This window comes from Pongo pygmaeus, chromosome 1 (assembly GCF_028885625.2).
Source record: "Pongo pygmaeus isolate AG05252 chromosome 1, NHGRI_mPonPyg2-v2.0_pri, whole genome shotgun sequence".
Classification (NCBI taxonomy): domain Eukaryota; kingdom Metazoa; phylum Chordata; class Mammalia; order Primates; family Hominidae; genus Pongo; species Pongo pygmaeus.
The window spans coordinates 220,591,232-220,845,716 of record NC_072373.2 but is presented as its reverse complement, the minus strand read 5'-3'; the positions used below and the strand labels follow the sequence as shown (position 1 = coordinate 220,845,716).

At 46.5% G+C, this 254,485-nt stretch overlaps 5 protein-coding genes across 11 annotated transcripts; 4 read left to right on the top strand and 1 right to left on the bottom strand.

The window, feature by feature from the left end:
• Window positions 1-14,635: 14,635 nt before the first annotated feature.
• PGD (phosphogluconate dehydrogenase) lies at window positions 14,636-37,582 on the top strand. The gene is made up of 13 exons (XM_054440021.2): window positions 14,636-16,753; window positions 17,256-17,331; window positions 18,021-18,200; window positions 20,660-20,725; window positions 21,726-21,844; window positions 25,562-25,631; window positions 28,889-29,023; window positions 30,524-30,713; window positions 34,436-34,566; window positions 34,825-34,958; window positions 36,279-36,378; window positions 36,852-36,974; window positions 37,065-37,582. Exons 1-13 carry the CDS (start codon window positions 16,590-16,592, stop codon window positions 37,182-37,184), a joined length of 1,608 nt encoding a protein of 535 aa, XP_054295996.1. The 5' UTR covers window positions 14,636-16,589; the 3' UTR covers window positions 37,185-37,582.
• A 10,199-nt stretch (window positions 37,583-47,781) lies between these two features.
• On the top strand, window positions 47,782-68,997 carry CENPS (centromere protein S). 4 transcript variants are annotated; one of them, XM_054440050.1, is made up of 6 exons: window positions 47,782-48,459; window positions 51,739-51,862; window positions 52,550-52,583; window positions 58,200-58,266; window positions 59,792-59,968; window positions 68,865-68,997. In XM_054440050.1, exons 1-5 carry the CDS (start codon window positions 48,409-48,411, stop codon window positions 59,930-59,932), a joined length of 417 nt encoding a protein of 138 aa, XP_054296025.1. In that variant the 5' UTR covers window positions 47,782-48,408; the 3' UTR covers window positions 59,933-59,968; window positions 68,865-68,997. The 4 variants fall into 4 exon arrangements, with proteins under 4 accessions (XP_054296025.1, XP_054296036.1, XP_054296016.1 ...); XM_054440061.1 differs by lacking the exon at window positions 68,865-68,997 and adding an exon at window positions 67,652-67,787; XM_054440041.2 differs by lacking the exon at window positions 68,865-68,997 and having other exon boundaries at window positions 59,792-60,335.
• Window positions 67,380-69,147, top strand: CORT (cortistatin). The gene is given in 4 exon segments (XM_054440033.2): window positions 67,380-67,571; window positions 67,573-67,657; window positions 67,660-67,793; window positions 68,865-69,147. Coding segments are annotated over 4 exon segments (450 nt in total). The 5' UTR covers window positions 67,380-67,559; the 3' UTR covers window positions 69,084-69,147.
• Window positions 69,148-76,486: 7,339 nt separating this feature from the next.
• On the bottom strand, window positions 76,487-91,766 carry DFFA (DNA fragmentation factor subunit alpha). Its single transcript, XM_054439881.2, has 7 exons — window positions 91,557-91,766; window positions 88,997-89,761; window positions 85,842-86,003; window positions 83,850-83,992; window positions 80,531-80,720; window positions 80,159-80,310; window positions 76,487-78,808 (listed from the first exon to the last, which is right to left on the bottom strand). The coding sequence occupies exons 2-7, from the start codon at window positions 89,130-89,132 to the stop codon at window positions 78,596-78,598; spliced, it is 996 nt and encodes a 331-aa protein (XP_054295856.1). The 5' UTR covers window positions 89,133-89,761; window positions 91,557-91,766; the 3' UTR covers window positions 76,487-78,595.
• PEX14 (peroxisomal biogenesis factor 14) lies at window positions 91,560-249,226 on the top strand. Of its 4 annotated transcripts, XM_054439856.2 has the most exons (9): window positions 91,560-91,675; window positions 113,335-113,382; window positions 154,375-154,459; window positions 217,360-217,488; window positions 236,759-236,844; window positions 241,453-241,555; window positions 242,787-242,884; window positions 245,698-245,789; window positions 247,956-249,226. In XM_054439856.2, the coding sequence occupies exons 1-9, from the start codon at window positions 91,640-91,642 to the stop codon at window positions 248,410-248,412; spliced, it is 1,134 nt and encodes a 377-aa protein (XP_054295831.1). In that variant the 5' UTR covers window positions 91,560-91,639; the 3' UTR covers window positions 248,413-249,226. The 4 variants fall into 4 exon arrangements, with proteins under 4 accessions (XP_054295831.1, XP_054295840.1, XP_063524047.1 ...); XM_054439865.2 differs by lacking the exon at window positions 217,360-217,488; XM_063667977.1 differs by lacking the exons at window positions 91,560-91,675; window positions 113,335-113,382 and adding an exon at window positions 146,364-146,473.
• Window positions 249,227-254,485: the final 5,259 nt, after the last annotated feature.

The window sequence follows — 254,485 nt, the reverse complement described above, 5'->3', positions numbered from 1 at the left end:
AAACTCCTGACCTTGTGACCCACCCGCCTCGGCCTCCCAAAGTGCTAGGATTACAGGCGTGAGCCACCGCGCCTGGCCTATAATTATTTTTTTGAGACGGAGTTTGACTCTTGTCGCCCAGGCTGGCGTGCAATGGCACCATCTCAGCTCACTGCAACCTCTGCCTCCCCAGTTCAAGCAATTCTCTTTCCTCAGCCTCCCAAATAGTTGCAATTACAGATGCCCGCCACCATACCTGGCTAATTTTTAAAAATATTTTTAGTAGAGACGAGGTTTCAGCACATTGGCCAGACTGGTCTCAAACTCCTGACCTCAGGTGATCCGCCCACCTTGGCCTCCCAAAGTGCTGGGATTACAGGCGTGAGCCACAGCACCTGGCCATGTTGGTTTTTTTTGGGTGGGGAAGGGTAAATGGGGATTTGAAAAGTTCAACAAGTCAATTTAATTTAACAAGCCCTCATCATGAGCAGAGCATGAGCAGGGGCCACTATCCTGGGTGTTTGGGGAGAAACAGAAGAAGGGAGGGAGGAGCAGCCCTCAGGTTAAAAGCAATGATTTGTTCCAACAAATATTTGAGTGCCCACCCTATGCCTGGTGTGCTGCTGGGTGCAGTAATTCAGCAGCCAACAAAGCAAGCCCATGCACCTGTGCCCTCCCATTCCAGTGGGGAAGACATTGTTTAAACAGATTTACAACATTAGTCCTCAGTATTTTGGAGGAAAGCAGCTAAATAAAAGGATGAAAGAGGGGTGGGAAGGAGGGATGTTTAGATGGCATAGTCAGGGAAGGCCTCTCTTAGGAGATCACATTTGAGCAGACTCTAGAATTAAAGGATAAGGTAAGCCATGCAAACCCCTGGGCAAAGAGGTCTCCAAGTAGAGAAATGAAGCCCTTGAGGCAGCAGTGTCCTCAGTAGGTTCCAGAAATAGCAAGGTCGCTGGTATGGAGTCAGGGACTGGGAGCGCAATAGAAGACATCAGAAAGTAACCAGGGACCAGGATATTTAGGGCTTAGGTGAGGACTTGGAATTTCATTAGAGTGAATGGGAAGCCATTGAAGGCTTTGGAGCAGAGGAGTCACAGGGGCTTATTTACATTTTTAAAAGACCATTCTGACTGCTGAGTGGAAAACAGTCTTTGTACTCAGGCAGGGACAGACAAGTGGAAAAAAGGGGCAAAATAAGATTGTTACCGCAATATTCCAGGGGAGGAGATGGTGGCTTAGACTAAGGTAGTAGAGTATAGGTAGGACGAAATGGGCAGATTCAGGGTACATTTTGAAGTTAGAACTAACAGTTTTCTGAGAGACTTCATGCAGAGTTGGAGAGAAAGGAGAAAAGTAACTAAAAGGGTAAGTGCCTGAGTGAAAAGCACAGCATTGCAGTGTTTTAAGGTGAACAGAAGCTGAGAATGGTCCTGCCTGTAATCCCAGCACTTTGGGAGGCCAAGGTGGGCAGATCGAAGTCCCAAGACTTCGAGACCAACCAGCCTGGGCAATGTAGTGAGACCCCATCTCTACAATTAAAACTTAGCTGGTGCTAACCACCAACAATTAAAAAATGGATGGTGCACACCAGTAGTGCCAGATACCCAGGAGACTAAGGCAGAAGGATCGCTTGAGCCCAGGAGTTGGAAGCTGCAGTGAGCTGTGATCTTGCCACTGCACTCCAGCCTGGTCAACAGAGTAAGACCTTAACTGTTAAAAAAAAAAAAGAAAATAGCACTTTGGGGGGCCAAGGTGGGCAGATCACCTGAGGTCAGGAGTTTGAGACCAGCCTGGCCAACATGGTGAACCCTCGTCTCTACTAAAAATACAAAAATTAGCGGGGTGTGGTGGCGGGCGCCTGTAATCCCACCTATTTGGGAGGCTGAGACAGGAGAACCGCTTGGACCCAGGAGGCGGAGGTTGCAGTGATCTGAGATCACGCCACTGCACTCCAGCCTGAGCAACAGAGAGCGAAACTGTCTCAAAAAATAATAATAATAATTTTATTTGAGTCATGTTCACTTTCAGATGCCAACACATGCACCTAAGTGTATAGTCAACAAAACAGTTGGCTGGACTAGCGGGATTCAAGGGGAGTGGTTGGAGCTGGAGACACACATTTGGGAGCTGGCAGCATGAAGACAGCAGATCGAGGCTCAGGCAGGGAAGGAGACCTGGAGCGTGTGTGTGGCTGACAGGAACCAAGGACTAGATCTTGGAGCTTGGTGCGCTCCAACACATGGAGGTCAGGAAGAGAGAGCAGTCCAGCCAGGAGGACAAGCAGTGGCCATGGAGGGAAAGTGTGGAAGACTGAGGAAGTGGTCGCTTTGTCCAGGGCAGCCAGTAGGTTACAGTAAGGACTGAGCAGGGACCACAGGTTTTGGCAACTGAAGATGTAAGAAGTCCGAGGGAGCCAGGGGATACCCTAATTTTTCCCAATTTCAGAACCAATTGAGAAACAAAAAATAAGACGATGGGAGATGGGAGACCAAAATACCACCCTTATTACCGATAAAACTGCTGTTAGAAAATGTGGATACATCTGGGAACACTGGATTTCTTTTCTTTTTTTTTTTTTTTTTGAGGTGGCATCTCGCTCTGTCGCCCAGGCTGGAGTGCTCTATTGACCAGGCTGGAGTGCAGTGGCGTCATCTTGGCTCACTGCAAGCTCCACCTCCCAGATTCACACCATTCTCCTGCTTCAGCCTCCCCAGTAGCTGGGACTACAGGCGCCTGCCACCGCGCCCGGTTAATTTTTTTTTTATTTTTAGTAGAGACGGGGTTTCACCGTGTTAGCCAGGATGGTCTCGATCTCCTGACCTCATGATCCGCCCGCCTCGGCCTCCCAAAGTGCTGGGATTACAGGCGTGAGCTACCGCGCCCGGCCTGGATTTATCTTGTAAGGCTGAACCTCAGAATGAGGCGGTTTAGAGCAGCGCTTCTTGAACCTTATTGTGCACCAGAATCCCCTGGGGATCGTACTAAAATGCAGGTTCTGATTGAGTAGGGCTTGGGTGGAGCCTGAGATTCTGCTTTTCTAATGAGCTTCCAAGTGATGTCAGTATTGCCATTGTGGGGATCACTCTTTGAGTAGCAGAAGTTAAGAGGAATGCAGTGCATATGTCCCCTGAAGGCAGCCGAGGTTCTGAGAAGAGAGGGAGGAAGTGGCCGGGCAGTCTACGCCTAACGGCTCCTTCCAGACTCACAGGAACGTTCTAGTAATGGGGCTCACTTCTCATGGAGAGAGGCATCAGGAGTGCTTCTACACTAGCAAGGTCATTGGTGAGGGGAGCATTTGTTTGAGTGGTGCTTAATTGGAGTAGGTTCTAGGGGAAGTGGGAGGAGAGGAGGGTGAAACAGTACAAACAGTTCTTTCACAGATTTTTCTGTAAAAGGGAGAAGACAAACGGAGTAACTGGAAGGGGATATGAGGTAAAGGAGAGGCTTTTGTTTTAAAGAAGGGAAATAGCATAGCTTGTGCATGTACTAATTGGAAAAAATGAACTGAGAGGGAAAACCTGGCAGTGGGGAAGACAGTGAGGTGGAGTGAGTTGTGGAGTGGGCCTGAGGGACTGGGGGCCAGTGCACAGCAGAGAGGTAGGTCCTAGATCCAACTGAGCACCCTGGCTTATATCCACAGTGCTGCCAACAGCTCAGTGATAGGAACACTGCAAGTCTCTGGATTGCTAGGACTCTTCAGTCTTAAAAGTTAATGTCTGGCTGGGCGCGGTGGCTCACGCCTGTAATCCCAGCGCTTTGGAAGGCCGAGGCAGGCGGATCACTTGAGGTCAGGAGTTCAAAACCAGCCTGGCCAACATGGTGAAACCCTGTCTCTACTAAAAATACAAAAATTAGCTGGGCCTGGTGGTGGGTGCCTGTAATCCCAGCTACTCGGGAGGCTGAGGCTGGAGAATCACTTGAACCCGGGAAGCGGAGGTTGCGGTGAGCCGGGATCACGCCATTGCACTCCAGCCTGGGCTACAGAGCGAGACTCTTGTCTCAAAAAAAAAAAAAAAAAAAAAAAAGTTAATGTCAGCTCTAGGGCTTATGTCAGGCCACGTCTTCCTGAAACTGGACTTGCAGTTTAAAATGGGAGATAATCCCTGAATCAGTGCATATTACGCTGGTTGTGCCCTCAACTAGACCTCACCCAGGAGCATGTAGGATTGAGTCCTTACTAGGGTTGCACGCTTAGTAAATCCCCATGTCTCTTGCAAAGCTGATAGTTTGGGAAGTCAGGCGACCCATGGGAGTGTGCACGAGTCTGGTGTGCTGCTTTTCTTTTTTGTTGTTGTTTTGAGACGGAGTCTTGCTCTGTCGCCCAGGCTGGAGTGCAGTGGTGCAATCTCGGCTCACTGCAAGCTCCACCTCCCAGGTTCATGCCATTCTCCTGCCTCAGCTTCCCGAGTAGCTGGGACTACAGGCGCCCGCCACCACGCCTGGCTAATTTTTTGTATTTTTTAGTAGAGACAGGGTTTCACCGTGTTAGCCAGGATGGTCTCGATCTCCCGACCTTGTGATCTGCCCGCCTCGGCCTCCCAAAGCGCTGGGATTACAGGTGTGAGCCACCGCGCCGGCCTTGTGCGCTGCTTTTCTATCTGGTTTTTCTTGTTATTCCACTTGTGGTTGGATGGGGAGATATTCCACTTTCCCTTAGGAACTCCTTGTCCCTGCACAGACCATTTTAGCTATTCTGAGCACAACACAAGCATACTCCTCTGGGGTAAGACTATATAGCCTCTGGGCTTTTTCAGAATTGCTCCTTCTGCTACTCTGGAAGCTGACGTGGAAAGATTGCTTGAGTCCAGCAGTTCAAGGCCAGCATGGGCAACAAAGCAAGAACCTGTTTCCTTAAAAAAAAAAAAAAAAAAAAGGGCAGGGGGAGCAGGCATGGTGGCTTACACCTTAATCCCAGCACTTTGAGAGGCTGTGGCAGGAGGATCACTTGAAGCCAGAGTTCAAAACCAGCCTGGGTAACTTAGTGAGCCCCCATTTCTACAAAAAATAAAAACAATTAACTGGGCATGGTGATACACACCTGTAGCCTCAGCTACTCAGGAAGCTGAGATGGGAGGATCCCTTGAGCCCAGGAGTTTGACACTGCAGTGAGCTATGATGGTGCCACTGGCGCCTGGGTGACAAAGCAAGACCCTGTGTCAAAAAAAAAAAAAAAAAAAAGGAGCTGGGCATAGTGGCATGTGCCTGTAAATGAAAGGCATCATTTCATGCAAGCTCCTCTGAGCCCAGGAGTTCCAGCGTAGCCCAGGCAACAGGGCAAGACCATGTCTCAAAAAAAAAAAGTACTCTTTCCACCTAAAATATATTCAGGTCATTTGAGTTCAGTTTGAGTTTAGCTACAAGAATTATGTAGTTGAGTGAGTGTCAGAGCTGGGATTTTCAAATGTGCCCTTACTGGTATGTTGCTTTACACACCCTCTTACGTAAGTCAAACAAGGATTCCACCCTGGGAGGTTTGCATAGAGGGCTGTTCTTGCAGAACTTGTGCTCATGCTTTGACTTGGGATTTGGGGAGTTAGGACAAGCCAGAAAGTTTTTCTGGTGGATAATAATGTGGGTTGACGTTCTTAAGCATTTTAAGCCAAGCACTTGAGTTTCTAACAACTAAAAAGCTAAAAGTCAGCCTGACACAGCTCTAGCGCGCCCTGGCTTGATTCTGTTCATCCCCAGGGGGAGACTTGCCTTTGTTCCAGTCCTGCTCTCCCAAGCCAGTTTACGGTAGTTTTCCAGCAATTCTGAGAAGCAGTGTTTTTTACTGCTGATTAGAACCTTAACATGGAAATGGAAAGTTTGTGTAGCATGTAACATTAGAAGGGAAAACATGACTATATGATTAGATACATATTGATTTTATGCAATATGTTTGCATAAAATGTCTCTTCAGTAGTAACTTGGTTAAATTAGTCACATTGACTCAGCATAATTTCTCCCTTGCTAAATCTCAGACTAAAGCAATCAATTTATTCCTGCAAGAAAGTCTGATGGTAGGCTTTCCTTGTAACTGAGCCCCATAGAAAGAGGAAGTAGTTGCAACAAAGTTGAAAAGGATGCCTGTCACCAAGGTTTTTTTAAGGGAGCCATTGTGTAAAGTTCTACTTGTGAAATTTCTGCAAGTACTGTTTGTTCTCCAAAACCCAGCGTTCCGTTGAAAGTCAATGAAACATCTCTAAAATGCAGATATACCCAGGTTCACTGGGAACACAGTCACTGTGAGTATACATGATTATGTCCTGCTAACCCTATTGGGAAAGAATGCTGGGCTTGGCCCTAGTAAGTAGACTTGGGTTAAAGTTCACCTCCGCCACTAACTAGCTGGGAAGTTCACCTTCCCTGAGCTGAGTTTGTCACGTTAGAGAATATTAATAAATATGAAAATTGTGGAGCAGTCTTAAGTTTACAAGGAACTTTCATGGACATTAGCTCATTTTGCTGTGCCTACCTGGGAAGGAAGCAGGACCGGCAGGCAGTGGCATCCCTGTCATCAAGCAGCCTGAGGACTGCTGTGAGCCTCTGGAGCAAGGCAGGAGTTTGAGGAGGCTCTCAGTCGTTTTGTCCTTTTTTTGCGACAGAGCGTCATTCTGTTGTTGCCCAGGCTGGAGTGCAATGGCATGATCTTGGCTCACTGCAACCTCTGTCTCGCACCGCCCCCAACTGGGTTCAAGCAATTCATAGGCCTCAGCCTCCTGAGTAGCTGGGACCACAGGACGCGCCACCACGCCCAGCTAATTTTGGGGGCTTTTTTTTTTTTTTGAGACGAGTTTCACTCTTTCGGTTCAGGCTGGAGTGTAGTTGCGCGATCTCGGCTCACTGCAACCTCTGCCTCCTGGGTTCAAGTGATTCTCCTGCCTCAGCCTCCCGAGTAGCTGGGACTACAGACGCCCGCCACCGCGCCCGGCTAATTTTTGTATTTTTAGTAGAGACGGGGTTTTGCCATGTTGGTGGTCTCAAACTCTTGACCTCAGGTGATCCACCCGCCTCGGCCTCATAAAGTGCTAGAATTACAGGTGTGAGCCTGTGTGTCCTTTCTATTGAGGCTTCTCTCTGCATTTTCTGATCCTCAGTCTCCTTATTTCCTGTAAGGCTGAGGTCCCAAATCCAGCCTGTGAAAGAGAAATGCCAGCAGAGGCAGCACCCAGCACAGGATCTATTATTGCAGCATGCCCTGTGGTCAGGGCCTTCAGTAAAAGCCCACAGACCCTGACTACTTTCTGGCAGACTCTGGAGGAAGGCCTTAACCACAGACAAAAGGACAAGGACAGTGCTGTGGAGGGACTGCTGGCTGCTGCAGCATGAAGAGAATAGGGAATGCAGTCTACAAAAATAAAAAAGCATAAAATTGGAAAAAATATATACCAAAAACATTTCAAGGTTCTGGACATCAACCAAAGGCAGGCAATTTATTCTTGACGCATTTATTCTTGAAAAAAAAACTGGTTGGGCATGGTAGCTTGCGCCTGTAATCTCTCAACACTTTGGGAAGCAAAGGTGGGAAGTTGGCTGGAGGCCAGGAGTTCAAGGCCAGCCTATGCAACAAAGCAAGACCCTGTCTCTACAAAAAATAATAATAATAAAAAGAGTGGCTCACACCTATAATTCCTGCACTTTGGGATGCCTAGGCAGGTGGATCACCTGAGGTCAGGAGTTCGAGACCAGCCTGACCAACCTGGTGAAACCCCTGTCTCTACGAAAAATACAAAAAAATTAGCCAGGGATGGTGGCTCATGCCTGTAATCCCACCTACTTGGGAGGCTGAGACAGGAGAATCGCTTGAACCTGGGAGGCGGAGGTTGCGGTGAGCCAAGATAGCACCACTGCCCTCCAGACTGGGTAACAAGAGCGAAACTTAGTATCAAAAGAAAAGAAAAAGATAAAGAAGAAAAAAGTACTAGAACTTTTTTTTTTTTGAGACGGAGTTTTGCTCTTGTTGCCCAGGCTGGAGTGCAATGGCATGATCTCGGCTCACTGCAACGTCTGCCTCCCAGGTTCAAGCAATTCTTTTGTCTCAGCCTCTCCAGTAGCTAGGATTACAGGCATGCACCACCGCGGCTAATTTTTTATTTTTAGTAGAGATGGGGTTTCTCCTGGTTGGTCAGGCTGGCCTCAAACTCCCGACCTCAGGTGATCCTCCACCTCGGCCTCCCAAATCGGCCTCCCAAAGTACTGGGTTTACAGGCGTGAGCCACCGAGCCCGGCGTCTCGCTCTGTCGCCCAGGATGGAGTGCAGTGGCGTGATCTCGGCTCACTGCAAGCTCCGCTTCCTGGGTTCACGCCATTCTCCTGCCTCAGCCTCCCGAGTAGCTGGGACTACAGGCGCCTGCCAGCATGCCTGGCTAATTTTTCTATTTTTAGTAGAGACAGGGTTTCACCGTTTTGGTCAGGCTGGTCTCGAACTCCTGACCTTGTGATGCGCCCTCCTCAGCCTCCCAAAATGCTGGGATTACAGGCGTGAGCCACCGCACCCGGCCTCAAGAAGTGTACTTTTTTATCGGCTAAAAGTGGCAAACTTCTTGAGAAACAAATGGGAGAAACCCATAGCTTACTAGCCTGAGATCTCAAGTAGCAGACTAGCTAGAAATCTAAGAGGAGACTCTGGAAATGAGAATGCCACAAAAGGATTAGACAGGACCTCAGCACATCGCTGGCTGGCTGGAAAACCAGCCATGTACACAGATGAGACTTCAGAAAGCCCATAGAAATTAAAAGCCAAGGCCGGGTGCGGTGGCTCACGCCTGTAAAACCAGCACTTTGGGAGGCTGAGGCGGGTGGATCATGAGGTCAGGAGATTGAGACCATCCTGGCTAACTCGGTGAAACCCCGTCTCTACTAAAAAAAAATACCAAAAAAATTAGCCGGGCGTGGTGGCGGGCGCCTGTAGTCCCAGCTACTGGGGAGGCTGAGGCAGGAGAATGGTGTGAACCTGGGAGGTGGAGCTTGCAGTAAGCTGAGATCGCGCCACCGCACTCCAGCCTGGGCGACAGAGCGAGATGCCGTCTCAAAAAAAAAAAAAAAGAAATTAAAAGCCAAGGGAGAGCTGGGCACCATGGCTCACACCTGTAACCCCAGCACTTTGGGAGGCCAAGGTAGGCAGATCACCTGAGGTCAGGAGTTCAAGACTAGCCTGGCTAACACAGCAAAACCCCGTCTCTACTGAAAATACAAAAATTAGCCAGGCGTGGTGGTGCATGCCTGTAATCCCAGCTACTCGGGAGGATGAGGCAGGAGAATCGCTTGAACCTGGGAGGCGGAGGTTGCAGTGAGCTGAGATTGCGTCATTGCACTCCAGCCTGAGGAACAAGAGCGAAATTCTGTCTCAAAAAAAAAAAAAAGCCAAGGGAGACTTAAGAACTAGGTGATCCCTGAATGCGCTGCCAACCCACACAGATAGGCCAGTGTATCTGAGCACAGCCAAGGTGTTTGAGCACAATCTCTTCCCGGATCTTTGGCCACTAAGTTATGGAGACACAAGGCAACCCTCAGGAAGTCAAGCTAAAAACTGAACAATAAAAAAAATCTGGGCGTGGTAGCTCAACCTGTAATCTTAGCACTTTGGGACACCAAGGCGGGAGGATTATTTAAGTCCAGGAGTTTGAGACCAGCCTGGGCAACAGAGAGAGATCTTGTCTCATCTCTTAAAAAAAAAAAAAAGGCCAGACACGGTGATGTGCACCTGTAGTCCCAACAACTTGGGAGGCTGAGATGGGAGGATTGCTTGAGCCCAGGAGGTCAAGACTGCAGTGAGCCATTGCACTTCAGGCTGGGCGACAGAGCAAGTCCCTGTGTCCAAAAAAAAAAAAAAAAAAAGAAAAAGAAAAAGAAAAAGAAAAGAAACAAAAATCTGGGCTGGGTGTGGTGGCTCACACCTGTAATCCCAGCACTTTGGGAGGCCAAGGTGGGCGGATCACTTGAGGTCAGGAGTTTGAGACCAGCCATGGCCAACATGGTGAAACTCCATCTCTATTAAAAATACAAAAATTAGCCAGGCATGGTGGCGTGAACCTGTAGTCCCACTCATTTGGGGGGCTGAGGTGGGATTGCTTGAGCCCAGGAGGTCAAGGTTGCCGTGAACTGTGATTGCGCCACTGTACCCCAGCCTGGGCAACAGAGCAACACCCTGTCTCTGAAAAAAAAAAAAAAAATGGTCAACTGCTCATCAGAAACAGTAAAGGCTAAAGCCACTGCAATGGATTTTCAAAGTCCTGAAAGGAAAAAACAATCACCCAATAATTTTATATCCAGGAAAACTAGCCTTCAAAAATGAAGGTGAGGCCGGGTGCAGTGGCTCATGCCTGTACTCCCAGCACTGTGGGAGTCTGAAGCAGGAGGATTGCTTGAGCCCAGGAGGACCAGACCAGCCTGGGTAACACGGTGAGACCCTGTCTCTACAGAAAAATTTTAAAAATTAGCCGGACATGGTAGCACCCACCTGCGGTCCTAGCTACTTGGGAGGCTGAAGTGGGAGAACTGCTTGAGCCCAGGAGGTTGGGGGTGCAGTAAGCCATGTTCAAACTGCAGCACTCCAGACTGGGTGACAGACCAAGACCCTATCCCAAGAAAAAGGTGAAATAAAGACATTCTGAGATTTTTAAAAAGGGAGAATAAGAGAATTATTGCTAGCAGACCTCTCCTAAAAGAAGTACTAAAGGGGCCGGGTGTGGTGGCTCACTCCTGTAATCTCAGCACTTTCTGAGGCCGAGGCAGGTGGATCACCTGAGGTCGGAAGTTCGAGACCAGCCTGACCAACATGGAGAAACCCCATCTCTACTAAAAATACAAAATTAGCCGGGCATGGTGGCGCATGCCTGTAATCCCAGCTACTTGGGAGGCTGAGGCAGAAGAACCGCTTGAACCTGGGAGGCGGAGGTTGTGGTGAGCCGAGATTGAGCCACTGCACTCCAGCATGGGTGACAAGAGCAAAACAACTCTGTCTCCAAAAAAAAAAGAAGTACTAAAGGAAGTCCTTCAGCCTAAAAGAAAAGGACACTAGAACAATATCTTGAATTCACCAGAAGGCATAGAGCACTAGAATGATGAAAGCAGCTAAATGTAAAACACTATATATTTTGCTTTTTTTTTTTTTTTTTTTGAGACAGTGTCTTGGTTGTTGCCCAGACTGGAGTGCAGTGGCACAATCCTGGTTCACTGCAGCCTCCGCCTCCCGGGTTCAAGCGATTCTCCTTCCTCAGCCTCCTGAGTAGCTGGGACTACAGGCGCACGCCACCACGCCCAGCTAATTTTTTGTATTTTTAGTAGAGTCGGGGTTTCACCAAGTTAGCCGGGATGGTCTCGATCTCCTGACCTCGTGATCTGCCCACCTCGGCCTCCCTATATTTCTCTTTTATACTTTATATTTTTCTCTCTTTTTTAATTTTTTAAAAAACAAGCTTGTTTAAACCAGTTATAACACATTGCTGGGTTTATAACATATAAAGATATAACACAAAGGAAGAGCAAGGGAAGGGTAGTAAAGTTACTGTATTTTACCAGAATTTTCAGTATTGAGCTGAAATATACTGTAATAAGTTAAAGCTACATACTGCAATCCCTAGACAACCACACAGAAAGTAACTCAAACATAAAACTAAAAGGAAAAAACCCTTCAACTTTGGGATTAGAATAATACATACATACACACACACAAATGTAACACAGAAAAAGGAGTTAAAGAGGCCAGGCGTGGTGGCTCACACCAGTAATTCCAGCACTTGGGGAGGCCGAGGCAGGCAAATCACCTGAGGTCAGGAGCTCAAGACCAGCCTGGCCAACATGGTGAAACCCCGTCTCTACTAAAAATACAAAAATTAGCCAGTCATGGTGGCATGCCTGTAATCTCAGCTACTTGGCAGGCTTAAAACAGGAGAATTGCTTTAACCCGTGAGGTGGAGGTTGCAGTGAACTGAGATGGTGCCACTGCACTCCAGCCCGGGTGACAGAGTGAGACTCCATCTCAAAAAAGAATTAAAGAGAAACAAAGGTACAAAAAAGATATGAGACATATAGAAGACAAGTATTAAAATGTCATCCATATATTCAACCATATCAACAATTACATTAAACATGAATGGACTAAATATTCCAAAGGGCACAGACTGTAAAACTGTATAAAAAAGCAAGATTCAACTATATGCTATCTACAAGAGATCCTTTAGATTCAAAGACACAAATAAAGAGTGAAAGTAAAAAGATATACCATGCAATCAAGAATCACAAGAGAGCAGGAATAGCTATATGAACAACAGTCAACACGGCCTTTTTCCCCAAGTTCTTCCTGCATACATTTAACTCAGCATAGATGTTAATAGTAATATTAATATTAGAAACATAAAGGAACATTTTATGATGATAATGGCTACATCAATACATCATGAAGATTTAGCCATTATAAATATATACACTGCTAACAGTCTCAAAAACGGAATTGAAAGGAAAAATAGACAATTGAAAATCCATGATAGGCCCAGTACAGTGGCTCAATGCCTGTAATCCCAGCACTTTGGGAGGCTGAGGCAGGCAGATCACTTGAGGTGAGGAGTTTGAGACCAGCCTAGCCAATATAGTGAAATGCCGTCTCTACTAAAAAAACAAACAAACAAAAAAAACAAAAATTAGCCGGATGTGGTGGCACTTGCCTGTAATCCCAGCTACTCAGGAGCCTTAGGCAGGAGAATCGCTTGAACCCAGGAGGTGGAGGCTGTAGTGAGCCAAGATCATGCCACTGTGATATTGATTCTTGCAAATCCATTAACATGTTACAATGTCTTATTTAGATCTGTAATTTGCTTCAGCAATGTTTTGTGGTTTTGAGTGTATAGGCTTTAGACTTCTTTTATTAAATTCCATATTTTATTTCAAATATCTTATTCTTTTGATGTTATTGTAAATGACACTTTTTTTTTTTTTTTTTTTTGAGACTGAGTCTCACCCTATCGCCCAGGCTGGAGTGCAGTGGCACCTCCCAGGTTCAAGCAATTCTCCTGCCTCAGCCTCCTGAGTAGCTGCGATTTTTAGTAGAGATGGGGTTTTGCCAGTTTGGCCAGGCTGGTCTTGAACTCCTAGGCTCAAGTGATCTGCCTGCCTCGGCCTCCTAAAATGCTGGGATTACAGCCATGGGCCACTGTGCCCAGCCATAATTTTTGATTTTTTTTTTTGGTAGAGATGGGTTTCCGCCACGTTGCCCAGGCTGTTCTCCAACCCTGGGCTCAAGTGATGCTCCTGCCTCGGCCTTCCAAAGTGCTGGGACTGTAAGTGCAGGTGTGGACCACCGTGCTTGGCCTTTTTTTTTTTTTTTTTTTTGAGACAGGGTTTTGGCTCTGTCACAGGCTGGAGTGCAGTGGTGCTATCATGACTCATTGCAGCCTCAACGTCCCAGCCTCAAGCAGTCTTCCCACCTAACCCTCTCGAGTAGCTGGGACTACAGGCATGCACCACCACACCTGGCTAGTTTTATTTTTAATTTTTGTTTTTTTAAGTAGAGATGGGGGTCTCACTATGTTGCTCAGGCTGGTCTCCAACTTCTGGGCTCAAGTGATCCTCCCACCTCAGCCTCCCAAAATGCTGGGATTACAGGTGTGAACCGCCATGCCCAGCAGAAAAATTGTCATTGGAATAAAGTCTGGGGTTTTGTTAAAAGTTTTATATTGGCCGGGTGTAGTGACCCACACCTGTAATCCTAGCACTTTGGGAAGCTGAGGGGGGAGATTGCCTGAGCTCAGGGATTCAAGACCAGCCTGGACAATGCAGCGAAACCCTGTCTCTACTAAAATACAAAAAATTAGCTGGGCGTGGTGGCGTGCACCTGTAGTCCCGGCTACTTGGGAAGCTGAGGCAGGACAATTTCTTGAACCCAGGAGGCAGAGGTTGCAGTGAGCCGAGATCACGCCACTGCACTCCAGCCTGGGCAACAGGGCGAGACCTGGAGTGCAGGCACAATTATGGCTCCCTGCAGCCTTGACCTCCCCAGGTTCAGGTGATCCTCCCACCTCAGTTTTTCTATTTTCAGTAGAGGCCTCCACCTCCCGGGTTCAAGCAATTCTCCTGCCTCAGCCTCCTGAGTAGCTGAGATTACAGGCGTGTGCCACCACGACGGGCTAATTTTTGTATTTTTAGTAGAGACAGGGTTATACCATGTTGCCCAGGCCGGTCTTCAACTCCTGGGCTCAAGTGATCCACCTGTGTTGGCCCCACAAAGTGCTAGGATTACAGGTGTGAGCCACCACACCTGGCCAGCAGTTTCTTAAAAAGTTACACTTACCTTAAAACCCAGCAATCCACTCCTAAGTATATGTCCAAAAAAAATTAAAACAACAGGCCGGGCGTGGTGGCTCAGGCCTGTAATGCCAGCACTTTGGGAGGCTAAGGTGGGTAGCTCTCCTGAGCTCAGGAGTTCGAGACCACCCAGGGCAACATGGTAAAACCCCGTCTCCACTAAAAATACAAAAAAATTAACCGGGTGTGGTGGGGCACACCTCTAGTCCCAGCTACTTGGGAGGCTGAGGCAGGAGAATCGCTTGAGCCCCAGAGGCAAAGGTTTCAGTAAGCAGAGATCGTGCCACTGCACTCTAGCTTGGGCTACAGAGTGAGACTCCATCTCACACACACACACAAAAGAAATGAAAACAACAATTTGTACATGAGTTCAGAACAGAATTATTTATTTATTCCCCAAACTAGAAACAATCCAAATGTCTATCAACAGATAAATGGATAAGCAAATGATGATATAATTGCATAATGGAATACCACTCAGCAATGAAAAGGAACAAACCACTCATACAACAACACAGATGAGCCTCAGAAACGTGATGCTAAGTGAAAGAAGCCAGACCAAAAAAATTACATGCTATTATTCCATTTCTATGAAATTTCTGGAAAAGGCAAAAACCATGCAAAGTAGATCAGAGGTTGGCTGGGGGCAAGAGCAGAGACTGACTACAAATAGGCCCAAGGGAACGTTTTGGGGTGATGGAAGTTTTCTAAAAGTGGATTATGGTGATGGCTACACAACAGTATAAATTAAAGGTCATCCAAATGTGTACTTACAATGTTTGAATTGTATGACATGTAAATTATCTCATTAAATCTGTATTTAAAAAAAATAACTGTGCTGTGAAGTTTGACATATTTTAAAGTAGGATGTCTTAGCCGGGCGTGGTGTTGCATGCCTGTAGTCCTAGCTACTCAGGAAGTTGAGGCTAAAAGATTGCTCGACCTCAGGAGTTCCAGGCTGCAGTGAGCTATGATCATGCCACTGCACTCCAGCCTGGGCAACAGAGCAAAGACGTGGTCTTTATAAAAATTAAAAACTGGCCGGGCACAGTGGCTCACACCTCTAATCCCAGCACTTTGGGAGGCTGAGGTGGGTGGATCACTTGAGGTCAGGAGTTCGAGACCAGCCTGGCCAACGTGGTGAAACCCTGTCTCTACTAAAAATAAAAACATTAGCTGGGCATGGTGGCGCACACCTGTAGTCCCAGCTACTTGGGAGGCTGAGGCAGGAGAATCGCTTGAACCTGGGAGGTGGAGGTTGCAGTGAGCCCAGATCGCGCCACTGCCCTCCAGCCTGGAGACACAGCCAGACTCCATCTCAACAACGACATCAAAAAAGGCCGGGCACAGTGGCTCAAGTCTGTAATCTCAGCACTTTGGGAGGCCAAGACGGGCAGATCACGAGGTCAGGAGTTTGAGACCAGCCTGGCCAAGATGGTGAAACCCCACCTCTACTAAAAATACAAAAATTAGCTGGGTGTGGTGGCGGGCGCCTGTAATCCCAGCTACTTGGGAGGCTGAGGCAGGAAAACTGCTTGAACCCGGGAGGCGGAAGGTGCAGTGAGCTCAAAAAAAAAAAAAAAAAAAATCTAAAACTCAAACTTCTGAATAACAATTTCCTCCTAGCAAGAAGGGACTCAGTAAGATAAGAAGCGCTGCTTGGCTACTTTGCAAATCTCTTTAATGTCTGGCTTAAGATGGCTGGATTTTCGTATCTGCCTCTGCATTTAACCTGGTCCATCTCGCGGGTCACATAGCGTCTACAAAACGGGAAGGGGTTCAATGCCATTATCTCCGGGCCTGGGTGAAAGACTCAAGTCCTGACCCCATCATACTCCGACCAACACATACCCTGCCTGCGCTGTCTGCGCCTGGGTCTCTTCACCCGCAGTGAGCGGTCGCACGGCCCCACATCAGGGTCGCCCTGAGGCTCAGCCTTCCCCGGCCCCATTCCGAGTGCGCACAGGACTGAACGAGCACGCCCGGCCCCTGCTCCGGAGCGGAGGGACACGACGCCGATGCTCACGATGCAGCGCAGTGACCTGAGGAAGGAGCGACGGGCGCTCGCGCCAAAGGCGTCCGAGTGCCTGGTAGACTGTAAAGCGCGGTCCTGCGTGAGTTGCTATGGCTACAGCTGCGCCAGGAGGACGGCCTGCAGGACCGAGGTGCAGCTGGGACGAGCGGAGAGCTCTGCGCGTGGGCGGGGAGCCCCGAACCTCGCCGGGGCAATGTCATCTAGGTGCTCGGCGCTCTACTGATCCGGCCCCCCGGGCGTGGGCGGGCACGTTTGCCTCGGATGGTCTAACAGGCGTCGGGGAGAGCCAATGGCGTGGCTTCACGGCTCCACCCCTTCCATTCGATTGGCCGGCGCCGAAAAGCCGGGCGTGAGCGGCCGCAGCCTCTGGAGGGAGCCCCCGCGGGTCTCTCCCTCACTCGTCCTCCGCGCGTCGCAGCTGTTCTGTTTTTCTCTGTCCGCCGCCATGGCCCAGTGAGTGACTCGCCAGGGGTAGCCTGGCTCGGCCTCAGCGGGCGGAGAACTCTTTGGGGGTCGGGATCTCCCTCGTTCTCTCCGACGCCTCCCACCCTGGGGGTCGCCTGAGCTCAGTTGGGGCTCAGTGACCCTGGCCCTACGGCGTCTTGGGCCCGGAGCTCCTTCCCTGCGGGCCCGGCCCCTGCCCTCTCGGCCGCGCAGGCATGGGGCGGGGCGGGTCCCTTTGAGGGCCAGGGAGGAGGCGCGGCCAGGCCTCGCCGAGTCTGCAGGGACACCTGCGGGACGCGTGCCAGCCGGAGCCGGGCGCGAGGGCGGGGCTGGGGGCCGCCTGCCCGGCAGAGGCTCTGCAGCGTGCGCGCCCGGCTTCGGGGGGCCCGCGGGAGGCGCGGAGGAAAGTGCAGACTCCCAGTCACGGCCAAATGTGGGAGGACCGGGCCCCTGGGTTGCAGCGCGTCGAGTGTTGCTGAGTCTTTCCTTTGTTCTGTTTCTGCCCCTCTAGAGCTGACATCGCGCTGATCGGATTGGCCGTCATGGGCCAGAACTTAATTCTGAACATGAATGACCACGGCTTTGTGGTAAGCGGCGTGGGCGCATTGTCTTCTCTCTGGTTCCCGGGCGCCTTAGCCGAGGCCGGCGATGGGTCTGGGAGCTCACGGGTCTCCTGGCCGTACTTTGCGAATGTGCTCTGTTGCTGCTCGTGGCATTTTTGTTTGGAAAGGAGAAGCACCCTGTAGGCGTGGGCGGGCCGATCCCGAACTTAGTCCTGCGGAGTGTGCCTGTGGGTCCGTGAGGTTCACAGCCCGAATGAACAGATCAGTGTCTTAAGTAGAGAAGAAGGGTGCGGGAGGAGAACCCTTGCTGGCTGTGTAGAGCTCTAACTTGATTGCCTGATGAGATGTGGGGAGAGTGAAAATGTTTCTTCTAAGTGCTAAAGTGGCTTAGACGCCAGGATGATCAATAACAACAAGATAGAGCCTGTTGAACCGGCCAGTTCCTGGATTTGATTCTGAGTCCTAACAGGTTGGTTGTGGATTCTACCTGATACGCCGGGGGTAGTTGGCCTTCGTCTCGGTTGTCTGCCGTTTTCATCCTACTGAGGTGACATAACTTTACAGTGAGCCTCCCACAGCTGGGGGAAGAAAAGGCAAAGGCAGGTCTGACCTCCCCAGAACTTGGGCTGAATGGAAAGGTCATTGTTACTTGGGCCACAGTCTGAAAGTCTTGTGTGTCCTGGATCTCCTACTCAGGACTTTTGTCCTTCTAGGTCTGTGCTTTTAATAGGACTGTCTCCAAAGTTGATGATTTCTTGGCCAATGAGGCAAAGGGAACCAAAGTGGTGGGTGCCCACTCCCTGAAAGAGATGGTCTCCAAGCTGAAGAAGCCCCGGCGGATCATCCTCCTGGTGAAGGCTGGGCAAGCTGTGGATGATTTCATCGAGAAATTGGTGAGGCCAGCTCTGCTCTCAGCTGCTACCATGATAACGGCTGTTTTTGGTTTCTTCCTTTAGTTCTCCTTCTTTTAACTCTAGAGATTTTTTTTTTTTTTTAATTTCTGCTAAGCTCTGACCAAATGATTGCTTAACTGTCGCAGTGTTGGTTAACTTGATCAGCACTTAGGAAGTAACTTTGTCCTTTGGTGGTAGTAATTCTGAGAATACTAACAGACATTTCAATAAACATTAAGGCGGGGCACAGTGGCTCAGGCCTGTAATCCCGGCACTTTGGGAGGCTGGTTCAGATGGATCGCTTGAGCCCAGGAGTTCGAGACCAGCCTGGGCAACGTGGCGAAACCCTGTCTCTACATAAAATTAAAAGATTAGCTGGGTATGGTGGTGCAAGCTTATGGTCCCAGCTACAAGCTTATGGTCCCAGGTTCGAGACCAGCCTGGCCAACATGGTGAAACCCCATCTCTACTAAAAATATAAAAATTAGCTGGGCGTTGTGGCGCACGCCTGTAATCCCAGTTACTCGGGAGGCTGAGGAATGAGAATCGCTTGAACCTGGAAGGCAGAGGTTACAGTGACCTGAGATCGTGCCACTCCAGTCTGGGCGACAGAGCGAGACTCTGTCTCAAAAAAAAATGAAAATAAAATCAAGATCTCCTTAGGGAATCCTAGGGAACTGGATGCTTATTTTTGTACCAAACAATTTGTTGGCTTTAGCAGGTATATCTTTTTTGGAAGAAAAATGTAGGGGAACCAGTGGAAATAATGTGTTTAGATACTCCAAAATAGTTCTATAGTAACAACTCTGAAAAAACCCAGGCACTCCCATTTAGAAGAAATGTTTTGCTGTAAGCAGTGCAGTGATAGCTCAGGGGAGGCTGAGCTTTCCTTTCTAGAGGAGTGGTGTCAACAGTGGGGTTGTTTCCACGGGGAGAAGGATTTGTAAGCAGTATGCCACTGTTTTTCAAACAAATGACCTAGAAAGGAAGAACACTGAGTTTAAAAAAAGGACATAGTAAATTTTTTGTGTGGCAAGCTGCCTGTGATCAGTTTCAGACAGAGAAAACTGAAAAATGGTGGGTTATTCTTCAGTATAGGAAAATACTAAGTAATGTTAACTGGAGCCTTGTAGGGGGAAGATTGAATAATATAAAGCCCAGGCTGGGCACGGTGGCTCATGCCTGTAATCTCAGCACTTTGGGAGGCGGAGGTGGGTGGATCACAAGGTCAGGAGATCGAGACCATCCTAGCTAACACAGTGAAACTCCATCTCTACTAAAAATACAAAAAATTAGCCAGGCGTGGTGGTGGGTGCCCGTAGTCCCAGCTACTTGGGAGGCTGAGGCAGGAGAATGGCGTGAACCCGGGAGGCAGAGCTTGCAGTGAGCCGAGATCGTGCCACTGCATTGCAGCCTGGGTGACAGAGCAAGACTACGTCTCAAAAAATAAAAATAAATAAATAATAATAATAAAGCCCAGCCTGGTTGGTGTGCTGTAGGTAGATCTTCATGTTCAAGGCTCTGTCTCTTCCTGACTGCCGAACTGTTGTCATAAAATCATTCATTCATACACTAAACCATTTGATATGTATTTACTGAATTCCTACTCTCTTCTAGACAGACATTATAGTCAGTGTTTAATCTGTTTACTTAAAAATAGAAGCGGGGTCTTGCTATGCTGTCCAGGCTGGTCTCAAATTCCTGGGCTCAAGCGATCCGCCTGCCTCAACCTCCCAAAGTGTTGGGATTACAGGTGTGAGCCACTGAGCCCGGTCAGCCCTAAACTTTTAAATAGAGTCCAACTCTGGCCACAGAGAGGATTATTGAAGATTAAATAGGCTGAGTGTGTTGGCCTCCTGCCGACCCAGGAGGATCTTTTGAGCCCAGGAGTTTAAGACTAGCCTGGGCAACGAGACCAGCCTGGGCGACATGGTGAGACTCCATCTCAAAAAAAAATTTTTTTTTCTTTTGGGACGGGGTCTCCCTCTGTCCCCCAGGCTGGAGTGCAGTGGTGCGATCTCAGCTCACTGCAAGCTCCGCCTCCCGGGTTCACACCATTCTCCTGCCTCAGCCTCCCGAGTAGCTGGGACTATAGGCGCCCGCCACAATGCCCAGCTAATTTTTCGTATTTTTAGTAGAGACGAGGTTTCACCATGTTAGCCAGGATGGTCTCGATCTCCTGACCTTGTGATCCACCCACCTCAGCCTCCCAAAGTGCTGGGATAACAGGCGTGAGCCACCGCGCCCGGCCTACAAAAAAATTTTTAAAACTAGCTGGGCATTGTGGTTCAAGGAGTTCAAAGTTGCAGTGAGCCAGGTTTGCACTCCTGCATTCCAAGCTGGACAACAGAATGAGACTCTTTTTAGACTATGTTTATTTGGAATAAATTCTTGTTTGTTTTAATTTGCCAAGGTATGTTTCATTTTTGGTCCATCTTAATGCTGGTGTCTGGTTACAGGTACCGTTGTTGGATACTGGTGACATCATCATTGACGGAGGAAATTCTGAATATAGGGACACCACAGTAAGTGTTCTTCAGTCCAGATTCTTCCAGGTTCTGAGAACATTCTAGAAAAAAGTGTCAGCATCGCATATGTGACAGTAGGGTGAACTGCCCTGTGGTACTGATTTTTTTGAGATTACTACTGGTATAATAGTTCTCAGCCTTTTTTTCTGTTAAGACACACTTAACAGAAGGGCCGGGTGTGGTGGCTCACACCTGTAATCCCAGTACTTTGGGAGGCCGAGGCAGGTGGACCAAGAAGTCAAGAGATCAAGACCATCCTGGCTAACACGATGAAAACCCGTCTCTACTAAAAATACAAAAAATTAGCCTGGCATGGTGGCATGCGCCTGTAGTCCCAGCTACTCGGGAGGCTGAGGCAGGAGAATTGTTTGAACCTGTGAGGCAGAAGTTGCAGTGAGCCGAGATCATGCCACTGCACTCCAGCCTGGGCGACAGAGTGAGACTCCATCTGAAGAAAAAAAAAAAAAAGACACACTTGGTGGGTGAATTCTCAGTCACACATACAACTCAAAGGATGACTACTCAGATACAGCAGGCTAAGAATTACGTTTTAACTCCTCCCCTTCCCCTTCTAAGTAATCCATATGTCAGTCTATAACTGGTTTAGAACCACTCCTCTAATGGTATCAAATGCTGAGTGAAGTCCTGTGTGCTCTGAAGTGCTGAATGGCATTAAGTTGTATTAAACTTACTCTTAATTGATTCTTATTCAAGGTCTTTTCCAGTAAAATGCCAATGTGTATTTGGCTTAATTGTTTTACTTTGGGGACGAGGTAGGTATCTTGAATGTCCATAGTTGTATTGTATTGTTTTTTAACTCCTACACATAGGGGATTAACTTTCCTGAGTCATCAGTTATTCCTAGATCCTTGGGTCATTTCCTGTAAATGTAGGCTCTCCATTCCTATCTTATACTTCCTCTCATTTATAAGGGAAACATTTTTGGGGAGCATAATGAAACATGGAAGCATAATGAAATTATTTTTCTGTCCTTCAGAGACGGTGCCAAGACCTCAAGGCCAAGGGAATTTTATTCGTGGGGAGTGGAGTCAGTGGTGGAGAGGAAGGGGCCCGGTATGGCCCATCGCTCATGCCAGGAGGGAACAAAGAAGCGTGGTGAGTGCCATCAGCACTGTGCCCATCTCTGTACAAGGGAGCTGGACTTGGAGAACGAATAAGCTAGGAGCAGTTCTGCCACCCTGATCTCTGTGGTGCCCTGAGTGTGACAGCTAGGAGTTGCTGGCAATTTCTTTTATCTAGACATTTTGTTGCTTCGATATAATATATGTGCACAATCCTTTTTTGCCTTTTTTCTTCTGTTATTTCTATCAAGACTGATACCTGACGTTCTAAATAGGCCTTTTTTTTTTTTTCCCCCGCCCAGGCGGGAGTGCAGTGGTGAGATCTTAGCTCACTGCAACCCCCGTCTCCTGGGCTCAAGCAATTCTTGTGCCTCAGCCTCCCAAGTAGCTGGGACTACAGTTGCACACCACCATGCCCGGCTAATTTTTGCCTTTTAGTAGAGACAGGGTTTCACCATGTTACCCTGGGTGGTCTTGAACTCCTGACCTTAGGCAGTCTGCCCGCCTTGGCCTCCCAAAGTGCAGGGATCACAGGCATGAGCCACCACGCCCGGCCTCTAACTAGGCTTTAAGGAAGCAGTTTAGATAATGTTCTGTGCAATGTCTGGATGTAGGAATAAGGTCTGCCTCTTTTAGCTGATATATAGCCCAAAAGTAACTTTATGTAATAATCGTGGGTAACAGGCTGGGCATAATGCCCCATGCCTGTAATCCCAGCACTTTGGGAAGCTGAGGTGGGAGGATCATTTGAATCCAGGAGTTGAAGTCTAGCCTGGACAACATAGTGAGATCCTGTTTCTACAAAAAAAGTAAAACAAAAATTTTTTTGATTAAAAAATATAAATTGGCCGGGCATGGTGGCTCACGCCTGTAATCCCAGCACTTTGGGAGGCTGAGGCAGGCAGATCACCAGGTCAGGAGATCTAGACGATCCTGCCAACATGGTGAATTCCTGTCCCTACTAAAAATACAAAAATTAGGCAGGCATGGTGGCGTGCGCCTGTAGTCCCAGCTACTTGAGAGGCTTAGGCAGGAGAATCGCTTGAACCTAGGAGGCGGAGGTTAGTGAGCTGAGATCGTGCCACTGCACTTCAGCCTGGGTGACAGAGTGAGACTGGGTCTCAAAAACAAAACAAAACAAATATATATATATATAAATAATCATGGGTAATCCACTTGCCCCGGCCTCCTGAAGTGCTGGGATTACAGGCGTGAGCCACCGCGCCTGGCCTGAAATATGATTCTTTAAGGCTGGGCACGGTAGCTCACACCTGTAATCCCAGCACTTTGGGAGGCTGAGATGGGAGGATCACTTGAGGTCAGGAGTTCAAGACCAGCCTGGCCAACATGGTGAAACCCCCGTCTCTACTAATAATACCAAAATTAGCTGGGCATGGTGGAGGGCACCTGTAATCCCAGCTGCATGGGAGGCTGAGGCACGAGAATCACTTGAACCTGGGAGGCGGAGGTTGCAGTGAGCCAAGATCTCACCACTGCACTCCATCATGGGTGATAGAGTGAGACTTGGTCTCAGTAAAAAAGAAAAAATGATTCTTTTTTTGAGATGGAGTCTTGCTCTGTTGCCCAGGCTGGAGTGCAGTGGCTCGATCTCTTCTCACTGCAAGCTCCACCTCCTGGGTTCACGCCATTCTCCTGCCTCAGCCTCCTGAGTAGCTGGGACTACAGGCGCCCGCCACCACGCCTGGCTAATTTTTTGTATTTTTAGTAGAGACGGGGTTTCACCGTGTTAGCCAGGGTGGTCTCAATCTCCTGACCTCGTGATCCGCCCGCCTCGGCCTCCCAAAGTGCTGAGATTACAGGCGTGAGCCACTGCACCCGGCCAAAAATGATTTTTTAAATTACCTTTCTGGTGCATGAGTCTGGGGATTCTCTTCAGTGTGTTATTAATAAAACACAGAAGTAGAGAGGCCTTTCTGCTTCTCAAAAGTTTAAACAGCTGTGTGTACAGTGGCTTGCACCTGTAGTGCCAACTATTCAGGAGACTGAGGCGAGAGAACTGCTTGAGCCCAGGTGTTCAAGGCCAGCCTGGACAACATAGCGAGACCCTGTTTCTTTAAAAAAAAAAAAAAAAAAAAAAAAGATTTGAAAATACTTATCTCGAAGCACCTGCACAGTGAGCAGTTAGAAAGGCAGCCAGCAGACAATGCATGTAAAAGTATTTGACATACGGAGTGCTCCAGTTGTTTCCATCAGTTCTCTTTCCTCATAGTGTGGTGGCAGAAGTACAAATGGCACCTTTACCAGAAGGACACTGTAAAAGTTCAGTGAAGCTCTGCAGTTTCCGGTGTAGCTGTCTTCATCCCTAATCCTAAATGTTAACTTCACAACCCTGTAAGATTTCATGTCTGTACCAGAAACTTTTTGTGAGGAAACCCTGGCTGGCCAATAGGGAGCAGAACAGTGAGGGAAAGTCTCAGGAGTAATACATCCCCATGCTGAGCTGTGGAAGGAATGAACAGCGGCCTTTCTCTGAATGGTAATGTAGCTCTCAAAAACGCTGCCTGGTTCTTAATCCAAATGTCCAGAACCATTCTGTGCCTGGCAGCACACATCCAGACAAATAAAAGAGGGTCTGTTCACTTGCTAAAAGCCATTATAAGGAGAAATAAAGAAAAGGGAAAAAATTAAAAGAGGATCTCTAAAGGAACTTTCGTATTGCTTGCTGTTTGCAATCATACCGTCTGCTGCTGCTGCAATAGAAATTTCTGAGCCTGGTGCGATGGCTCGTGCCTGTAATCTCAGTGACTCAAGAGGCTGAGGTGGGAGGAGTGCTTGAGCCCAGGAGTTCAAGACCAGCCACATCAACATAGGGAGACCCCATCTCTGCAGCAACAACAAAAAATTAGCCACGCATGGTGGTTCATGCCTATAGTCCTAGCACTTTGGGAAGCTGAGGTGTGAGGATTGCTTGAGGCCAGGAGCTCAACACCAGCCTGGGCAACATAGCAAGTTCCTGTCCCTACAAAAAAATGTTTTTAATTAGCTGGGTGTGATGGCACAAACCTGTAGCCCCACCTACTTGGGAGGCTGAGGCAGGAGGATCACCTAAGTCCAGGAGTTTGAGGCTGCAGGGAGCCGTGATTGTGCCACTGCACTCCAGCCTGGGCAACAGAGTGAGACCCTGTCTCTAAGAAGACATTTCTTCTGGTGCTTTGGTGATGCTTCTGCTCAGCCTTTCTGTCTGTAGTCTCAGTCCGATAGTCCAGTCTCTGCTTTGAGGGCCCACCAGGATCTGGAGGAGGGGGCCAGTTTCAGTCAAGGGTCTGAAGATGACCTTGAGAACTTAGCACATTCGTTATCTTTTTGTGGGCACTTCCACCTCCCATTAGAAAGAAAAAGATGGGCCCAGTGCAGTGGTGGCTTATGCCTGTAATCCCAGCACTTTGGGTATCCACGGTGGGTGGATCACTTGAGCTCAGGAGTTTGAGACCAGCATGGCAAAACCCCATCTCTACAAAATCCAAAAAAATGAGCTGAGCGTGGTGTCACATACCTGTAGTCTCAGCTACTTAGGGGTCTGAGGCAGGAAGGTCACTTGAATCTGGGAGGTTGAGGAGGCTGCAGTGAGATCACACCACTGCACTCCAGCCTGGGTGACAACATGAGAGAGACCCTGTCTCAAAAAAAAAAAAAAAGAAAGGAAAAGATGGGGGTTGGTGTCTATGGGTATGTAATTGGGCTCTCAGCCCATCTCTTCTCATTAGCTGAACCGCACTGTTTCTTCACACAGGCCCCATATCAAGACTATCTTCCAAGGCATTGCTGCAAAAGTAGGAACTGGAGAACCCTGCTGTGACTGGGCAAGTTCTCGGCTACTCTTTAAAGCCAGTTGGCAACATGGGCGTGTCTAAGTGATGAAGTGCACACAGAAAGGCCACCGTGGTCTCCCAGTGGTTAGCTTGGTGACATAAACGTCTCAATCTTTGATCGCTAGCATATCTGATGCCTAGAATGCATTCCTGCTGTTCACATCTTTGTATCTTAACTGACTGTTCATAGCCTTGAGGTTGATACTGAAAGCAGCCTTCTGTAATTCATCTAAAAGATGGATTCCTTAAAAAGGAATAGGATGAAGTGAAGTAAGATTTTTTTGAGCCATATTATTCCACGGCCAAAGGAAAGAATGTCAGATTCAAAAGTGGCGTTTGCTTGCATGGGGGAAAGGAAGAGGATTGAATGTACTGTTGCGGTGTCAGACGTCCTGGCCATGAATGTGGAAAATCCCCCTTCCCGTAGTGTGGGGTTCAGGCATTCTGTGCTTGAACAAAGTAACCTGTGGACTTCACCCTCACTGAATGTGAAGGAGGCCTAGCCTAGTTCATACTACAGTGGTGCGATCTTGGCTTACTGCACCCTCTGCCTCCCAGGCTCAAGCGATCCTCCTGCCTCAGCCTCCTGAGTAGCTGGGACTGCAGGTGCATGCCACCACACCTAGCTAATTTTTGTATTTTTTATAGAGATGGGGTTTCACCATGTCGCCCAGGCTGGTCTCAAACTCCTGGACTCTCAAGTCATCTGCCTACCTTGGCCTCCCAAAGTGCTGAGGTTACAGGCATGAGCCACCATGCCCAGCCTCACGTTGCTGGTAAAGTAAACTTTATCTCATATTGTAGTTCAGCCCATGCTGTGGATGGAAAAAAACATTAGGCTCAGGAGACCCGCGTGGCAATTCTGGCTTTCCATTAACTGTGACATCAGGCAAGCCACGTCCCTTCTTGGACTTCGGTTTCCTTATCTGTAAGATATGGGGTTGGATTACATGATCTCCAAGCTCTCTTTAGCTCCTGATTCCCTTTAATTTTATATCAGCAATTTTAATGTGAATTTTATTATTCAATTTTATTTTATATGAGATCAACGGTGAGGTTGAAATAAGGACTCAGGCCTATGAGGAATCCGGGAAGCCCTCCCTCCTAGGCCTGCCAGTGCTTGGTGGCTTTGGCTACAGCAGCTCACCTGTCCTTACCTTTTCACCAGTGGTCGGCCATTGAGCTCAGTCAGAATCTGCTTAGGGTAGAAAGAGGCTGGTGCTGGTACTGACGTAAAGGGCTGAGTAATCTTCTCATTAGTGTGAAGGATTGGAAAGGGACTTCTGTTCCCTGACAGTAGATTACTGCGGTAAAAGGCCAGGCGCAGTGGCTCATGCTTGTAATCCAGCATTTTGGGAGGATCCCTTGAGCCCAGGAGTTCAAGGCTGCAGTGAACAGTGGTCATACCACTGCACTCCAGCCTGGGTAACAGAGAGAGACCCTGTCTCTTAAACAGAAACAAAAACAAAAAGATCACTGCAGTAAAAAGGACTGGTAGCAGCTTTTTTTTTTTTTTGAGACAGTCTTGCTCTGTCGTCCAGGCTGGAGTGCAGTGGCGTAATCTCAGCTCACTGCAATTTCTGCCTCCTGGGTTCAAGCGATTCTCATGCCTCAGCCTCCAGTGTAGCTGGGATTACAGGCATGTGCCACCATACCTGGCCAAGTTTTGTATTTTTGGTAGAGATGAGGTTTCACCATGTTGCCCAGGCTGGTCTTAAACTCCTGACTTCAAGTTATCGGCCCACCTCGGCCTCCCAAAGTGTTGGGATTATAGGCGTGAGCCACTGGCACCCAGCCTGCAACTTCTTTTTAGATACACATACTTAGGACAAAGTCGTGAAGAGAAGCACAGTCCTTCCCCCTACGTGTGTTGATCAAGCAGGCCCTCCTTAGTTCATGGCTGAAGTGGCAGGAAGGGTAAGGTGAAGTAAGATGTTAGCAGCCATGTTACTGCATGGCTAGAGTGTCAAAATCAGAAGTCAGCGGGGGCAGCAATAGAAACATGGACAAGGCCAGGCATGGTGGCTCATGCCTGGAATCCCAGCACTGTGAGAGGCTGAGGTGAGTGGGTCACCTGAGGTCAGGAGTTTGAGACCAGTCTGGCCAACATGGTGAAACTCCATCTCTACAAAAATACAAAAATTAGCTGAGTGTGGTGGTGTGCTCCTGTAATCCCAGCTCATCAGGAGGCTGAGGCGTTAGAATTGCTTGAACCCAGGAGGCAGAGGTTGTGGTGAGCCAGGATCACACTGCTGCACTCCAGCCTGGGCAACAGAGCGAGACTCTGTCTCAAAAAAAAAAGAAACATGGGCAGTGAAGTCCTGATGTAAGCGTCAGTCGTATCGGTCCAGGTGGTGACAGCCAGCAGAAAGACTGCCCAGGTCATCCAAACACCTGGCCTCCTGGGCAGGTGCGTCCCTGTCATGGAGCTGGGTGTAGATGACTGAGAGTCTGATGCCATGAACTGTTTGGCTCTCATCACTCCCTTTGTTCCAGCTCTTGACAACTAAATAATTTGTGGATAATCTGGCTTCCCAGTTGCTTGTCTATAGGGCCAGAATGTGTTGACCAGACTAACATTTGTAACCACGAAGACCCATAGTTAAGGTTTTCATCCTACATTCATAAACTGGTATTCTGGTTTTATACATCTTGCTAGTTTATAAATAAAGATCTGGTCTTTATTTGTATTTATAAATATAATGATGGGGCCTTGGAGGGACTCCTTTCTGGGCTTACAAGGTTGAGACCTTGGATCTAGGGTTATTTTACTTTTCACTAGCCATTAGGAACAACTACAATACATTTATATTTTGAAAAAAAAAAACAAGTGATTTAATTAGCCAATATATTTTAACCTCTAGTTGCTAGAAAAGTGGTAACTCTGAGAAAAAGAGGACTTTTTTTCTTGTGGGTGGGGGCTGGGAAGGTGGGGAGTTGCTTTGAATGATGAGAAAGTAGAAAATACAGGCTAGAGAGCCATAGGTATTGAAAGTGAATTCAGGGACTTTGAGAAACCTTGAGAAGAATGAGTCTAGAATTAGTGTTAAATAATATTGTACTGGACTGAAGCTTGCTTTGAATTGCTATATGATTCTTGTATCAAAAATGCTATACTCATTTTATACTTGTTATTTTTTGTGTGGAGAGGTAGCCTTGCCAGGGACATTGGCATGAAAGCTGATGTGGACTTCTCTGGTGTGTCGCCTGTCTCTCTGAAGGCCTCTTGGTGCCTGTTGTCCTGACAGGTGGGAGATGAGGGAGCAGGCCACTTCGTGAAGATGGTGCACAACGGGATAGAGTATGGGGACATGCAACTGATCTGTGAGGCATACCACCTGATGAAAGACGTGCTGGGCATGGCGCAGGATGAGATGGCCCAGGTGAGGCCCCGGCACTGCCTCTGTGTCCATTCTGCAGGGAGTGCTCACTTTGCCACGGACACCGAATCTTTTCTTCATTCCTATCCCCTTGGCCATTTGGGTGGCCTGCATGGACTCAGCCTAATTTAAGGGAAACTGTTAGTAATAGGGCCGTACACTATGCTAGTTAGTCACTAAGCAGAAAGTCCCTACAGAGTCTGGGTGGTTATCATCGCCACCATTTAGCGTAGCTTACCTGGTGTCAGGCACTGTGTCACTCCACAGACCTGTCTCGTTTACTCCTACAGTTGTCGCACATGGCAGATGCAGCAGAAGCTTTCTTTCCTGATCAAGTTGGGATTGGTTTTTTGATTGTTAATCCGAAAAGTCAGTCCAAGTAGGGAAGCTGAAGCATTTCCCCCAACATTTTATTATGAAAATATTCAAGCATGCAGCACAGAAGTTTGAGAGTTTTACAGTGAACACCTGGATACGCACCGCCTCCTTTCTCCCATCCACAGGTTCCTGTACTTGCTTTCTCAATGTCTGTCCATCCCCCAGCAATTTCATCTTATTTTTTGGATACATTCAAAGTAAACTGCAGGTATCCATACTTTTGTTTTCCCTAAATACTTTAGATGAATGTATCTTTATCATGAGGTAAACATAGCTTTTAACTAAAACCATAGAAAAGGACTTTCACCCGCCATTTTCTGGAGGGCCAAGGCCTTCTCGTTAAGTATGGTTTGCTGATGCGCTTTCTAGTCATGTCTTATCATCTAGAATTTCTAGTTTCAGTTATTTCCAGTGGGATGTGATTTACAGACACTAGCAAGGCATACAGTATAGAAGCTTTCCAGATTTTTTGTTGTTTTCCTCCTAGTTTTTTATTCATGTCATCCTCACTTATTTTATTATTTGTTTCACTGGCTTGCTGTTAATTGTTCTAAAACATTGCCTTAGTTTTCTTTCACAGAAACAGTGCTTTTCTTTTTGTGTTCATTTTTAATTGGTATATATAATATTTAATGTGTTCACTCAGCAAACACATGAGTGCTTTACTATATGCCAAGCATGATTCTAAATGCTGGGGATATACTAGTGAAGAAAGGAAAGTGCCTGCCCTCCATGAGCTGGGAAGACAGACAGAAATAAATAAACAATATCAAACTAGTTAGCGATGACTGTGAGAACGAAGAGTAAACTGGGACGAGATCCGGTGATTGCAGAAGGCTTCTGAGGAGGCGACAGTGCACAGAGACCTAAGTGAAGTTAGGAGCCCTTGGCTCTGAGGAGACAACACTTCTGGTGGCCAGAAATTCAGTATAACCAGGTTCAGAACAAACACAACTGACTCTGAGTTAGCGTAAAACTCAACCAGCAGGAGCAGAAGTCCCCAGGCAGACGCGAGCAGAGCCTGCTGGCAACCATGAGCATCGGTCAGCATGGACGTTGGACAAGGGGCTTCCTTACTCAGCCCTCGTTCCTCTAACGTGGTTCTCTCCTGTGTTCTGCACGTAGGCCTTTGAGGATTGGAATAAGACAGAGCTAGACTCATTCCTGATTGAAATCACAGCCAATATTCTCAAGTTCCAAGATACCGATGGCAAACACCTGCTGCCAAAGATCAGGGACAGCGCCGGGCAGAAGGGCACAGGGAAGTGGACCGCCATCTCCGCCCTGGAGTACGGCGTACCCGTCACCCTCATTGGTAATGTTATGCTTTTCACTTGGGCCCTTTCGTCCACTATTCTGATCTTGATGTCTGGAGGACTGATACAGACTGGTCTTTAGAGAATCTTTTCAGCCCTCTTCAGCTTTCAGAGTGCCTTTTGCTCTTTCTTGCGTTGAAGAAACTGACAGTGTGAGAGAGGCTGACACTGCTTTTGATTCTCTTCTTTGTCGTTCTTATCTCGTTCGTACAAACTGTGAGGTAAATTCAGAAGTGACTGTCCTTCCTATCCAGTTTTATCTTGAATATTTTAGCATTCGTGATGTAATTGTAGTCAGTGATCTAAGATCTTATTTATGAGGCAGGTAACTTGAGTGAACTTTTTCATAGAAAAGTTCATGAATAAGAGGGCCGGGCACAGTGGTTCACGCCTGTAATCCCAGCGCTTTGGGAGGCCGAGGTGGGTGGATCATGAGGTTAGGAGATCGAGACCATCCTGGCTAACATGATGAAACCCCATTTCTACTAAAAATACAAAAAATTAGCCAGGTGTGGTGGCACGCGCCACTCGGGAGGCTGAGGCAGGAGAATTGCTTGAACCTGGGAGGCAGAGTTTGCAGTGAGCTGAGATGGCACCACTGCACTCCAGCCTGGGTGACAGAGCGAGACTTCATCTCAAAAAAAAAAAAAAAAAAATTAGCCGGGCGTGGTGGCAGGTGCCTATAATCCCAGCTACTCAGGAGGTTGAGCCATGAGAATCGCTTGAACCTGGGAGGCAGAGGTCACAGTGAGCCAAGATCATGCCACTGCACTCAAGCCTGGGCAACAGAATGAGACTCCATCCCCACGAGCAACATATGCTTGTGTACTCAGAAATTATTAAAAATTTCCTTTTTTCCCCCCAGATATTAAAAAAATTAAAATTACCTATCCATTTGAGTCCTTGTTGTTTTGCTAAGTTCCTTCTCCTTCCTCTTTTAGAAGAAAGCCACTATCCTGAAGTTGGTGTGTATCCTGCCCACTTGTTTTTTTATCTTACATTAGTGAGCTAAGCATCAAAACTCAGAAAGATAAGGAAATAATATAAAGAAATAAACATAAAACAAGAGAGGATTAACAATATCAAAATCTTGGCCAGCGGGGGTTTTTTTCTGTGTGTTTGTTTTTTGAGACGGAGTCTTGCTGTGTCGCCCAGGCTGGAGTTCAGTGGCATGATCTTGGCTCACTGCAACCTCCACCTCCTGGGTTCAAGTGATTCTCCTGCCTCAGCCTCCCGAGTAGCTGGGATTACAGGCATGTGCTACCATGCCTGGCTAATTTTTGTGTGTTATTAGTGGAGACGGGGTTTCACCGTATTGGTCAGGCTGGTCTCAAACTCCTAACCTCAGGGGATCTGCCTGCCTCAGCTTCCAAAAGTGCTGGGATTGCAGGCATGAGCCACCGTGCCCAGCAAAGGTGGTTCTAAGCGTAAAATACATAGACTTCTGGCAGGAATGAAAAAGGAGAACGAAAGATGCCTCTCGTGGTTAATGAAAGGCTGATCTTTGCTTCTGGCAGAATGTTCTCACTATATTAAAACAGAATTGGGCCGTGTGCCTGTAATCCCAGCACTTTGGGTGACCGAGGTGGGAGGATCACGAGGTCAGGAGTTTGAGACCAGCCTGACCAACATGGCGAAACCCCATCTCTACTAAAAATACGAAAGTTAGCCAGGCATGGTGACGCACGCCTATAATCCCAGCTACTCAGGAGGCTGAGGCAGGAGAATCACTTGAATCGGGGAGGCGGAATTTGCAGTGAGCCAAGATCGCACCACTGCACTCTAGCCTGGGCGACAGAGCGAGACTCCGCCTTAAAAAAAAAAGAAGCATCTCAAAAATAATAAAACAGAATTTTTCCTGTTTGCTCCTCTGGATACAGGTTGCCTTTCTCTCCCTTGACTCTTCTCACTTTTTGACCTCCCTGTTCATTGTGCCTCGCCCTGTTGATGAACTGTGTGGTGTAAGGCAGAGTAAGGAGGGAAGTCGGTGGTTTCTACAGTTACGTGCTGTATAGAAGGAAGTTGGCTGCTTTTAGCAGATCTGAGCCATAACATAGGTGAGGAGGGAGGGGCCGATAGCTAGGCGCAATTTATTCATCACGGACTCAAGTATATGTGTAAGTATTAGGATCTCAGAATCCTACTCTTCTCCTGTGCATCCATAGACCTCTTCCCCCAGGGTGGCTGGGCCCACCCCCTGGCTGGGAGCCATCATTATTTGTGAACTAACAGGGAAGTCTTCCAGCTGCCCTCTCCCCCTCTAACAGGAAAGGTTTGCCTCATAGCCTGTTGCACCAGTCATCTTACAAAGCTTCCTTCTAGAAATGCTAAGTCATCCTGTGTGTGCATTTGGGCCAGGAGAGAGGTAGCTGCTTTCGTGTGTTTGGAGTAGGGTTAGCAATCTCAAGCCATAGCTGCTCCTCTTTCCTCAGAAATAAAGTCCTCTGTTAGTTCCCCGAGATTTTACTTCATTTTGTCTATGGGGGAAAAAAGTGGTTAAAGAGTCATTTATTCTAACTGTAAGTTGTCAGTTGAGCAAGTAGTCTTTTATAAGGGATACTTTCTGAAAATACTAAATGTCTTCATATTAAAATACTACATTGACTTTAATTCAAATGAAGTAAAGTGGTTAAACTTTAATGATTACGGCTATACTGAAAACCATAAAATATAAAAACCTAACATTTTTTTGACAGGTGAGGGTGAGTCTGTAAATGTGACTTATCAATGTAAAATCTTCAAAAAAAAAATTAAAGTCCTCTAAATTGAATTTGAAATTTTACTCATGGACCAACACTGAGTATTCTACGTAACAGTGGTTTTTATTTTATTTTACTGGTTTTAGAGACAGGGTCTCACTGTGTTGCCCAGGCTGGAGAGCAGTGGTGTGATCATGGCTCACTGTAGCCTTGAACTCCTGGGCTCAAGTGATCCTCCCACCTCAGCCTCACAAAGTGCTGGGATCACAGGTGTTAGCCACCTTGCCCAGCCATAACAGTGGTTTCTATCTCTTCATTTTCCCTCAAAACTCCCTTTTGAATTTCATGTTAATCTTTGTGATTGAATACTCATATTTATATTGGAAGATTGTCTTAGAGTTTTAGTTATCAAATTAACTGTTTAGAGCTTCTTATAAAAGTTCCTTCCGATCCATGTCAACTTTTGTGGCCTAAGGTTGAAACTTTCAGCTCTTTGTATAAACAGACTTTCCTGCTCCACCTTTCTTCTGGTTGCTATTCGAACTTTGGTAATTTTCACTCACATCCATGTGAAAAGACCACCAAACAGGCTTTGTGTGAGCAATAAAGCTTTTTAATCACCTGGGTGGAGGCAGGCTGAGTCTGAAAAGAGAGTCAGCGAAGGGAGATGGGGTGGAGCCGTTTTATAGGATTTGGGTAGGTAGTGGAGAATTACAGTCAAAGGGGGTTTTTGTCTTACGGGCAGGGCCGAGGGGTCACAAGGTGCTCAGTGGGGGAGCTTCTGAGCCAGGAGAAGGAATGTCACAAGGTTAATCGCTCAGTTAAGGTGGGGCAGGAACAAATCACAATGGTGGAATGTCATCAGTTAAGGCAGGAACCGGCCATTTTCACTTCTTTTGTGATTCTTCGCTTGCTGCAGGCCATCTGGGTGTATACATGCAGGTCACAGGGGATATGATAGTTTAGCTTGGGCTCAGAGGCCTGACAGTAATCTGTTTCCTCTTCCCGATCCCCCCATGTAGGAGAAGCTGTCTTTGCTCGGTGCTTATCATCTCTGAAGGATGAGAGAATTCAAGCTAGCAAAAAGCTGAAGGGTCCCCAAAAGTTCCAGTTTGATGGTGATAAGAAATCATTCCTGGAGGACATTCGGAAGGTGGGACACAGTCCCTGGCAGTGGTCTTTGTTGGTCCCGTGGAAGGCAGTGGGGGTGGGGGTTGTTGTGGGAGAACACTCAAGGCCACGGGATGGCAGGTGGAATGAAGTTCAGCCTTCACTTGGATCTTGACTTAGAGCGTTTTCCTAGAATCTTGGCCCTTCTGGGATCTCCACTGCTGATGAGAATAAGACTGGTAGACATAAGGCGGTCACTCTCCTAATGGCAATCCTAGTAGGTCTCTGTGTCACTCTTTAGGCACTCTACGCTTCCAAGATCATCTCTTATGCTCAAGGCTTTATGCTGCTAAGGCAGGCAGCCACCGAGTTTGGCTGGACCCTCAATTATGGTGGCATTGCCCTGATGTGGAGAGGGGGCTGCATCATCAGAAGGTAAGTGAGAGGCAGCCCAGGGTCTGACGGGAAGGACTCACACGGCTGTGCAGAAGTGCGATCTTGGGACACTTAGCTTGAGCAGTTTCCAGGGATGGTCGCTTAGCCCCATCACTGGACACTGGCAGCAAGATAGGCTTAGATTATCTGGTTCCCTTCTTCACTATACCTCAGTTGCTGTAACTAGATTGTCCACACTACACCTTTTTTTTTTTCTTTTGAGACCGAGTTTCGCTCTTATTGCCCAAGCTAGAGTGCCATGGTATGCGATCTCGACTCACTGCAACTTCCGCCTCCCGGGTTCAAGTGATTCTCCTGCCTCAACCTCCTAAGTAACTGGGATTACAAGGGCACGCCACCACGTCCAGCTAATTTTTTTGTATTTGTAGTAGAAACGGGGTTTCACCATGTTAGCCAGGCTGGTCTCCAACTCCTTGCTTCGGGTGATCTGCCCGCCTCGGCCTCCCAAAGTGCTGGGATTACAGGCGTGAGCCACTGCGCCTGGCTGCACACTACACCTGTTACACCTTTTAAAGTAGGTCTGTGAACTCTCGTGCCCTCTGGCCTTGCCTCTTGGGACTTTGCTCTGTGTTTTCATTGAAAATGTCAAATCATAGAAAACGTAGCATTCCTACACATGACGTTACATCGTTCTCATGTTGGCTGAAGATTCATTTGATGAATGATTTTTCTGAAGTAGATGATTCTGGTGATTCAGATGATTCTAATATTAGCTCTCTTTAGAAATAACTCCAAGAATAGTTTTTATATTTTATTTTCACATTGAAAATCAGTCACATTTGCTTCAGCCTTAAAAAGCGTGTTTATGTAAAATTAAATGAGCGCTGGCAGCGAGCTGCACTTTTTTTCTAAACAGGAAAAGGGTTAACAGCCTGAAGAGATGAGAAATGTAACTTTGTACTTCACTAGGGTATACATCGGCTTCCAACTTACTTCCCTGTTAGAGTTAAGATTCATTGCATTTGGCCAGGCGCGGTGGCTCACACCTGTAATGCCAGCATTTTGGGAGGCCGAGGCAGGCGGACCACAAGGTGAGGAGATCCAGACCATCCTGGCTAACACGGTGAAACCCCATCTCTACTAAAAATACAAAAATTAGCTGGTTGTAGTGGTGCGTGCCTATAATCCCAGCTACTCGCAAGGCTGAGACAGGAGAATCGCTTGAACCTGGGAGGTGGAGGTTGCTGTGAGCTGAGATCGTGCCACTCCATTCCAGCCTGGTGACAGAGCGGGACTCTGTCTCAAAAAAAAAAAAAAAAAAAAAGATGCATTGCTTTTTTCCCCCCTCGATTATTTCAGTGTATTCCTAGGAAAGATAAAGGATGCATTTGATCGAAACCCGGAACTTCAGAACCTCCTACTGGACGACTTCTTTAAGTCAGCTGTTGAAAACTGCCAGGTACGTATCCTAGGGCTGGCGCCATGGTTACTCTACCTCCCTGGGGCCATCAGTTTTGATTTTTTTTTTTTTTTTTTTGTGAGACAGAGTCTCGCTCTGTTGCCCAGGCTGGAGTGCAGTGGCATGATCTCGGCTCACTGCAACCTCCGCCTCCTGGGTTCAAGCGATTCTCCTGCCCCAGCCTCCTAAGTAGCTGGGACTACAGGTGTGCCAACATACCCGGCTTTTTTTTTTTTTTTTTTTTTTTGTATTTTTAGTAGAGATGGGGTTTCACCACGTTGGCTAGACTGGTCTTGAACTCCTGACCTCGTGATCCGCCCACCTCAGCCTCCCAAAGTGCTGGGATGACAGGCGTGAGCCACCGTGCCTGGCCTAACCATCAGTTTTTCATTTACCCACATTGATATGAATGAAAATCTATCAGTGTCGCCAGGGGCAGATCACTAACCTCTGGCCGTGCGTTTTGTGCTCAGGACTCCTGGCGGCGGGCAGTCAGCACTGGGGTCCAGGCTGGCATTCCCATGCCCTGTTTTACCACTGCCCTCTCCTTCTATGACGGGTACAGACATGAGATGCTTCCAGCCAACCTCATCCAGGTAAGCCTGTGGAGCAGGGGTTAACCTGGCTGGCCCCTGGGGGTCGTGCGCCATGGACTGTCCTGACCAACCTACTCTCTCGTTTCCTAGGCTCAGCGGGATTACTTCGGGGCTCACACCTATGAACTCTTGGCCAAACCAGGGCAGTTTATCCACACCAACTGGACAGGCCATGGTGGCACTGTGTCATCCTCGTCATACAACGCCTGATCATGCTGCTCCTGTCACCCTCCACGATTCCACAGACCAGGACATTCCACATGCCTCATGGCACTGCCACCTGGCCCTTTGCCCTATTTTCTGTTCAGATCTTTTTTAAAAGTGTTGTAAGAGACTCCTGAGGAAGACACACAGTTTATTTGTAAAGTAGCTCTGTGAGAGCCACCGTGCCCTCTGCCCTTGCCTCTTGGGACTGACCAGGAGCTGCTCATGTGCGTGAGAGTGGGAACCATCTCCTTGCGGCAGTGGCTTCTGCGTGCCCCGTGTGCTGGTGCGGTTCCCATCACGCAGACGGGAAGGGTGTTTGCACACTTTGATCAACTGGAACCTCTGTATCATGCGGCTGAATTCCCTTTTTCCTTTAATCAATAAAAGCTACATCAGACTGATGCTCTTCTCCAGATTCTTAGTCTCACCTCGGCCACATGGAGCCATTATCCCCATTGGCAGAAAGATTTTTCTTTAAAAAAAAGACTAGAATAACACAAGAAACACCACATTTAGGATTATGCTTCACTCAGAGGAGGCAGGCAGGGAGGACGCACCAGGTGCTTTAATACACTGGGCATGTTTTCTTTCTCCTCCAGTTGGGCAGTGGGTACATGGACGTTCACTGTAATGTGCTTTTTCTTTCGTCCTTTTTTTTTTTTTTTTTTTTTTGCTCCTGGCAAGCTGTGCGTGACGTGACATTCTTTATGGCTTTTTGTATGTCAAATACTTCATAATAAACTTTCTAGAGAACTACGCTTTAATGATGGGCTCAGCTTGGTCTGATTTATTTCCTTTCCCACACCTGTCTCTACTTGCTCTAAGTCAGGCCCAGGGATTCAGTGTGGGATTTTGAACAAGCTAAGCCCGCTCCTTAAACTAGGCTTTTCACTTTATCTTATTTACTGAGAGAAGATAAAACCTGCCAGCGTGCTGATAGGGTTGTGTGGCCTGGGGCCAATGTGACTGTTTCCCTGCAGCGGTTTGACTTCGTGATGATTTCCCTGGAGTGTTAAGAAAGTCCTAAGAGTTGCCCAAGAGGAGCGAACAGCGCCTGTGTCTCAACAGCTGGAGTCTACAGTGTGACCTCTGACCTCTCAGGGCTAAGGTGAAGGAGACAGTTTTCATTAAATCACCAACTTTTTATTTATTTATTTTTTTTTTTTGAGAAGGAGTCTTGCTCTGTCACCCAGGCTGGGGTGCAGTGGCACGGTCTTGGCTCACTGCAAGCTCCACCTCCCGGGTTCACACCATTCTCCTGCCTCAGCCTCCCGAGTAGCTGGGACTACAGGCGCCCGCCACCACGCCCAGCTAATTTTTTTGTATTTTTAGTAGAGACGGGGTTTCACCATGTTGGCCAGGATGGTCTCGATCTCCTGACCTTGTGATCCGCCCACCTTGGCCTCCCAAAGTGCTGGGATTACAGGCGTGAGCCACCGTATTTTAAAATTTTGTTTAGAGATGTGGTCTCACTACGATGCCCAGGCTGATGTCAAACACCTGGGCTCAAGCGATCCTCCTGCCTCGGCCTCCCAAGGTGCTGGGATTATAGGCAGGAGCCACCGTGCCCTGCTACCAACTTTTTAAACTCAGCCTAGATGTGAGTACTTGGCTAGATCAGCACCCACGCACCCCTCTTGCCCTCCCTGTACATTTAAGAGAAGCCCGAGTAGTTGCACGTGACGGGATTTTTCTTTAAGGCTTGTGAAAGGCACTGCTCAAGGGGGATCTTTTCACCTGGCTCTGAGGCTGATCGATGGACGCTGCTGGAATGGAAAGAGAACAGCAAGAGGTCAGAGGCTAAGTGTCAAAGGGCCCACGATGTTTCAAACAGTAATGATCAGAAGGGAATCCACTCAGCCCCTTTCCGCTTACCTTCCAAAAAGCTGTGAGTGGTGGAGTTTGGTTTCAAATCCAGCCCTCTTTGCTTACTAGCTATTAGACTTTGGGGAAATTATTTACTGTGTTCTCAGTTTTCTCATTTGTAAAATGGGAAATAAGAGCACCTGTGTCCTTGAGGCTACTTTGGGGATTCAGCAAGGGAAGATAGAGCAGTGCCTGGCACATAGTAAATACCTACACCAGTGGCAGCAAGGCTGGGTGCAGTGGCTCACACCTGTAATCCCAGCACTTTGGAAGGCCGAGGTGGGATGACTGACTGAGCACAGGAGTCTGAGACCAGCCTGGGCAACACAGTGAGACCCCTATCTCTACAAAAAATAAAAATTAGCTGGGTGCAGTGGTGCACACCTATGATCCCAGCTAGGTGGCAGGCTGAGGTGGGAGGATCGCTTAAGCCTAGGAGATTGAGGTTGCAGTGATGCATGATCACACCACTGTACTCCAGCCTCGGTGATAAAGCAAAACCCTGTCTCAGAAAATACAAATAAAACAGTGGCAGCAATTACTACCATTGAGTGTGCCTGACCCCCCCTGGACCCCTGGAGCAGTGGTGTTTTTTTTTTTTTAGACTGGGTCTTGCTCTTGCCCAGGCTGGAGTGCAGTGATTCAATCACTGCTCACTGCAACTTTGAACTCCCCGAATTCAGGTGGTCCTCCTGTCTCAGCCTCCCGAGTCGCTGGGTCTACAGGCATGTGCCACCATGCCCCACTAATTTTTTGTGTTTTTTATAGAGACAAGGTCTCGCCATGTTGTCTAGGCTGGTCTCAAACTCCTGGGCTCAAGTGATGCTGCTCCCACCTCAGCTTCCCAAAGTGCTGGGATTACAGGAAGAAGCCACTGCCCCCCGGCCAGCAGTGCTGTTTCTACTGAGAGAAACCAGATGTTACCTCTCAGCACCAGTGGTGAATTTGCTTTGCACCCCAGTCTTCAAAAGGTTTCTGGTGGCGGTGCCTCTGTGTGCTGCGCAGCAGGTGTAGAGGTTAAGAAAGGTCAGAGCTTCTCAAACTAACCTGTTACAACTCCCCCACTCCCACCACCACCCCCCTGAGATTTTGAAAAAATGTAGATTCTGATTCAGTAGAATCCTGAAAATGGCTCTTCGTGGGGTGGAGCCCCATGTTCTGCATTTCTATCTTTTTTTTGAGACAAGGTCTCATTCCGTGGCCCAGCTGGAGTGCAGCGTGGCACTATCATGGCTCACTGCAGCCTCAACCTCCTGGGCTCAGGTGATCCTCCCAACTCAGCCTCCTGGCTAGCTGGGACTCCAGGTGCACACTGCCACACCTGGCTAATTTCTAAACTTTATGTAGAGATGGGATCTCCTTATGTTGCCCAGGCTGATCTTCAACTCCTGGGCTCAAGTGATCCTCCGGCCTCAGCCTCCCAAGTGCTGAGACCACAGGCATGAGCCACCACGCCTGGCCCTGGGCTCCAATCTTGGCTCTGCCATAAATTCAGCCTTACTTCACAAGTTAGTTAACCTCTATGTGTGTATTTTCTCATCTATATAAAAGGGATGATGATAACACCTACCTCACAGAGCCGTCTTCCCGATTAAACACAAGGCACCTGCACCAGAGTCACCACACAGTGAGCACTATGTAAGGTTTACTGTTTATTACCTGCCCCCTAAAGAGAGGTTGCCAAACAATTCTGAGTGTGGAAGGAGGTGGAAAGAGGGGTTTTGCCCTTAGTCAAGTCAGTCCTGTTCAGTCTAACCACTGAAGGGACAGATCTGGTGGCTTCTTTGAGGCAGAAATTATAGGCCCCTAATGATGTCAGCCACAAGTCTACTTTATTGGGGACACAAAGGGGTGTTGTACAGACAAGGGTCAGACAAGGAAACAGGAGTTTTGTTTTTGTTTTTGAGACAGTCTCACTCTGTTTCCCAGCTGGAGTGCAGTGGCGCGATCTCGGCTCACTGCAACCTCCACCTCCCCGGTTCACGCGATTCTCCTGCCTCAGCCTCCTGAATAGCTGGGATTACAGGTGCCCACCACTACGCCTGGCTAATTTTTGTATTTTAGTAGAGACAGGGTTTCCCCATGTTGGCCAGGCTGGTCTTGAACGCCTGACCTCAAATGATCCACCTGCCTCAGCCTCTCAAAGTGCTGGGATTACAGGCATGAGCCATCATGCCTGGCCAAGCAGAAGGATTGCCAAGCAAAGAGACTTTAGGGAAGGATTTGCAGGGGTTACACGTTCTTTGAGGCAGATGTGGAGCCCATCATTCTGGAAGGGGTGGGAGCCTTCAGCACTCTGTTCAGCATGTGGGCGAATGCATCTGCTCACTCTGTTCATCTTGTATGCTGTCACAGTTGCTACGGACTGGTGTGTAACAAACCACCCCAAAGTCAGTAGTGTAAAATAACCACCATTTAAAATTTCTCTTAATTCTGTGGGTCATGAATCTGGAAAGAGCACAGTGGGGGTTGGGGGAGGCAGAGGCAGCTTGTCTGCTCCACAATGTCTGGGGCCTCAGCTAGGAGGACTTGAGAGCAGGGGTGGTACCATGGCTCAGGGGTGTGGAGCGTCCTCTCTCATTCATCTCGCGGTGGATGCTGGCTGTTGGCTGGGACCTCAGCTGGGGCCATGAGCTGGAAAAAGTTCATGTGGCCTCATCACATGGCCTCAGGCCAGAGAAACATCTTGTTTGTTGTCCCAGGGCTCCAAAGGTAGGTATTCCCACTAAGGAGGCAGAAGCACACACGTGGCTTTTAAAAACCCAGCTGTGAATGTTACATGGCAGGATTATAGCCATCCAAAATCGATTCCAAGCAAGCCGCAAGCCCCCCAGACTCAAGGGGCAGAGGATTAGACTCTACCTCTTGATGGGGGAGTACGAGGTTCTAGAAAAGCACATGGATCAGGAGACATTGTTCTTGCCATCTTCATAAATTACAGTCTGCCACATATGCTGCCCCTGAAAAGGAAAATCTGTTACGTAGCAGAGTTGGGAACCGGCATTATTTGGGGCTTTTCCTGAGGGTCTCATATAGTATATATACTACTAGCTAACATTGAGAGCATGTGCCGGGCTCTGTAACTCATTGAATGCTCGAAGCACCCTCTGAAGTAAGCACTATTACTATCCCTAATTTAGAGATGAAGCACACTGATATTAAGTAATTTGTCCAAGGTCAGAGCTACTGAAGAACTGGAATTGAACCCCAGAGATCTGGTGCCAGAGTCCATGCACTTAATCATGAGACTGTCTGACCTGTCGGCGTGCACAATTCATCGCCCCACTCATTCAGTCATTCGACATGTTTATGATACACCTACCATGTGCCAAGCATTGTTTTAGGTACCCTCTGTCAGGGGTGAGAGAAGTCCAAAGTCCTGACCTCATGTGCTTACAGAATACGTATAATATTTAACGATAATTATTTTTAAATTTTTATCTTCTCTTGAATAAACCTATGAAATAGAGACTGATTTTTTTTTTTGAGATGTAGTCTCACTGTCGCCCAGGCTGGAGTGCAATGGCATGATCTTGGCTCACTACAACCTCCGCCTCCTGGGCAAGTGATTCTCCTGCCTCAGCCTCCTTAGTAGCTCAGATTACAGGCGTGCGCCACCATGCCTGGCTAATTTTTGTATTTTTAGTAGAGATGGGGTTTCACCATGTTGGCCAGGCTGATCACAAACTCCTGACCTCAGGTGATCCACCCACCTCGGCCTCCCAAAGTGCTGGGATTACAGGCATGAGCCACCACGCCAGGCCAAGATTGATTTTTGTATTGACATTTTACAGTGCAGTTTTTTCTTTTTTTTTTGAGATGGACTTTTGTGGGGAAAAGAAAGAGATCAGATTTTTACTGTGTCTGTGTAGAAAGAAGTAGACATAGGAGACTCCATTTTGTTCTGTACTAAGAGAAATTCTTCTGCCTTGAGATGCTGTTAATCTGTAACCTTACCCCCAACCCCGTGCTCTCTGAAACGTGCTGTGTCAACTCAGGGTTAAATGGATTAAGGGCTGTGCAAGACATCCTTTGTTAAACAGACGCTTGAAGGCAGCATGCTCATTAAGAGTCATCACCACTCCCTAATGTGTCCGGAATTGGTGGGTTCTTGGTCTCACTGACTTCAAGAATGAAGCCGCGGACCCTCGTGGTGTGTGTTACAGCTCTTAAGGTGGCGCGTCTGGAGTTTGTTCCTTCTGATGTTCGGATGTGTTCGGAGTTTCTTCCTTCTGGTGGGTTCGTGGTCTCGCTGGCTCAGGAGTGAAGCTGCAGACCTTCGTGGTGAGTGTTACAGCTCTTAAGGCAGTGCGTCTGAAGTTGTTCATTCCTCCCAGTGGGCTCGTGGGCTCGCTGGCTTCAGGAGTGAAGCTGCAGACTTTTGCGGTGAGTGTTACAGCTCATAAAAGCAGTGTGGACCCAAAGAGTGAGCAGTAATAAGATTTATTGCAAAGAGCAAAAGAACAAAACTTCCACATTGTGGAAGGGGACCCTGCGGGTTGCCACTGCTGGCTCGGGCAGCCTGCTTTTATTCTCTTATGTGGCCCCACCCACATCCTGCTGATTGGTAGAGCCGAGTGGTCTGTTTTGACACGGCGCTGATTGGTGCATTTATAATCCCTGAGCTAGACACAAAGGTTCTCCACGTCCCCACCAGATTAGCTAGATACAGTGTTGACACAAAGGTTCTCCAAGGCCCCACCAGAGCAGCTAGATACAGAGTGTCAACTGGTGCATTCACAAACCCTGAGCTAGACACAGGGTGCTGATTGGTGTGTTTACAAACCTTGAGCTAGATACAGAGTGCCAATTGGTGTATTTACAATCCCTGAGCTAGACATAAAGGTTCTCCAAGGTCCCACCAGAGTAGCTAGATACAGAGTGTCCATTGGTGCATTCACAAACCCTGAGCTAGACATAAAGGTTCTCCAAGGTCCCACCAGAGTAGCTAGATACAGAGTGTCCATTGGTGCATTCACAAACCCTGAGCTAGACACAGGGTGCTGATTGGTGTATTTACAATCCCTGAGTTAGACATAAAGGTTCTCCACGTCCCCACCAGAGTCAGGAGCCCAGCTGGCTTCATCCAGTGGATCCCGCACCGGGGCTGCAGGTGGAGCTGCCTGCCAGTCCCGCCCCGTGCGCCCGCACTCCTCAGCCCTTGGGTGGTCGATGGGACTGGGCGCCGTGGAGCAGGGGGCGGCGCTCATGGGGGAGGCTCGGGCCGCACAGGAGCCCACGGAGGGGATGGGAGGCTCAGGCATGGCGGGCTGCAGGTCCCGAGGCCTGCCTCAGGGGAAGGCAGCTAAGGCCCGGCGAGAAATCTAGAGCAGCGCCAGTGGGCTGGCACTGCTGGGGGACCCAGTACACCCTCCGCAGCCACTGGCCCGGGTGCTAAGCCCCTCATTGCCCTGGGCGGGCAGGGCCGGCCGGCTGCTCCGAGGGCGGGGCCCACCAAGCCCATGCCCACCCAGAACTCCAGCTGGCCCGCAAGTGCCGCGCGCAGCCCCAGTTCCCGCTCACGCCTCTCCCTCCACACCTCCCTGCAAGCTGAGGGAGCTGGGTCTGGCCTTGGCCAGCCCAGAAAGGGGCTCCCACAGTGCAGCGGTGGGCTGAAGGGCTCCTCAAGTGCCGCCAAAGTGGGAGCCCAGGCAGAGGAGGCGCTGAGAGTGAGCGAGGGCTTGAGGACTGCCAGCACGCTGTCACCTCTCACTAATCTCAAGTACCCAGGGACACAAACACAGCGGAAGGCCGCAGGGACCTCTACCTAGGAAAGCCAGGTATTGTCCAAGGTTTCTCCCCATGTGATAGTCTGAAATATGGCCTCGTGGGAGGGAAAGACCTGACCGTCCCCCAGCCCGACACCCGTAAAGGGTCTTTGCTGAGGAGGATTAGTAAAAGAGGAAGGAACGCCTCTTTGCAGTTGAGACAAGAGGAAGGCATCTGTCTCCTGCCCGTCCCTGGGCAATGGAATGTCTTGGTATAAAACCCGATTGTATGTTCCATCTACTGAGGTAGGGGAAAACCGCCTTAGGGCTGGAGGTGGGACATGCGGGCAACAATACTGCTCTGTAAGGCATTGAGATGTTTATGTGTATACATATCTAAAGCACAGCGCTTAATTCTTTACCTTGTCTATGATGCAGAGACCTTTGTTCACGTGTTTATCTGCTGACCTTCTCTCCACTATTATCCTATGATCCTGCCACATCCCCCTCTCCGAGAAACACCCAAGAATGATCAATAAATACTAAGGGAATTCAGAGGCTGGCGGGATCCTCCATATGCTGAACGCTGGTCCCCTGGGCCCCCTTATTTCTTTCTCTATACTTTGTGTCTTTTTCTTTTCCAAGTCTCTCGTTCCACCTAACGAGAAACACCCACAGGTGTGGAGGGGCAACCCACCCCTTCAAGTTTCGCTCGTTTGCCCAGGTTGGAGTGCAATGCACGATCTCAGCTCACCGCAAAACCTCCGCCCCCCAGGTTCAAGCGATTCTCCTGCCTCAGCCTCCCCAGTAGCTGGGACTACAGACATGCGCCACCACGCCTAGCTAATTTTTTGTTTTTGCATTTTTAGTACAGACGGGGTTTCTCCATTTTGGTCAGGCTGGTCTCCAACTCCTGACCTCAGGTGATCTGCCCGCCTCAGCCTCCCAAAGTGCTGGGATTGACGGGTTTGAGTGAGCCACTACGCCCGGCCACTTAAAACTGCAGTTTTAAGAAAAGTAAGTAATTGCTATTGAACTAAATATTTATGGAACCCTCCTTAATGCAGATGAAAAGGATTAAAGAAATCCACCAAGGTCTTTGTCTTATTTATGGTGAGGGCAGTGGATAAACTGGAAACTCAGAAACCAGCCTGCTAATAATCAAATCTGGTCTCTACCACTTCCCAGTAGTTTAGCCTTGGGCAGAGTTCTTTCACCTGTTTCCTCATGTAAAATGGGGCTAACAGCACCTACTTTTGAGGGCAGATGAGATATTAGAGCGAGGACAAGTGCAAAGTGCTCAGTGTCATGGCAACATTGCCAGCGGGCATCCCCGGCCTTGCTTCACGCTGTAGTGCAACACTGACATCTAGTGGCCAGATGACAGGGCTACTTCATCAAGTAAGTTTCAACCAAATATTAATATATCCTTTTTTCGTTCTTTATTTTTTTTAGAGACAGTATCTCCCTCTGTCACCCTGGCTGGAAAGCAGTGGTGTAATCATGGCTCACCATAGCCTTGAACTGGGCTCAAGTGATCCTCTTGCCTTGGTCTCCCTAAGTGTTGGGAATTACAGGCTTGAACCACCACACCCAGTTCCATTTTCTGTAATTGAATACCTCAGCCCTCGACCTATTTCTCAGACCTTTTTTTTTTTTGACACAGAGTCTCGCTCTGTCGCCTAGGCTGGAGTGCAATGGTGCGATCTCAGCTCACTGCAACCTTCACCTCCCGGGTTCAAGCAATCCTCCTGCCTCAGCCTCCCAAGTGCTGGGATTACAAGCATGTGCCACCATGTCCGGCTAATTTTTGTATTTTTTGGTAGAGACCGGGTTTCTTCATGTTGGCCAGGCTGGTCTCGAACTCCTCACCTCAAGTGATCTACCCACCTCGGCCTCCCAAAGTGCAGGAATTACAGGTATGAGCCACCGCTCCTGGCCTCTGAGGCTCTTAAGTGCCTCTGTATTGCACACATGTCACTGGAATAATGTTCTTTAATCCTGGGGAGCAACTGCTTTAAAATGATGGAACACACAGGTACAAAGCACAGGAACTTCCTGGGACGAATTGTTACTATTTCTTTAGCTCTTCTATGAGGCAATTGTTTAAAACCTGACACCTGCCCTGTGAAGTTGGAACTACTGTCCCCAATTGATAAATGAGGGACATGAAGCTTGGCCAGGTCCTGGGACTTGCTTGGGGTCACCAGGCTCGAGGGAGGGAGCTGGGCTCTGCAGCCACAGTGTGCTCTAGAGCGGGGCTGCTCACCAACCAGCGACCGGCCTTCGCTCCTGCTGCAGGCTTGGGCTCACCCTGGATGGCCTGCCCTGCCCGGCCCCATGCTGCCCATTAGGGGAATCCGTCAAGAGACCTGCCCTGCTTGGGCTGGAGGACTGTCCAGGTAGACTGGGATGCCCACAGGGCGCAGTGGACAGAGGTGAGAAGTGCCTGTCATTTCCAGGTGCCACCCACTGAGCAGATACAGAGGAAAGTCCTCAGAAGGCTGATCCCTCCAAAAAGCTTTGATCTGGGTTTCAGCCCTTGGCAAGCTTAAGGAACTTGAGGGAAGTCCCTGGGAAAGGAAGACAAAGAGTGGCTTTATATGCTTTCTTTCAGTTCTGAAAGTAGCACCTGCTTGTGACAAATGCAGAATACAGAAATATAGGCAATAAAAAATAATGAAACAAAACAAAAACCTGGAAATACAGGCAGGGCATGGTGGCTCACACCTGTAATTCCAGCACTTTAGGAGGTTGAGATGGGATGATTGTTTGAAGCCAGGAGTTTCATACCAGCCTGGGCAACATAGTGAGACCTGGTCTCTACAAAAAATAGAAATTAGCCAGGTGCGCTGATGCAGGCTTGTGGTCCCAGCTACTTGGGAGGCTGAAGTGGGAGGATCACCTGAGCCCAGGAGGTGGAGGTTAGAGTGAGCCTTGGTCGTGCCACCGCACTCCAGCCTGGGCGGCAGAGCGAGGCCCTGCCTCTCAAAAAACTACAATAAAAACAAACCAAAATTGGGTTTGATGGTTTCACTTCATTGTTAACATAAAGGAAAAACAGTAACACGTGTCAGAACTATACTCCTGTCCATGGCAACAAGGCAGTTCCTGTTCCACTCGCTGAATGAGGTCGCGGGGCGTTCACTCATTGTAGTCTTTGTGACGCTATTGTTGGTGATAGAATGATAAAGTTGATGGTGGATTTTGCAAGACACACCTGAGGTACAGGTGCATGGAGTTCCTGATAATGTGTACTGCGTTACATGATCTGTAAATCGTGGGCTATGCATCCTCTACACCCGACTGGAACAGGCTTTGCACCTATGCGCACACGTGTTTCGCGGAGAGTGGTGCTCAGCGCTGTGCCAGGCGCTGAATCAGGCTCTGGGGTGCAGCAGTGACCTCGGTGGTCATGCCCCCGCCTCGCCCGGCCACCTCCGCAGAGCAAGCTGAGCAGGGGGCTGGCTGGAGGCCGACGGCGGAGTCCCCTCAACAGAGCGCCGCCAGGGGGCGCGCGAGGCAGGGCGGAGCTGCGTACTTTGTCCGCCCGCGCGGCCCGTCGCCCGCGCCGCGGCGGGAAAATCCGACCTGGCCGCGCACCACTGCCCCTTCCCGGCCCTCCTGCGTTTGCCCAGGGTCGGCCCGCAGTGATGGAGGAGGAGGCGGAGACAGAGGAGCAGCAGAGATTCTCTTACCAACAGGTACAGGAAAACGGGGGTCGGGCTGGGCTGTGGCAGGACGGCGTCGAGTTTCCGGACAGAAAAGTACCCGGAAGCCCCTGACGGCTTCTCATCGGCCCCCCAGCCCCTGGGCGCCCCCCGCGGCTGCGCATGCGTTGGCTCAACTGCCGCGGGTGGTGCTGGGAGGCGGTTTCCGCGGCAACGCGGCAGGACCCTGGCGTGCGCCGGCTGGGGAGGAAGCGGTTCTAGGGGAGCGTGCGGGCGCCGGGGTCCGGCGGCGAGAGGTCATCTTCTGGCTTTGCGATGAATTCTCGGTTTCCCCTTCTCAGATGGGGTTTTCGTGAAGGTACAACGTCGGCATTAGACACTTCAGGTGACGCCCGTAGCGTGGTGGGCGGTTCGGGCCGGAGCTCTGGAACGCTGGCCCTGGAGGCGTCGACCCCTCGTTACTGATGCAGGGACGCGGTGCGGACCAGTCAGGCCCAGAGCTCGTCCTTAGATGTGGGTTCGAATCTCCGCCCCGCCAACTCGTGATCGTACTGACTCGGCCCAAACGCAATTTTCTTCTCTGCAAAATCGTTATAAGAATAACCACCTGTCAGGGTAGCTGCGGGCATCCCATTCGTTCCTTTCATCAGCGGCGGGCATATGGGGCGTCAGAGGCTGAGAACGTTGCCGTGAAGAGGCGAAAAGCAAGACCCGGAGTGGCGACCTTAAAGAGGACGGACTGAAGAAACGCGGGAATGAGCTCCAGACGCGGGAGTTTCCTCTCTACAAAGTTACACTGCAGCAGCTGTCTACCCTGCCCCTTGTATTTTGAGAAGTTCAAACCTTAGGAAAAGTTGCAAGAACATGGTACAGAATGCCCAGATGCCCGTCACCTCGATTCACCACTAGTTAGCATTTTGCTCTGTTTGCTCCCATGCTTCCCCCCTCCCCGCTCCCCGCGATTGGAGAATTAATTGCAGATATTTTGACACTTCGCCTTTACATTTTAATTCTTTAGTACACATCTCCCAAAAACAAGGCATTGGCTGGGCGCGGTGGCTCATGCCTGTAATTCCAGCACTTTGGGAGGCCGAGGTGGGCAGATCACTTGAGGTCAGGAGTTCGAGACCAGACTGGCCAACATGGAAACCCCCTCTCTACTAAAAGTACAAAAATTAGCCGAGTGTGGTGTCAGGCGCCTGTAATCCCAGCTACTCGGGACGTTGAGGCAGGGAAATCGCTTGAACCCGGGAGGCGGAGGTTGCAGTGAGCCGAGATCGCACCATTTCACTCCAGCCTGGGCGACAGAGCGAGACTCCGCGAGACTCCATCTCAAAAAAAAAAAAAGGCATTCTCCTACTACATCATTTCAATAAATTGTCCCACTCAGGAAGTGGGACAATTAATTTTGATAAAAGTCTATGGAATGTGCATCGTCAAGTGCCCCCACTTGTCCTAAAGATGTTTAACTGTCTTTTTTCCTTCATCCAGCATTCAGTTAAGGATGGTGCATTGCATTTAGTCATCTTTGATCCTGCGTACCCTGGTTTTTTTGTTTTTGTTTTTTTTTAAATGGAGTTTCACTCTTGTCCAGGCTGGAGTGCACTGGCTCCATCTCGGCTCACTGCAACCTCCGCCTCCCGGATTCAGGAGATTCTCCTGCCTCAGCCTCCTGAGCAGCTGGGATTACAGGCGCCTGCCACCATGCCCAGCTAATTTTGTATGTTTAGTAGAGACGGATGTTTCACTATGTTGGCCAGGCTGGTTTTGAACTCCTGACCTCAAGTGATCTGCCCGCCTTGGCATCCCAAAGTGCTGGGATTACAGGTGTGAACCACTGTGTCCAGCCTGTTCTTAGTCCCTAGAACAGAGCCTGGTTCTCAGTAGACGAACAAATGCTTACTGATGAGATGAAGCTGCAAAGATGGTCTGAGAAATTTGCCCCTCAGCTGTGATTAGCTTGTAGAAGATTTCCCCCCATTCATATAACTAACTGTTCTTGGCACTTGGTAGGCTGCAGTGAACAAAATTGACAGGGTCCTGCCCTTGAGGAGTTTAGTGATGTAGCCTCTAAGTGCAGTGATACCCCCAGCCCAGCCAGGGGGAGGCGAGGGGGAGGAGGAAGGTCTGAGAAAAATTCCTGGAGCCAAGAGCATTCAGAAGAATTCATGTCCTGTACCCTGACCCCCACCCATACCTAAAAAAGTTGACTTTGAGCCGGGCAGAGTGATGTGGGCCTGTAGTCAGTCCCAGCTACTCAGGACGCTGAGGCAGGAGGTTCACTTGAGCCCAGGAGTTCGAGGCTGTAGTGTGCAGTGATCACACCTGTGATCTTTGTGCCTCCGAGGTTGATGGGTCTTTGGCTTCTCCTGCCAGAGGCCTCAGCTTACCTCGTCTTGTGAGGTCTAGAAATTCAGGAAGGTAGATGCCCTCCTCATCTGTCTGGCCTCTATCCTGAGGTCCTGGACTTGTGTTTTTGGCAGTTCCTCCTCCTCTTGCCTATGCATTGAACACTTGCTGGTAGATTTTATGCCCTCGTGGGTTCAGCTGTCATCATGTGCAGCTCAGCTGTGTCTTCGGCACCGAGGCAGAGTACCCACAGGTGGGCTCAACAGAACTCTGTCGACACGTGGCCGAGACCCTTGCTTAGCTTGTCTTGCAATTGAGGCTCATCATCCCCTCTCGGTAATTTTCTGCAAGGGGCGGAGAGATCTTTTTCAGTACTGAAAAGGGTTGCCAAGGAGCAGTGAGGGCCCCGTGGAGGTGGCCTCTTAACCCTCCAAATCGAGAGGGGTGGGTGTGCCCTCTTGAGCCTTTCCCGTGTTGTACTTTTGTCCTCTGTGACATGCAGGCCTGGGGCTGCCCAGGGGCTTGCAGCAGAGGGATGGGATCCTTCTGTATTGTTGATTAACGGCCTTAAGGGCAAAGTTCCCTGCCTGGTTTTTCATTGTTTCCCAAACACCTAGCATATGCCTTTACTCAGTCGGAGCTCTGCAGATAGTTTGGAATAAGTGAGTGAAACCACTCGGCCTTGGCAGGCACCAGTCTGACCTGTCTCCCCACTGACTTGCCATCTAATTTCTTGTCTTTACCTGACATAAATCATAATCATTAACAAGGAAGTAATGTTTCTACAAGTCACACTCCAGTGGGTCTCATTAACTTAGTACACTTGAAAAGCCACTCAGCCATTATGGAAAGCACCAAAGGGATTGGGCTGAGCAGACCCTCTCCTTGGTCTTAATTTTTTAAGGCGTGAAAAGCTCTTATTTGCAACCTTACCCATGAAATACTTTGATTTTTTTTCCCCAGAGGCTAAAGGCAGCAGTTCACTATACTGTGGGTTGTCTTTGCGAGGAAGTTGCATTGGACAAAGAGATGCAGTTCAGCAAACAGACCATCGCGGCCATTTCGGAGCTGACTTTCCGACAGTGTGGTATGAAGCTTCGGCCTCCCCAGCCATGTCTGTAAACCCCAAAGGTTGATTTCACCTGGGAGCAGTGCGTGGGTGGGAGCTGTGGCGAGTCTGACCAGCAGACCAAGAACATCATCATCATCATGCGTTATTCATGAAACACTTCTCTTGGCTGCGAGATGTGGATATTTTATGGGAAGAACTATTTTTTTCCTATTACACTAACATAGGGCATTAACGCCTTTATTTTATTGTTTTAAACTGCCCTGATGGCTGGAACATTAGACATTAAATTCTTTTTTTCAGTGCTTTATAACGTTTTTATATCACCCATGGTTTCTTTGACAGCTGAGCTTGTAGCATTGGTATTTGCTTGACTTCAGAGGGGAAATGAAAGACCTCACAAGCCTTAACTGTAGCAGAAGTTAAAGGATGGTTTCTAGAAACCAAAGGCGCAGTCACAGTTAACGGAAGACTTGCCATGAGGGCTGAAGGGCTCTGGGAAGGACAAGGAGATCGTCATGAATAAAAAGCTACAGGCTCTTATGGAATGGCGGGGCTGCTGGAAATGCCTCCTTTCACCTTTAAGAGGGTTTGTTGTATTAGTCAAGTCACTGTACTGGCTGTAGAAATCAAGGCTTCACTTTTTCTGCTTCTGAAATTAGATGGGAGGGTGCCTAAAGTGTGTATCTTTTTTTTCTCTTTCAGAAAATTTTGCCAAAGACCTTGAAATGTTTGCAAGGTGGGTAGAGAACTTGATTATCCGACACTGCGTCTGTGTAGCTCTTTGGGGCCTCTCCATCTGGTGGGTTATTTCAGGAGAGCTTTAGCTATTCAGTTTTCCGTGTGTTTTGTGGAGGCTTGTCTCTAATCATGGTTCTGCAAGAACATGACGCCTGCCTCAATCACGGTGATTCAGACTTATTTGAACATTTTTTGAAGTTTTCCAAGTATTTTTTTGTTAAAGAACCCAAGTTATTCAGTCCCAAGTTAAAAAGGTGTGAATACCATCTCCAGTACCCTGAATGGTGGTGCCTGTGTTAAAAACCATGTCTTCGGGTGGTTTGATTGCTCAGGGTTTGAGAACATGGTGCGTGGGGGTGGCCGCCCCTCTGCAGAGGGGGCTGCGGCGTGTCCGCGGTGGTAATTGCTCGCAGGTGTACACAGAATGGCAGGCAGGGGTTTTCATTTGCCGCATTTGTTCCTAGTAAGACGCACTCCTTGGAAAGTGGGTGACTTGCTTTCAGCTGCTAAAGCCTCAGCTTTTACAGGTGATTTATGCTCAGCTCTTCAATTAGTACCGCAGGTAATTGAAAACAATTGCACCAAATTGCTTTTATGAAGCAATTTGAATGACGAAGGCCTGAAAGGGCGAAAGCGTTCTAATTTGCTGCCACTTGGATTCGGTGCCAGCCTCTTCCACACCCCTTACTTTTCACCTTGTTCCCGTTAGCTCTTTGTTTCTCGGGTGCGTGTTTTGAATGAATTAAAGCAGTGGGTTCTCGGACGGCAAGCTCTCAATCTGTCCTATTCCTGTGGATATTCGTCCCTGAAAACCGCTTAGCATCTTCAGCTTGGCCAAAAGGGATAAGATAGTATGAAGGGACACCGATAGCTCGTGTGGCTTAGTCATTGCTGATTCAGGCAGTTACCTCCTATGTGTGGCCCTCCTCCCTGGTGAAAGATATTGATCACCTTTACTTGTTATTTCTTTGTTAGCTGTGGGGAAAAAAAAATGAAAAATTTAAATACTTAAAAATTATATATACACACATACATATATATTTATATTAGAGACACAGCGTCTTGGTATGTTGCCCAGGCTGGTCTTGAACTCCTGTGCTCAAGCAGTCCTGCTTTGGGCTCCCAAAGTCCTGGGATTACAGGTGTGAGCCACCATGCCCAGCCTGAAAATACTTCTGTAAAAATTCTATTTAAAAAATGAAATTAGAGCATGGTAACACATTAGGCTTTCAGATATTCTGTGTTTTTAAAAGTACGTAAAAGGTTGATTTTTTTTTTTTTTTTTTTTTTGAGACAGAGTCTCACTCTGTCGCCCAGGCTGGAGTGCAGTGGTGCAATCTTGGCTCACTGCAATCTCTGCCTCCTGGGTTCAAGTGATTCTCCTGCCTCAGCCTCCCGAGTAGCTGGGATTACAGGCATGCACCACCACATCTGGCTAATTTTTGTATTTTTAGTAGAGATGGGGTTTCACCATATTGGCCAGGCCGGTCTTGAACTCCTGACCTCAAGTGATCTGCCCGCCTTAGTCTCCCAAAGTGCTAGGATTACAGGCGTGAGCCACCATGCCTGGCAAACAGTTGATTTTCTTTTGCTGGGTACTGGTGGGGAAAGGGGTGAGTGCGTGCATATGTGTGTGTGACTTAGACCATAAGCTCCACAAGGAAGGGCGACATCTTTTATGTAAAAGTGTTTGTGGAGGCCGGGCGTGGTGGCTTACACCTGTAATCCTAGCACTTTGGGAGGCCGAGGCGGGTGGATCACCTGAGCTCAAGAGTTTGAGACCAGCCTGGGCAACAGGGTGAAACCCTGTCTCCTAAAATACAAAAAAAAAATTAGCTGGGCATGGCAGCGTGCGCCTGTAATCTCAGCTACTCAAGAGGTTGAGGCAGGAGAATTGCTTGAACCAGGGAGGTGGAGGTTGCAGTGAGTCGAGATCGTGCCCCTGCACTCCAGCCTGGGTGACAGAGTGAGACTCTGTCTCTTTAAAAAAAAAAAAAAAAAAAACAGTTTGTGGAAAGGCTGGCTCTGAGAACTGAGTGAGTCCAGAGTCCAGTGATGAGGCTCCAGGAGTCTGGGGTGCAGCCAGAGGCAGGGAAGCACCCCCTCTTCTTAGCACAACCCACAAGTACAGGTTTCCTTTGAAGACTCATCTTTTGTGTGAATTCCAGTTTGCTTTCATAAAAAAAGCATTGTTTTATCCCTGAATAAAATTGATATTCCTGGAAGGTCAGCTTTGGTTATTTTGTGGATTTGATTTGCCCCTGTCACACTTTGTCTACTCCCAAGACTATCATTACCCCAGTTTGAGAAAGATGGACTGTTTCAAGTCAACTATATGTTACATAGTCTCTGTAGGCTGGCCTGGGAACCTAGTTGAGTACTTGTAACATTGTTTCATTAGGACAAATTTGTTTTCTTGTTTCTTGTTTCTTTTCTTTCTTTTTTTTTCTTGAGACAAGATCTCTCTGTTACCCAGGCTGGAGTGTAGTGGCAGGATCATAGCTCACTGCAACCTAGAGCTCCTGGGCTCAAGTGACCCTCCCACCTTGGCCTCCCAGAGTGTTGGTATTACAGGCATGAGCTGAGCCACTGTGCCCGGCATCTTTTTTCTTTTTGGTGAGCTTGTTATGAGAAGTTTCTATGAGAATACACATTTAAATTCTTATTTCTTATTTCTTTTTTTTTGGAGCAAGAGGGAAACTTGAGAGCAGGGGCTGTTTTTTTGTGTTTTTTGTTGTTTCTTTTTGAGATGGAGTCTCGCTCTGTCGCCCAGGCTGGATTGCCATGGCGCGATCTCAGCTCACCGCAACCTCCGCCTCCTGGGTTCAAGTGATTCACCTGCCTCAGCCTCCCAAGTAGCTGGGATTACAGGCGCCTGCCACTACGCCCAGCTAATTTTTGTGTTTTTAGTAAAGACGGGGTTTCACCATGTTGGCCAGGTTGGTCTCAAACTCATGACCTCAGGTGATCCACCCGCCTCGGCCAGCCAAAGTGCTAGGATTACTGGCATGAGCCACTGTGCCTGGCCAAATTTTTTTTTTTTTTTTTTTTTTTTTTTGAGACAGAGTATCTCTCTGTCGTCCAGGCTGGAGAGCAGCAGCTCAATCTCGGCTCACTGCAGCTTCTGCCTTGCGGGTTCAAGTGATTCTCCTGCCTCAGCCTCCTGAGTAGCTGGGACTACAGGCAAATGCCACCACGCTAATTTTTGTGTTTTTAATAGAGATGGGGTTTCACCATGTTGGCAAGGCTGGTCTCGAGCTCCTGACCTCAGGTGATCCGCCTGCCTCGGCCTCCCAAAGTGCTGGGATTACAGGTGTGATCCACCATGCCTGGCCAGAGAATACACAATTAAATTCTAAATAATCAGTTCACTAGCAGACTTTGGAAAGCAACTGCCAATCTGAATTGTTTTTTTTTTTTTGTTTTTTTTTTGAGATGGAATCTCATTCTGTCACCCAGGCTGGAGTGCAGTGGTGTGATCTCGGCTCACTGCAGCCTCCATCTCCTGGGTTCAAGCGATTCTCCTGCCTCAGCCTCCCAAGTAGCTGGGATTACAGGTGCCCGCCACCATGCCTGGCTAATTTTTGTCTTTGTAGTAGAGACAGGGTTTCACTGTGTCGGCCAGTCTGGCCTCGAACTCCTGACCTCAAATGATCCACCCACCTTGGCCTCCCAAAGTCCTGGGATTACAGACATGAGCCGCCACACCTGGCCTGAGTTGTGAATTTCTTTATTTAGCTTTGAAATCTCTAGTCTCCTAGTATTGTTCACAATCAAACATTTTGAAGAAGATAGATATTCTATAGGAAATACATTCTGGAAACTTTTGGGAATCGTCTTTAAAGCCTGTGTTACAAAGTGTGTTATATGAAAAATTGCTTTTGATTTTTCCTAGCTAGAGTAATTTTCTGGAGTTGGAGGTTTGACTTAGGAGAGTCTGTGATATGCAGTGGCTGGCAGAGGATGCCCTGCCCCTCCATTGAGGGCCTTAGTGCAGAGATAGCAGATGCCAAGCTGAAGTGGTGGAGAGGACTGAGATTGTTGTTTCCTAAATGCTTTCTTGTAAACAGATAAGTTCACGCTGTAAACAGTTCGTTGTGCTTATTCCCTTTACTGTACTTTAAGAAGAATGTAAATACAGACAGAGCAGCCTGGTTTTGAGGTTGAGACTGGGCCACCCTGTCCATGCGTGCTTAACATTTCTCCACCCAGAACATCTGTGGACTGGCCTCATTCTTTGTGGCTGCTCTTATGTCACCTCTGTCTTTTTTCTCCCCTGTGTCCTGGTCCTTGCAGGTTGCTAATTAGAAAATTATCTCTTGAAGTGGGTATTAATCTCATGACAAGCAGATATTGTCAATCACGATGAGATGACACGTGATATTTGTCTATTTAGCAGAATGTGAAGGATTAATTTGGCCAAATGATGGCGAATAATTTCTGTGTTGAATTTATCTTTTAACTCAGCAGTTGTTCAGTGAGGACTCAACATGTGTGCTGGCCAGTTTGCTAGTTATTAAGGATGCAAAGATTCCTATTTATTCCTGCTTACAAAGTACCTGTGTATTTTGTGGGGAAGTTAGAAATGGAAGAAGGGTGTAATCAGAGTAATATATTATTGAATAGAGCTTATTATCTCAAATTACCTTTCCTAGCAAAGATAAAAGGACTAGAATGAGAATTTGAGTCCAACTTGTGAGCAAGAAGCAGACTCCAGTTTAAAGGGTGTTCTTTGTGGCCGGGCATGGTGGCTCACGCCTGTAATCCCAGCACTTTGGGAGGCAGCTGGATCATGAGGTGAGGAGTTCAAGACCAGCCTGGCCAAGATGGTGAAATCCTGTCTCTACTAAAAATACAAAAAAATTAGCGGAGCATGGTGGCGGGCGCCTGTAATCCCAGCTACACAGAAGGCTGAGGCAGAGAATTGCTTGAACCTGGGAGGCGGAGGTTGCAGTGAGCCAAGATCGTGCCACTGCACTCCAGTCTAGGCGACAGAACGAGACTCTGTCTCAAAGAAAAAGAAAAAAGAAGGATGTTCTTTGTTCTACCTGGGTTATGGCGGAGGGAATGCATTAACTACTTGTTGGGAATGGGGCCTTAGGAGGCGTCTGCATATGCTTTTTCCTGTAAGTTAGCCGTTGGAGAACATTAGGATCTTGACCTAAGTAAAGCCATCCTTTGTGGAGGTTCTCTTTGTTCTTCTGTTTAATGTCTATTGAGGCAGGTGCCCTCTGTATCGTGAGGTCCATTTTCTCTGCACTAGAGTTGTACACTGAGCTTCTTGATTTTTCTGTGGCCTTAGCTGTGACCAAGCAAGCCAGGTTTGGAAGGGCTGTAAGCCCCTAGCCTCCTGTCTGTGCTCTTATGCTTCAGGTACCCTTGGCCCTAAGCGGAGGTGGAGAGATGGGCCTCTGCATTCTCCATCTCTTTACTTAATTGGGGTCTTAGGAACTTCACTAATTTTTGTGTCACTTTTGCTTAATGCCCTTTATCTAAAAGGATGGGCTACTTAGAGATCCCTGCTAGTTTGAAGTCTGACCGTGAACTTCTGTGTTTCATCAAAACTTTAAATAATACCAAACATTTTGGTGACTTGCTTTTGCCCTTTCTGCAGACATGCGAAAAGAACCACAATTAACACTGAAGATGTGAAGCTCTTAGCCAGGAGGAGTAATTCACTGGTGAGAGATGAATTTCTTTCCTCACTCCCCTTTCCCATCGGAATACATTATTCCCAATCAATCACTCGAAGCCATGAAGTATTCCCCAGGGCACCTTGCATTAGAAACTAGAGGTGGCTGAACCATTCAGACCTGCCTGTAATTTACAGTCTTGCTTTCATTATGATGGATCTTGCTAAGCCAATTTGAAATTTTCTAATCAGCACTCTCTGGATTTTATAATTTGCCTTTTTTTGTAATACCTCAAAACTTTGGTCCCATGTTTCATTTACAATATGATGTCAGAGACTGCTCACAGGCTAATCTGTAGGGATAGTTTTGTTATTGTGTTCACAATTCTCCGAATGGGCCAGATATGGAAGGAGTTTCTGTATGGCTGGATAGGCAGGACGTTTTCCATATTTTCAAGTCTAGAAATCATTTGACCAAGCCTCCGTTGTTCAGGTGAAGACCCAGAGATACTCTGGTCATCCCAGGCTAGTGGCTTTGGCCAGTGGCAGAGCCAGGACAGCGGGGAGATTTCCTGACTGAGTGTAATGCTGGACATTAAAGCACTAGATGGCTCGGGTAGAATGTGGGCCCCACAAGAGCAGGGGCTTTTGTCTCTTTGTTCTCTCTCCATTTGTGTCGCCTGGAATGCACCTGTGTGCCTGGCACACAGGAGGGGCTCAATAAATAGTTGTTGAATGAATGAATTTGTATAGCAGTTTACAGGGGCTTTTCCAGATACTATTTTACATATATTATTTAATGCTCACAACTTTTTTTTTCTTTTTTTAAATTTTGGACATGCCGTCTCTCTATGTTGCCCAGGATGGTCTTGAACTCCTGGGCTCAAGCAGTCCTCCCCGCTTGGTTTCCCGATATGCCAGGATTACAGGCGTGTGCCACAACTTTTTTTTTTTTTTTTTTGACGGGGTCTCACTCTGTCACCCAGGGTGAGTGCAGTGGCGCATCATTGCTCACTGCAGTCCCCGTCTCCTGGGCTCCAGTGATACTTTCACCTTAGCCTCTCAAGTAGCTGGGACTACAGGTGCATGCCACCACACCCGGCTAATTTTTGTATGTTTTGTAGAGACGGGGTTTCACCTCATTGCCTGGGCTGGTCTCAAACTCCTGGGCTCAAATGATCTGCCTGCCCTGGCCTCCCAAAGTGCTGGGATTCCAGGCATGAGCCACTGCACCTGGCCACAGCTCTTAATAACACAACTTATTGGCTAGGTGTAGTGGCTCGTGCCAATAATCCCAGAACTTTGGGAGGCCAAGGCAGGAGGATTGCTTGAGCCCAGGAGTTTAAGACCAGCCTGGCCACATAGTGAGACCCCCATATCTACAAAAAATTTTTAAAAAAAGAAAAAAAAATTGAAGCTGCATTTAATTCTTAGAAATGTAACCCAGGCTTTGGCTTTTCTACCCAAATTCTTTGAGTCAGAGGTGGTTGTGGAGGGTTTAGTTTCATTTGTTTGTTTATTTAGGTTTATAAAATGGTTACAGCCAGATATAAATACAGATTTTTTTTTTATAGCTAAAATACATCACAGACAAAAGTGAAGAGATTGCTCAGATTAACCTAGAACGAAAAGCACAGAAGAAAAAGAAGTCAGAGGATGGAAGCAAAAATTCAAGGCAGCCAGCAGAGGCTGGAGTGGTGGAAAGTGAGAATTAAAGTCCCTCGCCGCTTGGAAAATGCAGCCTTCTACAGGTAGAGCCACCTAGAAATGCATATGGCTGCAAAGGAAACTTTGAAGGGTTAAATAGAGATTTAAAAAAATAAAATAAAAAGTCTGGGCTAGGGTGCTTTTTGTGCTGAATTCTCCACATTGTTAACTGCAAAAGCTAGTTTTAGAGAATGAGAAAGTCTTAAGCAAAATACTCCCAGGTCTCACTCCAGAACATAAAAATGGTGTGTGATGGAATGGTATATATTAGAAATTACATCTATTGTAATTAAAATTGTGTGAGCAATTAAACATGGTTGACTTTTTCAAGCAAAAATCAGTTCATCTTTTGATGTAATTTTCTAGGCTAAATGACAATCTCTGAAAGATGAATAAAGCTATATTTATTTAGCTTTTCTGGTTACTAATATTGTTTTTAAACACATGCCGCCTTTGATCACCAGGTAAAAGGGCATATGTTTGAGAATGGCCCTTTTTACTTTTTTTTTTTTTTTTTGAGACGGAGTCTTGCTCTGTTGCCCAGGCTGGAGTGCAGTGGCACGATCTCAGCTCACTGCAACCTCTGCCTCCTGGGTTCAAGCAATTCTCTGCCTCAGCCTCCGGAGTAGCTGGAATTACAGGCACCTGCCACCATGACTGGCTAATTTTTGTAGTTTTAGTAGAGACAGGGTTTCACCATCTTGGCCAGGCTGGTCTTGAACTCCTGACCTCGTGATCCACCCACCTCGGCCTCCCAAAGTGCTGGGATTACAGACGTGAGCCACTGCACCCAGCCTTTTTATTTTATTATTTATTATTTATTATTTTTTTGTGTGTGAGACAGAGTCTTGCTCTGTTGCCAGGAGTGCAATGGCGTGATCTCAGCTCACTGCAACCTCCGCCTCCTGGGTTCAAGCGATCTCCTGCCTCAGTTTCCCAAGTAGCTGGGACCACAGGCGTGCACCACTATGCCCAGCTAATTTGTGTGTGTTTGTGTTTTTTTTGAGACAGAGTCTTGCTCTGTCACCCAGGCTGGAGTTCAGTGGCGTGATCTCGGCTCACTGCAGCCTCTGCCTCCCGGGTTCAAGCGATTCTCATGCCTCAGCCTCCTGAGTAGCGGGGACTACTGGAGCATGCCACCCCACCTGGCTAATTTTTGTATTTTTAATAGAGACGGGGTTTCACCGCTCAATCTCCTTGACCTTGTGATCCACACACCTTGGCCTCCCAAAGTGCTAGGATTACAGGCCTGAGCCACTGCGCCCGGCTTTTACTTTTTTTTTTTTTTTTTTTTTGAGATGGAGTCTCACTGTGTTGCCCAGGCTGGAGTGCAGTGGCGTGCTCTTGGCTCGCTGTAACCTCTGCCTCCCAGGTTCAAGCAGTTCTCTGCCTCAGCCCCCTGAGTAGCTGGGATTACAGGCGCCCGCCACCACGCCCAGCTAATTTTTGTAGTAGAGACGGGGTTTCACCAACTTGGCCAGGCTGGTCTTGAACGCCTGACCTTGTGATCCACCCGCCTCGGCCTCTCAAAATACTGGGATTACAGGCATGAGCCACTGGGCCCAGCCCAGCCTTTACTCTTTAAAAGTGATTTTCTCTAGAAACACAGTGTCTGTGACTTTTTTTTTTTGGAGAGGGAGTCTTGCTCTGCCATCCATGCTGGGGTGCAGTGGTGTGATCTCAGCTCACTGCAACCTTCGCCTCCTGGGTTGAAGCGATTCTCCTGCCTCAGCCTCCTGAGTAGCTGGGATTACAGGCACGCGGCACCACGCCCAGCTAATTTTTGTATTTTTAGTAGAGACAGGGTTTCACCATCTTAGCCAGGCTGGACTTGAACTCCTGACCTCAGGCAATCCTCCTGCCTCGGCCTCCCAAAGTGTTGGGATTACAGGCATGAGCCACTGCACCTGGCCGTCTGTGACTTTTCTCTATTTTGTAATGAAGCTATGGTTCTGCTCAGGGAAGTTTTTCCTGAGGGGAAATCTGGGACTGCTAGATCAGAACACTTCGGCATGTCATCCTGTTTTCGTTTGTGAGAGAAAACGCTCCCAAGGGTGCCAGTCCTACTGTCCTCTCATGCCTTTGGATTTCTTAGAGGTCCAGACATGCCTTTCCCTTTACCCTTCGGCAGTATGGTGAAGAGAAAGGGCAAGGGTTTGTGGAGCCCTTTCTGTGTGCCAGGCACCCGCTGGGTACTCCGTGTATTACCCCACTGATCTCCACAACTTGATCGGCGTGGATCTGATTCTCCACCTTAATGAGCAAATGGAAATTTGATGAGGTTCACCAGCTGCCCAGGGTCACCCAGCCATAGTCAGGAGACAGTGTTCACATTTGGGGCCGCTCACTCTAGAATGGGTAGAGAAAACGGCATTCATTTGGAGTAGAATTTACACCATCTGTGCCCAAATATGATCAGCAAAAGACACCCCAAAGCCTGACTCTCAAAGGGAGGCGCTAAGCTATGGCCGTAGTAGGGCACCGAGTTCACACATCATGGTTTCGGGTCTGCAAATGGCTCAGCACTTGTTCTTATGTTAATTATAATATCTGTGTGTCATATCAGTGAATGAAAAGTGAATCATAAAGCCTTCCATCCTAGCATGTTCAGCCAAAGGCCCATATGTTAGCAGTTTCATTTTAGGATAAGCACTCTTTAAACTCCATATTGGCCAGGTGCAGTGGCTTGTGTCTGTAGTCCCAGCAACTTGGAAGGCTGAGGCAGGAGATTCACTTGAGTCTGGGAGTTTGAGACCAGCCTGGGCAGCACAGTGAGACCCATCTCTAAAAAAAATAAAAAATAGTTAGGCATGGTGATGCATGCCTGTAGACCCAGTTAGCTACTCAGGAGGCTGAGGCAGACGGTTGCTTGATCCCAGGAGTTCAAGGCTTTAGTGAGGTGATTGTGCTACTGCACTGCAGCCTGGGTGACAGAACAAGACCCCAACTCTAAAAAATAAAATAAATTCGGGTGGCTGAGGCAGGAGAATCGCTTGAACCCAGGAGGCAGAGGCTGCAGTGAGCCGAGATTGTGCCACCACACTCCAGCCTGTGTGACAGAGTGAGACTCAGTCTCAAAATAATAAAATAAATTAAAATAAAAGTAAAGTAAAATAAAATAAATAATAAAATAAAATAAAATCTCATCAAGAAGAGTTTAGGGAATAGATACTATAGACTTTCCAAAGGTTGAAAGATCTGGGTTTGCATCTTGGGTTTGCAGCCCTAGTAGCTGTATAACTTTCAGAGACTTTGTGCTTTTTTTTTTTTTCATTGAGACAGCATCTCACTCTGTCATCCAGACTGGAGTGCAGTGGCACAATCATGACTCACTGCAGCCTCAACCTCCCAGGCTAAAGCGATCCTCCTGCCTCAGCCTCCTGAGTAGCTGGGACTACAGGCATGCGCTACCATGCCCGGCTAATTTTTTGGGGTTTTTTTTTGTAGAGATAGGGTCTCAGAATGTTGCCCAGGCTGGTCTCAAACTCCTGGGCTGGAATCAAGTGATCCTCCTGCCTCAACCTCTGAAAGTGCTGAGATTATAGGCATGAGCCACTGCACCTGGCCTTTTCTTTTTTCTTTTCTTTTTTGAGATGGGCTCTTGCTCTGGACAGTGGCATAATCACAGCTCACTGCAGCCATGAATTCCTAGGCTGAAGCAATCCTCCTGCCTCAGCCTCCTAAGTACCCAAGACTGCAGGTGTGTGTTACCACACCTGGCTAAGTTTTCTTTTCTTTTTGAGACAAGGTCTCACTCTGCCGCCCATGCTGGAGTACAGGGGCTCAATCTTGACTCACTGCAGCCTCTACCTCCCATGCTCAGGTGATCCTCCTACCTCAGCCCCCCAAGTAGCTGGGGCCACGGGTGTGTGCCACCATGTCCAGCTAGTTTTTGTATTTTTTTTTTTTTTTTTTTGTAGAGGTGAGGTTTTGCATGTTGCCCAGGCTAGTCTTGAACTCCTAGGCTCAAGTGATCCTCCTGCCTCAGCCTCCCAAAGTGCTGGGATTATAGGCATGAGTCACTGCACCCGGCCCTTTTTTTTTTTTTGAGATGGGCTCTTGCTGTGTCACCCAGGCTGCAGTACAGTGGCATAATCACAGCTCACTGCAGCCACAAATTCCTGGGTTCAAGCAATCCTCCTGCCTCAGCCTCCCAAGTGCCCGAGACTGTAGGTGTGTGTTGCCACACCTGGCTAAATTTTTTCTTTTTTTTTTTTTTGTCATAAAGTCTCACTCTGTCACCCATGCTGTAGTGCAGTGACGCAATCTTGGCTCACTGCAGCCTTGACCTCCCATGCTCAGGTGATCCTCCTACCTCAGCCCCCTAAGTAGCTGGGACCACAGGTATGTGCCTCCACGTCCAGCTAATTTCTGTAGAGATGGAGTTTTGCCATGTTGCCCAGGCTGGTCTTGAACTCCTGGGCTCAAGCGAATCTCTCGCCTCAGCCTCCCAAGTAGTCAGGACTGCAGGTGTGCATTGCCATGCCTGGCTAAATTTTTTTTTTTTTTTTGGTAGAGATGGGGTCTTGCTATGTTGCCCAGTCTGGTCTTGAACTCCTGGGCTTAAGTGATCCTCTTGTCTCCACCTCCTAAAGTTTGTCACCTTCTTGAAACAGTCATTATCAGTTCTCATGAAGCCTTCCCCAATCTGCAGCACATTCCCCTTTGCACACTTCTTATCGCATGAAAAATGTCCTTGTCTTTTATTTGTGTCTATGTATCCTATTTCTTTTAGGCTGCAACACCTCTGTCAGGGTGTGGGTGGCGTGGGTCCCTTGTAGTATTGCAAGTTCCATACTGGGTGCTCAGAATGTTTAATGAGCTCATCGAATAAAATTGGCACACTAGACTAACGATATAGGAAGCTGGTGAGGCCGGGTGTGGTGGTCTCACGCCTGTAATCCCAGCACTTTGGGAGGCTGAGATGGGTGGATCACTTGAGTTCTGAAGTTTGAGACCAGCCTGGCCAACATGGTGAAATCTCTACTAAAAATACAAAAATTAGCTGGGCGTGGTGGCTCGTGCCTGTAATCCCAGCTATTCGAGAGGCTGAGATAGGAGAATCCTTTGAACCTGGGAGGCAGAAGTTGCAGTGAGCCGAAGTTGTGCCACTGCACTCCAGCCTGGGTGACAGAGCAAGACTCCGTCTCAAAAACAAAAAGAAGCTGGCTGAACTGCTGTGAATGTCTCATCTGCAAATATAACTCAAAATTTTTAGTGTCATTTGTGGGAATTATTTTGGTACAGAAATAAAAGACGGGCTGGGCGCAGTGGCTCACGCCTGTAATCCCAGCACTTTGGGAGGCCGAGGCGGGCGGATCACGAGGTCAGGAGATCAAGACCATCTTGGCTAACACAGTGAAACCCCGTCTCTACTAAAAATACAAAAAATCAGCCGGGCGTGGTGGTGGGCGCCTGTAGTCCCAGCTACTCAGGAGGCTGAGGCAGGAGAATGGCGTGAACCCGGCAGGCGGAGCTTGCAGTGAGCGGAGATCGAGCCACTGCACTCCAGCCTGGGCGACAGAGCGAGACTCCATCTCAAAAAAAACAAAAACAAAACAAACCAAAAGAAATAAAATATGAAGCAACATACGATGTATAAGCCTCTGGCCAGCAGGCCATACTGATCTTACCTAGGATTTTAACATAAGCAAAAAGACTGTGACAAATTCAAGATTGAGATTTCCCTGCTGAAGGTGTAAACCAGGACTTTGGAAAACTGAAAACAAATATGTTCACTTCTAGAAAGTGCCATCAGTTTTGGGTTGCATTACTTCAATTTATAGCCTTGGCTTGGATGCTGGTTGTCTATAGCAGGTTTGGGTGGATGTTTCAGATTTTAATCAGTGTCCAGTTGGGCAAAGGGGTCTGTGCATTTGTCTGTGTGATTCAGCAATGAGGGCCTGTGAGGAAGAACCAGCAGGTGGCACAGAGAGGGACTCCATGGTCTGCACTCTCAGCAGTGGTGCCAGCCTCAGGAGGAGAGAGAGCCCTGGGAGCTGGCCAAGGGCAGGGCTGGGCACTGCTTCCCAAACTGACTGTGCCCTGCAGTAACAGCACGTCTCACACCCGACACACACAATGCGAATCATTATTTATCCTTACTACGGGTGATGCACACTAACTTTAATTTCATTCGAAAGGAAAGTACTGGCCTATGACCCACAAGTGGGTGGTCAGGAGCAGGTTAGAAAACACTGGACCAGGCCGGGCGCGGTGGCTCACGCCTGTAATCCCAGCACTTTGGGAGGCCAAGGTGGGCAGATCACAAGGTCAGGAGATAGATACCAGCCTGGCTAACATGGTGAAACTCTGTCTCTACTAAAAATACAAAAAATTAGCTGGGCATGGTGGCCAGCACCTGTAGTCCCAGGTACTTGGGAGGCTAAGGCAGGAGAATCGCTTGAACCTGGGAGGTGGAGATTGCAGTGAGCCAAGATCACGCCACTGTACTCCAGCATGGGTGACAGAGTGAGACTGCATTCAAAAACAAAAAGAAAACACTGGTCCAGGCTGGGGGCAGTGGCTCACACCTGTAATCCCAGCACTTTGGGAGGCCGAATCGGGTGGATCACCTGAGGTCGGGAGTTCGAGACCAGCATGACCAACATGGAGAAACTCCATCCCTACTAAAAATACAGAATTAGCCAGGCATGGTGGCACATTCCTGTAATCCCAGCTACTCAGGAGGCTGAGGCAGGAGAATCACTTGAACCCGGGAGGCGGAGGTTGCGGTGAGCTGAGATCACAGCATTGCACTCCAGCCTGGGCAACAAGAGCAAGACTCCATCTCAAAAAAAAGAAAACACTGGACCATCAAGAGTTTGAGACCAGCCTGGCCAACATGGTGAAACCCCGTCCCTCCTAAAAATACAAAAATTAGCCAGGCATGGTGGCGGGTGCCTGTAATCCCAGCTACTCGGGAGGCTGAGGCAGGAGAATCACTTGAACCCACGAGGCGGAGGTTGCAGTGAGTTGAGCGCGCCATTGCACCCCAGCCTGGGTGGGCCAGAGCCCGGCTGCCCCAGGGCCAGCAGTGCCTGGGCGCTTGTTGGAAATGCAGCTCTCAACTCCTCCCTGCCCCAGTGCATTAGGACCTGCCTGCAAAGCGATCTGTCTGCACTTCAGTTTGAGAAGGCCTGGCCTAGAGGACGGTGGGTCTGGCCTGCTGGGTTGAGAGGCAGTACTGGGAGCGATTCTTGGGGCCTCCCTGCCGACAATTGGGTGAAACCAGCGGATACGATCATAGCATCTCTGAGCCCCCATTGCCTCCTTGTTTCTCTGCCCATAGTGGAAGAATGTCTCTGAAATTACTGGATGAGTTTCAGTCATACTGTCACATGGGCACAATTTCACATTCAAGTTCCTTATCCTAGGCTAATTTTATATTATGTTAAATCACTTGTTTTTGTTCTCACGGCTTCCTGCCTGCTATAGGCATAATTACGAGGAAGCAGAACTTCTCTAGAAGCAAGCGCACATGCGTTCCAAAATAAGAGCAAATTCGCTCTAAAGACAGGAAAAGACCTGAAGCTTTAATTAAGGAGTTAGATCCAACCCCAGAGCGCTTTTGTGGGCACTGATTGCTCCAGCTTCTGCGTCACTGCGTGAGGGAAGAGGATCCAGGCGTTAGACATGTATAGACACAAAAAACAGCTGGAGATTGGGCTTAAAATACCCACCAAACTCCAAAGAAGAGACCCAAGTCCCCAAAACATTGATTTCAGGGCTGCCAGCAGGGTGGGAGAGAAGCTCCAGTCAGCCCACAAGATGCCGTTGCCCCCCGGCCTCCTGCTGCTGCTGCTCTCCGGGGCCACGGCCACCGCTGCCCTGCCTCTGGAGGGCGGCCCCACCGGCCCAGACAGCGAGGTGAGTACAGTCCCGACGTGGCCACACGCTAGCCCACTCTGTCTCTTGTTGGCTTTTTGGCCTGCATGGTGAGTGTGTGTGTGTGTGTGCACGTGTGTTGCAGTTCACAGCTTGGACAGGACACAGGGCTGAACTTTGTAGTGTTCTTGGCTGGCCCGAGATACTGGGATGCTGCATTCAGACCACTGATCCTCAGTTACACGTCCCAACCCATGAAGCCTGCTGGAAACCTGTGCAGCTCAAGGAGGGCCCTCCATCGGGTGTCTGGGAAAGGGGAAGGGAGTGTACCTGTCTACGGCAGGGCAGGCGTGGAGCTGCGACAGCCCTTCCAGAGCCTTCAGTTATACATAGCACAGGTTCCCACTGGCTCAGAGTAATTGGCATCATTACATTTTCCGTTGTGAGAATTTGTAACTTCATGAGGTGATTGATCTTTTTTCCATTTTGAGAAAGTTCCAAGAAAGAGTATATGAAGTTGAGCATTAAAAATGGATTTTTCTTTAAAATTATAAGATGAGTTTCAGGCAGGCCATTTATCAGCAGATTACTCCCAGAAGCTTTCTAAGGAATTTGAAAAACCGGAATATAACGTTTCAGTCCCATCGTCTCAGAAAGCAACTTGTGAACATCCAGGAGTGTGGCCAAAGGTGGGAGAATGAGTAAATTAGCCCGATCCAACTCCGGGCTTCTCAGCTGCCAGTCACTGGGGGTAAAGTGGCAGATTTCCTGACCTCCTCTAATTAAGGACCTTAGCAAAGAGTGTGGAGCAAAACCACCAGGTTTTTTCCCTTGACTTAAAATGACCAACTTTTCCTTTTTTCTAATTAGAGCAATTTCTTTAAGGTATTCTCTTCATTTTCTCATCCTCATCCTTTAAATGGAAATGAGGCTTATTGCTATGGAGCATCTTTTCATTTTAATATTTTCATTCTCTTTTCTCCAGGGTAGTCTTTCAGATCATCTTTTTTTTTTTTTTTTAAAGTAAGGAGGAGATTGCATATCTTTGAATGCTTGCTGCCTGAGCCAGATTGCTGAGTTTTCTTTCCTTTGCCATCTGCTTCTCTTTAAAAGCATATGCAGGAAGCGGCAGGAATAAGGAAAAGCAGCCTCCTGACTTTCCTCGCTTGGTGGTTTGAGTGGACCTCCCAGGCCAGTGCTGGGCCCCTCATAGGAGAGGAAGCCCGGGAGGTGGCCAGGCGGCAGGAAGGCGCACCCCCCCGGCAATCCGCGCGCCGGGACAGAATGCCCTGCAGGAACTTCTTCTGGAAGACCTTCTCCTCCTGCAAATAAAACTTCACCCATGATTACTCACGCAAGTGTAATGACAGACCTGAATAAAATGTATTAAGCAGCAGTGATCTTTCCTCTTCTCCTTCCCAAGTCGTTTGAAAAGTGTTTGTTATTTACATTCTAGTAATGCCCAATACTGATGTGTCTTGAGTAATTTGGAACCCAAAATGAAGATCTTTGATAAAGATTTTTTTGTGGTTTGACTGGACTGTGCTGAGTGCGGGCACTGGGCTTTTCTTCTGATGTTCATTATGGTGCTGGGAAGCTCTGTCTTTGATTTAAAATAAAATAGCTAAAGGCTACATAATTAAGAGTTCAGAATAACATCTTATTTCAGTTTATGAATTGATATGAATTGTCTAATTTAAAAAATATTTCCCTCACATTAAAAGCAAATTTTTAACATCAGGCTCGAAGAGCAAAATGATTATTCCTCATGTTTTAGCTGAAATTAATTTTAAAACATATTAAACAGAAAACATGCTGACATGCCTGTGAAACTTACACTCGAACTTGCTGTTATGTACCAGTTTTAATTAGTAGCTTAATGGGTTGCAATTCTTTTCATGGATTATAGCTTCAGATTTGCTTTGGGAGGAATGAAGTCTACCCACATAATCTTTTTTTTTTTTTTTTTTTGAGACAGAGTCTAGCTGTCACCCAGGCTGGAGTGCTATGGCGTGGTCTCAGCTCACTGCAACTTCTGCCTCCCAGGTTCATGTGATTCTCCTGTTTTTTTTTTTTTAGATGGAGTTTCGCTTTTGTTGCCCAGGCTGGAGTGCTATGGCGTGGTCTCAGCTCACTGCAACTTCCGCCTCCGATGTTCAAGTGACTCTCCTGCCTCAGCCTCCCAAATAGCTGGGACTACAGGCACACACCACCACACCTGGCTAATTTTTGTATTTTTAGTAGAGACGGGGTTTCTCCATGTTGGTCAGGCTGGTCTCGAACTCCTGACTTCAGGTGATCCACCTGCCTTGGCCTCAGAAAGTGCTGGGATTACCAGTGTGAGCCACTGCGCCCGGCCATGAAGGTTTTTAGATGCTAAACTTTATTGGAAAAACCAGCAAAGGCTGGCTGGAGGACATGGGAATATTCTCTTCTCTGGACACCAGGGGAGCGGACTCCCTGAGAATGGCTGCTGACCGTTCCGTTGTTTTCTGCCGAGCTGAGTTCATATTCATAATTACTAGCTGAACAAAGTATAATGTGATGGAAGAGACTTAATAGCATCCACGTTTCCAAACACAGCAGCTTTAGGAGACCAGGAATTGGTCAGTGCACTGGTGGAAGATGCCTGCCTGAAAGGCCAGCTAACCTTCCAGAACTTTGTTTTTTTTAAGATTTTTCTAGAAAGAAGCCATGCTTATTGTTTTTGTTTTTAAATTGGGGTCGGCAGGGCGTGGTGGCTCATGCCTGTAATCCCAACACTGTGGGAGGTCGAGGCAGGCAGATCGCTTGAGGCCGGGAGTCTGAGACCAGCCTGGCCAACATGATGAAATCCCGTCTCAACTAAAAATACAAAAATTACCCAGGCGTGATGTTGCACGCCTGTAATCCCAGCTACTTGGGAGGCTGAGGCACGAGAATCACTTGATCCTGGGAGGTGGAGGTTATAGTGAGCCGAGGTCATGCCACTGTACTCCAGCCTGGGTGACAGAACGAGATTCTGTCTCAAAAATAATAGTAAAATAAGATAAAATAGAGGCTGGGCGTGGCAGCTCACACCTGTAATCCCAGCACCTTGGGAGGCTGAGGTGGGTGGATCACCTGAGGTCAGGTGTTCAAGATGAGCCTGATCAACGTGGTGAAACCCTGTCTCTACTAAAAACACAAAAAATTAGCCGGGTGTGGTGGCACATATCTGTAATCCCAGCTACTCGGGAGGCTGAGGCAGGAGAATCGCCTTAACCCAGGAGGCAGAGGTTGCAGTGAGCCAAGATTGTGCCACTGCACTCCAGCCTGGGCGACAGTGAGACTCCGTCTCAAAAAATAAAATAAATTGGGGTCATCCATACAGACTTTAAGATTGGGGATTTTACCTTTTAACTAAGTAGTTTTCTGTAGGATAATGAGGCTCTACTAGTGCTACTGCCAGGAGATTCAAGTCTAAGCCTACCTTAGTTCAGGGGACTTAATACAACATTAACTGGCGTCAGCTGCATGTTAGACCAGATGAATATGCTTGTGATTAATAAATCAGGGTAAAAATGGTAATTTCCCACCATCTGGTTTTTGGTGGACTTTTCTGTAGTTCAGTAGAGTCAGGTGTGTAGATTCGGGTAATCAGGCCCTGGGCAACTTCAAGTTCATTCTCTTGTTATTTCATCCAGGATTTGGCACCAGAACAGCTCCTTAACTGCTGAGGAGGAATGAAGGATGACAGGCACTCACAGTTTTCCTACTTCAGGGCTGACAGCAAAGGATTCCAGGCTTTAGGAAACTCAGACTGGGAAGCTCAGGGGAGATACTTACCTTGATTTAAGCAGAACCTGTTGAAGGGCAGCCCATCTTTTTTTTTTTTTTTTTTTTTTTTTTTTGAGACAGAGTCTCCCTCTGCAGTGGAGTGATCTCAGCTCACTGTAAGCTCTGCCTCCTGGGCTCACATCATTCTTCTGTCTCAGCATCCCGAGTAGCTGGGACTACAGGTGCCCACCACCACACCCAGCTAATTTTTTCTATTTTTTTATAGAGATGGGGTTTCACTGTGTTAGCCAGGATGGTCTTGCTCTCCTGACCTTGTGATCCACCCACCTCAGCCTCCCAAAGTGCTGGGATTACAGGTATGAGCCACCGCGCCTGGCCAGGGGCAACCCATTTTAAAAACAGTAGCGTCTTCCGTAGAGAGATAGGTTTCATTTGGAATGTATTAGGCTGTTCTTGTGCTGCTATAAAGAAATACCTGGCCAGGCGTGGTGGCTCACGCCTGTAATCCCAGCACTTTGGGAGGCCGAAGCAGGCGGATCACAAGGTCAGGATTTCCAGACCAGCCTGACCAAAATGGTGAAACCCCGTCTCTACTTTAAAAAAAAAAAAAAAAAAAAAAAAAGCATGGCACCAGCCATCTGCTCAGTTTCTGGTGAGGCCTCAGGAAGCTTCCAATCATTACAGAAAGCCAAGTAGGGCCCAGTGTATCACACAGTGAGAGCAAGAGCAAGAGAGAGACGGGCTGAGTAAGGGGATGCCACACACTTTTTTTTTTTTGTTTTTTGAGAGGGAGTTTCGCTCTTGTTGCCTAGGCTGGAGTGCAATGGCAATCTTGGCTCACTGCAACCTCCACCTCCCGGGTTCAAGCAATTCTTCTGCCTTAGCCTCCCGAGTAGCTGGGATTACAGCTACAGGCATGAGCCACTGTGGTACCACCCCTGGGCTATTTGTAACTTCTTATAATGCTAGTAAAAATAGTAATTTCTCTTTCCCATTTTGCATTTGTAATTAAAAAAACGTATTTGTCTTATTAAAATAATCAGTCTGGAGGAAAGGCTAGAATTTTGGGGGTGATAGTTGTTTTTTTGAGATGGAGTCTCACTTGTCGCCAAGGCTGGAGTGCAGTGGCACAATCTTGGCTCACTGCAAGCTCTGCCTCCCGGGTTCACACCATTCTCCTGCCTGAGCCTCCCGAGTAGCTGGGACTACAGGCGCCCACCACCACGCCCGGCTGAATTTTTTGTATTTTTAGTAGAGATAGGGTTTCACCATTTTATCCAGGATGGTCTCGATCTCCTGACCCCGTGATCTGCCCGTCTCAGCCTCCCAAAATGCTGGGATTACAGGCGTGAGCCACCGCGCCCAGCCTGGGGGTGATAGTTCTTATAACATGATACTGAAAAACACAGCCGGGCGCGGTAGCTCATGCCTGTAATCCCAGCACTTTGGGAGGCTGAGGACAGTGGATCACATGAGGTCAGAAGTTTGAGACCAGCCTGGCCAACATGGAGAAACCCCATCCCTACTAAAAATACAAAAATTAGCTGGGGGTGGTGGCACACCCCTGTAATCCCAGCTATTTGGGAGGTTGAGGCAGGAGAATCCCTTGAACCTGGGAGGCGGAGGTTGCAGTGAGCTGAGATTGAGCCACTGCACTCCAGCCTGGGCAACAGAGCGAGATTGTCTCAAAAAAAAAAAAAAAAGCAAAAAGAAAAGAAAAAGAGCGAAGAAAATCCAGTCTATGCATTAACCTGTTGGTTCATTTCCTTGTAACCTTGTAATTGCACGAGTGTTGTCTGATATCATTTGAGCAAGTTGCCAACTCTAAGGTTCTGCAACCTGAAAATGCAGTGCAGCTCCTGGGGAGGGCGTCTGTACCCCTGGCTGGAGGCTCTCAAACAGAATGGACACCCTCACTGTCAGAGCTGTTGGGAGGACTCAGGCAGTGGATGGGGGTTCAGACTAGATCATGTCCAAGGTCCTTAAAAACCACAAGGTGTGTAAGATGCAGTAAGATGGCTGCAAGTAAGATGCAGCCAAAATGATTTAAGGCAAAACTCCACAAACAAAATAGACAAAAACCATCAAGGTGAAACAGAAAAAAAAAAAAAAGCTTGAACAGGTAATTAGGAAATTCAACAACTAAATAATCTGGTTATTAAAGACACATTAATAATTCTTGTAATTGATGCAGGTTTTCTTTTTTCTACAGACTACTATTATTTTATTCTTGTCTCTCTGGAAAATGAAAAATCCATTAGTTTTTCTCTTTTGCTTTTACCCAGAAATTAAAGGTTGGTAAGTGGTAATTAGCATAGCTCCTGTCAAAGCCAATTGCCTCATGAGGACCGACATTTGACTTAAGTTGAAAGAATGGAATATGGCTAATGTAAAGTTCGTTAGTTCCAGCTGCTTTCTTTGACATTCTTTTCTCCTACCACGAGAACAGGCATGCCCTGCTCTCTCTTGCTCCTATTTTTAGACGTATTGCTGCGCTCCTATGTGTCTATTCTACAAGGCTGGAGGCACAGTGGTTATAGGGAAGGTAAATGGTAATGGGACAATATGTTTGTGACCACGTTCATTACACATCTGGGACAGAGTTCGCAGATTAAGGTCTTTGCCCTACTGACTCTTTGATAGAGGACTCCAGCACCCCATCTGTCTGCCCCTGAGAAACAAGAGAACCACTCTCCACTGTCTACTATATGTTAGGTACTAGGATTTTTCTCATTATAGCACTTCATTCCTTTCTTGGGGGGGATTGGATTATTTATTTTGGGACAGGGCCTCACTCTGCCACCCAGGATGGAGTGCAGTGGCACGATCACAGCTCATTGCAGCCTCGAACTCCTGGGCTCAAGTGATCCTTCTGCCTCAGCCTCCTGAGTATCTAGGATTACAGGCATGTGCCACTACACCTGGCTAATTTTTATTTTTTAAATTTTTGTAGAGATGGGGTCTTGCTATGTTCCCCAGGTTGGTCGGTCATGTGGTACTTCATTTAGGCCAGGCATGGTGGCTCACCACCTATAATCCCAGCACTTTGGGAGGCCAAGGCAGGTGGATCACTTGAGGTCAGGAGTTTGAGACCAACATGGTGAAACCCTGTGTCTACTAAAAATACAAACAAACTTAGCCGGGTGTGGTGGCAGGCACCCGTAATCCCAGCTACTCTGGAGGCTGAGGCAAGAGAATTGCTTGAACCTGGGAGATGGAGGTTGCAGTGAGCAGAGATTGTGCCACTACACTCCAGCCTGGGCGACAGAGCAAGGCCTCAAACAAAACAAAACAAATATAGCACTTCATTTAACCCTTTCAAGCTTGGAGACTTTGACTAACTGAGAGGTTAGACTCAAGCCGGTTTGTCTCACTCCCACATCCACAGGACATTTTCCATTATCCACCCAGTTCAACCACTTGGTGGGCTTGCTTCAAGTACAGAATACCAACACCAACGCCCAGACGAGTCAGCGAACACTCTGTGTGTCTGACAGAAATGAAATATTCTGGCTGGGTGTGGTGGCTCATGCCTGTAATCCCAAAACTCTGGGAAGCTGATGTGGGAGGATTGCTTGAGGCCTGGAGTTTGAGACCAGCCTGGGTAACATGGTGAGTTTTAATGTACCCTGGATTTCCTAGGAATGTGCTACTTTGTAAATCAAGGACAGACACATTTACTGTTCTGGGAAATCCTATTCCCAAGGGCAACGCTGCTGACGGTGTTTGAGCTGACAATCCCCGTGCCCCATGTGCCAGTCAGCCTCTGTCGGATGCACAGCGATTCCGTGTGTAAGTGCAAGCATCTGAGAGTGAAACACACGCCACTTTATTGGAAATTATTTTCCTTTTTGCCCTGAAATAGTACATTTGGGGCATTATACTGATGCTTCTGTATGAGTGTAGGTAGCTTATCAGCGGTGGCTTCTATTAAAGGATAATTAAGGAGGCATTACAAAATAAGCTATAAAAAAGGAAATGTTGGGGCGAGAGCCAATGGAGGGCATTAGTAAAAGGATGCTGAGTAGAAGATCTAAGCCCTCCTTGAATCACAGGAAAAGGAAACAGTTGTTTTTGTTCTATTTAATTGTTTTCTGTATCCCCATCTGTATCACTTATTGTGATAATTTTTTTTTTTTTTTTTTTTTTAAGACAGAGTCTTGTTCTGTCACCCAGGCTGGAGCCCAGTGGCAGGATCTCAGCTCAGTGCAATCTCCACCTCCTGGGTTCAAGCGATTCTCATGTCTCAGCCTCCCGAGTAGCTGGGATTACAGGTGCCCACCATCACGGCCAGCTAATTTTTGTATTTTTAGTAGACGGGGTTTTGTCACGTTGGCCAGGCTGGTCTCAAGCTCCTGACCCTCAGGTGATCCATCTGCCTCGGCCTCCCAAAGTGCTGGGATTACAGGTGTGAGCCACTGCGCCCGGCCTATTGTGACATATTGTGATATTTATTTATTTATTTTTGTGACAGCGTCTCACTCTGTTGCAGGCTGGTGTACAGTGGCACAATTTCGGCTCCCCTCCACCTCCACTTCCTGGGTTCAAGCAATTCTCGTGCCTCAGCCTCCCAAGTAACTGGGACTACAGGCATGTACCACTACACCCAGCTAATTTTTTATAATTTTAGTAGAGACGGGGTTTCACCATGTTGGCTAGGCTGGTCTCGAACTCCTGACCTCAGGTGATCTGCCCACCTCGGCCTCCCAAAATGCTGGGATTACAGGTGTGAGCCACTGCGTCTGGCCTATTGTGATATTTCTTTACTTAATAACTAGCCAATGAATCTCTTAATAGTATTCTGTTTTCCGCTAAGCATGCATAAAAAATGGTCAAATAAGTCCATGATAACTCATCACCTTTTCCCTGCAAGGAGTGTACTGTAGATTACCAAACCTGCAGAAGCCGTCTGTATGGAGACAGGAGGAGGACAAACCAGGATTGCTCTGCTTCACACCCAGAGACTTGGAGTCGCAGCATGTGGAAATTGCTTTAATGATCTTTTATACCCCCTGCTGATAAAGCAATTAGAAAACTGAAGAGTTTCACAGTGGTGAGATATAATTTCACAATACTGAATTAGATATTAGAAATGGACTCTCCGTATGTCCCTATGGTCTACAAGCTTAATATGTATCTTTAAACAAACAAAAAAAAAAATTCATTAACTGGAGAAACAAGTTTGTGGCCATAGTCAACACTCTATAATGTCACCATCTTCACCACTATCTCTGCTTAAAATTCTGCAGTACTATCTTCAGAATATGGATAATGAGTTGGAAATATGACCATTTCTTTTCACTGCCCTTGATAATTACCTTTAAAAAAAAAAAAAAAAAAAAAGTAGGGTCTTACTCTATCATCCAGGCTGGAGTATGGTGGCATGATCAGCCTTGAGCTCCTGGGCTCAAGCGATCCTCTCACCTTAGCCTCCAGAGTAGCTAGGATTATAGGTCAGTACCACCATGCCTGGCTATCTTAAAAATTTTTTTTGTAGAGACAGGGTCTTGCTATGTTGCCTAAGCTGACAATTACTTTATTTAAAAACTTTTTTTTCTGGCCAGGGGTGGTGGCTCACGCCTGTAATCCCAGCACTTTGGGAGGCTGAGGTGGGTGGATCACCTGAGGTCAGGAGTTTGAGACCAGCCTGGCCAAAGTGACAAAACCCCGTCTCTACTAAAAATACAAAAATTAGCCGGGCATGGTGGCACGCGCCTGTAATCCCAGCTGCTCGGGAGGCTGAGACAGGAGAATCACTTGAACCTGGGAGGTGGGGGTTGCAGTGAGCCGAGAGTGTGCCACTGCACTCCAGACTAGGTGACAGAGTGAGACTCCGTCTCAAAAAAACAAAACTTTTTTTTTTTTTTTTGCGATACGGAGTCTCGCTCTGTCACCCAGGCTGGAGTGCAGTGGTGCGCGCTCAGCTCACTGCAACCTCTGCCTACCGAGTAGCTGGGATTACAGGCACCCGCCATCATGCCCGGCTAATTTTTGTATTTTTAGTAGAGACGGGGTTTCACCATATTGACCAGGTTGGTCTTGAACTCCTGACCTCATGTGATCCACCTGCATCGGCCTCCAAAGTGCTGGGATCAAAGGTTTGAGCCACTGTGGTGCCTGTCCTTTTTTTTTTTTTTTCAGACAGAGTGTCACTCTGTCGCCCAGGCTGGAGTGCAGTGGCATAATCTCGGCTCACTGCAACTTCTGCCTCCCCGGTTCAAGCAATTCTCCTGCCTCAGCCTCCCGGGTAGCTGGGACTACAGGCTCCTGCCACCACGCCCAGCTAGTTTTTTGTACTTTTAGTAGAGACACGTTTCACTGTGTTAGCCAGGATGGTCTTGATCTCCTGACCTCGTGATCCACCCGCCTCGGCCTCCCAAAGTGCTGGGATTACAAGCGTGAGCCACCACACCTGGCCTGGCTTTTTTTTTTTTTTTAAACATGTTCCACATGGGGCAGGGCTAAATGTTAGGCAGTACGCCCATAATCACCGCCAATTACTTTTTTTTTTTTTTTTTTTGAGACGGAGTCTCGCTCTGTCACCCAGGCTGGAGTGCAGTGGCGCAATCTCAGCTCACTGCAAGCTCCGCCTCCCGGGTTCATGCCATTCTCCTGCCTCAGCCTCCCAAGTAGCTGGGATTACAGGCACCCGCCACCATGGCTGGCTAATTTTTTTTGTATTTTTAGTAGAGACGGGGTTTCACCGTGTTAGCCAGGATGGTCTTGATCTCCTGACCTCATGATCTGCCCTCCTTGGCCTCCCAGTGCTGGGATTACAGGCGTGAACCACCGTGCCCGGCCAATCACTGCCAATTACTTTTGAACAGAGAACATCATATGTAATCAGAGGAGGCGGGATATTGTTGGTGCAGCTATATCATTCAAAATTGGCAGAAGTCGTGAAGCTGGTGGGGCTAAAAAAAAAAAATTCGTGGAAGGGCATATGTTGACACCTGGAATAGCTTCTCTGGAAGGTGTTCTAAGGCAGGGGGTAGAGTAGTACATAGGTAGTCAAATGATGAGGCTGAGGGTGTCTACCAATATCACAACGCCACAGAGCTTCCTTGGCACACTTCCCACTGCTGCTATGTGGGATCCTGTCTGGCTCGCTTAGGATTCTGCAGGTCACCAGGTCGTGAGGCCTTGCTTGCTGAGATGCTCCGGAGAGAATGCAAGCTCTGCATCTGCTGCAGGCGCAGGGCGAGCTCCCGCTCACAGGCCTCTTGAACAGTCTCCGTCTTCTTTATGTCCCAGTTCAAGGCAACAGCCAGCGCTTTGGGGTCTTCCTTGGTAACCAACTGCAGCAAGAATAAGAACCCCTGAGAACTGGGCCTTCTGTGCGCCTCTCCTGCTGCTCTCCTGACTCTCTTTTGGGGAGTGCGATGAGGCAGTATCCGTTTATGTTACCTCTTTACACTGAAATGCCGGGTTTCCTTTACCATTAATTGCCACGGGCTTTTTGTTTTTTTGAGACGGAGTCTCGCTCTGTCACCCAGGCTGGAGTGCAGTGGCACTATCTCAGCTCCCTGCAAGCTCCGCCTCCCGAGTTCACGCCATTCTCCTGCCTCAGCCCCCCGAGTAGCTGAGACTACAGGTGTCCACCACCACGCCCAGCTAATTTTTTTGTATTTTTTTTAGTAGAGACGGGGTTTCACCGTGTTCGCCAGGATGGTCTCGATCTCCTGACCTCGTGATCTGCCTGCCTTGGCCTCCCAAAGTGCTGGGATTATAGGCGTGAGCCACCGCACCCAGCCTGCCATGGGCTTTTTTAAGACGGAGTTTCACTCTTGTTGCCCAGGCTGGAGTGCAGTGGTGCGATCTTGGCTCACAGCAACCTCCACCTCCCGGGTTCAAGCGATTCTCTTGCTTCAGCCTCCCACCACCATGCCAGGCTAATTTTTGTATTTTTAGTAGAGATGGGGTTTCACCATGTTGGTCAGGCTGGTCTCGAACTCCTGACCTCAGGTGATCCACCTGCCTCGGCCTCCCAAAGTACTGGGATTACAGGCGTAAGCTACTGTGCCCGGCCAAGCATGGGCCTTTTCTTACAACACCAACAGGAGGAAGTCCTTGGAAAGTTTACTTGAAGCAACTCTAAGGTCCTCCACCTTCAGGAAATTTAGCCAAGCTCAAGTCAACAGTTTCCTTCCCTTCTATCTACAATAGGGAGGTACTTATGACAGGGACAAGGACAATGAATCAGAAATAGCACACCCTGGCGGGTTCCCATCCTCAAGTTTTTAGTTCCCTGGTCTTAGCCAGCAGGCGACAATCCCCTCAAGTTTGCCTTTTCCTGTGACATTGACAGACCTCAGGACGGACTATAGATCTTCTTTGACCATGGAAAGACCCAGAAGCCATCTCAGAAGATTGGGCCCCGCTATTCCTCCCTGTCAGGAACAGTCATTTCATTACCAACCTTGGACCAAAGACTGTTTAACGATCTGAGGAAGTGTATGCATTTTTCTTTAAAGCTATTTCGTTTAGATTAATGAGATTTTTGCAAATGCTTTGGCATATAATAGGCAAATTGGCAGCTAGGATTCACAGTCTGCAGAGGTGAACAAAAGGGCCCACACGCCTCTGCACGATACTACTACATCCCAGGGCATGTTCTCTGTAGCTCAGTGACCCTGATTTCCGCCCACCTCCAAATTCTGACTAGATAAGCTCAGCTCTGGAGCTGGCTTCTCCCTCAGTGCAGTAAGGATGTGGCTCGCCAGTGCAACGTCCGAGGAGGTCTCTCTGCTGATACCCGTGTCTACTGCATCCGCCTCCTCACCAAAGGCAGCTTTGGACTCTGCAAAGGAGACACGAGACAGAGATCAGATGTGGTGTGACCATACAGCCACATGACCAACTAGCCAGAATAACTAGCCAGGCAAGAGAGAAACGTGCCCTTCCTGCATCCAGCAGCCGTGGCTTCAGTGGCTCTGGCTGCATCACAAATAGCGTCCTCCTGAGGGACGCCTCCATCAGCCCTGAATTCTCAGAGTAACTCTGCCTGCAGAGAGTCCTACCTTCCTGCTTTGACAAGAGGCTGCCCTCTTTCTCCAAAGCCTGGAGGTACAGCTGCAGGAGCTGCTTGGACTGACGCACTTCCTCTCTTTGGTCAAGCACCTGCTGGAGCGTGTGCTGTAGCCGCTGGACGGTGGCACAACTCTGATGTAGTTCCTGAGCCAGGTCTGAGCAGGGAGCGTCAACAAGCATCTAACAAACAAACATAGACGCTTAGAAATCTACAAGGACTTCCTGACTTTTCTTTTTTTTTGAGACGGAGTCTGCTCTGTTTCCCAGGCTGGAGTGCAGTGGCGCGATCTCGGCTCACTGCAAGCTCTGCCTCCCGGGTTCACGCCATTCTCCTGCCTCAGCCTCCCGAGCAGCTGGTACTACAGGCGCCCGCCACCATGCCTGGCTAATTTTTTGTATTTTTAGTAGAGACGGGGTTTCACCGTGTTAGCCAGGATGGTCTCGATCTCCTGACCTCGTGATCCGCCCGCCTCGGCCTCCCAAAGTGCTGGGATTACAGGTGTGAGCCACCGCGCCCGGCCAATTTTTCTAATTTTCTTCTAGTGTTAAACTTGGGAAGAAGGGTCGAGTGTAGTGGCTTACACCTATAATTCCAGCACTCTGGGAGGCTGAGGCAGGAGGACTGCTTGAGCTCAGGAGTTTAAGACCAGCCTGGGCAACATGGTGAAAACCTGTCTTTACCAAAAATATAAAAATTCACCAGGCATGGTGGAGTACGCCTGTGGTCCCAGTTACTCGGGAGGCTGAGGTGGGAGGATCGTTTGAGCCCGGCAGGCAGACGTTGCAGTGAGCTGAGATTGCACTGCTGCACTCCAGCCTGGGTGACAGAGCTAGACCCTGTCTCAAAACAAAACAAAACAAACCAAAATAAAAAACACCAAGAAATCATTTCCTCAAAGAGGCCTTCCTCCGTGTTCCAATCTAGAGTAGCCTCCATCACTCTCTGCAAACCACCGTCTGATACGCTTTCCTGTTGTTTTCTGCCTCCCTTCATCAGAATACAAGCACTGTTAGAGCAGAGACCGTCTGGCTTGTTCGCCACTGCACGCCCAGTGCATAGAACAATGACAGGCACAGGATGCGGCTCAATAAATATTTTGTGGGTCAAACACAGAGGCTCATATCAATAATCTCAGCACTTTGGGAGGCCAGGGTGGGAGGACTGCCTGAGCCCAGGAGTTCAAGACCAGCCTAGGCAACGTGTGAAGACCTCCTCTCTATAAAACATTAATTAATTAATTTTTTTTGAGACTGAGTCTTGCTCTGTCGCTAGGCTGGAGTGCAGTGACGTGATCTCGGCTCACCGCAACCTCTGCCTCCCGGGTTCAAGCTATTCTCCTGCTTCAGCCTCCTGAGTAGCTGGGATTACAGGCACATGCCATCATGCCCAGCTAATTTTTGTAATTTTTTGTTTTTTGAGACAGAGTCTTGCTCTGTCTCCCAGGCTAAAATGCAGTGGCGTGATCTCTGCTCACTGCTACCTCCCCCTCCCGGGTCAAGTGATTCTCCTGCCTCAGCCTCCTGAGTAGCTGGGATTACAGGTGCTTGCCGCCACACCTGGCTAATTTTTATATTTTTAGTAGAGACGGGGTTTCACCATCTTGGCCAAGCTGGTCTTGAACTCCTGACCTTGTGATCCACCCTCCTCGGCCTCCCAAAGTGCTGGGATTACAGGCGTAAGCCACCGTGCCCGGCTGTATTTTCAGTAAAGATGGGGTTTCACCATGTTTGCCAGGATGGTCTTGATCTCTTGACATCGTGATCTGCCCGCCCCGGCCTCTCAAAGTTCTAGGATTATAGGTGTGAGCCACCGCGCCTGGCTTTATTTATTTATTTATTTTTGAGATGGGGTCTTGCTCTGTTGCCCAGGTTGGTGTGGTATAGTCATGGCTCACTGAAGCCTTGACCACCTGGGCTCAAGTGATCCTTCCGCCTCAGTTTCCTGAATAGCTGGAACTACAGGCACACGGCACCACACCTAGCTAATTTTTGTAGAGACAGGGTTTTACCATATCAAACTCCTGAACTCAGGCAATTTGCTCACCTTGGCCTCCCAAAGTGCTAGGATTACAGGTATGAGCCACTGCACCTGGCCTACAAAAATTAAAAAAAAAAAAGAAAAAATAGCGCAGTGTGGTGGTGCAAGCCTACAGTCTCAGCTACCTGAGAGGCTGAGGTGGGAGGATGGCTTGAGCCCAGGGGGTTGAGGATGCAGTGAGCTATGATCATGCCACTGCACTGGGTGACAAAGCAAGACCCTGTCTCAAAGAGAAATTTTCTTTGAATGAAAGCATACTGTTTTTATCCCAATCTTTTTTTTTTTTTTTTTTTTGAGACAGAGTCTCGCTCTGTCACCCAGGCTGGAGTGCAGTGGTGCGATCTTGGCTCACTGCAAGCTCCACCTCCTGGGTTCAGGCAATTCTTCTGCCTCAGCCTCCTGAGTAGCTGGGACTACAGGTGCCAGCCACCATGCCTGGCTAATTTTTTGTATTTTTAGTAGAGATGGGGTTTTACTGTGTTAGCCAAGATGGTCTCAATCTCCTGACCTCATGATCTGCCCTCCTCGGCCTCCCAAAGTGCTGAGATTACAGGCGTGAGCCACTGCACCTGGCCTATCCCAATCTTACTAGAGAGAAAACACAAGGAGAGAAGCTAAGCTACTGGTTCAAAGTCGTGGTGATAGTGCTGGGATGTGAAGCCAGCTACTCCAACGCTACATTCTCTAGCAGGGCATCCTTGACCCCAGCATCCACCTAACTAGGTTTAGGGTGGATCCCAGGCATTTGTATTAAAAAAAATAATCTGGCTGGGCGCGGTGGCTCACGCCTATAATCTCAGCACTTTGGGAGGCCAAGGCGGGTGGATCACTTGAGGTCAGGACCAGCCTGGCCAACATGATGAAACGCTGTCTCTACTAAAAATACCAAAATTAGCTGGGCGTGTTGGTGTGCACCTGTAATTCCAGCTACCTGGGACGCTGAGGCAGGAGAATTGCTTGAACCCGGGAGGTGGAGGCTGCAGTGAGCTGAGATTGCACCACTGCACTCCAGCCTGGGCGACAGAGTAAGACTGGTGTCTCGGAAAAAAAAAGAAAAAAAATCCACAGGTTATTCTGCTTCATGACGAGGGTTGAAAAATTACTCTTGGTGAGAATGAGAAGATGAAAAATCTTAGTTGTAATTTAAGAATTATTTAAAAATTAGGATTAAAACAAAGAAATTGCTATGGCAAGTATAGAAGCTAAGAAGGTGCTGGGGCGGGGGGCAGAGGCCAGATGAACATTGTCGCAGGTTGTGGAGGAGGCTTTACCTGGAGGTCCTCCTCTGATAGGAGGATGATGCTGGACAGATCTTCTTTCAGCTGCCTGGCCACGTTCTTCCACTTCAACCCTGCCCCGCTGTCTGTTTCATCTACATCAAAGGACTCTTGGGAAATCCAAGCTGTACCTCCATCTGACATATGGGAGAAAATGCCAGTCACAGAACAACCTGAAGTGCTGTTTTCACCTCCTCCCCCAGCACACACAGGCCTCTTGAGGATCTAGATTAATTTCAATGGGAAAGAAGCATCTTATCTCAAGGATTCACAGGAGGGCCAATATCCATCCAAGACCTTGATTTCCCCTCTTCTTTCATCTTTTTTTTTTTTTTTTTTGAGACAGAGTCTCACTCTGTTGCCCAGGCTGGAGTGCAGTGGCACGATCTTGGCTCACTGCAACCTCCACTGCCCAAGTTCAAGCGATTCTCCTGCCTCAGCCTTGCAAGTAGCTGAGATTACAGGTGCCCACCACCATGACCAGCTAATTTTGGTTTTTTAGTAGAGACGGGCTTTCACCATGTTGGCCAGGCTGGTCTCAAACTCCTGACTTCAAGTAATCCGCCCGCCTTGGTCTCCCAAATTGCTGGGATTACAGGTGTGAGCCACCGTGCCTGACCCTCTTTCATCTTTATCTCTGTGGGCAACGGCTCTGTATCCTTCCACAGAAAGAAGCCATTTAAACCCAATGTGTGGTCACACCTACATGGAATCCAATCATACTTCCCTTTCTGGTTTCTGTGTGTCCAGGTGTGTCCTGTTTTTTATACGAAAATGGTCATTTGTGCCAGCATTTCTCTGTGCTTGGGGATTGGTCCCTTCTTTAACTGGGGGAGCTGTAGCCATCGATTGCTCTCCCTTAGGCCTGAGTGCAAAGGTGGCTGGTAGGGCCACTGCTGTAGGATGACTTCCTCAATTTTGTGGCATACTTCAGGACACTTTTTTTTAAGTCCCTCCCTAAAACTAATCCCCCTCTCAAGACACTTCTTGATCCTTGGTCACCAATGTTAGTCCCCTTTCTGTCTCCTGTGATGATGATGATGGCAGGGACAGGTAACATTTATTGAGTCCTTAACTATGTGCCAGGTAAGATCTAAACGCTTCGTATCAGTGGTTCTCAAGCGGGAGCAATTTTGCCCCCCAGGAGACATCTGACAATATCTGGAGTCATTTATTCTTGGTTATTACAGTTGTGGGGGGAGGTTCGTAACATCTAGGATGCTACTAAACACCCTATCATACACAAAGCATCCTCTCCACAACTCCAGCCCCAAATGTCAACAGTGTCATTGAGAAACCCTGGTTTGATATGTACTATATTATCTTTACGACAATCTTAGGGGACAGGTTCTATAATTATGATGTCAACAAGGCACTGAGAAGTTATGTAATTTGCACAAGGTCACCTGGCTAGTAAATGGTAGAGCCGGGATCCAGACCTCAACAGCCGGACTGCAGCCTACAGCACTGAGCTCCCTGCCAGGCTGCATTTTAGTTGCTGTCTGTCCATGAGTTAGTTGAGAACTGGGCCCATGTCTCATTCATCTATTTTTTTTTCTTTTTTTTGAGACAGAGTCTCGCTCTGTCGCCCAGGCCGGAGTGCAGTGGCACAATCTCAGCTCACTGCAACCTCCACCTCCCAGGTTCAAGCAATTCTCCCGCCTCAGCCTCCCAAGTAGCTGGGATTATAGGTGCCTGCCACCATGCTCAGCTAGTTTTTGTATTTTCAGTAGAGATGGGCTTTCGCCATGTTGGCCAGGCTGGTCTCAAACTCCTGACCTCAGGTGATCTGCCCACCGTGCCTGGCCTCATTCATCTTTATCCCCAGGACTCAGCACCATGTCTGGCACATAGAAAGTGCTCAGTAAATATTTGTTGAACAAATGCTTAAAAAGCCAGACAAATGGCAATTGTCTGTGCAGTGAAAGTAATCATGACGGATGCTGTACTGCATAGGCCGTTTTATATATGGCTAGAGTTTCTTACCTGAATTGTTGTATGCCCATTTCTCATTATTGGCCAACGCCACAAACTTAGTATTGGAAGGTAGACACAGAAAGTAATCGTCATCATCCACTATGGTGCCATCCTCTGCCAGGACCAGGGTGACTGGTGTCAGGGACTTATCAATGGCCAGAATGTCACAGGCTGAAAAGAAGAAAATATTTGGCAAATGACAAATAACCATAAGGAAATTACATCTGTCCCTGCATCTCAAGTATGTATGGCTCCAGAGCTGAGCTGTACTCCTGGTAGGTAATAACTAGAATAACAATCATCACTTCTAGCACTAATAGAACACTCATCACGTGCCTGATTCTGTTCTAAGTGTTCTTTTCTTTTTTTTTGTAGCAGGGTCTCACTCTGTTACCCAGGCTGCAGCGCAGTGGTGTGATCTTGGGTCTCACTCTGTTACCCAGGCTGCAGTGCAGTGGTGCGATCTCGGCTCACTGAAACCTCTGCCTCCCAGGTTCAAGTGATTCTCCCGCCTCAGCCTCCCGAGTAGCTGGGATTATAGGCGTGCACCACCATGTCCGGCTAATTTTTGTATTTTTAGTAGAGATGTGGTTTCACCATGTTGACCAGGCTGGTCTCGAACTCCTGACCTCATGATCCAACCGCCTTGGCCTCCCAAAGTGCTGGGAGCCACTGTGCCCGGCCCTAAGTGCTTTTCTTTCTTTTCTTTTTTTTTGGACACATAGTCTCACTCTGTCGCCCAGGCTGGAGTGCAGTAGTACAATCTTGGCTCACTGCAACCTCCCCCTCCCGGGTTCAAGCAATTCTCTGCCTTAGTCTCCCGAGTAGCTGGGATTACAGGCACTGGCCACCGTGCCTGGCTAATTTTTGTATTTTTAGTAGAGATGGGGTTTCATCATCTTGGCCAGACTGGTCTGGAACTCCTGACCTAATGATCTACCTGCCTCGGCCTCCCAAAGTGCTGGGATTACAGGCATGAGCCACTGCGCCTGGCCTAAGTGCTTTTCATATACAGTATTTAATCTCAAAATAATCCTGTAAAGTAGGTACTTTTATTAGTTCTGTTTTATAGATGATGAACCCAAGGCTCAGAGAGGTTAAGTAACTTGTCCAAGATCACACAGTAAGTGGCAAAGCTGGGATTTAAACCCACAAAGTCTGGCTCCTGAAAGTATGTTTACTCCAGCTACTCCACACTGATGTATGGTAGGTATTTGAGTTTTTACTGGAATGAACAACCAATCAAAGTCTGGTTTGATTCCTTGCAAACAAGCAGTCTCTCATTCATTTACTCAATTTTCCTTTTTTTTTTTTTTTTTGAGACGGAGTCTTGCTCTGTCGCCCAGGCTGGAGTGCCCAGGCGCTATCTTGGCTCGCTGCAAGCTCCGCCTCCCGGGTTCATGCCTTTCTCCTGCCTCAGCCTCCCGAGTAGCTGGGATTACAGGTGTCCACCACCACGCCCGGCTAATGTTTTGTATTTTTAGTGATGGTCTCGATCTCCTGACCTCGTGATCCGCCCGCCTCGGCCTCCCAAAGTGCTGGGATTACAGGTGTGAGCCACCGTACCCAGCCCTCAGTTGTCCTCTTAAATTCTCCTACGTGTAACAAATGTCAAAAAATATACCAAAAAGGCCAGGTGCAGTGGCTCACGTCTGTAATCCCAGCACTTCGGGAGGCCGAGAAGGGCGGATCACGAGGTCAGGTGATCGAGACCATCCTGGCTAACATGGTGAAACCCCGTCTCTGCTAAAAAACACAAAAAATTAGCTGGGCGTGGTGGTGGGCGCCTGTAATCCCAGCTACTCCGGAGGCTAAGGCAGGAGAATGGAGTGAACCCGGGAGGCGGAGCTTGCAGTGAGCCGAGATAGTGCCACTGCACTCCAGCCTGGGTGACAGAGTGAGACTCTGTCTCAAAAAAAAAGAAAGAAAATGCTTTTTGTTCTTTACAGTATCTTCCTTAGCAGCTTCTTTTCTAACCTATGGGAAAGTATAAAAGAAGTGGAAGCTTCTATCAGTAGCTTTTCATATTATTATCATCGGCCGAGAGGCTTTCTCCAGGACAGGTCTGTACTATCCCATTTAGTGACAGCAATGCTTCAAATACTAACGGGACTGGAGTGATCAGAAATAGCCAAGAGACTACAAATATCCTTCAGCGGTGTTGTCTACCACCCAATAGAACAGCAAGGCATGTATGGGCTGGACTGCAGAGAACACCAGCCTCTGTGCCACGAACATCCAGCCAAGGCACTGAAGGGGAATTAGAAGTAAAGTAATCTAACGTCAGGAAAAAAATACATAAATGCTTATATGCAAAATCCATGTTACCAAAGCATTTATAATGCTTTGGCTGTTCATGGGTCTCTGAAAATTTCCATATGATTTCTGTTGGTGACTGAGAGGAAGCAACTGTGCCCTCTGACACACACTGTGACTACATGCCTGGAGCTGGCTCACACATTTAACCTGTAAAACTTCTCTGGGTAAGCAATTTGTTGCTACCGGCTAATAAGACTTGCAAGTCACTTAAACATATCATCTTATTTGAGAGAACCAACAATCCTTTGAAGCAGGGCTATAAATATTATACCCAATTTACTGATGAGAAAACTGAGGGTTGAGAGCTGGTTAAGTGCAAGGCCAAGCAGCTGGTAAAGGTATGGGGCCGGGATCGGAACTTCCGTCGGCTCCGTCACTTACAACTCACGTTCCTTGTCTGGACCTCCAGAAATGGTCAGTAGCAGCTCCCTCTTTCCTGCATAGGTTCCTGCCAGAGCGGACGGTGGAAACCCCTCCCCACCCCGCCGTGGGCTCAGGTGGGGGTTCTTGTACCACCTGAGTGTGCCGGAGTGGCAGGAACCCAGTGGGGTCCGTTTGGTCCAACATCGAAGTGATTTCAGGCAAGAGACCTAAGGCGAGTCTGGCTTAATTTGCACATTGCTTCCTGGCTCTCTTCCCACCACCGTGGAGTCTCACACGAGATTAATTACGCTCAAGCGCCTTAAATCTGTAAATCGCTATGCCCACTCCGACCATTTCTGTCCCAAGGCTCCACCCGAGCTATAAGAATCCCCAAGTCGCCTCTCCTGACCCCGCCTCGCCCCCGCCGGACATCCTCCCCGGCCTTGGCTCCCCCACACCCTCGCCCGGGGTCCCGAGCCAACCCTTGCTCCTCAGGTCTTCGAGGCAGGAGGCGGCCACGCCGTGCTGTTCGCGGCTGTAGTTGCGGCGCAGCAGACACGGCTTTAGAGTCCGGATCTCGCCAGATTCTGGTACCCCGGCTTCCCCGGTCACCTCCATCCTCTACAAGGTGGGACCTGCCCGGCTTCGAGAAGTCGCGGGAGGCCGGAGCGACGGTCCTTCTACTCGACCCCCTTCCGCAGCCTGCCGGGAGATGTAGTTCGCTCCGCAGCAAATCACACGTGAGACCAGGGCACGCCGGGCGATGTAGTTCTAGTTGCCGCTAATCACGTGTGGCGTCGAGGCATGCCGGAGACTGTAGTCTCTGGGTTTAAAGCCGCTTTCGTTCTATCGCGCGATTCAGCCTAGGAGTTGTTTTTACCTTTTAGGAGCTGCATTCGCGCGTTCATAAATAAGGCCAATAGAGACTTATTTTGCATGAAGATGCACACGCATGTATACTGTATTGAATTTTTAGAGCATTCCTATTCGCATATGAGATGCATAATGCTAATACAGACACCCGCATGTTTCCGCCCATTCTATTTCCTGCTTCAACTGTGCAAATTAGTTTGGAGTCTCAGAACAAAACGCTTAAATAAATATAGTAAGCATTAAAGTCTCAAATGCATCGGGGAGGAAAGGGGAAATGCGAAGCTCGGCACTGTTGGAGATTGTTCAGATGCCTCTTGACAACATATTCATCTTTGTTTTAATACTGCTACTATGGAAAAGTTTGTTTTTTCCTCCTGAAAAATAAACATCTAAGATTAAAAGAATAGTAATAAAAATGATCAAAAAGTTCCTCTCTTAAAAGAGGGCATTTTACGTAAACTAGAAGTAATTATCTGCTCATATTTATTCATTCGTGGGACACCTTCCTTCCTTGTTTCTTTTTTCTTTTTTTGAGACAGCGTTTCGCTCTGTCTCCCAGGCTGGAGTGCAGTGGCGCGATGATGGCTCACTGCAGTTTTGATCTCCTGGGCTCAAGCAATCTTCCTACCTCATATTTTGTTTATAAAAACGTGGGTAAGGGCCCCGGGGGCGGTGGCTCACCCCTGTAATCTCAGCACTTTAGGAGGCCGAGGCGGACAGATGGTCTGAGGTCAGTAGTTTGAGACCAGCCTGGCCAACATGGTGAAACCCCGTCTCTACTAAAAATACAAAAATTAGCCGGGCGTGATGGTGCACGCCTGTAGTCCCAGATACTTGGGAGGCTGAGGCAGGTGAATCGCTTGAACCCGGGAGGCGGAGGTTGCAGTTGGCCGAGATCGCACCATTGCACTCCAGCCTGGGCGTCAGGAGCAAGACTTCGTCTCAAGCAAAAACAAAAACAAAAGCAAAAACAAACAAAAAAAACGTGGGAGAGGAAATTAGATATTATCTCAAGAAAAGTTTAGGCATTTAAAACAGCGTTTAGTAGGAGGAATTATTAATTAAGTCATCCCTTTTAAGCAGTCTATATTGATCGAAACACAACTATAATAGGAGCTGGCGGTTAACTGTAATGTATGTATCCTTTTTCATATAATTTCATTTTTTATTTTCTTATCTTATTTTTAGACAAGGTCTCGCTCTGTCGCCCAGGCTGGAGTACAGTGGCATAATCATAGTTCACTGCAGCCTCAACCTCCTGGGCTCAAGGGATCCTCCTGCCTTGGCCTCCTAAAGTGTTGGGATTACAGGTGTGAGCCACTGCTCCCGTCCAATATTTAATTTAAAAATCTAACAATTAAAAAAAAATCTAACAATTCAACCAGCGTAAAATAATGACGTTTTGTAGAAGCCTCTTCTCTTCAAAATGCCCCCTTTTATGTTCTCCCAATAGACCTGCACACTTATCTGAGTCCTATCCCCATAATACTGTAATTGTATGTGTGTTTGGCCTGGGCGTGGGAGTAGCGATTGAGTCTTGAATGTTTTTATTTCAAGGCCTACCAAAGTCCCTAGCATATAGCAGGCACTCAAAGAATGGAACTGATGTCTAAAAATTAATTTCCAAGTTTCTTCGCATTCCTCCATTGGCAAGTCCCTAAATGTGCCCATGGCACTGTGGGGATGGGCAGAGATTTAACTCAATAAGAATAATATGGGCCGGGCGCAGTGGCTCACTTCTGTAATCCCAACACTTTGGGAGGCCGAGGCAGGCAGATCACCTGAGGTCGGGAGTTCGAGAGCAGCCTGACCAACATGGAGAAACTCCATCTCTACTAAAAATACAAAGTTAGCCGGGCATGGTGGCGCATGCCTCCAGTCCCAGCTACTCGGGAGGCTGAGGCAGGAGAATCGCTTGAAACCGGGAGGCGGAGGTTGCGCTGAGCCGATATCGCGCCATTGCACGCCAGCCTAGGCAACAAGAGTGAAACTCCGTCTCAAAAAAAAAAAAAAAACCAGAATAATACACATATAACAACGCAAAGAAGATATAGACTTGGGATCTTCCTGGAAAGCAGAGACTTAACGGAAACTATGCAAGGTGACCCGCACACCCGGGCTCCACCCTCTGCCCCAGTCCCCCACATCGACAGGCTCTGTTCCGGCTACCTTAGTCTGGGCGGGAGGGCGAGAGCGAGGGCGCCTGGGAGAAACCTCGCCCAGCGGCGGTTGATTAGTCAGGCCTCAGAAAGATGGCGTCCTCGGAGCAGGCAGAGCAGCCGAGCCAGGTAAGGGGAGTGGGACTGCCCCGCTATGCGGCGGAGACCCCGGCTGGAGGGGGCGCTCAGCATAAGGCCGGGAGCCGGGTAGGGACCCCGAGTCTCCGAAGCTGGGGACCCGGACCTCTTGCCCCCTCCTGAGCCCCGCCCCTCCCCAGGTCCTCCCCACCCGGCCCCTCCCCCGGTGACCCCTGTTTGACCACATTCCGGAGCCCGGGCTTTGGTGTTTGGCTGTGCCCCCAGGTCCCCACTTCCCGCCTGCCAGCACCTCTGGTCCCACTTGAGCTTGGCGGGGAGGGTGACGGGACCCTTGGGAAGTCCCCAGCCTTGAGCTGCGAGGGCTTGAGAAGGAGAGGATAGATCGTTCCCGGCTGTCCCCTCCGGGGAGGGGCCTGATTCCATTAGGGTTCGCACTCCCTCACGGCCTCAGTCTCCTGGATCGGTTGCCACCCTCTTCATCTGTAGTCACCTTTGCGCTTCTCTGGTCAAGTTGGATAGTCAGAAATAATCTAGTCGAGCCCTCTCAGTGCGTTGATAGGAAAGGGACGCACTGTGAATAACAGACGCCACCAAGCTTTTGGCTGAGGACCCATCCTCGCTTCCCTGGGTTTGGTTTTGTTGGCCGAGGGCTCCGCTCTACCTTTTCACCTGCAGATTCAGACAAATCCCACTCCAATAAGGGGACCATAAGGACCAGTGTTGACGCCTGTGCCTCTGCGGTCGGGAGGCAGTGGATGATAAGGCCTCTGAAGGGGTTTATAGTCCAAAGGTGGGGTGGGGTGGGGTGAGGAGAAAAGGGCTAAGAGACATCTTACATTTAACTGCGTATGTGCTGTCATGTTGAGGACAAATTACATCTATTATCTCGTTTAGTGTTCACTACAACCTTTATGAAGTGCAGGCTACTAACCTCCATTTCACAGAAATGAATACTAAGGGTTTGTGACATGCCCCAAATCGTGTGCTCTGCTGAGCCTGTATTGAACCTGTGTGACTCCACTAGTCATCCATACATTTTTGAGTTTAGTTAGGATTAGAATGAAGAAGAAGAAAATAGTTTCAACTTGGGGCCTCATTCCTCCTCTCCCATCTCCTTGAAGCACCTCTAAGAGTTTTCAGCAACTTACTAGTATTTCACTTCCTTTAGAGGCAGAAGACCACCACTTAGTGTTTCTTACTGTCTTATTCTGCATGTCTGTTACAGGAATTGCACTTAAAGGAGTTGGTGTGTTCCCCCATACCAGTTTCTATTAGCAGTGTGAATGATTCAGGAAGAAGATGTCTTGATTGTAAAACATGGGAGATAACAAGGACTGATTCTGGCCTTCTCACTGTCAGGTGTTCTGGAGTTTGGCAAGTGTCTTGAGAGGAGGGCCTCTCCTTTCTTGCCTTACCACATTTAGTTTGCTGAAATACTAAGGCATCTTGGGGTCTGGGTTTCTCCGAATTGTTTTGTGTTAGGAATGCCCACAGGCTGGGATTGAAGGGTGTCCTCAGTTCCTGATTCTTTTTTTTTTTTTAAGACGGAGTCTCGCTCTGTCACCCATGCTGGAGTGCATTGGCGCAATCTTGGCTCACTGCCTCCCGGGTTCGAGCGATTCTCCTGCCTCAGCCTCCCAAGTAGCTGGGACTACGGGTGCCTGCCACCACACCTGACTAATTTTTGTAATTTTAGTAGCGACGGGTTTCACCATGTTGGCCAGGCTGGTCTTGAACTCCTGACTTCAAGTGATCCGCCCGCCTCAGCCTCCCAAAGTGCTGAGATTATATGCGTGAGCCACCGTGCCCGGCTCTGTTCCTGATTCTTATAGGACATTTAATTTGCCAGTGCTGTAAACAGTACTAAAAATCTTGCCACTTGGAGCCATTGTCATGCCCAAGGATTCTTTTGGTTTTGCAGGTTTGCCCTCTCTGTATATGTATTTAATAGAAAAGGATCTAAAGTCCTTTAAGGGGGCATGGCCATCACTTGTTTGATTTTCAGCTCTGCTTCTCCTTTGCCCTCCTTTCCAAAGCTGGTAGAGGTAGGATTGCAACAGAACATGCTGGCAGCTTTGAACTTTCCTTTTTTTTTTTTTTTGAGACAGAGTCTGGCTCTGTCGCCCAGGCTGGAGTGCAGTGGCGCGATCTCGGCTCACTCCGCCTCCTGGGTTCACGCCATTCTCCTGCCTCAGCCTCCCGAGTAGCTGGGACTACAGGCGCCCGCCACCACACCCAGCTAATTTTTTGTGTTTTTAGTAGAGGCAGGGTTTCACTGTGTTAGCCAGGATGGTCTCCTGACCTCATGATCTGCCCACCTCGGCTTCCCAAAGTGCTGGGATTACAGGCGTGAGCCGAAGCGCCTGGCCAAAACTTGAACTTTTCATACCAGATTCTATCACTATCTAACAAGTAGCAAATGCACGCTTTTTGAATGAACCAATGCTCTTCAGCAATTGCCTGTTTCATTTTCAAATCTTGATCAATCCAGTTTCCCACTTCTCCAGTTAAAGCAGAGTAGAATCGAAAGGATTGTTTAGCTAATTCCCCCACACCTTGTTGTGTAGGGTTAGAACTGTGGGGCTGATCCAGTATTCTGTCTCTCACAGAAAGTTTGTTAGTTAGCCTTGTCATATCAATCTCTGGTTTCCAGCTATTAAAGGTGAATAACCTTCTCTTCCCTTGAGAGGCAGTGTAGAATAGTGGTTACAAGTACAGGCTCTAAAGCCAGACCCACTGGCTGAATCCTAACTCCACTAACTTACCAGCAATGTCATCTTGGACAGATCTGCTTAATTTTTCTGGACTTAATTTCTCCATGTGTAAAACAGGGAAAATACTAGGACCTATCTCATAGAGTTGCTCTGAGGACTAAATGAGTTATTTATTTATTTATTTATTTTTGAGACCGAGTCTCACTCTGTTGACCAGGCTGGAGTGCAGTGGCGCGATCTTGGCTCACTGCAACCTCCGCCTCCCGGGTTCAAGTGATTCTCCTGCCTCAGCCTCCCAAGTAGCTAGGACAACAGGTATGCACCACCAGGCCTGGCTAATTTTTTTTTTTTTTAAGTAGAAATGGGGTTTTACCATATTGGACAGGCTGGTCTCAAACTCTTGACCTCAGGTAATGTGCCCACCTCGGCCTCCCAAAGAGCTTGGGATTACAGGCGTGAGCCACCGCACCTGGCCCTAAATGAGTTATTTATGTAAAAGTGCCAGAACAGTGCCTGAAACAATGTGTTGCCTATTATTATTATTCAATTTAATAAGCTCTGAGTTTTCACTCACAAATGTATCTAAACCTTTCCTCAAGTTCTATTACATCTTTTGGGGTATGATTTTTCATGTGTTGACTAGTTGTCTAGTAAAGTTCTTTTATTCAGAAGTAATTCCTTAAAATTTCAAGGAATGCCCTGAATGCTAGTGTTTATGCTAGCTGTCCTTCATGACTTTTGCATTTCAGGAACATACTTACTTTTTCATAATGGTATAGTCTTTTTAGTCTATCCTCAAGACGATTTGTTGGAATTTCATTTATTGCTTCCTTTGTTCTGTGTTCCCCACATGGCTCTGTTTTATGTGGTTGATCTATTGATTGATTGAGACAGGGTCTCACTCTGTCACCAGAGTGCGGTGGTGTGATCATGGCTCACTGCATCCTTGCCCGCCCGGGCTCAGGCAATCCTTTCGTCTCAGCCTCCTGAGTAACCGGGACTACAGATGTGCACCACCATTCCTGGCTAATGTATTTTTTTTTTTTTTTTTTGAGACAGAATCTCACTCTGTCGCCCAGGCTGAAGTGCAGTGGTGCGATCTGAACTCACTGCAAGCTCTGCTTCCCAGGTTCGCACCATTCTCCTGCCTCAGCCTCTGGAGTAGCTGGGACTACAGGCGCCTGCCACCACGCCCGGCTGTTTTTTTTTTATTTTTAGTAGAGACGGTGTTTCACCGTGTTAGCCAGGATGGTCTCGATCTCCTGATCTCGAGATCCGCCCACCTCAGCCTCCCAAAGTGCTGGGATTACAGGTGTGAGCCACTGCGCCTGGCCTGGCTAATGTATTTTTAAAACAATTTTTGTAGTGGTGAGTTCCTGGCTGGGCGTGATGGCGCATACCTGTAATCTTAGCACTTTGGGAGGCTGAGGCATGAGGGTCGCTTGAGGCCAGGAGTTTGAGACCAGCCTTTGCAATATAGGGAGGCCTCGTTCCTACTGAAAATTAAAAAATTAGCCAGGCATGGTAGCGCTTGCCTGTGGTCCCATCTCCTTAGGAGGCTGAGGCGAGAGCATCACTTGGGCCGGGGAGGTTGAGGCTGCAGTGAGCGGTGATTGTGCCATTGCCTTCCAGCCTGGTTGAGAGAGCAAGACTCTGTTTGGGAGAAAAAAAAAAAAGAGAGGGAGAAAGTGCTGAGATTATAAGCATGAGCCACCACGCCCAGCCAGCATGGCTGATCTCTCATTGAAGTCCTTTCTAGTGTGTACATGTTGGAGCCCATAGGAATGAGAAACGTTATCTCTATTTCCCAACTTTCCTACTAGCTTTTCTTCCTTCACTGAACAACAGAGGCGTGGTTGAATCTGATTACTTCACAGGTACTGAGTATTGAATATTATTGCGGAAGGCAGATTTCCTATCTGGGGAGGTTCACCGGGTACAGGAAATTTTGCATTAAGAGGCTACAGAAGCAGGCAGGGAGAAGAGCAGAGTGAAAGAGTGGAAGAGCATGGCCTCGCATCCTGGCAGGTTTTGGTGGAACTTCATCACTCACAACTATTGGACTTATCACTCCACCTTTCTTTCTTTTTTTTTCTTTTTTTTTTTTTTTGAGATGGAGTCTTGCTCTGTCACCCAGGCTGGAGTGCAGTGGCACAATCTCAGCTCACGGCAAGCTCTGTCTCCCGGGTTCATGCCATTCTCCTGCCTCAGCCTTCTGAGTAGCTGGGACTACAGGCACCCGCCACCACGCCCGGCTAATTTTTTGTATTTTTAGTAGAGATGGGGTTCCACCATGATAGCCAGGATGGTCTCGATCTCCTGACCTCGTGATCCGCCCGCCTTGGCCTCCCAAAGTGCTGGGATTGTAGGCGTGAGCCACCGCGCCCGGCCATCACTCCACCTTTCTGAGTATGTTTTCTCCTCTGTAAAATGAGAGCAATAATAGTTATCCTAAAGCTGGGTGTGGTGGTGCATGTCTGTAGTTCCAGCTACTCAGGAGGCTGAGGCTGGAGGATTGCTTGAGCCCAGGAGTTGGAGTCTGTAGTGCACGATGATCACGTATGTGAATAAACTACTCCAGCCTGGGCAACAGAGTGCAACCCTATCGCTTAAAAAATAAATAAATAAATAAATAATTACCTTTTCAGTGTTGACTGAAATCACAGATGTGAAGAGCACCTGCTGCATAGTAAGTGCTCAGAGTTAGTTTTCTTCTTCCAGTCTTTACATGTAGTTTTGAGAGTCTGTTGAAACTCTTGAATAACAGTAGGTCAGACAAGGTATTTGCCCTCTCAACTTTTTTTTTTTTTTTGAGACAGAGTCTCCCTCTGTTGCCCAGGCTGGAGTGCAGTGGCTCAATCTCGGCTCACTGCAACCTCAGCCTCCCAGGTTCAAGCGGTTCTCCTGCCTCAGCCTCCTGAGTAGCTGGGACTACAGGTGCATGCCACTACGCCTGGCCAACTTTTTTTTTTTGAGACGGAGTCTTGCTGTGTCTCCTGATCTGGAGTGCAGTGGCATGATCTCGGCTCATTGCAACCTCCGCCTCCTAGGTTCAAGCAATTCTCCTGTCTCAGCCTCCCAAGTAGCTGGGACTACAGGTGCCCGCCACCACACCCAGCTAATTTTTTTGTATTTTTAGTAGAGACAGGGTTTTGCCATGTTGGCCAGGATGGTCTCGATCCCCTGACCTCAAGTGATCTACCCACCTTGGCCTCCCACAGTGCTGGGAGCCACCGCGCCCAGCCTTAAACTTTTTTTTGTTTGTTTTTTGAGACAGGGTCTTACTCTGTCACCCAGTCTGGAGTGGAGAGGTGTTATCACAGCTCACTGTAGCCTTGACCTCCTGGGTTCAAGTGATCCTCCAGCCTCAGCCTCCCAAGTAGCTAGGACTATAGTCATGCGCTGCGATGCCCAGCTAATTATTTTTTGTAGAGGTCGGGTCTTGCTGTGTCGCCCAGGCTGGTCTTGAACTCCTGACCTCAAGTGAACCTCCTGCCTTAGCCTCCCAGGCTTCTTTTACTTAACGCATATTTTTGAGATTCATTCATGATGAGAACAGCGACAGTTTATTATCACTGCTTTATATAGTTATTGTATGAATGTGTTTGGCCATTTATTATTAACCATTCTACTCTTTTTTTTTTGAGACAATGTCTGGCTCTGTTGCCTAGGCTGGAGTGTAGTGGTACGATTTCAGCTCACTGCAAACTGCTTCCCAGGCTCAAGCCATCCTCCTACCTTAGCTCCCCTGGTAGCTGGGACCACAGGCACATGCCACCCAACCTGGCTAATTATTTTTATATTTTTTGTAGAGACGGGGTTTTGCCATGTTGCCCAGGCTCGTCTTGAACTCCTGATCTCAAGCAATCTGCCTGCTTGGGCCTCCCAAAGTGCTGAGATTACCAGTGTGAGCAACCACACCTGGACACCATTCTACTTTTTTTTTTTTTTTTTTGAGACTGAGTCTTGCTCTATCACCCAGGCTGGAGTGCAGTGGCACGATCTTGGCTCACTGCAACCTCTGCCTCCTGGGTTCAAGTGATTTTTCTGCCTCAACCTCTCGAGTAGCTGGGATTATAGGCACCTGCCACCATGCCTGGCTGATTTTTGTGTTTTTAGTAGAGATGGGGTTTCACCCCATTGGCCGGCCTGGTCTCGAACTCTTGACCTCAAGTGATCCGCCCGCCTTGTCCTCCCAAAGTGGTGGGATTATAGGTGTGAGCCACTGCGGACGGCCCATCCTACTTTTTTATTTATTTATTTTTTTGAGATGGAGTCTCACTCTGTCACCAGGCTGGAGTGCAGTGGCGGGATCTCAGCTTACTGCAACCTCCGCATCCTGGATTCAGGTGATTCTCCTGTCTCAGCCTCCCAAGTAGCTGGGACTACAGGTGTGTGCCACCACGCCCGGCTAATTTTTGTATTTTTAGTAGAGATGGGGTTTCTCCATGTTGGCCAGGATGGTCTCGATCTCTTCTCTTGACCTCATGATCCACCTGTCTCGGCCTCTCAAAGTGCTGGGATTACAGGCATGAGCCACTGTGCCTGACCTGAGTCATTCTACTTTTAATGGACATTAGATTGTTTCACCTTTGGGGTCATTACAAATAGTATTGCTGTGAAATACCTGTATGTGTCTTTTTGTGAACATAATATGTGCATTTCTGGTGAGTTCATCTACGTTTTTTATTTTTTATGGTATTGACATGTTTGGAGAGTCTGGACTACTTGTTTTGTGAAATGTTCCACCATCTGGATTTGTCTGATTTGTTCCCTTACGTTTAGATCCAGGTTAAACATTCTTTTGTGAGAATATTATGTAAGTGACATTGTGTCTATCTGTGTATCATATCTGGAGGAACGTGTCCCATTGTTGAAGATGAAGTTTGATTGCTTGGTTAAGGTGGTGTCTATCACATTTCTTCGTTGTAAAGGTAACTTGCTAAACTAGTTGCTTTCTTTGCAACTTTGCTAGTATTTTTTTATATTTTTGAGACAGGATCTCACTCTGTCACCCTGGCTGGAGTGCAGTGGCACAGTCGTGGCTCACTGCAGTCTTGACCTCCTGGGCTCAAGCGATCCTCCTGCCTTGGCCTCCCAAAGTGCTAAGATTACAGGTGTGAACCTGGCCAGGTTTTCCTTTTTTCCTTTTTTTTTTTTTTTTTTTTTTGAGACAGAGTCTTGCTCTGTCTCCAGGCTGGAGTGCAGTGATGTGATCTCGGCTCACTGCAATCTCCACCTCCCAGGTTCAAGCGATTCTCCTGCCTCAGCCTCCAGAGTAGCTGGGACTACAGGTGTGCACCACCACGCCCAGCTAACTTTTTGTATTTTAGTAGAGATGGGGTTTCACTATGTTGGCCAGGATGGTCTCAATCTCCTGACCTCATGATCTGTCCGCCTCGGCCTCCCAAAGTGCTGGGATTACAATGTGAGCCAGTGTGCCCAGCCAATTGTTTTTTATTTAGTAGAGATGGGGTTTCACTGTGTTGGTCAGGCTGGTCTCCAACTCCTGACCTCAGGTGATCCATCTGCCTTGGTCTCCCAATGTGTTGGGATTACAGGTGTGAGCCACTGCACCTGACCATGAATTACTTTTTACCACTAAGTAGTATTCTATCGTATGGATGGCTGTACCTCAATTTGTTGATCTGTTCACCAGTTGATGGACATTTGTAGTAGTTTTTGATTCCTGCGTAATAGTATTACCACAAATTTAGCCGCTTAGCACAGCACACATTGATTATCTCATGGTTTCTGTGGGTCAGGAGTCAGGAAACTGCTGGGCTGAGTCTCACCAGGCTACTATTGAGAAACCTGTCAGGACTGTGGTCGCACGCAAGGCTTGACTGGGGAGGGGTCTGCTTCCTAGCTTGTGTGGTTGTTGGTGGCATTCAGTTCCTTATGGACCATGAGACTGGAGACTTTAGTTTGTTACTGTCAGCCAACGGCCACCCTGAGTTTCTTGACAAATGAATCTTCCCACTTGCCTCCTCAAAGCCAGCAAAAGAGTCTCTTAGTAAAATGGACATTACCACCATGTATCTTACCCACATTAATGCAATCACGTACATGCTGTCACCTTTGCCATATTCTGTTGGCCAGAAGCAAGTAACAGATCCTGCCCACATTTGAGGAGAAGGAACAGCGCAGGGGCATGGATACCAGGAGGTGGGGATCATGGGGTTACCTTAGAGTCTGTCCCCACGGGGTTCCTTCTCATTCTGGGCTACTGTCAGTATTCGTGTATGTGTAAGTGTTTGCAAGGACGTATTCTTCATTTTTCTTGGGAAATAACCTGTAAGTGGAATGGTAGGGTCATGCAGTAAGTATGTTTAGCTTTGTAAGAAACTGTCTAAATTGTCTAAATGTTTTTAGCCATTCTGGTGAGTGTGTAGTGTTATTTATTTGTGTGTGTGTTTGTGTTTTTTTTTTTTTTTTTAAGAGACAGGGTCTTTCTTTGTCTTTGTCGCCCAATCTGGAGTGCAATGGTGTGATCATACATAGCTCACTGTAATCTCCAAGTCCTGGGCTCAAGTGATCCTCCAGCCTCAGCCTCCTGAGTAGCTAAGACTCAGGTGCATGCTACCATGCCCAGCTAATTATTTTTTGAATTTTTGTAGAGAGGGGGTCTTGCTGTGTTGCGCAGGCTAGTCTTGAACTTCTGGACTTGAGTAGCCCTCCTACCTCTGCCTCCCAAAGTGCTGGAAATACAGGCATGAACCACAGGGCCGAGCCTAAATATTTTTTGTTTTTAGGATGCTGTTACATTTATGGATTTTGTTTTTTAATTATTCAATGCTACTATGTAGAAATAAAATTGAATTTTATATTTTGGCCTTTTATCTGCAACCTTGTTAACTTATAATTCTAGTAGGTTTTTTTTTTTTTTTTTTTGAGACAGACTCACGCTGTGTCACCCAGGCTGGAGTGCAGTGGTGTGATCTTGGCTCACTGCAACCTCCGCCTCCTGGGTTCAAGCGATTCTCCTGTCTCAGACTCCCTAGTAGCTGAGATTACAGACGCCTGCCACCACGCCCAGCTAATTTTTTTGTATTTTTAGTAGAGACGGGGTTTCACCATGTTGGCCAGGCTGGTCTTGAACTCCTGACCTCAGGTGATCTGCCTGCCCCAGCCTCCAGCTGGGATTACAGGTGTGAGCCACCGCGCCTGGCCTCTAGTAGCTTTTTTGTACATTCCTTGTGATTTCTCTATAGATGATGGTATCTTCTGCAAATAAAGACAGCTTTACTTCTTACCTTCCCATTAATATGCTTTTAATTTTTCTTGCTTTATTGCATTGTCTAGGACTTTGAGTGCAATGTTAAAAGGAACAGTGGAAGTGGATGTCCTTGCTTTGTTCCCGATTTTGGGGGAAATATTTTTAGTTTTCTACAGTTAAGTGTTAGCTATTGGTGCCGGGCGCGGTGGCTCACGCCTGTAATCCCAGCACTTTGGGAGGCTGAGGTGGGTGGATCACGAGGTCAGGAGATCGAGACCATCCTGGCTAACACAGTGAAACCCTGTCTCTACTAAAAATACAAAAAAATTAGCTGGGCGTGGTGGCGGGCGCCTGTAGTCCCAGCTACTGGGGAGGCTGAGGCAGGAGAATGGCGTGAACCTGGGAGGCAGAGCTTGCAGTGAGCCGAGGTCGCGCCACTGCACTCCAGCCTGGGCGACAGAGCAAGGTTCCGTCTCAAAAAAAAAAAAAAGTGTTAGCTATTGGTATTTTGTAATAGGTGTCTTTGGCAAGTTGAAGAAATTGAACTTTCATTTTTAGTTTGCTGAGTTTTTTTTTTTTTTTTTTAAATCATATGTGTTTTGAGGCCAGGCACAGTGGCTCACTCCTGTAATCCCAGCACTTTGGGAGGCTGAAGCAGGAGGACTGCTTGAGGCCAGGAGTTCGAGACCAGCCTAGGCAACATAGTGAGGCCCTGTCTGTATACAAATTTTTAAAAAATGAGTCTGACATGGTGGCACATACCTGGAGTCCTAGCTACTTGGGAGGCTGAGGCGGGAGGATGACTTGAGCCCTGGAGTTCCAGGTTATGGTGAGCTATGTCATACCACTGCACTATAGGCAGGCTGGCTGAAAGATGGAGACTCTGTCTCTTTTTTTTTTTTTTTTTTTTTTGAGACAGAGTCTTGCTCTGTCACCCAGGCTGGAGTGTGGTGGTGCGACCTCGGCTCACTGCAACCTCCGCCTCCTGGGTTCAAGCGATTCTCTGCCTCAGCCTCCTGAGTAGCTGGGATTACAGGCGTCCACCGCCATGCCTGGTTAATTTTTTTATGTTTTTAGTAGAGATGGGGTTTCACCATCTTGGCCAGACTGGTCTTGAACTCCTGACACTGTGTGATCTGCCTGCCTTGGCCTCCCAAAGTGCTGGGATTACAGGCGTGAGCCATTGCGCCCAGCCTGAGACTCTGTCTCTTAAAAAAAAAATTATTTTTGAATGTTGTCAGGTGCTCTTTTTTGTCTCTATTGAGTTGATCCTTTTGTTTTCTTCCTTTCTTTTATTAATATGGTGATTTATGTTGATTGATTTTTGAAATGTTAAACCGATTTTTTATTCATTGAATAAGTTCTACTTGATATGTTATTCTTTTTATATATAGCTGGACTCGACAGTATTTTGTTAAGGATTTTAACATTCATGTTTGTGAGGGATATTGGTCTATAGTTTTTTTGTATGTGGATGTGTAAAATCTTTGGTTTTTATGTCAAGATAGTAGTGGCCTCATGGAGTGAGTTTGGCAGTTTTTTTTTTTTTTTTGTATTCTTTGAAACAGTTTATATAAGATTGCCATTATTTCTTCCTTAAATGTTTGATAGTATTCACCAGTAAAGCCATCTGGGCCTAGAGTTTTCTTTTCAAGTTTTAATTGTATACTTTATTATTTTTTCTTTCTTTTTTTTTTTTGAGACAGAGTCTTGCCCTGTCGCCAGGTCTGGAGTGCAGTGGCGTGATCTCAGCTCACTGCAACCTCTGCCTCCCAGGTTCAAGCGATTCTCCTGCCTCAGCCTCCCAAGTATCTGGGGCTACAGGCGTGCGCCACCACACCAAGCTAATTTTTGTAGTTTTAGTAGAGACGGGGTTTCACCATGTTGGTCAGGATGGTCTCTGTCTCTTGATCTTGTGATCTGCCCACCTCAGCCTCCCAAAGTGCTGGGATTACAGGCATGAGCCACCGTGCCTAGCCTACTTTTTTTGTTTTTGAGATGGAGTCTCACTCTGTTGCCTAGGCTGGAGCGCAGTGGCTCGATCTCGGCTCACTGCAACCTCTGCCTCCTGGGTTCAAGGGATTCTTCTGCCTCAGCCTCCTGAGTAGCTGGTATTACAGGCATGTGTTACCACGCCTGGCTAATTTTTGTATTTTCAGTTGAGATGGGGTTTCACCACCTTGGCCAGGCTTGTCTCGAACTCCTGACCTCAAGTTATCTACCTGCCTCAGCCTCCTGAAGTATTGGGATTTCAGGCGTCAGCCAGTGTGCCTGGCCTATTACTTTTTTTATTTACATATTTTTAAATTATATATTTAGTTTTAAAAATAGATGCGAGGATATTAAACTTTTTTATTTTTTCCAGAGTCGGTTTTGGTATGTTGTATCTCAAGGAATTTGTCCTTATCATTTCAGCTATCTTGGCTCTCTACAACCTCTGCCTCCTGAATAAAAGCGATTCTCCTGCCTCAGCCTCCCGAGTAGCTGGGATTACAGGCGCCTGCCACCATGCTTGGCTAATTTTTGTATTTTTAGTGGAGATGGGGTTTCACTGTATTGGCCAGGCTGGTCTCAAACTCCTGGCCTCAGGTGATCCACCCGCCTTGGCCTCCCAGAATGTTGGGATTACAGGCATGAGCCGCAGCACCTAGCCTGAAATTTTTATTTTACATATTATACTTTTCATGTCTAGAAATTCTATTTTCTTTTTTTTTTTTTTTTGAGATGGAATCTCACTCTGTCTCCCAGGTTGGGAGTGCAGTGGCGTGACCTCAGCTCACTGCAAGCTCCGCCTCCTGGGTTCACCCCATTCTCCTGCCTCAGCCTTCTGAGTAGCTGGGACTACAGGCGCCTGCCACCATGCCTGGCTAATTTTTTTTTTGTATTTTTAGTAGAGAAGGTGTTTCACCATGTTAGCCAGGATGGTCTCGATCTCCTGACCTCGTGATCCATCCACCTTGGCCTCCCAAAGTGCTGGGATTACAGGTGTGAGCCACTGTGATCAGCCTCTATTTTCTTTTTATACCTTACATTTCTCTTCTTACTGTGACGTGTTTTCATTTAAATACTTGAGTATAGTTGTAACACCTGTCTTGCTGTTCTTGTCTACTAGTTATATCATCTGGTTTTCCTTATGGTTATTGGTTACATTTTCCTGCTTCTTGACATATGTTGAAATTTATTTTATTTTTTTGAGACTGAGTTTTGCTCTTGTTGCCTAGGCTGGAGCGCAATGGCGCAATCTCGGCTCGCTGCAACCCCCGCCTCCTGGGTTCAAGTGATTCTCCTACCTCAGCCTCCCAAGTAGCTGGGATTACAGGCAGGCACCACCACACCCGACTAATTTTTGTATTCTTAATAGAGATGGGGTTTCTCCATGTTGGCCAGGCTGGTCTCGAACTCCTGACCTCAGGTGATCTGCCCGCCTTGGCCTCCCGAAGTGCTGGGATTACAGGCGTGAGCTACCGCGCCTGGCCATGTGTTGAAATTTTTTATTGGATGCTGGATATTGTGAGTTCAGTATTGTTGAGGTTCTGGATTTTGTGGTCTTTAAAGAGTGCTTAAAGCTTTGTTCTTCTGGGCAGTTTTTTATGGTTTAGTTTTGTCATTTCGAGTCCTGTTTTTTAGCTTTGTTAGAGTGGATCTGGATAATCTTTAATCTAGGGATCATTTGACCTCCCCTACCAAGAGGTGGCCCTTCTAGGTCTCTCCTGAATGTCCTGTGAGGACATTCCAGTCTGGCTGCTTGGGACTCATGATTCCCTGAGAGTTCTAAGAAATGTCAGCTCATAGCTTCTTCATCACTGTTGAGTTTCACCCTATGCATGCACAAATTTTAGTATTCAGCAGAGACCTGAGGGAACCTCCAGGCGGATTTCTGGACCACTTTTTCTGCATAACTTTTTCTTTCTGAAGTCTGTCCTGCAGCTTTCAGCTGCCTTGGCCTCTCTGAACTCTGATCTCTGTCTTTTCAACTTAAGTGGACAGCGTGCTGTGCTGGGGATCCCCCTCTCTCTCCCGGGCCTGAAAATGTGTCTCCTGGCAGGAAGCCAGAGTGATTTTAGGACTCAAGTAATTTGTTTCTCTGCTTTCAGGGATCGTAGTCCTGCACTGCCTGCTGTCCAATGTGTACACACAGTGGTTTTATTTATTTGGCTTAGTTTTCTTTTTTTTTTTTTTTTTTTTTTTTTTTTTTTTTTTTTTTTTTAATTTATGAAGTATTTATTGATGATTCTTGGGTGTTTCTCGGAGAGGGGGATATGGCAGGGTCATAGGATAATAGTGGAGAGAAGGTCAGGAGATAAACACATGAACAAAGGTCTCTGGTTTTCCTAGGCAGAGGTCCCTGCCGCCTTCTGCAGTGTTTGTGCCCCTGGGTACTTGAGATTAGGGAGTGGTGATGACTCTTAAAGAGCATGCTGCCTTCAAGCATCTGTTTAACAAAGCACATCTTGCACCGCCCTTAATCCATTTAACCCTGAGTTGACACAGCACATGTTTCAGAGAGCATGGGGCTGGGGGAAAGGCCATAGATCAACAGCATCCCAAGGCAGAAGAACTTCTCCTAGTCAGAACAAAATGGAGTCTCCTATGCCCACCTCTTTCTACACAGACACAGCAACAATCTGATCTCTCCTTTCTTTTTCCCACACTTCCCCCCCTTCTTTTCAGCAAAACTGCCATCGTCCTCATGGCCCGCTCCCGATGGTCGCTGTCTCTTCGGAGCTGTTGGGTACACCTCCCAGACAGGGCGGCCGGGCAGAGGCGCTCCTCACCTCCCAGACAGGGCGGCTGGGCAGAGGCGCTCCTCACCTCCCAGACGATGGGCGGCCGGGCAGAGGCGCTCCTCACCTCCCAGATGGGGTGGCCAGGCAGAGGCGCTCCTCACTTCCCAGACGGTGTGGCGGCTGGGCAGAGGCGCTCCTCACTTCCCAGATGGGGCAGCCAGGCAGAGGCTCTCCTCACTTCCTCCCAGACGGGGTGGCGGCCAGGCAGAGGCACTCCTCACTTCCCAGATGGGGTGGCCGGGCAGAGGCGCTCCTCACTTCCCAGACGGGGCGGCCAGGCAGAGGCGCTCCTCACTTCCTCCCAGACGGGGTAGCGGCCAGGCAGAGGCGCTCCTCACTTCCTCCCAGACGGGGTGGTGGCCGGGCAGAGGCGCTCCTCACTTCCCAGACGGGGCAGCCGGGCAGAGGCGCTCCTCACTTCCCATATGGGGTGGCGGCCGGGCAGAGGCGCTCCTCACTTCCCAGATGGGGCAGCCGGGCAGAGGCGCTCCTCATTTCCTCCCAGACGGGGTGGCGGCCGGGCAGAGGCGCTCCTCACCTCCCAGACGGGGCGGCCGGGCAGAGATGCTCCTCATCTCCCAGATGGGGCAGCTGGGCAGAGGTGCTCCTCACTTCCTCCTAGACGGGGTGGCGGCCGGGCAGAGGCACTCCTCACCTCCCAGACGGGGCGGCCGGGCAGAGGCGCTCCTCACCTCCCAGACGGGGTGGCCAGGCAGAGGCGCTTCTCACTTCCCATATGGGGTGGCGGCCGGGCAGAGGCGCTCCTCACCTCCCAGACGGGGTGGCCAGGCAGAGGCGCTTCTCACTTCCCATATGGGGTGGCGGCCGGGCAGAGGCGCTCCTCACTTCCCAGATGGGGCAGCCGGGCAGAGGCGCTCCTCACTTCCTCCCAGACGGGGTGGCGGCCGGGCAGAGGCGCTCCTCACCTCCCAGATGGGGTGGCCAGGCAGAGGCGCTCCTCACTTCCCAGACGGTGTGGCGGCTGGGCAGAGGCGCTCCTCACTTCCCAGATGGGGCAGCCAGGCAGAGGCTCTCCTCACTTCCTCCCAGACGGGGTGGCGGCCAGGCAGAGGCACTCCTCACTTCCCAGACGGGGTGGCCGGGCAGAGGCGCTCCTCACTTCCCAGATGGGGCAGCTGGGCAGAGGCGCTCCTCACTTCCCATATGGGGTGGCGGCCGGGCAGAGGCGCTCCTCACTTCCCAGATGGGGCAGCCGGGCAGAGGCGCTCCTCACTTCCTCCCAGACGGGGTGGCGGCCAGGCAGAGGCGCTCCTCACCTCCCAGACGGGGCGGCCGGGCAGAGGTGCTCCTCATCTCCCAGATGGGGCAGCCAGGCAGAGGTGCTCCTCACTTCCTCCCAGATGGGGTGGCAGCTGGGCAGAGGCGCTCCTCACCTCCCAGATGGGGCGGCTGGGCAGAGGCGCTCCTCACTTCCCAGATGGGGTGGCCGGGCAGAGGTGCTCCTCACTTCCCAGACGGGGCGGCCGGGCAGAGGCGCTCCTCACCTCCCAGACGCGGTGGCCGGGCAGAGGCGCTCCTCACTTCCCAGATGGGGCGGCCGGGCAGAGGCGCTCCTCACTTCCTCCCAGACGGGGTGGCGGCCAGGCAGAGGCGCTCCTCACCTCCTGGACGGGGCGGCCGGGCAGAGGTGCTCCTCATCTCCCAGACGGGGCAGTATTTGGCTTAGTTTTCTAGTTGTTTACAGTGGGAGGGCAAATCTGTTCCCTATTACTCCATCATGACTCGAAGTGGAAGCGCATTGGTTGACTTTGAGCAGAGGAGTGACGTGAAATAACTTATCATCTCCTCTAATCCCAAATGTGAGGTGGTGGTATTATTCCCGTTATTCCCATAGATGAGGAAACTGAGGCTCAGAGAGGTTGAGCAGCGTGCCCCCAAATCACTGAGTTCTTAATGCCAAAGCTTGTGTACTTTCTGTCATGCCACTGCATCTCAAAGGATATTGGTGGGATTGAATCTTATTCTTCCCAGCAGAGAACTACACAGACTGGCTTAGGACCTATCTGGAGTCGCAGTCGCTAGGCAGATGGACGATGGGTACTCCTAGACCTGGAGCTTGTGCCAGTTGCTCAAATCTGTGAGCTGCTTGTGAGGTTGTTCTTTGTTGGACAGCAGGTCAGGATCTGGGAACGCCTTCCAGTGGGGAAGGTCAGCGCCTTGGCAGCATGAGTGAGAGCACCTTTGTCTCTACCAAAAGAAAAGCATTTCTCTCTCTGCCGCCGTAGTCTTTGCTGACTTGTTTTTTTAAAGCAGTTTTCTGCTTTTGCTTTCTTCCCTTCCTGCTCTCCCCATTCGGGCCTCTAAGGATCCTGGGCATGGATTGCCTTAGATCCTTTTCTTATATCGTTACAATAGATGCCTGTGGGTGGTTTCTAAGCCTTTTTTTTTTTTTTTTTTTCCTGAGACAGAGTCTTACTCTGTTACCCAGGCTGGAGTGCAGTTATGTGATCACAGCTCACCACAGCCTCAACCTCCTGGGCTCAGTTGATCCTCCCACTTCAGCCTCCTGGGTAGTTGGGACTTACAGGCGTGTGCCACCATGCATGGCAAATTTTTGTATTTTTTAGTAGAGACAGGGTTTTGCCATGTTGCTCAGGCTGGTCTCGAACTCCTGGGCCCAGGCGATCCTCCCACATCAGCCTCCCAAAGTGCTGGTGTGAACCACCATGCCCGGCCTTGTTTTTTTTTTTTAATCATGAACTACTCTGTGAAGATTTCCAGGATCAGTTGGAGATGAGGTTTTGCTATGTTGGCCAGGCTGGTCTTGAACTCCTGACCAGGTGATCCGCCTGCCTCGACCTCCTAAAGTGCTGGGATTACAGACGTGAGCTACTGTGCCCGGCCTGCTTTGATTTTTTAAACAGCTAGCATGGTAGAAGATTTTAAAAAAATGTTCACAGGGTAGTCCATGATTTAAAAAAATAAGGCCGGGTGTGTTGGCTCACATTTGTATTCCCAGCTTCATACTGGGACTGTGGCTCTGGGAAACCATGACTTGAGGAATTTGGAGTGTTGCTGTTTCAAATTCCATGGTAGGAATATGCATACACATGCACCCTTTTCTTCTTTTTGAGACAGGGTCTTGCTCTGTTGACCAAGCTGGAATACAATGGCACCATCATAGCTCACTGCAATCTCTGCCTCCTGGGATCAAGTGATCCTCCTTCCCCAGCCTCCTGAGTAGATGGGACTACAGGATGTACCACCACACCCGGCTAATTTTTAAATTTTTTTGTAGAGATGGGGTCTCGCTGTGTTGCCTAGGCTGGTCTCAACCTCCTGGCCTTAAGGGATCCTCCCATTGTACCCTCCCAGAGTGCTGGGTTTAAGGTGTAAGCCACTACTACACTTGGCCATGCTCCTTTTTTTTTTTTGGAGACAGGGTCTCACTCTGTCACCCAGGCTGGAGTGCAGTGGCGTGATCTCAGCTCACTGTAACCTCCGCCTCCTGGGTTCAAGCGATTCTTGTGCCTCTGCCTCCCGAGTAGCTGGGACTACAGGCATACACCACCACACCCAGCTTATTTTTGCATTTTTTTGTAGAGACGGGGTTTCACCATGTTGGCCAGGCTGATCTCTAACTCCTGGCCTCAAGTGATTCGCCCGCCTCGGCCTCCTGAAGTGCTGGGATTACAGGCATGAGCCACTGCGCCTGGCCGGCCATGCTTCTTATATGCTTTGAATATCCTTGGCAGAATATATAAGGAACCAGCGTCAGTGTGGGTCCCTTAGGGTTGGAATGAGAGGGAAGCTTTCTTTTTTACTTTTAATATTGAATTTTCTAAAACAATTCATTTACGTGGCTTATAATTTAAAAGGTACTAAAGGGTTTATAATGAAAGAGACTTATTTGGCACTGTGTACTGTTTAAGTTTTTCCCTCTGGTAAATACTAGCTATTCAAGGGATGAACTAATTTTAAGAGCAGTTCCTTGGTGAAAACAATTCATAGTGATTAGTTTTATTTTAGGAAGAAAGTTTTGGGTTAAGTCAGAATGGGGCTTCCTAAATACTAAAGCTGTTTGCTTTTGTGTGTTTTGTCTGGTCAAATAACCTACATTATTATTTATGGGGTAGCATTAAGGTTGTTGCTTAATAAAATGTGGTTTAAACAAAACTTGCTTATTTTGATTAAGTAGAAGGGTTCAAATCCCTGTAGTACCAGTTACTATCTGAGTAATCATGGGCAAGTTATTTAACCTCTTTTGCCTCAGTTTCCTCATCAGCAGTAATTTGATATACTTATTGTGAGAGTTAAAGGAGGAAAGAGCTAAGTGAATGTTAGCACTTAGCATCTACCTAATGGAGTAGAGGAAACCCTCGGGAAGATAATGAACGGAAGAATCTAAATAATCCATTCAGCTGAGTTGTTGCCATTGTTCTGTTTTTTTGTTGCCCATTCATTCATTCAGCAAATTTCTATTGAAGGCCTCCTCTGTGCCTGGCACTGTCCTAGGCCCCAGGGATACAGTGATAAGCAAATACAGGCAGTTTCTGCACACATGGAGTTTATAATCTGGTGAGAGAGACAGGCATCAGTCCGATAGTCACACAGATGTAAAGTTGCACATCTGCTCAGGTCCTTGAAGGAGAGGCAGGTGGTGTTACCTGAATGTGTCACAGGGAGATCTGACCTAGTCATGGATGTCAGAGAAGGAATGCTTCCCCGAGGAAGTGTCTTAGCTGGATCTGAAGGATGAACTAAAGGGAAGGAAGGGCATGTGCAAAGGCGCAGTGACTAAGAAAGCAAAGGCCAGTGCGTCTGTGGGGGGGCAGAAGTGGGGAATGTGGTGCCACTTGAGACCTGAGATGTAGTCAGAGTAGATGTGAGGCCTTGTAGGCCATGCTGAGGTTTTTCTGTCTTCTAAGAGCAATGAGAAGCCCTTAAATTTGTTGTGTTTACTGGGGTGAGTGGGTGGACAAGGGATGGGACGATCAGATTCTCCTTTGGAAATGATAGTCTGTTTGCATCCCAGATTATGAATTGGAAGAGCGCCAGCACTGAAGAGAAGGCTGACGCAGTGGTCCAGGCAGGGGATTTTGGTAGCTTGGACTGAAGTGATGGCAGTAGAGATGGAGAAAAATGGTTGGATTGTTTCCATGGACTTTTTAATTTTTTTTGAGACAGGGTCTGGCTCTATCACCTGGGCTGGAGTGCAGTGGTGTGATCACTGTTTACTGCAGCCTTGAATTTACAGGCTCAAGGGATCCTTCTGCCTCAGCTTCCCGAATAGCTGGGAGTACAAGCGCACACCACCACACCTGGCCCATTTTTATATTTTTTGTAGAGACGAGGATTTGCCATGTTGCCCAGGCTGGTTTCAAACTCCTGGGCTCAAGCAGTCCATCCGCCTGGGCCTCCCAAACTGCTGGCATTTATACCACTGTTCCATGGAAATTGAGGAAGGAGTATTGGCAGACTTGATGTCATGAGTTAGCTCTGGGAGCGAGGGAGAAAGCTGTCTCAAGATGGCCTTTTGGATTCTAGTTTACATCATTTGGTGAAGTTTGTCCCATTCATGCCAAGAGGGAATGCTGGAAGAAGACATATGTGGCAGAGAGGACTGTGAGTCTGCTCCAGGGCAGCTTAAGTCCAAGAGGAGGCAGGAAGGCAGTCAGATGTGTATCTCAGAGGAGTGTGGGCTGGAGCTCTAAAGGTTTGAACTTACCAATGCCTGGAGCTTTGGGAGGGTAGGAGGCAGGGAGGCAGGGGAAGCTTGCTCAGATTCCTTGAGACCGACCCTCACTTTCTAGATCGTTTCCTGCTGGCTGACCTCTTGTCCTGGGGTGGTGAGGCTCTTGGGACAGGACTTCGGATGGAGGGATAGAGTCCTTCACCCAGCAGAGTGCTTGCCACTGTGCTGTGTGCCAGCTAATGTGGTAGCAGCTGGGCATGAGGAATTTTTGGGAAGCCTCTGTGGACCGGGCTTCTGTCCTTTTTCAAGGCAGCCTGGCGCTTCCATCTGATCTGTAATAGCCCGGAGAATGGAGGCTGCAGGCTGTCTCTTGGGACACACAGATTTCGCTGCACTCGTCTGGATATTATCTGTAGACAGATGGCAATTGACCTGACCATCATTCACAGTAAACTAATCATAGCTCACTTAGCATCATACCTGCTTGCTTTATTCTTTTGGAGATTTGTAAATTTCTTCAGAATCTGTCTCTACCTCTGCCTCTCCCTTTCTCTAAATTTTGGCCAGATCAGTCAAGGGTCGAAGGCGCCTGTGAGGGTGAGGTAGTGGCCCCAAGGAGGAGGAAACGGGCTAGAGCCAGGGGCTCGGCCACAGTGCTGGCTGCTCGCCTGGAGGTTGGTTTGCTTATATGCCAGCCTGTCACTAGCTTATTTCCAAGAAGGATTTAAGCCTGGGGCTTTCTTTACTATTGTGGGGTGTTGTCCTTAGTGGCAGGCGATGAATAGGAACCTGTGTAGTTTACTGGCTTCTGGGCTCCAGAAACTAGATGCCCAGAGAAAATCCTGAGTGTGGGCAGCTGGGGCCCCCTGGTGGTGGAATCTGGTTCTCCACTGCTGCGCGACTTTTCTTCCCAGTCCCCTCACGTTGGGGAGGTGGCAGAAAGAGGAGGTGTTGTGCTCTCTCTTCAAGCCTTTTCTCTGGACTCTACTCTTCCTGTGGATTTTGTGATGGTCCCCAGCGCTTGCTGCTCAGTAGGTGATCGTGGGCCTTCCTGAGCAGAGCCAAGCCTTGTTCTTGGAGTGGTGTGACAGTGAACTCAGAAACAGTCTCTTCATCTTCCCTGGTGAATTCAGACTCCTTGGGCTACTTTTTACAGGTAGTCCACTGCAGAATACTCTCATGTTGTGAAAAACCGGTGAGAGATGTGAGAAAGAGGTGCTAGCGTGCATCATTTGAGAATGGAACATCTTTGGTTTTTTGATGTCCATTGGGTGGCACTGTGATCTTATTTTTGTTTCCATTTTTCTCTGCAGCCAAGCTCCACTCCAGGAAGTGAAAATGTGCTGCCTCGAGAGCCGCTGGTAAGTACCCAAGATGTGTGGTATCACTTTCTAGTAATTAAAATGCCACGCGAGTAAAAAGAAATCTTCTGTTCCTATGATTCCGTGTCAGTAGTGTCCCTTTAAAAGTAGCTGTTACCTGGAGACTGCCTCTGTCAGTGACCTCTGACTTCTCTTCTTGAATGCGGGGATGAGTGAGATCTCTCCTTAGTAAAGCCTGGTCCTTTCTGGAACTAAAAGCATCCACCCCAGATGGTCCTGCACCACTTTGTTTGTGGCTGATCGATAGTAATTAGTGAGATTCCTGCGCCCATGGGAGGCTAAGGTGGAGTGAGGTGGCTGGGCTTCTAGATTGTTTGAAGTAGCCGCCCTCTGCTCTGCCCCTCAGGGTGCGAGCGCCTCAGTGGTCTTTAAAAAACAGGTAAGCGATGGAATATTCTGGTTTTGCCTGGTCAGTCGGTAATTGTGTGATCGTCATTCCCAACACTATCTTCTTAGATTATGGGTAGGGAAGAGGCCTACTAAGCACTACAGGTAGTTTTCTCTCCCAAGTGCTTTTCATTTGGTGGCCAGAGTCCCAGGCTGCCCACCCCATTTTCATTCTCTTTTACTTTTCAGGGCCTGCTGTAAATCCTCTTGGCTGGGTAGTAAGACTGATTCTGTACAAACCAGATAAGTTTGATGGGAGAGCCAGCTCTAGGTTTAACTTTTCAGAGCTTTTTCTTCCTGCGTAGCGATAGCAGACATAGGGCTGTACTGCCAAGGCTTTGTTTCAACAGGGCCTGTGGTTTCACCTGTTTTGCTTCACTCCTCTTCTGGCAGTCGTGGGAGGAGATGACGTGAGAGCCTTAGCGGGTATGAACACGTCTGAATTCCAGCGTGTACGAAGGCTTTCCCAGGCTGAGGGCGAGTTGGATCCAGTTGAGCTGTCTGTAGAAAGGCCGAGGTGATACAAGCACTGCCGGGACTGTTTCAGGGGAGCAGTGTTGTCATTCGTGTCACCTGCTGTTACGTCACCAGTTACGGGCTTATATCCCAGCACTCCCACGGTGGCCTCGTTTCACTCTTTGGGTATTGCCCAGGTCCTTCCTTGAGGCCATGGTGCTGGGAAAGCCCAGGAGGCCCCGCCTTGCCAGTCTCTCCGGACGTCTGCCTGCTTCCCTGGAGCCTGCCTCAGTGCCCCTCAGGCCGAAGTTGTGGTTGTTTTAGACTGAAGTGCAGATTGAACACCACAGGCCGCTGCAGTCCTTTCCTTCCTCTCTCTCTTCAAATTTTGATGTACCCATTTAACTGGTCACCGGAGGAGTGGCCAATCCATGTTTTGGGGCTTGATTCGACAAGCTCTTTGGGAGCCCTGAGCAGTTGGCCAGCTCACTGATTTCTGGTATTTGGAGCCCTGCAGACCCCTTGCTCTGCTAGTGTTTCTGTGCCCTGCTCTTCCTGCTGTACTGTGCGTCTGCTTGTTGGTTAGTTGTATTTTTCTTTCTTTCTTTTCTGGGAGGCCCTGAGCAGTCTTCAAACCCTAGTAGCCTGTGATCGTCCAGAGTTCAGACTCATTCTCTCCAGGCCAACACCACAATTACCTTATATTTAATTAATATTTTTTCTCCTCTTTACGTACTTGCTGCATAATTGCTCAGAGGAAAGAAAACACATAGCAGCAATTTATATATATATAAAAAAACAATAATTAAAAAAACCCCCGAAATAAACTCCCATCTCATTTGGGCTGATCCTATGAGTTGGGTAATTAGGGCCCTATTAAAAGGTAGACCCTTTCTCCTTCCCCCCCTTTTTTGTTTATTAATTTTTTTATATTAAACTCCCACAGTCTCTCAGTCATGCCCTTATTGCTTTTGGCCAAGCATTTGCAGCAGCCTGATTAAACGGGGGCACCAGCCGAGTCGCGTGGTCTTGTGTGAACTACTTCTTCCTCCTGGGAGTGGTGTTGGGAGGGTGTCAGGCAGAGGAGCCCGCTGAGGACTCGTGTGGCAGGATGGGGGCAAAAGATGGGCAGCCCCCTTGCACAGAAAGCCCCACAGCTCAGTGTGGTGGTGTTGCGGTTTGTGAAAACACACAGCACTCAGCCCTTCCACAGGGAGGGAGCTTTCTCAGGCCATGTGTATTTGCTGTCTCCTGCTTGCTCAGCTTAGCTCAGCTCAGGCCTGAGGATGGGGAACAGACAATTGAGGAATGAAACTAAACCTTGTTCTTGAGTAATTCATGTGTTTTACTTTGGGAAGAAAAGGCATTTATACATATGAAATAATGAGCAAACTGCACACGACTGTATGTAATTTTAGCAAATAGCACAACATTGTGTATCATTTGGTGCAGAGCTGCCTGGTTGGGTGTAGAAGAGAGCCCCAAGTTATTCAGAGAAGGAAGAGCTCTGCGGAGGGCGAGGGCCACTTAGGGATGGCTTTTGGGAAACTTGAAGCCAGGCCTTGAGGAATGGGATATTTCAGTGTTGGGGGAACACACTGCTAAGTTGTTTTGTTTTTGTTTTTATTATTATTATTTTTTTTCCTTTAAGCTTCAGGAAATATATATTCTTTTTGTTTTTAACTGAATGCATATTTTTCATACAATTCCTTAATGGAAGTTGCCTGGTCTCTACACTAAAGGCAAATAATCTTATTCTTTGTCCCAGACTAGATGATCACTTTGAAATAATTTTTCCCCTTATTAAAAAAGTAAGTTACTGGCCAGGTGCAGTGGCTCATGCCTATCATCCCAGCACTTTGGGAGGTCAAGGTCGGGGAATCACTTGAGGCCAGGAGTTTGAGACCAGCCTGCACGAAATAGAGAGACCCCATCTCTATTATAAATTTTAACATTAGCCGGGCTTGGTGGCTCATGCCTATACTCTCAGCTGCTCAGGAGGCAGAAGCCAGAGGATTGCTTGAGCTCAGAAGTTCGAGGCTGCAGTGAGCTATGATCATGCCACTGCACTCCAGCCTGAGCAACAGAGCAAGACCCTGTCTCTAAAACAAAACAAAACAAAAGAATAAAAATAAAAGTAAATTACGACAGAAGAAGTTCTATTTAGTAGTGAGTGCGGTGCAGGTGACATTGTGATGTAGTCAATATGTGCATGATTGTTTTGTTTTATTTGCTAGGCAAAGAAGACTTGGTTTTCAATTCTGTCCTCTCTGAATCATAAAAACTGTCTTGAGATTTTGTGGTGAGAAGTGTAATCTTGTAGTCTCTAAACGACACATTTGTGTTTGTAGCCAAATCCTGGCCTTGATTCTAGCAAAGTAGTGAGGCTGCGTGTTTCCTTTTCTTGCCCGTTCAATCCTGCCCCGATCCTGGCCTCCAGCAACATTGACCGTCTCAGAGGAGTATTGCTCTCTAATATCATAATGTCATTAGGGCTAGGGATTGGTGAACAGACCAGTCTTGAGAAATTCTGCAGACTCCAAGTTGAAATTCTCTGTTGTTGACAAAACTCCGCCAAAGTTAAAATGGCTGGTTACTTTTTTCTCTTTATACTCTCTTCACTGAGCTTTTGCCTGCTGAGGCGAGGAGTTCGGACAGGCCTCCAGAGTACAGACCTCCAGCTTCTCCCAGACCTGTGAAAACCTGTGAATTTCCCGCAGACCCTGGTTTTCTAGCCACAGTTGTGTGCCTGTCCTCAGGCCCACACAGAGTCTCTGGATCCAGCTCCTTGTGCTGTCCTGGTAGGACCAAGTCCCTGCCTGGTCTATAGGTATTTTAGAATGGGCGGACAATTGTCTGCATGGGGTAATTCAGTTCCCATCTTGCTTGGATACTGAAACTTGGGTTAAGTAAACTTTTGAGGTTTCCATTTAGTCATATGATTGTTGGTTATTTGAAGTAAGCAGTAAATAAGGTTTGATTTACACATCTGCTCACTTGTTTCAACTCAGTTTCTCAATGTTCAGCAATACTATAGCTCATCTACTTTAAACAGTGCTTATGGATTTTGGCTAAACTAGAATTTTAGCTTTTTGCTGTTTGACACCAAGTTCTCTCTAATGGATGAGTCCTCGGCCATCGTCTCTTCCTTTAACTTTTAGGTGTAGGTTCTTTTTGTTTTTTCTTTCTGTCCTCTTTCCTGCATCTCTCCACCAAAATAATCCCAAAGTACAATTTTTTTTTTTTTTTTTTTTTTTTGAGATGGAGTCTTGCTCTGTCACCCAGGCTGGAGTGCAGTGGTGTAATCTCGGCTTACTGCATCCTCCGCCTCCCGGGTTCAAGCGATTCTCCTGCCTCAGCCTCCAGAGTAGCTGGGATTACAGGTACGCGCTGCCATGTCCAGCTAATTTTTGTATTTTTAGTAGAGACAGGGTTTCACCATGTTGGCTAGGATGGTCTTGATCTCCTGACCTTGTGATCTGCCCACCTTGGCCTCCCAAAGTGCTGGGATTACAGGTGTGAGCCACCGTGCCCGGCCCCAAACTACAATTTTTTTTGTAACTGATGACAGCAATTTCTATTTTATCACCTTTTTCTAGGATTACTATTTTTTAGTATGCTGAATTCTTCAAAATAAAGATGCTCTGCAGTTGCAGATCTAGGTTGCGTCTCAGTAGTTTTGCTCTCTAAGTGCCAAAGTACCCTCAGGTTTCTTCCTGAGGCTCAGATGGAACCTTGTCCAGGGGGTTCTACATCATGTATTTGATCTCAGTCGTGGGGAAGCTCATCCACCTTACCCCTGGGACACCCAAGATTTTCTCTTTGGTTTACAAGCCAATTAACCAGAGGCTGGTAATCAGAAGGCATATTTTGATGGATTCAGGGAGCCAGTACTGTGATCTCTGTAAGAACAGGCAAGGCACAGTGGCTCACGCCTGTAATCCCAGCACTGTGGGAGGCCAAGGCGGGTGGATCACCTGAGGTCAGGAGTTCGAGACTAGCCTGGCCAACATGGCAAAATCCCGTCTCTACTAAAAAAAAAAAAAAAAAAAATTAGCTGGGTGTAGTGGCAGGTACCTATAATCCCGGCAACCAGGCGGAGGTTGCAGTGAACCGAGATCGTGCTACTGCCCTGCAGCCTGGGAGACAGAGCCAGATTCTGTCTCCAAAAAAAAAAAAAAAAAAGAATAGCAAAAAGAATAGCTACAGCCAGTTGCCTGTCTGCCAAAGACCTCTAACATGTATTCCTGGCACAGCTTCCTCAGCATTTGTGTCTTTTGTGACTTTTGTGGTTAGAATACTTTGGTGTACTTGTCGGCAGGTTCACTGTGGATAGTGGTTCTCATTTTTTTTCCCACCAAAACATTTCTTTTTTTGAAACGGTGTCTCGCTGTGTCACCCAGGCTGGAGTGCAGTGGTGCAGTCTCCGCTCACTGCAACCTCTGCCTCCCGAGTTCAAGTGATTCTCTTGCCTTAGTCTCCTGAGTACCTGGGACTACAGGCGTGCACCACCACGGCCAGCTAATGTTCGTATTGTTAGCAAAGACGGGGTTTCGCCATGTTGGCCAGGTTGGTCTCGAACTCCTGGGCTCAAGTGATCCTCCCGCCTTGGCCTCCCAAAGTGCTGGGATTACAGGCATGAGCCACCACGTCCGGACTCACCAAAAAACATTTCTGAAGAATGACATTAACATGCTTATGTGTTTCTTTGTGTGCACTCATGTGTGCATGTATATGACAATACGTATATATTTTGTAACATTTAAGCATTTTGTGGGGAAATAAAATTGATTTTGATACTGTATTCATGAAAGTGTTTTACAAGCACATGGGTAATGAAACCAGCCATTCAGGGATTTCAGGAACTTGTCATTTTCCAGGAAAAATATATAAATATGACAAACCTAATTTCGAAGTATTAAACATAATTATTTAAAAAGTCTGTAGTGGTTGATTTCCGTGCAGAGTTAGGTTTGCTGAAACTAGCTGTCACTTCCACCTCTTTTTCCTGCTCAGGAATGTCTGTCGGGATTCAAGTGATTGGGGGTGATATTATAGGGATAATTCAAAATCCGCCCTATTAGTTTATTTTTATTTTTAGAGACGGAATCTCGCTGTCGCCCAGGCTGGAGTGCGGGAGTGCAGTGGCACGATCTCGGCTCTCTGCAGGCTCCGCCCCCCGGGGTTCACGCCATTCTCCTGCCTCAGCCTTCTGAGTGGCTGGGACTACAGGCGCCCGCCACCTCGCCCAGCTAATTTTTTGTATTTTTAGTAGAGACGGGGTTTCACCGTGTTAGCCAGGATGGTCTCGATCTCCTGACCTCGTGATCCGCCCGCCTCGGCCTCCCGAAGTGCTGGGATTACAGGCGTGAGCCACCGCGCCCGGCCCCTGTTAGTTTATTTTTAAAAAGCAAATCATTGGCTGAGCGTGGTGGCTCACGCATGTAATCCTTGCACTTTGGAAGGAAGAGGCGGGAGGATTGCTTGAGTTCTGGAGTTTGAGACCAGCTTTGGCAACATAGTGAAACCCTGTCTTTACAAAAAATTTTAAAAAATGTAGCCAGATGTGGTGGCGAGTGCCTGTAGTCCTTGGGAGGCTGAGGTGGGAGGATTGCTTAAGCCCAGTGGGTTGAGGCTACAGTGAGCTGTGATCGCACCACTGCACTCTAGCTTGGGCAACAGAGCAAGACTCTGTCTCAAAACCCAACCCCCCTGCCCAAACAGTAAATCATCTACAAAAATTTTGGTGCTTAAACCGTTACTAGCAACATATTCATCAGGGTGCCCCTCACAACTGCTGCAGAGAAACTTGGGGACTAAAATCAAGTATAAACCACGGATGGGCTCACGGTGCACTTCACTGAAGGTAACATTGTCACCATTATCAGATCCAGCATCCTGGGCCTGAGATTTAGGCACTTTTCAGAGAGGAAAAAAATGGCTGTCCTCTTTCCTCACTCCTCTCTCATCAACAATATAAAGGTATCAGTGAAGAAAACGTTTCTAACACTAGTGTCCGTGTATACTGACTTTTGGTTGGGAGGGTGCCTGTGATTCCCACCTCCTCTGCCAGATCTGCTGAAGAAAGCTGGTAAGAACTGGATGCTGAAATGGATGAACTTGAGCAAAGCTTCATACTGTTTCTGGGTGGTTATGATCTCTAGGCCACTTACTGATTTTGAAATTACTGCGTCTTCCTACTCTGTCCTTCCTATCACAGACAGCAGGTTTATTGCATAGACTAGGCGGTGCCCTTTACATTGTTTCCTCTTTCAGGTAAATGAAGAGGTTGCTTTGCAGTTTTAAGGTGCCCTTTTACAAATAATTATTAGATGAATCGAAACTCTTAGGAGTAATAATTAAAGAAATGGAATTTGAAAAAGTTATTCAGCTTTGTTTATACTTTAGGTTCCTGGCTTTTATAGTAATGCTTTATATTTGCTGTTGTTCCTGTAATCAGAGGCCCTGACTCTTGGATAAATGGGCAGTGTCCTTATTTTGAGGATGTGGGAACTGAGGAACTGAGCACTCAGGTGCCTTTTATCAGAGCTACTCAGTGATTGGGGAAATTCAATTTTCTTTTTCTTTTTTTTTTTTTTAATGACAGGGTCTTGCTCTGTCACTCAGGCTGGAGTGCAGTGACACGATCATGGCTCACTGCAGCCCCCTACCTCTTGGGCTCAGGTGATTCTCCCACCTCAGCCTCCCCAGTAGCTGGGACTACCGGTGCACACCACCATGCCCAGCTAAATTTTTTAAAAAATTGTGTAGAGACGAGGTGTCACTATGTTGCCCAGGCTGATCTCGAACTCCTGGGCTCAAGTGATCCCCCCGCCTCAGTCTCCCAAAGTGCTGGGATTACAGGTGTGAGCCACCCCGCCCTGCCTGGAATGCAGTCTTTAATCTTATCCCTGGCATCATTCTTTCAGAAGAAAAAGTTCTGTTTCCTCCCTTTTCTCCTAGAGGCGTAGCATGAGAATCACTTGAACCCCGGAGGCAGAGGTTGCAGTGAGCTGAGATTGTGCCACTGCACTCCAGCCTGGGCAACAGAGCAAGACTCTGTCTCAAAAAAAAAAAAAAAAAAAAGAAAAGAAAAGAAAAAAGAAAAAAGATTATCCTGGAACATGTAGGCACTTGGTTATCTTAACCAACACAACAGTCAATGGTTTTCAAACTGGGGGCTTTTAGATTTATCCTGAGTTTGCTAATCTTAGAGCTCCTTTACATGCCTTACCATTGCTGAAGATGTGATCTACAAAACTTTTATTTAGGCAGAGGAAATAAAATTTCCTCTGTTAAAATGTTTTTCTTTTGATTAAAATCAGTCATCAGTTTCAAAGAATTTTCATGTAAAAGTGTTTTTTTAAGTGTGATCTAAAGCATAGGTATTCCATGGGGCAAACTCAGGATAAATCTAAAAGCCCCCAGTTTGAAAACCATTGACTGTTGTGTTGATTAAGATAACCAAGTGCCCTACATGTTCCTGGATAATCTTTTTTCTTTTCTTTCTTTCTTTTTTTTTTTTTTGAGACAGAGTCTTGCTCTGTTGCCCAGGCTGGAGTACAGTGGCACAATCTCAGCTCACTGCAACCTCTGCCTCCGGGGTTCAAGTGATTCTCATGCCTAAGCCTCTTGAGTAGCTGGGATTACAGGTGCCCACCACCATGCCTGGCTAATTTTTTAATTTTTAGTAGAGATGGGTTTTTGCCATGTTGGCCAGGCTGGTCTCAAACTCTTGGCCTCAAATGATCCACCTGCCTCGGCCTCCCAAAGTGCTGAGATTACAGGTGTGAGCCACTGTGCCCAGCCCATTTTCCAGGATAATTGTAATTTAAAATATTTTAGCTCATTGTCAAACCATGCAGACTGATTTTTGGCTTGAAAAATATGATCTTGTAGTTAGTCCCACTTCTGCGCTGTGAGAAACCGCAGGAAGATAAAGTGGTGCTTTGGAGAAGGACATATTCACCGCCCTTCCTTCTTCCCTCCCAGCTCTCCTTTCTTTTATGGTTTGTAGTTATAACCGAGATTTATGCTTGTTGCTCCACAAATCTTCCCTCTGCCATTATGAGTTTGTCTGAACAGTCTAGAGATGGGGCCGACACTGAGTGATTCTTGAAGTAAATCTATCCAGGGTCACTCCTTGACAGTCAGAGGTAGAGAGGAACTAACTCATAGCCCCCAGTGGAGCAGGAGTTTGGATAAATTACCCCTGTCAAGAAGAAGACATGCTGCCACTTTTGTGACCTCTTGCCTTCACAGTGACCCTGGGGGCACAGCTCTCCTGTTTGTGTGCAGAGTGTGTAGGGCGGTGCTCTGGGTCAGCGATCATTCCCTTTACCCAACTGTGTCTGCCAAGAGGCCTTTCTCTCTGTGTTGGCCCAGCCAGGCCCATGGCAAGTGGGTCTTTAGGACCAGGGCCACTTTTTGCAGCTGTATGGTAGCAAGGAGTTGCTGACAATCAAGCACACAAGTTGATTGATTCCTTTTCCTTTTCCTTCCCTTCCCTTCCCTTCCCCTTCCCTTCCCCTTCCCCTTCCCCTTCCCCTTTTTCCCTTTTTCCCTTTCCCTTTCCCTTCCCCGTCCCCTTCCCCTTCCCTTTCCCTTTCCTTTCCTTTCTTCTTTCTTTTCTTTCTTTCCTTTTCCTTTTCTCTTCTTTCCTTCCCTCCTCTCCCCTCCCCTCCCTTCTCCTCTTTTTGTTTCACTCTGTCAGCCAGGCTGGAGTGCAGTGGTGCCATCTTGGCTCACCGCAACCCCCGCCTCCCAGGGTTAAGGTATTCTCCTGCCTCAGCCTCAGTAGCTGAGATTACAGGTGTGCGCCACCACACCCAGCTAAGTTTTTGTATTTTTAGTAGAGATGGGGTTTCAACATGTTGGCCAGGCTGGTCTCAAAACTCCTGACCTCAAGTGATTTGCCCACCTTGGCCTCCCTCCCGAAGTGTTGGAATTACAGGCATGAGCCACCATACCTGGCCAATGATTATTTCTATAAATGGTTTCATTTAACTAGCATTTACTGACAGTGGATTTTGATGGAGAAGGAGAATAAAGAACACGTATTAAACATCTTTTAGGCTAGGTATGGTGGCTCACACCTGTAATCCCAGCACCTTGGGAGGCTGAGGCAGGAGGATTGCTTGAGCCCAGGAGTTTTGAGATCAGCCTGGGTAATGTGACGAGGTGACATCTCTATAAAAATTACAAAAATTAGTGGGACATATGGCTCAAGCCTGTAGTCCCAGCTACTCTGGAGGCTGAGGCAGGAGGATTGCATCAACCCAGGAGATCGTGATTACAGTGAGTGTGGGTAACAGAGCGAGACCTGTCTCAAAAACAAAACAAAATCTTTTTCCCCCCTTTACCATACTTTTCCTTTGCTGATCTTGTTGTCTTGTGTGTACTTTGAAATTTTTATTTTATTTAAATTTTATTTAAATTTTTATAGAGACAGGGTCCCACTGTGTTGGCCAGGCTGGTCTCAGTCTCCTGGGCTCAAGTGAACCTTCTCTTTAGCCTCCCAAGGTGCCAATATTACAGGTGTGAGCCACTGGGCCCAGCTTGTGTGTATTTTTTTTTTTTTTTTTTTGAGATGGAGTCTTGCTCCGTTGCCCAGGCTGGAGTGCAGTGGCATGATCATGGTTCACTACAACCTCCGCCTCCCGGGCTCAAGTGATTCTTGTGCCTCAGCTTCCTGAGTAGCTGGGATCACAGGTGTGTGCCACCATGCCCAGCTAATTTTTGTATTTTTAGTAAAGACAGGGTTTTGCCATGTTGGCCAGGCTGGTCTTGAACTCCTGGCCTCAAGTGATCTGCCCGCCTCAGCCTCCCAAAGTGCTGGGATTACAGGCTTATGTGTACTTTTGAGAGTCGTTTAGAATCTTTTGTGAAATGAAGCCGGGGTATCAATAAGAACATATTTTTAAAAATGTGTCAAGAGCTTGCATTTGGCATCCCTGTCTGACCAACTTGCTGTTTGGGCCCCATGGAACGTACTTACCAGGCTCTTGGTGCTCTGAACAAGGCAGGTCCTCAGCCAGTCTCTCCCACACTCATCTGTATCCCAGGAGCTAGTTTGTCCCTAAACCTGTGTCCTTGTATTAAATATGATGTAAACAGGTGAACTAAGAGTGTGAAGAGGGGGTTCTGCAAATATAATGTGTTCTTTTTTTTGTTTTTTTTTGAGATGGAGTTTCGCTCTTGTTGCTGCCCAGGCTGGAGTGCAATGGCATGATCTCGCTCACTGCAATCTCCGCCTCCCAGGTTCAAGTGATTCTCCTGTCTCAGCCTCCTGAGTAGCTGGGATTACAGGCATGCGCCACCATGCCCAGCTAATTTTTTGTATTTTTAGAGACGAGGTTTCTCCATGTTGGTCAGGCTGGTCTTGAACTCGCGACCTCAGGTGATCTGCCCGCTTCGGCCTCCCAAAGTGCTGGGATTACAGGAGTGAGCCACCACGCCCGGCTATAATGTGTTCTGTAAAAAGAAATGTGAAAAGAGGGTTTTATGAAAACTAAGTTAAATGCTTTGCTAAATGTGAATTGCTAAAAACATTGCTGTCAAATTAGGTGTGAGCGAGATGACAGTTAAACATTAGAGGAAGATCATAAACATCTAGAAGGATTCTGTACTTTGATTGCTTTACTGATGTCTTGAAGTTCTTACTTTGCTTTAGACGTTGTGGAGGCTGTGTTATGGGTAGGGTTTATGCAAGAAAGGCGTCTGGGAACTTCAGTCTGTGGGCCCACACTCAAAGCAAAGGGCTTGGCTTTACATCAAAAGATCAGCAGTGACTGAATGTTTATAGGTTTTCAGTTAATAGAAAATGTTTTCGGTATGTGGAGCAGGTTCCATTTTTGATTCCCTGCTTTAACGGATTTTTTGATTAACTGAACAATTACTAGCTCCAATCACATAGGCCAGGAGGGCTTCTACTCTGTAATATTCTGGCCTCGCTGTTGGTGTCTTTATTTTGGTTACTTTGTTTGATTCCAACACATTTGTGAGAATTACTCATTTTGCAGTGAGGAGACTGAGCCCAGAGCATTCAAGTTCCTACAGCTAAGAAGTGGCAGGACTGGGATTGAAAGCTGGTGTCCATGCTGCTGAACCTGTGCAGACGGGGAGAGCAGGTATGGGTGCGGTGTGGACTGCGCTGTCAGGCACGCTGGCGTGTGTGCGGGGCGCCCGCTGCACAAACGTAGCTGCAGCCGATGCTCGGTGCTGCCTGGTGATTCTGTACCTCCTTTCTGAGGCTGCTGCCTTAGTGTGCTCTCCGTGGTTGGAGTCTTTTGTGTGCATCTTAGCTGTTGAAAAGGCGCCTATTAATTTATCACAGGTGATGTGTGCCTCCTTGTGCTCAGAGGAGGCGTCTGCACCCATGTACCTCACTAATGACAGGTTATGGAATGGAGAGGAGATAATAGGATCTTTTCATCTGATGTCTATATAGCAAGGTGCTATGTCCCTGGTAGCTTCTAGGGGGCAGCAGCCACTTGTTGTTCTGTTTCCTGCTGGCAGAGAGAAGGTTGGACAATTGAGCAATTTGCTCTGGACTCCAGCTCTTAAAGTGGTGCCTGCAGGTCTCCAGGGAGTCACCGGAATCCACATAAGTAAAGAAAATACAATATCCAGGATCTTTTATTTCTACTTTCTCTGCCCCGTCAGGTAAATCCTTTATCTGTGTTTCTATCAACATCCACAAATTCTTCATTGTCAGAGTTAAGGCAGCAAAGTTCACCTGCTTTGAAGATAAGAGAATAGATATGTCTTTAAGAGAGTAAAATCTTTCTGTCAGATCTTACTTGTTGCCAAGAGCTAGACATTGATAACCCACTCCAATAATGTTTAGAGGTTTTGAAACTTTCCCCCATGGGCACGTGTCTTTAATTCTGTTGGGAATACCACTGTCATATGGTTGATTACCTGTTCTTCCTGTCAGCACTTCCCCCAACCCCACTCCCTCCCCCATCCAAACTAGTCTTACAGAGGTTTCTCTTCAATTCTAAATGACTTATTTCAGAAACACATGAAGGGGAACATTGCAGATGTGCCAGTTTTTTGTTTTTTTTGTTTTTGTTTTTGTTTTTTTAAGACGGAGTCTCGCTCTGTCACCCAGGCTGGAGTACAGAGGTTCCATCTCGGCTCTCTGCAAGCTCCGCCTCCCGGGTTCATGCCATTCTCCTGCCTCAGCCTCCTGAGTAGCTGGGACTACAGGCGCCCGCCACCATGCCCGGCTAATTTTTTTTGTATTTTTAGTAGAGATGGGATTTCACTGTGTTAGCCAAGATGGTCTCGATCTCCTGACCTCGGCCTCCCAAAGTGCTGGGGTTACAGGCGTGAGCTGCCGCGCCCGGCCTTGGATGTGCCAGATTTTTAGACATGGGGGTCCAAGACTGACATATGGGCAACTTGTGCCTTGTCAGAGTGAGTCCCAGCTCCCTTCCCTCCCAGAAGTGCACCTCCTACTGTGCCCTGAATGCTCCTGCCTGCCAGATCTTCCAGCTGTGTGGCTGAGGCAGGTGCCCAGGAGGAGAAAGGCTGGTTGCAGGCAGAACCAGATGGTTGCAGTCCACACAGGGAAGCAAATTGGCCGTGACATTTCAGCCATGTGAGGTTTATTTAGGATTAGCTAAGAATTCTCAGCCTTGACTCCACTGAGGGAGGAGTGGGTGACCTAGGGCCACTTTCTTGTGGCTTTGCATTCTTTCAGGCTTTAGTCTGAAGATCCCAGGGTACTGGGGAAGGGTGGGAGTTTCCATCCAGCTCCACTGCAGAGAGTGGCATTCCTGAAAGACAAAGGCATGCCTCTTTTTTTTTTTTTTTTTTTTTTTTTTTTTGAGACGGAGTCTCACTCTGTCGCCCAGGCTGGAGTGCAGTGGTGTGATCTCGGCTCACTGCAAACTCCGTCTCCTGGGTTCACGCCATTCTCCTGCCTCAGCCTCCCGAGTAGCTGGGACTACAGGCGCCCGCCGCCACGTCTGGCTAATTTTTTTGTCATTTTTTTTTTGTTGTTAGTAGAGATGGGGTTTCACCGTGTCAGCCAGGATGGTCTCAATCTCCTGACCTCGTGATCCGCCCGCCTCAGCCTCCCAAAATTTTGGGATTACAGACGTGAGCCACCTCACCCGGCAAAGGCATGCCTCTTAACCTCACCTCTCCAGCTCTCTCTGTTGTCTGAAAAATGGCATTTAATAGAATTTGTTAATAAACAGAAGAAATAACGAGAAATAGTGGCACATCATTTGACAGTAAGGTGGTTTATAATTTCTGTTTATCAAATGATTCTCATTATTATTATTTCTATTGGATTTTTGAAGAATTCAGCCAGGTCCCCAGAGCCCCATTTATAAGGCATTTTATTTCTTCCTTTATAATATCTAGAAATAACTTCAGTTCCAGTGAAATCCAGATCTGTGGTCCCACCCCACTCCCCAGCTCTGGTTCTTTCCCCTTCCTCTCTGCTTGTCTTCTGTGACCTCAGCGGGCTCCATCAGGTGGGGAGTATCCCCTACTGACCAGACTGGCAGAGCTAATGCCGGCTGGAGGAACGCCGCTGTGTTTGTTTTTGCAGTTCCTGGATTTGGTTTAATGTACAATTGATTTTTTTAATGTATTTAATCATTTTTTTCTTACCTCTTAAGGATTAACCTGCACAAACCTCATTTTATCCTAAGTGTGGCTTTGGGAGGAAGGGAGGAGAAAATTGAGTTTCTCCAGCTTATTTTATTCTTTTACGCTTTATTTTCCAAATGGCTTTTCCTGCCAAAGCAGCTCTGTATAATACAATGTATTTTCGTGGCCATTACTTACTCATTACTAACTGGTCTCTCCCGCTTCCCTTTGTCTGTGAACTAAATACAGGGGGCCTCAAGATAATTGGTAGCTCCATCACTGACCCACCAATTATAGATCAGCAGGGAAGGCAGCCCAGGGATGGTTTGTGGTTGGCACAGGCTGCCCACCTAGAAGTGTGAATTATTCTCTAACTGCCACCAAGTTGGGCTTGACTAGATCGGTCCTTTCCTAATTTTGGACTTTGGCTTCTCTAATTGCATCACATGGCTCCCTGGTTTACAGGTTTCAGCCTCATTTCATCCCTACACGTGCTGCTGGTGTCTTAGTTCATGCCTCCTTGGCATGTCTACAAAGTATTAATTTGCAGAGGTTTTGTTTCTATTTTCCTTTGAGGTTCCCTGGTGCCTAGAATGGTTAGATGGCAGGCTGCAGATAAATAATTCTGTTGAAACAGCAGGTTTCTGTGCATTTTTGTCTGATGTGTCCAAGTAAAGGCACGTCTTTGTGGGCGCCGTATTAAGCACCCTTTTTGAGCATTTATCTGATTTGTGTTCCAGCTTATCTACTGTGCTCTGGCATGGAGAAGGAAAAGTCCCATTTCCTGCTGGCTGCCAGGCACTTATGTAAGACTTTTAGGTGCCAAAGTAGGAAAGGAGTCCCTGTGTTGTATGGCCGTATACATTTTGCGTGTGTGTTTCCTGGGTGTTTGGCACCTAGGCACTTTGCTAAGCCCTGTATGGGATGGGCATATACCGTATTGCTCAGCTCCCAGCAGAAAATAGGCACTCATACATATTTGCGGAATGAGTGAGTGTGTGTGCTCACTTATGTGCGATGGAGATGATGAGCCAAGGAGTTGGATTGCACAGTTGCTGCCTGGCGTCCTGCTAGGAACTTAGGGTGCAACATTCCCACTGGGCCACACATATGCCGATGTTCAGGGGATGACTGCTATGTAGGCAACATGAAGAGGCCATTTTATGAAAGGGAACATCAGAGGAAACATTATAACTGAGACCTTTATAGCCTTTCCATTATTATGGTTTAAATCTTGACAGTCTTTATTTGCAATGACACTGGGACCAGTAAAGACAATGCTCACTCCCACCTCCTCGTTCTCTCTCCACATCCTGTTCCGTAGCTGTGGTGCACCGATAGGCATCGTTAAATGTGCAGGCAGCAGAGCTGCTGGTTTGTCTAGAAACAGCCCCTTTTGACTCAGAAGTTGGAACCCAGATGACTCACCATTCTATTTGTTTTATTGCAACTGTCATTTCATAAAATGCCCTGAAAGCTTTAAACTGTAAATGCCAAAGTGAGGTTTTTGTCTTTTTTATTTTGTTATCTCCTCTGTTTTTTCTAATCTTTTGTATTTCTATTTTCTCCTTTCTTTTCAGAGTTATTTTCTCTTTCATTACTGTCTCTTTCTCTGTCCCTCCCTTCCTTCCTGCCTCCCCCCTTTGATGACTCTAATGGCATGAGTAGTTGAAGTGGTTTTTGCTAACATCATGGTGCGTTCTTTCCAGCTTTAATGCTATCTGATTGAGAGTGTCTCCCCTCAGATTTTTGTGTAGGGTTTAGAAATGGAAATGGCCATGCACATCAGAGTTGAAATTTTCCTAGGAAAGTCTGCCATGAACTGTAGGACCTATAACTTCTAGAGACGGAGGGACCCCTGGCATCTGTAGACTCTGGACTCTTGACTTCTGTGGACTGTAGAATTTATGACTTCTGTGGATTGTGGGGCCTCTGACTTCCATAGACTGTGGGACTGTGACTTCTATGGACCCCGGGACCTCTGAATTCCATGGCCTGTGAGATCTCTGACCTCTGTGGCCCGTGGGACCTCTGACTTCTGTGGTCTCTGGGACCTGTGACCTCTTTGACTTCCAAGTCTTCTGTGGACTGCAGGACCTCATCAACATGTGTACTGCCAGAAGAGAGGCTTGATCGTGTTAACCTGTTTCTCTCCGGAGGTGTCACATACTAGAATTTCTGCTCAGTCTTATGGCTTAGGTGGGGTGTTGAGTCTAAATATATATATTTTTTGAGACGGAGTCTCGCTCTATCACCCAGGCTGGAGAGCAGTGGCATAATCTTGGCTCACTGCAAGCTCCGCCTCCCGGGTTCACGCCATTCTCCTGCCTCAGCCTCCCGAATAACTGGGACTACAGGCGCCTGCCACCACGCTCGGCTAATTTTTGGTATTTTTAGTCGAGACAAGGTTTCACCGTGTTAGCCAGGATGGTCTCGATCTCCTGACCTCGTGATCTGCCCGCCTCAGCCTCCCAAAGTGCTGAGATTACAGACGTGAGCCACCGTGCCTGGCTGAAGTCTAAATTTTTAAGGACTAGAGCTCTCAGACCAGGACTTTCCGGATCTTTTTTTCTGATACCTGACACTGTGGCACTTGACTAAATCACCTGATTGATGACATGAGCATTGCTGGGTGTTGAAACACCTGGCTAGGGAAACAGGGACTTCTGTGGATTCATCCAAAGGATGGCAGACAGATTGTGGAAATTTAATGAAGGTGGGGTGGATCCCTGATGTTCGCCTGCTTTGAAGCATAGCAGAATCCCAGCATTAACTTCAGGGGTGTTGGTTGGAAACCTGCACTGGCGTCGGTGGTTATATTCCACATTTGTCAAATCCTTAAATCCAACTGAACTAATTTTAGAAGTAGCTAGTTATAATGAAAAAGAACAATATATTCAGATGCATAGGATCGTTTTTTAATGAAATGCTCCCTGTTCTTTTCCTTCTTTTTTTTTTTTTAAATTTTTATTTTTTATGGTGGGGTCTTGCTCTGTCGCCAGGCTGGAGTGCAGTGGCGTGATCTCGGCTCACTGCAACCTCCGCCTCCCAGGTTCAAGCGATTCTCCTGCCTCAGCCTCCTGAGTAGCTGGGACTACAGGCGCGTGCCACCACACCCGGCTAATTTTTTGTATTTTTAGTAGAGATGAGGTTTCATAGTGTTAGCTGGGATGGTCTGGATCTCGTGACCTCGTGATCCACCCACCTTGGTCTCCCAAAATGCTGGGATTACAGGTGTAGATCACCACGCCCGGCCCTTTTCCTTCTTTTATAAAAGGCCTTTGGTCTATTTTGGCCTTCAGGGTGAGCCATCCTTTGATTTATATTAGAATAAATTTTTTTCCTGTATGCCTCCAATGAAGGAGAGTGTGAGAGTGTTTTCTATGATGTGAGTGGGAGAAAATAGCATGTTTTCACAATAGTTAACAAATTGATGGCTGTGAGTTTTGAAAGTGAGTTCTGTATATACACTGGGGTAGGATTCCACATAGAATGCTGTTTTTCACCCACCTGGCTGGTTGTCTGATTCTAACATAGCTGCTATCCCTGATGCTAGAAATCAGAAAACTACAGGCTGTTCACATAATACTCTACCCTTCTGAGGCTAAGGTGGGAACAGGATGGTGGCGGGGTTTGAATCAACATGCTCTCAGTTCCCACCAAAGACCAGTGTGTTCCCCTGTTCCAGCTGACAGCTTGAACAAGGATTCTAAAGTTTTTGGCCGTTTTAATTGAACCTCAGTGACGGGTGGCCCTATAGCCTGCTTAGGACATGGGTAATTACTCCTAGGGCCTGGGAGCCAAGTGTCTTTCGCAGGCTCCCTCTTGGTTCTCTACCTAAGGATATCTTCCCCTTCCCCGGGCAGAGCCTCTTTGAGGAGCAGAAGGATCATTTAGTGCTCATGGCCTGCTCATTCCTTGGCTTCTCTGCTGAGCTATCCAGCAGGGGTGCCAATTCTTCCATTTAGCTGACTATTATATAGCCCTTAAAAGGGAAGGGTTTATTTTAGCTGGCTGCTATATTGATTGCTATAGGGACATTTCTATTTTCACTGGCTGCTATATTGACTGGGAAAGGGAAAGGGGCTGTATTGCCGGGAGCTGTCATATTGACTGTTACAGAAAAGATCTGTATTTAAACAGTACCAGTGCACTGGGATCTCCCAGGCAGGATATTAATGCTAATTCTTCCGCTCACCCCCTGCTGTGAGTGTTATTTGTTTAAATCTGTAGATTCCCACAGCGCGTTTATATCCTCACTAGAGTGAGCTCCGCTCCCTGTAATTATTTGACATTATATGCTGATATAAATTGTAACAGTTAAAGAATGGTAATGAGTAGCCAAAAAAGAGAAAAAGAAGAAAGAAAAGAAGGAAATAGAAAAAAAGGAAAAAATGTATAAAATAATCTATGCCTGTGTGTGTGTGTGTGTGTGTGTGTGTGTGTGTGTGGTGTTAGAAACGGCAGAGTCACCTTCTAAAACAGCAGTGAGAAACTTCTGTCATCCTTTCTCCCAGTTCAGGTTGATTTGTACGGTGCTGCTCAGCCCACGTATTGTGCATCTGTATGTGTGTATGTGCGTGCGCCTATGTACGCATGTGGTCGTCACCCGCCAGAAAGATGCCATATTGAGGTGTGCTATACTGTGTTGTTTGTGCACGTGTGTAACAATATACAGTGTTTGTTCAATGTCCTGGCAGGAAGTTGGTCTATTAGCGATTCACCTTCTTGGTGAGTAGCTAATACCTTATTTTGTTCAAGGTTCCACGTTCACACAGGAACTTTGGGCCTAAGATGCAACTCTAGGGAAAGCCATTGGGGAATGCTCAGTTGGGATTGAACTAATAGGCCATTGGGTGTCACTGTCGCTCTACTGGCTATAGGAGAAAGAGGGGTTATCTGCTGGGGAAACTGGATTTCAAAAGAAAGAAGTTTTTCTGCTTGAGTTGGAGGTGTTGTCTCTTTGAGATGTTTGTCTCTCATTTGGAGATTCCTTTAAAAAAGTAGTTGTTTGGTTGTTTTTGCTACACCAAGCTTCTGGCATTTTTATTGTTCTTGAAAATTGTGTACTGATTGCGATCTGTTCGGCTATAACCTGCGGTGCATCTAGATGAGAACTTCTGTGTGCAGAAAACTGTCCCCCTTAAAAGCCTGGGTAACAAGGAGAGCTGATTTGGACAAGAACTTGAAAAAGGAGGGAGAAAATCTCCTTGGGCAAATGCTTGCCACTCCCCTGCCACCTGCCCCTGTGTAGGTGGGAAGAGAGTGCGGAGAGAGGGCCGGGCTACTGTCTGGTCACAGAAGAGTGGGCTCCGTCCTCCAGCGGGCTCTCCAGCAGCATGGATCTGTGCCAGGCTTCACCACAATTCATACTGTGTCAGTTTAATAAATGCGCTACTTAAATTATGAAATTACAAAAGAAAAAAGAGAATGCACTTATTCAGACTCTTAATACATTAAAAATAAGGCATTAAAACTCTGACTTTTTTTTTTTTCTTCCAGAATCAATAATGAACAGGAAGGGTTGTAGACATTAACAGTCATGGACATTCAAACTCTTATACATAAATTATCTTAGAAAAATGCACATAAGACTTGAATAATGTAAATACATTAATGCATTTAATAATTTAAACATTAAAGCGCAAGCAGGAATTTGAGGCTGAGGCTGTTCTGAGGTAAGGGATTGGTCCTAGAACTCGTGTGTCCCAGGATCGATGGGTGATTTCCCCTTGAGACACCCTGGAAAGAGAGTGCCTGGCCGGCTTGTGTGGCCAAGGATCCCTGGACATTCCTGATCTCAGCTGCCTCCCAGCCTCTTATTTTTGCGTATCCTGAGCTTTGTTCTCAGTTTCATGTTCTCTACTCCTGTGCTTCTAATTGTTTGTTAGAAAACTAAATGTTTCCACTTCAAAGAACAATGAACTTTGAGAATGTCTTGGTTGAAAAACCAAACCAAAGTAAAAAATCCTTCACCCGGCCCTGGCTGCTTGTCTGCTTGTGATTTGAGAAAAAGGAAGTGGCTGCTCCTTGTAATCAGCCTGTCGTGTCTCAGCCTGGAACTCCACTGTGTGCTGTGGTCAGGGGATCCAGGTTGTGACATGCTGACAGATTTGAAGACTGGATCTAATGGGAGAGCAGAAATGATATCCTATATTAGCCTCTGTGTGTTGGGCATAACGATGGCAGGTAGCCATGCCAGGAAACAAGACAGATGCTGTGGAGTTAGACTCAGTGGTCTGTGATCATACCTTGCTTTGATTTGAGGGTTTAACCATTGGATAGACTGATGTTACTGTTTTTTCCCCTTTCTTCCAAAATTGTATTTGCAACAGCAGAAAGTCACTGGAAACTCCTTTTCTGGCAGAATACCGAATGATCTAATTCAATTTTTGACATCTGCACTGTGAAATACCCTGGGCAGAACTAAGAAGCCAGGCCTACATGTCTTAAGTTTTCATTTATTAATGCTAATGCTGTTCTCTGGGTTGTTCCCCAGCCCTGTTTTATAGTCCAAATCACAGATGAGAAACTAGAAGAACTGTAGAAAGTGTGTTACTGAGTACATATTCTGAGAACTTTGTCTCTCTTTGTAGAAGAGTGTGTCTATTTGGTCAGTAATGCAAATGTTGTCCCACTGGGTTTGCTGTGGGACCCACTGGGTTTGCTTGTGGGACCTTGAGAAATGGTTATCAGATGGTAGTGACTGAACCAAACCTGTTTTCATTATTGCCAGGTCCGTGGGAGTCTTTTACAGGATCTCAAGTCTCCTGCCTGAAACTTTACCTGGGATTGTCTTGATTTTTGACCCAAGCCTCATCTGCGCTGGCATCTGTGACTTTGTTTGCAACCCTTTCTAGTCTTTGTTGTGGCCAAGGACAGTCTGGTCTCCCAGCTAACATGGGTACAAACCAGCTTCTAGCTGCTTGCAGGAGAATAGCTATGGGTTGACTTGGCATCTGAAGCAGATACAAGAAGATTAGGCTGAGCTGCTCCAGAACAGCCAGAAGGAAAGCCAGTACTTTAAAAACTGGTCGTCAGGTATTGGTTTAGAAAGAAAATAGTTTGGAGAATGGGTGAAGACAGCCTGGCGAGTGATCCCGAGGTCATGGGCTGTCCTTGGGATGCGCTCAGATTCTTCTCTAGACCTGGAGAGCAACAGCCGTGCCTCACAAGCCCTTCTCCACCTGTTTTGTTTTAAGGTGGCAGAGCCTTTCTTCGCAGTTTTAGTTCAGCCTTGGGATGACGGTCAGACCTCGGTTTGTTCTGTTCTTTTCTTTTCCAGTTTTCAGAGCCCAAGCCTGCTCCCTCTGTTGCTTGTCCAGCCTTGACCAGTGACTGCCTTCAGCCTGCACTCTGCATTTCATCCCAGCAGTAGGAAGAAGTGAGGTCAGGGGAGCGTGTGAACCAGGGAGAATCGAATTCTCTTTGGATTTTGCTGGTCACACCCAGAAAAGCTGCTTTCTCTTCCCTTAAGTTCCAAGAACTGTTTGATGGCCTTAACTGCACAATTGGCTTGTGCCAGATTGAGATGTATTGAACTGGGCAGTGGAGGTGGGGGTGAGGGGCAACTCCCTGTCCTATTGGGGGCAGAGTGCTGGCTGCATCAGGCAGTGATCAGATAGGCACTGATTGGGTCGGTTCACCCTCTGATATAGCCCGTATGCAGACTTCCTTTGAAGAGAGAGGAGTCAGGTTCATTAATTAAAGGAGCCTGGCTTGAGAGGCCTGTAATTATAGGTGCTAGAAATCTGAATTTTAAGAGGTTGTGCAGCTGCATTTTGAAAAATGTAGGGAGGCACTGAGAAGTACTGGTTGTGGGCAAGAATGTGGCTGAACCAGATTTTGGAGGTTCAGGTTTTGGCAGAATTCCCCTCCAAATTCATATTTATTCTTTCTTTCCATTTTGTTCTTTTTTTTTTTCTAAATGGGAAGCAGAACCTGTGATTTTTATTTTATTTTATTTTATTTTTTTTTAATGAAGGTTACACCCTGTGACCGAGAGGCTAGCATTGTCAGAGTATATGGGGGGCAGAAAGGAGTTGCTGTAAACTAGAAGATGCTTAGTTTTTGAGGAAACGGGACATCTTTGGGCTTTAGGGATTCAGTATTTGAAAAAAATTAAATAATTTTTTTCTTGAAATGAGTGAGGGGAGCAGGGAGCAGAAGCCCAATTTGAATGCAGTCTAGGGAGGTAAGTCCCAGGCAAATGGTGGACTCTAGAACCTTTGTCCCGACTTGACTTCCCCAGAAGTGTCTCTTCTTCTGTCATGTGTCACTTTTCCATGTGAACCCTGAGTTACAAACAGAAATTTCAGACCTTTATGGGAAGTCCTGACCTGTGCCTTTTCTTTCTCATTTCCTCAGTTATTTGTAGGTTGACCTTTTGTTTTGGATGCTTTTTTGCTCTCTTCTCCTTAAAAAAAAGTATCCCTCTTTGCTTCTTGTCAAAAACCTTTATTTCAGTCCCTGACTATTTGCATCTCTGTTAATTAAGCATGGCTAATTTGATATGTAGATGGGATGGGGAGGGTTAAGGATTAGATGAATAGAGGTCTACTCCCTGCCTCCCCCGGGTGGTGGGCAGGGGTGCTCCACAGACCTGCAAGACTGAACAGCTGTACACGGCTGATGGCAAACCCGATGCCAGGGGGAACCTCCTCTCTGCCTCACTGGTTTTGTCTCCTTGGGGATATTGAGAGCGTCATCCCGTTTCACAGACTGGACCCTCTGTGAAGGGCTGAAAAAGTAAAATATAAAGGCCAGTTCTCTGTGCTCTTTTCTTACATTCTTGTAGTGTATATATTGGGAAATCCACGGGTGAACCCGTACACTGTAGAATAGAACACAAGTGTCCAAGACTCTCACTTGGTGCATTTACAATATGCAAATTCCAGTTCCAATTAGATTGAAACCTCTATTTAGCAGAGTGGTTTTGTGAAATAAATAACTTTTGAAGAAGGAGGCCTACTATATATAATAAATATATATTTTTCCTTCAGTTGCCTGCACGGTGCTTCCTGCATTTCCAGCCCTTGCCCGAAATGCTGATTCCGAAGCATCTTTGGGCTCTTTACAGAAGACATGCTTCTCCTTCCCTTCCTGGCGCAAGGATTTCATCCTTGATTTACAGTGCTCAGCTTGTTAGTGCCGGTGAAGGGGAGAGATGGTGTGAAGGTCGTTATGTCCGTTTTGTCCTTTTGGAGAGAAAGTGAGGGAGTGTGTTTCTTGCCGTGTGCTTGTCGTGGTAGTGGTGGAGTTCGAGAGGCCCCCGCTTCTGTCAAAAGGAGTCGAGCCAAACTCTCGTCCTCTCTTCTTCACCCTTTATACTACACGTTTTCCAACAGGGGGTGAATGATTTCAAAAGCAGAATTCAGAATTTCAGGAAGAGTAGCACACCACCGAGTAGAGAGCCTCCCCCCAACACCCCCCTTTTCATCATTCTCCCCTCCTCAGCCCAGCCGTGACAAACTGACAGATAATTAACAGATCAGGCCCTCCTATTAGGCGTGCCCTGTGCTGGAAGCTGCTCTGGCTTTATGCAGTCCTTTAGCAGTTCTGTGCGTGTGGGTGGTGCCGCACTAAGTGGCCATAGCAGAGGGCAGGGAGTGCTTTGGGAAAAGCAAACAGAATGCTCTTTGGAAGAGAGAGTGCTTAAGAGGGAGAGCGGGGGCAGTAAGGTGCCTGGCTTGAAAGCACCTGGTGAAAAGACTTGGACTTTCAGGGTTGTGATCCGGAATACCACCGCCCGTCTCAGGGAATGGTGCGCTGGGTTATAATAGGATGCCTGATTACAAAAAACATTTTGAAGGCCACTTCCCAGGTCAGGCTGTGCATTAGGTGCACTCTTCCTTCGGTGTAACACTGTGCTGGACTTGCAAAATTGGAAGTGCGCAGCCTGTTGTGTTTCAGCTTTGGCATTAAATATTTCTACACAGACACTGCCCTATGTGGCTTTCTCTCAGCTACCTAACTTTTCTTTCCCCGGTGGAAAGAAGAATTCATTGTGAGAATATTCATTTCTACTTACTAGTGACTTTTAAAAAACTACTTTTCTTTGTTTTTGGAGACAGGGACTTGCTGTGCTGCTCAGGCTGGAGTGCAGTGTGCAAACACGGCTTACTGCAGCCTTGACCTTCAGGCCGAAGTGATCCTCCCGCCTCGAGCTCCATGTAGCTGGGACCATAGATGTGTGCCACCACACCCAGCTCATTTGAAATTTTTGTTGTTGTTGTTGAACAGAAGTGGTGAGAGTAAAATAAAAATAAACTAAATAAATAATATTTTTTGGTAGTGACGGGGTCTCACTTTGTTGCCCAGGCTGGGTCTCAAATTCCTGGGCTCAGGCGATCCTCTCGCTTCAGTCTCCCACAGTGCTGCGATTACAGGCATGAGCTGTTGTGCCTGGCCTTCTTCTTCTTTTTTTGTTTTTTTTTTTGTTTTTTAACTAGAGACAAGGTCTCACTCTGTCACCCCAGGCTGGAGTGCAGTGGTGGTCATAGGTCACTGCAGCCTCAACCTTCTGAGCTCAAGTGATCCTCCTGCCCCAGCCTCCCAAGTAGCTAGGACCACAGGCATATGCCAACATGCCCAGCTAATTTTTAAATTTTTTGAAGAGACAGGATTTCACTGTGTTGTCTAGGCTGGTCTCAAACTCTTGGCCTCAAGTGATCCTCCCACCTTGGCCTCCCAGAGTGCTGGATTACAGTCATGAGCCACCATGGCCAGCCCTGAAAACTACTTTTCTACTTCACTTATGGTGGCAGCCCTTCTCATCTTCATGATTTGAATATTAACATACAGATAAATTTAGCAACATGTAGGGGCTACACGTAGGCTCAGGTCCTTAGGCCTGGCATGTTGGAGTAGAAAGAAACACCTAATTGCATCAAAGCACTCTTAAGTTCATGTATGTGGAGCCCATCAAGCTGAAAGCATCCAGACAGCATCTGCTGTTATCAAATCACTCGTGAATCCAGCTAATTAAAATAGAGCTTCATTTTTCTGAACCATTGTTTGGCAGGAATTCGAAACGGGTCTAACCCAATTTCTGCGTGTTTATGAGCCTTTATTATATCAGAGGTACTTTTCTGTAAATGTACAGGGCAGCGTTAAATGAATTGATCCACACAGTATCACTGTAGACGCACTATGGACTTGCTAATGATTTCTCTTCCAGCTTTCTGGTTTCCAGACATACTCTTGAAAGCTTTATCTTCTCTTTTTCTATCCTCTGCTGTTTGTCGTTATATATTTTTTTTTTTAAAAAAAAGAAAACATTTTAAACTTTCCTTTTACTTTTTAATCTTCTTTTTTCTTTGGAAACAGGAAAAATATCCCCTTAAAGAAGTTTTCTTTTCCATTTCTCTTCTTTTTCTTCCTCTCTTCCTGTTTTTGTTTTTCTTCTAGTGGATATGATTTGTCTTTTCTCCCTTTATTTCTTGCTGTTTTCTATTCTCTCCTTTTCTTTTCTTTTTCTCTCTTATCTTTTCTCCCTTTTATACTTTCTCCCATTCCTTTTCTCTAACCTTCTCTTTCTCCTTTTTCTCTTCTTTCTATCTCCTCCCATTTTCCCTTATAAAATATTCTTATACCTTTGTCTCCACATGCAAATACTGACTAGGGCAGACAGGGGTGCCTGTGGAGGCAGAGCTATCTGGCTGCTCTAAGATGATGTCAGCTGATTTTACTTCTCTGAATTTGCTTTCATGCTTTATTTTAGGTTATAAAAAGAGTTTTCAAGCCACATCTACTCTACTTTATAGTCTGTAATCCTACTTTGAAGATGAAAAGTGTTACATAAATGCTAACTAATTATTCCTTATAACACTTTGTGAGTCTCTAAGCAGTATTAGTTCCATTTTACAGACGAGGAAGCAGAAACAGGAAAGGTAAGCAGCTCTGAAAGTTACTGAAGAAGTTGGTGACTGAGTTAGAATTAAACGTGGCTCATCTTTGACTTTGCTTTTTGATTACCACCTTATGGGTGTTGACTTTTTTCCCCCTAAGAATTATACATATTTAAGGTGAGATTGAGTGAATACCATCCCCTTGGCCCCTTCTCATTATATACTTTTAACCTTCTGAAGTTTCATTTGTAGTCTTTAGATGTTAAATGAATTTCTAGGTAATTCCTGGGAAAGAAGGATGCTGAACCACTTGTGGGCTGGTAAAAACCCTGTCTATTAGTCTTAAAGCAGAGTGCTCACTTTCTCTTTCCAACAGCTTCCAGTAAGTGGGCCCACGTCACATGCACTGGCCCCAGTGATCGTAGCATTGTAGGAAGCGCTGCCATATTTGATTGAATTTAGCCATTCTGGAATGACGTGTTCATGAAGTCGGCTCTTGCATTACTGTGGCCTTTATTATTGCTAATGCATTCTGACATTACAGGTGTAGCCTTGGCTCTCCCAGAAAGGGCAAGGCTGCTCTTACCAAACGAAAGAGCAGAATTTATGAAACCCTTACACGGTTAGGCCAGTGTTCACCTTTAGTTACTAAGCAGAGTAAGGGAAATAAATGCTTTTATAGAAAAGATAGCCAGTGACAGCAGTCTATCTTGATTCTTCACCCAGCATTGTTTCAAAAAGTGGATCAGTTAATATTGTTCCCAGACAGAGAACGAGGACCAATGGATAGAAGGTTCAGGAAAGTAGATTTCAACTCAGTTTAAAGAGGCACTCCTGAAAATGAGCTGACAGTCTCTTAAGGGAGTAGTTTCCCTGCTCATTATGAGCATTCAAGAGGAGGCTTCCTGATCATTTGTCAGGGTTGTTGAAGAGGGGAGTCCCTAGGTCATGGGTGGGACCAGATGGCTCAAGATCTCTTTTGGCTTGTTTCCTTGTCTTAGATTGCTACAGCAAAAACAGCATCTTTCCTGCTTCTATTTTGACTTTACAAGTGGCCGATGTACTGTGAGGACCCGTGAATGCTCAGTAACTATTCATTATTTAATCTCTGGCTTCCTGCTTCTTAATCTAACATGAATCAAAGCTGTTCTTGTTCAATTCAGGAAAACCACCATCTCTGGCACCTCCTAGAATGAGGCATTCTGGATAGCCACGTATTCTGGATGGTCATCAGGAGCCATTTGAAAGCAGAACAAAACAAAACACTTTAAAACTTTTGGCTGGGAATTATGTAAAATGGATTACATACTTTCTTGCTTTATTAAGCTGAATATCTGGAATATAATTTAATCGTGATGACTCAGTATTGTCATTTTAGATGAACCTGTTTATATGGTGTTATAAGCATAGCTCTGTTTTCAAAACCTGTTGAAATATAGATATGTTGTACATTTGCCCCTACTTGAAATGACCCCACCGATTCTAAATGACCCCAGACTAATAAGCTTTTTGAATTTTTTTGTTTGCTTTTCATGGATGTTTCTCTCTTGACATTTGCTGTTAGGCTTTTTTTTTTTTTTGCTGTCACATCTTTGTTCTGTGTTTCTGTACTAGCTGGCTCCTTCCTCTGTTCTCATTTGCAGCTTTTATCTTCTGTGATTTGGATACCAGATAACTAAGCTTGTATATAAAATAAATAGTAAGTAGTGTGAGTAAAGCTTCGCAGCGTATAAAATATATGGAATTTGTAATATCTTTTTTGGCTGCCCTGATTTCTTCTGCTATTCCCTGCTCCTCCTCCTCTGTTGGTTTTCTCCTTTTTTTGAATTGGGTGTCAGCTTGAAGAGATGAAATCTGGAAAGACTGGGTCTTGTCCTTGATCTAAGCCCATATCTCTGGCCCAGGTGTCAGCGGCTGCCTCATGGAATCAACTTAGAAATTATAAAATGGCACAGGTAGGGGGTCCTGAAGGTCATCTATTTTATAGCAATGAAGGAATCTGAGGCACTGAGTGGGGACATAAGAGGCCAGGTTCATGACAGTATTTGTGTAAGGTAAAAAAAAAAAAAATCTTGTAGGAAAATTCTCTGCTGGCTTATCAGTAAGTTCAGAATTAAAGTACATAAACCAAAAAAAGGCTTCTGTTTGTGGCAGTGTTTGGCTGTGTTTGCACTCAAGACTGTTATCGATATTCTAGGAGAAGCTTTAATCCTTTCATTCAAACTTACAAGAAATGCTGTTTCCTTTTAGTTAAAAAAAAAAAAAAAAAAAAAAAGTCCAAGAGAGCATTTGATTTGAGGAACCAAAAGTCTAGAAAATGTATCCGGGAGTCCTCGTCAATTTGGGGCATAATGAAATATAAAAAATACTCAATAAAAGCTCCTTTATTACTTTAACTGTTTAAATGTGGAGTTTTTAGCCATCAGGTTAATGTTTTGGTATCATTTTTTTATTTGATTGTGAGCACTTTTCCAGGTAGCTCTGCCACTCGAGCGCTAATCAGATTCCCACAGATAAATGGTGCTAGCTGCAGCCTGACATCACTGCGTTTTTGCTTCAACATTATTTTATTTTATTTGGTTTTCCTGTAAAAGTTAATAACTCCATGTCCATGTGTTTAAACAGGCAAGAAGAGAGAGAGAAAGGACAGTGAGCAGAAAAGGATGAGGGATGTTTCAGGAAGCTTGTGCAAAAATTTAGGGATTTTTGTAATTTCCAGGTATCTTACCTTATGAACAGTATGTGAAGAACCAAGAAGGTTACAAAGCAAGATGGTAATTCATAATCCTTCAGATAACAAAAAGTGAACTTCTCTGTTTCTCAGACAGAGCTGGGAAGAATTTGAAAGGAGTTACCATTGATTTAAAGGAGGAAGATGCTCAATAAACTGATTTGCTTAATGGTGAGAATTGTGTAAATTTTGTGTTATTCATAAGTAAATTACATGCTCATCTGGCTTCTCCTAGATGACCACGATGGGGAAGAGCATCAGATATAGGGTATAAAGACCCTCCTTTTCATCTTCCCATTATCAGTAGGACATAGTGGCTCTTGGCCAAGATGGCTCTGGTGCTCAGTAGGCCTTTGTGGAATCATTTGTTTTATTGATTGATTGATTGATTGATTGATTTTTAGAGACAGGGTCTCACTCTGTCACCCAGGCTAGAGTGAAGCGGCACAATCATAGCTCAGTGTAACCTCAAACTCCTGAGCTCAAGCCATCCTCCCACCTAGCCCCCTGAGTAGCTGGAGCGCCACTACGCCACGCTATTTAAAAAAAACAAATTTTTTTTCAAACAATGGAGTCTCGCTATGTTTCCCAGGCTGGTTGCAAACTCTTGGCCTCCAGCCATCCTCCTGCCTCAGCCTCCCAAAGTGCTGAATTATAGGCATGGGCCACCATGCCTGGCCGGATCATTTATTTTTTAAAGTGTGTGTTTGTTTATTGGTAGCTGTGCTGGCTAATAATAGGGATGTTTATGGTATTTAGTGAAAAGTTGCTGAATGGTTCAAAGCCATGAGGACTACCTTTGGGTTCTTCTTGTGTGCGATGGATTTCCTCACTGAGCTGAAAATTTCTAAATTGGGGTTTATCAGAGAAGGCAACTGGACTGATGTCTCTTGATTCAGTTTCTCTTCCAAACTTGTACCTTGATACTAAAGACAGTCTGTGGGTACAAATCTGACGATGGCTGTGATAATCAGTTTCACAGCCCTTATGTCATTACCTCTGAAAGATGTGTAAAAAAAAAAATGACATTTTCCTCATCTGCGTCAGCGGTATAGCTTGTATTGCTTTCCTGTGTTTCACACTTTGTGTTGATATGTTACTTCTGAAGTTGTCTACAAGGGTGTGACCTGTGTTAGATACCACTTTTTTAGAAAATGGAACCTGACCACCAACTTGTCCCTGTGGAGAACCCATTTCTGGCCACTCTCTGGGGCTGGTGTGGTGACTTTCCTCTGACAGTAGCTGATTGTATATGACTGTTTGAATAGTAAGTTTCCAATCCTCGTCATTCTACTGTCAATTTGAAGATTTTTTTTCTTCAAAATGGAGTGTCACTCTGTCACCCAGGCTGGAGTGCAATGGCGTGGTCTCAGCTCATTGCAACCTCTGCCTCCTGGGTTCAAGCGATTCTCTTGTTTCAGCTTCCTGAGTAGCTGGGACTGCAGGCACATGCCACCACACCCGGCTAATTTTTGTATTTTTAGTAGAGATGGGGTTTCACTAAATTGGCCAGGCTGATCTCGAACTCCTGACCTCGTGATCCGCCCACCTTGGCCCCCTAAAGTGTTGAGATTGCAGGCGTGAGCCACTGCGCCTGGCTGATTTTTTTTTTTTTTTTTTTTGAGACAGTCTCACTGTGTCTTCCAGGCTGGAGTGCAGTGGCATGATCTCGCCTCACTGCAACCTCTGCCTCTCAGGTTCAAGCGATTCTCCTATCTCGGCCTCCCTAGTAGCTGGGACTATAGGCGCGTGCTGCCACACCCGGCTAATTTTTTGTATTTTTAGTAGAGACGGGGTTTCACCATGTTAGCCAGGATGGTCTTAATCTTCTGACCTCGTGATCCGCCCGCCTCAGCCTCCCAAAGTGCTGGGATTACAGGCGTGAGCCACTGCGCCCAGCTGATTTTTTTTTGGAGACAGAGTCATGCTCTGTCGCTCAGGCTGGAGTGCAGTGGCGCGATAGCTTGCTGCAACCTCCACCTCCTGGGTTCAAGTGATTCTCCTGCCTTAGCCTCCCAAGTAACTGGGATTACAAGTGTGAACCACCACGCCCAGCTAAGTTTTGTGTTGGTCAGGCTGGTCTCGAACTCCTGATCTCAGGTCATCTGCCCACCTTGGCCTCCCAAAGTGCAAATTGAAGATTTTTAAGTCTGCCAGTTGACTGCATTATGAATTACACTTTTGGAACCCATACTTTAGTTTTTTTGTTTAGGCCATAAAAGAATCAAAGGTAATACAGGTTGAGTATTCTTGATCCCAAATGCTTGGGACCAAAAGTGTTGGATTTTGGATTTTTTCAGATTTTGGAATATGTACATAATACTTACTGGTTGAGCATCTCAAATCTGAAAATCCCAAATCTGAAATGCTCCAGTGAGCATTTCCTTTGAGCATGACCTTTGACTGTCATGTTGGCACTCAAAAAGTTCTGGATTTTGGAGCATTTTGGATTTTGGATTTTCAGATTAGGGATGCTCAGCCTGTAGCAGGATCTAGGACTTGGTGGCATCCCGTTAGTAGCAGATCTTGATTGTTTACTCTCTTCTGTTTTCTGGTGGGTCTAAAGAAAATTCTTAGGCTGGGCGCGGTGGCCCACACCTGTAAATCCCAGCACTTTCAGAGGCTGAGGCGGGCAGATCACTTGAGGTCAGGAGTTCGAGACCCGCCTGGCCAACATGGTGAAACCTTGTCTCTACTAAAAATAGAAAAATTAGCCAAACGTGGTGGCATGTGCCTGTAGTCCCAGCTACTCAGGAGGCTGAGACAGGAGAATCGCTTGAACCCAGGAGGCAGAGGTTGTAGTGCCAAGATTGCACCATTTTACTCTAGCCTGGGCGATAAAGCGAGACTCCGTCTCAAAAAAAAAAAAAAAAAAAAAAAAAGAAAATTTGTGGGCTAGGCGTGGTGGCTCACGGCTGTAATCCCGCACTTTGGGAGGCCGAAGCAGGCAGATCACGAGGTCAGGAGATTGAGACCATCCTTGCCAACATGGTGAAACCCTGTCTCTACTAAAAATACAAAAATTAGCTGGGTGTGGTGGCATGTGCCTATAGTCCCAGCTACTTGGGAGGCTGAGGCACAAGAATTGCTTGAACCCGGGAGGTGGAGGTTGCAGTGAGCCGAGATCGCGCCACTGCACTCCAGCCTGGTGACAGAGCGAGACTCTGTCTCAAAAAAAAAAGAAAGAAAAAAAAAAAGAGAAAATTTGTTTCTTGCTATCTTCTAAATTTGAACTCATTCTAGGCTATGAGTAGTTCTTTTTTTGGTATTCAAATTTATTTTTTAGCATTAGGTCATTCTCTAATTTTCTTATGGGGTGTTTGGTAGAATTGCCTTTTATTTATTTATTTGTTTGTCTGTTTGTTTCCAAGACAGAGTCTCACTCTGTCACCCAGGCTGGAGTGCAGTGGTGTGATCTTGGTTCACTGCAACCTCTGCCTCCCAGGTTCAAGTAATTCTCGTGCCCCAGCCACCCTAGTAGCTGAGACTATGCACCACCATACCTGGCTAATTTTTGTATTTTTTTAGTAGAGGTGGGGTTTCGCCATGTTGGGCAGGCTCTTCTCAAATTCCTGGCCTCAACTGATCCACTCACCTTGGCCTCCCAAAGTGTTGGGATTACAAGCGTGAGCCACTGTGCTTGACCCAGAAGTGCCTTTTAAAGACTCCTTGAAGGTTTTAGTTTTGTGCAGAGTGTGGGCTGATGGTAAACAGAATTTTTTGGTCCAGAGCTTATCTTCCTTGGAATTCAGGAGCCCATCTTCTTGCCCTTAGGGCAGGTGGCCCTAAGCCCTTGAGAGGGGATCCTGCCTTGCACCAGCTGGTGGTCACCTATTCAGTAGCTGACCCCCAGTGATGCCTTAATGTTTGAGGTTGCCATTATCCATGACACAACCTTTCTTCGTCTCCTTCCTAATCATCCTGCAGTTCAATAGTGCATGGCTAGAGAGCTTCACCAATCTCCATCTGGCCGAACTTCAAAAGAAGTGGAAACTGAAGCATGGTTTCATCTGCTGAGCATCTGAAGCTACTGAAGGTTAGGAGAAATACCTTTCAGAAAGCATGAAATTCAATCAGTGGTGGAGAGAAACAGACTAGGAAATAGAGGCAGTGGTATCGTTAGGGAGGTGCTGGGGACTGTGTGCCACATATTGTTAGTGTTGGAGTCACCCGCCACCGTCACTGTGTGAGCTCACAGTTCTCTCAGGGAGCATCTTGGACACTGAGTCATTACATTCCTTTAGAGTGATTTAACTCAACAGCTTGACACCTTCATTAATTTTACAACACGAAGCCTGGGTGCTCTCTGCTTCCTCTTTAACAGTGCAGGGAAATTAGAGGAATATTGAAAATATAAAACCAGGGGATACTGGAAGAAGGAGCAGTCAAGGAGCTGTTGAAAGACATCATGTTAAGGCATTGAACTACTTGTCTTTCCTTGGTATCTCTTGGGATCGAGCACCCAGCTCTTGCTACTCTTCTCTGGCACATAAACCTTTTATTTCCATTCCTGGCACGCTGGCTGAACCTCCAACTTGCAGCCAGCTCGTTTGCCTTCTCTGCTGAGGTCACTGCTACCGTGATCCGTGTATAATGGCATTTTCCTCCTCTTTTTAGTATGAAGGCTATTACAGTTTCTTCTCTAAACAGGACTTCAAACAATTTGCTGCCAGTTGCATTTCAAAGCCAGGGAAAAGGCAAATGTCATCCTTTTTTTCTCCCCTCTTTGGGTAACTGCTTTGTTGGTTGCATCAAAAATTAGAGGGGCTGCTATCTAAATTCAGGTGGGGATGTGTGGGGACAAGGCATTTAAATTTGCTTTTCTTTCTCCCTGAAGGAGAAAAACCCTTTTCCTTCTCAACCTTTCCTAAAAAGGAACTTTGATCTTCCCAGCCCACAAGCAAGGGTTTCATTTCTTCCAGGCCAGCGTGTGCTCCACAGCTCCTTCTGTGGCATGGTGACTGTCACCCGCTGCATCAGCAGCTCTGCTTTTCAAGCTGTGCTCCTCCACTGCACCAGGGCCCTTTGGGCTGGAAGTTGGCACCCAGAATCCTCGGCTGGGCACGGACACCTCTCCAAAGTCACCCTTACATCCCTAAGATCACTGTCCCCTGACATTAAATAGTGCGTGGTGGTTTAAGATGCTTTTTATTTCAATATACATTTCTGGAAGAACTACTTTAATCACATAACAAAACAATGACATTCTGGCAAGCAGTTCATGCAATATTTTTAACTAAGGCCAAGGGAAAAAAAAAATAAATGGCAGAGATATTTCACTTTGAAAGGTAGTTTTTGCGCATGTGAAGTTGCCACTTTTCATAAAGGCTTTTACTACGTATATCAATGAGTTTTAAGAGAGACTAGGGTCAATAATGCGTGCTTTAGAATTCCCTAAATACAGATTTACACAATAGCCTTAAAATATATTATGTTCTATCATGTCAACTCCTGTGCACTTCTACCAGCAGAATTTTATTTCTTTAATGTGAAAAACAAAAGGACAGAGGAAAGTAAAGTAAAACAAAGGAAATTAGGGCCCACAAGCTTAATTAGTATAGTGTTGTAACCCAGATCAACAATGGGAAGGACACAGTGACAAAACCCAGGAAATTCCAAGTCGAAAGAGAGGCTCTTTCCTTTAACTCCTTGAGTGCCAGGGCACTTGCTAGCCAGCTCCTTACCTAGGTGCAGGAGGCTACCTGAGTACAACTCGCTGTCTTTATTGTTGAACTTCCTGGCTTTTGTTGACTTTCCCTTCTCCTTTCCTCCCTTAATGTACATGAAACATACCTTTGTGTGTGTGTTAATTATAGATAAATGGGCTAAAATTGCCTCTTGGTTTTGTAACCCTCAGAGAAGGGGAAAGAGTACAAAAAAAATTCCTGTCACTGTCATCTGTTCATTTTTAATGAGCAATTTTTAAAAATTGAAAATAAAAGAGGAAAATGAATAGGTGTTGAACCAGCCCGTGATATGTAAATGCCAACTAGTAATTACCTAAAACCTCAATTTTCATTCTGTTTCATCTTGCAAAACATTTCATTTTCCCTGAGTGAAAACACTTAATTTGGGCTGTGCGAGTTAGCGGAGCGGCCGCCCCGGCCTGCGCCTCCGCCGGCTCCGGCTAGGGGGCACTTTGGCTCTGCGCTTCTGCCGCCTGCAGGCTCGTCCACCTCAAGGTTATTCCCCTCTTGCCATTCCAGTGGTTTTACTCCGAATGTGCAGGCCCCTCCCCCCGACTCCCACTAGTCTGGTTTCGGGGAGCCTGTTCCTCCTTGTCCTTGCAGAGGCGCGTATTGAATTTTGGCTGACCGAGCCTTCCTCTGCATATTAACTTTCCCCTCTTACCTGGCTGTTGGTCCCTTGGCTTCCCTGAGTTGCAGTCACACTCTGAGAGCAGCTTTCTGGAAGCTTTCTTTCTCCCTTTGAGGTTGCACACAGAACTGCCTCTAGTTTTTGTTTATTCCTGCTGCTTTTTTGGTCTTTCTTTTCATTTTGGCAGCTGGGGCAAATCTCCTGGATTGAAGGTTACACACATTTGCCCTCCCGCCACACTGAGAATGACAATTCCGACGTTCCTTTCTTTTGCATACTTGTAGATTTTTCTTCTACTCTGGTTTAGGATATGTCACCTTTTGGATATGTTCGTGGAATGTGGCTTGTGGTTGCCGCTGCTTCCTTCCCTTCCCAGCCTGTTCCCTAGCTAGAAAGAGAGCGTGTAGACTTGAGAAAGAACAGGGAGCCCGGCATTGTGAATGGTAGATCAGAGAGCAGCCTGCATGTAGAAAACCAGAATTATGTTGTCCTAGGACCCTGGATCCAAGAGTGCTCTGCCTGGAATCTCAAGGAACACGGCCTCTTTAGTGAGATATATAGCTTCATAATTAGCCCGTTGCATTTTTTCACGAGTGCTAGCATCAGCGTTCTACGATGTGTTTCTCTGATTAACAGCTGCTTTGCAACTATTTCCCTGTGCCGCCGATGACCATATTTGTCAAGGAACTCCTGACAGAGTACTGATTTCTTACTAAAATGCAGCATTTCTGTTTGAAGAGGGTTCTCTCATTCTTGGCAGTGCCTGGCTTTTTAAGTCAGTCCTTGTTAAAACTCGAGTTGGCTTTGGTCTAACGCTTGTTAACAGGATTCTGGATATCTACTTTAGAGTATGAACGTAGGAACCTTTCACAGGCAATTTAATCTTCTGAGCAGCGCACATGGAGCAGTGCGGCACTGGAATGGGGTTTCGGGCCCATAGATTATATTGGTCATTTTCTTTTGCCCTCTAGTTGTGATCTCTCTGGGTTAAAAGGACTTGGCTTTGGTTGTTAGTGTCATTAATTTTTGAATATTTTTAATATTTTAAGATGGCTAATGAATGCTCACATCTTACGAGATAGATGTGTATGTAGTACACAGGAGTGCTGGAATTGGTGGCATTCCAAATAAGTGTCACTGGAGACAATGCATCAGGTTTACATGTCAGGTGCAAAGTGCTAAGGCTCCCTCAAACCCCAGGTTCATTACTAGGCAGGCTCTGTCCTCCTGTCCCCCTCGTGCAGAAAATAAAGTGTGTATTCTGAAGATTACAATGTGCAGGTCTTTTGCAGGAGAGTGGAAAACACATAGGAAGCATCTCTTTGGTGAGGACTGTCAGGAACCTCAGTTTTTCTCACTGGGGATTACTTACCCTACACAATGCATTTAACAGCACATAGTTCATAGTAAATAACCCCTGAGTATACTGTATTCCATTGATTTATACAGTTACAAATCCTGCTCTCTCAAATACAAATCTCTCTCAATTGGCCAGTCATCTTGGATCTAAAGGTGTTTTTCAACCTGAAGTCCCCCCTGCTTTTTTCCAAGTTGCTGGCAGTGACTCCGGTGTAACCATTGTTATGAGACTGCAAAGACAAGAATTTACTCCTCTTCCCTGCACCTCAGTTTTATCTCTAAGTGACACGTAGTGAAAATTATGAAATTTCCCCAAAATTGTGGAGTTGGTGGTGGCAGGTTTGTTTTATTTTGCTTTGGGTGGAGAAGGGGACAGAAGGTAGGGTCAGAGGGATGGGTTGCGGGGGGAGAAACTGTGGTCTGCTTTCTTCAGAGTTTGTCTTCTTTATTTTGATTAAACTAGCTATTGGTAATTTGAGGTGCACTCATTAAGAACTCAGTGCAAGAGGAAGGGAAAGGAACGCTGATTCCATATTTATCACAGGCTCACCAGCAAGCAGCTTCGACGGCGGCATCAGCAGCTTAGCGCCAGAATTCTCCCTGGCTTGCTGCACTCCCACAACATGTGCAGTAAAGTTCCTGTCTCCGTTTTACATCTTTGACATTGAGGCGGAAGATTTGGCCTGAATTTATGTAATTTAGTTGGGCACAAATATAACCCATGAATAGTCACATTCATCTTCTAATTAGAAAATCAAACGATAATACAGGACAGGCTGCAGGCACCCCTAATACAGGACAGGCTGCAGGCACCCCATCATCGAATCCAACAAAAGCGTGTTGTGTGTGTTGGGCCTCTGCAGAGGAAAGTCAGTTGAATTGCTTCATGAAATTAATGAAAAGTGCCCAACAATAGGTGGGTGAAAGGCACAAACCGAGCGCCCTGTCAGTTTAGTGTGTGAAGATGTTAGCATTATGTGTAAAGAGTTTTGCAAAATCTTCTCCCGTCGATGTATGAATCATGGGGCTATAAAATTCTAGATTGGACAGGTCCTTCCCCCCATTTTGTAGTGCCAGTTCCTTGCGGGGAGGGAGGGAGAACAGTCAAGAGTAACTGAAGAAATAATTAGTGAAAGGAGGAGAGAGGTTTTCATATGTTCACACTTACATGTAGCCACTTCTCAGGGTATCTTTCTTATTCAGCACATTAGGTTGGGGCTATTTTAGTGCTTTATATTTTTGCATCTAGTGTAATAATGTCGATGCTGTTAAATATGTGATTTGCCTGTCGCCTGCATTTTCAGACAAAGATCAAGAGGAACATAAACAAGCCCCAAATATACTTCATGTAGGTGTTTGGCAGTATTATTTTATATGACTTGAAATTAGTGAATGGAAACTTTAAAAGAAATTGTTCATATTTTTGCAAGTTTGAAGTGTGCCGGGACTTTGTCAAATTCCCGTTAAAATAAATACGTCAATTTCATCTCCTTTCCAAATTCATTTATCTTGCTTTTTTAAAAGGTGTTTTCTACTTTACCTGATGTTTAAATTGGATTCACTCGTTTATGCTGTTCTTTGCTATATCCCCCACGTTCTTCTTAAATGAATTACTAATGACAGAGCACTCCATCATTCCCTCTCTGCAGCCACTTTAAGGAAAGCATGGTGATCTAAACCTTTTAACCTATTAAAGATGATTTTTCCCAATTGAATCAGACCCACCACAGGTGTAATAACTAATCATTTAAACTACACCTGCTATTATGTATTTTTAAGCCATTATGCGTGTTGGATAGATGATAATTCATGTTTATTGCATTGTCCGATGGATCCGTTTTGCCTACACTAGGCTGATTAATGTATTTAAAGAAATAAGAGATGCAATTTTTTTAAAAAATTGATGGAATGCGCCAAGCACTGCATTGAGTGCACCATTAAACCCATCAGAACTTTGCTCTCTGACCAGAAATGCATATACCAAGGACTATATTAAAAAAGCAAGGTGAAACTTGTGTGTTCCAGTGGTGGGATTCTGTTTTCTTTCTCTGTCATGGAAAATTTTGGAAGGATGAAGGAAAGGTTTCTGTTTCTATGGGTAAATGATAGGAGCTGTGCTATTAGTATCTTCTGCTTAAGACCTGTTCATCCACATTTCCGCTGACACCTGGTACACGTATCACACACAGCATGTAGACTACCGCATGATACGAATAGTGTAATTTTGTTGTGTGTTGAAGGTGTATTTTTTTCTCCAGGTGAAGAACAACTATCCCCACGCCATCTGAGCTGTGCAGACTGGCGCTGACCCTGGGGGCCAGTGACTGGGTACCTGTTCATTCTCTTTCCAGAGCAGGGGCCTCGCTTCCGTTGGTTTTTCTCCTTGTCTCCCATTTCTCCTCTCTCCTTTTCCCCCTCTCTCCTGTTATAGCTCTTTGCATACTGTTGCCTTCTTCTCCCCACCTTTCCCACCTCTACCCATCCCCTTTTCTTTTTTTCTCTTTTTTCCTTCTTCCCTTCTCCCATCTCTTCATTAAAATGCATCAGTGTTGTAGATGTTTGCTAGATTTCTCTTGATTTTGGTATGACCTGAGGCGATCTGGTTGAGGGGCTTAAGGGGTGAGTATGCCGTTTGGGGGCTCTAGAATCTCGAGCATTCATTTTTCTTGAGTCCAGAACTGCTCTATTACTGTGGTTCATGATGGTGGTTGGTACTGTCGGCAGCATTGGAGGACAGATGATAATCTGTGCGGAGCTGGGCTTGGCTCTCAAGGGACACTAGTATGTCCTGTCGGTGACAGGCCCAGATCCGAAAAGTCAGGATACTGAGTTCATCCTTTAGGGGGAATGTCTAGGGTAAGCCTCCCACAGAAGGGTTACAGGGAAAATGAATACAGACTTTTCCCTGGCTTTTTTTCTTTGGTTTATCCTCATATCTTTTGTTCCCCAAAAGTCTGTCTGGTCTCAGGATTACGTTCATATAAAATATGGGGAAGGAGATGATTTGTAACTTGTATTTCACTTACAGTCACAGTACTTTCTGTTTGACTGCTTCCCTTAGTTTGAAGGATCTTAGAAAACTTCCTTACATCTAGCCTTAGAAATTTTTTCTTTCAACAACTTATGAGTGAACTGCAGGGCCTGTTGACTTTATCTGTAACATGAGACCATATTATTCCTTTGATTTTGATGAGGCGAATAATAGCAGTCATTTAAAACAGCCCCTTTCCTACCTGGGGCAGGTGGGCGTTTCCCATCCATAGGGCTGGTGTCTGGGGTGGAAAGTAGACAAGCCAGGCGTAAACACACACTTCGCGTGTGCTGAGTGATGTGAAGGTTAATACCTGCAGCGGTGCCCCTTCCATCCCCTGCCCAGCTTATGTGGAGATAGGAAGATTTCATTAAATAATATTCATTACCAGAGGCAGGTAGACAGTCTGTCAATCTGTCAGCTTTTAGCCATGAAACTCCAAACTTTGCCCTTTGAAGGCTCTTCAGAACTCAGCTCCAGTGCAGAAGCGGGGCCAGTGTGAATGGCAGTGGGTGTTGTCTACGACATAATCCCTTCCAGCCGGGACGCCCTCAGCACTTTGCCAGGCTCTGGAGACAGCGTGGTCTCTGCCCTTCACTTGCTTGCAGCGTAGTTGGGGAGGCAGGCTGAACATTAGAAGACGGTGTAATTATGTCTTCAATTATATGGTACACAGTACAGGCACTGAAGAATTGAAGAGAATAGGGAGATCAGAGATGGCTTGCTTATTTAGGCAAGGCTTCGAGGAATCAGAACAGACTATAAAAGGGCTGTGCTGATAGAGAACGTGTGTGTGTGTGTGTGTGTGTGTGTGTGTGCGTGCGTGTGGGGTAACGTTTAGACAGGTGGAGGCAGGAAAGGGAGGCCTTCCAGAAAGACAGCATACAGGGCACAAGGGCGGCGACATGGGTGCGCATGGCCACACCTGCTGGGGAGTATGAAGAATCAGCTCGAATGGAGATCAGGAGGAACAGGAAGGATCATCGCAGGCCTGAAGCTCGGCAGAGGGATTAGATTTGACAGACTCAGATACAGGAAGCCAGTGAAGACAGGGAAACAACATCGCCTTTCATTTAGGTAGATTTTAAGTTTAAGAAATAACTGGTTATAAATTTGACCACAATAGTATGCTTGTCTCTGTGGAGCTGGGAAAAACTCCTAGGATTTTTAATCTTGAAATTCAGACTATTGAAGTGAAGTTTACTCCTCTATTTTCTCTCTCTCACCAGATTGCCACGGCAGTGAAGTTTCTACAGAATTCCCGGGTCCGCCAGAGCCCACTTGCAACCAGGAGAGCATTCCTAAAGAAGAAAGGTACAGGTTCCACAGGGCCGTGCAGCACGGCCTGCAGGGGGACTGGGGCTGGGACAGATGGAAGCCGTGGTGCAAGGCAGGTGCTGAGCTGCCAGGACTTCCTAGAGCTGCCCACTCACGGGGCAGTGGGGCTGAGGCGAACCCCCCAGTGGGGCTGCAGATTTCTTTCCTGACAGTGGAGCGGCAAGTTGACACGATTCGGGTAATTAAGCACGGAGGACTTAGTCCAGTCCATCATGGCAAAGGCAGCATTCAGTAGCAGAGTCGGCCCATTGGATGAGACTGTGGAGGACTTCTGGTTTTTGGTCTGCTCTGTGTCAGTGACCCCGGCTGCAGGATGACTAGCTTAGATTAGGAGTTCAGCTGCTTCAATAGAGAATGAGGAAGAAAGAAATGAAGGGCGAGGGAAACGAGATGACTCACAAGGTCAGGTTAAAGTCAAGCTTGGGGTCAGTCCGATTTACAGATTGAAGCGGTAAATTAGTGGTTTTATGGTATTTCTGTAAGCAGAGATAAAGTGGACCCTGACAAATTCAATATTGTCTGAAGAGACAATCTATTCTGGTTCTGTTGGAATTTAGGGTATTTTTCTTTTTTGTAAAATGAAAACTACAAAGAAACCTGACTTTTCAATTTTTTATACATATAATTTTCTAGGAATCTAGGAAGTCATTTACACATCCTTATATACCATGAGGGGCAAAAGTGAGCTTTCTTCCTCCCAAAGCAAAACTCTTTTTCCTTAAGGAGCTAGAATGCCAGCCTTGAAATTCTGAGTTTTGAGCTTTCAGTCATTTTTGGAATAGGTGGGTGATATTTCCTAGGTCTGCTCTGTGATGTCCCACTGAAGGGATGCAGCAGGAACCATTGGTCCCTTCACGCGATCATGTCCCAGGGCTGCACTAACAGGGTTTGGGCAGAAGAAGCCCAAACATTTCACCACAGGCGGCTGCTTCGCGGCAGCCCCACGGCTGGGTCCCTGCGACAGAGTTGGTAAGGAGCACTGCACGGCTGCTCGCTGGCTGCATTGTGCCAGCCCCCCCCATCATTAGGAGATTATTAAAATTTGGAGTGTGTTGGCTGACCTCGCCACTCTGCAAGCATCATGCCATAAAAGAGTTTTTCCTTGAAATATGTGTACCTATGGGGAGTAATTAATCATAAAAGCTTAGGGATTTCAGCTCTCTCATCAAAGCATTGAAGCTGGGGAAAGCTGAGCCTAAAAGCTGAGCTGATTACCCGGGGTAACCTGAGACAAAATCTATGGTTGCCGAGAGATCCTTAGCTCCAGTATATTGTGCAATATTATAACTGCCTGATCTTCTCTTCCACCGACAATGACCAGTTAGTCCTCATTTTCTCTCAAACGCAGCTGGGTTAGAATTTCATTTGCAGAAGGTATTTAGAGCAATTTAGAGACAAATGTCTCTGGTGTTTGCTCGGCACTTCCCCACCGCAGGCTTTGCTGAGCAGTTTTAGTATCAGGAGCTCCATCTAATCTGTTTAATTTTAATAAATCCCTGACTGGGAGAGGGAGCAAAAAAAAAAGAGAGAGAGAAACTCTGGACCAAATAATACTTCTTTTGAGTTACTTGGCTAATAATTACTGTAGAGAGAAAACTGTTTTGTGCAATTATGATTTGTTGCTCCTTTAGGAAAAAAAATCCAACTGATCAATTCATCTAAGAGTCATTGTGCACCCTATGCCCTGTCCCTGGACTCCCATCAGGAATTTAGCAGAGAACCGAACAGACAAAATCCCTGCCCTCGCAGAGCTTAAATTCTAGTGGAGGGAAGGCAGACGATTAACAAATGGGAAAATGAAATAGGTCGGATGTCAGATGCCGAGCACCATGGATACTGATGAATGAAGCAGGGAGCTGGGGTGAGGAACGCCAGGGTTGGTGTGGGCTGGACTGTGATCTTAAACAACATGAATGTCAGAGTGTCTCTAAGAGGGTGGCACATGAGCAAAGACCGGAAGGTGACTGTTTATCGGTACAGTGGACATAATTCCTTCTTGACCCCTAATTTGGGTTAGAGTTTTTAGAATTTTAGGCATCTGGCACCTTGAGATGCTATCCTGCCCTTTGTCCTCTAAGGAGAACCATGTGAGTTTATCCCGTACTTAAACCCGGAATCTCTGAGGTTAATCACCCATCTCCATTATCCTCTAAAATGCTGCTTCAGTCAGTAATTATCCATTTCCGAGTTGAATCCCAACGGAGTAGGTTCTGGCAGGACCTTTTCTGGGCAGAGAATTCCAAGGTTTGATCGGTGTCTGGGGAAGAAAAGCCCCTTCGCAGATTTAAACTTCACTTTTCAAATTTCGGGCTGTTCCAGGGTCAGGTTTCCGCTCTCAGCATGGCCTGGCACCGTCTCCAATGGGGATGAGGGTGAACATCTACCGGGTCCCTAACAGTAGTTGTGGAAGGAAAGCAAGTTGGCTCACTGGCCGTCTGGACCAGGAGGGGCCTGGGTTCTGGCACCCGTGCTCTTGGACTCGCTGCAGAAGCCTTGCAGTGCTGGGCTTGGAGCACTGGCTCTGGGAGGGCTCTCAGCTCCTGGAGTCTTGGCTTTTCCTAGCAATGTCACTTCAGGGAATTGCAGTGGAGCACTGACTTGAATTATAATCTTGACTTTCTTTTTTTTAATAAACATCTCTTTCCTGAAAAGGCAAATCCAATTTTGTTTTTCTTTTAATATTATTTAATATTTAATATAGAAATTGAGGTCCCTGTAGTGCATGTCAGTTCAGTGGAAAATGAGGCGCATCAACTGAGTTTGTTTTATTGTGAAACCGCAGCTGGGAGCAGGGGCTGCATCCTGCCCGTGTTACCGACGGGTTAAGTGTTGTGCTCTCTGACTTCTGGTGGGGGTGCTCGGTGAGGGCGAGTGGGGAATGAGTGGTATAGGGATGGAAGAGCATTGGTTTGCAAAGGTCTTTCCTGTTTGTTTTTTTTGTTGTTGTTGTTTGTTTTGAGATCTCTTTCGGATGCTTTAAAGTCTGAACATGGAGTCATTAATGAGAAACATGAAGTTATTCGAATCATTTATCATTTTCTTTGAAGTTTGTACTGCCATTTTGTGTAATTTACAACATTTCTTCCTTTTATTGGGAATATTTTGGATGAAAGAAAAAAGCAGCTGCTCACCTTCAGAGTATTAGAATAAATGTTTTTGTTTTCCTTCCAACCACTTGATTCTGCAGATGACACATCAACTGCAGAGTCAGCCACACATCAAGATAATTGGACTGTGTGTGGGGTTTAAGCCCTCATAGAACCAGTCTATATATAGAAGCAGTTCTTGCCAGGCAGGCATCATATCTGGGGCTTTAAGCAGGCTGCAATCCGGGAGGTTAGAGTAACGTAAAAACAGCAATAGAATCAGTCCAGAAAGTTAGAGGCTTGGAAATTGTCGTCAATAGGCTTGTGTTGATTTGATACCCTATCCAACCACAAAATGTAGGAGGCAATCTGCTTCCAAACATGTTTGGCAGGCTGAGGATGAGGTGGGTAATAGTGATGCTTGTTTGTGAGGGGGGTGAGGTGGGGGAGGGGGATAGAGTTGTCTGTTAACTTACTCTAACATATCTGTTGCAAAGCAAGCTTCTAGGAAAGACGAACATTATCTGTTTTTCTGTATAACCCTGCATAGTGGGGCCTGGGTGGTGTTGGCTCACACTTACTGTGTGCTTTTCAAGTGTCTAAGTAAAGGGCTTTTTCCTGCCTCATCCAAGAAATGATCCTGGTTGGGGTAGGCAAATGAAACAAATAAAACACACCACCATACTTTCTCATTCCAAAAGGTGAAACTAGATCTTATCCTTCTACTGTTCCTGGAAGCAGAAACCCCGGTAGCAGCCTCCTTGCTGGAAATGAACTTGAAGAAACCTGGCGGTCCCAACCTTGGTAGTGGGCTAGAGGTGAAGGGCATCTCTGTAGAATATTTCAAGGGGGAGTAAATTCTTACACAGATTTCAATTTAACTCTCTTTTATTACTTTTCTTTTTTTATCATTTACGTCTATTTCATGAGGTAGTTTGCATGTCCTTGAATGGAATCTCGTTACCATGAAAGCTTTTTTAGCATTGATTTCATAACAGTCTTAATTTAATAGCTCCGTCATTACTGAGAAGCTCTGGGAGTGGGGCCCTGGCTTTCCAGGTCACTGACCTTTTAATTACAAACCTTGTTCTGATGGCCAGGTTATCGACTGGACAGCTCCCAGCTTGTGCCCCCAGGATGAAAACGAAAATAACTGTTTCCTCCCCCATCTCCAGGAAAAAAAAAATTGTAACCTCTTGTGTTTCTAAAATTAATTTTCTCCTTCAGCTTTACTTTATAATTAATTCTTTAATGTGTCTTAGTGAAGCCAGAAGTCTTTTCACAAAGCTTTTCTTCCTAGAGCTTGGGTCCAGCAGATAGCTTGGGGGGAGGGCACGGAAATCTTGCCAGCTCCCACCCCTTGCTTGCGTGTGGCCCATTTCCTCATCCTCAGAAACTCCTGCGGCTGAGCTGGAAGGAATAGAATTGGCTCTGTGAGGGGCTGTCTGGCCCTTCTGATTTTTTGTTAACGAGACATGGATTGTGGCATCAAGATTTAGATTCATTCCTCTATTTGTTGGAGTCATTGAAGCCAGTATATCCTGGACATTTTTTAAAGAGTTCCCCATTCTGAGAAAAGACGGGAGTTGAATGTCTTATTGTTTCTTACCTTTCTGTTCGTTGTAGACGACCAGAGGAAACAAATGCCCTACACGGATTCGACTCAGTCATAAGTGTGAACCAAATAGGCCGATCTGGGTTCTCTCACTGACTGAAGAGGAAGAGAAATAAGAGAGGACAGTGGGCAAAATGTAGGGTGACAACCAAGGGTTCTGGTTTGCCTAGAATTGCCCTGGGTTCAACCCTGAAGTTCCCATGTTGTGGACAGCCCCGTGGTCCTAGACAAACAGGTCACCCTAGCGGTAAAAGCCTTTCTCAGGGGTGAGAGCTACCAGGGGAGACAAAACGGGTTTGGTTTTAGAACCTGGAGGAAGAAGGCAAAATGAGAAGAGTCCACTGGCAGTGAGTCCCGGAGAGGCCCACCTGCAGCAGCGTGGCATCTTCCGCACCCACTTCCTGTTCTTTCTCCCGTAGCCCTGCCCTAGTGTGGGTCCAGTGCAGAGCCTCTGGGGGCGGGGCCGTGCCCTGCAGGTGAGTGAGGAGCTGCTCATGCGGAGCAGGCAGGGCTATGTGGCAGCCGCGCTTGTTCCTGAGGATGATTGAGCATCTCCATCCATCTGTTGTGAACGGACCGTCTTCCTTCCCTGCCAGTCTTGCACCTGCATATTCGTCACCTGCTGTTCTGGCCCAGCCTATTCATCACACCGACTGGTCCCCCGCATCAATTTTCCGGCTCCCCTTGTTATCCAAACTTGTCTTGAACTCCACAGATTTTTCTCGGCATCCAGGACGAGACCTACGGCAGCTAGGCCAGCCGAATGTTGTAGAAACAGAGATGCCCTGGCTTCCCCATTCAGAGCGGGAGCTGATAGCACTTGCTGCCCCAAGAAGGCTGAGCTGAGGGGTTTCCTCCACTTCACCCTGCAATGGGGAAATAGTGCAGAGGAGTTTGCGGGGAGGGAGAACTTTCAGATTTACCCAGTTACTTTTATGTTTTCCCTGCAACTGAAGACTGATTCTTTTCTTAAACTTGTGTGCCTGCAACAATACTGCAATGAAAAGGAAAGTGACAAAATGACATTGGCATGTATTACTAAAAAAAAATTTTTTTTTTTTACTTTTTGAAAAAGTAAGGCATATACATGGTCTTAAAAATTCAAACAGTAGAGAAGGATATACAGTAAAAAATAAGTCTTCTCCTCTCATTCTCTCATTCCTGTTCCCCACCCGTTCTCTTTTGCAGAGGATACTACAGTTTCTTATGTATCATTCCAGAGATAATCTATCCACATGAAAGCATGTTAATATGTATTACTCCCCCACAGAAACACGAATGCTTTCTAAATACAGTGGTAGCATATTTTACACTTTACTCGTGTACTTGGTGTTACATCTCGGCAGTCATTCCACATCGATACATACAGACTTGCTTCATTCTTTTCAGTGGCTGCATAATATTCCATTATATGAATGTGTTATCCTTTTAAAAACTAGTCCCGGCTGGGCGCGGTGGCTCACGCCTATAATCCCAGCACTTTGGCAGGCAGAGGCAAGAGGATCACGAGGTCAGAAAATTGAGACCATCCTAGATAACACGGTGAAACCCCGTCTCTACTAAAAATACAAAAAATTAGCTCGGCGTGGTGGTACGTGCCTGTAGTCCCAGCTACTCGCGAGGCTGAGGCAGGAGAATCGCTTTAACCCGGGAGACAAAGGTTGCAGTGAGCCGAGATCGTGTCACCGCACTCCAGCCTGGATGACAGAGCGAGACTCCATCTCAAAAATAGAAACAAAAACAAACAAAAAATTAGCCCCAAATTTGTGAGCATTTAGGTTGATTCTTATCTTCTGCTGTTTCAAGCAATGGCCCAGTGAATATTCTTGTCGTATACATTGTTGAACGCGTATTGGTTTGGCACCATGCTGAAGTCAGAGCATTTTTGCATATGGTAAGCAGGCTAGGAGATATTTTTCTTTCTTAAATTTCATGGGATTATGTTTCATAGTAAAGAAGATAAAACTTTTTTAAGGTAAACATGGACTATAGGTAGAAGGAAGTTAATAAGAGGAAAAAGTAACAAATTGCTGTTAACACTTAGCACAGATTTGGGTTTTGAAGGGATGGACATTCTGGTTATGTGAAAAATTCTTGCTTTCTTTTTTTGTTTTGAGACGGAGTCTCGCTCTGTCGCCCAGGGTGGAGTGCAATGGCACAATCTCGGCTCACTGCAGCCTCTGCTTCCCAAGTTCAAGCAATTCATCTGCCTCAGCCTCCTGAATAACTGGGATTACAGGGGCCTGCCACCGCACCCAGCTAATTTTTGTAGTTTTTGGTAGAGACGGGGTTTCACCATCTTGGCCAGGCTGGTCTTGAACTCCTGACCTCGTGATTCACCTGTCTTGGCCTCTCAAAGTGCTGGTATTACAAGCATGAGCCACTGCTCCCGGCCTGCTCAGTTTTGACCTAGCCATTGAGGGAGGCAGTGGGCCCAGAGAGAAAAGAGCAGGAAGGCCTTCGTTAGTGAGGGGAGGCTCAGGCAGAGACGCATGTGCAAGTAGCTGGATTGGCCTGTGAGGAGAAAGAAGGGAAGAGAATTGAGGCTGGTGAGATAGGAAGTGAGGGAGGAGCTGGGGTTAGGACCCAATATTATAATAAATAACAGTATTGCCTAGGCCGGAATGTAGTGGCATGATCATAGCTCACTGAAGCCTTGAACTTCTGATCTCAAGTGATCCTTCTGCCTTAGCCTCCTGAGTGGCTGGGACTACAGGCACTTGCCACCATACCTGGTGAATTTTTTTGTAGAGACAGGGTCTCACTGTGTTGCCCAGGCTGGTCTCAAACTCTTGGCCTCAAGTCATCCTTCTGCCTTGCCTTCCCAAAGCATTGGAATTACAGACATGAACCACGGCACCTGGCCCATGGAGCACAGAGAAACTCTGTTTGAGGAAGTTTACTCTCGGTTCTGTATTGAAACTGACTTGGCCTGGCAATAATAAGACCAGCCACAAAGATGGTCCTGCTGAGTCCGTCTTCAGGTGTGGGGCATCTGGGCCGGGTTGGTAGCAGTAGAGATGGAAATAGAAATGACAGCATATTTATGTAGACAGTTCTACAGTTTACAAAACACTCTCACATAGTTGATTTTTTCACTATGACCCTAGTATGTAGTGGGCAGGTTAATGAATATTAGTTGATTTTTTCACTATGACCCTAGTATGTAGTGGGCAGGCTAATGAATATTTGTGAAAGGAATGAAAACATTATTTAATGAATCTCAGAGTAGCTCTTTTCTCCCATTTTACATAGATGAAGAAATTGAGGTTTAGAGAGGCTAAGTTGAGCTAATACATGGCAGAAGTAGAACTAGAATCTATGTCTTCTGACCAAGATTCTTTGAACTATACCACGTACTTTCTGGAGAGGAAGGACAGAACCACACACATGGTAGAAGAAAGAGTAAGCCATGCTCAGGAGGGTGTGTGTGGCAAAGGGATGCACTGAAGATGACTCTCAGGGTTGTTTTTTTTTGTGTTAAGCAGCTTTATTGAGGTATAATTGACATACAGTAAACTACACATATTTAATGTGTGGTTTTAAAAAGTTGTGACATATGTATAATTGGGAAGCTGTCATCACAATTAAGATAATGGACATGCCCAGCATCCCCAAAAGTTTCCTCCTACCCCTTGGTAATCCCTTCCTCCTGTGGTGCCCCCAACCCCCCATATCCTGGTTTGCAAGTATGCATTGATCTACTATCACTATAGATTAGCTTTTTTTTTTTTCTTTTTCTTTTTCTGAGACAGGATCTTACTCTGTCACCTAGGCTGAGTGCAGTGGCGTGATTACAGCTCACTACAGCCTTGACCTCCCTGGGATCAAGTGATCGTCCCATCTCAGCCTCCCAGGTAGCTCGGCCACAGGCACAAGCCACCAAACCCGGCTAATTTTTTTGTATTTTGGAGAGACAGGGTTTCACCATGTTGTCCAGGCTGGTCTCGATCTCCTGGGCTCAAGTGATCTGCCCACCTTGGCCTCCCAAAGTGCTGGGATTACAGGTGCAAACCACTGTGCCTGGCCCTAGTTTGCATTTTCTAGAAATTTATATAAATGGAATTATACAGTGTGTACTCTTTTTTGTTTTTTGTTCTGGCTTTTCCATTCAGCATAATTACTTTGAAGTTTGGCCATGTTGTTGTTTATACTAGTGGTTCATTCCTTTTTATTGCTGAATAGTATTCCATTATATGGCTATACTACCTGTTGATGCACATTTGGGTTGTTTTCAGATTTTGGATATTAAAAATAAAGCTGCTGTCAATATATATAAGTCTTTGTAGGGACGTATAATTTCTTTTGGGTACATACTTTAGGATGGAATGGCTGGATCATATAATAGGTGTGTGTTTAGCATTTTAAGAAACTTCTCAACTGTTTTTGAAAGTTGTTATACCATTTTACATTCTCACCAGTCATGTATGAGTGTACCAGCATTTTGAGCTTGGAGAATAGGAAGATGAAGGTGACAAATTTTCTAGTAATGAAGCCACTTTGGAAATATTCTTAAGAGTGACTAAATAATAGGTCATGCTTGGACTACTTCAGCTTTAGAGGCAACAGTACATAAACTATCTGGGTTCGAATCCCAGCTTCACCACTCTTTAGCTGTGTGGTCCTGCATAAAATACTTAACTTCGTGGTACATTGGTTTCTTTATCTGTAAAATGGGATTAATGATAATATTTACTGCAAAAAATTCTTGTAAGAATTAAATGAAAATTGGCTGGGTGCGGTGGCTCAAGCCTGTAATCCCAACACTTTGGGAGACTGAGACAGAAGGATTGCTTTAGATGGAAGGGTCGAGACCAGCCTAGACAACACAGTGAGATCCTGTCTCTACAAAAAAAATTAAAAATTAGCTGGGCGTGGCGGCGCATGCCTGTGGTCCCAGCTACTGGAGAGGCTAAGGCAGGAGGATCGCTTGAGACTTGGAGTTTGAGCTTACAGGGAGCTATGATTGTGCCACTGCACTGTAGCCTGGGTGACAGAGCAAGACACCGTCTCAAAAAAAAAGATGGGCGGAGGAAGAATTAAATGTAAATGATATGAAAAGTGCTTAGCAGAATGCCTGACACCAAAATAAGGGCTTAATTGATGACAACAATCATCAGTAGCATATATTCTCTTAGAAGATATATTCTTAATGGGCTATAGTCAGTTTGCTGTAATTGTAGCATAAGAATTCGTGCATCAGGAACCTCTAGGAATTTTGAGCAGAGAGGGATTTAATACAGGCAGTTAGGCCAGGTGCAGTGGCTCACACCTGTAATCCCAGCACTTTGGGAGGCCCAGGCAGGTGGATGACTTGAGGTCAGGAGTTTGAGACCAGCCTGACCAACATGGCGAAACCCTGTCTCTACTAAAAATACAAAATTAGCCGGGCGTGGTGGCGCTCACCTGTAATCCAAGCTACTTGGGAGGCTGAGGCAGGAGAATTGCCTGAACCTAGAGGCGGAGGTTGCAGTGAGCTGAGATTGCGCCATTGCACTCCAGCCTGGGTGACAGAGCGAGACTCTGTTTAAAAAAAAAAAAAAAAAGGCTGGGCGCGGTGGCTCACGCCTATAATCCCAGCACTTTGGGAGGCCAAGGCGGGCAGATCACAAGGTCAGGAGATTGAGACCATCCTGGCCAACACCGTGAAAACCTGTCTCTACTAAAAATACAAAAAAAAAAAATTAGCCATGCGTGGTGGTGGGCACCTATAGTCCCCGCTACTCAGGAGGCTGAGGCAGAATGGCGTGAACCCGGGAGGCGGAGGTTGCAGTGAGCCGAGATTGCGCCACTGCACCTCAGCCTGGGTGACAGAGTGAGACTCTGTCTCAAAAAAAACAAAAAACCAACAACTACAACAACAACAACAAAAAAACCAGATGGTTAGGCGCTTACTCACTTATTGAAAAGGCTAGGAGAGTAGACCCAAGGTTAGGCCTTCAGGAATGACTTCCAGATAATTTGCCAGGGTAGGTGCTGCCTCTGTCCTGATCAAGCAGTGGGGAATCAAGAGGCTGTCACTGGAGCTGTGGAGCTCAAGCGCATGTCCTTGCAGCTGTGATCCAGGGACCAAGAAGTTGCTGCTGCCCCCACTGCAAGTGTTTTGTGACACCTGGAAAAGCAACGACAGGACATTGAAATGTGGGCTTGGCTTCTACTTCTGTGAAGGTTGGCTCTTGACCCCCATGAAGCTGGTGACTGGACATTACAATAGGAAACCTCAGTGTTTCCAATATCCTGCCTGCCCATCTGCTGATATTTGCAGCAATCAAAAGCAGCAAGAACAGCAGTCCTCTGCCTCATTTCCACTTTCCAAATTGTCCATGAGTGCACCTAATTGGTGGTACCTAATTCCCATCCAGAACTCTAGCTGCCACGGAGGGAAGCATTTTGTGCAATATAGAGCAAATTATGGGTGCGTTAGTCCCCGCCTTAACCATGGAGGAGACGTTCCAAGACCTCCAGTGGATGCCTGAAACCTCGGCTAGTACCGAACTCTGTATGTACTATGTTTTTCTTATGCTTGCATACCTATGGTAAAGTTTAATTTATAAGTTAGGTACACTAAGAGATTAACAGTGTTAACTAATAATAAAATTGAACAGTTAAAACAATATACTGTCATAAAAGTAATGTGAATGGGCTCACCCCCTCTCCCAAATTATCTTATTTTCAGGTAACTGAGACTGCAAAAAGCAAAACCACAGATAAAGGGAGACTTCTGTGTATATGTGACAGAAGGATACTTTTATGCTTTTTTAGTCTATTATTATTTTTTTAGAAGACTTGGGCCTTTGTAAACAACTGTAATGATATACTTCCAGTTTGTCCAAGAGATAAATATTGATGTATTCTGTATCATCATTGGCTTTCGAGATGATTTTAAGAAAACTTGTTGGCCGGGTGCAGTGGCTCACGTCTGTAATCCAAGCACTTTGGGAGGCTGAGGCAGGCAGATCACCTGAGGTCAGGAGTTCGTGACCAGTCTGGTCAACATGGTGAAACCCTGTCTCTACTAAAAATACAAAAAAATTAGCCGGGCTTGGTGGCACATGCCTGTCATCCCAGCTACTTGGGAGGCTGAGGCAGGAGAATCGCTTGAACCCCGGAGGTGGAGGTTGCAGTGAGCTGAGATCGCGCCACTGCACTCCAGCCTGGGTGACAGAGTGAGACTCTGTGTCAAAACAAACAAACAAACAAAACAAAACAAAAAGAAAACTTTCTTTCTTATCTGGCCTCACTTAGGGATGGAAGTTCTTTTAATGAGATTTATCTGCTAAGGGTAGACAAGAGAGTTTCCACCGAAGGGACTACACGATATGCAGGCTTATTGGAACTGTTGGAAAATGTTAGAAGCAGGGATTTTTGAAACTTAACATAAGGTATAACATAAGGCAATCTCTACTGAAAAACATTTTATGTTGATTGGACTGTAATTAGAAAGATTTAAAAATAACTTTGGATAGTATTCATTAATTTACCAATCCATTGTTATATTCAACACTTTTGAGCTGATGTCTTTTAAAAATAAGTTTATCTGTTGGGGGGTGGTGTATGAATTAGTGTATCTGTAATTGTATGAATACGGAGTATTCTTATCTTTGTATAAGATAGTGTGCTTCTATTTTAAATTTATTTTTAACTATAGATAGGCTTGCTAGGTTGGTCATTCCACAGCTTGATCTTCTTTCCGTTTTTGAAGTAAAGGTAACTCACTAACGGTCCTCAGTAAACAGAGTGATGGGGCAAGCTGACTTACATTTAAATTGTTCTGAGAATTGAACAACTCTAGTAATGTTTCCCTTCCAACTTCAAACATACCTGTTCAGTTTCTTCAACATCCTGATAGGAGCTGATCTCCTCAGAACTCTCCCCTCTCATCGGAGGACTTGGGCATGCTCTAATCTCTTACTGTTAATTATTCTTTTTAGTTTTAAAGCCCTTTAAAGTAATCTTTCTGTAATTAGATTGTTGAGTAGATTGTCTTTAGTAATATGGTGGTCTTAAATTTTGTGTGGATTTTCAGATTGTTAAATGGTTGCAGAGGCTTTCATTCATGAAGTTGAAGTTTATTATATCATGGTATTTCAGGAAAAAAAAAATGACCCTCTGTGATAAATTAAATATCACAACCACGTAAATGTCATCTTTTCAGTGAAACTGAAAGTGCATAGGAATGGGACTCTTTTCCGGTCTGTTTTTGGCTTTAAGCTGTAAGAAAAATATTTTAACACTGACAGTAGTAAACCTATGAAGCCAAAGAACAAAGCCATACTCTCCCCAGCTTTGTAAGTCACACGTGGAATTGTGGATTAAATTATTCTAATTGCAAAATTTGGGGTCTTGGCCGAAAGAACACAGGTTGAATGTGAAGAAGAGGCAGCTAGAAAAATCGGTGTAACTTTCCCGTGAAGATAATTTGCACAGAATGTAATTGAAAGAGAGTAAATATGAAGCTCCATGATGTCCTCTTTGAGTCTATTTCTGATATTTACTTACATTTTTTTTTTCCCCCAATCAAAGGCTCTCCTTTAGGCAGTCCTGAAAAGAGGAGACACAGTGCTGAAGTAGAAATAAAGGTTAAGTATCTCTGATCCAAAATGCTTGGGACCAGAAATGTTTCAGTTTGGATTTTTTCAGATTTTGGAATATTTGCAGAATATTGTATTGGTTGAACATCCCTATTCCAAAATCCTCCAATGAGCATTTCCTTTGAATGTCATGTTGGCACTCAAAAAGTTTCAGATTTTGGATTATTTTGGATTTCAGATTTTTGGATCAGGGATGCTCAACCTGTAACAGGCAGAAATGATAGAAAATAACATAAATAACATAAAATAGCACTGTTCTTTGGAAGATCTTAGTACCTTATTTGGAAAGATTTTTACTATTCATTCATCCACCACCCATCCATCCATCCATCCATCTTTCCATCCAACAAGTATTTATTGAGTGCATATATCTTCCAAGGCATGGTGCTGGCCCTGGGAGTGAGGATGTAATGTTACCATTTACATAAAACAAACAGAGGCCTGGGGTGGAGGCAGACTCCCCAGAAATATGAACAAACAAGCGAAATACAGATAAGCAAGGTGCTGTGAGAGAGAATAATGGAGAGGGTGGGGTAGGTTTGCATTGGGAAGGTTGCTGAGACCAGAAGAATGAGAAGTGGTTCTGTGAAGAGTGAGAGTGCCCGGGCAGAAAGGACAGCAAGCTCTCAAAGACTCCAAGGCAGGAAAGGAGCTTGATTTGATCTAGAAACTCCTGCAGTAGTGAGTGAAAATGAGAGTGACATTTTATAGCTTCCATCTGGAAACACCATGGACAATAAAAGTTGTATTCTCCCAGTCTAGAATTGTCCATGTCAGCTGTGACCAAGTTCAGCTCTGTTCACCAAGCATACCTTGTCTGCTGTTTGCCAAGTGCTATGCTAAGTGCACTGGGGACATAAATGCACCCTTAGAGAACTTGGTGATGAGGCTGTAGAAGCTACTAGTAATACAGATGTTTTAATTTACAGGCAAGCCTGAGATGATACGGTACAGACTGTATAATAGCCACTGGCATGTGTATTTTGCTTTACAGCTTAAAAGCATTCACACATACATTTGCCCATTTAATTTTCATGGTAACCTAAGTCATTTCCTCAAAAAGTGTAAACATGGGCTTATGAGACATATGGAAGCCCACCCAATTTGAGAAGCAGGGTCTTTGTCATCACTGAGTTGAATTTCAGTGTGTAGTCTGCACCTGTGCTCTCCCCTTGAAGAATCACATTGTAGAAAATGAAATCTAGAATGACTACAGAGGTTACTTAGTTCATCTATACCTTTTCATATACATTTCAGTAATTATTTTGCTACATAGGAAGTGAATTTAATTTGGAGTTTTTCCTGCTGCCTGCCATGAGGGCTTTCATCCCGAGCTCCATTCTTGTGTGTGAGAAGAGGAAGTCTTGGGCTTGAGTGTGGCTCTTAAGTAAATGCCGTTGACTTTGTTGTTCTGTGTGGATGCTTTTATCAGGACAATAAAGGGTAAATAGGGTGATCTCTGCTCCTGTGGAGAGGTCGAATGGTTACATTACACAATCTTTTAGAGCATCTTGCAGCAAATACATGGGTTATATTAAAAATTGCAATCATATCATTTTTTATAGTAAATTGCTGACCTTATGCAGTGGAATCAGCTTTATTGAATTTCGCCAAAAATGCGTTTATAATTCTGCCATACACACATGATATTCATGTCCTTGCTGTCCATGTGGAAATGTCCCTTTTTATGATGTTAAACAAATTAAATCGACTTTCTCCTGAGCTGCTGTGCCTCACCTTTAAGATCCATTCTCAGGAGTCGAACCTCCATGAAGCCGAGCTCATCTCCATTAGCGCGGATGTCATTACACAGAGCACTGGAGGCTGGTGCATTAGGCAGCTTTATCCCAGCAGCACGGATTCGGCTTGGAGATTCTTTAGAGGTGACTCCAGGGCAGTAAATGTATTTCACGCATACTGCCTGAACACTAACAAGGCCTTTCCATAATTACTCTGTTTGTTTTGGGGAAATGGTAGGTATTTGTTTAAAAGGATTTCGTGGTGAACCAAGAATATACATGTGTAGTTAGTTCTCGCTCTTCACTTGTGAATGATTCATTGTAGAGGTTTTATCTTATACCAATTTTTCTTTAATTTTCTGCAGCTCTACTTCCCTTCCAACCAGTTTGGTATCAGGGATGCAAACTAATTTTAATGTTAGCCTAACAAAAAAGTTATGGCCAGGCACGGTGGCTCATGCCTGTATACAGTCCCAGCACTTAGGGAGGCTGAGGCAGGTTGGAGTTCGAGACCAGCTTGGCCAACATGGTGAAACCCCGCCTCTACTAAAAATACAAAAATTAGCTGGGTGTGGTGGCAGGCGCCTGTAGTCCCAGCTACTCAGGAGGCTGAGGCAGGAGAATCTCTTGAACCCGGGAGGTGGAGGTTGCAGTGAGCTGAGATCATGCCACTGCACTCCAGCCTGGGCGACGGAATGAGACTCTGTCTCAAAAAAAAAAAAAAAAGTTATACTGCATACTGCATACTTAGATGAAACATAAACATCTAAAAACTATCTCCGGGCTGGGTGTGGTGGCTCATGCCAGTAATACCAGCACTTTGGGAGGCCGAGATGGGTGAATCACGAGGTCAGGAGTTCAAGACCAGCCTGGCCAATGCGGTGAAACTCCGTCTCTACCAAAAGTACAAAAATTAGCTGGGCATGGTGGCGGACGCCTGTAATCCCAGTTACTTGGGAGGCTGAGGCAGGAGAATCATTTGAACCTGGGAGGCGGAGGTTACAGTGATCTGAGATCACGCCATTGTGCTCCAGCCTGGGCGACAGGGCAAGACTCCGTCTCAAAAAAAAAAAAAAAAAAAAATCTGCTTTTTAGATTCATTTGCTCTAAGTTTGTTCATGCCTGTTATCTATATGTTTATATCTGTGTTTGTATCAATTGTTGGTTCCCAGTTTAGCACATAGAGGCAGTATGTGCTAAATCATCTATCCACTTACTAATTATTAAATATCCATTTCCTCCATGTGCCAACATTTGTGCTAAACATTAAAAATACAAAAATAAGTTTTAATATTTGTAGTTTAGTGGGGTTCCATGATATATAAACAGATGTGGTGTGGGTGATAAAATATTATAGGTGCTATAATAGGTATCTGAGTGGAGGCCTGGGGGAGAGCGATCAGTTTTGTGGTAGGAGAACTAGTGGGGAAGAGGTTAAAAAGGCGCCTCCATTCATGGAGGAGGTCCCCTTTATCCGAGCCCTGCAAGAGGATTAGTTGTTTTTAAGGTCTGAAGCGGAGTGGTGACTTTTGTCCATGCAGAGGATGTGATGGGGCATAGCCACTAAGGCGAGAGATCGAGGAGACAGCTTGGAAAGGTGGGCAAAGGTGGGATCAGGGAAGACCTGGCATGTGTTACCTCAAGAGTGTGGATTTTGTTATGTGGACAGTGGGGAAACCATGGAAAAGTTGTATGTGGAATAATAAGTTTCATGCTAGCGTTTTAGAAAGCTCTCTCGAAGGTAGGGTGGGCATTTAGGAGAGGGGAATGATGGATGAACCAGGGCAGTTATTATGGGAATGGAGAGGATGGATTAGAGAGTGAGGAAGCAGAATCTCCTGGGAATTGGTGGCTGAATGGATGCAAGAGTGAAGAAGAGGGAAGAGTCTGGGCTCACTGTCCAAATTTTTGGCTTAGGGAGCTGGTGTGGAGGATAGCAGATGAAAGAGTGGACCAGGAGTGAGAGACGCTGTGAGGAGAGAAGGCCCAGAGGGAGGTGCGGGGGACCCTGTCACGTGGTTAGTGGTTGGCCAGAGGCGGATGCCCCACAGTGAGGCAGTGGCGCTGGCTTCTGCCTTTCAAAGTCGCTTCCACAGGGTGACCGTTAGGCTTGTTCTTTGACGCGGACATTGTTAAGTGGTTTCACTGAAATTTGAGACTCTCTGAAGAAAGGGAAGATGGCATTATGAAGCAAGTGTTATTTTATCTGGAAATGATTTCTCAGGGATAAGCCTGTCACTCTGCCTCCTGGTAAAGTCTGCTTCTCCCTCCAAGAAGAGAAGGTCCCACTGATTCGGGTCATGGTCAGAGTGGGCCGCTACTCCCACCTTCCACTGAAAACTCAGCTTGTAGAAAGCTCCTCTCCCCTCCTTTGTCGTCTGTTTTCTCATCTGCTCTTCCCTGAGTTTGTCCTTCTCTGTTATATCTGCATGTGTTTCCACTGATCTGCTTGTGACAGTCAACCTGTTTGCTGATCTGTCCTCGGCAATTTTCAGGGCTTCCCTGCACACCTATGACGTGACGGTTAGTTCCCTGACCTTGCATGCACCTCGGTTTTCTGGTAGCAGATGGTCTTTGTGGTACCTTTACTCTTACAAATCAGTGGAGTCAGAAGTTTACAAAATGTGGGCCGGGCGCGGTGGCTCACACCTGTAATCCCAGCACTTTGGGAGGCTGAGGCGGGCGGATCATGAGGTCAGGAGATCGAGACCATCCTGGCTAACATGGTGAAACCCTGTCTCTACTAAAAATACAAAAAAAAAAAAAATATGTATATATATAGCCGGGCGTGGTGGTGGGCGCCTGCAGTCCCAGCTACTCGGGAGGCTGAGGCAGGAGAATGGTGTGAACCTGGGAGGCGGAGCTTGCAGTGATCCGAGATTGCGCCACTGCACTCCAGCCTGGGTGACAGAACGAGACTCCGTCTCAAAAAAAAAAAAAAAAAGAGTTTACAAAATGTGTGGAGCTGAGGCAGAAAGCCCAAAGGGCAGACTCCAAAAGGGGGGATAAAAATGATCAGGACATTAACTGACTTCCTGGGAGATCCCAGAGCACACGCAGAGTCATTGAACTCCATGATACTCATTCCAGGTCACCTCGAAGAGGCAGGGAGAAGGGCATTTTCGCTTCTTGAAGCTTCTGCTCCTCTGCCGGTCCAGCCTGATCTTAGAGCTCTCTTGGCATTGCAGCTGTGGTCAGGTTTTCCTTTTAAATGACTACAGCCTTCAGATGCCCACGCAGTGCAGTCCAGATCTCATGCCTGGGGCTGAAGGTGGACCTGGTTTGGCGGTGAATTATGATCCACAGCTTTGAAAGCATATAGGCTGTACGCTTTTTTTTCCTTTTTTTTTTTTTTTAAGACAGAGCCTCACACTGTCACCCAGGTTGGAGTGCAGTGGCGCGATCTTGGCTCACTGCAACCTCCATCTCCTGGGGCTCAAGCGATCTTCCCATCTCAGCCTCCTGAGTAGCTGGGATTACTGATGCGTACCACCATACACCCAGCTAATTTTTGTAGTTTTAGTAGAGATGGGATTTTGCCATGTTTCCCAGGCTGGCTGTACACCTTTTAAAAATAAAGCCTATCCGAAAGCAAGTTGCTTCTCCAGAGGCATCTTCCTCAGTCTGCTTTTGTCCAGCCTTCCCGTGGAAAGCAGCCTTCTTCTTGATCTGGGGCTGCAGTAAATCACGTGCTGGCCATCGCGGGAACACATCCCATCCCTTCCCAAAACCACCCGCAGGACTGACCCTACCCGCCAATAACACCTTACACCAACTTGCCGTGTCTTTTACTGACCACTCCTGTCTGGGATAGTCACTGTAGCAGTCTACTTTGGTGGGCTTTTACCTCTCCTATCTGCTTTTTTTTTAATTTACAAATTTTAAATTAAAAAAAATTTAAATGAAAGGTTTGGACATTGAGTATTGTTACCCACTCACTTCTGGTGACTCTTCAAGACACTGACTCGAAGAGCCTTCCTTCTTCCCTACATACAGAGTCGGGGGGAGAGATGGGGAAAATGACGGAGGAAAACATGCTAAAAATGATTTTCAATGTAAAATAAGGGAGGGAAAACCGAATGTTTGAGGAAACCCAAAAAAAGCACCTCTCATTACAGTAATTAAACCGCAGCGTTTAACCTATCAGAATGTGCTGCATATGTGAGAGACAAGCCAGGGAGCTCTGTGTTTGAAATTAGAGCTCTAATCCTCAGGGAAGAGAATAGTTAAATAATTTGTTTTTGAGGTGTGAGAGCAGAACCGGCAAGGTGTGAGAGAGAGTGTGTGTGTGTGTGTGTGTGTGTGTGTGCATGCATGCACCCGTGAGGGTGAGGGACTGCAGTGCCTGTGTTTACCAAGAATACCCTGGAGGTCGATATTTATCAGCACCTGTGTGCTGTCAAGAAGCACACAAGCTGCTGTTGCCCGTTCATTAGGTTTTCAGAAGAGTCCAGGCCTCACCTGTGGCCAGGCGTTGCATCATAACAGCAGAACTTGCTTCATTCTGGCCCTTTGGGACACACAGGAATAGATTTGAGAGACAGGATGAGACATACAGAGAAAGACACAAGCATTAGGGGAGGAAGAAAGCCGAATGATCCTGGAGCATGTCCTTGGCGCAGGCACTGCTGGACAAAGCAGTCCATCTCAGTGGGCTGGCACTGCGGAGCCAGTGTGGACATTCCAGTGAGCATGAGGCGAAAGGGGCAGCCCAGAGGCCTGCCACTGAAACCCCCTTCTGCAGGCACCCTCTGCCAGTGCTCAGTGCTGTCAGCAGGGCTCCTCCTCTGCTGGGATGAGGGGTTGGGATGACAGGGGTTCACAGTGTCCTGCCTGCCCCTTCAGCAGCATAACCTTTGTCTTTCTGGACCCCTGGCTGGAGCTGGTGATCCTGTGAACATGCTGCCCCTGTGGAAGCTGCTCCATGTCTCCCTGTATCCCCAGAGCATGGCAGCTGTGATCAGAATTCCACAGGATGGGGCTGATGAGAATCCAAGCACATCCGTCCTTGTACCCCTCATTAGGGACTTGGGTTGGGGGGTGCCTATCTGCACATGTTCTTTTTCCGCTCATGCTATCTGTCGGTCTCTGTGCAGGGTTTCTACTACACTAATAAGGAGCACTGGGGACGCTGGCGACAGTGTGATAATCGTCCCCTTGGAGGGCCAGAGGCAGTCGGTGTGCGCTGACCTCATCCTGGGGGAGTGCTGATGAAACTCTGGCTCGGCCTTACTGCCTGAGCACTGCGCCTGATGTGGAGGGTTAGGGGGCAGGGTTGCCGGGCTGTTTCTTCTACAGCTTCATTGTTACCAAGCATGCTTGTCTTTGGGGCATTTCATCAAAACTTTAGTTTTGCTTAAGAACTTTAAAGAGCTGATGAGCCTAATGGAAACTTTTCAGTAATAACTCAGTACAGGAACACACTTCACAAATACCAGCTAATTAATCCTCAGAGCACCCTGGGGACAGGGGAGAGTATGGTAATGGCACTGGTGATTTTTATCCCCATTTTATAGATTGAGAGACTGAGCCACCTGGAAGAATCTGTGACTTGGGCCAGAGGGAGGGCACAAATCTGGAAGCTGAGGTTAGAGTGCTTTGCCTTTTGGCCTCTCTTGGGACTATTGAGTCTTACCTTAAAGTCATTTGAGTAAGTCATTAAGTAAAGCCAGTCACCCTAGATTTTGCCTCTTCTCTCATCTTTCTTTTTTTTTTCCCCACTTGATACTAGGTCTTGGATGTAACTGGTATCCATCAATACAGATCTCTAGCATCAATTTTGGTAACTGCCTTGTGTTCTGCTGAAAATATATGCCGCAATTTATTGTAACTAGTCCCCTTGATTATCTTCATTTTTCACCATTACAGCAACTCTTCTTTAAATATCCTTGGGAAATAGGTATTACTTTTGTGATTACCTTTGTGGGGTAAAAACCTCAGAGTTAGGCTGGGTGCAATGGCTCACGCCTGTAATCCCAGCACTTTGGGAGGCCGAGGTGCGCGGATCACTTGAGGTCAAGAGTTTGAGACCAGCCTGGCCAGCATGGTGAAACCTCGTCTCTACTAAAAATACAAAAATTAGCCAGTTGTGGTGGTGGGCGCCTGTAATCCCAGCTGCTTGGGAGGCTGAGGCAGAAGAATTGCTTGAACCCTGGAGGTGGATGTTGCAGTGACCCGAGATCGCACCACTGCACTCCAGCCTGGGCAACAGAGTGAGACTCTGTCTCAAAAACAAAAAACAAAAAACCTCAGAGCTGCTAATCCTAGGTTAAAGAAAATGCACTTGTTTTCATTTTAATGTACATTGCTAACCTGTGCTTTAAAAAGGTGATTTCAGCTTACAGCCTCAACACCAGTTGGCCAGTGCCCCAAGCACAAGTCTGAAACTTCCACATTGTCAAGTTCACAGTTTCTTCCTTTGTCTAAGCATCGAAAACCCTTCCCCCACTGCAAGGGCATAGAACTATTTGCCTACCCTTTTTTTTTTTTTTTTTTTTTTAAATGATTTTAGTTTTCTTTTATGGAATTTGTGTTGTTGCTAGTTGAGTAACAGGGAATATGACTTTATTTTTTCCTGTTGACCAACTGGATAGTCTCAGCACCATTTATAGAACGATTTATTTCTTTCCCCACTCATTTGACATGTCACCTTTTTCATTTACTAAATTCTTAAATATACTGATGTGTGATCAGGGACGTTCTATTCTCATTCATTGCTGTACTTGTCTGTTATGCTAATACTGCAATGTTTTTATTATTATAGATTTGTTACACACTTTATATGTTAGTATTCGTTGTACTCTTTTGTTATTGTTCTTTCTCGAATATCCCTGGCTTTTCTGGCCCTTGTATACTTTTTTTTTTTTTTTTTTTTTTTGAGACTGAGTTTCACTCTTGTTGCCCAGGCTGCAAGTGCAGTGGTACGATCTCGTCTCACCGCAACCTCCACCTCCCAGGTTCAAGTGATTCTCCTGCCTCAGCCTCCCAAGTAGCTGGGATTACAGGCATGCGCCACCACGCCCAGCTAATTTTGTATTTTTAGTAGAGATGGGGTTTCTTCATGTTGGTCAGGCTGGTCTTGAATTCCTGACCTCAGGTGATCCGCCCACCTCGGCTTCCCAAAGTGCTGTAATTACACGTGTGAGCCACCATGCCTGGCCCCCTTGTATACTTCTTAAGACATTTTAGAATCACTTTTATCATCTTCTTCTTGATCCTACCCCACCCCTACCCACTGTGAATCAAAAAAGAAGATCCCTTTGAAATTTTAATGATAATTACATTCAACATAGAAATTACTTTGGAAGCTGGACGCGGTGGCTCATGCCTGTAATCCCAGTACTTTGGGAGGCCGAGACAGGTGGATCATTTGAGGTTAGGAGTTCAAGACCAGCCTGACTAACATAGTGAAACCCCATCTCTCTACTAAAAATACAAAAATTAGCTGGGCGTGGTGGTACACGCCTGTAATCCCAGCTACTCAGGAGCCTGAGGAGGAGAATCGCTTGAGCCTGGGAGGCAGAGATTGTGGTGAGCTGAGATTGCATCACTGCACTCCAGTCAGGGTGACAGAATGAGACCCTGTCTCAAAAAAAAAAAAAAAGAAATTACTTTGGAAAGAATTGGTGTCTTTGCAGTACGCACTCTTTCCATCCACGAATGTGGGGTATCTTTCAAGTAAAATATGTAATGCCCCTCACTGATGGTTTTGTAAAGTTCTTGCATAGTTCCTGCATATTTCCTTTAATTCTGAGTACCTGTATTTTTAATTTATTATTCTTGCTTTAGGATATTTATTTCCATTATATTTCCTAATTGATCTTTGCCAATAGTTAGGAAAGCTATTGATTTCTGTGTTTTTAAACTTATTTTATTATTTTTAATAGTCCTAATTGTTTTTGTTGGTTCTCTTAGGTTTTCTCAGTAGCATATCACATGAAAATAACATTTTCCTTTTCCAATGTCATATGACTTTATTATTATTATTTTGACTGGCCCTTCTAGAACAGCTTTAATTAAATATGAGTGCACAAGGAGGTACATTGGGAGGTACAATCACTCCCTTTTCTTTAAAGCATTAATTTAGAGATGAAGAGCGTAGGAATATAGGAGACATAGCCATGATGATTCCTAGACTTTTCAAAGTCCTTGCTTTGCAGGACTTTTTCATCTATTTTATTTTCAGTTTTTTACCTATTTGGTCCAGTATTTATTCTTTGGCCAAAAATGGCTTGACATCCTGAAAACCACCTTATTTTAGAGAAGAAAATAAACATTATTTCTGTTTTGTCAAGTGGAAAAGCTGAAAGACATTGGAAATAACTCCGAGTCCCTTGGCAAACAGATCAGTGAGTAGAACCCTGTGTGAGACAAAGCCACTGCCTGGAGAGGACGGTGCAGGGGCTGGCGGTCCATTGCCACGGCTGCTGCAGCTCTCAACACCACGGCAGCCTCCCCCCACCACCACCCAACAGTGTACAGCCTGAGCGGAAAGGGCAAGTTTTTGGCCGAAAGAATAAATGAAACATGGACGCTGTAGGACATCATCAGAAGTGATTATTTATTCTACAGGACTAGAGACTTCTCTTCTCTCAGAGGACAACTGACAGCAGCTTCTGTGTCATCAGGCTGCTGCCCTCACCCTGCGACAGATTGTGGTAAAGGGTGGAACAGGCTGTCATTTGATGATCTCAGGCCTGGGGAGCTGCGAGGCTGAGTTCTTGTGTTTTCAGTCTCGCCTCCCCCGGCCCACTCTGCGTTGCTGCCAGAAGATAAGATTCCAGTTCTGCTTTCAGCGTGTATCTTCCCTGCACTCCTTTGCGTAGTTTCTATTGCTCCTAGGATCAAGTCCTGTTGTCTGCTTATATTCTTTCTAATCTGATTTTTTTCCTCCATCTTTTTTTTTTTTTTTTTTTTTTTTTTTTTGAGACAGAGTTTCACTTTTGTTGCCCAGGCTGGAATGCAATGGCACGATCTCGGCTCACTGCAATCTCTGTCTCCTGGGTTCAAGCTGTTCTCCTGCCTCAGCCTCCCGAGTAGCTGGGATTACAGGCGTCCACCACCATGCCCAGCTAATTTCATATTTTTAGTAGAGACGGGGTTTCTCCATGTTGGTCAGACTGGTCTCGAACTCCCAACATCAGGTGATCTGCCAGCCTGGGCCTCCCAAAGTGCTCGGATTACAGGCATGAGCCAACACGCCCGGCCTTCCATCTTTTATATTTAACAGCTTCAAATTTCCAGAAAAGTGGAATAGCGTATGAACACCCAATTACCTTTTCTTTCTTTCTTTTTTGGAGATGGGGTCTCACTCTGTCACCCAGGCTGGAGTGCAGTGGTGCGATCTGGGACCACAGGTGTGCACCACCAGACCCAGCTAATTTTTTGTTTGTTTTTTGGTAGAGATGGGGTTTCGCCATGTTGCCCAGGCTGGTCTCGAACTTCTGACCTTCGGTGATCTGCCTGCCTCAACCTCCCAAAGTGTTGGGATTACAGACATGAGCCACCACGCCCAGCCTCCCAGATACCTTTTATCCAGTTTCTTAGTTGTTAACATTTTGCCACCTTTTTTTTTTTTTTTTTTGAGAGGGAGTCTTGGTCTGTCGCCCAGGTTGGAGTGCAGTGGTGCAATCTTGGAACACTGCAACCTCTGCCTCCCAGGTTGAAGCAATTCTTCTGCCTCAGCCTCCCAAGTAGCTGGGATTACAGGCGCACACCACCACGCCCAGCTAATTTTTGTATTTTTAGTAGAGGCGGGGTTTCACCATGTTGGCCAGGCTGGTCTCGAACTCCTGACCTTGTGATTCGCCTGCCTCTGCCTCCCAAAGTGCTGAGATTACAGGGGTAAGCCACTGCGCCTGGACCATTTGGCCACTTTTACTGTCTTAGTCTCTCTACACACACATATACACACACAGAAACCCTAATCTGACCATGTAAAAATAAATTGTAGATATCATGACACTTCACCTGTAATTACTTCAGCATATACCTCCTCAGATACGGCCATTCTTCCACACATAATCACACCATGTTACCACATAGAAGAAAATTAACACTAATTCCATAAGATCATCTGCTATATATCCCATGTTTACATTTTCCCAGTTGCCCCCACATTTCTTTTGTATCTCAGATTCAGGGGAGAGTCGGGGCTTGTGCTGTGCATTTCACTGCCATGTCTCTTTATCTAGAACTGCCCTCTTGTCTGTTCTCATTTTACTTGTCATTAACTTTTTTTGAGGAGTTCCAATCAATTGTTTTATATAATATCACACATTCTGCATTTGTCTCATTGTTTCCTCTTGATAAGATTAAGATTAAACATTTTTGGCAAGAACAGTTAGTAAGTAATGTTGTGTGCTTATTATTACATCACAGTAAAAGGTGAGAAAGATCAGATTCTTCCAGTATTGGTGATGCTAATTTGATTGGTTAATGAGGTGACTACCAGAACTCTCCATATTAAAGGTACATTTTCCCTTTTGTAATTAACAAGTAATCTGAGAAGTGCTTCTTTGAGATCGTGTTATCTGGTTACTCAACAACTTTTCATTCAGTGGTTTTAGTATCCATTGGAGATTCTTGTTTCAACTGACTGTTTTTCTGGAACTTTAACAGTTGTGATTATGTAACTGTATTATTACTCATTTATTATCTATTATTTTTCTGTATGAGCTCTCTCATCTTTCCTCTTTGTTTCTTTCTCTTCTCACTTTCATTTGAGTGTTATTATATACTCTTTAGTTCAGAGTGCTATAATCTATTATTGCCATTTTTTTCTTTTTATCCGAGACAAGGTCTCACTCTGTGGCTATCTTCCTGCTTCAGCCTCCCGAATAGCTAGGATTATAGGTGTGTGCCACTGCGCCTGGCTAATTTAGGAATATTTTTTTATTTTATTTTTTTTTTTAGAGACAAGGTCTTACTGTGTTGCCCAGGCTGGTCTTGAACTCCTGGTCTTTGGCAATCCCTTCACCTCCCCTGCACACTGCCCCCTGCTGCCCCAGTAGCTGGGATTACAGGCGTGAGCCATGAGGCCCAGCTCTTTTTCTTTTTCTCTCTTTTCTTGTCTTCTTTTCTCCACCCACCCCCAACACATGTGTATGTACCAAAATCAAGAAGATAATTATAATATTCTATTATCAGATGTACAGACCATATTCAAATTTAGTCAGTTGTCCTAATAATGCCCTTTATAGAAAAAGAAAAAGATTTTTTTCTAGTCCACCATCTAATCCATGATCGTGAGTTGCATGATTGTCCTATCTCTTTACCCCCCTTAATTTGGAACGATGTCCTGCAGTCTTCCTTTGTCTTTTATTACCTTGACATTTTTGTAGGATAGAGGCCAGTTTTGTACACTGTACTTAATTTGGATTTATCTGATGTTTCCTCATGACTAGATTTCATTTGTGCATTTTTGGTAAGAATACAAAGGAGTGGTATTGTGTCTTTGCAGCATCATAAAAGGACATTGATTTTGATTGTTCTGTGATTTCACTTTGATCTGTTGGTTGAAGTGGTATCTGCCAAGTTTCTCCACTGCAGTTATATTTTTTCCCTTTATAATTAATAAGTACCTTTTGTGGAGATACTTCGATACTTCGACACTATGTGAGTAGCCTGTTTTTATCAGCTTCATGAACATTGCTAATGATTCCTCACTGAATCAATTATTATGAAGATTGCTGAATCCTCATATCAGTTATTATGAGGATTGCTGAATGGTGATTTTCTTTTTTTCTTTCTTTTTTTGGAGACAGAGTCTCTCTCTGTCGCCCGGGCTGGAGTGCAATGGCATGATCTCGGCTCACTGCAACCTCCATCCCCCAGGTTCAAGCAATTCTCCTGCCTCGGCCTCCTGAGTAGCTGGGATTACAGGTGCACGCCACCATGCCTGGCTTTTTTTTTTTTTTTTTTTTTTAAGTGGAGGCGGGGTATCACCACGTTGGTCAGGCTGGTCTCGAACTCCTGATCTTGCGATCCACTCACCTCGGCCTCCCAAAGTGCTGGGATTACAGGCATGAGCCACGGTGCCCAGCCGCTGAATGGTGATTTTCTAATCCTCTTACTATTGAAATGTATTCTTGCTGGTATAGAACTCTAGACTGGCAGTTATTTCCATAGATTGGCAGTTATTTCTACACTTTAAAAATGTTATTTCAGGCCGGGCGTGGTTGCTCACGCCTGTAATCCCAGCACTTTGGGAGGCCGAGGCAGGCGAATCATCTGAAGATAGGAGTTTGAGACCAGCCTGACCAACATGAAGAAACCCCATCTCTACTAAAAATACAAAATTTTTGTGTTTTTGTATTTGTATGCCAGGCATGTGCCGGGCATAGTGGCACATGCCTGTCAGCTACTCGGGAGGCTGAGGCAGGAGAATCGCTTGAACCCGGGAGGCGGAGGTTGCTGTGAGCCGAGATCGTGCCATTGCACTCCAGCCTGGGCAACAAGAGCGAAACTCCGTCTCAAAAAATAAAAAAGTTGGGCCGGGCATGGTGACTCACGCCTGTAATCCCAGCACTTTGGGAGGCCAAGGCGGGCGTATCATGAGGTCAGGAGATTGAGACCACGGTGAAACCCCGTCTCTACTAAAAATGCAAAAAATTAGCCGGGCACAGTGGCGGACGCCTGTAGTTCCAGCTACTCGGGAGGCTGAGGCAGGAGAATAGCGTGAACCCAGGAGGCGGGGCTTGCAGTGAGCCGACATCACGCCACTGCACTCCAGCCTGGGCAACAGAGCAAGACTCGGTCTCAAAAAAAAAAAAAAAGTTATTTCATTATTTTCTGGCTTCTACTGTCATCTTTCAGTCTTGTTATTGCTCCTTTGAAGAAGATGAAACGTGTTTTTATCTTCTGGCGGCTTTTAGATTTTTTTCTCAATCTTTGGTGTTTCTTTCAAAAGTAGTTTTCCTATGTGATGTTCCTGAGGTGGTTTTCTTTGTAGTTATCCTATGTAACATAGAATCTTTGAATATTCAGCCTGATTACCTTGTTAGCTTTACAAAATTATTAATCATTATCTCTTTTAATATAGTTCTGTCTTGTTCTCATTCTCTTCTTTCCTGGACTCCAGTTGTAATTGTGTTAGACCTTCTTTCCATGTGCTTTGTGTCTTTTGCTCTATTCTACATTGTCCATTGCTTTTCTTTTTCTTTACTGATCTTTGAGTTTACTACTCCTTTCTTCTGCTGTATCCAGTTTGCTGTTAAACCCATCTGTTGAGCTCTTAATTTTAATTATTGCATTTTACAATTACCTTGTTTGCATTTGATTTTTTTTTTTTTTTTGAGACAAAGATTTCACTATTTCACTCTCTTGCCCAGACTGGAGTGTGGTGGCACAATCAAGGCTCAAGCCATCCTCCTACCTTAGTCTCCCAAGTAACTGGGACTACAGGTATGTGCAACCACACCTGGCCTGATTTTTTTCTTTTTCTTTTTTTTTTTTGTAGAGACAGGGCCTTGCCATGTTGCCAAGGCTGGTCTCAAATTCCTGAGCTCAAGTGATGCCACCTGCCTTGGCCTCTCAAAGTCCTGAGATTTTAGGCATGGGCCACTATGCCTAACCTGATGCCTTTTAAGTTTAGTTTTCTAGTAAACTTCTCTGTTTTGTCACCTGTTTCGTTGAATATATTAATTAGTTCTTTTAAAGTCTGATAAATTTTAACACTGGGCTATCTATGAGTTTGGGTTTTTTAAATTCATTTCCCCCCCCTTGGTCCTATTTTTTTTGTGTGTATATATATATATATATTTTTTTTTGAGACAGTCTTACTCTGTCACCCAAGCTGGAGTGCAGTGGCACCATCTCAGGTCACTGCAACCTCTGCCTCCCAGGTTCAAGTGATTCTTCTGTCTCAGCCTCCCAAGTAGTTGGGACTACAGGCGTGCACCACCACACCTGACTAATTTTTGTATTTTTAGTAGAGACGAGGTTTCACCACATTGGCCAGGCTGGTCTCGAACTCCTGACCTTGTGATCTGCCCGCCTCAGCCTCCCAAAGTGCTGGGATTACAGGCATGAGCCCCCGCGCCCGGCCTTTTTTTGTATATCTTAAAATATTTTATTTCATGACAGTGAATAATTGAGAAGCTCTGAAAGATACTGTTTTCCTCTGAAGTTTACTTTATGCTTGTGTAAAGTGGGACTTATGACCTTGATCTAATCAGGACTTGGCCTGAGTCAGGTTGCAGGGTTTTAGAAAATAAGTCTGTCTTCCCCTGGTCAATCCATGTTCCTAGGGTGTAGCCCTCTATGGGTCCCAACAAAGAACCTGAAGTTCTTCTTGGCTCCTTTTCCTTGGTGGGGTGAACCCTAATTTTTGTTTACTGCTGTTGAACTTTTACAAGCTATTTCATCCCAGTTAGACGGAGAAAGCCTCTCAATGCTATTTTGATTTGAACTTCTCTTTTGAACTTAAGAGCCATTTTTAATTCCATATCTACAAATTGACTATTCATGTATTTTACCCTTTCTTAGGATTAGGAGATTAATGTTTTAAAATGGATTTATAATTTTATATTCTCAACTTTGGATCTTAAGCCCTAGCCTTACTCAATTTAAAAATTGTAACTGAGTGCAATGGCTTGAGCCTGTAATCCCAGCTACTTGGGAGGCTGAGGCAGGAGGATTGCTTGAGGCTAGGAGTTTGAGACCAGCCTGGGCGACCTCACTGCTACAAAAAAAAAAACAAAAATTAGATGGGTGTGGTAGCACATGCCTGTAGTCCCAGCTACTCGGGAGGCTGAGGTGGGAAGATCTCTTAAGCCCAGGAGTTCTGCTTTGTGAACTCCATTTGTTTATTTATTTACATGTCTGTCTATTTACTTATATCTCTCTAGTCCATCTGAAGATGGACAAAAGCTCTGCCTCAGCATCTTATAGGGTATTTGCTCACCTTTCTGCAGTTCCCTTCTCACTGAGATCTTGGACTCTCAAGTCTTGGTTGCCTTGACAGCTCCCCAGTACTTTCAATCAGTTTGTTTTTCAGTTGTTCTCAGCAGTATTGTTGAACTTTTACAAGCTATTTCATCTTGGTTAGATGCAGAAAGCCTCTCAGTGCTGTTTTGATTTGAATTTCTCTTTTGAACTTAAGAGCCATTTTAATTTCCGTATCTACAAATTGACTATTCATGTATTTTACCCTTTCTTGGGATTAGGAGATTAATGTTTTAAAATTGATTTATAATTTTATATGCTAAGGAAAATAGCCCCATGTCTGGGATTTGTGTTACAAATATATGCTATTAGTTTGAAATTTGTCTTGACTTTGTTTATGATGCTTTTGTCCAGGCAGAATTTTTTTATTTATCTATTATTTCTTTTATGACTTCTTTTTTTTTTTTTTTTTTTTTTGACATGGAATTTCACTCTTGTTGCCCAGGTTGGAGTGCAGTGGCACAATCTTGACTCACTGCAACTTCCGCCTCCTGGGTTCAAGGGATTCTCCTACCTCAGCCTCCCAAGTAGCTGGGATTACAGGCATGTGCCATCATGCCTGGCTAATTTTTTTGTTTGTTTGTTTTGTTTTGTTTTGTTTTGTTTAGTAGAGACGGGGTTTCTTCACGTTGGTCAGGCTGATCTCAAACTCCCGACCTCAGGTGATCCGCCCGCCTCGGCCTCCCAAAGTGCTGGGATTACAGGCGTGAGCCACCGCTCCTGGCCACCAGTATTATTTTTTAAATCTCAAGTTGTTTTTTTTAAAGTAATCAGGAATTTATTTCAGTGTATAGAGTATAAGGATTCAAGTTCAGTTTTTTCCAGCTAATAAAATAATCCAGCATCCATTATTGCAAGGGTTGACACACTTTTTCTGTAAAAAGCCAGATAATAAATACTTTAAGGTTTTGCAATTTGTATGGTCTCTGAACACTACTCATTGCCACTGTGGTAGCACAAAAGCAGACGTTGACAGTGTATAAACTAATGAGAAATAAAACTTTATTTATGGACACTGAAATTTGAATTTCATGTAATTTTCATGTATCATTAAATTCTTATTTTTCCTCCTAACTTTAAAAAAATGTAAAAACCATTCTTAGCTTGCAGGCCATCCAAAAATAGACAATGGGCTAAATTTGTCTCCCTGGCTGTAGTTTCCCATCTCTGCAGTTTTTCTCCATTGATTTGCAATGAAGCTTTATCCTATGTTAACTTCCTGTATATATCTGGATGTACTCTGTTCACTTGAAATGTTTCTTTGTGTCCAATGTCACACTATCTTACATGTTTTATTATCTGTTAAAATTAATTTTGCCTCAGCATTTTTTCAATTATTTTGAATTTTCTTGGCTATTCTTATTTCTATATAATTTTCAAAATTAGCTTGCCTAGTAAAAAATGAAAAATAAAGATTTTTTTTTAGACAGTCTTGCTGTGTCACCCAGATTGGAGGGCAGTGGCATGATCTCGGCTCACTGCAACCTCCACCTCAGGAGACTGAAGTGATTCTCCTGCCTCAGCCTCCCAAGTGTCTGGGATTACAGGCATGCACCACCACGCCTGGCTAATTTTTGTATTTTTAGTAGAGACGGGGTTTCGTCATGTTGACCAGGCTGGTCTTGAACTCCTGACCTCAAGTGATCCACCTGCCTCATCCTCTCAAAGTGCTGACATTACAGGTGTGAGCCACTGCGCCTGGCCTAATTTTCTTATTTTTTGTAGAGACAGGGTCTCATTATGTTGCCCAGGCTGGTGGCAAACTCCTGGGCTCAAGTGATCCTCCTGCCTCAGCCTCACGAAGTATGGGATTACAGGCATGAGCCACTGCACCCAGCCATGTATCTTTTTTGTTACTACTTTGAATGGGATGTATTCTTTCATTATGTCTTTCAGCCAGTTCTTTAATGTGAAGGCAGTTTTTACATACTGATTTTGAATGTTGACACCTAGCTAGATACTTATATTGTTTATGGTACATTAATTCTTGTCAGTTTTTCCAGGTGCTATATGTAAATAACACTCTCCCCTCTTCTTTTCCGTTGCTTATATCTATTACTACTTTTCTTGTCCAGTCGCATCAGCAAATACCTCCAGAACAGTGATAAATAAAACTGATGATTGTGAACGTATGACGTGTTTCTGGTTTTAAATAATATGCTTTTATATCTTTTTAATAAAAGATGATGTCAGCTTTGGAGAGTGACAGTAACACATATACACAAGTAGATACTCTTCCCCCCCTGCTCCCACCAACAGATAATCATATTCAGGAAGTATTCTTGTATTCTTATTGTATTAGAGTTTTTACTAAGAATGGATATCGAATTATATCTAATGTCCTTTATCACTTACAGAAATAATCATATAATTATTGTCTTTTGATCTAATAATATGATAAAGTATATTAATAGATAACAGTGAATCATTATTATATTATTAGTATGAATTCCAGCCAGTTGTTGTATAGTATTTTTTAAATGTGCTAGATTCTTTGTGCCCTTATTTTATCCAGCAGTTCTGCAATAGCCATAAGTATGTGTTCAAGCCCTCAGAGATGATGAATTTGTTCATGCCTTTGTGTTCATGTTCATGCCTTTGTGTATATGCCCTCAGACATCATGAATTTGAGGATATTTGGAAAAATTAAGGTAGAGTGTTTTTTGTTTTGTTTTGTTTTGTTTTTGAGACAGAGTCTCACTCTGTTGCCCTGGCTGGAGTGCAGTGGCGTGATCTCGGCTCACTGCAACCTCCGCCTCCTGGGTTCAAGTGATTCTCATACCTCAGCCTCCCAAGTAGCTGAGATTACAGGTGCGCGTCACCACACCTTGCTAATTTTTGTATTTTTTGTAGAGATGGGGTTTCACCACATTGGCCAGGCTGGTCTCGAACTCCTGACTTCAAATGATCTGCCCACCTTGGCCTCCCAAAGTGCTGGGATTTACAGGCATGAGCCACTGTGCCTGGCTTTGAAGTAGAGATTGATGGAGATCTAGCTTATTTTAGTAGTATTAGATGCATTAAATATAAACAGTGCTAATATTATAAATAACAAATTCTAAGCATTATAGTACTAAAGCAGTATTCATACTTTAGTAAAATCATGAATACTAATTATAATAAATGTGAAAAGTATGTAACTATTTTTTACAAGTGATCCATGAAGTATGTGATAGTTGTGCTTTGTCTTTTGTAAAATATTTTTTTTCATAGAGTTAATGGACTCTATTTGGGGATGGGGGCAGATTGCTTAGCTGTGTACTTATCACTGATTAATCCTCACTCAGCTCAAGCTGTAAAATTCCCCTCGGCACCATCAAAGACATCAGGCGACTTACTGTTTTCTTGGTGTCATTTCTGGAGCCCTCTGCCCACCCTCCCACTGCAGTCTGGACTGCGCTCTCTAGACCTGTTCCCCAGTTGTCAGCCTTTCCCGACGACTCTGGGAAGACCCTTTTCTCTATCCTGTGGTTGAGTTCCTGTCTTCCAACTTCCATGTGGTCTTTCTTGGATTGCTTCTTTGGGTTGGTAGAACAGATCCTCCAGTAGCTTCCTGAGAAGGTGTGCATGGGAGGTAAGCAGCTTTTTTAGATCCAGTATCTGAAAACATCTTTAATGTGCCTTCATGATTTCATCTTTCGGTTGGCTGGGTTTAGAATTCTAGATTGGAAATGATTTTTTATTAGAATCTTGAGGACATAGTCCATTGTTTTCTACCTTCCTGTGTTGCTGCTGAAAAGTCTGAGGTCATTCTGATTCCTGATCCTTTCTATACAAGCTGTTTATTTCCCTCTGAAAGCTTTACCACTTGTCTTTATTCTACATCTGAAATTTCACAGCGATGTACATGAGAGGGTCTTTTAATGTGAAATGTTCTTGTATTATTTCTTTAATAATTTCCTCTCCTTTATGTCGTATATTGTTTTTTTAGAACCCTGATAGTTGGATGGTAGATGTCCTGGCTTGACCCTCAAGTATTTAAGAAAACGTATTTTCTTTCCTATCTTCTATCTTTTTTGCCCTACTTTATATGTAATTTCTTCTAATAGTTTGTCTGCTAATAATTTTTTCTTCCAATGTTTTTTCTGGGTATCGAATAATTTTCTGCTCTCAGGTGTTTATGAGAGTTCTTTCTTTTCTCTGTGTGTTCCCTTTTTTTCCCCACATTCTGTTCTTGTTTCATTGATGCAACATTATTTCTTTTCCTCTGAGAATTAATTTCTGTTTCTTCCAAGCTTTTTTTGTCTGTTTTTGGATGGCTGTTTTTCATTTTCCTTTTTGAGACGTAGTCTTGCTCTGTCGCCAGGCTGGAGTGCAGTGGTGCGATCTTGGCTCACTGCAGCCTCCACCTCCCAGGTTCAAGAGATTCTCCTGCCTCAGCCTCCTGAGTAGCTGGGACTACAGGCGCATGCCAACATGCCCAGCTAATTTTTGTATTTTTAGTAGAGATGGGGTTTCACCATGTTGGCCAGGATGGTCTTCGATCTCTTGACCTTGTGATCCGCCCGCCTCAGCCTCTCAAAGTGCTGGGATTACAGGCATGAGCCACCGCACCTGGCTCTGTTTTTTCATTGTTAAGTTTTCCGTTTTCCCTCAAATGTCTGGTGATCTTTGGCTATCCAGTATTTACGACAGAGGCCCTAAAAAACTGATTGGAGCATCTCTGGGCATGAGTCCTTCCTAACATGTAAGTGTAAGATGACAAAATCAACCAGAAGTATGTGTTCAAGCTGCTATGTCTAACTGGAAGTTTCTTTAGAGAAAATTTCAACAGGGTTTTTTTTTTTTTTTTTTTTGAGATGGTATCTTACTCTGTTGCCCAGGCTGGAGTGCAGTGACATAATCACAGCTCACTGCAGCCTTGACCTCCCCAGGCTCAGGTGATCCTCTCACCTTAGCCTCCCAAATAGTTGGTACTACAGGCACACGCCACCACACCTGGCTAGTTTTTGTGTGTGTGTGTGTTTTTTTTTTTTGTAGAGACGGGATTTTGCCATGTTGCCCAGGTGGGTCTCGAACATCTGGGCTCAGGCAGTCCTCCCACCTCGGCCTCTGAAAGTGTTAGGATTACAAGCGTGAGCCACTGTGCCCGGCCTTCAACACTTGTTTTGACATACACAATTTTCACTTTGTACACAACTTTAGAATCTAATTTTCAGCTAAGATGTGATTCCATTTTATGTTCCAGATATTAACACCAATTGCTTCTGGATGATGGAAATGTGTGTTACTTTTCACTTCTGGTGCCTTTAAACTTTTCTATATTAAAAAAAAAATGTATTTCTAAAGAATGTCATGGTATTTACCAGAGGGTGGGGGTGGGATATAGGGTTTTGTTGTTTATGATGGGTACAGAGTTTCAGTTTTGCAAGATGAAGAGTTCTGGAGATGGATGGTGGTGATGGTTGGAACAGTGTGAATATACTTAATACTGCTGAACCATACATTAAAAATGGCTAAGATGGGCCAGGCACAGTGCCTCATGCCTAGAATCCCAGCACTTTTGGGAGGCCGAGGTGGGCGGATCGCTTGAGCCTAGGAGTTCCAGACCAGCCTGGGCAACAGGGTGAAACCCTGTCTCTACTAAAAATACAAAAATTAGCTGGGTGTGGTGGTGGGTGCCTGTATTCCCAGCTACTCGGGAGGCTGAGGCAGGAGAATCACTGGAACCTGGGAGGCTGAGGTTGCAGGGAGCCGTGATCGTGCCACTGCACTCCAGCCAGGGCAACAGAGTGAGGCTCTGTCTCAAAAACAAAACAAAACGAAAAAGCAGTGGCTAAGATGGTACATTTTATGTGATGTATATTTTGCCATAATTTAAAAATTTTCAGTTTTTGAATGTTCATAATCAGAAAAAATAAAGGGAGTGAGTTTTCATAATCTTCCCTTCAACCATCATCAGTTTGTAGGATATCTGGAAAAATGGAAACAGAACACGGAGCTTCCAGTTTATGTAGTACAATCAGATTGCCACATACTGGACACAAGTTAGAGATTTTACTCAGCTCTTTCCTCAGATTAAGAATTTCCTGAAATTAAATTAAAGGGCTGACAGATCTAACTTGTTAAACTGCTTACTAGATTACATGGCAAAAGTGGTATCTTTCTTGTTTACTGACCTATCTCCCTGACGTCTGACATAGTAAGCTCTCAATAATTACATGTTGAGGAATAAATAAATTAACAGGATATGCCAGTACTCCAAAAGATTGTGCTGGAGTAATCATACCCTTACCTTAAACTTATACAAATAAGGAGGATAAATCTATAAAGCACAAGAAAAACGCAGGAGGATGTCTCCATGAGCTTGGATTAGGCAAAGATTTCTTAATTAGGTCACAAAGCCCACTTACCACAGAACAAAAAGGATGCTACATCGAAATCAAGCACTTCTATTCATGAAAACTGAAAGAAGGCAAAAGGACAAGCCATAGAGAAGATATTCATAATACAGTCATGTGTCACTGGACGACAGAGATACGTTCTTTTTTATTTTTATTTTGAGACGGAGTCTTGCTCTGTCACCCAGGCTGGAGTGCGGTGGCGCAATCTCAGCTCACTGCAAGCTCCGCCTCCTGGGTTCACACCATTCTCCTGCCTTAGCCTCCTGAGTAGCTGGGACTATAGGCACCTCCCACCACGCCCAGCTAATTTTTTGTATTTTTAGTACAGATGGGGTTTCACTGTGTTAGCCAGGATGGTCTTGATCTCCTGACCTTGTGATGTGCTCTCCTCAGCCTCCCAGAGTGCTGGGATTACAGGCGTGAGCTACCGCGCCTGGCCAGAGATACGTTCTAAGAAACGTGTCATTAGACAATTTCATTATACAAATATTATAGACTGTACCTACAAAGACCTGGAGGGTATAACCTACTGCATACTTAGGCTATCAGATATAGCCTATTGCTCCCAGACTACAAAGCTATACAGCATGTTATTGAAAGTGATACTGTAGGCAATTGTAACACAATGGTACATATTTGTGTTTCTGAGCACAGAAAAAAGGTAATGAATTGTGCTACAACATTATGATGGCTGTGACAGCACTAAACAATAGGAATTTTTCAGCTTTATTATAATCTTATGGGACTACCATCGTATGTGCAGTCCATCGTTAACTGAAATATCATGTGGCACGTGACTATATATTTTATTCATCTGACAGAGGTCTTGTATCTAATATATAGAGAACTCCTACAAATCAGTAAGAAAAAGCCACATAACCTAATTTTTAAAGTGTACAGGCTTTTTGAAAGTATACAGGCTGGGCACAGTAGCTCGCACCTGTAATCTCAGCACTTTGGGAGGCCAAAGCGGAGGATCGTTTGAGACCAGACTGGGCAACATAGCAAGATCCTGTCTCTCTTAAAAAAGAGTGTACAAAAGACTCAAATATTTACTTTATTAAGGAGCATTTCCAGAGGGTTAATAAGCATATAAAAAGATGCCTAATTCCTTCCTCATCAGGGTAATGTAGCTTAAACCACAGCAAGTCACCATTATACACACCCATTAGAATGGTGAAAACTTAAAAGGCTGAGAATAACAAATGTTGGCAAGAATGTGGAGCAGCAGTAACCCTCATGCATTGGTGATGACAGTGTAGCTGCCTTTAAAAAGCTGGCACTTTCTACTCAAGTTAAGTACATGCTTGTTTCATGACCTAGCAATTCCATTATTAGACATAAACCCAAGAGAAATGGGTAGATCTATCCATAAAAAGACATGTACAAGAATGTATATAACAGCTTTATTTAAAACAGCCAAGGCTGGGCACGGTAGCTCACACCTGTAATCCCAGCACTTTGGGAGGCTGAGGTGGGCAGATCACTTGAGATCAGGAGTTCAAGACCAGCCTAGTTAACATGGTGAAACCCCATCTCTACTAAAAGTACAAAAATTAACTGGGTGTTGTGATGCATACCTGTAATTCCCTGCTACTCCAGAGGCTGAGGCAGGATAATCACTTGAACCTGGGAGGTGGAGGTTTCAGTGAGCCGACATCGTGCCACTGCACTCCAGCCTGTGACAGAGACTCCAACTCTAAATAAATAAATAAATAAATAAATAAGCCAAAACCTGAGGGGAAGTGTCCCATCAACAGAAAAGTGGGTAGTTTATGAAACACATACAAAAGGAAATATTACATAAGAAGAAAAAAGAATAAATTACTGGTCAATGCATCTGCATGAATGAGTCTTAAAGAATTCTGTTGAAGAAGCCAGATATAAAATAATACATATGTTTTTATGAAGTTCAACGACAGGCAAAACAAATGCTGATGATCAGAGTTATAGTGGCCCCTCTGGAGGAGAGTGAAGATGCCTTATGGAGTGCTGGGAGATGTTCTGGATCTCCATCTGAGTGGTTGTTACACAGGTATATGCATATGTACAAGTTCTTCAAGCTTTGTGCTTAGGATTAGTGTAATTTTGCATATTAAGCCATGTATATCATCTCAGCTTTTAAAAATTAGTGCTACTTATTATTAGACTAGAGGAAAATAGGACTTAGAACTTGCAAATCACATTCAGAGGGAAGAAAAGATGATCAGCAAAGGCTAGGAGAGAAAAAAACAGGAGATGGTACACACAATATATAATGATGGGATTTAGGAAATCCCCTATTAAAGAACAGATCCCAAACTCAGTAAAACCTGAAGAAAAAAACAAAGGCCAGTTTTATGCGTCAACAAGAGACATAACTAAAGTAAAACAACACAGGAAAGTTGAAAATAAGGGATGGGCTGGATACAGTGAGCAAATGCAAATCAAAAGAAACAGAATTGGCCGGGTGTGGTGGCTCACACTGGTGATCCCAGAGCTTAGGGGGCCGAGACAGGAGAATGGCTTGAGGCCAGGAGTTCGATACCAGCCTGGGCAACATGGTGAGACCCCTCCCCATCTCAAAAAAATTCGTAAAAGATGAACCAGGCATGGTGGTGTGCACTTGTAGTCCCAGCTGTTCAGGAGGCTGATGAGGGAGGGTAGCTTGAGCTGCACTCCTAGACAACAGAGCAAGAGCCCATCTCTTAAAAAAAAAAAAAAAAAAAAAAAAAAGGAAGAAAAAAAAAGGAAACAATTGACAATATTAATATTAGGCAGATTAGAAATTCAAGTTTAAAATATTAAAAAGAATGCATTGTCAATTTATACCATTGCAAAGTTCAACATACCTAGAAGATACAATAATCATGCAACTTTAGGCACTGAAAAACATTCTGTCAAAGTATATAAAGCGAAAGCTATTAGAAATATAGAAGAATTTAAAAACACATAGTTGAAGATATTAACACACTTTAGAATTTCATAAATCACAGGCAAAAAATAAATGAAACTTGTTATATATATAAATAAATGGCATTTTGTACACATAAAATGGAATATTTAATTTTTCAACACCCATGATACATTTATAAAAAGTTGTTAATTAGCCACAAAGAAAAATTCCAATGAAGCCCAAAAGGCAGAAATCACATAGCCCCTGCTTCTCTGACCATATGGCAATAAAACTAAAATTTACAGTAAGAAGCCCTGAAAAAAAATTTGGCCACTTAGAAAATTTAAAACACTCTTCTGCATAATTCCTTTTATCTACTTTGTTTGGATTTTTCTGATGTTCTTCTAGTTTCTTGAGCTGAGCACTTAATTTATTTTCTTTCTTTCTTGTTTTTTGTTTAAAGGAATTAGAAAAAAATGGTGACTAGCATTGTCTGATATTTTCTCAAAATGGATTCCTGAAATGTGGAAGTGTTGACTCATAGGATATGATCGTTTTAAGACTCTGGGCACATAGTGATAGTTTTCTGAATAGGGCATAGATTTGCATCTGTTTGATTAGTAACAGTTGAACTTTTGAAATATGTTTATTCTCAGAAATGTTTATTCAGTCCTTCTTCCCTCCCATTTTCTATTGGGATATTAGTGCTTTACTTATTGATTTTTAAATACCCTTTATATATTAAGAATATTAATTCTTGGCCATGTTTGCAAACATTTTCCCCACCGTTCCTTGCCTTTTGTATTTTTTAATATATAAAAGTGATTATTTTCACATAATCAGATCTACCAATCTTCTGATATTTCCTCTATTATTTTTATGGTAAGAGATTCCATCCTCATAATTATTAAATAGTAATAATTACAGTAACAGCTAACATGTATTGAGGGCTGATTATGTGTCAGGCAATAAGCTAAGTCCCTTATTTAATCACAAAAACCCTACGAGGTACGTATTTTTTATTATCTTCTTGCAATTGAGAAAGAAACTAAGGAAAGAGATGAAATAGTTTGTCCATAAACACTGAACCAGTGATGTTAAATATTCATCCACATTTCATTTTAGTTTTTATGGTTTATGTTTTTATATTTAACTCTTTAATCCTGAAATTTGTGAAATGGTGTGAAGTGAAGCTCCTTTCAAACATTAGTTTTTCCCTGACTGTCCTTCAAATGAATAAATCATTTTTCTCCCGAGTTGTTTAGTATGCTTCCTCTATTATAAATTAAATTTTAATACATAAGAAGGTCTCTTTCAGGGATATCTATTCTGTTTTTATTGACCTATACACTCTTACACAAGTGCCACAATGTTTTAATTGCTGTATTTTTTTTTTTTTTTTTTTGAGATGGAATTTTTCTCGTGTCGCCCAAGCTGGAGTGCGTGGCGCGATGTCAGCGCACTGCAACCTCTGCTTCCCAGGTTCAAGTGATTCTCCTGCCTCAGCCACCCAAGTAGCTGGGATTACAGGTGCTACCACGCCCGGCTAATTTTTGTATTTTTAGTAGAGGGGGTTTCACCAGGCTGGTCTTTAACCCCTGACCTCAGGTGATCCACCTGCCTCAGCCTCCTAAAGCTCTAGGATTACAGGCGTGAGCCACCACACCCAGCCTAATTGCTGTATCTTTATTATCAACTTTAATATGTACAAGAGCAAGGCTCACTTCATCATTCTTCTCTTTAAAAAACATTCTGAGGCCGAGCGCAGTGGCTCACGCCTGTAATCCCAACACTTTGGGAGGCAGAGGCAGGTGGATCACAGGAGTTCAAGACCAGCCTGGCCAACATGGTGAAACCCCATCTCTACTAATAATACAAAAATTAGCTGGGCTTGGTGGCACATGCATGTAATCCCAGCTACTTGGGAGGCTGAGGCAGAATTGCTTGAACCTGGGAGGCATAGGTTTCAGTGAGCTGAGATTGTGCCACTGCACTCCAGCCTGGGTGACAAAGTAATACTCTGTCTCAAAAAAAAAAACCAAAAAAACAAAAAAACAAGAATTCTGAGAGTTCTTGGCTTTCAGTAATGATGGAGTAGCTTGTATTAGAATAATACTCCCATATGGCAATAACAAAAATAAAATTTGGACACTATACATATATATATTTTTTTCTTCTTTTTTTTTTTTGGACAGAGTCTCGCTCTGTCACCCAGGCTGGAGTCCAGTGGCGCGATCTCGGCTCACTGCAAGCTCCGCCTCCCGAGTAGGGAGGGTTCACGCCATTCTCCTGCCTCAGTCTCCCGAGTAGCTGGGACTACAGGTGCCTGCCACCACGCCCGGCTAATTTTTTGTATTTTTTTAGTAGAGACGGTTTCACTGTGTTAGCCAGGATGGTCTTGATCTCCTGACCTGGTGATCTGCTATACCCAGCCTGGACACAGTGTTTTAAAAATACAGTTTGAAGGTACTGGAGAGCCACCAAAGCAAGCAGAAATTGGAGTGAATTTGATTCTTGAAAGAAAGACCCCATCCAGGGGAGCCACCTTTATAAGGCTTTTTACTTGAGGTACTCCCCAATCCACCAGGTGCTAGCAAATAGAACTCAAGCAGAAAGCTGTGTCATATTGGTTTGAGGAATCAGGGGATGGATTTTGAGACTGTGTGTCTGGAAATTGAAGATGGCAGTCATAGAAAGGAGAGAACCATGCTGGGGATCACCCCAAACTACATATAAACACCCCTCACATGCTAGACTAACTGCTGAACTGCCCATGTATAGGGGAAGTGCCACAGATTCCAGCAGAGATTTCAGTAGCTGCCTGCTGTGGGAGAGAGAGAATTTGGAGGTGGAGTCTTGTCAAGTTAGAGGAGATTTGATAAACACCTTGGACTTTGCTTTGAAATCCCAGAAGGGCTACCCCTTAGGGGCAAATACTACCCCCAGGGCTATGGCATTTTCCCTAGGACTAAGGGCAAAACAAAAATAAAGCATAAAATTGTGCCTACACCAGATCTACGGGTGATTTAACTGTCTACTAGAATAAACTGAATTCTGCAGAAGAAAACAGAATCCAGAGCCTCTACAAACTATCACCTTCAACATCCAGTATAAAATTAAAAAATTATTAGATGTGGGAAGAAACAGGACCCTGTGACCCTTACTGAAATGAAAAGTCAATTAATAGAAACAAATTCACAGGTGAACAGGAACTTTAACTATGAACAAATATGTTAAAAGAATTTACATAAAAAAAAATGGGTGAAAGGGTAAAGAGGTGAGGAGTTGCAGTGGAGATAAGGAAGTTGTGAAAAAGAACCAAATGTAAATCTTAGAACTGAAAAACACAAAACCTGACACTGAAATTTCTCTGGGTGAGAGACGCAGCAGATTGGGCATAACAGAAGGAAGCATCAGTGAACCTGAAGACAGGTAAACAGAAATCATCCAAACTGAAGTATGGAGAGGAAAAATAGCTGGAATAAAAATAGGACCAGAGCCTTAATGACCTGCAGGACAAAAATCAAGCTGTCTAACATAGGGTGACAGCAGTACTCCCAAAAAGGAGAGAAGGATGAGGCAGAAAAAGTATTTGAAGCAATATTGGCTGAGAAATTTCCAATTTTGATTAAAGCAACGCCACACAAACAGCAGCCCAGGAAGTGTGGCCAATTACAAGTAGGATAAATACAAAGAAAATTACATCGAGGTGTATCACAGTGAAACTGCTAATATTAAATAAAAAGGGAACAATGATGAGAATTATGGCTGACTCATAATCAGAGACAGTGTAGCACACGGGACAATGGAATGATGTCTTCAGAATGGCAAAAGAAAAAAGACACTTTATCTAGAATTCTCTATACAGTGAAAATACCATTAAACATGAAGGAAAAAAATAAAGACATTATAAGATAAAAGCTGAGAGAAATTGTCACCAGCAGACATGCATTGAATAAATATCTGTGTGAGATCTTCCCATTGAAGAGGAGATAATACTGTTACAAGAAAGAGAAATCTGTTAGGGAAGAGGTCCCAATCCAGACCCCAAGAGAGGATTCTTGGATCTCAGACAAGAAAGAATTCTGGGCGAGTCTGCAGTGCAAAGTGAAAGCAATGTTATTAAGAAAGTAAAGGAATGAAAGAATGGCTACTCCACAGACAGAGCAGCCCTGGGAGCTGCTGGTTGCCCATTTTTATGGTTATTTCTTGATGAGATGCCAAATGGGGTGGATTATTCATGCTTCCCCCTTTTAGACTATAGAGGTTAACTTCCCGATGTTGCCATGGAGTCTGTAAACTGCCATGGCATCTGTAAACTGTCATGGCACTGGTGGGAGTGTAGCAGTGAGGACAACCAGATGTTACTCTCATGGCCATTTTGGTTTTGGTGGGTTTTAGCCAGCTCCTTTACTGCAACCTGTCTTATCAGCAAGGTCTTTATGACCTGTATTTTGTGCCGACTTTCTGTCTCATCCTGTGACTTAGAATGCCTCAGCTGTTTGGGAATGCATCCCAGTAGGTTTCAGCCTCATTTTACCTAGCCCCTACTCAAGATGGAGTTGTTCTGGTTCACATGCCTCTGACAATACTAGATGGAAATTTGGGTCTTCAGGAAGGAATAAAGAGCAGTGGGAATGTTAAATACATAAGAAAATATAAAATACTATTTTATTTTAATTCTTCAATTCTGTAAAAGTCAGTTGACAAAAGCAATAACAATAATGTAGTGTTAGATTTATAATATACTCATATATTTATATGTAATGAACGTTTTACAACAAGAGCACAAAGGACAGAAGGGGTGTAAATGGAATTAAGATTCTTTTTTTTTTTTTTTTTTGAGATAGGATCTCACTCTGTCATCCAGGCTGGCGTGCAGTGGCACCATCTCAACTCACTGCAACTTCTGCCTCCCAGGTTCAAGCGATTCTCCTGCCTTGGCCTCCCGGGTAGCTGGGATTACAGGTGCATGCTACCACGCCTGGTTAATTTTTGTATTTTTAGTAGAGACAGAGTTTCACCATGTTGCCCAGGCTGGTCTTGAACTCCTGAGTTCAGGTGATCCACCTGCCTTGACCTTTCAAAGTGTTGGGATTACAGGCGTGAGCCACTGCACCCAGCCAAGATTCTTAATAAAATGTATTATTAATATAAACAATAATACAGTATAGTACATACAATTATATGTATCATATTAAAGTTCTTAATATGTAACATGGTGTAATATTAATTCAGAGTAGATTGATAAGAATGTATATTGTAATCCCTAGAGGGACCACTTAAAAAAAAAATACTAAGAAATATCTAAATATCCAGAAGAGGATACCGAATGGACTACCGAACATTCCTAGCTGTTCTTTTTTTTCAGTGCATTATTTTTATTATATTTTTATTCATCAAGTTCATATGCTGCTTATATATGCCAGGCATTGATCTATAAAAGTAGCACCTTATTTAATCTTTATAACAACTTTATTCCCATTTTACAGATGAGGGACCTGACTCATAGCTATTAAGTGTCAGAGCCAGGATTAAAACATAAGCCACTTTTTTTTCTAATTTTTGCTTTTAACCACTATGTTATGCTTCTAGTGGAGGAAGCAGCTGACACATAAATTAGCAAATAAGTGTCCTATTGATATGAGCGACAAAGGAAAAGAACAGTCTTCTCTGTCTCAGTAAGGGTTCAAGCAGAGAAGCAGAACCAAAGGGAAATAGTATGCTGTTGCCACGTCTGAGGCTGGAGCTTGAGGTCTACATGGCAGGTAGTCAGGAAAGGAAAATTAAGAGCAGTCTGGAATCCCATGAGGGCAGAATGAAACCTGTTTCCATTCTTGTTGCCTCTGACCTTGGTGTTAAACGAGGATCCTTGTTATCCTTTTTTTTTTTTTTTTTTGAGACAGAGTCTGGCTCTGTCGCCCAGGCTGGAGTGCAGTGGTGCAATCTTGGCTCACTGCAACCTGCGTCTCCTGGTTTCAAGCAATTCTCTGTCTCAGCCTCCCGAGTAGTTGGGATTACAGGCGCCCTCCACCATACTCTGCTAATTTTTGTATTTTTAGTAGAGACAGGGTTTCACCATCTTGGCCAGGCTGATCTTGAACTCCTGACCTCATGATCCACCCACATTGGCCTCCCAAAGTGTTGGGATTACAGGCGTGAACCACCGCGCCTGGCTAATCCTTGTTATTCTTATTTGTGCATTCTCCCAGATAAGCTTGAGGAGCATCTGAGATAATTTAAAATAATTGGGATTTTTTTATTGAAATTGTGTTAAACTTATAAATTAATTTGAAAAGGCTTTTTCGTTTGTCTCCCTTTATTTCTCTTTGCAACATTTCTTTATACTGATCTAACATTTTGTAAGACTATAGTAATTTTATATTTCTCATGGCTATTATGAAAGGAATTTCTCTTCATTTTTTTTTAAATTATTGCTGGTACATAGGAGTGCTACTGATTTTTAATTTTATGTACTGTACCTTGCCATCCCACTTTCTCATGATTAAATTAAATTTTATAGGTATATGGTCAATTGATTATTTTGTAAACTTGTCTCTAGTTCATAGACATTTTAATTTTATTTCCTACTGTATTACATAGGATGAAACTCCAAGAATAATGTTAAATGTTAATGATGACAGTGATAATGAGTTTTATGATAAACAGCTTTTTTTTTTTAAGAGGGGAAAAAAGGGATTATCATGAAGTGCTACAAATATATCTTACAGCTATTGAAAATCTGCAATTCATGAAGCACCAGTATGCTTTATTCACATTTATTCACACATTGAACAATTATTTGGTGAATGACCACTATGGGTTGATCAGTGTTTTAGGTTTTGGGGATGCAGTAATGAATAAGGCAGAGAATAAAAGTTCAACACCATTAAAATCCTCAGAAAACCATATAAGATAAAAGAAAGGTTACAAAGCCATCTATGTTTGACAACCAGAGGAGTATTATCTAGATAGTAATTGCTGTAGAAAAGTACTTCTACCTAGGGTGATCACAGAGGAGCTTTGGTGATGGAAGAGATAACCCGGAACAACTGACAAGCTCAGAGTGGGGTTGGGAAGAAGCTACTCTGATGGCTGGAACATCAGGGGTGGAAGACTGATGCCTGACTCTCTTCAGAGTATAAGGCATATCAGGGGCTGATGAATAAACTAGTTTGCTTTAGTACAGGGTGAATATATGGTAACGGGCATTTTGTTTTGTTTGGTTTTGTTTTGAGATGGAGTCTCACTCTGTAGCCCAGGCTGGAGTACAATGGCACGATCTCAGCTCACTGTGACCTCCGCCTCCCAGATTCAATCAATTCTGCCGCCCCAGCCTCCTGAGTAGCTGGGATTACAGGCGCCTGCCACCACACCTGGCCAATTTCTATATTTTTAGTAGGGACGGGGGTTTCACCATGTTGGCCAGGCTGGTCTTGAACTCCTTGACCTCAAGTGATCTGTCCCTCCTCGGCCTCCCACCCCAGCCTCCCAAAGTGCTGGGATTACAGCCGTGAGCCACCATACCTGGCTGGTAACGGTTTTTATACTTACCTCTGGGGATTCTTGGAGATTCTGAGGAGATATTTCAGGGGCAAAGAGGGAATCAAGAAGGTGGGACTCTGATTTTTCTCCATACCCCTCTGGACCTCTCAAAACCTGAACATTACTTTTGTCTGTTTTACATATTGGGGTTTCCATTTATTTATTCTTTCTATACTTTTTTTTTTTTTGAGATAGAGTCTTGCTTTGTCACCCAGGCTGGAGTGCAGTGGTGCAGTCATGGCTCACTGCAGCCTTGACCTCCTGGGCTCAAGCAGTTCTCCTGCTTCAGCCTCCCTAGTAGCTGAGACTACAAATATACACCATTGCACCCAGCTCTTTTTTTTTTTTAAAAAGGTGAGGTTGCACTATGTTGCACAGGCTGGTCTTGAACTCCTGTACTCAAGTGATCCTCCTGCCTCAGCCTCCCAAAGTGCTGAGATTACAGGTATTAGCTACCATGCCTGGCTTTGTACACATTTTTATTGAATACCTACTAGGTGCCAGTAGAACCTAGGTGTTTTAGGTACTAGGAACATAGCAGTGAATTAAATAACCCCAAATGTAATGGTAGAGTGGGAGGGAGAAGACAGTAAATAGAATAAAATATAAACATAAGTTGAGTAAGAGCAATAGAGGATTCTTCTTAGGAATTTGCTATTTTAAATGGGATGGTTTGGAAAGGCCCCTCTAAGATAATATTTTGAGCAAAAACTTGAAGAAAACGAGGAAGCAAACCATGCAGATTTCTGGGTAGAAAGAGTTTCAGGAAAAGGGAATGACCGATGCAGAAGCTTGAAGAGGAAATGCGTCTGGCAAATTCCAGGAACAAGAATGGTAGGCCAGGTGGATAGCAGTGAGAGACGAGGTCACAACATTCACGGGGAGTAAGGTTGTGTAGGGCAACAGTATCTTGGTAAGGACTTTGGTTTTATTTTGAGTAAAATGGAAAATCATCAGAGTGTTTTAAGCAAGGAGTTATACCATCTGATGTAAGGTTTAATAGGATCACCAGGGTGGAAGCTGGGAGACTAGTCTAGTGTTAAGGCGTGCTCAGATTCCCTGGATATTTTTTTGGAAGTAAATCCAATAGAATAGCCTGATTTGTGGGATCTGGATATGAAAGAGAAGTAGAAATTAAGGATGACTCCAAGGTTTTTGGCCTTGTGTGACTACAAGTTTGGAGTTGTCATTAACTAGGAATGGAGCAGTTTGGTGGGGCAATATTAGGAGTTCAGTGTTAGACATATTAAGTTTGAGATATCAGACATCCAAGTGGAGGTATCAGGTGGGCAGAGGGATATTATGAATCAAGTTCAGAGGAAAGATCTGAGCTACAGATATAAATGTAACATTGTTAACTTCTTGATTTTGATAATTATTCTGTGGTTATATACAAGCAAGAGCTTCCCCCACTCCCACCCCAAATCAAGACATGCTTACTGAAATATTTAAGGGGTAGGGTGTGATGTCTGTAACTTAGTCTCAAACAGTTCAGGGAAAGTAATCATATAGACAGATCAATAGAGAATAATAAAGCAAGTGTGATGAATTTAACATTTAAAGAACCTGGGTGAAAGATATATGAGAATTCTTTGTACTATGCTTTCAGCAGCTTTTCTGTAAATCGAAATTATTTCATAACAGAATGTCTTTTAAAAGTGAAGGAAAATACAGACATTTCCAGGCAAACAAAAAGAGAAAATTCATCACCAGGACACTGTACTGAAAGAAACACTAAAGGAGTTTTCAGGCAGAGAGAAAATGATCTTACATGGAAACATAGAAATGGCAGGAAAGAATGAAGGACAAACAAAAGGATACATATCAATGAATATTGACTGTGTAAAATAAGAATGTCTTTCTTGTGGATTTTAACATACATTATAATTGAAATGCATGCCAGTACACAAAAGGAGGGGTGGAGGGAAAGTTATATGTGCGAGGATCTTTGGGGGAACAGTAAAATTTCTCATTTATGTCACACTATAGTAAGTAAAGGATATATTGTGATGTCTAGGGCGTTGGTTCACAAGTGTTTTAGTCTCAGGACCCCTTTCACTCTTGAGGATCTCCCATTAGGCAAACATCCAGTAATTACTGTTGCAGACAAGTTCCATTGACGGGTGCTAAAATGAGATGAAAGTTTCAAGAGAAAGAGCGAAGTGTCTTTTCCAAGCTATTTATTAACTCTGAAAGAAAAGATAGTAACTTTGCAGTAGAGAAATCCATCAGAAACCACCTTAACTACAAGGTAATAGAGGGAAAAACTGAATTAAAAAGAAGACAGAAGAGAAAAGAGAGCACTAAACAGGTCAAAAGGAAAACAAATTGTAATATGGAAGATATAAACCCCCAAATTTCAGCATTTACATTAAATATAAATGGCGTAAATACTCCATTAAAAGCAGTTGGTCAAGATTAGATTTAAAAGACTCAGTGCTGCTTGCATCAGACACACCTTTAGTATAAAGATATTTAAGGATTAAACGTCAAGTGATGGAAAAAGATATATCATGCAAACACTAACCACAAGAAACTTGGTACTAATACCAGACAAGGTGGTCTTAAAAGTAGAGTCAGAAGGCCAGGCATGGTGGCTCACGCCTATAATCCCAGCACTTTGGGAGGCCGAGGTGAGCAGATCACCTGAGGTCAGGAGTTCAAGACCAGCCTGGCCAACATGGCGAAACCCTGTCTCTATGCAGTGGTGCATGCCTGTAATCCCAGCTACTCCGGAGTCTGAGGCAGGAGAATTGCTTGAATCTGGGAGACAAAGATTGCGGCGAGTGGAGATCACGCCACTGCTCTCCAGCCTGGGCGACAGAGCGAGACTCCGTCTCAAAACAAATAAACAAAAAAAAGTAGAGTCAGAGATAGAAAAATTTCAGAGTAATAAAATGGTCAATCACCAACAAGATGAACATTTCAAAATAGTTACACACCTAACAAACATAGCTTCAATATACGTTAAGCAAAACTGGACAGACCTGAAAGGAGGACTGGACAAATCTTTCATAATGGGGCGTTTCAAAACGTCTTTCAAAACTTCTTTTTCCATGTTTGATAGTACAAACAGACAAAGCAATCCAGATTCTAACAACGCAATGAACAAACTTGCCTTATTACGTGGAACGCTGTACTCAATGAAGATGATAAACAAACAAAAAGTATTCAGTCTCAGTCGTTGTCAGAGAAATGCAAATTGCAGTCAGAATGTGCTATCCTTCACACCCACCAGAATGACTAAAATGGAAAAGACTGAGAACTTTGCTGCTGGTTGTGGGACAGCTAGAGCTCTTCTACTCTGCTGGTGGGAGTGTGAATTGCTGTGACCATTTTGGACATTGTTGGCAGTATCTGTTAAAGCTGAGAAGATGTGCACTCTATAATCGAGCATTTCCCCTCAAAAAATACATATAAGAATGTTGATAGCAGCATTATTCATAGATGGTCCAAAACTAGAAATAGATACATTCTTTTACTGTATAAGACTACAATACAACAATTTGAATGAACCGTGGCTACGTGTAGCAACAAGGATGACTCGCAAGCATAATGTTGAACAAAAGGAGCCGTTTATCTTTTTTTTTTTTTTTTTTTGAGACGGAGTCTCGCTCTGTCGCCCAGGCTGGAGTGCAGTGGCGTGATCTCTGCTCACTGCAAGCTCCACCTCCTGGGTTCACGCCATTCTCCTGCCTCAGCCTCCCGACTAGCTGGGACTACAGGCGCCCACCACCACGCCCAGCTAATTTTTTTTGTATTTTTAGTAGAGACGGGGTTTCACCGTGTTAGCCAGGATGGTCTCGATCTTCTGACCTCGTGATCTGCCGCCTCGGCCTCCCAAAGTGCTGGGATTACAGGTGTGAATGCTTTCCGTATTATCCCACATATATAAAATTCAAAAGCAAGCAAACTGAATCTGTGGTATTAGAAGTTAGGTGGTGACTGGGAGGAGACGAGGGATGTTGCTAGAGGCTGTTACTCTATTTTTTGATCTGGATGGTAGTTACATAAGTGTGTTCACCGTGGGAAAATTCATTAAGCTATACACTTAAAAATGTGTATGCTTTTCTGTATATATTCAATGCCAACAAAAGTTTCCTTAAAATTATAATGAGGCTGTGCATGGTGGCTCACGCCTGTAATCCCAGCACTTTGGGAGGCCGAGGCAGATGGATCACGTGAGGCCAGGAGTTTGAGACCAGCCTGGCCAACATAGTGAAACCCCGTATCTGCAAAAATACAAAAATTAGCAGGGCTGGTGGCACACTCCTGTAATCCCAGCTTCTTGGTAGGCTGAGGCACAAGAATTGCTTGAACCTGGGAGGCAGAGGTTACAGTGAGCCGAGATGGCACCAGCCTGAGTGACAGAGTGAGATTCTGTCTCAAATAAATAAATAAATAAAATAACGAGACAATTTTTTAACCTTTCAGAATGGCAAAGATAAAAAGCTTGATAGCATCATGTAGGCAAGGTTGAGGGAATGTGAGTGGAAACAACCTGAAAGAAGGTTTGACAGGTCTTATTAAAATTAAAACTGCATGCATCTGAGTCTATTCCTAGGGATATAGTTACACATGTACAAGTGGTATATTCAAGGTCCTTTATTATGGCTTTGTTTGTAGCAGTAAAGGTTCAGTAGGGGATGTTAAATAAATTATAGTACATCCATACCAACCATATAGCCATTAAATGGAATGAGAGAGCTCTGTAGATACTAATATGGAGTATCCTCCAAGATAACCTAATTAAAAATAGCATGGTATAGAACAGCATGTATAGCGTGCTATCATTTGTATAAAAATATACAGACACACATATGTATACACACATGTGCTTTTTTTTTTTTTTGAAAGAGATGGAGTCTTGGCCAGGCACAGTGGCTCATGCCTGCAATCCTAGCACTTTGGGAGGCCGAGCGAGTGGATCACGAGGTCAGGAGTTCAAGACCAGCCTGGCCAAGATGGTGAAACCCCATCTCTACTAAAAATACGAAAAAATTAGCTGGGCGTGGTGGTGCCTGTAATCCCAGCTACTTGGGAGGCTGAGGTAGAGAACTGCTTGAACCCAGGAGGCTAAGGTTGCAGTGAGCCGAGATTGCACCATGGCACTCCAGCCTGGGTGACGGAGCGAGACTCCATCTCAAAAAAAAAAAGACATGGAGTCTCACTATGTTGCCTAGATTTGAAATTCTGGCCTCAAGCAATCCTCTTGCCTCATCCTCCCAAGCAGCTGGGATTATAGGTGTCCACCACTTTGCCCAGCTACATGCATGCTTTTTATATAAGAAGCTTTAGCAATAGTTGCCCCTGGAGGATGTAATAGGGTGGCAGGAGTGGGAAGGAGACTGATTTTTCATGATAAAGTGGACCCCCTTTATCCATAGTTCTGCCTCTCATGCTTTCAGGTACTCAAGGTCAACCAAAGTCCAAAAATGTTTAAATGGAAAATTCCAGAAATAAATGATTCATAAGTTTTAAATTGTGTGCCATTCTGAGTAGCTTGATGAAATCTCATGCTGTCCTACCTGAGATGTGGATCATCCCTTTGTCCAGCTTATCCGTGCTGTGGACGCCTCCACCTGGCAGTCACTTAGTAGCCCTCACGGTGATCAGATCGATGGTCATGGTATCCAAGTGCTTGTGTTCAAGTAAGCTCTGTGTTACTTAATAATGACCCCACGTGCAAGAGTAGTGATGCTGGCAATTCAGATATGTCAAAGAGAAGCCGTAAAGTGCTTCCTTTAAGTGAAACGGAGAATGCTCTTGACTTAATAAGGAAAGGAAAAAAATCATATGCTGAGGTTGCTAAAATCTATTGTAAGAACAAATCTATCCATGAAATTGTGAAAGAGGAAAATAAATTTGTGCATAGAATCTATAGAATTTTGTATTATCTGTGGTTTCAGGCATTCAGTGAGTGTCTTGGAATGAATCCCCCCACAGATAAGGGTGGGCTACTATATACCCTTTTATATCTTTAGAATTTTATACAATGCAAATATTTTTTAAACATTAATTTTAAAAATAATTGTTAAAAATCCCTTAGAAAGATGTTCTTTCAGTAAGTTCAGTAGAGCCCACATTTTCCGTCACACTGAAACAGATCTTTGGTTTAATACCAGACGACATAGTCTGCATTGCATGTGAGTGCCAAGCCGTGTGGGGGAAAATAGCCTGTGACACGATGCTCAGACTGCAAGGGTGTATGGGAATGAGGTGATGAGGGCACAGCGGGTTCAAACATCCGGTCTTGTGCTCACTGGAAGATGCAGCCCTTGTAGAGTGAAATGGTGAGCCCATCCCCACCCCAACCGGGTGTAGTGTAATTTCCCTCTCTCTCCCCTTCTGAGCAAGTGTAAGTTGAATTCAGAGCGTAAGTTGAATTCAAGTCTCAAACCTCCTGGGCTCAAGCAATCCCCACCTCAGCCTCCCAAGTAGCTGGCACTACAGGTGTGCACCACCATGCCCAGCTAATTTTTGTAGTTTTGTTTGTTTGTTTGTAGAGATGGGGGTCTCACTATGTTGCCCAGGCTGGTCTCAAACTCCTGGGCTCAAGCAGTCTGCCCGCCTTGGCCTCCCAAAGTGTTGGAATTACAGGCGTGAGCCACTGTGCCTGGCTTTCTACATAAGTCTTTTACTACATTATTTTATTATTTCGTAGAAGCAAAATGATTGAGTAAAGGTAGGAACATTTTTAAAACTCTTGCGATAGAGTGCTGAAGTGTCTTCCAAAGTTTCTCAGTTTGCTCTTCCACAGCACCCTCACTGGCATTGGGCATCCTCTTGTTTAAAAGCAGTTTTTAATTTGAAAAAATCCAGTCAATAACTTTGCCAATACATCTGGATGACAGGCTGGAAGTCAGAGATGTCAGTGTTACTTTTCAGCTTGAATGGGATTTGGAATATTCCACCCCCGCCCCATGCTGTATAGAGAGTAGTGCTGAGGCGCCTGGGCCTGGGATCCGAGCCTGGCCCTCCACCCTGCAGCAGTGAGATCTCAGATAGGCCAGTTCATGTCTGTGAGCCTCAGGCTCCTCCTCTGTAAATGGAGAGAATCAAGTGTCTACTTCTGGCACTGCTCGGAGGTGCCACAAAACCGTGAGCCTGCAAACAGAACCGTGAGCCTGCAAACCGTGTGTCGTGTCCCTCGGCAGGCCTGCACAGGATTAGCGTGGAACTCAAAGAGTTAAAGATGTAAAGAACTAAAACGCTCTGCTACACGTGGGTTTAATGCACTTGGCTGTTATTTTGAGTGAAGAGTGGAAATATGAATGATTTCTTTTTTGTTTTTTGTGTGCTTTTCTTTATTTTCCATGTTTCCTGCAGTTGACATTTTGTTATCAATATATAATCTATATTATTCTATATACTATACCTATTATACATTACAGATAGAGAAACAGACAAAACTCATTCAACGTAAGAAACTGCGGGGTAGGGGTCCTAGGGAGGCTCCCATTTAACAGGTAGAGAAAATGAGATCTTGCACTCTCACATTGCCTAGCAGAATAAGCACTCAAATATTTATGGATTTGGTTGAGTGCTACATATTTATCTCAATACTAATAATGTTGACAGTAGTAACCAATACCAGATTCATTTGAGATACACAACTAGGTGGTGACAAGGTAATTTATGTATTGACCTATTAGGACATAGCATGTTTTCATGTGTTAATATCAGATTAATGTGAGGACTTGCAAGAACATCTGATGGCTGCATGGGAGCTTAAATCTTTAGGAAGTAAGCTGAATGCCAAATAATAGACCTTCTGATCACATATTTAAGGTTCAAGATGTAGAAGAAAACCCCAAAGGAACATTTATAGCATTCAGCTGAGTGACTAAAGAGTGTGCCCTAGTGCACCAAACTCTTGTGACAAGATTTTCTTAAAGGAACAAAAAATCTCTACCTTGATTTGTGTCCTATAGTGGAGTTGTTTCCCAAATCAGGCTGTTTCAAAGAACATATGAGACGGCGTATGGCTAGCCGTCCCATCCCAAAGCAAATGTTTGTTTTGTTGCAGTGATGGAAACATTTCCATTGGTGAAGCAAATATTTAGAGCTGAAAGAAACATTTGGGCAGCCAGGATGTGTCAAAATAGAACAGATGTCTGCCTTTTAAAAACACATTAAAAAAAAAAAGCTACCTTGTACTTGGCTGTTGTGGTCGCAGCCACAATGGGTTAAGCAAGAAGTTAGAAATTGTGGATGTCTTTCTGTTATAATCCTAGCTCCTAGACTTGGCTTTGTATCTTTTTCTGTCTTGGTTTTTCTCTTCCAGAAAATGGTGTGAACCATTGTGATTTTGTTAAGGATCAAATCTGGTTGGTTTGTTTTCCCCAAATATTTTCTTTGTTCTTAAATTTATTTATTTGAATCAGAAATCTATTCACAGGGAACAAAATTCATAAGGCTAGGCAGTGAAAAGTGTTCTTCAGTCTCTGTTCCCCAGCAACTAGTCCTCTCTATAACCAGTGTTACCAGTTTCCTGTCCTCCTTTTCTTTCAGGTATACACACTGTATATGTGTGTGTGTGTGTGTGTGTGTGTGTGTGTGTGTGTGTGTGTGTGGACTTCTCTGTACCCTTCATCTAGTTTTCCCCCATGCTCCTGATGTTCTCTTTGGCTTTCTTCTTTCAGGGGTGTTAATTCTGAGAGTTTGCTTATTTAAAATATGCAGACTCTGTCAAGTGGCAGAGGGCAGTAGGTGTGTCAGGCTGCCCATGCTCCCCGCCCCCTGCCCCTGCCCAGCACAGAGAGCCCTGTGTAGGAATCCAATTCTGGGGCTCACATGGGCTGTGGGCAAGTCCCGGCCCCTCTCTCTGTCCCTTTTTCTTGATCTATAAAACAGAAGGAAAAAAAGAAAAAGAATAGGAGAGAGGTCAGATAAACTCCAATTTTTCTTGCAGTTCTGAATTTCTTTGTTTGGTTGTCAAAGGCAAGTTGATTGCTTTTTTTAAACCACCCTTCATGACCTCTTCTGAAAACAGGAGCAAGATTTAAGTATCACTAAAAGTGTTTATCAATTTGACTTTTCCATGCATGCACAAACACACGTTTGGCTTACTTGGCATTTAAGTAGCAGAGATTCCTGATTATCATCCCCTTGGTCTTTAGGGACACAGTTTCTTCCCTAGGACTTAAGTTAGTATACTGTGGGAAGGGCTGACTTTTCTACCTGTTGCCAAAGACCTGCTGTCTGTGGCAGCCGCAACGATATTTGTCCTGCTATTAATCCTCTGGAATCGATCAAATATCGAAAATAACTTCTCTTTGTTTTTGTTTCTAATTTAGCAGAGAGGGATTAAAAGAAAAAAAAACCTTTAGATTATATAGATCTAAAAATAGACATTATGGATGCTGATTGGAAACCCTCCCAGTCGTTCATATGAGAGATCTCAATTTGTGTTACACAGAGGGGCAGCTCACTTCTGTCTTGTTCACTAGTTATACTACTCCCCAGAGAAGCTCAATAAATTTTATAGGAAAGTTTCCTCCTTATGCGGAAGGAGCTAAGCTCAATGACTGATGTGTCTGATATAATTTAGGGCTCCAAGGGAGTACGTCTGCCTTGTGGAATAACCTATCAAAAGTAAATGTACAGAAACTTTCGATCTTGGTTGATTTGGCTGTGTCATTGAAACTGCTGAGCACTGGACCCCGTGAACCCAGCCTGTCTGCTTTGAAATTAAACTGCTCCCCCAAACTCGCATTTGATTCACTGCTAAAATGGCCTTTTGTGTGTTTCACTGGTAGTGGCTTCTGAGCTTGCCTGCTGCTGTTCCATGGTTTCCACCACTAGCCCTTTGAAACCTCCAAACTTGGACGTGGTTGAGTTTTTACATCCCTCTTTGCCTCTTCTGTTGACATTAAGAAAGCAGACCTGCCTTCTCTTTAGGCTTCAAGTGGAACAAGCCTGCCAGTTTCCTCAGTCTTTCAGCTAGCAGTGAAATACATTGTGCACTGGCTTTTTTACTTGGTGATTTATACTGGGAGATGTGGCTGGGTGATATCCAGTGTCCTTTTGTCTTTGTGTTTATTTTTCTTCCACATTTAATGTATTTAAAGGATATATTGTCTTTATGGTTCACTGGGATAAGGAGGGATTGGTGCAAGTTTTAATGAGAGGTGCCTCAGCTCTCTGTGTTGAGCTGAGAATTATCTTCTTGGTTAGATATCTTTCTTTCTTTCCTTAGGTGGCAGGAGGCAGTGTTTTGCTGCTTTTTGAAATAATGTTTCTGCCTAACAATTTCCAGAAGGATACCAAGAGGACATTCAGCTTCAGGGCATCATCAGCAACTTTTTCTCCTGTTGTTTGAACTTCCCTCATTTAAGGAGAGGGGAAAGTCTCAGGTCTTGTTCATGAATTTACATATCAATATTAAGATGATGGCAACCAGCCCACTGCCACTCCCCATCAGATCAATTCTTATAAAAACTCTCGCATTCAGGGTAGTGACATTTGGAACTAGTTTTCTCAGAAACTGTTTTCACTGCTTGGGAATAGTTAATCAGTGGAGGAAAAAGTGTTTGGCTTATCTGCTTAATATTTTAACCAAGTGAATTAGACAGGTTGGGGGGCTGGGGGAGGGGATAAGAAAGTGGGTGGGGGAGGCCCCATAAACAAGGTGATATATAATATTTTTTTTGTTCTCCTTTTAAATAAATACCGATCAGCTTTATGTTCAGAGACAATAGGAGCCGTTGGCTTAAATTTGCAGTTTACTGTATTTATGGCTGTAATATCAAGGTGCTGCCGTCGTAATTTCATGCCCCAATGAGAAGAGCAAGGTCGAAGCAAATGCTTCCATCGGCATCTGCTAACACACTACCTCATAAACAAGGCCCGGCTGGATCAGGTGGCACGGAATAATACAGGCTAATGAAATACAGCACAGCTTTCCATTACTGTTAGTTTTTACAATGTCGTCATTACGTGTAATTTATGTTTAAAAAATTCAATTTTATACAAGGCACTGGGAAATAGGGGTCTCCAGGTCATCCCACGACTTTTAGAGGCTCTGAGAGTCCTTATTGTACTCTACTGTTCCAACAAAATGTTCATAAAATAAAATAAAAATACTTTTCCCCTTCCCCTCCCTGAACCTTTTCTGAGAGAGTCGATTTTTTCTTTTAATTTGGGGAGTATTTTTAGCCAGCTGTCTTCTCTGTCTCATCTCCTCCCAGAGTGTGCCGGGGCAGATAACTTAGTTGTTCTGAGAGAGGTGACCCCCTCTCAGTGTCCGTGAGTCCCAGATGAATTGGCCAAGTCCTAGAAATAGAGGGGCTGCGGAGCGGGGAGGAAGAGGTCCCAGTGACCAGCCCTTGACTGCCACCCTTTGTCACTGGCACCCTGGCCCTGTTCCCGTGATCCCAGTCAGATGCCACATTTTTATAATAAAACTAGGGCTGAGCAGGAAGGCGCTGGCAGGAGTTCATTACCTTGCTTATTTTCAAACTCTTCCTAACACTTCTGTCCTGGTTGTTGTTTGACCTGAAAGATGAAGAGAACACTGCTGTCTTCTGTCATCTGTCTTTCTGCTTCACCTGCACAGGGCCAGGCCCCGTGGCAGTGACCAGCGGTCACTGGGGACATTGCTGAGGTTACTTATCCTGAGAAACCCTTGCACGGCCTGTCCCGCAGAGAAAAGACAGCCCTTCCGGGTCCCTGGTTTGGTCTGAGTCGTGGGAAAGGACCCCAGGGCATCACAGTCGCAGCCAGTCCCCTGCAGCTCACAGAGTCAATCAGTTTGGTTTTATTTGCATTTGAACAGAAACCTTGAGAAAAAGAAAGCCAATTTGTTTATCTTCTAGGGGATAAAAATAGGCAAGTGTGGCAGCCCAGCGGCCATGCAGGTCAGACACTGCAGCAGTGACACCGGGGTTTTATTAATCAATAGGATGTAGCTCACTTGTTCTGTCCTTTTAAAAAAATGCCCACCCTGGAGAAGAGATGCTTGGCCCAGCTCCTATGCAAGGGCAGCAGTCATCTCCGGGTCCAGGGAGCTCTTCTGGAGGTTTTTGCAAGTAGATTCTAGAGAACTGAGAGAAAGAGAAGTCTGCCCCACTCTGGGCACATGGAATCTTCATTCAGAGAGTTTGGTTTGAATTGAGAGCTCTCAGTTTTGCATATCAGGTAACTATGACGTGAAAAGATGAAGCGGCCTCTTTACCTCTCAGAGTCAGCCCACACCCTCTTTGCCTCCCCTCCTCTCAGAGAAGGTCCCTCATCCCTTTCTCCTCCTTTTGACTAGAGCTAGTGAGTGAAGAGGGTAACTGAACGGGAATTTCTTAGTGTTAGTCTCTATCAATAATATATTTTAATTGTCAGTGCTATAGACTGGGTGGCTGGGGGTTGGGGAGCTGGTGGCTCTTGAAAATCATCAAGTGGTAGAAAGGAAGTTATAGGAAGAACATCAAGGCCTAGTGCTAGTGGTGTCAGGTAATGCATATTGATACCTCAACTAAAAGAACATTTGGGGCTTTATTAAAATTGACTAATTCTTCCAAAGATAGCAGCTAAAGGAGGACTTAGATGAATAGAGGAGGGAGGAGGCTTGCAGGACGGTGAAGCCCTTTGCTTCCAGCTCTCTGCCTGCTCAGCCATTGCTCCGTCCCTCTGCAGTTAGATTATTCCTTGCAGATAGCAATCAACTGGAAGGAAGTGTGTGTGTCTAATTTGCATGAGATTATTTAAAACAACAACAAAAAAAAGGTCTGCATTAGTCAGGGTGATGGTAAACAACGCAAAGAGAGATGCCTTTTATAATATAGCCTGTGCCTCAGCTTTCAGAGCCAAATATAATTCATTTACAATTGGCGGTTTCCTTTATTATTCCTTTTAACCTTTTGGATTCTGCAAGGTCTCAATCTAAGATCAGCAGTTTGTCTTGGCAGTGGTGGGAAAGATGGGGCTAGGGCACCGGGATGTCCTATGTTGGCTCCATGGCAGCACTTTGACCCTGAAGGCAGGGTCATCACAGCACCAAGAGCCAATGACTGGGCAGATAACTAGTTGTGATCTGGAGACAGGTGGGTGTTCCCACTCAGTCTCCCTAAGTTCCAAATGAATCACCTGAGTCCTGTAAATGCAGTTGTGAAGCTGGCCAGTTCTGCCTAAGGTGGGGGCATTCCAGAGGAAGATGACACTCAGGGAAGTCTGTGACAGGCATTTGGACTTGATTTAGGGTTAGAATATTAGAATGAGAACAAGATGAGGACATTCTGCCTTTTTCTGTCTAGTATTGTTCAAAAAGTTGTCCAGGCGTCATTTACAGGTAGGAGCCAGGGGTTAAGTTCCTGTATTGTTTCAATGTAGTCCCAAAACAATATTCATTGGCTCCTTCCTGTAGATGAGAGTGGCAGGGTAGGGAGAAGAAAATGTAATCCTTCTCTCAAGCTCTTTAACAAGTCTGAAGACCTAGGACATAGTTTGAGTCTGCCATTTGATGTTTTGTAACTCTGGTGTAGTGGAAAGTCACTGGGCTGAAGAGGGAGAGCCTCGAGTGCCCATCGCATCACCACTCTCTACAAGTAGGATGTGGGGCATCGTTTCTACCCTTCTTGGGCCTCAGGTTTCTTATCTGTTAAATGAGGGCAGTGACCGGGATAATGGCCCAACTGTGAATATGATTCAGTGAGATTGTTAAAATGCTTATTTTTTGAAAGAAGAGAAAGGATTCATTTACCATAACTAAATCAAAATCCTGACTCTCCCAGAGAACCAGGGATATCAGAATTTCAGCCAATATAAATTTTGAGCCTCAAATGATAAGGTCTCTGAAAAACAAGAGCTTGGAAGGAAGTACTAATGCCCTTTCAACTGTGGCCTCACTATTGAGCTTGGCTGCGATAATGCAAGGAACATGTTTTATTAGGAAAATAGGCTTCATAAAAGCTTAGGGCCAGAGGGCAGAACTACGGGCAGGGAGTCCTGTCCCTTTAACCAGCTCCGGCTCTCAGGGCCACAGCACAGTCTGTAACTTACTGTATATTTCCCCAGTGTTAAACATTATTGTACTTGTTTATATTTGAAAGAGCCAAAAGGGAAAATGAGAATGCAACTGAATGCTCCTTTTGGGAAAATTATCTTCATTTGCAGCCAGCGGCTGACAAGGCACACGAACCACCAGGTTTATAAAATTCCGTAGTGTACCAGTGACCATCAGCCTGTGCTGACATCGCAGATGCTGCTTTCTTCTCTAATGGCTGATTATGAACTGGTTAAAACAATGTCTTTCCCACCAGGGCTCCGAAAGGGGTTCCCCTTCCTGTTTAGTAGGAGCCATCGGCAGTCACTACGCAGGCTGGAACCTGAGAGGCACAAACTCAGGGCGGGGATATTCTCTGTTGTTGCCTGGCTTGCCTGTTGGTCCTGTCCCTGTTCTTCTTGGGAGGTGAAATTATGGGTAAAGCAGTCCCTTTGCAGCAAGCACCCCCTCTCTAGCTCCACTCTACTGACCTTCAGCTTTTGTCTTTGGAAGGTGGTACGTGATGCGGTGTGAACCCTGGAAGCATTTTCATCCAACCTACCAATCTGTTGAGAGCATGGTGCTATCAGGGCAACCCGGTGGCTCTTCAGACTTCCCAGTGGTGAGGCCGTGCCTGCCCTTGGCCAGCTCCACTGTGTGAAGAGGGTAAAGAGGGGAACAGCTGCAGTTTTAAATGGGGATAGTCCTCAACTCCTCAGCACAGAGAAGGGAAAAAAAGAGTCCAGGGCTGTTTAGAAAAGTTCGGGCATTTTCCTTTGACCAACTGTGGTAGGGCATGAAAAGTTTGAGGGGTGGCTGCAGTCAACTCACATGCCAGTATGGTACAGGGCAGAGCTGTGCTTTAAAGCATTAATGTGCACCATCTATTAGCCCCTAGGCACGGAGTATGAGGCACCATCCTTTTGAAGATGCTGATCCTCAGAACCTCCTTGTACTTCATCTACCCCCAGGGGCAAATATACCATGCTGTGGGCTTCTAATGGAGAGCTGCCGACCAGATGTGGAAAAGCTCTCGGCTGTAATTTAAAAGCTCTGTGTTGCAGCTCGCTTGGATGTTGGGATTCCCGGAACAGCAAGGGCTGGCCGAGTGGTCTTTTGCAGACTAACAGTGACCTCCCACCTGCTTTTCCCACTCTCAGCAGCTGGAGCGCCTCTGTACACACATCTACTTCCTGAGTTGGCCCCGTGCGACCGCTCCTTTCATACTTGAGCGCCACATTTCTTTCTGTTCTTTGGGTTGGTCGGGGCTCTCTTCCTCCTCCCAAGAGTCAGTGTCCCAAATTGGCTCAGACCCGGTGGAAATATCACAGCTGTGTCCCCACTGGAAATGCGGCCTTCATGGGTTTTCATTTGCCTTTTATTCTTCTATGGGCAAATCCTCTCCACGTGGCATAGCCACTGCAGATGGCGCCCTGCTACTTCCTGATGTCCCATGTATGGTGTGGTTTAGAGTGTCGGGAGGATTTCAAAAAGGGAAAAGAAAAACTAGCCAAAGGCGATACAGGCAGCGTGTGATAGGCTAGAGTAATAATCATCTGAAAGTTTGGGCCTGGCCTTGTTTTGATCTGTTTTCTTGCTTTATTTTCTTCTTTATATTCTATATCCCATTCATACTAATCACAGTCAGTCCTGATTTTTCTTTTTATTTCTGCATTTGTCATAAAATAAAGCAAATTATTCCCGTCTTCAGAAACGATCTAGACTAATTAGTCGTCTCACCCAATAATTAGTTTTTTGTTTCCCTGTCTGTTTTCATGCATTATTGTTAGTTTTTTCCCCTCTTTTTTTTTTAACACCATTACAGATTAAAATGAGCCACATTTGCAGTTGATGGTATCTGTTTTCGGGGGAAGAATGGAGAATTGCAGTATGGAGCGACTTCAAAAGCAGCAATAAACTCAAGGATAAATTAAGGAAATTGAATGAGCCACATTTGGAAGCAGTGTTGAGGCTAATATTCTGTCGCTTAAGGTTAAATTGCAACTGAGAGAGGTTCCGGAGAATCTGAAATCGGGGAGGCAACTTACTAGGATGCGAGGCATTCTGTGGCTGTAAAAGTCTTTGCTCAGTGAAGATTCTGTTGCAGCTATGGACACTGGCAACAGGTACTCACCTGCAATGATGTCCTCTTCTCCCCAGGGCTGACAGATGAAGAGATTGATATGGCCTTCCAGCAGTCGGGCACTGCTGCCGATGAGCCTTCGTCCTTGGGCCCAGCCACTCAGGTGGTTCCTGTCCAGCCCCCTCACCTTGTATCTCAGCCATACAGTAAGTCACTCGCTCAAACTCCTGCTTAACCTTGATTGGGATTCAGGACTCTGGCCAAAGGGCAGTGTTCTGTATCTCCCAGACTTAGCGAACTGGGAGAAACTGGGAGCAGCAGAAAGCTCTTAGGTTTTTCCCAAGGAATGTGACACACCCCAGTCTTCTAGACAAACTTTTTAAAGTATGTGACAAAGGTTTAAGAAGAGACAAGGGATCAGAGTAAATGATTTTATTGTTGTTTCAGGTATTTTGGTTACATGCAGAAAACCTGTACAACTATTTATTGATTCTGTTCCCATCTCCTCATACCAGTGCTTTTGAATGTTACTGTTTCACTAAAAACAACGTGAACATCTGACTCATGGGTGCATTCTTGTTTGCTCACTGCAATAACCTGTCTCCCACTTTTATTTTTTTAAGTTAATATTTGTAAGTTTAGGTCAGCCTCCATTTCCCTCCCTCCCTTGTCCTGGCTATACTTTGTACGTTTATGTAGTAGCAGTCTGTTAGGGAATTTCAGGTTAAAACATGAAGGTCCTTTTTGAATGTTGCTTTTAATTATACGAGATCATGACCCATGAGGGGTCTTTCGTTGTTCTTAAATGCAAGCTACTATAGGAATAAAGTTTCTTCAAACAAGTTATAAATGCATACCTCCAAAATGCAGCCAGAAGCCCTCCTCGAAATCACTTATAAAAAGTTTAAAAAGGCTAAAATTGACTACAAAGCTATGGAAAATAGCTCCATTTTGTTTCTTTAATGAAACTCAGCATTGGGCCAGGCATGGTGGCTTACGCCTCTAATCCCTGAACTTTGGGAGGCTGAGGCAGATGGATCACCTGAGGTCAGGAGTTCAAGACCAGCCTGGCCAACATGATGAAACCCTGTCTCTACTAAAAATACAAAAAATTAGCCAGATGTGGTGGCAGGCGCCTGTAATCCCAGCTACTCAGGAGGCTGAGGAAGGAGAATTGCTTGAACCCGGGAGGTGGAGGTTGCAGTGAGCCGAGATCGTGCCATTGCACTCCAGACTGGGCAACAAGAGCGAAACTCTGTGTCAAAAAAACAAACAGGCAGGGTGCAGTGGCTCACGTCTGTAATCCCAACACTTTGGGAGGCCAAGGCAGGCGGATCACTTGAGGTCAGGAGTTCGAGACCAGCCTGGCCAACGTGGTGAAACCCTGTCTCTACTAAAAATACAAAAAATTAGCCGGGCGTGGTGGCACACGCCTGTAATCCCAGCTTCTCAGGGGGCTGAGGCAGAAGAATCACTTAAACCCAGGAGGTGGAGGTTGCAGTGAGCCTAGATCACGTCACTGCACTCCAGCCTAGGTGACAGAGCGAGACTCTGTCTCAAAAAAAAGAAAAAGAAACTCAAGATTGGATCTGTAATCTCTCAAAATGCCTTTTCTATAATTGTTATTCTCAGAAGTTTTATTTTTTCAAAAAATGGTTTAAAACTGTTAGATATCAGATTTTAAGGCCGGGCGCAGTGGCTCACGTCTGTAATCCCAGCACTTTGGGAGGCTGAGGTGGGCGGATCACGAGGTCAGGAGTTCGAGACCATCCTGGGCAACAAGAGCAAAACTCCATCTCAAAAAAACAAACAGGCCGGGCGTGGTGGCTCACGCCTGTAATCCCAGCACTTTGGGAGGCCAAGGCGGGTGGATCACTTGAGGTCAGGAGTTCGAGACCAGCCTGGCCAATGTGGCAAAACCCTGTCTCTAATAAAAATACAAAAATTAGCTGGGCATGGTGGCGGGTGCCTGTAATCCCAGCTACTCATGAGGCTGAGGCAGGAGAATCGCTTGAACCGAGGAGGTGGAGGTTGCAATGAGCTGAGATCATGCCATTGCATTCCAGCCTGGGTGACAAGAGCAAGACTCTGTCTCAAAAAAAAAAAAAAAAAAAAAAAGTGTTAGATATCAGATTTTAAAAGGCATATTTTAAAAATGACAGATTCATTTTGATCCCCCAGCATCTGGTCTGAAGCTGCCTTCTTTCCCTCACCTCAGCACTGTTTTCATCCAGCTCAGCTGCAGCCAGGCAGGTGTGATCTTGGCGGTAGAGCCAAAAAGGCCTTCTCTTCTCCGGACTTGCTGAAGGGCCAGCCAGTGGGTTGGAATCTGCTGTCTGTGTTACGGATCTTATTTAGAGATCTCCTCCTTTGGCTGTCCACAGAAGTCTGAATGGGGGAGGCCAGGGAGCGTGTGCTGAAGTGTGTCAATCTGTCAGTGCCTTGCCTGGGTGACCCACTGCAGGGTGCAGAGCTTCAGTGGTGAGCCTTGTCCTGTATTCGGGCTACTGGGTTAGCACCTGTGACTTGTCAGCTTGGGGCTCCTTTCTCCTTCCTGGCCAGCATTTTTTCCAATCCATTGTAGTTGCTTTGGGTCCTAAGCTGACTTTATGTGCTTCTTTTTAACCAAAGGCTGAGTCTGCACACTTTTTCTTTAGTTGTGTCCCTGAGCCCAGCCATGTAATGGGATTTGTTGAGGATAGGCAGCGGCAGCTGGGGTGCAGAATTTTCTAAGATGCACATCTGTTCTGTTCCAGCTGTTTCCTCCAGTGGCTTAATACCGAACAGGTCTCTCGGCTACTTGGAAACTTCTTACTCAGAACAAATTGTTCTGGTTGATCACAGAGTTGGCCTAAAACATTATATGTTCACCTACTTTCCATAGACACAAAGGGTTAAACTGTTAGTCTTTCTGAAAGAGGAAAAAGAATGGGGTGGGGAGGGGCAATTCAGTTATTTAAATCATACTCATGTCCAGATCGCTCTGAGAAAAAGCAATACACATTGAGGTATTTAGGTAGGAATATTTTTAAGAGCCTCCCAGCCCTAAAAATAAAATACACATTCTTAGACACAGACTTCTTCCTGCTTTGACACTAGTGTAAAAACAATGGTAATGATAATTTTAAATACCTGAAGTTTTTAGTTGTCATCATTGAGCTTCATTCTTCTCATACCGTTACATTGCTCCTCTCACTCCGGGGGTGACTCTACCTCTTCACTTCTGTACTTTTGCCAAGAGGTGTCAAAACTGCTTAAAAAAAAAAAAAAAAAAGCTTGATTTTGATTAATATAGAGAAACAAGACTTTGCCTGACTGATAATAAAACTGATAAATGACATTTGAATTACTTGTAGCGGTAATTTATTACATAAAATATCTTTTATTTGACATGCGATTAGTTGCTGGAAGCATCACTCAATCTGACTAGTTTAAACATGCTCTAAAATGAACCCCAGTAAAAACCAGGGCTGTCTGCTGCTGGCGTTATGAAATATACTAATCCTGGAGTGAGGGAAAAATCTGACTTTAAATATTTAAATGATTAATTGGGTTTATATATTTTTTTACCTTTCTAACCCCCTTAATTACGAGCAAACTCAGGGGAGTTTCTGAACTAGGTGCACAATCTGCATGCTTATCACTGAGGCATTGTCTGCGTCTGGGAGGGATTTATGGCCTCGGTTCTTGTGTGTTCCTGCCGATTTTACATCTAGATCCCCGGCAGCCTTTTCCTTCCCAGTTCTTGGCTTTTTACGGACATTCCATCTCTGAGCTCAAGCCTAGAAAATGGGATCCCCTGGGCCTAGCCCCAAACACTCAGGTCTCAGGGTAGGGTAGCTTTTCCAAGACCACCCCAGGGAGCCCAGTGCTGTTCACCTTTGAACTTGCTGGCCCACCTGCTCAGTGGCAGGTGTGCCACTGAGTGCCTCTTTTGGCATCTCTGTTCTTTGGTGAATGTGGTTGACCTTGAGATGTTAGCAAATGCCAGTGTTGGCAGAGAGAACGTAGAGACCTGCCCGAATAGTAACAGTTTAATTTCTCAGTATTTTTATTAACCATCTACTTATATGCTCAGTACTGTATCATGCGAGAGATCCAAAACCCAATCTTTAAGCATCTTGCCAGCTCTTTGGGAAAGATAAGATAAACTCTTGAGAAAAGGATAATAATATAAGATGTTGTGATTTAATGCCAAAATTAATTATACAGACAAGAAATTCTGAAATTCTGAAATACAGAAAAGAGAAGAATTAATGTGGGCTAGAGTCAGGGAAGGCTTTTGTGAAAGTGATAGGAGGTTGGCACCAAGGGGAAGCTTGGTGTCACCTGGTGTGAGCATAAACCAGTGCTCTCAGAGGTTAGAAGAAAGTTAGTACAATTCAGGAGAAGTCAGGCTGTGATTCGAGAGAAGATTTGACATTCTCCATTTCTCATTTTGGTTTCTTGTCTGGCTTTACTTTGGGAGTCAGTGCATGTGTATAGGTGCAGGCCTAGCCCAGTCCTGAGCAGAGGCCTGATAAATGCTGGTTGATTGATTCACCCCAAGCTGATTTGTCTTCGTCCTCCAGAGAGACCAAGAAGCTTTGAGATATAAGCAGGACCAGTGTAAATTTTGTAGGATAATAATTTCTTCTTAGATTTGAACATTTTCCCTCCACTGTCTTTGAAAAACAATTTAAACCCCTTCAAAGACTGACCTAGAGCTTCAGTTGCCTCTTCTCAAAATAGGATATCAGTGTCTGAGGCCCGTGAAAGGTTTTGAACCATTTGATTAGAAATCCTGAGAGTGAGTTATTCCTCTGTTTACTTCTTTTGTAGCCCTGTGTAGTAACATAAACTTATCTGTGATTATCTTAATTCACTGAGCAAGCATTGTTATTGAATACCTACTGTGTGCCAGACCCCTGAGCTAAAGAGATTAACAAGACCTGATCGCTGTCTCTGGTTGCTCCCGTCTGATAGGAAAGACGGTTAGGCCAACATAACAGTGCCTGTCAGGTGGCCCCGGTGAGGACGGTGGCACAGAAGAGGTGATGGGAAGCTTCAGAGAGCAGATGTCTAACTGGATGTGGCGGGCTGATTGGTTCAGTGATCAGACAGGATAGACAAGAGCATTCCAGGCTAACACAAAAGCCTATAGATGTGAAACTGGTGAATTTAAGAAACTCCAGGTTGTTGGATGTGGCGCCTATAATCCCAACTCTTCGAGAGGCCGAGACAGGAGGAGCACTTTGAAGCTAGGAGTTCAAGACCAGCCTGGGCAACATAGTGAGATGCCATCTCTGTAAAAAAATTTAAAAAACAAAACTAGCCAGGCATGGTGGTGCATGTACTTGGGAGGCTGAGGTGGGAGGATTGCTTGAGCCCAGGAGGTCGAGTCTGCAGTGAACCATGATTGTACCTCTGCACTCCAGCCTGGGTGCCAGAGCAAGGCCCTGCCTCTAAAAAACCAAAAAGAAAGAAACTCTGAGTTGTTCAGAGTGGCTGGAGCATGGGATGAGAGTCAGAAGAAATGGCTGGAGAAAGGGTGGCTCTGTCAACTCCGACAGAGGACAGCCAAAAGCACAGTGATGTTTTACTTTGAAATGCATCATCTAATTATTTTTGTGCCATACGACCTATTTGGCCATTTTATTCTTAGACTAATATTAAAATTATTTGTATCGTCTCAGCAGGTGCCATGTTAGTTAGGGGAGACATGGGTTGGGGGGCATCAGTCGGAGGCCGTTGTTCCTGTGCCGAGCCTGTAGTGCCTACCCTGTGTGCTCATTGTCGTTCTTCATGGTTGGGCCAGCACTCACTCCTCCATGGAGTCTTTCCAGTGCCTCCATTCTGACTTGGAGGGAGGCTCCCCTCAGGCCCCTAGACTCCCCACCCCGCCCCACTGCACTTAAACATTTATTCCAGTGTCTCCCCTATTAAACTGTGAGTTCTGAGGCTTAAAAAAATCTAGTGGCCTGAGGCTCTGTCTGAGCAGGTGTTCTAGAAATGCTTGTGGAATGGATTAACAGGGGTGGAAATGTGCTTGAGAATGGAAAGGCTGTCATGCGGACGAGCTGCCCTGGTGGCTGGTCGGTGATACTGTCTGTGAGCTCAGCTGGTGCAGACTGCTCTGGGCAGGCTATGGAAGTAGTAGGGGATGGGACCCGCCTTCAGGAGCTGCTGTTCATCGTAGAGGGAAGCCCTCCATTGCTTGGAGAAAGACAGGGAAGACCATCCCACATCACCTTGCATGGTGAGAATGTTGAGAGCTTTCAGAATTTGAGAACAAAGGAAATTCCCAGAGCGCTAGTCTTAGGCAAGGCTTTCTGGAAGGGGCAGGACTTGAACTGGCTTTGAAGATCAGTCAGCCGTAAGGTAGACCCAAGGCGTCAAGGAAGGCATCACTGTGGAGAGGAAACAGCAAAGGCCCGGGGCCAGGGTGGCCTGTGCGTAAGTGATACGGAGGTGACAGTAAACAGAAAGCATGCATGGGCAGCCTTGGGGTTCCCGTCAGAAAGCAAAATAGCAAATGTCGCCTCCACCTCTCTCTCTGTCTCTTCCATTTCTCTCTCATGCTTCCATTTCTTTCTCTGCTGGTTTAGCAGACAAATCTCTCTTTTTGCTACCTGAAAGTTACTGGTTTGTATATGAAGAAAGTATTTCTTTAATTTTGAGGAAATCGTGTTTTCTTTTGTCCGTGGTGCCGGTTTGGATTAGCAAGCACTCTCTCCATTTTGTTGTTGTGTGTTCTGCCTGGTGTGGTGCCATGTGGGGGCTGGATAAATGCCATTCACGGATGTTGAAGAGGGTAAGTATCATGGGAAGGAACCGAAATGAAGTGATCCTTTCCTTAGGTTTCTTGGACCATTACAAGTCTTTGGTGTTGATGGCAGTTAGGATTCTGGCTGTGCTGACAGTGTGTTAGTTTTAGAAAATTCTGCTACAGGTGACAGAGAACTCCAAACAAGAGTGGCTTAAAGAGAGAGGAATTTTTCTCTATTACATAAATGTAGGCAGCCCAGGCTGCCAGGAGGCTCTGTGGTCTGCAGGAACCCTGCTCTGCCTCACTGCTCTGCATTCCTGACTGGCTGTCACCCATCTCGTGGTGCAGTGTGAATGCTTCAGCTCCAACTATCCCACCTGCTGTCCAGCCAGCGAGAGCGGAGAGAAGGCAGGAAAAGGGCAGGCTGCCTTCTAAGGACACCTCTTGGAAATTGCCCATGTCACTTCCACTTTCTCCCCATTGGCTGGATCTTGCATGGTCATCCTTGCCTGCGAGTAAGGTTGAGATGTAGTCCTGATCTCGGTAGCACATGTCCTCAGCTTTCCATATCCCGTAGGAGGTTTGAGTTCTGATAAATACTAGGTTTAGGATAATGGTTACCTCTGGGCTGGGGAGGAACACATGGCTAGCTTCAGTGGTATTTGGAAAGTTTTAGCTAGTAAATTAGGCAGGTTTAGAATTGCTCATTGTATTCCTGTTCTTATAACTTAAATAAATGTTATATTCTTTTATATATATCTAATATTACAGGTACGTTTTTTAAAGTTGCATTAGAATTCTCAGGTCTGGCTTCTCTTGGTCCCAGCTGCAAGCTGTGCAGAGAGAAAACTTAGAGCCTACACCACTGGGTAGTGTTCCCAAGCACTCCTGATTTCCTGTAGCTCTTTTTAAAAAAAAATTCTGAATGGATTTTTTATTTTTTAAAAGTCTTATTGAGATGTAATTTACTTAAAATAAAATACACCCATTTTAATTGTACAATTTGAGTTTTGATAAGTGTACATTTCCATATAACCATCACCACATGACAGAACATTTCCAATACCCTGAAAGGTTCCCTTGGGTCCCATTTCCAGTCAATCCACCCTCCTTGATCCTGGCTTGAGGGCAACCACTGATCTGCTTTCTATTACTACCTATTAGATTTCTTTCCTAGAGTTTTTTTCTTTTTTTAATATAAATAGAATCATACAGTATTGTACTCTCTTGTTTCTATTTTTTTTTTCCGCTCAGCATAATGTTGCTGAGATTCACCCAAATTGCTGTACGCATCTGAAGCCTTTTCCTTTTTACCATTGGGTGGGTGGTATTCCATTGTAGGGATGCACCACAGTTTGTTTATCCATTCACCAGTTGATGGACTTTGGGTTGTTTCCAGCTTTGAGCTATTACGAATAAAACTTTTGTGAACATTCGTATACAAGTCTTTGTATGTTTTTATTTCTCTTGGGTGAGCGCCTAGGAGTAGAATTGTTGGTTTATATGTTAAGTGTATGTTTAACTTTATAAGAAGCTGCTAAACTGTTTTCTGGAGTGGTTGCATCATTTTACCTTCCCACCAGCAATGTTTGAGAGTTCTAGTTGCTACATATCCCCAACAGTTGGTCTTCTCAGTCTTTTTAATTTTAGCAATTTAGTATGTATATGATGGTATCTCATGGTGGTTTGGGTTTATATTTATTTGATGACTGATTAGGTTGAGCCTCTCTTTGTGTGTTTATTGTCCACTTGCATCTTTCTTGAGAAGAGTGTGTTTTAGTATTTTGCCCATTATTAACAGTCTTCTTACTGAGTTGAATGAGGTTTTTAATGTATTCCGGATTCAAGTCGTTGGTCAGATACATGTATTACGAGTATTTCCTCCCAGTTGGTGGCTTGCTTTTTTATTTTCTTAACATTACCTTTTGAAGATCACACAATTTTAATTTTGATGAGATATATTTATCTTTTTTTCCTTTTATGATTCATGGTTTTTCATCCTAAAGAAGCCTTTGTCTATCCCAAGGTTGAAGAGACTTCCTCCTATATTGTCTTCTAGGAGACACTGTCTCACTCTGTCACCCAGGCTGGAATGCAATGGCCTGATGGTGGCTCACTGCAACCTCTACCTCATGGGCTCAAGTGATCCTCCTGCTTCAGCCTCCCAAGTAGTTGGGACTACAGGCATGTGCCACCACGCCTGGCTAATTATTATATTTTGTGGAGAGATGGGTTTTCACCATGTGGCCCAGGCATGAGCCACTGCACCCAGTTTATAGCGTTAGTTTTTATGTTTAGGTCTGTGATCTATTCTTAGTTAATTTTCGTGAATGGTGTGAGGCGAAGATCAATGTTCGTTTCTCCCCATATGGATATCCAGTTGTGCCTATACCTTATGTTCAAAAGATTGTCTTATCCCCATTGAGTTACATGTCTCTTTATAAAAAATCAACTCACAGCCGGGCGTGGTGGCTGACATCTGTAATCCCAGCACTTTGGGAGGCCAAGGTGGGCAGATTGCCTGAGCTCAGGAGTTCGAGACCAGCCTGGCCAACATGGCGAAACCCGGTCTCTACTAAAAGTACAAAAATTAGCTGCGCGTGGTGGCGGGTGCCTGTAATCCCAGCTACTCAGGAGGCTGAGGCAGGAGAATGGCTGGAACCTGGGAGGCGGAGGTTGCAGTGAGCTGAGATTGTGCCACTGCATTCCAGCCTAGGTGACAACAGCGAGACTCCGTCTCAAAAAAAAAAAAAGAAAAAAAAATCAACTGACTACACATGAATGGGTCTGTTTCTAGATTCCTCTTTTAAAAAAAAAAATTAAAAAAAAAACAAAGCTGTTGAAGTATACTTTATATGTCATACAACTCATCCGTTTCAACTATATAATTCAATGATTTTTAGTAACTTTACCGAGTGATGCAGCCATCACCATAAATCAGCTTTAGAGTACTTCACCTCCCCTGCAAGATCCTTTGGGCCCATTTACTGTTAATCCCTCTTCCCACCTTTAGCCCCAGGCAACCACTAATCTCCTTTTCATCACTGTAAATTTCCCTTTTTCTGGACATTTCAGGTAAATGGAATCAGAATATGTGATTTCTTGTACCTGGCCTCTTTCACTTAACCTGATGTTTTTGAGGTTCATCTCTATTGTAGCATGTATCAGTACTTCATTCCGTTTTACCATGGAATAGTATTCTGTTGTCTGGTTGTACCTCATTTTGTCCATCAGTTCAGCAGTCAATGGACATTTAGATTGTCTCCAATTTTGGTGAAGATGAATAATGCTGCAAAGAACATTTCAGTGCAAGTTCTGTGTGCACATATGTTTTCATTCCTCTTGGGTAGATATCTAGGAGTGGAATTAGGAGTGGAATTGCTGGATGTGGTAGTTTTTCTGTTTTTTTTTTTTTTTTGAGATGGAGTCTCGCTCTTTCACCCAGGCTGGAGTGCAGTGGTGCGATCTCAGCTCACTATAACCTCCACCTCCCGGGTTCAAGCGATTCTCCTGCCTCAGCCTTCCGAGTAGCTGGGATTATAGGCACCCGCCACCACGCCCGGCTAATTTTTTGTATTTTTAGTAGAGACAGGGTTTCACTGTGTTAGCCAGGATGGTCTTGATCTTCTGACCTTGTGATCCGCCCGCCTCGGCCTCCCAAGGTGCTGGGATTAAAGGCGTGAGCCACTCACTGCGCCCGGCCTGGATGTGGTAGTTTTATGTTTCTGGATCCTTCTTAATTCTTTTCTTTCTAATTAGCTTTTTCTAAGTATAATTTACATACAATAAGATACATCAATTTTAAGTATACAATTCAATGAGTTGTACAAACAAGTTGTAACTCATTTAACTCCTGTAACCAGCACTACAGTCACAATATAGAAAATTTCCATCACCCCAGAAGGTTGCTTTGTGCCCTTTATGTCATCCTTTTCCCCTGCCTCTGGTTTCTGTTAACCACCAATCTCTGCTCTGTCACTGTAGTTCCCTGTGCCTTTTCAAACATTTCGTATAGAACAGGTGCGGTGGCTCATGCCTGTAATTCCAGCACTTTGGGAGGCTGAGGAGGGCAGATCACCTGAGGTCAGGAGTTTGAGACCAGCCTGGGCAACATGGTGAAACCCTGTCTTTACTAAACGTACAAAAATTAGCTGGCCGTGGTGGCAGGCGCCTGTAATCCCAGCTACTCAAGAGGATGAGGCAGGAGAATCCCATGAACCCGGGAGGTGGAGGTTGCAGTGAGTTGAGATTGCGCCATTGTACTGCAGCCTGGGTGACAGAACGAAGCTCCATCTCAAAAAAATAATAAATAAATAAATAAATAAATAAATAAAAATAAAACATTTCATATAAATGGAACCATATAGTATGTAGACTTTTGTGTCTGGTTTCTTTACCATAACATAATGGTTTTGAGATCGATTCATGTTTTTATATACATACATATGTATCCATATATAAATACATATTTATATAAATACATAGAATTATATTCATATATAATTTATATATGCATTTCTGTATTATATGTAAATATATGTAATATATATTTGGAAAATACATATAAAAGGAATGAACTATTTATGTCTATACGATGATTGTGATTCATGGTTTTTGCATCCTAAGAAACCTTTGTCTTCCCCAAGGTTGAAGAGACTTTCTCCTATATTGTCTTCTAGGAAGTTTTATAGTGTTAGTTTTTTGGAGACACCATCTCACTCTGTTGCCCAGAGTATATTTATTATATATTTATATATATTATACACAAATATATATAACTTTACATATATATACACACACATATATATATACACAGAGAGAGAGAGATATCATTCTTTTTCATTACTGAGTTGTATTCCAGAGATCAGTGGGCTTTCTTTTTCTTTTTTTTTTTTTTTTTTTGAGACGGAGTTTCACTCTTGTTGCCCAGGCTGGAGTGCAATGGTGCGATCTCGGCTCACTGTAACCTCTACCTCCCGGGTGGGTTCAAGTGATTCTCCTGCCTCAGCCTCCCAAGTAGCTGGGATTACAGGCATGGGCTACCACGCCTGGATAATTTTGTATTTTTAGTAGAGACGAGGTTTCTCCATGTTGGTCAGGCTGGTCTCGAACTCCTGAACTCCCGACCTTAGGTGATCCGTCTGCCTTGGCCTCCCAATGTGCTGGGATTACAGGCTTGAGCCACCGCCTGGACTTTTTCTTTAAATGGGTATATTTTAGACTTTGTGAGCCACATATGTCTCTGTCACATGTTTTCCTTCTCACCTTTTTCTCTTCTCCCTCCATCCTCTCTTCTTTCTCCTCCTTCTTCCTCTTCCTGTTCTTCTTCTCCCTTTCCCATGACCACAATTCTTTAAAAATTTAATGACCAGGCTGGGCGCGGTGGCTCACGCCTGTAATCCCGGCGCTTTGGGATGTGAGGTGGGTGGATCACTTGAGGTCAGGAGTTTGAGGCCAGCCTGGCCAACATGGTGAAACCCCATCTCTACTAAAAATATAAAAATTAGCTGGGCGTGGTGGCATGGCTGTAGTCCCAGCTACTTGGGAGACTGAGGCAGGAGAATCACTTGAACCCATGAGGTGGAGGTTGCAGTGAGCTGAGATTGTGCCACTGCACTCCAGCCTGGGTGACAGAGCGAGACTCTGTCCCCCCCGCCAAAATAAAAAAAAAAAATAATAACCATTCTTAGCTCATGGCTATATAAAAATAGGCTAAAGTAGGACTGGCCAACTGGCTATAGTGCTAACTTCTGTTTCTCCATGTACCGCAATTTCTTTATCTGTTGACCAGTTGGTAGTCATCTGGCTCACTCCTAGTTTGGGGCTATTATGAGTAAAGCTGCTGTGAACATTCATGTATAAGTCTTTATGTGCACTTATACTTCCATTTCCTAGGAGTGGAATGGCTTAGTCACATGTTAGGTACATGTTTAACTTTAAAAGAAACTGTCAAAACTATTTCCCAAAATGGTTGTAGCATTTGTGTTCCCATCAGCAATATGTAAGAGTTTCAGTTGCTCCATATCTTTGTCAACACCGGATAGTCTCATTTTTGAGTTTAGCCATTCTAATGTGTATGTAATAGAACCTTATTGTATAGTACTTTTAATTTGGATTTCCCTAATGACTAAGACATCAAGCATATTTTCATGTACTTATTGGCCATTCATATATCTTTTGTAAAGAGTCTCTTCCAATCTTATGCCCATTTTAAAAGCCACTTTGTCTTTTTATTATTATTGAATTGTCAGAGCTCTTTATGTATTCTAGTTACAAGTCCTTTGTCAGATATATGCTTGGCAGATATTTTCTCCCAGCCTATGGCTTGTCTCTTCATTTTCTTGACAGTGCCTTTTGAAAAGCAAAAGCTTTAAATTTTGATGGTGTCCATTTGATCAGTTTTTTCCTTTTTGGTTCATGCTTCTTATATCTTAAGATGTTTTTGTTTACTCCAAGGTTGCAAAGATTTTCTTCTATGCTTTCTGATTTCTTATAGAAGTTTTATAGTTTTTGCTTTTTTGTTTCGGTGTGACCCATTTTGAGTTAATTTTTGTGTATGGTATAAGGTGAGAGTCAAGGTTCATTTTTTTTCCTATGGATATCCAGTTGTTCAGCATGGCTGTGGCAAAAATTATCCTTTCCCCATAGAGCTTCCTTGGCCTCTTTATCAAAAATCAGTTGACCATGTAAGCATGGGTCTATTTCTGGACTCTTCTGAATTCTTAACAGCTTAATTAGAGCTCATATTTTTTAATCTATGGAGAGGGGATATAGATATGCCTCTCGGTGTCCTTCCTGCCTAAAGATGACACTGCTAATAGCATTGTAGCCCATGAAAAGTGGAAAAGATTGTCTTTCATGGGATGTACGTGTAAATACAGGCTTTGCATTTTCCAACATGACTACTGTTGTGCTACTGTGGTGCCTTTTGCCATCCAGGCTGCCAGGTCCTTCTGTTCGGAGCAGAGACGATCTGTTTCTGTTGCTCCTCTCTGGGCCTGTCTTTCTGCCCACTGCCAGCCATCCACAGCCATGTGCTTCAGGGCCCACCCCGCCCCCAAGCTGTAGCCAGCCCTTCTCAGCCCAGCCAGGTCCCCGTCTCTCCACACTTGTGCTCTCCACCTCTGTGCTGTAGCAAGCACTGATTTGGTGGGCTGGCTTTATTCCAGGACCTTACTGGGAGTGAGCCTGTCTTGTCATTTAATTTTCAGGGTGGCTTCTGAGCGAAGCTGATGGGCTGATGTGAGAAGCTAGAGACACTGCTGTATGGAGGCATGGCTCCAACCCTGATGAGCCTGGAGGCGACCTCAATGGGCTGGTGTCGTTTCTGCCACTGCCTTGCCCATGCTTGGGCTGCCAGCCTCCCCAAGGACGTGATAGTTCTCTCCCTCTTGTCAGCCAGCACATCACTGGAGTGCCTGTTGTCTCGGCAGGATGGTTCCGTGACAGCTCTCAGCTCTGTGTTCCCGATGAACCTTTACTAGATTGCAGGATTTCCATGGTGTGGATCAGTCTGTGACTTGCTAAACAAGGTTTCAGGCTCAACATTGCCGTGTTGTATGCACAAGTCCCAGTCCTGTGCATGTGTTATTAGTTGATGATGTTTGTTCTCACCTGTTAGGTGAGAATTTGGTTGGTGGAGGTATAAAGAAACAGAGTCATGTTGGTTTTGTTGGTGTTCAGTGAATAGTTAGGAGCTGTGGGGATGCACCTCTCCTGTCCCCGCTCTCTACCATGGTTTTACCTAAACTGCAGCCTTTGCGCAGGCTGACCTCCATGGAGCCGGGCAGAGCTTAAGCTAGTTCGTGGAGTCCTTGGAAGGTTGGGTTTTGAAGAGCTCCATGCCCTTTGCTCTATAGCAGTTTATCCCCTGACCTCATTGCCGCCCACGGCGCCACAGCATAGAGGCAGTCCAGGAAGGCCCAGGTGTGCAGGATGAGGATTGCTGCCACAGATGCCCATCTCTTCAGCCTTCACAGAGATGCCAGGGCTTTGGTACTGGTGAGGAACCCCTGCCACGCAGCTAGGGCGCCGGTCCTTAGACAGCTGGGCTCTGAGTGAGAGTGAAGATATCGCCTGTTCTTGGATTCTTTGGGGCTCACAAAGCCCTGCCACCTTCAGTCAGTGCTTGATAAGAAGAGAAAAATGTCCTTGGAACCCCCCTGGCTGGTGGTGGCACGAGGGTTTCTGACCCCAGGCTTGTTACCCACTTGCTACCTTGTCTGCCTTGTCTGCATGGCAGGCTGGTCCCTGCTTCCAGAGTGGAGACTCGAAGCATTTAAAAAGCCCACTCATTCTCTTCCTTTTCTTCCCAGCTAGAGAAGAGTGACTGCCCCATCTCCTGCCCTTGTCTTTATACCTCCGGACGTTCAGGGAGCCTGGTGGCGGGGAGGTGTGCTCCCAGGTGCTCTGCTCTCGGTTCCCTTGCGCGGTCTGCACCAGACTTGGAAGAAATAGGCCCCAGGGTGGGGAGGGGCAGGACCCGAGGTGGTCGTGGCTGGGAGTTTGAGCTAGTGTGGACCGTGCTGATGTTTTCGCAGTAGCCTGGTCTGTTACCCTCTGAGAGCTACACAACAGGTAGGAGTCATCTCTATCTGAGTTTTTCTCTTTTTTCATTTTGCCACAAGACAGAATTGTATCACACATCTCCAAAACGAGTAAAATGGCATTTCAGCTTCTTGTCTTTATAGACTCTCTGAACTTTAGGAAAGATCATTCTGGTCCCTTTTCATTAATAATGAAAACCAGGGGGCAATAAAATGTTCTTAATGTGAGCATGGTAGGAATGAGGAGCAGTGAGGGGTGAAGGGTGAGGCTGCAGGGACCACAGGTGTTTCTTGGGGCTGGAAGAGCTCAGAACTCTGGAAAGTGAGGCAGCTGTTGGAGGGTCCTGGTCCTCAACCCACACAGCCAGCGTCTGCTCAGCCTTGACAGCCCAGAGGGCCCCAGAGAAGGCTGTCCTCCTCATGGCGGGATGTTTGCGGGTGAGCAGAGGAATCCAGCAAACTCCAGGTGCTGGTCAAGCTTTCAGCCAAGTCACAGCTGCTTTCTTGCAAGAGGCTTCGTGGTGTCTGAGAAGTCAGTGGTGAATATGGTATTCGGGCCGCGGGCCCCGTTCCACACTTGTTCTGCCTGAGGATTATGGCTGCAGGGAGGGGTGTTCCGGGTATAGATGAAGGCTCCTGAGCAGGGACTCTGAGATAGCGGGGTGGCCAGGCTGCTCTGTCTTCACTTTTTTCCTCCTGAAAATGGACTTGCACTAGATGTCACATTTTGTATCTGGAGCGCCAAGCAAAGCTGGCTAGAAGAGGGGAGACAGAAGAGACACCTGACCGGGACTCCAAGTGCCCAGCTCCTTGGGGTCAAGGTGAAAGATCCGTCTGCCTCAGTGGTCTTAGAGCTCCCTGTGTAACGAGAAGTGATTTGTGTCGGGTGGGGGTGTCCACCATCAGCGAAGTAGCACTGTCCCCTTCCCATGGCAGTTTCTTAGACACCGAGTGTCACTGCACAGCCTGGGAAGGGAGTGGGGAAGTCCTTGCTAACCATAACACAAACCCCAGAACCCATAAAAGAATAGATTGATAAATTTGTATAAAAACCTCTGCATGCGACAAAACACCATTAGCAGAGTCAAAAGAAAAATAAACCAGAGAAGATGTTTGCGATGCGGATCACAGACAGCGGGCTAATACCCCTGCTATATAAAAAGTCTCTCTAAAGTGACAAGGGAAAAGAAATCAAGTAGAAAAGTGGAGAGCATACAGTACACCGAAAAGGAAATGCTGATGAAAACATGCTCAGTCCTCACTCAAAATGAGATCAATGCAAATTAGAACTAGAGTGAACTTCTGTTTTCCTGCTGTGGTATTGGCAGGAATCTCTGCGTTTGAATCGTGCATTGTGTGGGCGCAGCCGTGGGGAAGCAGGCATTGCGCAGGGGCTCAGGGTGAATTATCGGCCCCATGGAGGCAGCGTGGCAGTATTTCTCAAAACTGCAAATGCACACGCTCTGGGACCAGCCTCTGGGAGTTCTGAGGCTCACGGGGTGCGTATCCCTGTGTGGGAGATGGCACGTGTGCCCGTTGTTGATGGCAGCGTGATGTGCAGTAGTAGAAAGTTGGAAATGAGCTGGATGCCCATCGGAGGGCAGGTGAAGTGGAATATCCTGCAGCTGTAGAAAACAAAATTGAGAGATGGGGAAACGTGAAGGAAGAGAAGACATCCTGTGCTGCCTTAGATGTGCACACAAACTCACTGGAAGGATAAATGTAAGACTACTAATGGCTGTTGGTGGTGGGGAAACCTTTTTTCACAGACTGCCCTGTGCTATTTGATGAGTAAATTGTATGCGTGCTACCTGTTCAAAAAGTGTAAAACAGAAATGGGAGTTGGGGACTGAGGGAGAGGCCGTATGTTGATTACAGTTTTGGGACCGAGATTCCAGGGCTAGGACACACCGGGGAGTCTCGCATGGAATCTGCAGGCAGGGAGGGAGTTTGGTGGCCAAGGAGGGACTCCAGTCCCCTCCAGCCCTGTCGTCTCTGCCCCGAGAGTGCCATTCAGCAGCCCTGGGGGAGGGGGTGTCTCCTTGCCCACTCGGAGGTCTTTACGACTTGGATCCCCCTGGTCGGGCTGCGTGCCAGCAGCCCCTTCCCCCTCATGCCACATCCTGCCCTGAGCTGAAAGAAAGAACGGGCCTTCTCCTCCCCTCTGGTCATAAAACGCCAGGACATGGAAGGTACCTCTGAAAACTTACAGGCACAGGTGAGAACTGAGGGCAGAAGTCTCTCAAGCAGCAAGTCCTTCAGCTTCACTTGGCTGTGTTGTGACGCTCCTTCCCAGAGTTCAGAACGCTGCTGATTTTCCCTCTCCCCCTTTCTCCCAGATGAGCAGCACACCATGGGGGCGCCTTCTGGATAGCTCTCCACTGGTGCTGTGATCGCCTTCCCCGCTGGTCTGTGTCCCACCCACGCTTCTCCTGATGACAGATCCTTCGGGGGGAGGCAGAGCACCCGCCTCGTGGCCTGGAGATGACAGCTCCAGAAAGGTGTTCGCAGTGGCGACAGGGCTCTCCCGCGTGCCTTGGAGGATCAGATGAGGTTGTGGACATGGGAGCACTTTGTGAACTGGACATGGGAAAGAGTGAAGGTGGAAACTCTCCCCACATCAACTAGAATTACATTCAGGAGGGCACTTTGCTATGTGCCGTTCTAAAGAGAATTGGGGCCGGGCGCGGTGCTGCGCGCCTGTAGTCCATCTGCTTGGGAGGCTGAGGTGAGAGGATTCCTTGAGTCCAGGAGTTCTGGGCTGCGGGGCACTGTGCTGATGGCGGTTCTGCACTAAGTTCTGCATCAATATGATGACCTCCTGGAGTAGGGGACCACAAGTTTGCCTAAGGAGGTCAGAAATGGAGCCGGTCAAAACTCCCATTCTGATCAGCAGTGGGACATGCCTGTGAATTGCCACTGCACTCCAGCCTGGGCAACATAACAAGAGCCCATCTCTAAAAAGATTACTTAATTAATACAAATAAAGAGAAGAGAACGGGGCCAGGTGCTCTTGCATGAAGACTGGCTGCCCTTGACAGCAGCAGCAATATGTTCTCCTGAGACATCGCCCCACTCCCTTCTTGCCCTCTGTGCTGGTCCCAGTCCCTCTCCACCTCATGAACCCTTGCAGCAGGCTCGCCCCAGCTCTTCTGCCTCTGCGGCCCCCACTTCTGACCACCCTCGGAGCCACCCCGATGCTGCTTTCCAGGGTCATGGCACTCCCTGATTCACATCCCCCAGTGACTCCCATTGCTTAGGAAAGAATATTCGGCTTCCTTGACCACATAGTCCACCTGGCGCCACCTCTCCACCTCTTTCCTGCCCCGCCCCAGCCCCCCACTGTACCTGCGGCTTCCTTGGCTCCTCTCCGTTCTCCCCAGCATCCTGCTCTTGGGGTCCTCTGGGCCAGAGCAGCTGTCCTCTTTAGTCAGGCCCAGGGTGCCCACCTGGTCTACACCCACCTACCATCTCTCCTTTGTGCTTGCTCCCCTCCAGCCCCCAAGGGCCTCAGGGCTCCTCCAAGGCCCTGCTGACCCCAGCCCCTCTCCCCTGCCACCCCCATCCCTTTTGATAGGAAGTTCTTACTCTCTGAAGCCTTGCTCAGTCATTTGGAGACTTGTGTTTTCTCTCCGCTGGCTCCAAGCGAGAGCAGGGCTGGGAGGTCTAGTTTATCACAGCCCACCCCTGTGCCCCCACCCAGCGTACCACAGCCCCCCTCTCCACTTCGCTGGGGCCCCGCTTGGTTCTGCTGTGGCCCCCAGCTTATCGCCAGCTATAGTAGGGCATATATGGGTGTATTTATGCTCCCCCAAACGTACTCCTGTTATCCTCTCTGGATCTTTTGTTCCTGAGGTAGAGACCATGCTGTTGGTCTTCAGATCACCTCTGCCACCTGACTGCCGACTCGGGTCTCAGCTCACTGCTAGATACCTCCACCCACAGCCTGCAGTCAGGGTTGGGTGACTGGCATCCCTTGTGTCCCAGTTGAGGCAGTGGGAACAGGAGGGGTGGAGCCGAGCTGCTGTTGTGATGATCATGTGCTGCCTTCCTGCGGTGGAGTGTTCCACTTGCCCATCGTTGGAGGCGAGGATACTGCGCCACTGAGGCACCTGTGCCGGCCCCCACCTGGGGAAGGACGCGATGTGCATCTTCTAACCCTCCTCCTCTTCCCGCCTGTAGGTCCTGCAGGCTCCCGATGGCGAGATTACGGCGCCCTGGCCATCATCATGGCAGGCATCGCATTTGGCTTTCACCAGCTCTACAAGGTGAGTCACCCCCAGCGGCTGTGGTTGCTGTGCCCCTGCCAGCCTCTGGCATTCAGCACCCTTTCACTCGTTCCCCTGCAGGGAGGCACTGCCGTGCTCTGCCCCGGAGCGTGTTGGCAGCGAGAGGCTGTGGTAGAGGTCGGGGTTCACAGCTGGATCCAGGCCTTACTCTGCTGCGGGGCTTGGCAGGCTCTGCCCACCTTTTCTCCAGTGCTCAGCATGTACCACCCAGATCTCCACTTGCAGGGGCATCGTGAGGTCTGTCCCTTGCCAGCCCGTGTCAGGCACTTAGAGTAGTGCCTGCACAGGGAAGCCGTGCAGCAGTTTTGAGACACAGAATAACATAATGGCGAAGAGCATGGACGCTGGGCCAGCTGCTTTGCTGAGCCCTGGCTCTGCCCCTCAGGAGCTTGGTGATCACAGGCTCTGGTCTGTAAAAATGGGGATAACAGTCCCCACTTCACAAGGTTGTTGTGAAGTCCCTAAGAGTCAGTCTCCCTTGTAGAGGGCTCAGAGCCATGCCTGGCACATGGAAGTGCTTTGTACACCGTTGTTCTGCCCTAGCATTTAAGAGCGGCGGTGAGAACCTCCGTGTCATCAGATGTATGGGAGCTGTTCTTTTTGCTCTGTCTGTTGTGCTGGCATCTATAGAAATCTAGGATTTCCCAGGCTTCTCAAATCAACTTTGAGGATCCCAGGCTCATTGCTTGCTACAGAACTGCAGGCATGAAGTGAACATTGACTCCCTTGTGAAGGCCCAACTTGGACGTGAAGCAAATGAGTCTAGTTTCTAGAAAATGCAGGCCAGGGTAGGTGCCCCGTCCAGATCTTGGGATCCTGTGGAGAAGCCTCTTTTCTTTTGAGGCTGCCAGCTCCTCCACCCGATTGGTGATTTTTTTTTTTTTTTTTTTTGAGATGGAGTCTCGCTCTGTCACCCAGGCTGGAGTGCAGTGGCATGATCTCGGCTCACTGCAACCTCTACCTCCTGAGTTCAAGCAATTCTCCTGTCTCAGCTTCCTGAGTAGCTGGGATTATAGGCATGCTGGTTGCACGCCTGGCTAATTTTTGTATTTTTAGTAGAGACGGGGTTTCACTGTGTTGGCCAGGCCGGTCTCGAACTCATGACCTCAGGTGATCTGCCCACCTCGGCCTCCCAAAGTGCCAGGATTACAGGCGTGAGCCACCGTGCCTGGCTGGTGATTTTCTTTTTTAAACAACCTGAATGAGCACTCAGACTCGCCATGGTCACTCTTATCACATGAAACGTGTTCAGCCATGGTACTCTGGATTCTTCATTTTTGATGTAGTACAAAAGCTAATGACAGTTGTAGCAGAATATAATTTTTTAAGTGTAGCATGTATTCCTGGAGCTGGACATTTCCATCTTAGAAATTGAGGAACAAGGGCTGGGCGCGGTGGCTCACGCCTGTAATCCTAGCACTTTGGGAGGCTGAGGCCGAGGATCCTGACGTGATCACGAGGTCAGGAGATCGAGACCATCCTGGCTAACACGGTGAAACCCCGACTCTACTAAAAATACAAAAAATTAGCCCGGCATGGTGGCAGGCACCTGCAGTCCCAGCTACTGGGGAGGCTGAGGCAGGAGAATGGGGTGAACCTGGGAGGCGGAGCTTGCAGTAAGCCAAGATCATGCCACTGCACTCTAGCCTGGGTGACAGAGCAAGACTCCATCTCAAAAAAAAAAAAAAAAAAAAAGAAAAAGAAATCGAGAAACAAAACATCCTGGGTTGGCCCAGGTGCCGTGGCTCACACCTCTAATCCTAGTACTTTGGGAGGCCAGGGCAGGCAGATTGCTTGAGCCCAGAAGTTTGAGATTAGCCTGGCCAACATGGTGAAACTCTGTCTCTACCAAAAAATAAAATAAAATAAAATAAAATAAATAAGCTAGGCATGGTGGTGTGAGCCTGTAGTCCCAGCTATACTCGGGAGGCTGAGGTGGGAGGATCACTTGGGCTCGGGAGGTGGAGGTTGCAATGAGCTGAGATCACACTACTGCACTCCAGCCTGGGCAACAGAAGGAGACCCTGTCTCAATTTAAAAAACAAAATAATCCAGGCACAGTGGCTCACGCCTATAATCCCAGGACTTTGGGAGGCTGAGGTGGGTGGATCAGTTGAGGTCAGGAGTTTGAGACCAGCCTGGCCAACAAGGTGAAACCCTGTCTCTACTGAAAATACAAAAATTAGCTGGGTGTCATGGCGTGCACCTGTAATCCCAGCTCCTCGGGAGGCTGAGGCAGGAGAATCACTTGAACCTGGGAGGCATAAGTTGCAGTGAGCCTGCAGTGAGCCGAGATTGTGCCACTGCACTCCAGCTTGGGTGAAAGAGCGAGACTCTGTCTCAAATAAATAAATAAATAAATAAATAAACAAACAAACAGAACAGAACAGAACAAAAACACCTCTTGGGACCCGGTACTTCTCCCTCTGAACTGGTGCCCCCTTCAAATCACTGACTGTGTACAAGCACCAAGAAGAATGTGACACGAACGCCAGAGTCCTCAGATGAATGCCCCGGCTGTAATGAGCAGTAGACACTGTCACATGGCCACCCATGGAGGGCCTGTGGCCTGACGGGAGCGGGAGGGCAGCTCGGCAGCCTGCCTTATTAGTGTGGGCACTCACACGGAGCTGCCACCTGTAGTTTCTACGAAGCTCTGGGCTCTCCGCTCTGCTTTAAAAAAGAAAAGAAACGTTGCAGTATCAGTCACAGTGGTAACGAGAATTTCTAAAGCATCTGCTCAGTTTCTCAAAATTAAAAAAAAAAAAGGAAATGGTAAGCCCTCAACTGGCTTTATAAGCATGTGAAGACTTCAGCTAGGGCAGCGTGTCTGCTCCTGCCCTTAAGACTTCTGATCTCAGAAATGGGGTGTTTAGTTGGTTACACACACATACATTAATTTTCTTTCTTTTTCTTTTTTTTTTTTGAGACAGAGTCTAACTCTGTCACCCGGGCTGGGCTGGAGTGCAGTGGCATGATCTTGGCTCACTGCAGCCTCCGCCTCCCGGGTTCAAGCGATTCTCCAGCCACAGCCTCCCGAGGAGCTGGGATTACAGGCATGCGCCACCACACTCAGCTAATCTTTATATTTTTAGTAGAGACGGAGTTTCACTGTGTTGGCCAGGCTGGTCTCGAACTCCTGACCTCATGATCTGCCCACCTCAGCCTACCAAAGTGCTGGGATTACAAGCCTGAGCCACCGCACCCGGCCGAGAATTCTTTACTTTCATGCTGAGGACATTTCATCCTGAAGCGTAAGGCTACCTTTGATGAGTTTTGGCTCAGTTGTGGGTAATAGCTCACACTGTGGTTGAAAAGCACTTTGCAAAATAGAAAATGCGTCTATACATGTGCTGCTGAAGAATGATCTGAATTCACTTAGGAGTCACTGGAAATGAGTTCCCACAAACCCCTCATGAGAGAGCTTCTTATCCTTCCCTGGTACAGAAACCGTAATGGAGAAGTTTCCGTCCTCTTTCCTATCTGGGCCCAGATAGATTAAGAACCTAAGTTATCCCTGGGCAGCTCCTGCCAGGCCTGTGCTGCACTGCCTCTGGCAGCAGCCACTGAAGTGGGCAGCGGGTCTCACTCCTCACCTGGGGGGCTTTGTCTCCATGTCTCGAGTGGCTGGACGTCAGTGCACATATTCCTACACGCAGCTGTCCCTGCAGGCCCCACCACCCACCTCCACCCCTCCACACCCTCACCTCCAAGGCAACCAAGAGCACCAGTTGCCAGCCCTGCCCTGCCTGCCTCCTTCCTGAACGGCCCCCTCGGGCATCCCTGGTTCTAGGCCCCTGTGAGGGGTGGCCCTGCTGCATCCACTTTCTTTTTCCCCAGAGCCAGTTTTTTCTGGTCCTGCACCTTCCTCTCCCTTCTGCCCTGTGTTTCATTCTGGGGAACTCGACTTCTTTTGACTCTTACATGAAGGAAGTTTGTTCTGAGGATTCAGGCTTCATTTAGAAAAAGACTGAGGTGACCTCTTCCAGCAGCCTCAGAGCGCCGCATGTTATCCCCTGGCGAGAGAACCAAGGGTCCCAGAAATGTGTTGTTGATTTTCCTTTAGTTTCTCCAGTGATGTTTTGTTTATTAATTTACTCATTTGTTTCTGAATAGGTGATTCACTCACAGGTTCAAAATGTTTACGATTCAGGAGAATATGCCGGGAACAGCTGCCCCGCCTCCCTCGCCTCCCGGAGGCTCCAGCATTATCTGTTGCTTGTGTGTCCATCCACATTTATATCTTACAACTTTGACAGTAGAGTTTATAACTTTATGTTACAGAAATAGTGTAGCATCACTAAGAAAAGTCAATAAAGGAACCAAAAAGTTCCCATCACTGCAGATCCAGCTGACCCTCCCTGTCCACGTTCCGTCCTGGTCCTTGTCCTTATTCAGGCAGAATTTTTACGTGGTTGTAATCACAGTCTCATAACTTTTTCAAATATCTTGTTCATTTATGGTGTTTGCTTAGGGTTTCCAAAACCCGGGGATGACAGGGAGAAAGTTGGGCGGCAGAATTTGAGAGATTGTTGGAGGATAACCCCGGGTCCGTATGCATTCCTCACCCTGTCCCGCTTCTTGCAGAAATACCTGCTCCCCCTCATCCTGGGCGGCCGAGAGGACAGAAAGCAGCTGGAGAGGATGGAGGCCGGTCTCTCTGAGCTGAGTGGCAGCGTGGCCCAGACAGGTAAAGATTAATGACTCCATCAAGTCACCCCTCACAGCCTTCTCCAAGCAGCCCCTTCTCTGCCCCTCCCCTCTCCCTCCGTCTCCACTCTGTGTGGTGACTTCATTTATCTGCTCTGAGAATCTGTTCACATTTGCAAATGAAGCCGCCGTCATTTCGGTTTAATTTGAAATTGCTTGTTTACTGTCGGCGCGGCCTCAATTAATTATGTTTTTACGGAAAGGCTCCCAACCTCAGAATATTAATAAGGGGAATAAAATGACAGCCTTTCTAAGGGCTGTAAAGTTCATTTTTAATTTCTGCTTCTATGAGGTTTTCAGGGGGGTTTTCAGTGATTTTCCCCCTTCCCTCTAAGACTCGACTGTGGGGTCAAGAGAGTCTGTAATTACTGTGGCTCCCGGGACCCCAGCCACCTCCCCTGTTATCGACTCGACAGGGCTCGCGTTCATTACCTGGTGCCCCAGCGATGGCCCAGATTAGCTGGGACCTGTCGCGCCAGGGGTGGCTTCTCTTCTTTATAAACTTGTTTACTAGATGGCAGCTCTGAATCTAAAAACCGGAGCGAGGCCAACGAGAGAGCCACCTGTCCCAGGCAGGAGTCTGTGTCCCTCTGGAGCACGTTTGTGAAGCTCGCAGAAACCCTCTCAGAAACCCTCTGACGCGTCCATCCTGTTGGCTTTTGCTCCTGCGAGGCTGACATTGGTGGCAACAAGGTCCCGAGGGGTCACGGGACACCAGGGAATTGAGCAGGCAGCCTGGGGTCAGGTGGGGAGGGCGGGAAGGAGCAGTGGGAAACAGGATGTGCGGCTTGAGCCACGCCTGGATGTGAATGTGGCGGGGACCTGAGATGCATCTCTCCCAGCATTGGAGACTCCAGGAGTTTCACAAGGACACTGAGGCCCAGCAGATGAAGGACGCAGGCGCCAGAGAAGCCGGGAGAGCTCAGCAAATCATAGCCAGCTCTAATTAGAGGGGAGAGGTTCTGGACGGATATACTGTTGACCATGGACAACTACACAATGGAAAGATAAAGTAGAAATACTAGAGGTTAGATACAGTGCAGGCAGATCACCCGGAGTGCAGATAAATTAGATGGATTGCGGGGGCTGGGGGTGTCTGCAGATAAATTAGATGGAGCGGGAACACGGGCAGCTCCTAGGTGTGCGGACCAAGTGAGGGGAACGTCTGTGCCTGTGAATTTACCGGCGCCGTGACTGCTTTCTCCTCGCAGTGACTCAGTTACAGACGACCCTTGCCTCCGTCCAGGAGCTGCTGATTCAGCAGCAGCAGAAGATCCAGGAGCTTGCCCACGAGCTGGCCGCTGCCAAGGTACCTATCTCTGCCGCGCAGGGCCCTCCAGGCCCAGGTCTGTCCCATGTGCCCTTCACTCTTGTCCCTTGGGCTGGGCTTGCCACCTTCGGGAGCTGGACTTTGCCCCAGTCTCACGGTGGTTACACAGCCACGGCCGACGCTGCCCTTTCTCTCCTTGTAGAGACAGGAGGCCGTTGCTGGGCAGTCAGTGTGACGTTTAACTGTTGAGGCCATCCTTTCTCACTCTGTGTCACCTCCCAACAGGAGGAAGGAAAAGCTACCCTCTGCCTGTGGAGATCTCATGGCAGCCACATTCCCGCAGCTCTGGAGGCTTTCTGTGTAGACATGGAACGGCCTCTACCTATAAGTTAGGTTGCAGGTCACAGCATGGCCAGGAGGGGTTCTGGAACAGACAGGGGAGAAGCGAGTCGCAGTTAGTTCACCAGCCCCAGCCCCATCCACACCGCAGTGCAGCGGGCAGTTTCTCTAGACTCAGGTTCCAGGGGTTCTGGCAACCCTAGGAGCCAGAACCAACTCCCAAGGCAGTGTCCTTGCCTCACTGCCCAAATGTGAAGAAATCTTGGCATGGCAGCTTCCAGGACCAGGCTGAATCCTGGCCCTGCCACTTGTTAGCTGTATGACCACAGGCAAGTTACTTAACCTCTCTGAGTCTTAGTCTCATCTGTAAAATGGAGCCATAATGGCACCTAATTCCTGGGGCTCTTCATGGGTTCAAGAGGGTGCCTGGCTCCAGCCAGCTCGCAGGATTGCAGGCCTGGGTTCTGTGGGTGGGTAACGGGTCATCCCTGAGGCAGCATCAGACAGACCAGGCCCAGGAGACAGTGGCCTGGTGGCTCCAGAACACCCACTGGCTCCTCTCTCTGTCCCTTGCCCCACAGCTCTGTGGCCGGTGGACACTGCTCCCTGTCTGCCCCCACAACCTGGGCTCTGGAGAGTCCCATCCCGAGTTGCTTACCCAGGGAAAGCCACTCGTAGTGTACGAGTTGGCTTGAGCCAGCACTCAGATCTTTTGCATTTGCAAAAACCACAAAAATTAGAATCTTTCCATTTTCCATGGAGTCTGGGGTGTCTCTTGTGAAGAGGGTCCCGGGAATCTCCTCCCTGGACATCCAAACCACACACAGAGGTGCCACCTGCCCTTCCTCCTGGGATGGCTGCGGGTACTGGTGACCACCTCCAGCCACTGCAATGCGTGTTCTCCGCGGGTGGCCGGTCCCTAAAGCACCAGGAAGCCCAGCAGTGGCCCCGCCTGCTCTCCTGGGTCAGGTCATCTTTTGGATCCATGCTCTGCCTGTGGCCAGAAGCCATTCCGGAAATTGGAAAACTGTTTTCAGGCCTTAACGCCTGAGATTAAGACCACATGTTGTGTTTAAGAAGCAGTGGGGGCCCGGGATGTGCTTAGTGGTGAGAGGGGTCGGGCCTCTCAGAGTCCCTCGAGCTGGCTTTGCTGCCGCTGTCCCTGGCCCACCCCAGCCTTCTCTCCCGAGCTGCATGGGACCACTGGCTTGGCATCTAAACTTGTATGTGTGAGGACTTTGGTTACCCCATAAACCAAAGACCCAGAGCTGTGTTTTCTCAGCTGTAATGTAAGTTTTTATATCTGGCTTCCAAACTCCTACTGGAGCACTGTAAAAAATTAAAAAGAAGAGCTTTAAGTAATTAAAAAACCTACATAAAACTGAAGGCTATGAGTTTTCTACAACTGTTTTTTAAAGAGGCTGGTTAAAAAGCCCCAGATGTCAGATTTTATTTCTAAATCCTGGCATCTGGCACCATATGCGTTTGGAAATCTGAGTCCTTTGTAGGCCAGTGAGTGGAAATTGTGCCCTTGTTAATGGGCTGCTGTAGCTTTCAAGGTCTCAGAGAAGCCAGAACAGTGGCTCCTGGGTCCTCCCTGTCTGGTGGTCTGGAGTAGGAACCCTGAGGGGCTGTGTCTGAGGGTGGTGGGTGACACACACTCACTCTCAGACTGCCCAGGTTTTCCTTCCTGAGCCCTACAGGCCCTCTGAAGGACTTCTCCCTGCTAAGGTGTGCCAGCTGGGCTGCTTGCTGGGGTGAGCCCACAGCAGCCCCTGACCCCACGTCAGCCCAGCGGCCCACAGCACACTGGTAGGGAACAGCCAGGGAACGTCCCCTCTGCCCACCTCGGGGGAGCAGTATCTGGAGAGCTGGCAATATTCATCTGTGCACTTAAAGACGGCCTGGGGTGGCCTTCAGCCTGGGCGAGATAGACCTCACACGGAGGCCTCATGGCATTGTCCTCTGTGCACATGCCACAAGCAGGTGGCCACCGGCAGCTCCCATTTGGGGACCTCTGGTTTGGCTGTCCTCTTCCCCGTCTATACCAGCAAGATTTTCCAGAAGTAAGATGTAGTTCTGTGAAGTTTATTTGGAAAACAGTGTTCCTTCAAAGAGGAAAGGTGTGCATGAAAGGACGGGGTTTGTCAGAGATGGTGGCTGTTTCCTCTTTCCACCCGGGCCATCTTAAATCCCAGACATCATCCCGCTTCATACCGCACCCGCACGCCTCCACATGTCTCTAAAAGATGCCCACGATACCATTATGTCACCTAAAAACACGTAATGATTCCTTATGTCATCAGATGTCCAAACAGAGCCGTGGGAATGTTTAAGGATGTCATCATCCAGAGACGTGGCAGGCAGTGGGCAGTGGCAGAACCTTCCCCCGGGTTCCCCAGAACAGACCCAGAAGGCCCCACCTGCTGCCCCCACCCAGGTCCTCCTGCAGCCACAGGCCCCGCCTGTGCCTCAAGGTGCCCACCCTGAGCCTCCCTGTGCTCTGCTTTCAGGCCACCACATCCACCAACTGGATCCTGGAGTCCCAGAATATCAACGAACTCAAGTCCGAAATTAACTCCTTGAAAGGGCTTCTTTTAAATCGGTAGGAGGGAGGAATGGGGACCCTGTTCTGGTCGGGCCTGGAAAGGAGGACTGGGAGCTCCAGGGCATGGGAGGGGCATGACCCCCACCCCCACCCCCAAGGACCCCATCTGTCTGGGTGACTCAGGCACTGAGTCTGGGGCCTTTTGAGCTTCTCTTTTCATTCCCTAGTTGACCCCCTCTCCACTCCAGAGGTGACGGTCTGTGGCACACAACTTTTGAAATACAGTTCCCAGGCCTGTGAAGACCTGGTCAGGGACAGCTTGAGCAAAAAAAAAAAAAAAGCGGGGCCCTTGGAGCAGAGGAGAACTTCCTGGTTTGGCTCCTCCTTCCTGAGCCCCAGATGACCACTCAGTGACAGCTTTGTCCCAGGGAAAGCCCCTGCGGGAGGGTCTTTGTGTTTTGTACTTGGAAGGGTTCCACGACTGAAGACGTGGGCAGAAGCAGGCCCTGCCCCCCCAGCTTCTTGGTTGTCCCCCTGTAGCAACAGCACATTGTCACCAATGCAACCTCAGAGGTAGGGTGACCAACTTGTCCTGCTTTGCCTGGGACTGTCCTGGTTTTATTTATTTTTATTTTTATTTTTTTTGAGATGGTGTCTCGCTCTGTTGCCCAGGCTGCAGTGCAATGGCACAATCTCGGCTCACTGCAACCTCTGCCTCCCGGGTTCACGCCATTCTCCTGCCTCAGCCTCCCGAGTAGCTGGGATTACAGGCGCCCACCACCACTCCCAGCTAATTTTTGTATTTTTAGTAGAGGTGGGATTTTGTTATGTTGGCCAGGCTGGTCTTGAACTCTTGACCTCAGGTCATCTGCCCATGGCCTCCCAAAGTGCTGGGGTTACAGGTGTGAGCCACTGTGCCTGGACTGTTCTGGTTTTTTAAAACGGAAAGTCCAGTGTCCAGGAGCCACTCTGTCCTGGGAGCCGCAACTGTGGGCTGTCCTCCTCGGCTGATGCCCTAGTGGGCCTTGCATGGGGTGTCCTTGTTTCCCTGCTGGGCCTGGGTTTGGTGGGAGCTGGGTGAGTGGAAGGGTGCAGGTGGGCTCTTCACTAGGGTCCAGGATGGGGTGCAGAGGGGTCTTGTGGCTCCAGCCAGAAGATCCCATTTTCCAAGCCACCCAACTTCCTGGTTCTCCCTGAGGAAAAGAACATGTCCTGGAAAAAGGTGTGACGCTGGCAGAGGCCAGAGCATTGTCATCAGGAGACGGCCTCCATTTTCCCTAACCGAGACCAGTGCCTTGGAGGCTGGGGATGGAGGCCAGGCCATCGGGCGACCGTGGGGCCAAGAAAACTGTACACGGAATTTCTTGTTAGCGTTTAGGATGCTGGTGAATAAAGCAGGCCGTGGTGTGTGCCCCACTCAAGTGGGGTCTGAGGTGGGAGAGTTGTGTCTAAGGCCCCTGCTGGGGGACAGCCCTGTGGGCAGGGCTTTGTCCTCTTGGCTCAGGCAGAGATGGGCCTGCCTGTTGGAGAGCTCTGTCTCTGAGCCGTTGCCAAGTGGACCTGACCTCCCAGGTCCCTCCTGGAATTAGCTTTGGTTTGGGCTGGCTGCTGGCCCAGGAAGGGAGTACGGAGCAGAAGGGAGAGCTGCCTCTTCCCCGTTGAAAGTGTTGAGCTCAGAAGTTTTCTAGCAAAGGGCATCACCACCGCCCTTTTGGTTCTGATGTGTCTGACCCCCTGCCAGTGGCCAGGGCTCCCTGCCTCCACCTTCTGCTCAGGCCATAGACAAATTAGGACTGTGGCTCAGGTGTCTGGAGTCCCCAGTCATAGCCCTTTTGGGCTCCTCCCCACCCTGTCCCTCTCCTGGCCACTGGCGTGGAGGCAGGGACGATGCTGAGGATCAGGAGCAAGCAGGCTCCCGCATGGCAGGCAGGCCCCACTTGGCTTCCAGCAGCTGCCCAGGCAGATGGGCCTCGCCCAGGACGGGGGTCCCAGGGGGACCCTGGGCTGTCTGTGGGGGCACAGGACATGCTTGGCATCTATCTCAGCTATAGGATCTTAGCTCCTGAAAGGAGGGGAGGAAGGGCTCCATCCTGTCCCTTGCCCAGTGGCCCTGGGGGAGCAGCTCACCATCGCCGAGCCCTTGCGGTTCAGGGAAGGCATGGCCCTTCGAGGGTGGGAGTCCTGAATGCCACCACCAACCTCCTCCCCTGCTTCTCCCGCCAGGAGGCAGTTCCCTCCGTCCCCGTCAGCCCCGAAGATCCCTTCCTGGCAGATCCCGGTCAAGTCACCGTCACCCTCCAGCCCCGCGGCCGTGAACCACCACAGCAGCAGTGACATCTCACCTGTCAGCAACGAGTCCACGTCGTCCTCGCCTGGGAAGGAGGGCCACAGCCCTGAGGGCTCCACAGTCACCTACCACCTGCTGGGCCCCCAGGAGGAAGGCGAGGGGGTGGTGGACGTCAAGGGCCAGGTGCGGATGGAGGTGCAAGGCGAGGAGGAGAAGAGGGAGGACAAGGAGGACGAGGAGGACGAGGAGGATGACGATGTGAGCCATGTGGATGAGGAGGACTGCCTGGGGGTGCAGAGGGAGGACCGCCGGGGCGGGGATGGGCAGATCAACGAGCAGGTGGAGAAGCTGCGGCGGCCCGAGGGCGCCAGCAACGAGAGTGAGCGGGACTAGGGCTGTGCCTGCTGCCTCCAGCCCTGAGGATGGCATCCAGTGTGCCCGTGCGTGGCCACACCCTGCCTCCCTCTCTGGCCCTGGGAGGGCAGCTTGGAGCCCAGGTAGGGGGCAGAGCTGTCCTCAGCTGCACTGCGGCCTGGTGGCAGTGTGGGGAATCACACTTCTGTCCACCTGGCCTCCTCTTGCCTGGCCGCCAGCCTCAGCCCCAGCCCCAGCCCCAGCCCCAGCTGCCTTTGGCTTTGATCTCAAGTCAGGCTGAAGGCAGCGAAGCCTCGGGGCCCAAGCCCCTCCCCGGCCCCCTCTCCCGGACAGACGCCTTGCCCAGGGTGTGTTTGCCGAGTGTCTTGACTACCGTGACACCACGCATGGCCAGAGCTAGCGTCCCTACTGCCTCCCGACTCCTCAGTGGAGGAGGAGCTGCGGTCCCTCTGGTGTCTGCCGTCGCCCTCCCTCCCTGGGCCCGGCCCTGGACCCCTCAGGTGCCTGTCCCCAGCCCCCACCCCACTCGTGCCCCGTCGTCCTCCCAGACAAATGAAACCACGCTGCGCTTCCGATGCCCCCGCTTGCCGTGTCACGGTTCAGCTAATCCCATGGCGAGATGGGGGCTCTGGAGGAGGAGGAGGAGGGGGAGGAGGAGGAGGAGGAGGAGGAGGAGGAGGAGGAGGAGCCGGGCACCAGGGCCTTCCCGACCAACAGCCAGCTCTGTCCTTCCCCCAGGAAACACATGTTCATTTGTGTGATCATGTATAGACCTCAGAACGGAAGATAGGACTGTATATAATTGTAATAAATACCAGTTGCCACTATTTAATTTCCGCCTGTGGCTGCCTGTCTGCTCGTGGCACCCTGGGTACGGGGGGTCGTCTCAGCGCAGCCTCCAGCTGGTGAAGTGTGGGTGAGGGCCCATGGGCAGCTTCTGCCGCGGCTCAGCCAGAAGCAGAGGCCTTGTTCAGGTCCAGTGGCTGCCGGAGGGTGACACTCTGCTGACTGCAGGAGGATCAGGGACCTTGTGTGACTGTATATAGACCTCATGTGGAGTGAGGAGCTCTCCTTCCTTAAATGAACGAATGCTTCCCGGGGAGGGGAGTGTGGCGTCCTCTCTGACTCCCCGTCTCCCCCGGCTCTCGCCCTCCCAGTCTCCCTTTCCCCTTCACAGAGCATTTGGCTAAAACCAGAAGAGCAGAGCCATGGGCTCCTTGAGGGGCGCTTCTGTTCCCTGCAGCCCCCAAGTGTCGGGACCAGGCTCGTGGGCCGCAGGCGCCGTGATGTCCGTGTGCCTGTGTGGACACAAGGGCTTGGGAAATAGGAAGCCCTGGGCAGTCCCTGCAGGTGCGGCCTCCATGTACCTGCTCCGCCCTGCCTCTCCCTCTGCTGGGGAGGGAGGAGGCCACATGGTTGGGCTCAGAGACTTGGTGTTGGGGCTGTTTTGTCTCAGATGTTTCGCTTTCGGCCCCTGCAGCAAACCCTTCTTAATGCTGGGAACACAGGGCCTGCTAAAGTGACAGGTTTCCAGGCCCGGGCCGCTCCCGCTCACTGAAGAGTCCCTGGGACCGGGCTGCCTCCACCTGCTGGAGGGACCCCTGGAGCAGGTCCACCCCCACCCACTGGGGGGTCCCTGGGAGCAGGTCTGCCCCTACCCACTGGAGGGTCCCCAGTACCGGGCTGCACCCACCTGCTGGAAGGTCACCAGGAGCAGGCCGAACCCACCTGCTGGAGGGTCCAGCTCCAATCCGGTTTCTGGCCTGCGGGTTGCATCTTTCATGCTTGTCGCCTGGAAGGACACTCCTGCAGTTCCTCTTTCCAGCTACGTGTTCCCCAGGGATGAGTGGAGCCCAGGTCAGTGTCACACTGCGGCTTGTTCGCCTTTTTCCCTGGCCTCCTTGCTGTCCCTGAAGAAGCAGGTGTCTCAATTCCCAGGGGCTGCCACCCTCACCTGGACGAGGGGGCCTTGCCTACCAGGACCCCAGAAGTCCCAGTATCTGGGAGCTGGGGTGGGCAGACAGGTGGGCCAGGCCTCGGCCTGGCTCTGGGGACAGTGACTGCCTGTGTCCCACCCTCAGACCTGCTGGGTCACAGGCCTGCATCGTGGGTGGATCGGTTCCTGAGGAGTCCCCGCCCCCTGTCATTTGCTGCCTGGTGGTCATTGTCTGTAACTTCTCAGAGGTCCCTCCTCCAGTGGGACTAGAAAGGGAGACCAGAGGGCAGATACCCTGGGAAGGAAGGGAAGCCAGGGCTGTGGGGTTGGTGCTGTGGACGTATAGTGCCAGCTTCCCGGCTCCATTTCTCCCTGGAGAGCTGGGGCCACCAAGAAAGGGATTCCCTGGGGCTTCACTATCCCTGGGGTGGGGGCAATGGAGACCTCACAGGGCAAGCGCTCTCCAACCTGGGGGTCAGTGGGCTGGCACATCCCTGAAGCTCAAGCATGGAGGAGAAACGGACAGAAACCTGGGCCCGGAGCCCTTTTGCCCCTGTGGGTCCTGAGCACCGAATTCGGCTTTTGAGGACAGAGAGTCTGGCGTGATTTCAGGGAGAGAAAAACCCCTCCCCAAAACGGCAGGAGTGCTGCCTAATAAAGCCAGCTGCTGGACCAGGGAAAACAGCCCTTTGAAAAAAAAAAGCCTTTCATTAGAAAAATAATGCATTTCATCCAAATAAGGTAAAAATATTCGGAATGGGGCAGAAGTAAGCAGCAGGCAGCGCCTGTCAGGCCCTTTCTGGAAAGGAGAAGATTATTAAACTCAATTACAATGTATTTTTATAAAGTGTCTTTTAGGAAAGAACTAGCCCCGTGCTTGGAGGCTGGGGGACAGCCGTCCTGACCTCACCCCGGACCAGCTCCCTCGGTCCCCGGGGTCTGTCCCGGCTCCTCCGGTGACTCGCTGGTTCTGCCTTGGGCAGGGGCATCTACTTTGGGAAGGACAGGGGACCTCCCTTGGTGTTTGTGACTCGCAGGACAGGCCAGAAGGCGGGGGAGTTGCCTTTGGGGGATGGTAGGGTCTCCGCCCACCCGGGGCTGCCCAGTCCTTCAAACGCCAAGGCTCCCGGAGCCAGTGCCATCCCAGGACCCCAGCTGGGACAGGGAGCGCCTGGGTCGGGGAAGGGGCTGCTGAGTTTGTACCCACAGGTGGGATGTGTAGCAAAGCCAGTCCACATAGAAGGGGACAGAGATGCGAGAACCTGCCATCTGCCCGTCGGCTCCCTGTGTGCCCACAGAGTCTCTTTCCGTCTTTCTCTGTTTTTAATAAACGCATCTGAGCAAGCTGTGTTCATCTTTCGGGGCCCTCACACCCAGGTAGAGGTGGAAGAGTTTTCTAGAAGGTTTCGCTTCTGCCCTCCTGGCGTCCCAGCCCCCTCCCTCTCCAGGTGACCACCCTGTCCCTGCCCCAGACCCCAGGAGGGAGAGGGAGGGCAAGCAGGGGCCATTCTTCAATGGCCAGACATCTCTGTACCCAGGAGTTGACTTAATTCGTCTGTTTGTTTAAACTGGTTTCTGCCAAGGCACCAAAAGAAGAGGTCAGAGCCTCCAGACAGGGCAGGCGCGGAGGCGCCAGTGAGACCCGCATGCAGGTGGGAGCTCCAGCCTCAGGTGAGGTGCGCTCCTGAGGTGTAGCACCCAGGTAGACCTGGAGGGCCTGGCTGCTCTTCCTGCCCCTGCTCCTTTGCTTTGTACAGGGGCTTCCCACCTAGGGACTGGCCACCACCTGGCCAGGGGGAGCCACGCCCGAGCTGGCACGTGCTGACATGCATGTGCACGTGTGTGTGGCACCCTCACACTCACGCAGGGCCCAGTGGGTCCTGATCCTTTTCGAGAGGTCCCCCTGTCCTCCCCCGACACATGCCACGCAGGCCACAGCCTTGGCACTCTTTTTTTTTTTTTTTTGAGACTGTCGCCAAGGCTGAAGTGCAGTGGTGTGATCTCAGCTCACTGCAAGCTCCGCCTCCCAGGTTCATGCCATTCTCCTGCCTCAGCCTCCCGAGTAGCTGGGACTACAAGCGCCCACCACGACGCCTGGCTAATTTTTTTTGTATTTTTAGTAGAGACGGGGTTTCACTGTGTTAGCTAGGATGGTCTCGATCTCGACCTCATGATCTGCCCGCCTCAGCCTCCCAAAGTGCTGGGATTACAGGCATGAGCCACCGCGCCCGGCCTTGGCACTCTCTTTAATGCAAAACGGGTCTGAAATCTCGCCTGGCATTGAGGGATGACTACCTGAATCATGAATAAACCTTAATAATTTACTTTCATTGAGCACTTTAAAGTTTGTGTTCTCCTAGAAGAAGAAATGAGGTATATGATATGTTCATCAGAAAGATGCCTGAAACCTTTCCTTGCTCCACGACAGATACTGGAAGGACCTTCTTTAAAGTGACAGGGTCATGGCTTTAAACACCACCGTGACACTTGGCTTCCAGATGCGTTATAGCCCCAAGGGGAGGAGCCAGCCTCAGGGAGGCTCCGGGCAGGGAGGTTCTTTCTTGGGGATCCCTGCCTCCTTCCAGTGGTGTGGGGCATGGGGCTTACTGGAGGCCAAGCCACTGGGTCCAGCTGCTCCAGCGCTGGCTGTGGGCCTCCTGGGAGCTGCCGATTCCTCCTTGACCTGCCCCAGAGGGTGCGGAGGCACCTCCCAGCAAGGATGGCCGGGGCCTGGCTGCTTCATTCTCAGACAAGGCTCTGGGATTCCAGCCCTTCAGAGGGCACTGCTGCCAGCCCTGGTCCTAGACCAACGCTACCTGTGGGGCCAGGGCCACCTCCCGTGACAGTGGATGGGCAGCTGGCCTTTGCCCAGTGGCCTGGTGTGCTGCCCAGAAAGGGGGCTGCCTGTCACCGTGTCCAGGCTGGGGCAAGGCCGCTTCGTGAGCGCCAAGGCCCGGTGCCCACGGGTGACTCAGGTTGCTGGTGGCACCCCTGCTGGGCCAGGTCCGTGGGAGGTGGGCAGGCCCCTGAGCTCAGCCCTGAGCCTGTGAGGCGGGTTCTGGCCCTTTCCAAGAGGTTGCAAAACACTTGAATTTGCCCCAGTTTGGGTGTAGGAGCATCACACACCGCAGCTAATTAAATCCCAGAAGGAAAACATGCTTTACTGCATTTCCCACTGAGTGCAACAAGACACAAGGAGTGCCGTGGGACCTGGGCCCATCCCAGCCTGCAGCCGCAGGCCCCCTCCTGGCTCTTGGGGGCGGTCTCACAGTGGGCACACATGCCTGGTGGGGGTCTGAGCTTCTCTCCACCCTCTGGGGCGGGGCCTGGAATGTGGCACCACGGGCTGGCCTGGGTGCAGCGTCCTGAGGCCCTGAGATGCCTTTGAGAGGTCCCCGAGTCCCTGTTCCCCTTCCTTGGGCTGGACTCGAGGCCCTGCTTGTCGTGAGGTTGGTTGACCCTGGGTGTGGTCCATCCAGGCCCAGAAGACCAGGGAACAGTTTTGGGGTCTGGCCAAGGTCAGCAAACCACCCTGAGTCCCCATCCTCCCTCCCCTGGGCCCCAGGAGTCAGTGCTGCCCCAGAGAGCTGCCCACTGTGCCGGGGCCTACAGGGAGCTCTGTGGCTGCACCACCCACCGGCTGCTCAGGGCTTGGCTCCCTGCCTCGCTTCAGGCCCCATGGGAGGCCCACCAGGGCCTGGGAAGCTCCAATAATGGTTTTAATTTGTTGAACTTGTGTTTTATCCCATAAATTAGTCACTGTTTTATTTAACAGAATCAAGATATCCACAAACAATAGGCGAGTTCCAACTTGAACATTTTAATAAGACAGAAAAAAGTATATATTTTCATGTCTGTTACAAACATATTTATGTAAATAGCCTGTGGGCTGCATTCCAGGAGGAAAGAAGAAAGGGAGTGCCCGCGCGCCGGGGCTGGGCTGGAGACGCACTTCTGCGGTGGGAAATGACACAGGCTTGGGCGCTGTGGGCTGAGGCCACTCCCCTGCCGTCCCTGGTCCCTGGTGCCTGGCCGGCTGGTGCCAGGCTCAGTGAGGGAGAAGCGTGCTGCGGTGACCAAACCTCTCCAGCCCCCAAGTCTGCCTGTTTCCTCGTCGGGCAAGTGGTTGTGACATCCCTGTGGCTGGGGTGTGAT

Excerpts from the sequence above, each read along its gene's own strand:
- PEX14 (XM_054439856.2), top strand. The coding sequence starts at position 91,640 with ATGGCGTCCTCGGAGCAGGCAGAGCAGCCGAGCCAG. Across the intron at positions 241,556-242,786 it reads TGGCAGCGTGGCCCAGACAG|TGACTCAGTTACAGACGACC; the intron begins GTAAAGATTAAT and ends TTCTCCTCGCAG. Across the intron at positions 242,885-245,697 it reads ACGAGCTGGCCGCTGCCAAG|GCCACCACATCCACCAACTG; the intron begins GTACCTATCTCT and ends CTCTGCTTTCAG.
- DFFA (XM_054439881.2), bottom strand. The coding sequence starts at position 89,132 with ATGGAGGTGACCGGGGAAGCCGGGGTACCAGAATCTGGCGAGATCCGG. Across the intron at positions 86,004-88,996 it reads CGAAGACCTGAGGAGCAAGG|CCTGTGACATTCTGGCCATT; the intron begins GTTGGCTCGGGA and ends TCTTCTTTTCAG. Across the intron at positions 83,993-85,841 it reads ATGGGCATACAACAATTCAG|ATGGAGGTACAGCTTGGATT; the intron begins GTAAGAAACTCT and ends CCCATATGTCAG.
- CENPS (XM_054440050.1), top strand. The coding sequence starts at position 48,409 with ATGGAGGAGGAGGCGGAGACAGAGGAGCAGCAGAGATTCTCTTACCAA. Across the intron at positions 48,460-51,738 it reads AGAGATTCTCTTACCAACAG|AGGCTAAAGGCAGCAGTTCA; the intron begins GTACAGGAAAAC and ends TTTTTTCCCCAG. Across the intron at positions 58,267-59,791 it reads CCAGGAGGAGTAATTCACTG|CTAAAATACATCACAGACAA; the intron begins GTGAGAGATGAA and ends TTTTTTTTATAG.
- PGD (XM_054440021.2), top strand. The coding sequence starts at position 16,590 with ATGGCGTGGCTTCACGGCTCCACCCCTTCCATTCGATTGGCCGGCGCC. Across the intron at positions 16,754-17,255 it reads CTGTCCGCCGCCATGGCCCA|AGCTGACATCGCGCTGATCG; the intron begins GTGAGTGACTCG and ends CTGCCCCTCTAG. Across the intron at positions 20,726-21,725 it reads CTGAATATAGGGACACCACA|AGACGGTGCCAAGACCTCAA; the intron begins GTAAGTGTTCTT and ends TCTGTCCTTCAG.